Genomic DNA, 288358 nt, shown 5'->3' on the forward strand with positions numbered 1-288358 from the left:
GGGGACTGAGCACGCACCTCTGAGGGGCCCCCGTGTATATAATCAGCGTGGCAGATGTGTTGTTACCTACCCTTACCACCTGGGGGCGGCCCGTCAGGAAGTCTCAGGATCCTTAGCTTAGTGATGAGCTTTGAGGGCACTATGGTGTTGAACGCTGAGCTGTAGTCAATGAACAGCATTCTCACGTAGGTGTTCCTCTTGTCCAGGTGGGAAAGGGCAGTGTGGCCTGCAATAGAGATTGTATCATCTGTGGATCTGTTGGGGCGGTATGCAAATTGGAGTGGGTCTAGGGTTTCTGGGATAATGGTGTTGATGTGAGCCATGACCAGCCTTTCAAGATGACATTGAATGTTCCTGAGTGGCCTAATTACAGTTATGATTTCAATCGGCTTGAAAATGTTATTTATACACCACACCCACTTTTCAAGATAACGGCAATCATGTCCTTTTTCTCTGATCAGTGTTTGTTGCTGAAAAGCTTTTTGTGGGTTTTTGTCTCCATTTAGCTTTGTTTCAAGTGGCAGTGAACACATTGGACAATAGTGTAATATTGCATACAGAGTTTCTAAGGAGACATAAAAAAAACAGGTCTGCTGAAACTTTTAAAGCCTACTTGGATATACCTGGGCACCCTACTCTGCACTGGGGCCTGCATTGGGGCATTATCTAATTAGACACCTGCCTACTGCTGCTTTCATCCTTCTACTTGACTTTGTGCCTTGGATGTTTTTGGACTACTGCCAATCTTGAACTCCACTTGGTTTTACTTGGATTTACTTTTTTTTACTTTTCCGCAGCCCAGTGTAGCCGCTTCCACCGGCCTGTACTGTAAACTACATCCCCTCCAAGGTGCTTTTCTCCTGGCTATCATACATTGCTGTTTTGATGGGCCCCAGCATTTAATCGCATTGAGTAAGTCACTGCTCTCTCTTTGCTGTTGTTATGCTAGCAAGTTTTGTGCCTTGGTTGTGTTTATTGTTGGTCCTAGTGCTGGCTGGTTTCTAGTCTGTGGTTGGGTTCTTGCTTGCTGCCTATAACTGTGGTGATCCTACAATCTGTGTGATTCAATCTAACTAACTATCACACTGTGTGGATAGATTGACTTTTAGCTGATTCCTCGCCAACCTATTTTATATGTGTGGATTTTAACTGACTTTTTCCAAAATGTTGTCTACCACTTTCCGCCATATGGGGAAAATGACTTTTTCTAGATTAGCAGCTACCACCTTCAGAGACTACGGAGATAATTTCATCCCATGTAGGAGCTGCACCTATTTTGCACAGTTCCGGGATAATATTGACTAGCTAAATGTCCAATGTGGAAAATGTCAGCTTTCAAAGTTCTTGACATTTTCCGGATTGACTGACCTTCACGTCTTAAAGTAATGATGGACTGTAATTTCTATATGCTTATTTGAGCTGTTCTTGCCATAATATGGACTTGGTCTTTTACCAAATAGGGCTATCTTCTGTATACCACCCCTACCTTGTCACAACACAACTGATTGGCTCAAACGCATTAAGAAGGAAAGAAATTCCACAAATTAACTATATATAATTATAAAATATATTTTGATTTGTTTAACACTTTTTTGGTTACTACATGATTCCATATGTGTTATTTCATAGTTATGATGTCTTCACTATTATTCTATAATGTGGAAAATAGTAAAAATATCGAAAAACCCTGGAATGAGTAGGTGTGTCCAAACTTTTGACTGGTACTGTATGTCTGAGCTGGACATCCAGAGTAAGCAAATTGAGACATTGCAGCATATCCTGGATAGGTCCCACTCTAAAACTTTTTCAATTTCTACTCATCAGCCTGGTCGTCGTGCCACTGCCACCATGTCACCCCTCTCTGACTCACTGGCAAGGGCTGCCCTGCAGAGACCCCTCCCTAATGAAGTCACCTCTCCCCTCCCATCTCACCCCGTGTTAATATATTGACTCAGAGACTGACCAAGCCCCGCTCAAGTAATACCTCCCATCCTTTCTAAGCGTTATCATCGTACTGTTGTCTATACTGCCAGGGGTGTTGTCAGTTGTAATCTTGAACTCCACTCTTAGATCTGCCATTGTTAGCTCAAAAGAGAAGCCCACTGTGGTCTGCTCACCCAGTGATTTTAGTTCAAATGTGAATTCCATAAACTTGAATACCCCCTCGGTTTTCAAATGACGTAGAGGGCTTGGGCTGTTGCACGATAGCAACCAAAGCCCATGTAAGTCAGTTTATAACTTTCCATCTTTGGTTACTCTGGGAGTTCCCCATATTGACATCGGCTGCAGCCTCACGCCCTATGGTGCTAACCTTGGAAAAGTAATTCCATTTTCTACTCCTTCCTCTATTACTAATAGGGATAGACCAAATGGTGCAGTTCTATGCAATCTTATAGCCATACCAACTATATCAATATCAACCATCAGACAGGGCCTGCAACCGCCTATTGAACGTAGCTTGTTTGGAGAGTCCATGTGACTTAGAAAAACATAAAGGACTTGGCTTGATGCATCTGAACATTAGGAGCTTGCTTCCTAAACTGGGCTATGCAGGATCTGGGCTATGCAGATGAATCCAGACATTCTGGTATTGACTGAAACTTGGATCTCTGGGGACATTCTGGACTATGATATTAATATTGAGGGTTATAATGTGTTCAGAGCTGACAGACGGGGTAGAGTGGCCATTCTTATTAAAACCATTTCTCTGTCTCTTTACTGAAATCCCTTGCCAAAAATTTGAGTTACTATCTTTAAGCCTTTGTTTGGGGAAAAATGTATCCATAACTGTTATAGGGGTCTACCATCCTCCCTCGGCTAACCTTTATGCACTTGATGAGTTAACTAGTTTGTTGACTTCTTTTATTAAATCAGAAGTTATTATCCTGGGTGACCTAAACTATGATTTGGAAATGCAGGCTTCAGACAATCTAAAAGACGTGTAATGGTCTAAACCTAACCCAGCTGGTGACTAAGCCTACACGGCCCAACCCTAAAAATCCTTCAAAGTCAAATCTGATTGATCTTATCTTAACAAATACACCAGATAAATATGTTTCTACCGGTGTCTTCGCCCAAGACATTAGTGACCATTGCCCAGTTGTTTGTGTTAGAGATGTGAGAATACAAAAGTATTTAAAAAACTTCAGTGAACAGGCTTTTTTTTTACATGATCTTTATTTTAGTGACCTTGATTCTATTTCAGATATCCCTGAACCTGATTTAGCTTTCAGCCTTTTTGCAGATGTCTTCAATACTATTGTGGATAATTCAAAAAATGAAGGGTTAAAGGTAGATCGAATGCCTGCTACACTCCGGAATTATCAGATGTAATTCATAAAAGACATGATGCTTGGGTCAAGGCCAGGAACACAGGCTTAGCCCTGGACTGGCAAGCTTTTAAGCAACTGAGGAATCATTGTGAAAGACAAATCAGAAAGGCTAAATGTGATTATTATGTAAACCCTCTCGGATTGTTATGGGAACCCAGCTAAATTCAGGAAAACTGTCAAATCCCTGAAGGGTTCTACTTCCTCCTCTCTGCTACAACAGATTAATTCAGACACTGGCCTCATTACGAAAAAAATGGCATCATTGATGCATTTAATCACCATTTTATTTCAGCGGGCCATCTCTTTGAAATAACTTCTAAGCCTATTCACAATGACATTGGGCTGGATGCTGTTGGGGGAAACTTGCTGCATGATCTGAGAAAGGATAGTTAAAGCTTTTCTTTTAGGCTATTTACAGAAAAATAAGTCCTGGATGCTTTGCTAGCAATAGACAACAAGCCATCCACAGGGGCCGACCAATTGGATCCCGGTCTGCTTATGTGTGCAGTGCCCATCATTGTTGGCTCAATAACCCACATTTTTTATTTAACGTTATCAAGGAAATATTCCAAAAGTATGGGAATTAGTTATTGTGCTGCCATTCCATAAGGGCGGGATAGATGTGACCTTAACAATTATCGCCCCATTTCAAGGCTTCCTTGTCTAGCTAAGATTCTTAAATCCTTGGTAAATGTACAACTTTGCTCTTTTTTATCTGAGAAATGTATTCAGGGTTTAGGCCTGGGCATAGCTCTATTACAGAAATCACTTTAGTTGTTAATGATCTTGTCAATGCTTTAGACACTAAAATTAAATATATTGCTTTGTTTGTGGAACTTTTGATACTGTTGATCATGCTATTTTATTGAATAAGCTGTCCTCGATAGGCCTCAGCTCTGACGCCTGTTCATGGTTTCATTATTATTTTAGTGACAGAACTCAGGCCATCGGGATTGATGGGGTTAAGTCTGAGTTTCTTGATGTACATAAAGGTGTACCACTACGGTTGATTTTGGGACTTATTCTCTTCACTATTTATATAAACACCATTGGCTAATCATTTAAAAATTGTAAACTTTATCTATATGCGGATGATACTATTATGTACAGTGGGGAAAAAAAGTATTTAGTCAGCCACCAATTGTGCAAGTTCTCCCACTTAAAAAGATGAGAGAGGCCTGTAATTTTCATCATAGGTACACGTCAACTATGACAGACAAAATGAGAAAACAAATCCAGAAAATCACATTGTAGGATTTTTTGTGAATTTATTTGCAAATTGTGGTGGAAAATAAGTATTTGGTCAATAACAAAAGTTTCTCAATACTTTGTTATATACCCTTTGTTGGCAATGACACAGGTCAAACGTTTTCTGTAAGTCTTCACAAGGTTTTCACACACTGTTGCTGGTATTTTGGCCCATTCCTCCATGCAGATCTCCTCTAGAGCAGTGATGTTTTGGGGCTGTCGCTGGGCAACACGGACTTTCAACTCCCTCCAAAGATTTTCTATGGGGTTGAGATCTGGAGACTGGCTAGGCCACTCCAGGACCTTGAAATGCTTCTTACGAAGCCACTCCTTCGTTGCCCGGGCGGTGTGTTTGAGATCATTACCATGCTGAAAGACCCAGCCACGTTTCATCTTCAGTGCCCTTGCTGATGGAAGGAGGTTTTCACTCAAAATCTCACGATACATGGCCCCATTCATTCTTTCCTTTACACGGATCAGTCATCCTGGTCCCTTTGCAGAAAAACAGCCCCGAAGCATGATGTTTCCACCCCCATGCTTCACAGTAGGTATGGTGTTCTTTGGATGCAACTCAGCATTCTTTGTCCTCCAAACACGACGAGTTGAGTTTTTACCAAAAAGTTATATTTTGGTTTCATCTGATCATATGACATTCTCCCAATCCTCTTCTGGATCATCCAAATGCACTCTAGCAAACTTCAGACGGGCCTGGACATGTACTGGCTTAAGCAGGGGGACACGTCTGGCACTGCAGGATTTGAGTCCCTGGCGGCGTAGTGTGTTACTGATGGTAGGCTTTGTTACTTTGGTCCCAGCTCTCTGCAGGTCATTCACTAGGTCCCCCTGTGTGGTTCTGGGATTTTTGCTCACCGTTCTTGTGATCATTTTGACCCCACGGGGTGAGATCTTGCGTGGAGCCCCAGATCGAGGGAGATTATCAGTGGTCTTGTACGTCTTCCATTTCCTAATAATTGCTCCCACAGTTGATTTCTTCAAACCAAGCTGCTTACCTATTGCAGATTCAGTCTTCCCAGCCTGGTGCAGGTCTACAATTTTGTTTCTGGTGTCCTTTGACAGCTCTTTGGTCTTGGCCATAGTGGAGTTTGGAGTGTGACTGTTTGAGGTTGTGGACAGGTGTCTTTTATACTGATAACAAGTTCAAACAGGTGCCATTAATACAGGTAACAAGTGGAGGACAGAGGAGCCTCTTAAAGAAGAAGTTACAGGTCTGTGAGAGCCAGAAATCTTGCTTGTTTGTAGGTGACCAAATACTTATTTTCCACCATAATTTGCAAATAAATTCATAAATAAATCCTACAATGTGATTTTCTGGATATTTTTTTCTCAATTTGTCTGTCATAGTTGACGTGTACCTATGATGAAAATTACAGGCCTCTCTCATCTTTTTAAGTGGGAGAACTTGCACAATTGGTGGCTGACTAAATACCTTTTTTCCCCACTGTATGCTATTGCCCCGACTGTTGATCTGGCTGTGTCAAAACTACAGTCAGATTTTATATCTATACAGGAATCCCTTGCTGATTTAAAACTTGTGCTTAATACAGGCAAAATGAAATACATGTTGTTTTCAAACTCTCATAAGAATTTTTCAGATGAACTACATGTTCACTCATTAGATGGTTTTCCAATCAAACGTGTTCCCGCATATGAATACTTAGGCATTTGGATTTATATGGATTTGAAGTTTAAAAAACCTATAGATGAGCTGGTTAAGAAGCTAAGATTTAAAGTTGGCTTTTTATACAGAAACAGATTGTGCCTTTCTCTAAGCAGTAGGAAGCAGATTATTCAGTCAACCTTTATATCTATTCTTGATTATGGTGATATTATTTATCAAAGTGCAGCTGCTACTACTCTTAAACCTTCGGATGCCATCCACCATAGTGCCCTTCATTTTGTTAGAGGCAACAGTTTTGATACTCATCACTGCATCCTGTATCAAAAGGTTGGCTAAACTTTGCTAAAGACCTGTAGATCTCTACATTACTCCCTTTTTGTTTACAAGGCCCTACTTCATAAACTTAGGTGTTATCTAACTTTGCTGTTGAAGTATAGACAGCTGAGTTGCCTAACCCATTCACAGGATTGGTTAACTCTTGAGGTTCCTAGGGTCTCCACTGAGCTAGGTAAAAAACATTTCTTTTTGATGTTCTGGTGACATTCAGGCAATTTAAAGTATTGATTGGGGACCTATTTGTGTAGGAATGTAACTGTTTTTCTGGGTGATTTGTGTTGTTTTATTGTTGCTTCCCATGACTGTGTTTTTGTATTTTAATGTGTATATGTTTGGGTATAATGTGTATATTTACGTTGTATATACAGGGCACATTTGTAAAAGAGACCTAAGTCTCAATATGTTTTCCCTGTTAAAATAAAGGTTAAATAAAAAAGAAAATGTATTGCAAGACTTTAAAATGGCTGCCTAGCAATGATCAACAACCAACTTGACAGAGCTTGAAGAATATAAAAAAGAATGTGCAAATATTGTACAATCCAGGTGCGCAAAGCTCTTAGAGACTTAACCAGAAATACTCACAGCTGTAATCGCTGCCAAAGGTGATTCTAACATGTATTGACAGGGGGTTGAATACTTATCTAATGAAGATATATTAGTGTTTTACTTTTCATATTTCTTTTTTTACAAATGTTTGAATTTTTCTTCCACTTTGACATTAGAGAATGTTTGGTAGATTGTTGACAAAAAAATGACAATTACATACATTTTAATCCCACTTTGTAACACAACAATATCTGGAAAAAGTAAAGGGGTGTAAATACTTTCTGAAGGCACTGTATATATTTCACCCATTAGATTGACCCCATAGCCATGAGGTGTAGTTTATTTAAGTATATTTCAACACAGCCAGAAAACTAAGCAACTATCTTGTGGCTGTTCCATGCTTATATCAGGGCTGTTAGCTTATAGAGGTTGTATAAACCTACAGGTTGTATGAAGACTGATTAGTCTGTATATCAGGCCTGATTAGTCTGTACAGAGGTAAGCCTGTGAGTCTGCTGGAGGCAGGATGTTCCCACTGTTCAGGCTATCAGGGCGGAAAATGTGTTTGTCACCCGGCTCAGTAACACAGCCATACTCTATTCATAAGACCATACACATCACTCTCCAGTCAGGAAGAAAGATAAGGCTCTGTCTCTGTTCAATGGGCATAGCTCCTTGCAGCCTCCAGTTCTGCAGACTAACCGGGCTCCCTACAATAACAGGGACTTAACTGGTTAGCCCTCGCTGTTATTGGTCTGATCCAACTGTAGTTCTGGTGATTAGGCTCTAGTACTCATATTATTTCTGGAGATATTTTATGTTCTTCCCCATTTGACAGTTAGATCTTTCTCTTAGCAATGACCTCAGACCTAGTTTGGGAGAGAAAGAATGGTTTTCATGTCGTAAAGCAAATGCTGTTACAGCTGTCCAGAGTGCATGAAATATGATTGTGAAGCTGTGACATTAACAACTGTGAAACAGTGGTAGTAAAATATGACTGATTAGTCACGTCAACCCAAAGGGCCTAACTCGTCTCTCTCGCCCTCCCTCTCTCTTTCTCTATTTCTCTCTCTCTCTCTTTTTCTCTCTCCCTCCCTCCCTCTCTACCTCCCAGTGGTGGAAGAGTTTTCAGTTTTTCATTCCTGAGTTATGATCGTTCAGTGTCTCAGAAATCTCTGCTTGGTTCTGTCGTCCTCTCACTGATCCCTGACCAGCACAGGAACCCCCTCTGGAACCTTGTTCCACATCTACACTTACCTTCCAGCAGTGGTGGAAAAAGTACTCAAATATCATACTTGAGTAAAAGTAAAGATACCTTAACAGAAAATGACTCAAGTAAAAGTGAAAGTCACCCAGTAAAATACTACTTGAGTAAAAAGTATTTGGTTTTAAATATACTTAAGTATCAAAAGTAAATGTAATTGCTAAAATATACTTACAGTGGGGAGAACAAGTATTTGATACACTGCCGATTTTGCAGGTTTTCCTACTTACAAAGCATGTAGAGGTCTGTAATTTTTATCATAGGTACACTTCAACTGTGAGAGACGGAATCTAAAACAAAAATCCAGAAAATCACATTGTATGATTTTTAAGTAATGAATTAGCATGTTATTGCATGACATAAGTATTTGATCACCTACCAACCAGTAAGAATTCTGGCTCTCACAGACCTGTTAGTTTTTCTTTAAGAAGCCCTCCTGTTCTCCACTCATTACCTGTATTAACTGCACATGTTTGAACTCGTTACTTGTATAAAAATCAAACAGACTCCAACCTCTCCACAATGGCCAAGACCAGAGGGCAGTGTAAGGACATCAGGGATACAATTGTAGACCTGCACAAGGCTGGGATGAGCTACAGGACAATAGGCAAGCAGCTTGGTGAAAAGGCAACAACTGTTGGCGCAATTATTAGAAAATGGAAGAAGTTCAAGATGACGGTCAGTCACCCTCGGTCTGGGGCTCCATGCAAGATCTCACCTCGTGGGGCATCAATGATCATGAGGAAGGTGAGGGATCAGCCCAGAACTACACGGCAGGACCTGGTCAATGACCTGATGAGAGCTGGGACCACAGTCTCAAAGAAAACCATTAGTAACACACTACGCCGTCATGGATTAAAATCCTGCAGCGCACGCAAGGTCCACCTGCTCAAGCCAGCGCATGTCCAGGCCCGTCTGAAGTTTGCCAATGACCATCTGGATGATCCAGAAGAGGAATGGGAGAAGGTCATGTGGTCTGATGAGACAAAAATTTAGCTTTTTGGTCTAAACTCCACTCGCCGTGTTTGGAGGGAGAAGAAGGATGAGTACAGCCCCTAGAACACCATCCCAACCGTGAAGCATGGAGGTGGAAACATCATTCTTTGGGGATGCTTTTCTGCAAAGGGGACAGGACGACTGCACCATATTGAGGGGAGGATGGATGGGGCCATGTATCGCGAGATCTTGGCCAACAACCTCCTTCCCTCAGTAAGAGCATTGAAGATGGGTCGTGGCTGGGACTTCCAGCATGACAACGACCCAAAACACACAGCCAGGGCAACTAAGGAGTGGCTCTGTAAGAAGCATCTCAAGGTCCTGGAGTGGCCTAGCCAGTCTCCAGACCTGAACCCAATACAACATCTTTGGAGGGAGCTGAAAGTCTGTATTGCCCAGCGACAGCCCCGAAACCTGAAGTATCTGGAGAAGGTCTGTATGGAGGAGTGGGCCAAAATCCCTGCTGCAGTGTGTGCAAACCTGGTCAAGACCTACAGGAAACGTATGATCTCTGTAATTGCAAACAAAGGTTTCTGTACCAAATATTAAGTTCTGCTTTTCTGATGTATCAAATACTTATGTCATGCAATAAAATGCAAATTAATTACTTAAAAATCCTACAATGTGATTTTCTGGATTTTTGTTTTAGATTCCGTCTCTCACAGTTGAAGTGTACCTATGATAAAAATTACAGACCTCTACATGCTTTGTAAGTAGGAAAACCTGCAAAATCGGCAGTGTATCAAATACTTGTTCTCCCCACTGTCAGTATCAAAAGTAAAAGTAAAAATAATTAAAAATTCCTTATATTAAGCAAACCAGACAGCACCATTTCCTTTTTTATTTGTATTTACAGATAGCCAGGGGCAAACTCCAACAGTCAGACATCATTTACAAATGAAGCATTTGTGTTTAGTGAGTCCGCCAGATCAGAGGCAGTAGGGATGATCAGGGATGTTCTCTTGATAGGTGTGTGAATTGGACAATTTTCCTGTCCTGCTAAGTAAGCATTAAAAATGTAATGAGTACTTTTGGGTGTCAGGGAAAATGTATGAAATAGAAAGTACATTATTTTCTTTGGAATGTAGTGAAGTAAAAGTAAAATAAATAAAAAATATAAATAGTAAAGTACAGATACTCCCAAAAACTAAAGTAGTATACTTTAGAGTATTTTTACTTAAGTACTTTACAGCACTGCACTCCAGGAGAGCAGAGAGAGACAGCAGAGAGCATGAGAGCACGAGAGAGAGAAGGAAGGGGGAGAGACCCCACTGGCTCTCCCTGAGACCAGGCACAACAGCCAGGAATGTTTTGTGCTGTCAAGTCCCTTATGGCACGCGCACATACACACACACCTGCGTGCACACACATTACTCTGTATTGTAAAGTCCCTTGGACAGGACTCGCATAACTTTCCTTCTTCAGAGGAGGAGAGAGGGAGAGAGAAATGGAGAGAGGGATAAAGTAGATAGATGATGTATTGTGAACAGGGTAAGAGACAGTAAACCTGAGACTAAGACTTTTGTTGGCTTACAGAGTTAATGTCTTTAGGTCACCAGGCTAACATAATCTTGTGGCACACAGAATACCTGAGCTAACATTAATGTATGTTCATGTACACACACACACACACACACACACACACACACACAGTTGGTAAGTAGTTTTGCTGTGAGAATGTAGCTGTGTGATTTAACCCCCTAGAGTCTACTAAGCTAACATATGGGATTGTTTTAAGATGGTCATACCAAGGATAATTTAGTGATTTGATTTAGAATTTTAGGACCCCTTTAGGTATCAGAAATAAATAAAAATGCTATTAGCCCATAGAAATGCATTGAATAACAGATTCAAACATGGAAAAACAGTCAAAGCATTTATCAAAATGAAGTTTGTTTTGAAGTGTCTGTCCTATATCTGAGAGACATAAGAAAGATCAGGAAATTATATATTTTTTACCCATATTTTATTAGCTGACATTCCCCAAAGTCAGGCACTAGAATCACTTTAAAAAATATGTACCTGTTTACATTACTTATGTTTTTGATTTCCCACCGTTTTATAAGTTAGAAGACAGCCATCCAGACCAATGTAGGACCATGTAAATGTCCTCTGTCTAATAAACGTGTATTTGCCTCCCTCTCATGGTCGGCTGCATCATTACATCCATTTATATCACTTCACTGCAACGTTACGTCAAAGGGGCGGTCCTTAGAAAAACATTTATCCAGCTCAACTACATTTATCCAGCTCAACTACTACAACTACACAGCACAGACATGGCAAAGCAATCGCTGAATTTGTATCGAGCAGGCAGATCTAAATACATAACTTTCATAGCTTTACGATAAAGAATGCGACCTACACACTTCCTTAAACCTAAAATAAGTAAAGAAGTAATTTTGTGTGGAAGTCAAACATTTGTTTTACATAGGAGGCAGACCATGGGCGGTGTGTTCAATAGGGCGATATGGGCGACGCACTGCCAAACGGGAAAAGGAAGGGATTTTTTTTCTAATCAATTATATCATGGCAACAGTAGTTCAGTGTTCACGTCTGATCTGCCAGCCACTAAATGTCCAATCAGGCTAAAGTCGTGCTTCAAATGTCCCCGCCCGTTTTGGGGCGATTTCAGTCAGGTTGAAAATCGCCCAGAAGTCTCTCATAGCCTCTAATGTAAAATATTTTTTTTTCAAATTTCTGAGCTTTCAATACATTCTCTATGGGTGTCTGAGGGCTTGCACTTACGCGCTTTCGTCATACGTAACGTAACGTAACCATGAACGGCAGACAGCAACGCTTGGACAGCGACTGGTGTAACCGACATGCACCATCTTTCAGAAAAGATTAAGAAAAATGAGCTGTCAAAGACCCACATTGATAGCTGTTTGAGATTGTCTGCTTTGGTGAGAGTGAATATTGCCACTCAACTGGATGAGGGATACAGGCTAGCTGTCCGCCGCCACAACGATGAGGTTAGCAACAGCAGAGTCGTGAACACTGTCTACGAGAATCGAGACGACCTCATAGAATGTTTTGAAGCCATCCGGACGGGTTCATTGGGTTCATTTGACCAGCCCACCGTACCAGACGCTACAGAATAAGGACATCGATGCTGTCTTTATCAAACGTGCCCTCGACAGCTTCGCAAGCAGTGTGCAGGCCATAAGGTAAGATAAAGATTAAACAATATCATTCGATCTTTCTCAAAGCAGAGCTTTATTTGAAAATGTATGCATGAAAGGAGACTGCATTTGTGTTTGAAATTACATTATTGTCATTATATATGGCCAGTGGTGTAATCTATCTTATTTTATATATTATGTGTACTGTACAGTGGTGCTCATAAGTGTATGAACACATTCTAAAGCTGACTAAAAAGAGGAATAAAAAAATAAAAAAATCATCTTTTGGAAATTGATCTTAATGACTTAATTAAAAAAGTTGGAAAATCCAACCTTTAAGGACACCAATTTTCTTTTCTTTTTTATTCCTCTTTTTAGTCAACTTTAGCATGGGATCATAAGCTTATGAGCACCACTGTATACTGTGCTGAACATCCAGGCTATGTGAGACACAAAGGCTAACTTAAACACTAAAGACTTTATGCATCCCTGCCCATTTTAAGTGGAACTGAAGTATTTGTACTATACATGGATACATTGCATATACCTGTGCATCACATAGACAACAATACTGTACAAAGCCAACAAACACATTGGTCTGTTTGCCTTCAGGGACTCCTCTCAACAGCAGCTGCAAGAAGCAACAGGAGCCAAAAGACCCAGAACAGCTTTGAGAGAAGAGGAGAAGCAGAGGCTGTCTGAAGAGGTCTGCAACACCATCCTGGATCACACCAAAGAAAGGTTCTCTTTCTCTGGCCACCTTGTGAGTGCTACCTTACTGCAAGCAGACATGTTTGAAAGGTACTGCCATTCAAAAAAATAAAAAATCTGTTCATGTTCATTTTTACAAATCTATACAATTGGCCAGAATATGGTTGTTCATATTTACAAATCTATACAATTGGCCAGAATATGGTTGTTCATTTTTACAAAGCCATACATATTGTTTATGCAGTGTTGAGGAATGTGAAAGAACACCCTTGATTATTTTTACTGTGATAACTTATTTTGCTTTTGTAAGCCAACACTTTTGAGATCAGTCAATAAATGCTTCTGGTATTGACTTATATGCTGCCCCTGTCTTCATGTTGTTGCTGGACATATCTTTTTAAAAATGTGTGTAGGTCACCTAAATCATCAGAAAAATTGCCCCTCCTGAGAATTTTTTCAGGAGCCGCCACTGAGGCAGACACATTGCATATGCTTAACATAGTCCTTCCCCCCTTGTCTACAGGATTTGAAGAATCTCAAATATCTAATATATTTTGATTTAACACTTTTTGGTTACTGCATGATTCCATGTGTGTTATTTCATAGTTTTGATGTCTTCACTATTATTCTACAATGTAAAAAATAGTAAAAATAAAGAAAAACCCTTGAATGAGTAGGTGTGTCCAAACTTTTGACTGGTAGTGTGTATATATATATACACACTACAGTTCAAAAGTTTGGGGTCACTTAGAAATGTCCTTGTTTTCCATGAAAACATACATGAAATTAGTTTGAATAGGAAATTTAGCAAAATGCATAGGAAATGTAGTCATTGACAAGGTTAGAAATAATGATTTTTAATTGAAATAATAATTGTGTCCTTCAAACTTTGCTTTCGTCAAAGAATCCTCCATTTGCAGCAATTACAGCCTTGCAGACCTTTTACATTTTTTACATGCGTTTTTCTGGATTTCTATGTTGTTATTCTGTCTCTCACTGTTCAAATAAACCTATCATTAAAATTATAGACTGATCATTTCTTTGTCAGTGGGCAAACATACAAAATCAGCAGGGGATCAAATACTTTTTTCCCTCACTGTATACATGCCCGTCTGAAGTTTGCCAATGAACATCTGAATGATTCAGAGGAGAACTGGGTGAACGTGTTGTGGTCAGATGAGACCAAAATGGAGCTCTTTGGCATCAACTCAACTCGCCGTGTTTGGAGAAGGAGGAATGATGCCTATGACCCCAAGAACACCATCCCCACCGTAAAACATGGAGGTGGAAATATTATGCTTTGGGGTTGTTTTTCTGCTAAGGGGACAGGACAACTTCACTGCATCAAAGGGACGATGGACGGGGCCATGTACCGTCAAATCTTGAGTGAGAACCTCCTTCCCTCAGCCAGGGCATTGCAAATGGGTCGTGGATGGGTATTCCAGCATGACAATGATCCAAAACACACGGCCAAGGCAACAAAGGAGTGGCTCAAGAAGAAGCACATTAAGGTCCTGGAGTGGCCTAGCCAGCCTCCAGACCTTAATCCCATAGAACATCTGTGGAGGGAGCTGAAGGTTCGAGTTGCTAAACGTCAGCCTCGAAACCTTAATGACTTGGAGAAGATCTGCAAAGAGGAGTGGGACAAAATCCCTCCTGAGATGTGTGCAAACCTGGTGGCCAACTACAAGAAACGTCTGACCTCTGTGATTGCCAACAAGTGTTTTGCCACCAAGTACTAAGTCATGTTTTGCAGAGGGGTCAAATACTTATTTCCCTGATTTAAAATGCAAATCAATTTATAACATTTTTGACATGCGTTTTTCTGGATTTTGTTGTTGTTATTCTGTCTCTCACTGTTCAAATAAACCTACCATTAAAATTATAGACTGATCATTTCTTTGTCAGTGGGCAAATGTACAAAATCAGCAGGGGATCAAATACTTTTTTCCCTCACTCTAGATATTCCATAAAAAATCTGCCGTTTCCAGCTACAATAGCCATTTACAACATTAACAATGTCTACACTGTATTTCTGATCAATTTGATGTTATTTTAATGGACAAAAAAATTGCTTTTCTTTCGAAAACAAGGACATTTCTAAGTGACCCCAAACTTTTGAACGGTAGTATATATATATTATGGCAAATTATGGTGGAAAATAAGTATTTGGTCACCTACAAACAAGCAAGATTTCTGGCTCTCACAGACCTGTAACTTCTTCTTTAAGAGGCTCCTCTGTCCTCCACTCGTTACCTGTATTAATGGCACCTGTTTGAACTTGTTATCAGTATAAAAGACACCTGTCCATAACCTCAGACAGTCACACTCCAAACTCCACTATGGCCAAGACCAAAGAGCTGTCAAAGGACACCAGAAACAAATTTGTAGACCTGCACCAGGCTGGGAAGACTGAATCTGCAATAGGTAAGCAGCTTGGTTTGAAGAAATCAACTGTGGGAGCAATTATTAGGAAATGGAAGACATACAAGACCACTGATAATCTCCCTCGATCTGGGGCTCCACGCAAGATCTCAACCCGTGGGGTCAAAATGATCACAAGAACGGTGAGCAAAAATCCCAGAACCACACGGGGGGACCTAGTGAATGACCTGCAGAGAGCTGGGACCAAAGTAACAAAGCCTACCATCAGTAACACACTACGCCGCCAGGGACTCAAATCCTGCAGTGCCAGACGTGTCCCCCTGCTTAAGCCAGTACATGTCCAGGCCCGTCTGAAGTTTGCTAGAGTGCATTTGGATGATCCAGAAGAGGATTGGGAGAATGTCATATGGTCAGATGAAACCAAAATATAACTTTTTGGTAAAAACTGACAACACTGCATCATTTTTGTTATTTTGACCAGTTGTCATTTTCTGCAAATAAATGCTCTAAATGACAATATTTTTATTTGGAATTTGGGAGACATGTTGTCAGTAGTTTATAGAATAAAACAAAAATGTTATTTTTACCCAAACACATACCTATAAATAGTAAAACCAGAGAAACTGATAATCTTGCAGTGGTCTCTTAATTTTTTCCGCAGCTGTGTATATATATATATATATATATATATATATATATATATATATATATATATATATATATATATATACATAGTAAAATTAAATATTAAATATTAAAATATGTATATATATATATATACACTGCTCAAAAAAATAAAGGGAACACTAAAATAACACATCCTAGATCTGAATGAATGAAATAATCTTATTAAATACTTTTTTCTTTACATAGTTGAATGTGCTGACAACAAAATCACACAAAAATTATCAATGGAAATCAAATTTATCAACCCATGGAGGTCTGGATTTGGAGTCACCCTCAAAATTAAAGTGGAAAACCACACTACAGGCTGATCCAACTTTGATGTAATGTCCTTAAAACAAGTCAAAATGAGGCTCAGTAGTGTGTGTGGCCTCCACGTGCCTGTATGACCTCCCTACAACGCCTGGGTATGCTCCTGATGAGGTGGCGGATGGTCTCCTGAGGGATCTTCTCCCAGACCTGGACTAAAGCATCCGCCAACTCCTGGACAGTCTGTGGTGCAACGTGGTGTTGGTGGATGGAGCGAGACATGATGTCCCAGATGTGCTCAATTGGATTCAAGTCTGGGGAACGGGCGGGCCAGTCCATAGCATCAATGCCTTCCTCTTGCAGGAACTGCTAGCCACATGAGGTCTAGCATTGTCTTGCATTAGGAGGAACCCAGGGCCAACCGCACCAGCATATAGTCTCACAAGGGGTCTGAGGATCTCATCTCGGTACCTAATGGCAGTCAGGCTACCTCTGGCGAGCACATGGAGGGTTGTGCGGACCCCCAAAGAAATGCCACCCCACACCATGACTGACCCACCGCCAAACCGGTCATGCTGGAGGATGTTGCAGGCAGCAGAACGTTCTCCACGGCGTCTCCAGACTCTGTCACATCTGTCACATGTGCTCAGTGTGAACCTGCTTTCATCTGTGAAGAGAACAGGGAAGACTGAATCTGCAACAGGTAAGCAGCGTGGTTTGAAGAAATCAACTGTGGGAGCAATTATTAGGAAATGGAAGACGTACAAGACCACTGATAATCTCCCTCGATCTGGGGCTCCACGCAAGATCTCACCCCGTGGGGTCAAAATGATCACAAGAACGGTGAGCAAAAATCCCAGAACCACACAGGGGGACCTAGTGAATGACCTGCAGAGAGCTGGGACCAAAGTAACAAAGCCTACCATCAGTAACACACTACGCCGCCAGGGACTCAAATCCTGCAGTGCCAGACGTGTCCCCCTGCTTAAGCCAGTACATGTCCAGGCCCGTCTGAAGTTTGCTAGAGTGCATTTGGATGATCCAGAAGAGGATTGGGAGAATGTCATATGGTCAGATGAAACCAAAATATAACTTTTTGGTAAAAACTCAACTCGTCGTGTTTGGAGGACAAAGAATGCTGAGTTGCATCCAAAGAACACCATACCTACTGTGAAGCATGGGGGTGGAAACATCATGCTTTGGGGCTGTTTTTCTGCAAAGGGACCAGGACGACTGATCCGTGTAAAGGAAAGAATGAATGGGGCCATGTATCGTGAGATTTTGAGTGAAAACCTCCTTCCATCAGCAAGGGCATTGAAGATGAAACGTGGCTGGGTCTTTCAGCATGACAATGATCCCAAACACACCGCCCGGGCAACGAAGGAGTGGCTTCGTAAGAAGCATTTCAAGGTCCTGGAGTGGCCTAGCCAGTCTCCAGATCTCAACCCCATAGAAAATCTTTGGAGGGAGTTGAAAGTCTGTGTTGCCCAGCGATAGCCCCAAAACATCACTGCTCTAGAGGAGATCTGCATGGAGGAATGGGCCAAAATACCAGCAACAGTGTGTGAAAACCTTGTGAAGACTTACAGAAAACGTTTGACCTGTGTCATTGCCAACAAAGGGTATATAACAAAGTATTGAGAAACTTTTGTTATTGACCAAATACTTATTTTCCACCATAATTTGCAAATAAATTCATTGAAAATCCTACAATGTGATTTTCTGGAAAAAATATTCTCATTTTGTCTGTCATAGTTGACGTGTACCTATGATGAAAATTACAAGCCTCTCTCATCTTTTTAAGTGGGAGAACTTGCACAATTGGTGGCTGACTAAATACTTTTTCCCCACTGTGTATATATATATATATATATATATATATATATATATATACACTGCTCAAAAAAATTAAGGGAACACTTTAACAACACAATGTAACTCCAAGTCAATCACACTTCTGTGAAATCAAACTGTCCACTTATGAAGCAGCACTGATTGACAATACATTTCACATGCTGTTGTGCAAATGGAATAGACAACAGGTGGAAATTATAGGCAATTAGCAAGACACCCCCTATAAAGGACTGGTTTTGCAGGTGGTGACCACAGACCACTTCTCAGTTCCTATGCTTCCTGGCTGATGTTTTGGTCACTTTTGAATGCTGGCGGTGCTTTCACTCTAGTGGTAGCATGAGACGGAGTCTACAACCCACACAAGTGGTTCAGGTAGTGCAGCTCATCCAGGATGGCACATCAATGCGAGCTGTGGCAAGAAGGTTTGCTGTGTCTGTCAACGTAGTGTCCAGAGCATGGAGGCGCTACCAGGAGACAGGCCAGTATATCAGGAGACGTGGAGGAGGCCGTAGGAGGGCAACAACCCAGCAGCAGGACTGCTACCTCCGCCTTTGTGCAGGAGGAGCAGGAGGAGCACTGCCAGAGCCCTGCAAAATGACCTCCAGCAGGCCACAAATGTGCATGTGTCTGCTCAAACGGTCAGAAACAGACTCCATGAGGGTGGTATGAGGGCCCGACGTCCACAGGTGGGGGTTGTGCTTACAGCCCAACACTGTGCAGAACGTTTGGCATTTGCCAGAGAACACCAAGATTGGCAAATTCGCCACTGGCGCCCTGTTCTCTTCACAGATGAAAGCAGGTTCACACTGAGCACATGTGACAGATGTGACAGAGTCTGGAGACGCCGTGGAGAACGTTCTGCTGCCTGCAACATCCTCCAGCATGACCGGTTTGGCGGTGGGTCAGTCATGGTGTGGGGTGGCATTTCTTTGGGGGTCCGCACAACCCTCCATGTGCTCGCCAGAGGTAGCCTGACTGCCATTAGGTACCGAGATGAGATCCTCAGACCCCTTGTGAGACTATATGCTGGTGCGGTTGGCCCTGGGTTCCTCCTAATGCAAGACAATGCTAGACCTCATGTGGCTAGCAGTTCCTGCAAGAGGAAGGCATTGATGCTATGGACTGGCCCGCCCGTTCCCCAGACTTGAATCCAATTGAGCACATCTGGGACATCATGTCTCGCTCCATCCACCAACACCACGTTGCACCACAGACTGTCCAGGAGTTGGCGGATGCTTTAGTCCAGGTCTGGGAGAAGATCCCTCAGGAGACCATCCGCCACCTCATCAGGAGCATACCCAGGCGTTGTAGGGAGGTCATACAGGCACGTGGAGGCCACACACACTACTGAGCCTCATTTTGACTTGTTTTAAGGACATTACATCAAAGTTGGATCAGCCTGTAGTGTGGTTTTCCACTTTAATTTTGAGGGTGACTCCAAATCCAGACCTCCATGGGTTGATAAATTTGATTTCCATTGATAATTTTTGTGTGATTTTGTTGTCAGCACATTCAACTATGTAAAGAAAAAAGTATTTAATAAGATTATTTCATTCATTCAGATCTAGGATGTGTTATTTTAGTGTTCCCTTTATTTTTTTGAGCAGTGTATATATATATATATACATATTTTAATATTTAATATTTAATTTTACTATGTATATATATATATATATATATATATATATATATATATATATATATACACAGCTGCGGAAAAAATTAAGAGACCACTGCAAGATTATCAGTTTCTCTGGTTTTACTATTTATAGGTATGTGTTTGGGTAAAAATAACATTTTTGTTTTATTCTATAAACTACTGACAACATGTCTCCCAAATTCCAAATAAAAATATTGTCATTTAGAGCATTTATTTGCAGAAAATGACAACTGGTCAAAATAACAAAAATGATGCAGTGTTGTCAGTTTTTACCAAAAAGTTATATTTTGGTTTCATCTGACCATATGACATTCTCCCAATCCTCTTCTGGATCATCCAAATGCACTCTAGCAAACTTCAGACGGGCCTGGACATGTACTGGCTTAAGCAGGGGGACACGTCTGGCACTGCAGGATTTGAGTCCCTGGCGGCGTAGTGTGTTACTGATGGTAGGCTTTGTTACTTTGGTCCCAGCTCTCTGCAGGTCATTCACTAGGTCCCCCCGTGTGGTTCTGGGATTTTTGCTCACCGTTCTTGTGATCATTTTGACCCCACGGGTTGAGATCTTGCGTGGAGCCCCAGATCGAGGGAGATTATCAGTGGTCTTGTATGTCTTCCATTTCCTAATAATTGCTCCCACAGTTGATTTCTTCAAACCAAGCTGCTTACCTATTGCAGATTCAGTCTTCCCAGCCTGGTGCAGGTCTACAATTTTGTTTCTGGTGTCCTTTGACACCTCTTTGGTCTTGGCTATAGTGGAGTTTGGAGTGTGACTGTTTGAGGTTGTGGACAGGTGTATTTTATACTGATAACAAGTTCAAACAGGTGCCATTAATACAGGTAACGCGTGGAGGACAGAGGAGCCTCTTAAAGAATAAGTTACAGGTCTGTGAGAGCCAGAAATCTTGCTTGTTTGTAGGTGACCAAATACTTATTTTCCACCATAATTTGCAAATAAATTCATTAAAAATCCTACAATGTGATTTTCTGGGAAAGAAAATCTCAATTTGTCTGTCATAGTTGACGTGTACCTATGATGAAAATTACAGGCCTGTCTCATCTTTTTAAGTGGGAGAACTTGCACAATTGGTGGCTGACTAAATACTTTTTTTCCCCACTGTACATACATAAATATTCAGACCCTTTACTTTGTTGAAGCACCTTTGTCAGCGATTACAGCCTCAACTATTCTTGGGTATGACACAGCTATATTTTGGGAGTTTCTCCCATTCTTCTCTGCAGATCCTCTCAAGCTTTGTCAAGTTGAATGGAGAGCGTCACTGCACAGCTACTTTCAGGTCTCTCCAGCGAAGTCCGGGCTCTGGCTGGGCCACTCAAGGACATTCAGAGACTTGTACCGAAGCCACTCCTGCATTCTCTTGGCTGTGTGCTTAGGTTCGTTGTCCTGTTGGAAGGTGAACCTTCGCCCCAGTCTGAGGTCCTGATCGCTCTGGAGCAGGTTTTCATCAAGGATCTCTCTGTGCTTTGCTCTGTTCATCTTTTCCTCAAACCTGACTAGTCTCCAAGTGCCTGCCGCTGAAAAACATCCACAGAGCACAATGCTGCCACCACCATGCTTCACCGTTCAATCTTGGTTTTATCAGACCAGTGAATCTTGTTTCTCATGGTCTGAGAGTCCTTTAGGTGCCTTTTGGCAAACTCCAAGTGGGCTGTCATGTGCCTTTTACTGAGGAGTGGTTTCCGTCTGGCCACTCTACCATAAAGGCCTGATTGGTGGAGTGCTGCAGAGATGGTAGTCCTTCTGGAAGGCGCTCCTATCTCCACAGAGGAACTCTGGAGCTCTGTCAGTGTGACCATCAGGTTCTTGGTCACCCCCGATTGCTCAGATTGGCCAGGTGGCCAGCTCTAGGAAGCATCTTGGTGGTTCCAAACTTCTTCCATTTAAGAATGATTTAGACCACTGTGTTCTTGGGGACCGTAAATGCTGCAGACATTTTTTGGTACCGTTCCCAAAATCTGTGCCTCGACACAATCCTGTCTCGGAGCTCTACGGACAATTCCTTAAACATCAGAAAACCAGTCAGTATCTGGTGTGACCACCATTTGCCTGATGCAGCGATACACATCTCCTTCGCATAGAGTTGATCAGGCTGTTGATTGTGGCATGTGGAATGTTCTCCACTCCTCTTCAATGGCTATGCGAAGTTGCTGGATATTGGCGGGAACTGGAACACGCTGTCGTACACGTTGATCCAGAGCATCCCAAACATGCTCAATGGGTGACATGTCTGGTGAGTATGCAGGCCAAGGAAGAACTGGGATATTTTAAGTTTCCAGGAATTGTGTACAGATCCTTGCGACATTGGGCTGTGCATTATCATGCTGAAACATGAGATGATGGCAGCGGATGAATGGCACAACAATGGGCCACTGGATCTCATCGCGCATTCAAATTGCCATCGATAAAATGCAATTGTGTTCGTTGTCCGTAGCTTATGCCTGCCCATACCATAACCCCACTGCCACCATGGGGCACTCAGTTCACAACGTTGACATCAGCAAACCGCTCGCCGACACGACGCCATACACGCTGTCTGCCATCTGCCCGGTACAGTTGAAACCGGGATTCATCCGTGAAGAGCACACTTCTCCCACATGCCAGTGGCCATCAAAGGTGAGCATTTACCCACCGAAATCAGTTAGACGCCGAACTGCAGGTCAGGTCAAGACCCTGGTGAGGACGACGAGCATGCAGATGAGCTTTCCTGAGACGGTTTCAGAAATGTCTTTGTTGTGCAAACTCACAGTTTCATCAGCTGTCCAGGTGGCTGGTCTCAGACGAGCCCGCAGGTAAAGAAGCCGGAAGTGGAGGTCCTGGGCTGGCGTGGTTACACGTCGTCTGCGGTTGTGAGGCCGTTTGGACGTACTACCAAATTCTCAAAAACTGCGTTGGAGGAGGCTTACGGTAGATAAATTAAAATTCAATACTCTGGCAACAGCTCTGGTGGACATTCCTGCATTCAGCATGCCAATTGCACACTCACTCAAAACTTGAGACATCTGTGGCATTGTGTTGTGTGACAAAACTGCACATTTTAAAGTGGCCTTTTATTGTCCTCAGCAGAAGGTGAAACTGTGTAATGATCATGCTGTTTAATCAGCTTCTTGATATGCCACACCTGTCAGGTGGATGGATTATCTTAGGCAAATGAGAAATGCTCACTAACAGGTATGTAAACACATTCGTGCGCAAGAACGGCACCAGAACGTCAAGATGAAATGTATTTTGAATTTTGTTCCAACAATACGGTGCATTAAAACTAAAAACAGATTTACCTAGCTCGGTGGAGACCCTAGGAACCTCAAGAGTTAACCAATCCTGTGAACGGGATAGGTAGCTCAGGTGTCTATACTTCAACAGCAAAGTTAGATAAGATGGAAGTTTATGAAGTAGGGCTTTGTAAACAAAAAGAGAGTAATGTAGAGATCTACAGGTCTTTAGCAAAGTCCAGCCAACCTTTTGATACAGGATGCAGTGATAAGTATCAAAATTGTCACCTGTAACAAAAAGTAGGGCAGTAGCAGCTGCACTTTGATAAATAATATCACCATATACGTATATCATTCATACTGGCCATGTTTAGTATGAAGGAGTTAGCATGAAGGAGTGTCTCTGTTGCTAGCAGAGAGAGAAGTGGTAACTTACTTTTTGTCTCATATTTTTACTTCGAATTAGGTTGTTAGCTAGACTACATTTATTTACAGTTAGTGGTCTGTCTTAGGCTGGGATTCGAAGGAATGCTGATAAACGACAAACTTATCAGATATAAAGATATGCAGGAAACCACCGTAAGCCAAATCTATGTAGCCTACTCACCTGTACCATGTAATTTCACTTCCCTCCAACATTAAAGGAGCTGTTCAGAAAAAACGTATAAGATTTACCCACATTGTCCCCCACTATTTCCATGGCAGAGCCAGTACAGTCATGGTCAAAAGTTTTGGTCTTCACAAAGTTTGCTGCTTCAGTGTTTTTAGATATTTTTGTCAGATGTTACTATGGTATACTGAAGTATAATTACAAGCATTCCATAAGTGTTAAAGGCTTTTATTGACAATTACATTAAGTTTATGCAAAGAGTAAATATTTGCTGTGTTGACCCTTCTTTTTCAAGACCTCTGAAATCCGCCCTGGCATGCTGTCAATTAACTTCTGGGCCACATCCTGACTGATGGCAGCCCATTCTTGCATAATCAATGCTTGGAGTTTGTCAGAATTTGTGGGATTGACCAATTTGTCTGTCATAGTTGACGTGTACCTATGATGAAAATTACAGGCCTCTCTCATCTTTTTAAGTGGGAGAACTTGCACAATTGGTGGCTGACTAAATACTTTTTTCCCCCACTGTATGTTCTCCGTGTGGCCACATCTTGGTGCCTGAAGAGCTTATCGCTAATCAACAAGATGTCAATAGCCAGTGCTTCGGTAGCTTTCTCCACGTGAGCCAACCCATATAAGGCTCTGTCGGGCTCATGTTGTAGCATCTTGTAGAAGTCCTCCAGGGCTTTCACCTCTCCTGCTGCCTTGGTATCAGACAATCTAGCCGTGACAGCTGGATCGCATATAATCTCTTTTAGGGAGTATTTGTGTCCCGAGGAGGAGAGGACCAACATGAACTTGGGCCTGTTCTCCAGCAGAATCTTGGAGTCTTGTCGGACTGCCTCCCTGAAGAGGTAGGCCATGAACTGGTCCTTCACAAACCCTGGACTGGCCACCAGTATACACTTCACCACGTCAAAGTTGATATGTCTGAGGATCCCCTGCATCACTGCCTCATAGAACCTATCTAGGGCCTTCTCATGCTGGGTGCAGCTGCCTCTCCTCTTGCGAGGGATGGTCACCTCCACTTTGGCCCTTAGTAGGGTCATAGTGGGGGTCACCAGCACCAGGTTGGCCAGACCCTCCTGCATCACCACGGCCGCTACGTCTGCCTTCTGGGTGTGGTCACACGCCTGCTCGATCCTATCGAGCACGACACTATCCCAGATCTTTTTGGCAAGTGTGAACTTCCTGTTTAGCTCCAGCTCAATGGTGTGGTAAGCCTCCATCTTCACATATTGATTATCCTGGATGTTAGTTCCCTTCACCCTCAGCTGGCAGGCCTGTGCGTCAAAGTCAATAGTATCCACACACACACAGGGTGGTGTGCACTCTGGAGCTCCCCACGCTGACAGAGGAAGAACAAAGAGAGACTTTGCAATTAATTGCAATTCATCTGATCACTCTTCATAACATTCTGGAGTATATGCAAATTGCCATCATAAAAACTGAGGCAGCAGACTTTGTGAAAATTAATATTTGTGTCATTCTCAAAACTTTTGACCACAACTGTATATTCACAGGTCACACTTTATTTGGATAGTCTGGATTTTCCATCTGTAGATCCTCTACAAATGGTCATATTATCAACAAACTATCTGTTGATAATCAACTGCTTGCTAAGGTTACGGTTAGGTTTAGAATAAGGGTTAAGGTTAGGACTATCCAAATAAAGTGTTACCCATTCACATATTGTTAGCTAACACTGCTGTATTTTTCTTTGCGTAAAATATTATTTCAATACTTACTCTCAGTCTCATAATTTCTGGAGGATGCGTTGCCCATCGTCATATATTTTCTTTATGAGCTATTAGGACTCCAAATTACCACAACTAAGATCCTTCACATTAAATATGCCCTATGAGTTCTGCAAATATTTCTCACTTCTTCCTCTTCAGACATGTATCTAGTGGAAGGTATTAACTGTCCTCTAGATGGTGATTGGACAATACAATTGTGTAAATACAGTATTTATCTCTTAGATCAAAGGTATATGCTTTGTTTTGTCAAAAACATATCCCAGTTATTTTCCAATGGCACAATGTAAAACAATTTCTGCATGTTTTCAAAAAAGGAAAGAGAAACAGTATGGTTTACTTTATTTCATAGTGTGAAAATGTTGACCATTCCTGCTTGTTGTTCAATGGCTCTGTTTCTGTGATTGAGTGACTACTTACTCACGTTTAATTCTGAGGATGAACAAAATCAACAACATGTTTGGGAAATATTTGTAAATGGAATCAGATCCACATGTGAACTGGAATCAAATCACCATTTACACTGACAGGAACACAACCCACTCTTTCGGACCTTCGGACCTTCGAACCTTCGGCCCTTCGGCTCTTCTGCTCCTCTCCTCTCCTCTCCTCTCCTCTCCTCTCCTCTCCTCTCCTCTCCTCTCCTCTCCTCTCCTCTCCTCTCCTCTCCTCTCCTCTCCTCTCCTCTCCTCTCCTCTCCTCTCCTCTCCTCTCCTCTCCTCTCCTCTCCTCTCCTCTCCTCTCCTCTCCTCTCCTCTCCTCTCCTCTCCTCTCCTCTCCTCTCCTCTCCTCTCCTCTCCAGTAATGAGTTTATCCATACTGTGGCCTCTAATTCAACACAGATGGACTAATGTCCATGTTTGCTTTATTTATACTCTGTCCAAAGAGGACCTGAGGGCTGTGTGTGTGTGTGTATGTGTACGAGCGTGAATGCGTGCGTGCCTGCTTGCGTGTGTGTGTGTGTGTGTGTGTGTGTCTGACTTCTGACATTCTGCAATGACTCTGAGAAGCTGACCTACAAATGTAATTTAATTAAAAACAATCATTTTTGGAGACAAATACAACACAGTCCCACTGCAACTTCATTCCCTGTCCCCCAAAGGCAGTAGTAGGAGTCCAAGCCAAGCTTTTAACAGGGTGTGCATGCGTGCATTCGTACGCGCATTATGTGTTTGTGAGTTCTCTATCAATTATTCGTTTCGATATCTCACAGTGGGATTCACCAGAATATGTAAGCAGCTCGAATAACTACTCAAACACAGACAGACAGGTCGAGTAGCAAAGGAGGGAGCCCCTCTCCACATACTAAAGAGCCATTTGCCCGCCCTCTGGTCATTCTCACCTCTGTTCCTCAAAGAAAAGTCTACTCTACCTCTCCTCAACACGACTTGGATCTGTTTTCCTGTTTAACTGTTCACAGGTGTGCTGCGAGGCGTACGCTAGCTACGTTCACATTGTTAAAGGATTAGGTTCTCCGGCTAGCACTGTCCTAACTAGCTAGGCTACTGGCCAATGCAGTTAAAGCTAGCTATGTTTCACTTTATTCTCGAATGAACTGTTCTTTGGAGTCATGAAGCCTGCTAGCTCAGCCAAAGGGGTACAGAGAAAGACCCCTGCCCCAGCACCGGCACATACGTGTCCATGCGGGCAACCATATCAGGCAAGGACATGCACCCCTTGTGTGTCGTCTGCCTGGGTCTCGAACTTGCAGAAGCACCCCCCATCTCAGTCTCCAGTATCCACTGTATGCTGCAATAGTCTATGTGCCGAGGGGCTAGGGTCAGTCTGTCCTGTCTGGTGTAATTCTCCGGTCTTCTCTGAAAGTTAATATATATAAATTGAAATTGAATTGAAATTGAATTTGGAAAATGAATGCAATATTCATTCAATTCAGTTTCAAATCATGAAATAAAAGTTCAATTTATGAATTTCATGATTCAATTTGTGCATTACAAATGCAAAAACATTCAATTCAAATTCAATATCCTAGTACAAATAAAAAGTTATTTTATAAATAAAAAAAATCTGTTAGCGCTAAAATCGCTCCATAGCCTAACTAGCTGCTATCTTGGCCTGTTATATAGGCTTTGACAACCACACTAGGTTTAAACACCCCTTATGTTGTTTCATGAAGGGAGCACGTCACTTACGTCCAGTTGCCAAGCTTTTAGTCCTGTCATGAGATTTGTCTATTGTGCTTGAGGAGATTTCACAGCAGCCTTCTAAACCGCTGGAATGCGTGGAGATTAAATACAGTGCATTCGGAAAGTATTCAGACCCCTTGACTTTTCCCCATTTTGTTCTGTTACAGCCTTACTCTAAAATGGATTAAATACAAAATGTTCCTCATCAATCTACACACAATACCCCATAATGACAAAGTGAAAACAGGTACTTATTTACATAAGTATTCAGACTCTTTGCTATGAGACTCGAAATTGAGCTCAGGTGTATCCTGTTTCCATTGATCATCCTTGGAGGTGTTTCTACAACTTGATTGGAGTCCACCTGTGGTAAATTCAATTGATTGGACTTAATTTGGAAAAGCACACACTTGTCTATTTAAGGTCCCACAGTTGACAGTGCATGTCAGAGTAAAAACCAAGCCATGAGGTCGAAGGAATTGTCCGTAGTGCTCCGAGACAGGATTGTGTTGAGGCACAGATCTGGGGAAGGGTATCAAAAATGTCTGAAGCATTGAAGGTCCCCAAGAACACAGTGGCCTCCATCATTGTTAAATGGAAGAAGTTTGGAACCACCAAGACTTTTCCTAGAGCTGGCCGCCCGGCCAAACTGAGCCATCGGGGGAGAAGGGCCTTGGTCAGGGAGGTGACCAATAACCCGTCACTCTGACAGAGCTCCAGAGTTCCTCTGTGGAGATGGGAGAACATTCCAGAAGGACTACCATCTCTGCAGCACTCCACCAATCAGGCCTTTATGGTAGAGTGGCCAGAAGGAAGCCACTCCTCAGTAAAAGGCACATGACAGCCCACTTGGAGTTTGCCAAAGGGCACCTAAAGAACTCTCAGACCATGAGAAACAAGATTCTCTGGCCTGATGAAACCAAGATTGAACTCTTTGGCCTGAATGCCAAGCGTCACATCTGGAGGAAACCTGGCACCCTCCCTACAATGAAGCATGGTGGTGGCAGCATCATGTGGGGATGTTTTTCAGCGGCAGGGACTGGGAGACTAGTCAGGATTGAGGGAAAGATGAACGGAGCAAAGTACAGAGAGATCCTTGATGAAAACCTGCTCCAGCCAAGACAACGCAGGAGTGGCTTCGGGACAAGTCTCTGAATGTCCTTGAGTGGCCCAGCCAGAGCCCGGACTTGAACCCAATCGAACATCTCTGGAGAGACCTGAAAATAGCTGTGCAGTGATGCTCCCCATCCAACCTGACAGAGCTTGAGAGGATCTGCAAAGAAGAATGGGAAAAAATCCCCAAATACAGGTGTGCCAAGGTTGTAGTGTCATACACAAGAAGACTCAACAAAGTACTGAGTAAAGGGTCTGAATACACATGTAAATGTGATATTTCAGTTTTATATTTTTAATACATTTGCAAAAAATTCTAAAAGCCAGTTTTTGCTTTGTCATTATGGGGTATTGTGTGTAGATTGATGAGGAAAAAAAACAATGTAATCCATTTTAGAATAAGGCTGGAACATAACAAAATGTGGAAAAAGTCAAGCGGTCTGAATACTTTCCGAATGCACTGCATTTCTCCTTTAAGAACGCTTTACTGGTCACCCTTATTTCCACAAAGCGAGTGAGTGAACTACATGCACTGTCAGTTCACCATTCGTGCCGACAGTTTGCCCAGGGCTCTTCCAAGGTTACCTTGTTGCCCAACCCTGCCTTTATGTCTAAGGTCAGCAGCATTTACAATTGTCTGGCCTTGGAGCGTGTGGCTTTCCACCTGCTGCCTTTCCCTTATATGACAGAAGAACGGCTCCACCATTTGTGTCCATTACGTGCATTGCGCATTTACTTGGATAGAATGAGAGCTTTGTGCAAGAAAGACCAACTCATTGTGTCTTGGGCACCTCCCTGTGAGGGGAAGCCCCTCTCTCATCGATGGTTATCACATTCGATTGTGGAAGCTATTATATTGGCCTATAATAGCAAAGGGTTACAGCCTCCGGAAGGCCTGAGGGCTCACTCCACAGAGGTATGGCTACTTCTTGGGCGTTGTTTAGGGGCATTTCCTTGCAGGAGATTTGTGATGAGGCTTGTTGGGCATCCCCTTATACTTTTATGAGGTTCTACTGGCTAGACGTCACTGCACAGTCTTTGCCGCATACTGTCCTCAGTGTCAGGGTCTCTGAGGGTTGATATGTTGAGACTTATGAAGACAGCTTGTCTGTTTAAACGTTGGTTATTCAATTATTGCATCTGAGCTTCTAGAGTGTGAGGCTCTCCTTTTCTTTTTCAAGTGTTCTACTCCGCTAGCCAGCACCTCGCATAAACAGATGTGCGTTTGTTTTGCCTCCTGATATGTTGAGACCTGGCTTCGGAGAGCATGTGCGATACGGAAGTTGGCCATATCCCACTGTGAGATATCTAAACAAATAATTGAAAGAGATCTTAAGGTTACTTGCGTAACCATGGTTCTCTGATATTATGACAGATATCTCACCACATTCCCCTACTCACAAGAATGTGAGGAAGTTCGGCATGCTCGAGAATGCCCAAAGGGTGGGCGAATGACTCTTTAGTATGAGGGCAGGGGCTTCCTCATTCGCCAGTCGACCCGTCTGTCCCCGACAGACTTGTATGATTAGTTATTTGAGCTGCTTAGAGATTCTCGTAAATCCCACTGTGAGATTCAGTATCTCACTCATAATATCAGAGAACACTAGTAACATTATGTTTTCTCCCCCCATTGCTTCAGATGTATATTCTAATTCTCTCTCTCTATTCCCTCTGCACCCCTCCATCTCTATCCCTCCCCTTCTCCCCCTCTCCCTCTCCCTCTCCCTCTCCCTCTCATCCCTCTGTACTCTGACTCATCTGCTGACCTGATTACCCATCATGCTGTTGGCAGTTTTAATGAGCCTTTCAAGAAACCTCCACATTACCACTTACTGTTGGAGATCATAACCACAGATCAACCACTCAATGACTACACATTACTGACCAACATCGACCACATCCTGGGGAGTGATGAGAGGTTATGGACCGCATTGTCATCAGGGTAAGTTCATACGAAAAAGCAAAAAAACTTTTTTAAACTAGGTGAAACTTGTCCAATAAGAAACACTTGTTTCTTTTCTACATCATGTCCTGCTGAACACACCCAGGTCACCCAGCACAGTTGAGGAGGAGGAGATTCTCAAGGGAACAAGCATGTATTTTTTGCTCTATGGTGTGGTTCTCAAGAGCTCAGGGACCTTGAAGATATAAAGACACTCAATTCGAGCAGTTCAAGAATTGCATTTATGAGCACAACCCACTGGGCACAGACACCAATTCAAAGTCTAGTACACATTGGTCCAATGTAATTTCGTTGAAATTACGTGGAAACAACATTGATTCAACCAGTGTGTGCCCAGTGGGAAGCATCTCACTCTGGAGAAAGCTGCAGTCGTTACAGATGAGTTTGTGTTGACACAAAACTACCTTCACAAAAAAATCACCCAGTAGTTATCCCTACACAAAAAGCAATCCAGAGAAGTCACCTCCAACTATGAGGTTTCAGTCTTGTTCCACAGTGCCCAAAGATAAGGATTGGCAAAAACAGTTTTTTCGTATACGCCAGTTTGTCATTACTTCCGTGAAAAAGGACACATTGTCTCTCAGTGTCCTAAGTTGAAACAGAAAAATTAGGGAGAAAAAGCAATTTAAGGCTCTGGTTGGGAATGGATTATCTCCTAAACAAGATTTTGGATCAGATGTGTATGAAGCCTTTGTTTCAGACGGGTTCATGTCTCTGCAGAGTGGTGATGCTGTTGAACAGCCTGTGAAGATACTGCAAGACACTGTGGCAGCCCAATCCTTCATTTTGTTTAGCATTTGTCTGACACTTCAGCAACTGTTTACAGTGTGTTAGTTCAAGGCGTGGAGATGGGTTGCATGGAAGTTCCTTTCTATAATGTCAAACTCGAATCTGGTCTTGCTACTGGGTCTGTCGTCGTTGGAGTGAGGCCTAGCCTCCCGGTGAAGGGAGTCTCATCAATTTTGAGCAACGATTTGGCTGGCGGGAAGGTCGTGCCAAATCCTGTTGTTTGTAAGGAACCCAGAGAAGAGGAACCTGAAGGGTTATCTGAAAAGTACCCTAGTGTTCCCTGCGTGTGCAGTTACACATGCTATGTCTAAGAAGATTGCCGAGAGCAAGTCTAGTGTTGAGGAGGATGTCTGCAATCCCACCATGTTCGATCTGTCTGAGACGGTTATGTGTGGTTCTGATTTCGGTAAACCTCCTGAGTTGACCTCTCCTTTGAAAACCCCAAATGTGAGTGAGTTTCTAGGACCTCTGAAAGAAGAGAGGGTCCCTACAGTTAACACTTCGATGTCTAGGAAGCAGCTGATTGCTGATCAAAGTAAAGATGCTTCTCTTTTTGCTGAGATGCATCCAGAGGAGGAGTTTGAAATTCGTGTGGGTTACTTTGACAGAGATGGTGTTCTGATGAGGTGTTAGGGAACAGCAGGACAGTCTGCTGCTCTGCTGGTAATGTCAACATGACGTCATACACTGGACATTACAACACAACACAACACAGCAGGCAGGCTGGAGAATGGGTTATTGATAGACATTTGGCTCGCTCATGTGTTTCTGAATGCTGAGGAGCGATTGCCCAAGAAATTAAACGATCGAGGGAGGGAGGGAGCGAGAGATGACAAAGAGGGGCAGATAACTCAGCCTTTAGTGTGGAGGGGAGAGAGAACGGGGGATGAGCGAAGGGGGAGGGGGAAGGGGAGGTTAAATGAAAACCACATGCAGGTTGAATCTCTCTTATTGTCTTCAACTCAAACCAGCTGGCTGCTCCTGGCTTATCCTTCAATATCAACATCCCTGCAGTCTCCCAAAGCACAAACACACATATACACACACATATACACACACGCATGCATAGACGCATGCACTCACTGTTCTCCTGACCAGTGAATTAAAACAGCCAAGAACATATGTACCTGCATCCCCCTATACACTCTCTCTCTCTCTCTCTCTCTCTCTCACACAAACACACACACGTTGGTGGGGGGGTTGTGGAGGCAGGAAATAGCCTCTCCAGCTCCAAAGCCTCTGCTGTTGATCTTGGCATGCTGCAAAGCATGCTGGGGGATACAATGCAGCTGAGTGGACTAACAGGCCTGCCCTGGCTAACACACCTACACACACACACACACAGAATGGATTATAGCTGAGTCACATATCGCTATTCCCCATTTCCTCCTCTTCTTCTCAGTTTCATCCTTCTCCTTCTTGGTATTGCTCTCTCTCCCCCTCGCTCTCTCTTTATCTCTCTGTCTCATTGACCTGATATCAGTTTACTGAGTCCTTGCACACTGCTACACATACACTCACAAATATGCATGCGTGTTATAACTTGTGTGTGGCAGGATTGTGGCCAGAGAGTTGATTGCTGTTTTCTCCCTCCAACAGTAATGGCTAGCAGACCGACAGGTCGAAGAAAATGGAGAAAAGAAAGAAAGAAAGAAGTTGCAGCATGTTTTTGTTGTTGAGTCATTAGTCTGCCTGTTGTTTGTCCAAACACCAGACGCTTTGTGTTTATGACTGCTGGGGAGTGTGTGTGCTGGGCCCTATCCTCCTACCAGATGCTATTGATCTGAAGGTAACTGCTAGTACAACTCTCTGTTCCTGAGCCAGGTACACATGCCAGCTCTCATTCACTCTCTCTGTGTGTATGTGAGAGAGAGTGTTGTGCGTGCTTGTTTGTGTGTTGGCAGGAGATGTGACAGCAGGAAGAGTCATCAGCAGGACAGAGTAGGGGGCCGGAGAGGGTCTACAGTTCTCATAGTTCAACATCGCAGAGCCATGATAGGCCAATGGACCATTATGACCAGTAGGCTGGTAAATATACCATAACAGGCCAGGACTATCATGGCCAACTCAGCTGTAGACACATCAAGGGTGTTCTCGTTTCCTTTATATGATGATGCCCCTTTGAGAGAGTGGGTCAGTTAATGTCAGTGGGTGAGGAGGAAGAGGATGGGTGGGGAGGGATGAGGCTGACAGAGACAGATGTGTGTGTCTGTGGTCTGGTGCCACTCTGGCTCCTGGCACTCTCTAACGCACTATTTCAGAACTGCTTCCACAAGCACGCACACACACACAGAATGAGTGGAGTGTAAATAGAGCTGATAGAACCTTGATGATCTTGTTCCTGAGGAGAGAGCAGCAGGAAGAGGAGAGGAGGTGAGACCGTAGGAGTTTGCTGCCATCTTGTTACTGCTACTGCTACTGAGCACCTGAACCATAACACATACGCACACACACACACACACACACACACACACACACACTGTTTGAGTAATCAGTTTGAGTTTCTGTTTGAGTAATCAGCATTTCCAGAGAGAGTGCCGTCAGGCCCCAGGGTTATCCCTGGAGGACAGATATCAGCACTCTGATCCACCCGGAGCTCTGAAGCACCAACTCTGTCTCTCCCTCGCTCTCTCACATCGTTGTTCTACTACAGGCTACGAGTGTTTACTGGAAGGCTCTTATTTACCTGGCTGAGTACAGCAATTTCCACTGAGGAGAAAAGCATCTGTGTTTCCGCTGTTGGAAAGCTGTGTGTGTGTGTGTGTGTGTGTGTGTGTGTGTGTGTGTGTGTGTGTGTGTGTGTGTGTGTGTGTGTGTGTGTGTGTGTGTGCAGTCTAGCACCTAAAAGGGTTATTCGGTTGTCCCCATAGGAAAACCCTTTGAAGAACCCTGTTTCATTACCGGTAAATGGAACCTAAAAGGATTCTAACTGGAACCAAAAAGGGTTCTCCTATGGGGACAGCCGAAGAACCCTTTTGGAACCTTTTCTTCTATACTGTACAATTATTTCAGTACGTAACTACAACGCTTTAACAATATAACCATAACTATCACAGGACAGGGGCAACTACAGTGTTTTCACAATGTAACTGCAACCATTACATAATAGTTTCTTACTGACTGATACACTGACAGTGTATCGCAGTTAGAACATGTCGCTAATGACCCCCAAGGGAAAATCAATCCCATAATGCTTGTGGTGGTCTGGGTAAGAGTTTACTCTGTACAAGAGTTCAATCCTACATGAACTATACACCAGCAGACAGGTGTGTGTATGCATGTGAGTGCGCATGCGTGTGTAAAGAATGTCACGCTGCTTGCTTAGCGAGTACCACTTCCTCCTGAATCGGCTCACACCGCGGCTCGAACCCAGGAAACATGACCGCCCTCCTGAAGCATCTTACCAGTCGGTGCCAATGTGAAAAGCTAGACCACGCATCTATAAGATCTCTGAAATATTTGGGTCCTTTGCACCTGTAATGCGTAGGGCCAGGTGTTGTGGTTGTTTTTTGTGGGTTTTCTTTTACCGTTATTTCCAGCACTGGGTTTGCTGCAGTCCAACAATCCTAGGAAATGCTAGTAGTCTCCAATCAATAATTTAATGTCTGGTTGTGCGTGAGTGTTTGGTGGTGGGGGATCGCCTAAACCAGGGGAGGCGTAGCATACGAATCTTTAATTGCACACAAAGCCTATTATTTGACAGGGAATACTATTTGTAGATCAGTGATTCTACACCTCACTTTGCTCAAGCTGATCCTCTCCAACAGACTCAATCCCTGATCATCGGAGGTTATAAGAATGGGGCAATTAGGACAGTTAAAGGGGAGAGACTATGAATCCAACGAGAACCCAGCTAGCACAGAACGTTCCTGTAACGTTCCCTAAAAGGTTTTCCTTTGGTTCTTAGAAAAATAAATTTCACAGAGAACTTTGCTATTTTGGTAAAGTAGAAACACATTGTTCTGAGAATGTTCAAATAACCTCAAAATAATGTAATCTTTTGGTAAATTATAACTTTTACGTAACGTGGTTCCCGTGTGGTTGATGGAAGAAAAAAAGTTCTGGGAACGTTGCATATCTAAGGGCCATATTGGATCAAACTGCTGAAAGAGGAGATAAAGTGTGTGTGGAGGTGAGTGCACATAATTTTTTATTCCCCCAAAAAAACTTGGAAGAAAGTGGAGCCTATTATGAATAAACATGGAGTGGGGGATTACACAGGCCTTCTGAAAGATCTGGTGAAGGTGAAGATGATGGACAAGAAAAAAAGGAGAACAGTGGAAATGGTTATGAAGTAATGTGGAATGAGGGACTTCACAGAATATTTGGAAGAACTAGAGGAAATTGAGAGTGACGAGAGTGAGGATTAATTAGATGTGGTGGCAGGTGCAGTGATGACTGTTGAGAAGAAGTTGAGTGTAGAGGAAAGCAGTGTGGCAAGGAAGGTTGGCATCAAGTGCAAATAGAGGGATACGTGTTCCAGTAGCTCAGAGATGGAACCTGTCGAGAGTGTGGATGAAGTTCCTGCAGTGAGGACCGCCGAGTTTGGGCCTCGGTCCGAGGATGTAAAGGTGTGTGTGTGTGTTCCAATCAGATTGCAGATTTATCCAAACCCGTGTTATAAAGCTAATTGATCATTTAAATTATAATTGTGTTAATTGTTCATAATTTATTTAATTGTGTAATCCCGGGTGTGTGTTCCCAACTTTGTAACCTTCCCAGAACGTTCCCCGCTACCTTCATAAAACCAAAAGAGAACGTCAAAGAACGTTAAGAAAACCATCCGTTTGAACCTTTAATGAACATTGTTAACCTTCAGAGTTCATTCTCAGAACCTTCAAAGAACGTTCCCAGAACGTTCCTAACTTTGTAAGCTTCAGGGAACGTTCCCAGAATATTCTCCGCTACCTTCATACAACCAAAAGAAAACATTCAAAGAACATTAAGAAAACCATCCGTTTTAACCTTTAATGAAAATTGGTGCAACTTTCAGGGAATGTTCTTTCAACATTTGTTATCTGGGAAAAGATCCCAAATTCTAATTCAGAGCGCGCCAATACCCCACTGGGATGCATTACAGACGACAATATATTCTGCAAAACCTGCATTTTACACTGAACAAAAATATAAAATGCAACATGAAGTGTTGGTCCTATGTTTCATGAGATGAAATAAAAGATCCCAGAAATGTTCCATACACACAAAAATAGTATTTCTCTCCAATTCTGTTCACAAATTTGTTTCCATCCCTGTTAGTGAGCATTTCTTCTTTGCCAAGATAATCCATCCACCTGACAGGTGTGGCATATCAAGAAGCTGATTAAACAGCATGATCATTACACAGGTGCACCTTGTTCTGGGGACAATAAAAGGCCACTCTAAAATGTGCAGTTTTGTTACACAACACAATGCCACAGAGGTCTCAAGTTTTGAGGGAGCGTACAATTGGCATGCTGACTGCAGGAATGTCCACCAGAGATGTTGCCAGAGAATTGAATGTTAATTTATTTACCATAAACCGCCTCCAGCGTCGTTTTAGAGAATTTGTCCAACCGGCCTCAAAACCGCAGACCACGTGTATGGCATCGTGTGGGCGAGCGGTTTGCTGATGTCAACGTTGTGAACAGAGTGCCCCATGGTTGTGGTGGAGTTATGGTATGGGCAGGAATAAGCTACGGACAACGAACACAATTGCATTTTAGCAATGGCAATTTGAATGCACAGAGATACCATGACAAGATCCTGAGGCCCATTGTCGTGCACTTCATCCGCCGCCATCACCTCATGTTTCAGCATGATAATGCATGGCCCCATGTCGCAAGGATCTGTACATCATTCCTGGAAGCTGAAAATGTCCCAGTTCTTCCATGGTCTGCATACTCACCAGACATCTCACCCATTGAGCATGTTTTTGATGCTCTGGATCGATGTGTACGACAGCATGTTCCAATTCCAACAAGTGCTCAGCATATGTGGGGACTCCTTCAAGACTGTTGGAAAAGCATTCCAGGTGAAGCTGGTTGAGAGAATGCCAAGAGTGTGCAAAGCTGTCATTAAGGCAAAGGGTGGCTATTTGAAGAATCTCAAATATAAAATATATTTTGATTTGTTTAACACTTTTTTGGTTACTACATGATTCTATATGTGTTATTTCATAGTTTTGATGTCTTCACTATTATTCTACAATGTAGAAAATAGTAAAAATAAAGAAAAACCCTTGAATGAGTAGGTGTTCTAAAACATTTGACCGGTAGTGTACATAGAAAAAATATATACATACCCATTTTAATATTTTGTATACAAACATGGTCTCTTTTTTGCTTTCTTGAGTAAGGCAGCTCCAAAATGCAAGTGTTTCAGCCTAGCTCAGTGCTTTCTGTGGTGGTGGGGCAGCCAGCAGAAAATATGGAGCGTAGGGGTTGGTAATGTTCTCTAGTTGCGCCGTGATTGGCTCAGTGTTCTGTCACTCATTGGGACACTACTTCACCGCAAAATCTATGGGGAGAGCTAAAAAATTCAAGCCCCTTGGGTGCTGCCATAGAGTTAAATTAGAAGTGCCCATCCAAGAAGGCTCAAGGTCATTGGCCACAGATAAAATTACATCAAATCACGTTATATGTACCGTAGCTTTGATTGGACTGATCACGTCAACATCATACTTTCAAAATCTTAGCTAGCAAGCTAGCAGTCATCATCATGAATCAAGTCAACAATCTACTTGCAAATCCTTTTCAATCCTCGTCATTTGAAGAGATTTTGTGAAGAAAAATTATAGATAAAACGTATCGGTGCTCATCGGCCATAAACATCACACAACAAGTTGGAAATCGCAAATTCAACAATGAGCAGGTTTGGAAGGAATCAGTGGCTAACTGCAATCCTTGCAAAGCAATCACTAGCCTGCTATTCAGTGGAGAGGGTTTGTGGTCCAAGTCTGGGTTTAAGGGTCTCTTTTCCAAGCTTAAAAGGATAAACCTTCAACATTGGCCATGCTGTCAATCCAGCATGACTTCTGCCGTGTTCGAAACAACTGGAAACTCGGAACTGGGAAATCTCAGACTTCAGTGAGTTCAAGACAACTTGGAACTGACTGGGAAAACACGTTTTGAACGGTCATCCAACTCAGAATTCCAAGTTGGGAACTCTGGCCTCTTTCTAGAGCTCTGACCTGAAGATCACTGACATCATGATTCAACCTTGTTTTTTTCCATGTACGCAGTTGTCTTTAAAGCACCATAAATCCAGAGAACGCCAGACTTTGATGACAAAGTTTGATGACACATTTTCACACAAAGGACCGCCACACCACCTTCCTGTTCAAGTGAGCACAGCACAACAAAGGTGAGCCCAAAGATGTATTGTATGCTGCTGCATAAATGATGTAATATGCCAGGGAGATATGTATACTGTAGCTAAGAAAGTAATACTAAGTGTATGTTGTGTAGTAAGCTGTTAGTAGCCCATGTGCCCCACCCTCATATTTTGGTCCCTTTTCCCCTCATACCTTAGCCTACTGTTCTGACTTGGTGGTGCACATTTAGCCTATAGCCTCTTTTAGAGAAATGTCATCATCGAATATTGTAAGAGCTTTCATTGTCTGCTTATATCCCCCCTTTATTTATCCTACGGTTCTGACTTGGTGTACAGGGAGAATACTGTAAGAACGGCCCATGTTCTGAATTCTGTCGCTGTACATTTCATAAGTGCTGAACAAATAGTTATATTGACTACGTCTGTCCTAGCTCGCTCATTAATGTCTTAATTGAAATGTGGATCTAATTAAAAAGGGACACAGTTATGAAAGAGGGTCCTCTTCTTGTATAAATACAATATAAATAAAGTATAAATAATATCTGAGAGGAAGATTCACACCCTTCCTCATCCTTGCCTATTTCCATACAGTTCCTGTTTTCAGGACGTACTTTATAGAGTAGAGTATCAATAACACACACGCACACACACACAGCCCGACGCCAGAGGAAACAGGGCTGTTGTGAACGTTGAAACAAAAAGACAATTTTAGAAAGTTCCTCCTGAGCGGGGAAACAAAGGGGGGAAGAGAGATGACGTCGCACATCGGGAACTAGAGGGTCAACTTCTGGCATGGTTGACACACCCTGGGAGCTCACAGTACAATGTCTACACACACACACACACATACACACACACCGGCTAAAAAGTTCAGGAGTAAACATTTGCTTAACAAGTCACATAATAAGTTGCATGGACTCACTAATAATGCAATAACAGTGTTTAACATGATTTCTGAATGACTACCTCATCTCTGTACCCCACACATAGAATTATCTGTAAGGTCCCTCAGTCGAGCAGTGAATTTCAAACACAGTTTCAACCACAAAGACCAGGGAGATTTTCCAATGCCACGCAAAGAAGGGCACCTATTGGTAGATGGGTAAAAATAAAAAAGCAGACGTTGAATATCACTATCAATACACCCAGTCACTGCAAAGATACAGGCGTCCTTCCTAACTCAGTTGGCGGTGAGAAAGGAAACCGCTCAGGGATTTCACCATGAGGCCAATGGTGACTTTAAAACAGTTATGTATTATGTACTGTAATAAGAGAAAAATGAGGATGGATCAACAACATTGTAGTTACTCCACAATACTAACCAAATTGACAGAGTGAAAAGAAGGAAGCCTGTACATAATACAAATACTCAAAAACATGCATCATGATTGCAACAAGGCACTAAAGTAATACTGCAAAAAAATTGTCAAAGCAATTAACTTTTTGTCCTGAATACAAAGTGTTGTGTTAGGAGCAAATCCAATACAAAACATTAATGAGTACCACTCTCCATATTTTCAAGCTTAGTGATGGCTGCATCATGTTATGGCTATGCTTGCATCCCTGAGACCGGGTGTGGTAACTCGTATGTCTAAAGTTTAGTTAAGATGTTCGGTACAGTGTGACTTTTAGTAAAGGGGCTTTATAAAATGAAAACATAGCAATGTATCAACCTACGTGACATCAAAGAGGGCCAACCAACTTTCTGGTAGAGAATGCAGAGATGAGTACTAAAATTGGCGCCCGTAATAAAGCGCACTGCGCTATGATAAATTGCATCTAACGGCTTTAATGAAGTGGCAGCTGCGTTCATATAGATGTCACCATACACTATGACCGATAGGAACGTCGACTGAATAATCTGCTTTCTACTATTTAGCGAGAGGCAGGACTTATTTCTATAGAAGAAGCCCATTTTTATTCTCAGCTTCTTAACTAACTCATCAATATGCCTTTTAGAAGACAACTTTCATCTATCCAGATGCCCAGATATTTGTAAGCAGGGACACAACATGGACACAATCCAAAGTACATATGCTTAAATCAGAGTTATTTTGATGTGCTCTAGAGTTAGAGACTTAGTTTAACCTGCATTCAATACTAATTTCAGGTCAATAAAGTTTTTCAGTAATACAATGAAGGCAGACTGTAGTTCAGATAGAGCCTGGTCAACCGTGGGGGGAATAGCATATACAACAGTATCATCGGCATACAAGTGCAGGTTACAATTTTCTACAGGCAAGTCGATATTGTTAATGTAAACAGTAAAAAGTACATGACCCAGAATCGACCTCTGCGGGACACCTTTCGTAATATCCAGGAAACCTGATTTAACACCAATCAGTAGATACACATTGAGTTCTATTTACAAGTAATTTTTCAAAACCAGTTACATGCATCTTGGTCTAGGCCAATTAAGGAAAGCCTCTGAATTAGCAGTGAGTGATCAACAGTATCGAAAGCCTTTGACAGGTCAATGAAGAGGGCAGCACAATGTATTTTATCCATCCAGTTAACCACATCATTTATAACTAGGGATGCAGCAGAGATAGTGCTATGACCTGGTCTAAGACGCGACTGATGTACATTTAGAATACATTTCAAAGATAAGAAAGATCTTAGCTTAGAATGAATCAAGGTTTCTAATATTTTAGCTATGCAAGAAAGTTTAGAAATAGGGCAATAATTATTTAGGTCACAAAGGTCACCACCTTTGTGAAGGTGGAGTACATGGGCTGCCTTCCAAACCTTGGGGATAGTAGCAGATATATACAGTGGGGAAAAAAAGTATTTAGTCAGCCACCAATTGTGCAAGTTCTCCCACTTAAAAAGATGAGAGAGGCCTGTAATTTTCATCATAGGTACACGTCAACTATGACAGACAAAATGAGGAAAAAAAATCCAGAAAATCACATTGTAGGATTTTTAATGAATTTATTTGCAAATTATGGTGGAAAATAAGTATTTGGTCAATAACAAAAGTTTCACAATACTTTGTTATATACCCTTTGTTGGCAATGACACAGGTCAAACGTTTTCTGTAAGTCTTCACAAGGTTTTCACACACTGTTGCTGGTATTTTGGCCCATTCCTCCATGCAGATCTCCTCTAGAGCAGTGATGTTTTGGGGCTATCGCTGGGCAACACAGACTTTCAACTCCCTCCAAAGATTTTCTATGGGGTTGAGATCTGGAGACTGGCTAGGCCACTCCAGGACCTTGAAATGCTTCTTACGAAGCCACTCCTTTGTTGCCCGGGCGGTGTGTTTGGGATCATTGTCATGCTGAAAGACCCAGCCACGTTTCATCTTCAATGCCCTTGCTGATGGAAGGAGGTTTTCACTCAAAATCTCACGATACATGGCCCCATTCATTCTTTCCTTTACACGGATCAGTCGTCCTGGTCCCTTTGCAGAAAAACAGCCCCAAAGCATGATGTTTCCACCCCCATGCTTCACAGTAGGTATGGTGTTCTTTGGATGCAACTCAGCATTCTTTGTCCTCCAAACACGACGAGTTGAGTTTTTACCAAAAAGTTCTATTTTGGTTTCATCTGACCATATGACATTCTCCCAATCCTCTTCTGGATCATCCAAATGCACTCTAGCAAACTTCAGACGGGCCTGGACATGTACTGGCTTAAGCAGGGGGACACGTCTGGCACTGCAGGATTTGAGTCCCTGGCGGCGTAGTGTGTTACTGATGGTAGGCTTTGTTACTTTGGTCCCAGCTCTCTGCAGGTCATTCACTAGGTCCCCCCGTGTGGTTCTGGGATTTTTGCTCACCGTTCTTGTGATCATTTTGACCCCACGGGGTGAGATCTTGCGTGGAGCCCCAGATCGAGGGAGATTATCAGTGGTCTTGTATGTCTTCCATTTCCTAATAATTGCTCCCACAGTTGATTTCTTCAAACCGCCTGCGATACGCCACTCTACCCACTGCTATCAGACTGCATAATAACTCCAGCTCTTAAATGGTTTTCCCAAAAATGCAGTTTTTTTTAATCACATTTTAATATTAAAATTTCCATCATGAAAAATGTCCTGTAATGTTTCAAGTGTTCTGTATTCTGCTTATGTCACGTATTGTGTTATGTATTTAACAGGTAGCCTAGCGGTTAAGAGTGTTGGGCAAGTATCTGAAAGGTCGCTGGTTTGAATCCCGAGCCAACTAGGTCAAAAATGTGTCATTGTGGCCTTGAGCAAGGCAATTAACCTAAATTGGTCCTATAAGTCGCTCTGGATAAGAGCATCTGCTAAATTACAAATATGTAAGAAAAATAATGTTTGTACATGAATTTGTGCTGGGCAACCTCTTCTTCTCTTGTGCATAAATATAACAAAGTGTTTAAAGTCCCAGTTCCATGGCCTGCAACTCACCATACATGTCACCCATTGAGCATGTTTGTGATGCTCTGGATCGACATGTACGACAGCGTGTTCCAGTTCCCGCCAATATCCAGCAACTTCACACAGCCATTGAAGAGGAATGGGACAACGTTCCACAGGCCACAATCAACAGCCTGATCAACACTATGCGAAGGAGATGTGTCGTGCTGCATGAGGCAAATGGTGGCCCCTACTTTTTTTTTTTAAGGTATGCATATCTGTATTCCCAGTGATGTGAATTCCATAGATTAGGGCCTAATCTATTTATTTTAATTGAATGATTTCCTTATATGAACTGTAACTAAGTAATATATTTGCAATTGTTGCATGTTGCAATTATATATATATATATATATATACACATACACACACACACACACACACACACACACACACACACACACACACATATATATATACATACATACATACATACATACATACATACATACATACATACATACACACACATACATACATACATACATATTTGCCCCCTTTCTAGTTTTCTCTACTTTTGCATATTTGTGATACTGAATGTTATCAGACCAAAACCTAATATTAGATAGATAAAGGGAACAAAAGTGAACAAATAACACAACAATTACATATTTATTTCATAAACAAAGTTATGCAACACCCAATTCCCATGTGTGAAAAAGTAATTGCCCCCTTACACTCAATAACTGGTTGTGCCACCTTTAGCTGCATTGACCTGTAGTTGTTGATCAGTCTCTCACGTCGCTGTGGAGGAATTTTGGCCCACTCTTCCATGCAGAACTGCTTTAACTCAGTGACGTGTGGGTTTTCAAGCACAAACTGCTCATTTCAAGTCCTGCCACAACATCTCAATTGGGATTAGGTCTGGACTTTGACTAGCCCATTCCAAAACTTCAAATTTGTTGCTTTTTAGCAATTTTCATGTAGACTTGATTGTGTGTTTTGGATCATTGTCTTGCTGCATGACCCAGCTGCGCTTCAGCTTCAGCTCACAGACGGATAGTCTGACATTCTCCTGTAGAATTCTCTGATACAGAGCAGAATTCATGGTTCCTTCTATTAAGGCAAGTCGTCCAGGTCCTGAGGCAGCAAAGCATCCCCAAACCATCACACCACCACCACCATTCTTGACCTTTGGTATGATGTTCTTACTGTGGAATGCAGTGTTTGGTTTTCGCCAGGCATAATGGGACCCATCTCGTCCAAAAAGTTGACTAAAGTTTGCCAAAAAGCACCTGGATGATCATCGTATTTTCACTATCACAATTATCGGCGCACTTGCTAGCATTGTCGCAAAAGGGCTGGTGAATAAACAAGGTGTGTGTGTGTGTAGAGGCTTGCCCCCTCACTGGCCAATCAGAATGTGCTCCATGGCGAAATATGTGGTTGCTTCAAGCTGTGTATTTACGGTCTTTTATGCTTTGCCTCGGAATCAACTCCAATTCCAATGTTAGTCCGTTATAGATTGTTAAATGGCTTACAGATGTACAAAATGTAGACCTATCTTTGCTAAATATGTTATCTTTAACCCATTTGTAGTCCACATTGTTCTAATTAATTGCATGGCTTCAATAGCATTCACACTGATATAGGGGCTAGGCCTACTGTAAATTGCATTATGGCTGAGCATGGACATGCCAAACATTGTCAATAAGCAAGATTACATTAATTATTGATAAGGCCTAAAAAGCGAGAATAATTATAATCAAATTCTAAACAACAACTGGTTTTAAATAGGCGATGTCACACTTACAGGCACCATCATTTTCCCAGTGGGCATATAATAATACAACAAAGCAGACCATGGAGGGTTTTATACACATCCAAAGTTTTCACAGTTGCTGGACAAAGATCCAAAAATACATAGAAAGGGAGAATGTCCACTCACCGTTATACTGCTCCCAAATTAGGGATATGTTTTATGAACATAATCGGAGCCATTTTACAGATCAGTTCCCAGAATTTGCATTGGACTCGCCACGGACGTTATCACCATAAAACCAGGAAGGTGAATCATTCTAAGTTTGGTTGTAATACAATTAAACGGAAAACAAGCAATTTTTACAGGTTACAGACCTTCTAAATACGAGGTTCACCAGTATTCACCGAGGTTCTTATCTCTCGTTTCATGATGGTTATGAACACATTGCTGTTACGAATTCAGCCGAGGCTGCCCCTCCTCCTTGCTCGGGCAGATTTCGGCATTCGTCGTCACTGGCTTACTAGCCACTACCGCTCCATTTATCATCACTCCATTTGTCTTGTCTTTCACACACACCTGGTACTCATTCCCTCATTAGTCTGTGTATAAGCATTCCCTCTGCCCCTTTGTTAGTGACTGTTCGTTGTGAGAGTGAGTAGCTCGGTTGAATTACTTTTTACTTGTATGCAGCCAAGGTTGATTTTCCCTTGTGCTAGTTTCGTTCTGTCGCTATATGCACTACATTATTGTACACTGAATAAACTCTTGATTTCAGTGTTTTACCTCCTGCGCCTGACTCTGTCATTCACACCTCATCACAGAATCACTCACCCGCTATGGAGTCAGCGGGAGAAGAGCGCACACCTGGAATCGTGGCAAGTGTCCAGGAGCATTCCACGATGCTGGCCAGCTTGGGGGAAGCGATGGATCGGGTTCTTCAGGTCGTCCAACGCCTGGAGAGAAGAGGAACCAATCTGTCGAGACCAGCTGGCCAACCGGATCCAGCCACCTACATCACAGCACCCGGAGGGATCCAGATATCCCGACCTCGGGCGTTCGATGGCGCCATCAGATCGAGGGCAGGTGTCCGTCCTCATTTCCTGCCTCTCGGGGAAAGCCCTGGAGTGGGCCAACGCGGTTTGGAGAGAAGGAGGAGCCGTGTTGGAGGACTACACCGTGACCAAGCATGTCCCGAAACACCTCATTCACAAAGGACTGGAACACTGAGGGAGCATTCAGCACAACCACGGGGCATTATGAATACCTGGTGATGCCCTATGGTTTGATGAATGCTCCCTCAGTCTTCCAGTCCTTTGTGAACGAGGTGTTTCGGGACATGCTTGGTCGCGGTGTAGTGGTCTACATCGACGACATCTTGGTATATTCCGCTACGCGCGCCGAGCATGTGTCCCTGGTTTGCAAAGTCCTGGCCGACTGTTGGAAAATGACCTTTATGCTAAGGCAGAAAAGTGTATGTTATTACAGCAGTCAGTCTCCTTCCTCGGATACCGCATTTCTACCACAGGTGTGGTAAATGTAAATGTAAATATAGCACAGGCATTACGCACAGATCCATCTCCACCGCAGTGTCCAGCTGGGCTGCAGTACGTGCCTGTGCTTATCCGTGATCGTCTGATCTACTGGGCACACACGTCACCCTCCTCTGGTCACCCAGGTATCGGTCGTACAGTACGCTGCCTGACCGAAAAGTACTGGTGGCCTACCTTGGCTAAGGACGTGAGGGTGTATGTTTCCTCCTGCTCAGTGTGCGCCAAGAGTAAGGCACCTAGGCACCTCCCAGCGGGTAAGTTAAAACCTTTACCAGTTCCACAATGACCATGGCCTCATTTGAGTGTTGATTTTTTAAACTGATGTCCCTCTCTCTCAAGGGAACACCACCATCCTGGTCGTTGTGGACCGCTTTTCGAAGCGGTCTCCCCATGGCTCTGCAAACTGCGGAGGCCCTGTTTACACACGTCTTCTGGCACTACGGGGTACCAGAGGATATAGTGTCTGACCGAGGTCCCCAGTTCACGTCAAAAGTCTGGAAGGCGTTCATGGAACGTCTGGGAGTCTCGGTCAGCCTGACCTCTGGGTTCCACCCTGAGAGTAATGGGCAGGTGGAATGGGTTAATCAGGATGTGGGTAGGTTCCTGAGGTCCTATTGCCAGGACCGGCCGGGGGAGTGGCCGGTGTTCCTGCCATGGGCAGAATATGCCCAGAACTCTCTCCGCCACTCCTCTACGAACCTAACGCCATTTCAGTGTGTTTTAGGTTATCAACCGGTTCTGGCACCGTGGCACCAGAGCCAGACCGAAGCTCCTGCGGTGGATGACTAGTTTCGGCGCGCGGAGGAGACGTGGAACACTGCCCATGTTCACCTCCAACGCGCCGTGCGTCATCAGAAGGCCAACGCTGACCATCACCGCAGTGAGGCCCCCGTCTGGCTCTCGACCCGGAATCTGCCCCTCCGCCTGCCCTGCCGGAAGCTGAGCCCGCGGTTTGTAGGGCCGTTCAAAGTCCTGAGGAGAATCAACGAGGTCACATATAGGTTATTACTCCCCCCGTTTACCGTATTAACACCTCGTTTCATGTGTCTCTCTTCAGGCCGGTGGTGGCTGGTCCGCTCCAGGAGTCTGAGGTGCGGGAGGTCCCTCCACCTCCTTTGGACATCGAGGAGGCGCCGGCGTACTCTGTCCGGTCCATCCTGGATTCGAGGCGCCGGGTGGGGGGCCTTCAGTACCTCGTGGAGTGGGAAGGATACGGTCCGGAGGAACAGTGCTGGGTCCCGGTGAGGGATATCCTCGATCCCTCTCTGCTGAGGGACCTCCATCGTTGCCATCCGACTCGCCCTGCTCCGCGTCCTCCTGGCCGTCCACGAGGCCGTTGTTGGCGCGCTGCTGGAGCTGCGCGTCAAGGGGGGGGGGGGGGGGGGGGGTACTGTCACGAATTCAGCCGAGGCTGCCCCTCCTCCTTGCTCGGGCAGGTTTCGGCGTTCATCGTCACCGGCTTACTAGCCACTACCGCTCCATTTGTCTTGTCTTGTCAATTACACACACCTGGTACTCATTCCCTCATTAGTCTGTGTATAAGTGTTCCCTCTGCCCCCTTGTCCTTTGTGAGTGATTGTTCGTTGTGAGAGTGAGTAGCTCGGTTGAATTACTCTTTACTTGTATGCAGCCAAGGTTGATTTTCCCTTGTGCTAGTTTCGTTCTGTCGCTATATGCGCTACATTATTGTACACTGAATAAACTCTTGATTTCAGTGTTTTACCTCCTGCGCCTGACTCTGTCATTCACACCTCATCACAATTGCCTACATCATGGATGGGGTTTTACGCCTTAATTGAGAGGAGGGGAGGCTATGCTTGGTTTTTAATCAAATCAAATTGTAAAAAACTGTTTTTTAATGTTTCTAAATACGAAGTATACAGGCACCAAAACCACATTAGGCTACTCTTGTTCCATGTCATATGGGCACTGTGTGTCACGGCTGGATAGGCTGCGTTTCCGCTGTCAAAATACATGCCATAACCAACTGCATTACTGCTAAAACCAGCTTTTGGTTGGTCTTAAATATCCCTATCAGCGCTGCCTGAAATTAGCACATTGGATCATGTTAAGGACACACTCAAATATCTCCGCCCTGCCCATCTGAGTGCACGCGTCAGATATAAGACAGGTAAATTGCCCAACCTGGCATTAGGGCTGGAAAACGCCATTGCACCAGTTTTTACAATGACGAAATTGCAAACTAACGTGCGTTTGACATTAGCGCCGCCTTATCGCAAGCCGAAAATAGAGCCCATAGTGTGCATTTTTATAGCTGCTGAGACAAAACGGTCCTGTAGCTGATATTACGTAACGCTATCTCAACCTGTTTGTTTCTGAATGAAGCTGCCATGCGGTGGGGTCAGGGCCAGAGAGAGGATGCATGGAGTTAGTTCCCCCCCATCCCCAACCACACACACAAAACTTGGGTTCCTAAACAGGAGTCACCCCATGGAGGTGGATGTTTTTGTGGCACACATAAACACACATCACTTATCTATCACAGACACAACGTGAACCACATGGATGTAGTTGCTGGTAATGCCATCCAGCCTGGAGGAGGGCTGTGACATGAGTAGAGCAGGGGTCTGGGCTAGTGGAGGACACACACAGCAGGCATCTGGACCAGGTTAGATCTGCTCTATTTATTGTGTGTAAATATCTCTGAAGCTGGGGGCCCATGCCATCAATCAGAAGCAGAGTGGTATACACACACTTTGGAGATTGTGGTGCGCATGTACACACATACCCGGCTGTGGCCTGCAGGTAGGGAGAAGTATTTCCCCCTACCTAGCAGAGATAACAGCCCAGCGGGCAAAACTGGTTGGTTTATGACTTCATAGTCAGGTTGTATTACATTTAATTAACATATCTATCTGGTTGTAATCTGATTATTTGACCAGATTGCAACCAAAATATGAAGTATTTTCTATGACGTCTTGATTTCGCCATTGAAAAATATGCATTTACCTGGTTGTAACAGAGATGGTCTAGTTATGCCATCTTCTCAACCAGAAAACATATTTACGACCAGAAAATGGCGTCATTATGACAACCACACCAACTCTAAACTATGATCTAATGCCAAACTACTCAGACATTTTTCTTCTCTCAGACAGGAAATGAGTGACTTGTTAACAAAGATGTGCTCCATCTCTCTCCGTCACCCATATGACGTGTTAACCACAACAATGACGTGACCACTGACTGACCAGCACTCTATCTGGACAGAAACTCTAGAAGGTTCTGCAGGCCAAGCAAGGCCCTATGCCGTTTACTCTGAAGTTAGTGGTGTTCAGTAGTTATGTTGCGGTTTGTTGATCTCTAGGCGTGACACAGTGTTTGGGGGTATTTATACTGAACAAAACTATAAACACAACATGTAATTAGTTGGTCCCATGTTTCATGAGCTGAAATATAAGATCCCAGAAATTTTCCAATTGCACAAAAATAGTATTTCTCTCAATTTTTGTGCACTAATTTGTTTACATCCCTGTTGGTGAGAATTTCTCCTTTGCCAAGATAAGCCATCCACCTGACAGGTGTGGCATATGAAGAAGCTGATTAAACAGCCTGATCATTACACAGGTGCACCTTGTGCTGGTGACAATAAAGGCCACTAAAATTTGCAGTTTTGTCACACAATATAATGCCACAGATGTCTCAAGATGAGGGAGTGTGCAATTGGCATGCTGACTGCAGGAATGTCCCACAGAGCTGTTGCCAGATAATTAAATGTTAATATGTCTACCATGAGCCGCCTCTGATGTCATTTTAGAGAATTTGGCAGTTCGTCCAACCGGCCTCACAACTGCAGACCACGTGTAACCATGCCAGCCCAGGACCTCCACATCCGGCTTCTTCACCTACGGGATCGTCTGAGACCAGCCACCCGGACAGCTGATGCAACTGAGGAGTATTCTGTCTGTAATAAACCCCTTTTGTAGGGAAAAACTAATTCTGATTGCCCTCCCAGGCTCACCCATGGCTGTGCCCAGCTTCCCAGTGGGTGGGCCCACTCATGGCTGCACCCCTGCCCAGCCATGTGAAATCCATAGATTAGGGCCTAATGAATTTATTCCAATTGACTGATTTCCTTAATGAACTGTCACTCAGTAAAATCATTGAAATTGTTGCATTTATATTTTTGTTTAGTGTAGTTTCACACATACACATGGTGTGAGATGAATAAGAGACATTGTCGTTCCTCTGACCCCTCATCAGTCTCCCCCAGAGGGACTCGGGTGCCTGTAGGTCTGGGAAATCGTTGGACCTGCAGTGTGTGTGACCTGGTACCAGTTAGACATGATACTGAGAACAAAGACGTACCACATATCAAAGCAGAAAATTGAAAAACACAAGCGCATGCACACTTCATGAAAACAACTGAGCCTTTCCAGAACCCCTCACTTACCCAACAGTGTGGTGTGGCATCCTGCCCTGCTATTGTAATTGGCCCTCTTGATTGATGTTTGATATTTCTCAATCATATTTCTCAAGGACTTTCTCAAGGACTTCTGTGGTCAGTACCAGTCAGAACAGTCTGTGTGTATGCATAATATGTTTATGTGCCAATACTGGCTATTGTCCCTTCTATCCATCTTTCTATCCATCTAGAGCAGGGGTTTTCAAACCTCTCCTCAGGGACCCCCATCCGTTCCATGTATTTTAACTTCTCCACAGCTAACACACCTGATGAACTTGTCAACTAATCATCAAGCGCTTGAGAATAGGTGAATCAGGTGAGCTGGTTTAGGGCTACAACAAAATTGTGAAACGTCTTGGGGTCCCTGAGGAGAGGTGGGAAAACCACTGATCTAGAGTGTGTGATTTTCAGGCTCGGTGTCCGTCTTTCAGTGGGTGCACAGATTCATATAATATCAGCGTAAACTGTATGGGCACTTGAAGGGACGTCCTCAGGGAGCCTCCTGATAGACTGTAGCAGGCTTCGATCACACCTCCCTTTAAATAAGACTTTTTGGCATCCCGAGTGGCGCAGCGGTCTAAGGCACTGCAGCGCAGTGCTTGAGGCGTCACTACAGACCCGGGTTTGATCCCAGGCTGTGTCACAGCCGGCCGTGACCGGGAGACCCAAGAGGCGGCGTTTGACCGGCCCGGGATGTCCTGGTCCCATCGCGCTCTAGCAACTCCTTGTGGCGGGTCGGGCGCCGGCAAGCTGACTTCGGTCGCCAGTTCTACGGTGTTTCCTCTGACACATTGGTGCAGCTGGCTTCCGGGTTAAGAGAGCAGTGTGTCAAGAAGCAGTGTGGTTTGGCGGGGTCATGTTTCAGAGGACACATGGCTCTCGACCTTTGCCTCTCCCAAGTCCGTACGGGAGTTGCAGCGATGGGACAAGACAGTAACTACCAATTGGATATCATGAAATTGGGGAGAAAAAGGGGTAAAGGTACTAAATTAAAAAATAACAAAAGAAGTCTCTTTCCTGAGCGATAAAGAGTTGGATGAAGGGGGAAAGCGCCTCATTTAATTCTCCCTCCCTTTTCCCGTTCCCCTACGTATCGGATTTAACCCCGCATACACAGCGTTACACCCATGATGCTGTCTCAGCGGGTTGACCATCCTGTGGCCCGCAGACAACCTGAGTTCAAACCAAGTTGGTCATATATTGTACCCCTGAAGAATGTAAGTTGTAGCAACAAGAGAAAACACAATGTTGAAGCATTTATCGACTAGGGGAGAGAAAGAGAGAGAGAGAGGAAGAGAAGTAAATAATGTTACAGTATGAATAATGAGCTGGGCCTTCACTGGCCTAATGACAGAGACCTGCTTTAGATTAAGCCCCTACAAACACACACACACACTCACAACCCTCATGCAGCCACTCACATACACACAGGAGAGCAGTGCAGGAGGCCGTATCCGCTCTGATAATCTGTTGCCCCTGGCAATGGGATCAGATTTGCTCTGCTCCAGGACAATAGAGGGAGAAAAGGGAAGGGGAGAAAGACAGAGGGAGAAATGGACTATAGAAAGCATTGGGCCAGTAACCAAAAGGTCACTGGTTCGAATCCCCAAGATGACTAGGTGAAAAATCTGTCAATGTGCCCTTGAGCAAGGCAATTAACCCTAATTGCTCCAGTAAGTTGCTCTGGATATGAGGGGGTCTGTGGTGAGTTAGGGTGCAGAGGGGGTCTGTGTGTGTGGTTGGTTGGGGTCCGGGGCTTGGGAGAATGTTTCAGAAATGTGAATCAACAATGTCCTCTGGGAGATCACACCCCAGTCTCTCACGCACAGTCTGCACTGCAGTATGAACATGGAGTACCGCTGCCATCTGCTGGCCAAATGACAACACATCAGTTTCCTTCACAAATGTATTTTCAGTTCAAAGTTAATGTTTTTAGAAGATACATTTTACACATGATGCAATCAAACATGTATGGCAATGCTTTTAAGGGACATTAGTATACACAAGCAGAAAAGTATTATAAAAGGTTTGAATTCAGTTCATGATGCCAGCAGAAGAAAATCTTTAAAGAAGCTAAAGTCCATCAGTAGAAAAGTGAATTCACATTTACATTTTAGTCATTTAGCAGACGCTCTTATCCAGAGCGACTTAGTTAGTGAGTGCATACATTTTCATACTGGTCCCCCGTGGGAATCGAACCCACAATCCTGGCGTTGCAAACGCCATGCTCTACCAACTGAGCTACAGGGGGCCTTAATTTGGTTGTCCTCATCTTCTTAGCTGTGTAACTTCAAGGTTAGGAGGTTGGTGATTCTAGGGTAGTGTGCACCAGGGTAGGGGTCAATTCAGGATAAATTCACTAAATCCAGGAAGTAAATTACAATTGTGACAGGACGACACAGAGCGGCCTGGAACGCTGCTAACAGGAATAAGGACTCAATAAACTACCCAAAGCCCCATCTACATGCAACTTTAATGATCCAACCAAAATGATAATTCTAGGTCTAACATCTGGGATATCCCTCCAACCAACCCCAGGCTACCTCATACCTCTCTATATCAGGCTGATGTTGTAAAGATGTGGGTCTTGCTTCCTCAAATCAAATGGGTTAGGGTTGGTCTACAGACAGGGAGAAGGAGGACCAGTACCCCTCAGGCCTCCTCAATCAACCCCTCTTCCTCCTTTCCTTATATTCTTCTTCCATATTTACTCCTCCTCATCGCTTCTCCAGTTTCTTGAACTTGGCCTCTGCAGAGAGACAGACAGAGATTAACTCGCTCACCTTCCTCCACACAGTCAGTCAGTCTCACACACTTGTGTCCAAGGGAAGTGAATTTTTTGCTGTTGATTTGGGACAGTGTGCTAGCGCTCTCTGCTGTTGGAGCTCAGGGTGTAGAGGTGAAGTTAAACAGCAGAGGACACCCTCAGGCTGTTCCAAATAAAAGCCCTAACATTAAAGGGCCAGTAAATTTTTTATATGACACTATGAGGTCAAAATAACACAGCCTGTTCAGGTGGGATGGAGATTTTGGCCCCAATCATGACGTCACAATCTGATCTGATTATAAAAGACCAATAACCGTTCATCTGGGTAAGGGGGTGGGCTCTAGACCATCTATCAGCCAATCAGGGCTATGTAAATATCTTCACATTTCTTTCCTAACGCCCACATGATCAGACTGAGCATTTCAATGGCCAAAAGATGATCAGGAAAATAAATGATACAAATATATTTAGGAGTTATTGTTGAAATAACTTTTATTAGACATACAGTGATTATTTGAAAATAAAATTTAAAAGACTGCATGGGGGCTTTAATGTTGAGCTGAACACTGCAGAACGGCTATTCTTAGCACATTTGCCATAGAGACTGCTAGCAGATTCTAATAGAGAAGCCAGTGACCGAGCTAACATATATTTATTTATATCTACCGCTTCTCTCCCCCAGTCAGTCTGGTGAGGGTTAAGGTTACACACTGGAACTCAGTAGGCTCTTCTCCACTTACAGCCTAAATCTAGACCTGCAATATGAAGCTATGGTCTGTGTCTCCACAGGCATGTTACTCTGTGTGTGTGTGTCTGTCTTACCAAGCTTTTTGGAGTAGGTGTCCAGTTTATAAGCAGCCTGCTCCAGAGACGACACTTGTTCTTCAATCTGGTTTATTTGGTCTAGATAGGGCTGGAGGCTGGCGTCTGTAACACACAATAAAACAATATATTTTTCAGCTAAATTAAGGTTAGACTTCATTTTCAGAAAGGGTCGCAAGCGTCCCCTTCACGTTTGAAGGGCTAATAAACATACACTTGTGGTTGAGGTCCTGCAGGTTCCTGCTGATGTTAATGCTGATGTCTTTCATCTCCATGTACTTCAGACTGGTCAGCTTGTTCATGTTCTCCAGCAGACGGTAGTCCTCACAGGTGCCTGGGAGAAGAGGGAAATGGGGGAGCATGAGACTGTATGCAACTGTATAGGACAGTGTAAAGGGAGAGACAGAGATAGAAGACAGTCAGAGACAGGCAGGGGAGTCTGACATGCAGGAAGTCAGACAGATAGACAGGCAGACCTGTGAGTTCTCCTTGTAGGAAGACAGCCATCTTATCGAACATGTCTGTACAGAGCTCATTGATGTCCGACTCTGCTGGCTCTACGGCCTCCTCTGCAGTCTCCACCCCACCGTCACCTACACACACAGCAGAGATACACACCATTTACATTTTGTTGTAGAAACATCCCATCATCCCTACTCTAGAGGATGTTGCTGGCCCCTCCCTCAGATGAAGGACCAATTTGCCAGTCCCTTGGCATGATGTTGTGATAGTAGGCTTAGCTACTGCATTCTAATGTAATCTATTGTAACAAGGTACGAACCAAATCTCACTTAGGGTCCCCAAAAGGCCCTTAAGGTACTAACACCAGTCTCATATCAGAAGATGGACACGGAGTAAACAACAAACAAATTGTTCATCTTCTTCCTCTCAATAACTAAAACAGCGCATCAATTTGCAGCCAGGACATCTTCATTCGTTAGCTGGAATTGGAAGCTAGCAAGCACCACTCACTGCTGCTGGTGGTGGGCTTCTTGGGCGCCGCGGGCACAACCTGGTCCTCAGCAGCAGTCTCGCCAGGCTCTCCCTGGGGTTCGGAGCTCCCTCCCAGGCTGAGGACGGTGGGATGGGCCGGGGGTACTCTGGAGATGCTGTCCATCGCAGCAGCCTCCTTTCCCGTGGCCGCCATTTTGCCTTTCCGCCAGTCACATGATGGAGAGCTTCACGTGACATTTAATATTCCCCGTCTTCGAGCCACACATTTTACATTTACGTCATTGAACAGACGCTCTTTCCCAGAGTGACTTACAGGAGCAATTAAGGTTAAGTGCCTTGCTTAAGGGCATATTTTTCACCTGGTCGGCTCGGGGATTAGAACCAGCGACCTTTCGGTTACTTGCACAACGCTCTTACCCACTAAGCTACACCCTTTTCCTTGACAGTTGCGTGCTACGTCCTGTGGTTGTGTCACCATCATCACATAAACAATAATATCACGATTCATTTGTAGTGTTCCTATTCATATTGATTGATCGTTTTATATTTCTATTGTTTTGTCAGTGTTCGAGTGTAGCGAGAGCTCGAGCTGTCCATGCTGTTTTGCCTGTAGTCATGTTGCATTATGAACACTTAGAATCAGTGTGAAACATCATGTTAGTTTGACAGGTGTTTGCAGAGCTAACTAATCATTAATGATGAAGTCAACCTAATGTTAGATGTTTTGGGTTAATGCCTTACCTCCATAACTTACTACATTTGCACACACTGTATATAGATTTTCTATTGTGTTATTGACTGTACGTTTTGTTCATTCCATATGTAACTCTGTGTTGTTGTTGTTTTTACCGCACTGCTTTGCTTTGTCTTGGCCAGGTCGCAGTTGTAAATGAGAACTTGTTCTCAACTGGCTTACCTGGTTAAATAAAGGTGAAATAAAAAAATCCTTAGTCCTCTCTTCGGTTCATATGGGTGGGTCATGGTGCTGACGTTCTACGCACGAAGTGTCCAGTGAACCATCGTGACAGCCTGCGTGATTGTAAACATGGCGCCGTGCACCGCTACAGGGCTGTGCTGTTTTACACCCCGTTTCTAGCTAGCCTGAGACACCAAACCTAACCATGGAGACAGAAGAGGAGCAACATATGACGACTCTCCTCTGCATGGGTTTCCCAGATGCAGTGGCGATACGCAAGGCGCTACGCCTGGCGAAGAACGACATCAACGAGGCTGTGGCGCTCCTGACCAACGAAAGCCCCGGTCTTGGGTATGGATATGAGCCGATGGAGAGTGGCCCTACCCCAGGCCCGAGTGGAGACGGGGAGTCCAGCGGGCGGACTGGGACTGGAGGGTTCGACCCACCTCCCGCCTACCACGATGTGGTGGAGAGCGAGGTAAGGGTGAAGAAGGATGGCAACGTTAGTTCGTTGGCTTCGTAAACTAGAACACCAAACTAGCTAACGTCGTTAGCGCCATCAAATCTAGCGATGATGGCTAGTAGGCAGACCAGGCTCGCCCAACAATATTCCATAGCGGGCTGCGCTCATGCCTGGCTGTCAAAATAGAGAGGGAAAACCTACGGCGTGTATAACTCAATTTACAGTTAGCTAGCTCAATCTCGGGGTATAAATTCGACACCCCGGCTAGTTGAGTTGCAAATACAGTAGCTACTTTCATGATCAGTATTGAAATTGGGTGCACACTAGCCAACATCAGAATGTAGTTGTTGCTAGATAACGTTACCTAGCTAGCTAGTTAGTTAGCTAGCCCAGCGCTTGGGGGAGGGGATGGGGAATGCGCGAATCTCTACTACATGGGCAAAGTTGCTAACCAACTAGCTAGTGTTTTGCAATAGTTATTAATGAAGGTTTGCAGAGTGAATGTGGTGAGATTAAGATCTTCGCATTCATTCTCTTGGGGAAAATGCACATCTGTATGCAGTTTAGCATAATGTAATGCCACTAGAGATCCTGGTTCGAGTCCAGGCTCTGTCGCAGCCGGCAGCGACTGGGAGACCCATGGGCGGCGCACAATTGGTCGTCCAAGGTAGGGGAGGGTTTGGCCGGCAGGGATGTGGGTTCGTTTCCCACGGGGGACCAGTATGGAGAGAAAAAAAAAAAAACATGTATGCATTTACTAACTGTAAGTCGCTCTGGATAAGAGCGTCTGCTAAATGACTGAAATGTAAATGTAATGGAGCTAGTTATTAGGCGACATGTAGCCTAGCTGTTAAGAGCGTTGGGCCAGTAACCGAAAGGTCACTGGTTGGAATCCCTGAGCCCACTACGTGAATAATCCGTCGATGTGTCTTTGTGCAAGGCACTTAACCCTAATTGCTCATGTATGGGCTCTGTATAAGAGCGTCTGTTAAATGACTAAAATGTAAAAATTTAGCTAGCCGTCTCGCTTCCGCATTGTCTCCGTGCTGCTCTGCTGTTTGTTGCTACTTGGCTACCTGCCAAACTATTCACGTTTTACTTTTAATAAACGTTTAATCAATCTCTGTGTTCAACAAATTTACCAACTTTTTAGTTTTGTCCTCACTCATCTTTTTTCGTTAAACTTTTTCACCCCGGACGTTTATCCCGAGACAGAAGAGTCATTTTCCTGTGCGTTTTAGCTGCCAACTTTACGTTATTTTCCGTTTTTCCATCGCAACTTTTTTTCCCTTATTCAACTTTTTCACTCCGGACGCTTTATCTGGACATGGCTCATCAACATCTTCAACAGCCGAAGCTAAGTAGTAACATTAACATGATGTCTTTTAATTGCAGTCGCTGTACTCATAATATACAGGAGAATTCTCGCCTTACGGCGAGAATAGCTGTGCTACAAGCCCAGCTTCAGACGCAATCGTTAGGCAAGAGTATTATCAGTGTAGGAAAGGAAGAAACAGCGTCTGTGCCACCAGTAAGTACAGACAGTAACGTTAGTATAACTCCCCCCGCACAGTCCCTGCAGCCGGACAACTTTCTCATGGCTTCTGGAGGGAAATACTGTTGGAATGCTCAACCGGTGTCGCTCATTCAGCCGACAGAAACCTTCAACCGGTTTTCCCCATTATGTAGCGAGTCGGAGTCTGAGTCTGAGTCTTCTCTAGTCTCTACTCCTCCCGTTACGGGGTCTGAGACGCCGAAGGCTCCCACCATTAGCTCTGACAAATTGAAAACCCTAGTCATTGGCGACTCCATTACCCGCAGTATTAGACTTAAAACGAATCACCCAGCGATCATACACTGTTTACCAGGGGGCAGGGCTACCGACGTTAAGGCTAATCTAAAGATGGTGCTGGCTAAAGCTAAAACTGGCGAGTGTAGAGAGTATAGAGATATTGTTATCCACGTCGGCACCAACGATGTTAGGATGAAACAGTCAGAGGTCACCAAGTGCAACATAGCTTCAGCGTGTAAATCAGCTAGAAAGATGTGTCGGCATCGAGTAATTGTCTCTGGCCCCCTCCCAGTTAGGGGAAGTGACGAGCTCTACAGCAGAGTCTCAGCACTTAATCGCTGGTTGAAAACTGTTTTCTGCCCCTCCCAAAAGATAACATTTGTGGATAATTGGCCCTCTTTCTGGGACTCACCCACAAACAGGATCAAGCCTGACCTGCTGAGGAGTGACGGACTCCATCCTAGCTGGAGGGGTGCTCTCCTCTTATCTACCAACATAGATAGGGCTCTAACTCCTTTAGCCCCACAGTGAAATAGGGTGCAGGCCAGGCAGCAGGCTGTTAGCCAACCTGCCAGCTTAGTGGAGTCTGCCAATAGTATAGTCAGTGTAGTCAGCTCAGCCATACCCATTGAGACTGTGTCTGTGCCTCGACCTAGGTTGGGCAAAACTAAACATGGTGGTGTCCACCCTAGCAATCTTATTAGGATAAAGACCTCCTCCATTCCTGCCATTATTGAAAGAGATCGTGATACCTCACATCTCAAAATAGGGTTACTTAATGTTAGATCCCTCACTTCAAAGGCAGTCATAGTCAATGAACTAATCACTGATCATAATCTTGATGTGATTGGCCTGACTGAAACATGGCTTAAGCCTGATGAATTTGCTGTGTTAAATGAGGCCTCACCTCCTGGTTACACTAGTGACCATATTCCCCGTGCATCCCGCAAAGGCGGAGGTGTTGCTAACATTTACGATAGCAAATTTCAATTTACAAAAAAAAAAATGACGTTTTCATCTTTCGAGCTTCTAGTCATGAAATCTATGCAGCCTACTCAATCACTTTTTATAGCTACTGTTTACAGGCCTCCTGGGCCATATACAGCGTTCCTCTCTGAGTTTCCTGAATTCCTATCAGACCTTGTAGTCATAGCAGATCATATTCTAATTTTTGGTGATTTTAATATTCACATGGAGAAGTCCACAGACCCACTCCAAAAGTCCTTCGGAGCCATTATCGACTCAGTGGGTTTTGTCCAACATGTCTCTGGACCTACTCACTGCCACAGTCATACTCTGGACCTAGTTTTGTCCCATGGAATAAATGTTGTAGATCTTAATGTTTTTCCACAAAATCCTGGACTATCGGACCACCATTTTATTACGTTTGCAATCGCAACAAATAATCTGCTCAGACCCCAACCAAGGAGCATCAAAAGTCGTGCTATAAATTCTCAGACAACACAAAAATTCATTGATGCCCTTCCAGACCCCTTCTGCCTACCCAAGGACGTCAGAGGACAAAAATCAGTTAACCACTTAACTGAGGAACTAAATTTAACCTTGCACAATACCCTAGATGCAGTTGCACCCCTAAAAACGAAAAACATTTGTCATAAGAAACTAGCTCCCTGGTATACAGAAAATACCCGAGCTTTGAAGCAAGCTTCCAGGAAATTGGAACGGAAATGGCGCCACACCAAACTGGAAGTCTTCCGACTAGCTTGGAAAGACAGTACCGTGCAGTACCGAAGAGCCCTCACTGCTGCTCGATCATCCTACTTTTCCAAATTAATCGAGGAAAATAAGAACAATCCAAAATTTCTTTTTGATACTGTTGCAAAGCTAACTAAAAAGCAGCATTCCCCAAGAGAGGATGGTTTTCACTTCAGCAGTGATAAATTCATGAACTTCTTTGAGGAAAAGATCATGACCATTAGAAAGCAAATTACGGACTCCTCTTTGAATCTGCGTATTCCTCCAGGGCTTAGCTGTCCTGGATCTGCACAGCTCTGCGAGGGCCTGGGATCGGGAGAGACACTTAAGTGTTTTAGTACTATATCTCTTGACACAATGATGAAAATAATCATGGCCTCTAAACCTTCAAGCTGCATACTGGATCCTATTCCTACTAAACTGCTGAAGGAGCTGCTTCCTGTGCTTGGCCCTCCTATGTTGAACATAATAAACAGCTCTCTATCCACCGGATGTGTACCAAACTCACTAAAAGTGGCAGTGATAAAGCCTCTCTTGAAAAAGCCAAACCTTGACCCGGAAAATATAAAAAACTATCGGCCAATATCGAATCTTCCATTCCTCTCAAAAATTTTAGAAAAAGCTGTTGCGCAGCAACTCACTGCCTTTCTGAAGACAAACAATGTATACGAAATGCTTCAGTCTGGTTTTAGACCCCATCATAGCACTGAGACTGCACTTGTGAAGGTGGTAAATGACCTTTTAATGGCGTCAGACCGAGGCTCTGCATCTGTCCTCGTGCTACTAGACCTTAGTGCTGCCTTTGACACCATCGATCACCACATTCTTTTGGAGAGACTGGAAACCCAAATTGGTCTACACGGACAAGTTCTGGCCTGGTTTAGATCCTACCTGTCGGAAAGATATCAGTTTGTCTCTGTGAATGGTCTGTCCTCCGACAAATCAACTGTACATTTCGGTGTTCCTCAAGGTTCCGTTTTAGGACCACTATTGTTTTCACTATATATTTTACCTCTTGGGGATGTTATTCGAAAACATAATGTTAACTTTCACTGCTATGCGGATGACACACAGCTGTACATTTCAATGAAGCATGGTGAAGCCCCAAAATTGCCCTCGCTAGAAGCCTGTGTTTCAGACATAAGGAAGTGGATGGCTGAAAACTTTTTACTTTTAAACTCGGACAAAACAGAGATGCTTGTTCTAGGTCCCAAGAAACAAAGAGATCTTCTGTTAAATCTGACAATTCATCTTGATGGTTGTAAAGTCGTCTCAAATAAAACTGTGAAGGACCTAGGCGTTACTCTTGACCCTGATCTCTCTTTTGACGAACATATCAAGACTGTTTCAAGGACAGCTTTTTTCCATCTACGTAACATTGCAAAAATCAGAAATTTTCTGTCCAAAAATGATGCAGAAAAATTAATCCATGCATTTGTTACTTCTAGATTAGACTACTGCAATGCTCTATTTTCCGGCTACCCGGATAAAGCACTAAATAAACTTCAGTTAGTGCTAAATACGGCTGCTAGAATCCTGACTAGAACCAAGAAATTTGATCATATTACTCCAGTGCTAGCTTCCCTACACTGGCTTCCTGTTAAGGCAAGGGCTGATTTCAAGGTTTTACTGTTAACCTATAAAGCGTTACATGGGCTTGCTCCTACCTATCTTTCCGAGTTGGTCCTGCCGTACATACCAATACGTACGCTACGGTCACAAGACGCAGGCCTCCTAATTGTCCCTAGAATTTCTAAGCAAACAGCGGGAGGCAGGGCTTTCTCCTATAGATCTCCATTTTTATGGAACAGTCTGCCTACCCATGTGAGAGACGCAGACTCGGTCTCAACCTTTAAGTCTTTACTGAAGACTTATCTCTTCAGTAGGTCATATGATTGAGTGTAGTCTGGCCCAGGAGTGTGAAGGTGAACGGAAAGGCTGGAGCAACGAACAGCCCTTGCTGTCTCTGCCAGGCCGGTTCCCCTCTCCACTGGGGTTCTCTGCCTCTAACCCTGTTGCAGGGGCTGAGTCACTGGCCTGCTGGTGCTCTTTCATGCCGTCCCTGGGAGGGGTACGTCAATTGAGTGGGTTGAGTTACTGACGTGATCTTCCTGTCTGGGTTGGCGACCCCCCCCCCCCCTTGGTTTGTGCTGTGGTGGAGACCTCTGTGGGCTATACTCGGCCTTGTCTCAGGATTGTAAGTTGGTGGTTGGGGATATCCCTCTAGTGGTGCGGGGGCTGTGCTTTGGCGGAGTGGGTGGGGTTATATCCTTCCTGTTTGGCCCTGTCCGGGGGTTTCTTCGGATGGGGCCACAGTGTCTCCGGACCGCTCCTGTCTCAGCCTCCAGTATTTATGCTGCAGTAGTTTATGTGTCGGGGGGCTGGGGTTAGTTGGTTATACCTGGAGTACTTCTCCTGTCTTATCCAGTGTCCTGTGTGAATTTAAGTATGCTCTCTCTAATTCTCTCGTTCTCTCTTTCTCTCTGAGAACCTGAGCCCTAGGACCATACGACAGGACTACCGGGCATGATGACACCCTGCTGCCCCCAGTCCGCCTGGCCTTGCTGCTATTCCAGTTTCAACTGTTCTGCCTGCGGCTACGAAACCCCTACCTGTCCCAGACCTGCTGTTTTCAACTCTAAATGATCGGCTATGAAAAGCCAACTGAGAGACCTGAGCCCTAGGACCATACGTCGGGACTACCGGCCGTGGTGACTCCTTGCTATCCCCAGTCCGCCTGGCCTTGCTGCTATTCCAGTTTAAACTGTTCTGCCTGCGGTTATGGAACCCCTACCTGTCCCAGACCTGCTGTTTTAAACTCTAATGATCGGCTATGAAAAGCCAACTGAGATTTATTCCTGATTATTATTTGACCATGCTTGTCACTTATGAACATTTTTGAACATCTTGGCATGGTTCTGTTATAATCTCCACCCGGCACAGCCAGAAGAGGACTGGCCACCCCTCATAGCCTGGTTCCTCTCTAGGTTTCTTCCTAGGTTTTGCCTTTCTAGGGAGTTTTTCCTAGCCACCGTGCTTCTACACCTGCATTACTAGCTGTTTGGGGTTTTAGGCTGGGTTTCTGTACAGCACTTCGAGATATTAGCTGATGTAAGAAGGGCTATATAAAATAAAATTGATTGATTGATTGATTAGCTACGCGAACTAAGCTGGCTATAGCTAGGTACAATAGAGGAGTGAGAAGCTGAGATTTCGCAATCGCCCGTGAAGCTGATGTGGCCATCTTGTGCTTTAAATATTGTCTAATAAAAAAAGCTATTTAAATTGTTCATAGTCCAGTGACAACGTGATGTGTAACCCGTCTGAACTAGATCATGTCTAGATGTCTAAACACCAGCATACAGCTGCTGCTAGCTAGCTAGAGAGCATCAAGTAGGCAGGGCAAAACCGTTTTGGTGATTTGGGTATCAATAAAATAACTCAATCACAGCACGTTTTTGGATTCATTCAGCAGTTTTTACCTGTTTAAGTGAAATACCATTGGAAATTAATTTTGAAAGTTCCGTTTATATTCCTAAAACGTATGTTGAAAATGATGCTATTGCTGCTTCCTGTTGACAAGACAAATTGATAAATAATAGTCGAATGTCAAAACAGTTTTAAAGTGTCCAAATCAATAACCAGTATGCAGAAACAGTTTGTGATATATTGAAAACATAAACATAAAATATACTATCTACATATACATTTGCAACAGTAGTTATCATAAGTATTATATATTTTTTGAAGGAGCTACTTATAAACTGCGCAAGTGCCAAAACCATGTTGTTTTGTCAAGTGGCAATAAATCACACATTGATTGGGGTGGGGATATGCGCTGTTTAAACTACCACAACTCTAAAACCACATGGAAACGGGATATACTGTATTTTTACAACACTGGTTAGAGGACAACCTGCAGAACAGTCAGCTACGTTTTGGAATGTTGCATTTTGATACAGGGGTCACCAAACAAAAGGAGAAACGCAACACGACAATGAGAAAGCCTGTAGGAAGGAGGTCAGAGACCTGGCGGTGTGGTGCCAGGACAACAACCTCAACGTCAGCAAGACGAAGGAGCTGATCGTGGACTACAGGAAACAGAGGGCCGAGCAATGCCCCCATTCACATCGACAGGGCTGTAGTGGAGGGGTCACTAAGGCTCTATCATGGTCCACACACACCAACACAGTCGTGAAGAGGGCACAACAATGTCTCTTCCCCCTCAGGAGGCTGAAAAGATTTGGCATGGGCCCTCAGATCCTTAAAAAAAAGGTTTTTACAGCTGCACCATTGAGAGCATCTTGACTGGTTGCATCACCGCTTGGTATTGCAACTGCTTGGCATTCGATCGTGAGGCGGATCTCTAGTCTAGGGGTTAAGGTACCATCTCTATTCTCTACACACAGCAGATTATGTCAGCTGTCTTCAAATTATCACTAACCCAAACAGGTCTATAATAGATAAAGACAAAATATGTTCCAACTTCCCCCAGTCTCCCCTAATGATTGTGAGCGCACAACTTTCAAACATTTACCACATTCATAACAGCGAATCAAAGGAAATTCTAACGAGCATGACAGTTTGAGGATATTTTTCAATGAAAGTAAAGGACAGTAATGTTACGAGTAAAGTAGGAAGCCCAGGTTTCAATTGGCGATAAGATGTTAATGTGTCATGAAAGGAGTGTGGATATTTGGCCTGACCAATCAGTTTTATGTGCTGAGTCTGATTGAATGGGAGCTGATAATTTAGTTTTTTACTCCGCTGGTCTCTGGAAGAAATAACGAGTCCTCATTGTCCGAGACCGAGTAAAATGTTATATATATATATATATATATATATATATATATATATATATATATATATATATATATATATATATATATATGATTTATTTTTATTTGTACCCCTTTTTCTCCCCAATTTCGTGATATCCAATTGGTAGTTAGTCTTGTTACATCGCTGCAACTCCCGTACGGACTCGGGAGAGGCGAAGGTCGAGAGCCATGAGTCCTCCGAAACACGACCCCGCCAAACCGCACTGCTTCTTGACACACTGCACTCTTAACCCGGAAGCCAGCTGCATCAATGTGTCGGAGGAAACGCCGTCCAGCTGGCGACCGAAGTCAGCGTGCATGCGCCCGACCCGCCACAAGGAGTTGCTAGAGCGCGATGGGACAAGGACATCCAAGCCAGCCAAACCCTCGCCTAACCCGGACGATGCTGGGCCAGTTTTGCGCTGCCTCATGGGTCTCCGGGTCGCGGCCGGCTGCGACACACCCCGGAATCGAACCCGGATCTGTAGAGACGCCTCTAGCACTGCGATGCAGTGCCTTAGACCGGCCGAGTAAAAAAAATAAAAAATGTCTGACAGCGAGACAAGACCAAGACACTCAATATGTGGTCTCAAGACCAATCTCGAGTACTGCATCACTGGTAGAACTATAAAGTGTTTCTGTGTGTTTCAGAGGAGTAATGATGAGAATGGGAACTGTTCAGGCAGCAGTATGGAGTTCCCCACCACTAACCTGTATGAACTGGAGAACAGAGTGTTCACTGACCACTGGTCCATCCCCTACAAGAGAGAGGAGTCACTGGGCAAATGTCTGGTCGCAGCCACCTGCCTCGCCAAACACGGTAAGAGAGAGCGAGTAAGTGTGTGGGGTGGGTTTGTTTTGGTTTTTGTGTCTTGTCACTGTTGGATGCTTTTCACACTATTATTTTCCACCCAGTTGTCAATCAATAACTACAGTCTCTCTCTCTCTCGCTTTCTCCTCTCACTTTCTGTCTCTCACTTTCTCTCTTTCACACTGTCTCTCACTCAGGTCTGGCAGATGCGGATGAAAACTGTAAGCGGTTTATGGACAGGTGTATGCACGAGGCCTTTAAGAAGGTGAGTTGTGTGTATGCATGCATGAGGCCTTTAAGGGTTTGAGTGTGTATGCATAACACTTGTAAGTGAGAGCTGTAGAGCCTGTTTCAAATCCAGTTTCCCTCATCTTCAATATAGGAAGCATATTTGAACCGGATTGTTTGGTGGAACATTGACACGTTCACTCACTCTGCTTTCTCTCGCTCGCCCTCTTACCATCCCTCTCTAGCTCCTGACCAGTAGTGCGGTCCATAAGTGGGGGACAGAGATCCATGAGGGGATCTACAACATGTTGATGTTACTGGTGGAGCTGGTGGCTGAGAGAGTCAAACGGGACCCCATACCTGTTGGCCTGATGGGTGTACTGACTATTGTGGGTACACACACCTCATGCATACAGTATACACACACCACGTCACATCAAATAACATTTACACACCTCACCCCTTAAACGATTAGCTCTCTCTCGCTCTGTATGTCTGTAGGCCTTTAACCCAGACAATGAGTACCACTTTAAGAACCGTATGAAGATGTGTCAGAGGAACTGGAGCGAGGTGTTTGGAGAGGAAGCCATGTTTGCTGTGTCGCCTAGCAACAACTACCAGAAGGTGAGGCTGTAATGTGGGTGTGGTGCGAAAGCACAAGTATAAAAATAAAAAAGAGCGAATGTTTGTGTGACTGATCACGTGTGTGTGCCTTTGTTTCTACAGGAGCCTCATGGCTGGCTGGTAGACCTGGTCAATCGGGTAAGCCCCCCCCCACACACTCACCTACACACACCTCTATGGTAGTTCAGGGCAATTCCATGGCAACAGAATTATGCTGAGAACGTTGCCGCCACTATTTCGGTGAAATTTTATTTTATGAATGCCCATCTATGTAGTAAGCCTACCGTTTGTAAAACACCAAAAAAAGACGTCCGGACAGGACCAAAAAAAGAAGTTGGCTCGTGCTTACTGGGGTGTAGCCTACAATGTCAGCCCTCAATTGAATTTTATGAATGCCCATCCATGTGGTAGGCCCACCGTTTGTAAAACAGGCCGTTGCATTGGCTTTGTTAGTCCTGATTCCTGTGACTAATCAATTTGGCTATTTAAGCTCAGAATATCAACTACCCAAATTCATCAGGAGTTCTTGTGAGCTTATTTACAATGTGTTTACACAGCGGGAAATGCAGAAGTATTTTCTTTTTCGCTATGATCAGCTTGTCAAGACTTCGCCACAGATAGCAACCACTGGGCTATCTTTGACTTCTCCATCTATTGTTTTCTCCAAAGTTTTGGCATCTTCCATGAATTGCGGCTGCGAATCCACCATAGAAATAGTTAGAAAGAATAAGATGAAGATCCGGTAATATGGATAACTATTGAAAGAGCTGATATGTGTTTTTCTTCATTGTAATGGGCATGGTGCAACCTTTGGTAAGTAGGCTGCTGGCATGCTTCGGCTGCGGTACAGCAAAGAAAAGTCAGTCCATGCTCATGGTTCTCACAGGGGAAGTGAAATGATAGGCTACAATTACTTTCCTTTGAATATTATTTCGGTTGTGCCTTGTCATTATCTGGATAGACACTTGTGGTTTCTAGCTAATGTTCCACCAGTCAAAGCAGTGGAGCGTGTAGTGAAGCAAAACTTTAGCCATCAAAACCATTTATCTTGGGGCGACGGGGGGAGCGGGTTTGCAAAATGCTATCATATCACGCAATTATACCATTTATAAAATGGTTTATTAGGTACACCCATCTAGTACCGGGTCGGACCCCCCTTTTGCGTCCAGAACAACCTGAATTCTTCGGGGGGTGGAAATGTTGCTCAATTGGTGTCAAGGGACCTAACTTGTGCCCAATATGGCCGCTTCTTGTTTTTGGCTGATATTAAAATAAAATAAATGTATGCACTCACTAACTGTAAGTCGCTCTGGATAAGAGCGTCTGCTAAATGACTAAAATGTAAAATATAGGAGTGGAAACCACTTTGGTCGTCTGCTGCAATAGCCCATCCGTGACAAGGACCAACGAGTTGTGCGTTCCAAGATGCTGTTCTGCACACCACTGTTGTTGTACTGTGCCGTTATTTGCCTGTTTGTGGCCCACCTGTTAGCTTGTACGATTCTTGCCATTCTCCTTCGACCTCTCATCAACGAGTTGTTTTCGCCCACAGGACTTCCGCTGACTGGCTATTTTTAGTTTGTCGTACCATTCTCAGTAAACCCTAGACACTGTTTTTATAAAAAAAAAAAAATGTCACCTTTATTTAACCAGGTAAACCAGTTGAGAACAAGTTCTCATGTACAACTGTGACCTGGCCAAGATAAAGCAAAGCAGTGCGATAAAAAAACAACAACACAGTTACATATGGGGTAAACAAAACAAAGTCAAAAATACAACAGAAAATATATATACAGTGTGTGCAAATGTAGCAAGTTATGGAGATAAGGCAATAAATAGGCCATAGTGCAAAATAATTACAATTTAGTATTGACACTGGAATGATAGATGTGCAAGATATGATGTGCAAATAGAGATACTGGGGTGCAAATGAGCAAAATAAATAACAATATGGGGATGAGGTAGTTGGGTGGGCTAATTTCAGATGGGCTGTGCACAGGTGCAGTGATCGGTAAGGTGCTCTGACAACTGATGCTTAAAGTTAGTGAGGGAGATAAGAGTCTCCAGCTTCAAAGATTTTTGCAGTTCGTTCCAGTCATTGGCAGCAGAGAACGATAGTTACCGGAGTGTAACTCCAGTTCTATGAGTGGAGCGGAGCCCCATAGGGGAGCTCTGCTCCTATTGGTTTACCCCGCTGTCTACATTTACATTTTAGTCATTTAGCAGACGCTCTTATCCAGAGCGACTTACAGTTAGTGAGTGCATACATTATATTTTTCATACTGGCCCCCCGTGGGAATCGAACCCACAACCCTGGCGTTGCAAACGCCATGCTCTACCAACTGAGCTACATCCCTGCCGGCCATTCCCTCCCCTACCCTGGACCAATTGTGCGCTGCCCCATGGGTCTCCCGGTCACGGCCGGATACGACAGAGCCTGGATTCGAACCAGGATCTCTAGTGGCACAGCTAGCACTGCGATGCAGTGCCTTAGACCACTGCGCCACTCGGGAGACTAGGCAGCGAACAGCCTGAGACAAAATTATGCACACACCTGCAGCCAATAGGAGTACAGGTGTCCCTATAAGAGGGGACGCTTCCCCTCAATCAGACTCCCAAAATTATCTTCAGCGAGACTAGAGAGGGTCGGCAGGGCCTTAAGTCCAATGGGGCTCCGCTCCACTCATAGAACTGGAGTTACACTCCGGTAACTATCGTTCTATATCGTGGAGCGCCGCCCCATAGGGGAGCTCTGCTCCTATTGGTTTAAGGTGGAGCGCAACGCTCCAAAATGTACTCCCTGCCAAGTCCAACACTTCCCATCGAAACGAAAAGGTCAGGCCTAGCAATGGCTGCAACCAAGTCCCGCAGTACTGTAACACATTGTGTCACAATATACTGCGTCATCGGTTCAAACCTGCCCAACCAGTCCATTGGCATCACCAATGTCTGGTGGGCAGATAACCAGAATACGGGCCATACTAATCTGTACTAGCAGATAGATGGTACCTCCAATATCCTGTTACAACAATACCGACCACTAATGGAATGACACAAAGTGTCACTCTACTTTGTGTACACAGTAGCCCCCCCGCCCCACCCAATCAATGGAATCCCAAAGATTAGTGGGCAGTCATACTAATCCGAACCAGCAGATAGATGACGTCACATTCCGTCAAATTATCATGACCGGTCTAATAGTACTTTAACCATGGTTACTACTATTGTCCCTCATCATTCCGCCGCAACCCAGTTATTCACTGGTGGGCAGATCAATACATGCCTTCTACTGTACTGAACATGTCAGTCAGGTGTCATGCTCAAATATGTCTCTCTATCAGAAGCGGACCTGAAAGAGACCTGTCTCTTCGGTCCTGCATTCCTCTCTCTTACCTCAAGTCCTCCCCTCAGCCACGCTGAGTACAGACTGAGCCAAAGAGTTAGAAGACATATCCAGGAGATAGAAACGGATAAAAGGAGACTGTGACGCCCACGACGCCGCTGCACAAATATCCTCTACTCCCGTGCCTCTGAAAAGAGCCGTAGAGGTTGCTACTCCACGAGTAGAGTGAGCCCTCACGCCCTGAGGCAATGGTCGCCCCGCTGCCTCATACGCCGTCTCAATGCCTTCGCAAAGCCAGTGAGACAACCACTGTTTTGAAAGTGGTCTACCCAGTGCAGCCGCACCGTGACACACAAACAACTGAGGTGATGACCTAATCGCCGCCATGCGCTCCACATAACATGCTAAAGCACGTACCGGGCACAGGCGATGGAGCCTCTCCTCTCCCCATGAGGAGGGGGAGAAAGGTCCCACAGCTCAACGATCTGTGATCTATATGAGCTCTTAATAACCTTCAGCATAAAAGCCGGGTTAGGACGTAACACTGCCCTGCTCAAATCGCCAGGCGAGGCAGTCGGCTCTCGTCGACAGAGCGCACAAATCACTGACACGCTTAGCAGTGGTCAAAGCGAGCAACAGTGCCGTCTTCAATGACAGCATCTTGAGGGGTATTTGATTCAATGGCTCGAACGGCGACTCACAGAGCGCTTCGAGTACCAAAGCCAAATCCCACTGAGGAAGCGTGGCTCTAGGCATTGGCCTAAGCCACCGCGTTCCTAATAAGAAACGTTTCACTAGAGGGTGGCTGAAGACAGTGTCTCTGCCAAACCCCTTGTGACAAGCTGAAATCGCCGCTGCGATTTAATGGTGGCGGGCGATCACTGCTTATCAAACAAACTGCAGGAACGAGAGTACACTCTCAACCTGACAGATCATGGGGTCTACATTCTCTGTGACACACCACTGTGAAAATACATTCGATTTACTGGCATACACCCTGGAAGTGGAACCGGCACGTGAACCCTTTATGGTCCTGATTACTGAATCAGATAACCCACAGCGCTCTAGCCTGTCCCTCTCAGGAGCCAAGCCTTCAGTGGTTGGCCGATTATGGGCACTCGCCCTATCGAGCCCTCCGCCTGAGACAACGTGTCCCGTCGATGTGGAATTGGCCAAGGTGGCGCAATCAACATCTGACTCATCTCCACAAACCATGGAGCCCCTGGGCGATCGGGGGCCACCAATATTATTGAAAGCCCGCCTGATCTCACCCTGGCTAACAGTGGGAGAATGCAGGACAGCGGTTGGAATGCATACAGCAGAACTCTCGGCCATGGTCAGTCCCTCCCCAGTGGCGGTTCGTCCTGATCCCTCAGAGAGAACCATAGAGGACAATGTGCGTTCACGCGTGACGCTAATAGATCCACCTCGGCTCTCCCGAACTGTTCCCAAATTTGGAGAACAATGTCCGGGTGCAGACGCCACTCGTCGTCTCGAGGTCCCCCTCGAGACATGAGGTCTGCTCCCACGTTCAAGTATCCTGGAATGTGTGCTGCTCTCAACGAGCGAAGGTGCTCGTGAGCCCACAGCCACAGTTCCTCTGCCGACCGGTGGAGTGCAGGAGACCTGACTCCTCCCTGGCGATTTATGTAGGCTACTGTGGTCCGGTTGTCTGACCAGACCAACACATCGCGACCCCGAAGGGTAGACGCGAAGTGGGTCAGAACCAGTCAAACCGTTTCCAACTCCAAGAGGTTGATGTGACGACTCGAAAGAGGCCACACACCTCCTATCGCTTGGGTCTGACATGTCCCTCCCCATCCAGTCAGAGAGGCATCTGTGAACACTGGAATGTAGGAGGACACTTTCCCTATGGGGACTCTGTGCGTGAGAACGCTCGGGTCTCTCCAATAGTTCAGATCTGCACTGAGCGAGAGGGGAACCACCACCAACCGATGACATTGACGCACTGGGTCTAGTCTTAGTTGGGCGAACCATCGCTGCATCCTGCGCATGCGCATGAGTCCCAGCGGAACCACGAAATGGGCTGACGACATGAGACCCAAGAGTGACATGACTGACAGCGCCGTTACCGTGTGATTCGGACAAAACCTTCTCAGGGCTAGCAACAGGGCTACCCTTCGAGGGTCCGAAATTCAAGCCCTCATTACAGTGTCTAGCTGTATCCCCAAGTAGACAATCTGATGACTGGGCCAGGGCGCGCTCTTTTTCCAATTCACAGCGAACCCCAGACGTGTGAGATGAATCACTGTCTGTGTCGTGTGAGTGAACGCCAGCTCTGCTGATGGGGCGAGAACCAGTAGGTCGTCAAGGTAGGCTAGTAGCCTTATTCCCTGACGACGCAACAGTTCCAATGCCGCCTCCACACATTTGGAAAACATGTGAGGTGCCAGGGCGTACCCAAATGGCATCCTCGTGAACTTGTACGCCACCCCTTGAAAGGCGAATCGCAGAAACTTTCTGTGACGCGGCTGCACCGACACATGAAAGTATGCGTCCTTTAGGTCTATGCTCGTACAAAAGTCTCCCTTCTGGACACATTCCAGTAGACGTTTTGTCGTTAGCATTCGGAAGGGCCGTTTGGCTGGGGAACTACTGTGACCGCCTCCTTCACCAAAAGTTCCATAATCTCTGAAACCAGAGGGGCCACTTTTTCAGGCGTTTTCATCACCGTCTCCGGGGGGGGGGTCCGATGAAATTGATGGATGGCATAACCCTTCTCCAACACCTGGTCTAGCCAGTGGGAGAGAGTACAGCTTCGCCGCCACTCCCAGCAATGCAGAGAAAGCGGAAGAGCGCGGAGCTGTGGTACACTTAGTAGGAAGAACCTGTATTCCTCGACAGCCCTCGCCACCGCTGTTCCCCAGCACTGAAGTGGTGGAACAGCCCAAGGCGGGCCTCCCAAGAAAGGGAGAGGTAACATCAGTGCGTTCTGAGAGAAACGGGGGCGCCGATACATGGTTAAACTCGTAACCATAGTAATCCGGCCCTCCGTGAACGCAGCACGGGTCTGAACCGCACTGACAGAGGCGACAGAGCGCCATCCCCAGAAAGCGATTGCGTCATCATTCAAGTACCTGGCTGTGACTGCAGTCTGCTATGTGAGCCCTTCACTGCAGTACTCCTAGGAGTCTGCAAAGTGAGGTCTTCACAAGGTAAAGCAAGGCGGCGCCTTCTTACCCTTTTTACACTCGCCTTCTGTGTGTGCTCAGCTACGCACCCTTGGTGGGCTGAGCTACACTCAGAGTGGTGAACATCAGCGCGTTCTGAGAGAAACGGGGGCGCCGATATGTTGGTTACACTCGTAACCGCGATATCCCTGCCCTCCGTGAATGCAGCACGGGTATGAACTGCACTGACTGAGGCGTTAGCCTGAGACAGAGCGCCGTCCCCGAATAGCGGTCGCGTCATCATGCCATTATCTGACTGAGACTGCATCCTGCTATGTGAGACCCTCACTGCAGTACTCCTAGGATTCTGTAAAGTGGGGTCTTTATAAGGTAACACAAGGCGGCGCCTTGATACCTGTTTAACACCTGCCTCATGTGTGCGCTCAGCTACGCACTCTAGGTGGGCTGAGCTGCGCTCAGAGTGGTGAGGGAGAAGGTGAGGAGAGTTGAACGCTCTCAAATGTGTTATGGAAAAGGGGCTCTTTTGTGACAAAGTCAAGTGGAGCCAACTCTTTATTAACAACTTCAACAAAAACATTCTCCTTCAACCCTAGGGTGGGGGGGAATAGCGGGTACAGTCGACCTCGTCGCTGCGCCATCTTCTATTCTCTCCCCGCGTCCCGTCAGGTGCGTTGTCTCTTCTGGTTGCCCTTAGGCTTCCAGGGCGACGTTCTGACGACTTCCCTCGCCGGCTGCGTCATCGGGGGCCACAGTAGCTGCTGGGGGGGGTGGAGCACTCTCTCCTGCTGCTCGTAGCCGCCGTCTGGCGCCGGGCACGACGCCTCGTAGTAGAGCCTGCTCTACTCGCGGTGGTGGAGGTGGACGGCATTTGGGTCATGTGGCCTAACCTCCCTGCCAGTGGCAGGTGTCTGACCAGCTGCTTCCTCTCCTAGTCAAGTTTAGTGAAACGCTCCGTCGCCTCTTTGAAGGTGACTCCAAAGAGTCCGTCGTCAGAGAAGGGGGCGTTCAAGAGCGACGCTCTGTCGGCTTCCTTCATGGTCGTCAGTGACAACCACAGGTGTCGTTCCGCGACCACCAAAGTGGCCATGGATCTCCCCGCGCAGACAGCCAATGCCTGTGTTAGGTGAGGAATAGCGCCAGAAATCCTGGACGCCTCTTCCACCTCCTCCCTGTCTAGCTCAGTCTTACTCGAGGTTAAACGGGACAGAGAGGCCACTAGGAGGGCAATGTTATTTTCTGCTGCTACAGCTTGGGATCCCAACGTAAAGGACTTCTCTACCAGCTGTGCTGTGAGGTGGTCCTTTTGCGTCGGCAAGGTGGCCTTTTTGGAAGAGGGCCAGGGACTCGAACCCGGCACGAGACGCAGCCAGGGCGCTCTCTAGCCTGGGGATTCCCTTAGTGAAGCCCTGATGCCTTCCCTCCACTCTGGTGAATGGGAGGTACGCTTTGGCCGGCGAATGCGCCGCCAGAGGCGCCTCCCATGAGCCCTCAACGTACTTTGCCAGCGAGGGCATTGCTGGAGCCAGAGGCTCTGCCGCACTCCTTGGCCGAGAATAGGGGCCGCCCTCCATCATATCCACTTCCGGTGCGGAGGGAATGGGGGGCAGCGCTATCTCTAAGCGTCGAGCAGCCCTCTCAATGAGTCCAGGAAAGTCTGAACGCAGAGAGGCTGCAGCAAAGGACAGGGCTACTGATCTCTTAGAGAAAAGGGAATTACAAGACCTCTCGCTTTCCAAACGAAAGGGGGTCTTGAACATCTGGCTCAGAGGGACGGATTGTTCCATGGGAATATCCGTCTCATCCCCATAATCCCTGTCCTCTCCGGAGTCGGCGCCCTCTGATGATGCCTCTGAAGCAGAGGCTAGCACCGATAGCACGTCCTCCAGAGGAATATCCTCCCTAAAAAACGCCCAACGCTGCTTCCTCTCCTTCAATGGAAGGAGGTCGCAGCTGGCGCAAATAGGGGGAACGCTGACGCCATCCTTGGCGTGCTATGAACCCAAACACACGAAACACAAGTCGTGGGAGTCCACAGCCGCCATGGAGGCACAGCGGCATTGAGCTCTAAAAATAGCTTTTGGGGGTGGAAAACATCCCGGTGTGCTCATTTTAGGACAACGTCGATAAACTGGAAAATCGACGGCGTTTTCTCGTCCTGAGTCTTCGTCTCTTGTAGGCTCTTCAGTCTTAGTCCAGTCGCTGAAGATAATGGGAGGCTGATTGAGGGGAAGCGTCCCCTCTTATAGGGACACCTGTACTCCTATTGGCTGCAGGTGTGTGCATAATTTTGTCTCAGGCTGTTCGCTGCCTAGGCAGCGGGGTAAACCAATAGGAGCAGAGCTCCAATGGGGCGGAGCTCCACGATATAGAACCGGAAGGAATGGCAGCCAAAGGAGGTGTTGGCTTTGGGGATGACCAGTGATATATACCTGCTGGAGCGCATACTACGGGTGGGTGTTGCTATGGTGACCAATGAGCTAAGATAAGGCGGGGATTTGCCTAGCAGTGATTTATAGATGGCCTGGAGCCAGTGGGTTTGGCGACGAATATGTAGTGAGGACCAGCCAACAAGTGCGTACAGGTCACAGTGGTGGGTAGTATATGGGGCTTTGGTGACAAAACGGATGGCACTGTGATAGACTACATCCAATTTGCTGAGTAGAGTGTTGGAGGCTATTTTGTAAATGACATCGCCGAAGTCAAGGATCGGTAGGATAGTCAGTTTTACGAGGGCATGTTTGGCAGCATGAGTGAAGGAGGCTTTGTTGCGAAATAGGAAGCCGATTCTAGATTTAACCTTGGATTGGAGATGCTTAATGTGAGTCTGGAAGGATAGTTTACAGTCTAACCAGACACCTAGGTATTTGTAGTTGTCCACATACTCTAGGTCAGACCCGCCGAGAGTAGTGATTCTAGTCGGGTGGGCGGGTGCAAGCAGCGTTCGGTTGAAGAGCATGCATTTAGTTTTACTAGTGTTTAAGAGCAGTTGGAGGCTACTGAAGGAGTGTTTTATGGCATTGAAGCTCGTTTGGAGGTTTGTTAACACAGTGTCCAATGAAGGGCCAGATGTATACAAAATGGTGTCGTCTGCGTAGAGGTGGATCTGAGAGTCACCAGCAGCAAGAGCGAAATCATTGATATACACAGAGAAAAGAGTTGGCCCGAGAATTGAACCCTGTGGCACCCCCATAGAGACTGCCACAGGTCCAGACAACAGGCGCGTGAAAAGCCCAGGAGGCCGGCCGTTTCTAAGAAACTGGAACCGACGCGTCTGGCACCGACGGTCATAACACGCTCAGTCGCTTAGGTCACTCGTTTTGCCCATTCTAACATTCAATCGAACAGTAACTGAATGCCTCGATGCCTGTCTGACTGCTTTTTATAACAAGCCACGGCCACGTGAACGGGGTTGTGTACCTAATAAACTGACCACTGATTGTATATATTTTTTATACAGACTAGCTAACAAATAAATGAACATTTACAAATTATCCAAAGGATTATGATAATTTTCTGGTAAAAAAAACAAGTTTGCATCCGCTATTTTAATTTGCTCCATGGCTCAGGCGGCCAAGTGAACACAAGGCTGTTTGGCTCATTTCAGTCGCGAAGAGGAATAACTTTGCAGCTGTTTCTGATTAATATACAATGCCATGCTGGTGGGTGGTAACGTTAAAATAAAACCTAGTCCTGAAACTAAACGTAGGCTGAGAATAATTTGTATGCCATATCATAGGAAAAGATACCGCATTCACGCAGATTTGCACGAAGTGGGCAGTTTGGATTTGTCACGTCAAGCCCAAATATACAGTATCGTACTTGACTAAAACATTGACTTATTGACTTAAATCGTTGTGCAACATCATGGGTAAGCTCTGGCAATCGTCTTTCAGCTCGATAAAGGGGATTTCTACTGGTGTGGGCGTTTTAACAATTTCCACAGAAAAATTTACAAAACACATTTACAGGAAGAGCTGTGCAGATACAAAGTTTGGTAACAGAATAAAACTGATGGAGATTTTACCGTAATTCTTTTACCAAACTTTGCATCTGCAGTTTTTCCAGTAAATTTATTTTTTTACTGTGCAAATTGTTCAAAGCAGTAATTGTGCGTAGGGCTGTATGGCGTGTTCAACTTTAAAATCAATGTTTTTTGTTTGGCATTTTAAAGTGAAAAGTTGGAGTCAGCGTAATTCTGTTACAGTCGAATTGCCGTTCGTTGTTGTCAGTGTCTCTGTATTCAGTGATGTGACTGTGTGTTTCTGTCTTCTTCTGTCAATGTCATTTTCCTTCTTGCTCCCTCTTTAGTTTGGAGAGATGGGAGGGTTCACTGCTATCCAGGATAAACTAAATACAGAGGAGATAGAGATTGGGGTAAGGACACACACACACGCACGCTTGTGTGGCTAGTCTTAGGTCTCCTTGTGTGAATCCTTCCTTTTGAGGATTCTAACTGGAACAACACACACATTGATCCCTTTCGCAGCCCAGACCATCTCCACCATTAGCATGTTTAATCTCTCTCTGGCACCAGGGACTGTAGCTGTCTCACCCGTGGGAGACAACCATTCTGTTTTTTTAGAGAATGTGTGTATGTAACTGTCTGTTTCTCTGCAGTGTGTGTCCGCTCTGGTCCAGCCTCTAGCTGTGTGTGCAGAATACCTCAACTCCAGCCTGGTGCAGGTAAGGCATTTTCCTCCAACAAACACTAAGACACGCAACATACGGTACATCCTCAGCATGATGATTAGTTCATGAGACTAATAATAACGTGTGTGTCTGTGTGTTTGTAGCCCATGTTGGATCCTGTTATCCATAAGATGATCACCTATGTTCAGAACCTGGAGGAGAAGGACCTGAAAGACAAGGTACCACAATACCCCCTGCCCTATATACCCATAAGACCCTGCTCTACATACCTTGGGAAGCTCCCGGAAATGTTATAAATATGAGTGTCCAAAACCGTTCATTATGAGCTTCCAAGTCTGAAGCGACCAGTCAGACTGTTCAGAGTTTCCTATGAACATAGCATCAGCTGATGATTGTAACCCCCCCCCCCCTCCCTCCTGTAGAGGCTGGTGAGCATCCCAGAGCTGCTGTCGGCCATAAAGCTGCTGTGTATGAGGTTCCAGACCGCCCTGGTCACTGTGGTGGACGACCTGCGCCTGGACACTCTGCTACGCATGCTGAAGACTCCTCACTTCTCTACCAAGATGAACTCCCTCAAAGAGGTGAGAGGTCAGAGGTTACACGGTGGAAGGTTAGAGGTAAAACTCAGGGGAAAAACAGGAAGCCTTTGTCGAATTCAGCATCGCCAAGTCAAACTGGTGTCGCTCTCCTTATTGTAATGCTGTTGTACATGTGGATGCTTCTTGCTATAAACTGTATAAAATGTGTTTATGCTTGTGTCTAGGTGACTAAGCTGATTGAGGAGAGTACTGTGTCTAAGACAGTGAAGAATGCCATTGACACAGACAGACTGCTGGACTGGCTGGTAGAAAACTCTGTCCTCTCAATAGCACTGGAGGGTAAGGACAATATTAATGTTAGCACTAGAACAACATATTTTTACTTTTATCTATGTACAGTTGTGGTCGGAAGTTTACATACACTTAGGTTGGAATCATTAAAACTCGTTTTTCAACCACTCCACAAAATTCTAGTTAACAAACTATAGTTTTGGCAAGTCGGTTAGGACATCTACTTTGTGCATGACACAAGTAATTTTTACCAACAATTGTTTACAGACAGATTATTTCACTTATAATTCACTGTATCACAATTCCAGTGGGTCAGAAGTTTACATACACTAAGTTGACTGTGCCTTTAAACAGCTTTAAAATTCCAGAATATGATGTCATGGCTTTAGAAGCTTCTGATAGACTAATTGACATAATTTGAGTCAATTGGAGGTGTACCTGTGGATGTATTTCAAGGCCTACCTTCAAACTCAGTGCCTCTTTGCTTGACATCATGGGAAAATCAAAAGAAATCAGCCAAAACCTCTGTTTAACCTTGGGAGCAATTTCCAAACGCCTGAAGGTACCACGTTCATCTGTACAAACAATAGTACGCTAGTATAAACACCATGGGACCACGCAGCCATCATACCGCTCAGGAAGGAGACGCGTTCTGTCTCCTAGAGATGAACATACTTTGGTGTGAAAAGTGCAAATCAATCCCAGAACAACAGCAAAGGACCTTGCGAAGATGCTGGAGGAAACTGGTACAAAAGTATCTATATCCACAGTAAAACAAGTCCTATATCGACATAACCTGAAAGGCCGCTCAGCAAGGAAGAAGCCACTGCTCCAAAACCGCCATAAAAAAGCCAGACTACGGTTTGCAACTGCACATGGGGACGAAGATCGTACTTTTTGGAGAAATGTCCTCTGGTCTGATGAAACAAAAATAGAACTGTTTGGCCATAATGACCATCGTTATGTTTGGAGGAAAAAGGGGGTTGCTTGCAAGCTGAAGAACACCATCCCAACCGTGAAGCACGGGGGTGGCAGCATCATGCTGTGGGGGTGCTTTGCTGCAGGAGGGACTGGTGCACTTCACAAAATAGATGGCATCATGAGGAAGGAAAATTATGTGGATATATTGAAGCAACATCTCAAGACATCAGTCAGGAAGTTAAAGATTGGTCGCAAATGGGTCTTCCATGGACAATGACCCCAAGCATACTTCCAAAGTTGTGGCAAAATGGCTTAAGGACAACAAAGTCAAGGTATTGGAGTGGCCGTCACAAAGCCCTGACCTCAATCCTATAGAAAATGTGTGGCCAGAACTGAAAAAGCTTGTGTGAGCAAGGAGGCCTTCAAACCTGACTCAGTTACACCAGCTCTGTCAGGAGGAATGGGCCAAAATTCACCCAACTTATTGTGGGAAGCTTGTGGAAGGCTACCTGAAATGTTTGACCCAAGTTAAACAATTTAAAGGCAATGCTACCAAATACTAATTCAGTGTATGTAAACTTCTGACGCGCTGGGAATGTGAAGAAATAAATAAAAGCTGAAATAAAGAATTCTCTACTATTATTCTGACATTTCACATTCTTAAAATAAAGTGGTGATCCTAACTGACCTTAGACAGGGAATTTTTTACTAGGATTAAATGTCAGGAATTGTGAAAAACTGAGTTGAAATGTATTTGGCTAAGGTGGATGTAAACTTCCGACTTCAACTGTAATTCTATTATCTTGATGTGATTCCAGGTAACATAAAGCAGTAATAGAACTGTGTGTGTGTTCCAGGTAACATAGACCAGGCCCAGTATTGTGATCGAATAAAAGCCATTATTGAGCTGCTGGGCAGTAAACTGTCTCTGGACGAGCTGTCTAAGATCTGGATGATACAGGCAGGACAGTCGTCCACGGTGATTGAGAACATCCACACCATCATGGCTGCCGCTGCCGTCAAGTTCAACTTCGACCAGCTCAGCCACCTGTTTGTCCTTATACAGAAGGTCTGTATGTGTGCTTAGGAATGTCTCTGTGGGCTAGTAAAGTGTGTGTGTTAGTAATGTTTGCAGGGCATAAAATTAACACCCGCCAAATGCTGGTAGATTTAGGTATTGGCGGGTAAGAATGTCTATTGCACCAGCCACGTTGGGGGGGGGGGGGGGGGGTCAATTTGCAGGCTCTACAGTGCGAGCATTGCATTCGCATTTGTCAATAAAAATAGTAAAAAGTCAAGTATGGGCATATGTGCGAGTTGCGATTTCTAGCAGAAAAATGCTGAAGTAGCTGTTTTCAAAGTATATCTGCTGTTTTGTTTCATAGCTGCTAATCGCACAAAGAAATATGAATCCTACATCCCACCTTGCGCAGCAAAAGCTTTGCGCACTGTGAGTGAAAAGCTGATAGATACATTTTTGGAGGCGCTGGCATAGGCATAAAAGTTGGTCTAATTTACTCAAGTCAGCAAAGTGAGACTTTGTCCTGTTCTTTCTGGGCTATTTACATTGTTTTGTTCACAAGCTCGGTTGTTTTTCAATGTTAGTTTGAATCTGCTGCTTCAGCTGATAGCAGAGATGCTGTAGATGCTGTCTACTACTAGTCACATCCCAAATCTCACACAGACTCGAGTGGCCCTGTTACCATGGTAACCTCCTGCCCTTAAAGGGGCAGCTGAACATTTTGTCTCATCTGATATTTTGGGTAAAAGACTCAGGTCACAAAAAATCAAATGAAATTGAGCAATCTACCACATTTACTGAATTCTAATACATTTCTTGTTTTAGAAACATTACAAAGTGTGGTGGACAGTTTAAAAAAAATGTTTGTGTGTGTGTTCCAGAGCTGGGAGGTGGAGAGTGACCGTGTGAGGCAGAAGCTGTTGAGTCTGATTGGGAGGATCGGTAGAGAAGCCCGGTCTGAGGCCACCACAGGGAAGGTGCTGGAGGTGCTGTGGGAGCTAGCCCACCTACCCATCCTGCCCACCTCCCTGGTACAGCAGGCCTCTGAGGAACACCTGGCCATCCTCACTGACGCATACGCTGTGAAGGAGACTGTCAAGCGCTGCTACATCATCAAATGTATAGAAGACATCAAGAAGGTGAGAAACACACACACACACTTTGTCTCGCTGTAGGTTGAAGCGCTCTGTCACTCACAGCCTTTTGAGTTCAAATTGAATATCAATGTACGTTTTTTTACACGCACGCACACGCCCTGAATAAGCCAGTTTATGTTTGTAGACTCAGACTGAGGAGGAGGGTAAAACCAGCGACAATCAGAGCTCGTTTCTTACTGGCTCCTGGGGCAAGAAGAAAGCCAAAGAAAACTCATTGGCCAAAGTAAGAGAAGCCCCTTCAAACTCTACTGACCAATCAGCATTCACATTCAATCTTCTCACTGCTACACACCAACCAATCCTAGAGGAGGGCTGGATCACGGGGCGATTTGATTGGTCACTGAAGGATTGCCTCACTTGATTTTAATGCTGCGTTCATAACCAAGTGGGAAGGTGGAAATTACCAGTTGTGAAGTCGTAAATACCAGTTGGATGCATTCACATGATTTGAACTCTTCGAGAAACGCAGATTGGCTAATGGCCAACAAGCTGCGTCAACCATTAACTAAAAGTACAGCTATCATGCTTGTAAACAAATTATAGGGTTCAATAACCATATTTATAGATTGCTTTTTATAAATAATATTTTAGTTGTTGCATTTAACTGCCCAAAATGCTGTTATCTAGGTAATTTCCTTAGTAGGTGACGTCAGAGGTCAGCATGTGGAGAAGTCGGAGCTCAGGGATGAAAGACGAGTTTCCCAATAGTAATTACCAGTTGGAGAGGCATTCAAGTGGATCTTTCCTAGTTGTATGTGGTAAATGCCACCTTCCCACTTGGTTATGAACGCAGGGTAACATGAGCTGTTTCACTACTACAGCAGGAGTCTAATTCTCTGTGGAATGGGCCAGTCTTCATTGAGGTTATAAGGCGTGTGTGTGTTGGGGAAGTCAAGGGGTGAGATATTGATGGGATAAAGTTTATGTTTGGGCGTCAAGGTGTGTGTGGGGGGTGGGCTCTGGTCTTCTGTTTCATGTGATTGGATGAGCTGAAGGAATCAGACGGTACTGCTCATCTAGTGTGTGTGTGTGTGTGTGTGTGTGTGCGTGTGTGTAGTCTTCTCAGCAGGGCAGTCCCCAAGCGGTCTGGGTGGTTCCAGCTCTGCGGCAGCTCCATGATATCACACGCTCCTTCATCAAACAGTCCTACCAGAAACAGGACAAGGTACACACACACATTACCTACACACATTACCCCTGCAAGAGAGACCTTATCCAAGTTGGCAGCAGTCGACAGCATTAAAAGTACATGAATACAGTACAGTACATTACATGACACATTTTTAAATGAACAGACACATCTTCATAGCACATGTGCTCCCCCAGCAGAGCATCATCCAGGACTTGAAGAAGAACTTTGAGATCGTCAAACTGATCACAGGATCTCTGGTGGTCTGTCATCGACTGGCTGTGTCTGCAGCTGGGAACAATGGACTGACCGGACACACACTGGTGGATGGACGATACACCTACCAGGAGGTACCACAGCGTGTCTGTTTGTCTGTCTGTCTGTGTGTGTGATTTGCTTTGATGGGTTGAGGAATCTAGAGCTTTGGTAGAAGTTTATGTGGTTGAGATTACGGCTGTGACGATACCAGTATCGCAATATTTGTAGAAACATATTCTGCTGTATGTAAAATATTGTGTGATATAGATTTGGAAAATAAACAAATGTGACTGGATGACAACATAATGTTTGTTTCCAACATTAGGGCTGTTTTCCTAAAGAAGTTAAATCCACTTTCGTGTTTTGTTTCCTTGCCACGATAGTAACGAGTATCATGATACTGGTATCGTCCCGGCCCTAGTTGAGATGCTGGATGATGGACTGAGGATTTTGACCTCTGTGAGAGTTTCAAGTTTTAATGTCACATGCACAAGTACAGTGAAATGCCTTTCTTGCAAGCTCTAAACCCAATAATGCAATAATCAATAACAATGTATTACTAGAAAAAAACACACGAGGAATAAGAAATATGAAATACACAATTAAGTAAGTAAGTAAGGGTCTGTCCGCACAACCCTCCGTAGCGCCATGCCATCGAGGGTGGTACTATTGCCATACCAAGCATTGATGCAGCCAGTCAATATGCTCTCTATGGTACAGCTGTAGAACCTTTTCAGGATTTGAGGGCCCATTCCAAACTTTTTCAACCTCCTGAGGGGGAAGAGGCACTGTCGCGCCTTCTTCACGACTGTGCGTGTATGTTTGGACCATCTTTAGTGGTTTGGACACAGAGGAACTTGAAGCTGTCTACCTGCTCCACTGCAGGCAACATCACCTCCACCAGGGTCAACATGGTGGAGGTGATGTTGCCTACCCTCACCACCTGGGGTCGGCCCGTCAGGAAGTCCAGGATCCAGTAGCAGAGGGAGGTGTTCAGACCCAGAGTCCTAATCTTGGTGACAAGCTTGGAGGGGATAATGGTGTTGAACGCTGACCTGTAGTCAATAAACAGCATTCTCACATAGGTATTCTTCTTATCTCGGTGGGTGAGAGCAGTGTGGAGACCAATTGAGATTGTTGGGGCGGTATGCAAATTGGATTGGGTCTAGGGTGGCTGGGATGGTGGTGTTAATGTGTGCCATAACCACCCTCTCAAAGTGCTACAGGGTGGTAATCATTGTGGCATGAGGCCTTAGAGTTCTTAGGAACGAGGATGATTGTGGTTTGAAGTCCATGCTAGCCTCTGACTCTCTCTCTCTCTCTCTCTCTCTCTCTCTCTCCCTCCCCTCCTCAGTATCTAGACGGCCACCTGAGGTTCCTGGCCTTCTTCCTCCAGGAGGCTAGCCTCTACCTGGTCTGGAACAGAGCCAAAGAACTATGGGACTGCCTGGTCTCTGGACCCGAAGTCTGCGAGCTGGACAGAGAGGTACACACACACGTTACACAGTCTACATTACATAGTCTACTCTGTGTGTCTATACACACTAACTTTACCTGTGTGTGTAGATGTGTTTTGAGTGGTTCACTAAGGGCCAGCATGATCTGGAGAGTGATGTTCAGCAGCAGCTCTTCAAAGAGAAGATCCTCAAACTGGAGCCCTACGAGATTACTATGAATGGTGAGACATACACACCATTTTTGTTGGTGGCCCACTCATTGACATATGTAGATCTTACATAGTGGCTTTAACCAGGGTTTTATTTGGGATGTTTCAGGCTTCAATCTGTTCAAGACCTTCTTTGAGAATGTCAACTTGTGTGACCATCGCTTGAAACGCCAGGGGACTCAACTGGTGAGTCAGTACATGCAAACACAGTCTTGTTTTACTAACATTGTGGGGACACAATTGATTCCCATTCAAAATCCTATTTTCCCTAACCCTTACCCTAACCCCAAAACTTAAGCCTAAATCCTAAACCTCTAACTCTTACCCTAAACCCCCTAGAAATAGCCTTTTTCCTTGTGGGGATCGCCAAAATGTCCCCAGCTGGTAAAAATGTTTCTGGTCCCCACAAGTATAGTTACATTTGTCCACATGCAGCCATTTTAGGTTGTTACACGAAATTAGTGCCCTTTTGAAATTTTTAATTAGAAATTGTGCGCAATATAGAATTTGTAAAGCCTGTTATATTCAATAAAGTGCCCTTTTAATATAGACCACATGGATAATTCAATAAATCTGTTTTTTTTTTATATGAATAAAGACTTTCTAAAGTGACAATTTTACCCACTTAACCCCACATTTCTTAAAGTTTTCACCATCATTTTAAAGCCCTAGTTATTTTGTTGCTTTAAAGTCATTTCTGAAGATTATTATTTATTTAATGTAATTTAGTGATTCATGTTAAGGTAATACAAAAAAAACGTGTTCCTCATTTCGAGGTCAAACCTCATACGTGAACTGAACTCTCGTTTTAATTTGGGAAACTATTCCTTTTTAAAATGTTTTATTCAAAAGAAACATTGAACATCTAATAGTCAAATCAGCAGGTGAGCTGGTTCAACTCTTTGACCATTTTCTGGTGTTTTGTAGTGGAAAACTGAGTTGGACGAGCATAACACATCAACCTTGTTACCCATAGATAGGCAGGCTAGAAATGTTTTACAAATGTCTTTTTTTTTTAAAGCTTGCATTCAATTGCCCCTCCAGTTGCACACAACAAGCTTCCATTTCCCCCGTCATAAAATAATTTATGGCTGATTTTAAGATGAAATCATCAATCCTGTTACGGTCAACCCTACTACTTTATTTGGCACTTAAAGCGGCAATGTATAACTTTTGGTGCGACCCAACAATTGACATAGAACGTTGAGTTAAAGATCTTTCATAAGTTTCATTTTTGCGTCTTTTACTTTCGGTTTTGTACACCAGCTGAAAATACAATATTTTTGGGTATGGAAAAAAGCGGTTTAGATGGTGCAATGAATCTCTACATGCTTGTTTTGTCACTAACTGAAATTAGGCAAACTATTCGAATTTTAGCAACCAGGAAATGGCAGAGCGATTTCTGCATAGTGCACCTTTAATAGGCATTAATAATACTATAGTCTATTGTTATTTTTTATTGTAAAAAATGTGCTCTTTATGACAATGTTAAAATTAAATTTAATCAAATGTTATTTGCCACATGCGCCGAATACAACAGGTGTAGACATTACAGTGAAATGCTTACTTACAAGCCCTTAACCAACAATGCAGTTACAAAAAAAAGTGTTAAGTAAAAAATAGATAAGTAAGAAATAAAAGCAAATAACTAAAGAGCAGCAGTAAAATAAAATAATCAAGTCAATGTGCGGGGGCACCGGCTAGTTGAGGTAATTAGGTGACATTTTGAGAAGTTACTCATCTCAAAAGGCACCGACGTGGTGGAATGATCCCTTTTATTAAATTATATGGTTTATGACATGTCTAGACAGTCGTTCATCTCCATATCAGGATTGAGACGTATTTTCTGAGCTGGAAAGTCATTTATGTACTCCAACATTCTGACAGTTTCTGTCAATTTATTCAGCATATGAGGCTAAAACTAGCATGACAGTTAGGATTAATACACCTGTGGGACCTAAACACCCTAACCCTTTTATCATTATGGTCCAGTGTGTGGAGCGGCTGGACCTGGCTGGGATGGACTTTATCTGGCGCATCGCCATGGAAACGCCTGACGAGGAGATCGCTAATGAGGCCATCCAGCTCATCATCACCTACAGCTACACCAACCTCAACCCAAAGATGAAGAAGGTGTGTGCAGGGTTTGATGGCGGATTACTTTTAATTATTTTTATTTAACCTTTATTTAACTAGGCAAGTCAGTTAAGAACAAATTCTTATTTACAATGACGGCCTACCAAAAGGCAAAAGGCCTCCTGCGGGGACGGGGGCTGGGATTAAAAATTAAAATATAGGACAAAACACACATCACGACAAGAGACACCACAACACTACATAAAGAGACCTAACACAACAACATAGCATGGTAACAACACATGACAACACAGCATGGTAGCAACACAACATGGTAGCAACATGGTAGCAACATGGTAGCAACACAACATGGTAGCAGCACAAAACATGGTACAAACATTATTGGGCACAGACAACAGCACAAAAGCAAGAAGGTAGAGACAACAATACATCACGCGAAGCAGTCACAGCTGTCAGTAAGAGTGTCCATGATTGAGTCTTTGAATGAAGAGATGGAGATAAAACTGTCCAGTTTGAGTGTTTTTTGAAAAATGTAATCAGTCACTGATTAGAGATTACATGACAGTAAAAGTAATTAGTAATATATTCCATTGGAATACTCAAAATGAGTAACGCAGTCTGAATTATTTTTGGATTACTTGGTTAGCCAGCATCTGCCTCCTCAGTTTATACTGCAGACTGATGAGTCCCCTCTCTGCCCACCCAACTCCTCTCTTGCCCACACAACTCCCCAGCATCTTTGGGCAATTGCTGGCTCAGGTGCCTGTTGCATCTTATTGATGAAATGGCATCACTGCTAAAAAGTCAGCTTCACTGCCAAGTTCTAGGGAAAGCATTCCCAACTCTTGTTCTTTGGTTGTCCAGTTATAGACCTACTACACCCAGCCACCAAGTAAAAGAGGAAATTGTCATTTGAATGTCTGGCCCACTTTTAACATAACAGTCTGGAACGATAAAGTCTTCAATAGACATACAGTGGGGGAAAAAAGTATTTAGTCAGCCACCAATTGTGCAAGTTCTCCCACTTAAAAAGATGAGAGAGGCCTGTAACTTTCATCATAGGTACACGTCAACTATGACAGACAAAATACAGAAAATCACATTGTAGGATTTTTTATGAATTTATTTGCAAATTATGGTGGAAAATAAGTATTTGGTCAATAACAAAAGTTTCTCAATACTTTGTTATATACCCTTTGTTGGCAATGACACAGGTCAAACGTTTTCTGTAAGTCTTCACAAGGTTTTCACACACTGTTGCTGGTATTTTGTGGTCCTCTGTAGCTCAGCTGGTAGAGCACGGCGCTTGTAATGCCAATGTAGTGGGTTCGATCCCCGGGACCACCCATACACAAAAATTTATGCACGCATGACTGTAAGTCGCTTTGGATAAAAGCGTCTGCTAAATGGCATATTATTATTATTATTATTTTGGCCCATTCCTCCATGCAGATCTCCTCTAGAGAAGTGATGTTTTGGGGCTGTCGCTGGGCAACACAGACTTTCAACTCCCTCCAAAGATTTTCTATGGGGTTGAGATCTGGAGACTGGCTAGGCCACTCCAGGACCTTGAAATGCTTCTTACGAAGCCACTCCTTCGTTGCCCGGGTGGTGTGTTTGGGATCATTGTCATGCTGAAAGACCCAGCCACGTTTCATCTTCAATGCCCTTGCTGATGGAAGGAGGTTTTCACTCAAAATCTCACGATACATGGCCCCATTCATTCTTTCCTTTACACGGATCAGTCGTCCTGGTCCCTTTGCAGAAAAACAGCCCCAAAGCATGATGTTTCCACCCCCATGCTTCACAGTAGGTATGGGGTTCTTTGGATGCAACTCAGCATTCTTTGTCCTCCAAACACGACGAGTTGAGTTTTTACCAAAAAGTTCTATTTTGGTTTCATCTGACCATATGACATTCTCCCAATCCTCTTCTGGATCATCCAAATGCACTCTAGCAAACTTCAGACGGGCCTGGACATGTACTGGCTTAAGCAGGGGGACACGTCTGGCACTGCAGGATTTGAGTCCCTGGCGGCATAGTGTGTTACTGATGGTAGGCTTTGTTACTTTGGTCCCAGCTCTCTGCAGGTCATTCACTAGGTCCCCCCGTGTGGTTCTGGGATTTTTGCTCACCGTTCTTGTGATCATTTTGACCCCACGGGGTGAGATCTTGCGTGGAGCACCAGATCGAGGGAGATTATCAGTGGTCTTGTATGTCTTCCATTTCCTAATAATTGCTCCCACAGTTGATTTATTCAAACCAAGCTGCTTACCTATTGCAGATTCAGTCTTCCCAGCCTGGTGCAGGTCTACAATTTTGTTTCTGGTGTCCTTTGACAGCTCTTTGGTCTTGGCCATAGTGGAGTGTGACTGTTTGAGGTTGTGGACAGGTGTCTTTTATACTGATAAAAAGTTCAAACAGGTGCCATTAATACAGGTAACGAGTGGAGAACAGAGGAGCCTATTAAAGAAGTTGTTACAGGTCTGTGAGAGCCAGAAATCTTGCTTGTTTGTAGGTGACCAAATACTTATTTTCCACCATAATTTGCAAATACATTTTAAAAATCCTACAACGTGATTTTCTGGATTTTTTTTCTCTCAATTTGTCTGTCATAGTTGACGTGTACCTATGATGAAAATTACAGGCCTCTCTCATCTTTTTAAGTGGGAGAACTTGCACAATTGGTGGCTTACTAAATACTTTTTTTCCCCACTGTATGTAACGGATCCAAGATGAAATGGGGGATGATTTAGTTCTCAGTAAGCGGGGGTCTGATGTTTTTTATTTAAAGAAAGTTTCTGTAGAAACAACCAAGGAAAGCAATTTGGCAGTCTTGGAGATTTTAAATAGATTCGAACAGAAGAGAGGAGTTTCCACTAAAAGGTGACTCCATTTCCACTAAAAGGTGACTTACGCTCAGCACTGCTTTCAAAAACCTGCAATTTCAATGTGTTTGAGGCGAACAATTGCAGCCCACTTATTGATATTAGATGAAGTAATCAGCTGTTTTTAAGAATATAACAGTAATTCGATTCCACCTATTTTTTTATTTCTTTTAAGCAATCTGGGCTAATAGTTAATTCATTTTTGTAATCTGATTACGTAATCCCTGTTACATGTAATCCATTAGTACCCAAACCTGTGTGTGCTGGGCATGGCTACGGTCTCTGCTATTGACTCTGTGTGTCTCTGTAGGATTCTGTGTCTTTACACAAGAAGTTCATCGCTGATTGTTACAAACGACTGGAGGCAGCCAGTTCAGCTCTAGGAGGCCCCACGTTGACTCATGCTGTTACCAGGGCAACCAAGATGCTGACGGCCACCGCCATGCCGACTGTTGCTACGTCTGTCCAATCACCTTCCAGGTCCACCAAACTGGTGATCATTGAGAGGCTGCTGCTATTGGCTGAGCGTTACGTCATCACTATCGAGGTAAGACCTCACACTGACCAAAATATGTAACACAGCATTTACAATTTTTGTTTAATCGTTAGAAACGACTTTCACCTATGGTATGTCGTTATAAACCATTTATATTTGGGTGACGAGAGGGGGATGAGAGCGTGACATGGAAAGATAGATAAATGACTGTGGCTGCGTGTGTGTATAGGACCTGTACTCTGTGCCTCGTACCATTCTACCTCACGGAGCGTCGTTCAATGGCCACCCTGTCTCTCTGCACGTCACCTATGAGTCCACCAAAGACACCTTCACCCTGGAGGCCCACAGTAACGAGACTATAGGCAGCATCCGCTGGAAGATTGCTGAGCACCTCAGCTGTCCAGTCGACAACGTCCAGATCTTTGCCAATGACAGCGTGGTAAGTGTGTGCATCATTTGTATCTGTGTGTGCCTTGTTGACTGAACATAGTGTGTGTGACAGAATAGTAAGCCCAAATTTGGAAGATTGTGTGTGTGACTGTGTATCATATGTAAATGTGTGTGTGTGTTTTGTTTAACTCTCTCCCTCTGTCTGTAGTTGACAATGAACCGGGACCAGAAGCTGCTGTCCCAGCTGGGGTTCAGTGATGAGCAGTCTCTGACAGTGAAGAGCTCCGGCACCGGCACGCCCTCTGGTGGCAGCTCAGAGTCCTCCGCCTCCGCCTCTTCCTCGAGCTCTGCGGTCTTCAACTCAGCCTACGCTATGGAACAGGTATACCACACACAATCACACACACACACACGTACAGTATATACAAACACATTGAGTTCATGTTTGAGTCTGATTATGTGCTAATGGTGTGTTTGTAGGAGAAGTCCCTTCCAGGTGTTGTCATGGCGTTGGTGTGTAACGTGTTTGAGATGCTTTACCAGCTGGCCAACCTGGATGAACCCCGGTGAGTCTTACACTAACACACACAGATCCTCTGAATCCTGAATGGTCCAAAATGTATAACGTTCTGTGTGTGCGTTCCAGGATAACCCTGCGTGTGCGTAAGCTGCTGCTGCTGATACCAACAGACCCAGAGGTTCAGGATGCTCTAGATAACTTTGTTCCCAAAGAGTCCAGTGTATGGAGTCACCAGGTACATTTACATTAACTAGTTCTATAGCTACTAACCCTTAGTACTATTATAATCTAACCCTGTACTAGCAAACATCAGGTCAAGCGCAGTGGGTTAGTTTGTGTTTGTGTTGAAATGATGAGGAGAGTTCAACCCCTCTGACCAGAGCCAGTGTGACAACATGTATGTGTTTCCTGTGTGTGTCTCCTGTAGAAGACGCTGTTCACTCTGGGTCAGGGGTCAGGCTCTCGCTCTCCGTCTCTGGGTTCTAAGCAGCAGCACCAGCCCAGCGCCGCCTCCATCTTGGAATCACTCTTCAGGTCCTCTGCTCCCGGGATGTCCACCTTCAGAGTCCTCTACAACCTAGAGGTACACACACACACACACATTTGTGCACGGACACACTTCACACATTTCTTTCTGTGACCTCTCACTTTATCTCTTCTTTCTTTCTTTCTTTCTTTCTTTCTTTCTTTCTTTCTTTCTTTCTTTCTTTCTTTCTTTCTTTCTTTCTTTCTTTCTTTCTTTCTTTCTTTCTTTCTTTCTTTCTTTCTCTCTCTTTCAAGGTGTTGAGTTCTAAGTTGATGCCAACCTCAGATGATGAGATGGCTAAGACCAGTGTCAAGTCTTTCTGTGAGAACTTCCTGAAAGCTGGAGGACTCAGTTTGGTGGTGAACGTGATGCAGCGAGACTCTATTCCCTCTGAGGTGGACTATGAGACCAGACAGGGAGTCTACTCCATCTGTCTACAACTGGCCAGGTACACACCACACACACACACACACACACACACACACGTTAAGATAAGTTGTTAGAGAGGTTGAATGTGATTGGATCTTTCTTTCCCCTGCAGGTTCCTATTGGTTGGCCAGAGTATGCCGTCGTTGCTGGATGATGATGTCATCCGAGAGGGCGACACGCTGTCTAGTCGGCCGTTCCGTAACGCGGGGCGACCGGGGAGGCAGCTGTCTCTGTGTGGAACACCAGAGAAGAGCTCCTATAGACAGATGTCTCTGTCTGAACGCTCCTCCATCAGAGTAGAGGAGATCATCCCTGCTGCACGTGTAGCTATACAGGTACATACACATACACACAACCCCCTAATGCATACCTAACACAAACATGCACCTAATACACACATCTAACACACACCTCTAACCCTGTCTCTCCTCTATAGACGATGGAGGTGGGGGACTTCACCTCGACTGTGGCGTGCTTCATGCGTCTCACCTGGGCAGCAGCCGCCGGCCGATTGGACCTCGTCGGCAGTCCACAGCCAATCAGACCTGAGCACAGCTCGCTCCTCCCACTCGGGGTCCGCACCCGTGTCAGCAGCACTGGTGAGACACACACACACACACACAAGGCACTGGCAGATTATATTGACACATATTTAACAACATAAACATCAGCCTGAATTGTGAGCAATGAAATTATTACAATATTCTGATTATTTTGCCTTATACTGAGGATTTCGCTCTCTCCTCTCTGTCTTTTTACATCTCCCTTCCTCTCTCTCTCTCTCTCTCTCTCTCTCTCTCTCTCTCTCTCTGTCTCTCTCTACAGGAAGTAACTGCAGCTCCAGCAGTGAGGGTGAGGCGCCGCCCACAGCGCTGCATGCTGGGATATGCGTGAAACAGCAGATTGTTTCTATTAAAGACTGCATCATCGCTAGAGAGGCCCTGTCTCTACTGGTCACCTGTCTACAGCTACGAACACAGCAGCTAGGTAACACACACACTCACACTCACACACACACACACTGATCATTGACGACAATGAGACAGCCTAAAGGGAGGGGCTTCAGAGACCTGGCAGTGTGTTGCCAGAACAACATCCTCTCCCTCAACAGGAAACGGAGGGCTGAGCAAGCCCCCATTCACATCTACGGGGCTGTAGTAGGGCAGGTCGGGAGTTCCTCGGTGTCCACATCACTAAGGCTCTATCATGGTCCACACACACCAACACAGTCGTGAAGAGGACACGACAACGCCTCTTCCCCCTCACAAGGTTGAAAAGATTTGGCATGGGCCCTCAAAAGGTTATACAGCTGCACCATTGAGATCATCTTGACTGGCTGCATCAACGCTTGGTATAGCAACTGCTTGTCATCTGACCGCAAGGCCCTACAGAGGGTAATGCGTACGGCCCAATACATCACTGGGGCCGAGCTCCCTGCCATCCAGGACCTGTATACCAGGCGGTGTCAGAGGAAGGCCATAAAAATGGTCAATGACTCCAGCCACCCAAGTCATAGACTGTTCTCTCTGCTACTGCACGGCGAGCGGTACCGATGCACCAAGTCTGGAACCAACAGGACCCTGAACAGCTTCTACCCCCAAGCCATAGGGACTGCGAAATAGTTAGTCTGAGTAGCTATTCTGTTATCTATTTAACTATCTGCATTTACCCTTTTTGCACTAACCTTTTCAGTCTTATCACATACGCTGCTGCTGCTGTTTATTATCTGTCACTTTATTCCTAGTTATATGTACATATCTACCTCAATTACCTCATATCCCTGCACACAGACTTAGTACTGGTACCCCGTGTATATAACCAAGTTATCGTTACCCATTGTGTATTTATTATTACTTTTATTATTACGTGTTTTACTTTTCTATTATTTCTCTATTTTCTCTCTCTGCATTGTTGGGAAGGTCCCGTAAGTAAGCATTTCACCATTAGTCTACACCTGTTGTTTTACGACGCAAGTGACGAATATAATTTGATTTGAGACACAGACACTGTTTTATGAAGACATAATGCTAACAGTGTGTGTCTCTATCCAGGCTCATTCTACATCCTCCCCTGTGTCAGCGACTTCATCATCGACATCCTGCTAGGATCAGCCAGTGGAGAGGTAACTAGGATGTGTGTGGGTGTGTGAGACGGAGTGTGTGCGTGTGTTCTAACCCGTGTCTCTGTCAGATCCGGCGTGTGGCGTGTGACCAGCTGTATACTCTGAGCCAATCCGACACCTCTGCGTTCCCTGAGATCATCAAACCCAACGTGTTCCTGCTCCGAGTCGTCCTCACCTCCCAGCTGCCCCTCTGGAGCCCCACGTCTGTCATGAGAGGAGTCAACCAGAGGTACAGTAGTGGGAGGCAGTAGTAAGTTACGTTCGACAGCAGATGGCGCCAAACTATCGATGACCAATGATAGATGTATAGCATCATATAGCTATAGTTAGTTGTAAATGTATATGGATGTATAGTGCCACGGACAGTTTTGTTCCGTGTGTTTGTCCTGTCTGTTTGTCTATATCTGAGTGTAATATTGTTCTGTCTGTCCAGGTTGCTGTCGCAGTGTACTGAGTACTTTGACCTGCGATGTCAACTACTGGACGACTTGACCAGTGAGTTTACACACACGCACACACAAACTTGCGTGCGCGCACACACACACCCCAACAGTTTTCCAACACTGTCATTGACACATGATGAATGCTCCTGCCCCCCTCCAGGTTCGGAGATAGAGGTGTTGTCAGTGAGTGCGGCGGCCATGTTGGAAGATGAGATCAGCTGGTTGGATAACTTTGAGCCCAGCTGGAGCTCTGAGATGGAGACCAGCGAGGCTGACAACATCCTGCAGGCTGGACACCTCCGCCTCATCAAAACACTACTGTCACTCTGTGGCACAGAGAAGGAACAACTGGGTGAGTACACACACATTCATATACAGTACACACACACACACACACACACACACAGCGATACATAAAGATCAGGTCCTTTTAAGGTTCCATTTTCCTAATGCTTTGCTGTGGTAGGGCTACAGCACAATTGCAAGTCAATTTCCTGTCTTCTACCATTACAAGACAGTCCAGGCGGTTCTGATTTCAAAGTTGCTAAATACAAGGCTTTCACATTTACAGCGTGTGTTTTTGCTCCGCAGGTCCCTCTCTGATCCAGCAGCTGTTAGATGACTTCCTCTTCCGAGCATCCCGCATCATCCTGAACACGTCTAACCCCGCCTCCAGCTCCCCCCCCAGCCACGACTTCCACCCCAAGTGCAGTATGGCTAGCAGCAGACTGGCAGCCTACGAGGTGCTGGTGATGCTGGCAGACAGCTCTGTGGCCAACCTACAGCTCATCACCAGAGAACTGCTGTCCATGCACCACCAGTCAGACCCCTCGCTCAGCAAGGAGTTTGATGTGAGTCTCACACACATTCTTGCACTCATGTGCGCACATACACAGATGTGTGCACAGTAGGGGTGTAACGGTTCACCAAACCCACGTTTCGGTACAGCAGGAAAATGATATGCCATTCACAATGTTCCTGGCATTGTCTGTGGTGACTGGATTGTTATGTTGGGCCTCAAGTTTCCACTCTGAGGCTGCATTTGTGGGAGGTGGGAGTTTACCAGTTGAGAAGTCGTAAATACCAGTTGGATGCGTTCATGTGATTTGAACTCGTTGAGAAACGCCGATTGGCTAATGGCCAACAAGCTGCGTCAACCATAAACTAAAAGAACAGGTATCATGCTTGCAAACAAGTTATAGAGTTAAATAGATTGCTTTTTATAAATAATGTTTTGTTGTTTCATTAAACTGCCAAAAATGCTGTTGTACATTTCCTTAGTAGGTGACGTCAGAGGTCAGCATGCGGTAGAGGTGGGTGCTAAGGATGATAGACTAGTTTCCCACTAGTAATTATGAGTTTGATGGCCGTTTAAGTGGATTTTTCCCAGTCGTATATGGTAAATTCCCTCTTCCATCTTGGTTACGAACGCACCATGACACTGCCTCCTTCAGTGCCAGATGCGTACTTGTGACTCTCATAAAGGGGGCGTGTCTGTAGCATGGTACATCTCCTTCCGAGGTAATGTGGTGGGCTTTAACTGTTAAGTAAGCACAACACAGTGTGCGAACTTTTGCTTTGGCTGGCTTATATAGAGTGGGTAGCCTACTACCTGTTTGCTGAAATGGTAGCAAGAGGGAAGTTCGTAACGTGGCTCGAGTACTTTCACAAGAAAAACCCTATTCTCAACCAATGAGAGTAGCCTACCTATCGCTCTTGTCATTTCTTTGGCCCGGTCACAATCAGCTGCCAAGGGCTGCTTGAATGCAGAGGGGAGACAATGTTGTGTTGTTTCTTTGCGTTTCAGTCTTGCGGCGGTATACCAGGGTGATGTCGGTGTAAATGTGTCGACATATTTGAGTGTTGCCAGCTGCATAGGCTATTCTCGTTGAGCGTGGTGACATACTGTTAACGCGACATACTGTTAACGTTTTATCCACAACTCTCTGTCCATCATCGTTGTAATCTACTGGGAAGCCAAAATGTTCCCAAACTGGAGATTTAAACGATGATGGTGGGAACCTCTAATTCTGGTTTATCGACCCCACCACTCGCCATAGTAGAACTAGTTCCCAGCTGCGCCTCACAAAAGGACAGTTTGAAATGCGGCAATTAAGATTTGAATTTGGATTACAACGTGTAATTGGACTCTAGTTGTTTTAACGGAATAGCCAGAAATATATTTTCAGCTCCGATTTACTCGAGGCATTGGTCTACCATGCAGCGTAGGCATAGCCTATAGGCCTAGTGTTTAAAAAAATAAATATATATTCTATCTGGTTCACAGTGCAGAATGAACGGGGTCCCCATACCGAAAAGTTCGGTACGAATACGTGTACTGTTACTCCCCTAGTGCATACAGACAACAAACACACACAACAAACAATAAACACACGTGAATGGAGAAATGCTTGATAGAACTGAAGCGTTTACAGGTATGTAATGTTTCTACCTTCAACGTGTCTAACTCTCTCTCTCCTTCTATTTCCTCCCTCCTTCCGTGCCCCTCTCCCAGTTCCTCCCGCCGGTGGACAGTCGTTCTGTGTCAGGGTTCGTAGGGTTAAAGAACGGTGGCGCCACCTGCTATATGAATGCTGTTTTCCAGCAGCTGTACATGCAGCCCGGCCTGGCTGAGGCCTTTCTGTCTATAGAGGACGACACGGAGCAGCCAGACGAGAGTGTGTTCTGTCAGGTCCAGTCTCTGTTTGGACACCTGATGGAGAGCAAGCTGCAGTACTACGTCCCTGAGAACTTCTGGAAGGTATCCGAACATGCACACACACATTCAAGTACACTACACAGTACATACTCAACGAACTACCCGTGTTTCGGTCAAAAATAATGAATGTTTGTGTTTCTGTAGATCTTTAAGATGTGGAATAAGGAGCTGTATGTACGAGAGCAACAGGATGCCTATGAGTTCTTCACTTCACTGGTGGACCAGTTGGACGAGCACCTCAAGGTAACACAGACTCCACTGTTCACATCTACTTAACACACACATTTATATTATAATGTAACACACACCTTTATTGTTCACATATTGAGATGTCTGTTTTGTTCTTTAGAAAATCGGCCGCGAGCAGATCTTTAAGAACACTTTCCAGGGAATCTTCTCTGATCAGAAGATCTGCAAAGACTGCCCTCACCGGTGAGCTCACGCATACACACACACACACACACACACACACAGGCAGCCATCACTTCTAAACCTCTAACTATAACCTCTGACCTCTGACCGTAGATATGAGCGAGAGGAGACGTTTATGGCGCTGAACCTGGGTGTGACTTCCTGTCAGAGTCTGGAGATCTCATTGGACCAGTTCGTCAGGGGGGAGGTGCTAGAAGGAACCAACGCCTACTATTGCGAAAAGTGCAAGGAGAAGGTGTGTGTGTATTAATGAATGCATAAACAGGATGTGTATTAAGTCGCTGTCCAGTGTTAATGTACATGAATGTTAACTTGGTGTGTGTATCTCTCCAGCGTACCACAGTGAAGCGGACCTGCATAAAGTCCCTGCCCAGTGTTCTCTGTATCCATCTGATGCGCTTCGGCTTCGACTGGGAGAGCGGACGCTCGATCAAATACGACGAGCAGATCAGGTTTCCCTGGGTGCTGAACATGGAGCCCTACACAGTGTCTGGCATGGCTCGTCAGGATGGGGGGGCGGAGGGGGGAGACGGCCGGGGGGAAGTAGGGGGCTCACCCAGGAAGAAGGTCACTATCTCTGAGAACTACGAGCTGGTGGGAGTCGTAGTCCACAGCGGACAGGCACACGCTGGACACTACTACTCCTTCATAAAGGACCGGCGGTAAGAGACCAACACTTAAGTGTTATAAACAAATATCTCACTTTTAAGACAAGCAAAATACATTGATCACAAATAGTCATCTTACCATTCTGCTCTCTCCCATCTCTCTCCTCTCCTGTAGGGGAAGTGCTAGAGGAAGGTGGTATAAGTTTAATGACAACGTGGTCGAGGAGTTTGATATGAACGACGAGACTCTGGAGTACGAGTGCTTTGGAGGAGAGTACCAGCCTAAAGTCTACGATCAGTGTAAGCCCTATTTAACATGTAGACCAAGTAGTGGAGGTCAATGGAACATTCTCAGCGCCAACACTTTTGGGGTCCCTCTGGGTAGTGTCCTCGGTCCCCTTTTTTCCCAGTTTATTCTATACATTAATGACAAACTCATAAAAGATCAAACATAACATCACTTTGTTTGTGTGTGTAGCTAACCCCTACCCTGACGTGCGGCGGCGGTATTGGAATGCCTACATGTTGTTCTACCAGAGGATCAGTGACCAGAACTCTCCAGTTCTCCCTAAGAAGAGCAGAGTCAGCGTCATGAGGCAAGAGGCAGAAGACCTCACGCTGTGAGTCACACACACACATAGCCTACATACACACACCTCATACACACACACTACTCACACTGTAACCCTCTCTCTCCCCTGTAGTTCGGCGCCCTCTAGCCCAGACGTCAGTCCCCAGTCTTCCCCTCGCCCCGCTAGAGCCAACAATGACCGTCTCTCTGTCCTGACCCGCCTCGTACGAAAGGGAGAGAAGAAAGGTCTGTTTGTGGAGAAGATGCCTGCTAGGATCTACCAGGTGACTACACTGGATTGGACTGGTTTGGGGGACCACGTTTTGTAATCAATCATCTTGCCTGAGACCTGAAGAATCTTTAAAAAAGCACCCTGTGTTCATACCTAGGCATTAGCTCAGATAGCTAATACAGTCTTGTGGCGCACAAACAAACTCCTCTCCCCTTCTGTCTCTCTCTCTCTCTCTCTCTCTCTCTCTCTCTCTCTCTCTCTCTCTCTCTCTCTCTCTCTCTCTCTCTCTCTCTCTCTCTCTCTCTCTCTCTCTCTCTCTCTCTCTCTCTCTCTCTCTCTCTCTATAGATGGTGAGAGATGAGAACCTGAAGTTTATGAAGAACAGAGATGTGTACAACAGCGACTACTTCAACTTCACCCTGTCACTGGCCTCCGTCAACGCGGTATGTGTTTGTGTGTGTAGGATAAACAGAGACGTGTCTGCATAATTCAAAGTTATGCCTGCCTCTTTTAAAACTGTTCTTATAAACAATGTGTGTGTGTTGCAGACGAAGCTGAAGCACCCAGCCTACCAGGCCATGGCCAGAGAGAGTCTCCAGCTAGCAGTCCACTTCCTGTTCCACACCTACCTCCACACCAAGAAGAAGCTGCGGGTGGACACAGAGGAGTGGATGGCTACGGTGGAGGTGCTGCTGTCTAAAAGCAGTGAAGCCTGTCACTGGATGGCTCAGTACCTGGTGGGACCTGAGGGAAAAGAGATCACCAAGTCAGTACTGCTATAAAACTACTATAATACTACTATTCTACTACTTAGAGGTGTTGCGGTGACCGTATTACCGCCACACCGGCAGTCATGTGTTATGACCGCAGTCAAATTCTACGTGACCGTTGAGTCATGGTAATCTCCTCTTATGTGCTCTGGACATGTGTTGGTAGTACCCAACACCAGGTCGCTAATGGCCTGGTACTCAGGGCTCTATTTTCCCTCTAACCACTCTGACATCAATGCAAATGCAATCAGAAATCACATCAAAACAGTATCATGCTTTTAAAACTCACCATTAGGCAAAAATTGTTTACCTCATTGTGATGATCAATTTGAAGAAAGAAGTTCAACAACAGGTTGAAACTGAGTGGAAAACGTGGTCGTTGTGGATGTTTCAAAGCCAAATGCAGCGAAATTGACGTAGCTTTCTAAGGTGATGATTAATTCAAAGTGTTTAAGACGTTGTATGTAGAACATCCATTCGCATATTAGAGCTTATGCTAACTTTTTCCCATTATATGTTCTGATTCCGAAGACAGACAGGTTTGTATCATTCACAACTAAAGTTGCCATATAACTCTAAATCTAGCGTATATAGGACATGTTTCAAATGATCACTTTTACGCTCAACATAGCCACTTCATATGCGCACTCACTCCGGAATGGGGAAAAATATCCTTTCTATTTGATTCAATTATATTCTTCTTACTATAAAATCATATAATATAAAATAATGGCATGGGACTTATAAGCATATCTTATCTGCTAAATGAACAAGCCTACAGCCTATGGCATGGCGCATAGCCAGATAACATACATTAGGCCGATTCCTATTCTGTTATTCTGAAATATATTTTCTTCATATCATAATGTTTCTTTAGACCTGACTAAAATAAATAATGGATTTATTGTGATGGTATATATTAAATGGCTTTATTAGACTTTTTTTTATGTAGATGTTCCAAAGGTGCGCATCAGCGGCTTGTATGCGTGGAGACCTGGAGATGCTAAACGTGTTTGTTAATTAATGGTAAATTACCAGCTGACAATTTAATGACCGCCACTGCCCTAATACTAACTACTATAATACTACTAGTCGCTCTGGATAAGAGCGTCTGCTAAATGACTAAAATGTAATGTAAATGTACTCTACACAGAACCACTGCAGTACTACCACAGTACCACTACTTATATCTTACTTTACTACTCATCAATCTAACAGATTTTCTCTTTCTCTCCCTCATCTCTTCTTTTTCTCTCCTCCCCCCTTCCAGAGTGTGTCTGTTGGAGTGTGGGGTGAGGGAGGTGAGGGTCGTAGTGGCAGCAATATTGGAGAAGACCTTAGAGAGCGCGCTCCACTTCGCTGACTCTGGATTGGACAGCCTGACCGACATGCTCCTCTCCCTTTTGGACAAAGACGTTCCTGAGAACGTCAAACACTGCAACCAATACTTCAGCCTCTTCAGCAACTTTGCTCAGAGAGGCTCTGGTCCATGCCAGTTGTTGTTGAAACACTCAGCGTATCGCAGGATGCTCATCTTCCTCCTCGGACCCAACAGACAGAACAACCAGGTACATGCACACAAACACTCAATTCCTACACCGCTGCATAGAAATGAATATGACAGGATGTTGTTGTTGATGGTTCTGGACGCTCATGACCTTTTTCCCCTCTCCCTCTTTCTTGCTCCCTTTTCCTCTGATTCCTTCTCGTTCTCTCGTTCTAGAATCGGAGGTGGAGTCCAGCCCAGGCCAGAGAGTTCCTGCACCTCCACTCCACTCTGGCCCTGATGACTCTCCACTCAGACCTCAACACACAGCGCACACATGGTAACACGGACACACTCACCTTACCACAGTTAGGATGGTTCCATAATACGCTGATGTGTATAACCTGATGTGATTGTGTGTGCGCTTCTCAGATCAAGGTGTGTGTAAGCTGATTGTGAGCAGTGTCCCTGCCTCCTCCCGCCTCCTCCCCCTCAACGCTGACATCATGGCCTCGCTCTTCAGCCCCGAGGGACAGCCTTACCTGCTAGAGGTAATACACACACACACACACACACACACACACACACACACACACACACACACACACACACACACACACTCTGTCTGTAGTAGCTCAGCTGGTAGAGCACGGCGCTTGTAACGCCAAGGTAGTGGGTTCGATCCCCGGGACCACCCATACACAAAAAAAATTATGCGCGCATGACTGTAAGTCGCTTTGGATAAAAGCGTCTGCTAAATGGCATATTATATTATTATTATTATAGTAAAGCCCTATTGTGGGGGAAAACTAATTATGATTGGCTGTGTCCCTGCCCAGTCATGTGAAATCCATAGATTAGGGCCTAATGAATTTATTTATATTGACTTATTTCCTTATATGAACTGTAACTCAGTAAAATCGTTGAAATTGTTTGTGTATATGGAAGTTTAAAAAAAAGTTTTGTGTGTGTGTGCCTGCAGGTGATGTTTGCGATGCGGGAGTTGTCGGGCCCTCTGACTGTGCTGATAGAGATGGCGATGTACTGCTCCTTCTGTAACGAACCCTTCTCCCTCGGAGTACTACAGCTGCTCAAGGTAAGAACTACAACTACCAGTTCTAAACAAATCCATTACCACAGATGACTACAAATCCCAGCACCAAACACATCATTACCATTCTGATCTGTGTGTGTATATAGACGCAGTTGGAGACCGCTCCGCCCCATGAATTGAAGAACGTGTTCCAGCTGCTGCAAGAGCTGCTGGTGAGTGACCGCTGACAATCAAAACTGTCTGTGCATTAGGGCTGAGCCATTAATTTACAGTGGCTTGCGAAAGTATTCACCCCCCTTGGCATTTTTCCTATTTTGTTGCCTTACAACCTGGAATTAAAATTGATTTTGGGGGGTTTGTATCATTTGATTTACACAACATGCCAAATATTTTTTCTTGTGAAACAAACAAGAAATAAGACGACAACCAGAACTTGAGCGTGCATAACTAGTCACCCCCCCAAAGTCAATACTTTGTAGAGCCACCTTTTGCAGCAATTACAGCTGCAAGTCTCTTGGGGTATGTCTCTATAAGCTTGGCACATCAAGCCACTGGGATTTTTGCTCATTCTTCAAGGCAAAACTGCTCCAGCTCCTTCAAGTTGGATGGGTTCCGCTGATGTACAGCAATCTTTAAGTCATACCACAGATTCTCAATTGGATTGAGGTCTGGGCTTTGACTAGGCCATTCCAAGACATTTTAAATGTTTCCACTCGAGTGTTGCTTTAGCAGTATGCTTAGGATCATTGTCCTGCTCGAAGGTGAACCTCCGTCCCAGTCTCAGATCTCTGGAAGACTGAAACAGGTTTCCCTCAAGAATTTCCCTGTATTTAGCGCCATCCATCATTCCTTCAATTCTGACTAGTTTCCCAGTCCCTGCTGATGAAAAATCCCCACAGCATGATGCTGCCACCACCATGCTTCACTGTGGGGATGGTGTTCTCGGGGTGATGAGAGGTGTTGGGTTTGCGCCAGACATAGCGTTTTCCTTGATGGCCAAAAACTTCAATTTTAGTCTCATCTGACCAGAGTACCTTCCTCCATATGTTTGGGGAGTCTCCCACATGCCTTTTGGCGAACACCAAACATGTTTTCTTATTTTATTCTATAAGCAATGGCATTTTTCTGGCCACTCTTCTGTAAAGCCCAGCTCTGTGGAGTGTACGGCTTAAAGTGGTCCTATGGACAGATACTCCAATCTCCGCTGTGGAGCTTTGCAGCTCCTTCAGGGTTATCTTTGGTCTCTTTGTTGCCTCTGATTATTGCCCTCCTTGCCTGGTCTGTGAGTTTTGGTGGGCGGCCCTCTCTTGGCAGGTTTGTTGTGGTGCCATATTCTTTCCATTTTTTTATAATGGATTTAATGGTGCTCCGTGGGATGTTCAAAGTTTCAGATATTTTTTTATAACCCAACCCTGATCTGTACTTCTCCACAACTTTGTCCCTGACCTGTTTGGAGAGCTCCTTGGTCTTCATAGTGCTGCTTGCTTGGTGGTGCCCCTTGCTTAGTGGTGTTGCAGAATCTGGGGCCTTTCAGAACAGGTGTATATATATTGAGATCATGTGACAGATCATGTGACACTTAGATTGCACACAGGTGGACTTTATTCAACTAATTATGTGACTTCTGAAGGTAATTGGTTGCTCCAGATCTTATTTAGGGGCTTCATAGCAAAGGGGGGTGAATACATATGCACGCACCACTTTTCCGTTATTTATTATTTAGAATTTTTTGAAACAAGTTATTTTTTTCATTTCACTTAACCAATTTGGACAATTTTGTGTATGTCCATTACATGAAATCCAAATAAAAATCCATTTAAATTACAGGTTGTAATGCAACAAAATAGGAAATACGCCAAGGGGGATGAATACTTTTGCAAGGCACTGTAAATTCTGTTTTTTGGGGGGGTTATTAAACAACTCATTGACCGACGTCGGTTCAATTACTTGAGTTCCATTTAGTTCTGTTTTTTTCTGAGCCCGACGCACCATTTGTCTATAGAGAAATTCATGAAAGAAATCAAGTCAAAAAGTATGTGGGATGCTGGGCTGAAGGGAGTTGTAGTGTTCATTAAATAAATATTCAAGTTCAGCGCAGAAACTTGGTAATTAACTACAATGACCATAATCCATTGTGCCTGTTTACAGAGACGGGTACACTTTTATGCCTGCTATGTTAGGTTAGATACACAGACCGCATAGACCGCATGAGAGAGGAATGTACACAACACAACTATGAGTGGGAAAGAGACCGTAAATGAAAGTATACCTTATCTACTTTGAAGGATTAGTAGAATGATTTGCAGCATACTTAGGCAGGATAGCCTAGCTAAATAGGATGACTAAAGACAGTACAGTATGGGGAGCACAGAGATAACGTTAGATGGTCTGGCTGGCTGACTGCTACTGCCTGAGCAGAGATGAGATGATGACAAAAAAACATCAAATACATTCTAAGTAATATACACAACTGAAATGTTTTATTATTTCATCATCATTTCAAATTGTTCTATTGATGTCTACCCAATGTGGACCTGACAGAGAAAATTGAATATTTTTAATGTTTTGGCAATTGAATGTTAACTGTTTTTGGCTTTGGAATTTACATTAAAAAGCTCTAAAATCATTTTGTCATCATTTCATAATGCATTTAATGTTTTAAAAACAAATTATAGAAATCGAAAACCAGGATAAAAAAATGTATCATCGGACCGAAACCGAACCTACCTCAAAAAGCACTAATCGCTCAGCACTACTTGCTGTCCTTGAAAACACAGTGACTAATGTCAGCTCCAGACTGTGTGTGTAACGTGTATGTGTAATATATGTGTTAACATGTACACTGAGTATACTAAACATTAAGTACACCTGCTCTTTCCGTGACATAGACTGACCAGGTGAATCAAGGTGAAAGCTATGTCACCTGTTAAATCCACTCCAATCAGTGTAGGTAAAGGTGAGGAGACAGGTTAAAGAAGGATTTTTAAGCCTTGAGACAATTGAGACATGGCTTGTGTATGTGTGCCATTCAGAGGGTAAATGGGCAAGACAAAATATTTAAGTGCCTTTGAACGGGGTATGGTAGTATGTGCCAGGTGCACCAGTTTGAGTGTGTCAAGAACTGCAACGCTGCTGGGTTTTTCATGCTCAACAGTTTCCCGCGTGTATCAAGAATGGTCCAGCACCCAAAGGACATCCAGCCAACTTGACGCAACTGTGAGAAGCATTGGAGTCAACATGCGCCAGTGGAATGCTTTTGACACCTTGTAGAATCAATTTCCCGACAAATTGAGGCAGTGTAATACATGTGTAACGTGTGTGTTCTCAGGTGGTGGAGGACCCTCTCCAGACCCAGAGACTGAAGTACGCCTTTGAGTCAGAGAAAGGCCTGCTAGGTAGGCTATCTTCCACCTTCCGCTGGTAGGGTGTGTGTGTGGAGAGTGTGTGTAGCATGTGGAGAGTGTGTGTATTTGCAAGGCATGTGGAGAGTGTGTGGAAAGGCGTCAGCATGCTTCAGTTTGTCTGGTGCCTAGCCGAACTCGGCTAGCCGAACCAACGAGTGTGCTTGCATACTCCTTTAAAATACTTTCTCTTAAAAACAAGAAAAAAGCGGCAATAGTACTGTTTGTCCATTTTCAGACACCGTAGCCTCAAAATAGTCAAATGTAATCTAAAATAACTCAAGAAATCTATCATTGATTTTGACGTTTTTGCCAAGGAGATCTTAGTCGTGCAATTTTACATCTAACTAAGATGTTTGGTGCAGTATTTCTCAATTAAAAATGTTTTTCAATGAAAACGAGTCGTCTCTCGTTGAATGACAAAGAATACTTTATTGAAGAATCCCTACTGTTGACCAATCACCGATGAAGGGGCGTGGACTTCGGCTCCGAACTTCGGCTTGCCTCTAGAAAAAAAATGTGGTTGCCCGAACAGCCGGGGGAAAAAACTCACCGAAGTCCGAAACGAACAAAAAGTCATCATAATATATGCACGAACTGTTTCGGCTGGGAAGCATGCGGACGCCTTAAGGCATGTGGAAAGTGTGTGTGTGACTCTTCTCTTGTTTGCAGCATTGATGCACCAGAGTAACAACGTGGACAGCAGCCGCTGCTACCAGTGTGTCAAGTTCCTGGTTACCCTGGCACAGAAGTGAGTTCCTCCAGAGACCGGGAAATATGTTCATGTCCACCATTTTCAGTAAAAACCTCTCATTTCATACTTCCTGGTTTCACATAAAGTGTTTGTGTCTCTTTACTCCAGGTGTGCCCCTGCTAAGGACTATTTTAAAGATCTGTCTGGTCACTGGAGCTGGGCAGTGCAGTGGCTGCAGAAAAAGGCAAGCATCAAGCACAATATAACACCCACACAATTTCAGACCTGTATGTATGTGTGTGTACAGTTGAAGTCAGAAGTTTACATACACCTTAGCCAAATACATTTAAACTCAGTTTTTTACAATTCCTGACATTTAATCCTAGTAAAAATTCTCTGTTTTAGGTCAGTTAGGATCACCACTTTATTTTAAGAATGTGAAATGTCAGAATAATAGTAGAGAGAATGATTGATTTATTTCAGCTTTTACAGTGAGGGAAAATAGTATTTTATCCCCTGCTGATTTTATACGTTTGCCCACTGACAAAGAAATGATCAGTCTATAATTTTAATGGTAGGTTTATTTGAACAGTGAGAGACAGAATAACAACAAAAACGCATGTCAAAAATGTTATACATTTATTTGCATTTTAATGAGGGAAATAAGTATTTGACTCAGAAAGATTTCTGGCTCCCAGGTGTCTTTTATACAGGTAACGAGCTGAGATTAGGAGCACACTCTTAAAGGGAGTGATCCTAATCTCAGTTTGTTACCTGTATAAAAGACACCTGTCCACAGAAGCAATCAATCAGATTCCAAACTCTCCACCATGGCCAAGACCAAAGAGTTCTCCAAGGATGTCAGGGACAAGATTGTAGACCTACACAAGGCTGGAATGGGCTACAAGACCATCGCCAAGCAGCTTGGTAAGAAGGTGACAACAGTTGGTGCGATTATTCGCAAATGGAAGAAACACAAAAGACCTGTCAATCTCCCTTGGCCTGGGGCTCCATGCAAGATCTCACCTCGTGGAGTTGCAATGATCATGAGAACGGTGAGGAATCAGCCCAGAACTACACGGGAGGATCTTGTCAATGATCTCAAGGCAGCTGGGACCATAGTCACCAAGAAAACAATTGGTAACACACTACGCCGTGAAGGACTGAAATCCTGCAGCGCCCGCAAGGTCCCCCTGCTCAAGAAAGCACATATACAGGCCCGTCTGAAGTTTGCCAATGAACATCTGAATGATTCAGAGGAGAACTGGGTGAAAGTGTTGTGGTCAGATGAGACCAAAATCGAGCTCTTTGGCATCAAATCAACTCGCCGTGTTTGGAGGAGGAGGAATGCTGGCTATGACCCCAAGAACACCATCCCCACCGTCAAACATGGAGGTGGAAACATTATGCTTTGGGGGTGTTTTTCTGCTAAGGGGACAGGACAACTTCACCGCATCAAAGGGACGATGGACGGCGCCATGTACCGTCAAATCTTGGGTGAGAACGTCCTTCCCTCAGCCAGGGCATTGAAAATGGGTCGTGGATGGGTATTCCAGCATGACAATGACCCAAAACACACGGCCAAGGCAACAAAGGAGTGGCTCAAGAAGAAGCACATTAAGGTCCTGGAGTGGCCTAGCCAGACTCCAGACCTTAATCCCATAGAAAATATGTGGAGGGAGCTGAAGGTTCAAGTTGCCAAACGTCAGCCTCGAAACCTTAATGACTTGGAGAAGATCTGCAAAGAGGAGTGGGACAAAATCCCTCCTGAGATGTGTGCAAACCTGGTGGCCAACTACAAGACACGTCTGACCTCTGTGATTGCCAACAAGTGTTTTGCCACCAAGTACTAAGTCATGTTTTGCAGAGGGGTCAAATACTTATTTCCCTCATTAAAATGCAAATCAATGTATAACATTTTTGACATGGATTTTTCAGTTTTTTTTTGTTGTTATTCTGTCTCTCACTGTTCAAATAAACCTACCATTAAAATTATAGACTGATCATGTCTTTGTCAGTGGGCAAACATACAAAATCAGCAGGAGATCAAATACTTTTTTCCCTCACTGTATTTCTTTCATCACATTCCCAGTGGGTCAGAAGTTTACATACACTCAATTCGTGTTTGGTAGCATTGCCTTTAAATTGTTTAACTTGGGTCAAACGTTTTGGGTAGCCATCCACAAGCTTCCCACAATAAGTGGGGTGAATTTTGGCCCATTTCTCCTGACATAGCTGGTGTAACTGAGTCAGGTTTGTAGGTCTCCTTGCTCGCACACGCTTTTTCAGTTCTGCCAACAACTTCCTATAGGATTGAGGTCAGGGCTTTGTGATGGCCACTCCAATACCTTGACTTTGTTGTCCTTAAGCCATTTTGCCACAACTTTGGAAGTATGCTTGGGGTCATTGTCCATTTGGAAGACCCATTTGCGACCAAGCTTTAACTTCCTGACTGATGTCTTGAGATGTTGCTTCAATATATCCACATCATTTTCCTTCCTCATGGTGCCATCTATTTTGTGAAGTGCACCAGTCCCTCTTGCAGCAAAGCACCTCCACAGCATGATGCTGCCACCCCCGTGCTTCACGGTTGGGATGGTATTCTTCGGCTTGCAAGCTATCCCCTTTTTCCTCCAAACATAACGATGGTCATTATGGCCAAACAGTTCTATTTTTGTTTCATCAGACCAGAGGACATTTCTCCAAAAAGTACGATCTCTGTTCCCATGTGCAGTTGCAAACCGTAGTCTGGCTTTTTTATGGCGGTTTTGGAGCAGTGGCTTCTTCCTTGCTGAGCGGCCTTTCAGGTTATGTCGATTATAGGACTCGTTTTACTGTGGATATAGATACTTTTGTACCTGTTTCCTCCAGCACCTTCACAAGGTCCTTTGCTGTTGTTCTGGGATTGATTTGCACTTTTCGCACCAAAGTACGTTCATCTCTAGGAGACAGAACGCGTCTCCTTCCTGAGCGGTATGACGGCTGCGTGGTCCCATGGTGTTTATACTTGCATACTATTGTTTATACAGATGAACGTGGTACCTTCAGGCGTTTGGAAATTGCTCCCAAGGATGAACCAGACCTGTGGAGGTCTACAATTTTCTTTCTGTGGTCTTGCCTGATTTCTTTTGATTTTTCCATGATGTCAAGCAAAGAGGCACTGAGTTTGAACGTAGGCCTTGAAATACATCCACTGGTACACCTCCAATAGACTCAAATGATGTCAATTAGCCTATCAGAAGCTTCTAAAGCCATGACATAATTTTCTGGAATTTTCCAATGCACAATCAACTTAGTGTATGTAAACTTCTGACCCACTGGAATTGTGATAGTGATTTATAAGTGAACAATTGTTGGAAAAAGTACTTGTGTCATGCACAAAGTAGATGTCCTAACCGAGAAATTTGTGGAGTGGTTGAAAAACGAGTTTTAATGACAACCTAAGTTTATGTAAACTTCCGACTTCAACTGTGTGTGTGTGAGAGCGAGAGAGAGAGTAGAGTTTGTGTTAGTGTAACAGTGTTTGTTTCTCTGTCAGATGTCGGAACACTACTGGACCCCTCAGAGCAACGTGTCCAATGAGACGTCAACAGCCAAAACATTCCAGCGCACCATCTCAGCCCAGGACACGCTGGCCTACGCCACAGCACTGCTCAACGAGAAGGAGCCGTCTGGCAGCAGCAACGGCTCTGACGGCAGCCCAGCCAACGAGAACGCAGACCGCAGCCTCCGACAGGTACACACACACAGTCCGGCAGTGTGTTTCACAGAGACATAGCAAGTATGAAGAGCTCAGTAACGGTCCTAGAATAGGGGTATTGTCACTTCTCAGGACTGGGCTGGGCTCTAATCTTGGCTGGAGAGTTTTGTATGAATCGGTTTCATAGAAACTCTATAAAGATCTCTTTACTCTGAAATGCCACGTCTCCTGTAATCTCTCTCTCGCCCCACTCTCTTTATCTCAGGGTTCCGAGTCTCCCATGATGCTCGGTGATTCAAAGAGTGATCTGGAGGATGTCGACCCTTAGCTCCTCCCACCAGACACAATCCCTCCAATGGAGAGAAGGCTCCAGACAGCCAATCAAAAGACTGCTTTTCACCTCTGATTGCCAAGAGTATGGAGGGAGTGGCCCGCTACAGCCTGGTCGGCGGAGCAACGAAGGATGCGTGAAAAATCTTGAGTGACTTCCGGCCAGACTAATGGAATCAGAACTGGAGGAGAGTTTAGAGACGAGACTAATGGGTTACAGAACAGTTTATTCTTCTCTTACTGGCTGAGTTGGAAATGTCACCCTATTGCCTATGTAGTTCACTACTTTTGACCAAAGGTTCAGTGACAGAGCTAGTGTACTATACTATATAGGCATAAGGGTGTCATTTTAGATGTAGCCACTATTGTCTCACAAGGAAGGGACGGGTTGGTTTGTTTTGTAAGTTGTTGCTCATATTTGCCAATGTAACTAAACAGACATATTCATTATTGTAAAGATCTGTTCCATAGCTGAAATTTCAAATGTAAGATAATATTTTAAAGTGTCCTGTGCTCCACTCTAGAGGTGTGTATGTGTGAGGCCACGGTATAACCTGCTCTGGAGGAACTCAGACACACACATACGTTTAACAAGGGTTTTTAAGTATGCACTTTATAGTCCACCCCAGTCTATAGTGGAGTAGAGCAATAGTGATCAAGTCCGCTAGAGCATCTTAACCATCCTCCACACACACATACACCTATCTTTCTTTTGGTTTTAGCGCTTTACACACACATACATACACACAGCCAATGCCACTGTAGAGAACGCGCTGCTATGTCTGTTGCTCCAGTAACCACAGTGGTATCTAGGCTAACGCAGTCTACGGAGGGTTCTAGAACACAAACGGAACCAAGCCAACCAACCAATCAGCGCTCTCTCCTCCCCTCCCCTCCCCTACATTGAATCACAGCGCTGGATTTTAGGTATTTTAATTTATTTGTTTCTGGTTTCTCCTGACATCACTGTACTCATGCCTTATGCCACCACAGCTGCCCTGTGACACACACACACACACACAACATCAGAGATGGGGTCATCGTGCCAAGGAGAGATCAGGAGCAAGTTTTACTTTGGGTGCCAATGAAATACACACACACACACTGTTTCCCCCTCTTATACACACACGTACACAGCGTACCCTCTGTGCTTTATCATTATTATTTGCCCGCTGGGTTTCTCGTTTTTTGCCTTTGTTTATATTTGTCTGTTCATGTCTGCCTTTGGATACACAGAGGGGCATAACCTCTGACCCCTAAGCTCTGACACCAAACTCCACCCCACCTGGACCTCTGACCACTAACCTCTTGACCTAACCCAACTCCTGGGAGAATTCAAGTGCCTTCATCTCCCAACTCCCCTCACCTCTCTCATCCCTCCTCCCCATCACATTTCTCATCCTTGTCCCTCCTCACCCCAATCCCCTACCTGGCAACAGATTACTTGCTTTAATGAACTGTGTGTGAATGTTAACATGCTGCATATTGACCAGCAGACTGACCGGGCCCTCGTCCTTGTCTTAGAAGGCTGTGTCAGAGCTTTCAGGTGTGTTCTAGGTCTGGTGTGCCAGTGACACAGCACTCCTCACTCACAGAGCTTACTGCTCAGTTTGACTCTCAACTGCACCTGTAGTACTTCTCAAAACAGTACCAACCAATCAATCATTTATTTGTATCTGTGGTGTGTAGGGAGGGGGTTAAGGGAGGGTGGGGAGGGAGGGAGGGAGGGTAAGGAATGACATGGATCCAGGTTTTTATTCTGTCTGTCATTCTGCTTTGAGAATCACTCCTGCTGAAGGCCAGTCCGTCGAGACAGGACCATGCATGTTGAAACCCAGTTTTCATTTGTACATCAGAGTTTGATTATGGGGAAATTTGATATAAAATAAACTGGAATGCACAACCTTTTGTAAACGTTCTTGTTCTTTGTGTCTGTGTGAAGCAGGAGTGATCACAGTAAAATATGAAATCCATAAAATGTTTATTTCAGGTCAAGCCAGGTGTAGTATGGGACAGCTGTGGGAGGAGTGGAGCTGGAGTACCAGAGGGACAGAAACAGACAGGGCAGGGCCACGTATGCTGACCTTGTTATCATGGAAACCAGCAAGTGAAACACTGAAAGAGAAGGGGGATAGACGTCAGTCTCCAGAAAATTATCATTTCTCTCAACGCTCCACATCAATATACAGTCATGATCACATTACTTCCTAGTAATACTACATATTAGTGTATTACTGGAGTCTGAGTGTGTGTATACAGTACCTGGTGTTTATCTCCCCTGCAGCAGCATCCATGCTGTCCTCTGCTCCCCTCTCCTCCAGGCTCTGAGAGATCAACACCACCTGACACACAGAAATACACAGGTGTAATGACCCTGTTTGATTATTCCATGCGCACTCATTCTGTGTTTATTATGGCTCTGGGAGAGACCGAGTGGAGACAGACCACACACACTGCTGCTATACTGAACAAAAATATAAATGCTACAATTTCAAAGAGTTACAGTTCATAGAAGGAAATCAGTCAATTCAAATAAATTCATTAGGCCCTAATCTATGGATTTCACATGACTGGGCAGGGACACAGCCATGGGTGGGCCTGGGAGGGAGTAGGCCCACCCACTTGGGAGCCAGGCCCACCGACTGGGGATCCAGGCCCAGCCAATCAGAATTAGTTTTTCCTCACAAAAGGGCTTTATTATAGACATAAATACTCCTTAGCACCCCCCCTCCCCCTCCACAGGTGAAGAAGCAGGATTTGGAGGTCTTGGGCTGGCGTGGTTACACGTGGTCTGCGGTTGTGAGGCCGGTTGGATGTACTGCCAAATTCTCTAAAATGACATTGGAGGCGGCTTATGGTAGAGAAATTAACATTTAATTATCTGGCAACAGCTCTGGTGGACATTTCTGCAGTCGGCATGCCAATTGTACGCTCCCTCAAAAATTTTGACATCTGTGGCATTGTGTTGTGTGACAAAACTGCACATTTTAGAGTGGCCTTTTATTGTCCCCAGCCCAAGGTGCACCTGTGTAATGATCATGTTGTTTAATCAGCTTCTTGATATGCCACACCTGTCAGGTGGATTGATTATCTTGGAAAGGAGAAATGCTCACTAACAGGGATGTAAACGTGCATATGGAAAATTTCGGGGATCTTTTATTTCAGCTCATGAAACATGGGACCAACACTTTACATGTTGCGTTTATATTTTTGTTTCAGTATAAATCACAGTTGTCCAAACCACCATCCTGTTCAACACACACACACTAACACTTTATCTCTTTCATACACAGATGTAAGGTGGTTCAGTGATTGCTTGATGGGTAACCTTACCTGAGACCTGAAGACTTGCATTGGCTGGCTCCCCGAGGTAAATTTAAACTTGAACATACACACACACACACACACCAGTCCTTACCTTAGGGTAGCACTGGCAGAGGCTCCATGCGGTGCCGAGGATGATCATGGTGATCCCCAGAGAGCAGACTGTTGCGTAGATGTGAGGTCGCTCCTGAGTCATAACGAACAGACCGACTAACAACACACACATCCCCGCCGCGATCAGACCATACCGGTACGGCTTACCCTCCGCCATGCTGCTACCCTAACCCTGACCAATGAACTCTGACCCAAACCCACTCTACCTTAGTATGTAGCTTAGCTAAGGCTAGGTTATGCTCTGGGTCAGATACTACTGAAGGTGAGGGAGAGAAGGAGAAGGAGGAGGAGAGAGGGAGGTTCAAGATTTGTAATTCAGCAACGGTGTTCCACTCTGCTGGTTATTACAGCCTGCAGACAGAGTAAGGTGTGTGTGTGTGTGTGGATGTGTTTAACTATACTTGTACCAGAAGTCCCCACAAGAATAGTAAACAATCAAACATTTGACCAACTGGGGACATTTTGTTAGTCCCCACAAGGTCAAATGGTATTTCTAGGGGGTTAAGGTTAGAATTTATGTTAGGGAATGAATTGTTTGTCCCCACAAGGTCAGTTATACAAGACTTTGTGTGTGTGGTTTTACTATCCTTGTGGTGTAGTTAAACAAATACAATTCTGACAAGTGGGGATATTTCGCCAGTTCTCACAAGGAAAAAGGCTATTTTAGGCTTAGGGGTTAGGTTTAGGGTTAGGTAGGGGTTAGTGAAAATATGATTTTGAATGGGAATCAATTGTTTGGTCCCCACAAGAATAATAAAACGTGTGTGTGTGTGGTGGCCAGTGGTGGGTCACCTTGTCCTACCTCCAGTTCTACTTGAAGTAAATGCTTTCTCAAGGAGAGAGATGAATGGGAGAAGTCTCAAAGGGTGCCTCTGCTAGGAGGCCCACAGCTCCTCATTCTCCACCGTCCTATTTTCCTCTCCCCTTCATCTCACTCTCCTTGATAAAGCATTTACTTCAAGTGTAACTGAGGTTAGAACAGAACAAGAAACTGAGCAAACTTACAGTGCATTCGGAAAGTATTCAGACCCCTTCACTTTTTCCACATGTTGTTACGTAACAGCCTTATTCTAAAATTGATTAAATTAAAATGTTTTCTCATCAATCTACACACAATACCCCATAATGACAAAGTGAAAACTACACAGAAATACCTTATTTACATAGGTATTCAGACCCTTTGCTATGAGACTCTATGGTACTCTGTAGCTCAACTGGTAGAGCACGGCGCTTGTAACGCCAAGGTAGTGGGTTCGATCCCCGGGACCACCCATACACAAAAATGTATGCACGCATGACTGTAAGTCGCTTTGGATAAAAGCGTCTGCTAAATGGCATATTATTATTATTATTATTATTAGACTCGAAATTGAGCTCAGGTGCATCCTGTTTCCATTGATCACCCTTGAGATGTTTCTACAACTTGATTGGAGTCCACCTGTGGTAAATTCAATTGATTGGACATGATTTGAAAAGGCACACACCTGTCTATATAAAGGTCCCACAGTTGACAGTGCACATCAGAGCAAAAACCAAGCCATGAGGTCGAAGGAATTGTCCGTAGAGCTCAGAGACAGGATTGTGTTGAGGCACAGATCTGGGGAGGGGTACCAAAAAATGTCTGCAGCATTGAAGGTCCCCAAAAACACAGTTGCCTCCATCATTCTTAAATGGAAGAAGTTTGGAACCACCAAGACTCTTCCTAGAGCTGGCTGCCCAGCCAAACTGAGCAATCGGGGGAGAAGGGCCTTGGTCAGGGAGGTGACCAAGAACCCGATGGTCACACTGACAGAGCTCCAGAGTTCCTCTGTGGAGATGGGAGAACCTTCCAGAAGGACAAACATCTCTGCAGCACTCCACCAATCAGGCTTTTATGGTAGAGTGGCCAGACGGAAGCCACTCCTCAGTAAAAGGCACATGACAGCCTGCTTGGAGCCTGCCAAAAGGCACCGAAAGGACTCTGACCATGAGAAATAAGATTCTCTGATCTGGTGAAACCAAGATTGAACTCTTTGGCCTGAATGCCAAGCGTCACATCTAGAGGAAACCTGGCACCATCCCTACGGTGAAGCATGATGGGGGCAGCATCATGCTGTGGGGATGTTTTTCAGCGGCAAGGACTGGGAGACTAGTCAGGATCGAGGGACAGATGAATGGAGTAAAGTACAGAGAGATCCTTGATGAAAACCTGCTTCAGAGCGCTCAGGACCTCTGACTGGGGCGAAGGTTCACCTTCCAACAGGACAACGACCCTAAGCACACAGCCAAGACAACGCAGGAGTGGCTTCGGGACAAGTCTCTGAATGTCCTTGAGTGGCCCAGCCAGAGCTCGGACTTGAACCCGATCGAACATCTCTGGAGAGACCTGAAAATAGCTGTGCAGCGACGCTCCCCATCAAACCTGAGAGTTTGAGAGGATCTGCAGAGAATGGGAGAAACTCCCCAAATACAGGTGTGCCAAGCTTGTAGCGTCATACCCAAGAAGACTTGAGGCTGTAATCGCTGCCAAAGGTGCTTCAACAAAGTATTGAGTAAAGGGTCTGAATACTTATGTAAATGTGATATTTCCAGGGGGGTTTTTATACATTTGCAAAAATGTCTACAAATCTTTTTTTGCTTTGTCATTATGGGGTATTATGTGTAGATTGATGAGGGGGGGGACTATTTAATCCATTGTAGAATAAGGCTGTAACATAACAAAATGGAGAAAAAGTCAAGGGGTGTGAATACTTTCCGAATGCACTGTATGCTATAACAATACTTTAACACTCACAACTGAGACACAAACCACTCAGAGATCTATGGATATTAATTTACTAAAGTTGATCATGACATCACATTAAAACATGAAGTGCAACATTTGATAGAAACATGCAGCAGTGTGGCAGAGAGAGAGAGATAAAAAAAAACTGTTACAACAAGCATCTACTACTGTAACAACAAGGCACTTCTGGTTGAAATCATCTCTGTCCTGATGTTATTACATTGTCAAAAAAGAGAATCAGTGGTGCATACAAGACCACAGAAGCACACACACACACTTGCTCTATCGCATGCACACACATGCACTCACTCCCACATACACACACACAAACACACCTTCTCACTCACACTAGGGAATGAGACTTAACTCCCTCAACATTCACAGCACACACAGCTAATGGAGTCCAAGGCCGCAAGAAAGTCAGATTGGGGTTTTAAAGGCTGGGTTCTCCATTGAGACTGGTAGTGAAGGCTTAGTGCTGGCGGGGTGCTGGGCTCGTCGCCTGGTGTAGCACGATGCCACAAAGTCAAAATATATGGCTGCTGGGCGGTCTTATGGTAAAAAGTGACAGCAACAACAACAAATGGCTATAGGAGCACAGTGTATTACGCTTTAGTAGTCTTAATAGTAGCATTATAAGACACTCCTTCAAACAAGTATGTAAACAATGTCGGTGGGCTCAACCCCTTACAGCCTCTGCGATCCCCTCCATTCCAGAACAATGTCTCTCCCAGCACAAGTGTGCTTGATTTAGCTCATTGTGTAATGGCAGCAAGGGAATAGTCCATAGACACAGAACAGTAGTCCCATCCTAGCCCTCAGAGGTCAGAAGGACCCCGGCTCTTCATGACAGAGTCGTAGGAGGGGGGTGCCTCCAGGTCCCAGGGAGGAGGGGTAGGGGGCAAGGGGAGGTGTAGAGAGGGGGGCACACGCACAGAGTCCTCTGACATCTCCCTACGTATCCGGTCTAACCTCCTTGGGAGAGAGAGAAGGATTATAAAGTATTTCGACATATAGTGACAAACTCCCATGTTGCTCATATTGCATTCTTTCCTTGTTTCCTAGAATCCTTTCCTAGTCTCCTGTCCATCCTGTCCACTGTAATTGACTGTTAATTAACATAAACACGTTTAGCATCTCCAGGCCTTCACGCATACAAGCCGCTGATGCGCGCCTTTTGAACACCTACATTTAAAAAGTATAATAAATCAATTTAATATACACCATCGCAACAAATCCATTATTTATTGTAGTCAGGTCTAAAGAACATTATGATATGAAGAAAATATATTTCAGAATAACAGAATAGGAATCGGCCTAATGTATGTTATCTGGCTATGCGCCATGCCATAGGCTGTAGGCTTGTTCATTTAGCAGATAAGATATGCTTATAAGTCCATGCCATTATTTTATATTATATGATTTTATAGTAAGAAGAATATAATTGATAATAGCTGAATAAAATAGAAAGGATATTTTTCCCCATTCCGGAGTGAGTGCGCATATGAAGTGGCTATGTTGAGCGTAAAAGTGATCATTTGAAACAGGTCCTATATACACTAGATTTAGAGTTATATGGCAACTTTAGTTGTGAATGATACAAACCTTAGAATGTCTTAGAAATCAGAACATATATGGGCTGCATGATGCGACTATAGGCTATTGATGATTTGAGAAAATTACAAAAAACGCTTGTGCTCTGTTCCTTGCCTCAGGCTGCACACTGTTCTCTCATCAAGTGGTCATATTTTCAACCATCAGACTATTCTCAATTGAATCTTGTCTTTACTAATATGTAAAGTCCCCTGTAGCTCAGTTGGTAGAGCATGGCGCTTGCAACGCCAGGGTTGTGGGTTCGTTTCCCACGGGGGGCCAGTATGAAAATGTATGCACTGTAAGTCGCTCTGGATAAGAGCGTCTGCTAAATGACTAAAATGTAAAATGTAATGTAAATGTAAAATTAGTTTCGATTTAGAATGGCCCATTATCAAATGGGCAGGAACGGGCAGAGGAAAAAATACATTCACTCTGTATGCACTCGAATAGCGAATGGAGGCCACATTCCCGCAGGTTTGTTTTTCAATCATGAAGGGTAAGCTACTTGGGTTATTTTAATCTTTGCATCAACCACTGTTTGAGGCGCATGCAGCGTCTCGCTGCGCGACAGGGGATATTCCGCCCCAAACTCTGTATGCCATGGGCTCTCAAACCCTGTTCCTGCAGCTACCCAGTGCTTAATTTGGGAAACCAAGTGAAATCTGTTCGTAACATGTTTTCACAACGAAACATATTTCATTAAACTGTTGACAGCCCCTCTGCGCGCTCGAGAAAGGAAAATGTCCTATTAATATGCTATGCAAAATCCAATACAAATTCACTATAATTGTAGGCTAACTCTGTAAGCCACCCTGCACAATCAATTAACCAACAGCATCGCCTAGGCCTATACGTTCTCTCCTAGACTCATGAATAGAAACTTTGGAGTGTAGCATAAGGTAACCAGTCCATCCAGTATGCATAATAATACAGTCCACACTCAAAGGCGATTACTGGAATTTGTTTGATTTTGGAGTATTGGCTAGAACAATTATGTACCAAAGACATCTTAAATCTGTTTAGTTGTATGTTTTTCTGCCGTGCGTAATATGCAGTAGGCTATGTATTGTATAACGAACGGCACAATCATTATTTTAATTTGGGGGGGGGGGGGTTCAGGCTTGGGCTCATATATAGGCCTATGTGTATGCATAAGCTCTAATATGCGTATTGGTGTTTTGAATTAATCATCACCGTAAAAAGGGCTGTCCATTTTGTTGTGTTAAGCTTTGAAACCACATCCACAAGAACCATGTTTTCCACTCAGTTTCAACCCGTTGTTGAACTTCTTTCTTCAAATGTATCAATCACAGTGAGGTGAGTTTTAAAAGCACAATAATGTTTTGATGATGAGTTTGATGTGATTTTCGATTGCATTTGCATTGATATCAGAGTGTTTAGAGGTACAATAGAGTACCAGGCCATTAGGACCTGATGGTCGTTAGTGTGTTGGGTCCTACCAATGCATGTCAAATCAAATCGAATCAAATACAATGTTGTTTGTCACATGCTTCGTAAACAACAGGTGAAGACTAACAGTAAAATGCTTACGGGCCCTTCCCAGCAATGCAGAGAAACACCCCCAATAAATAATAGAAAAATAGACAATAACACAAGGAGTGCATAAGAGGAGATTACCATGACTCAACGGTCACGTGGAATTTTACTGCGGTAATGACTCATGACTGCCGGTGTGGCGGTATTACAGCCCGTAACAGCCCTGTGTGTGTGTGTGTTTACCTCTGGATGGCCAGGGCCTGGTGTGGGCTGTAGCGTGTTCCTGTGCGGGGGTGTAACAGGAAGTGTCCAGGTACATCCAACACCTGTAGCGTTGTCATGACAATACAGAGTCCCGCGATGGTCAGTGTTGCTCCGGTAACAGCCATCAGCACCCCCAGCCAGAGGGCTGGACCTTGCAGAGTCAGGAACCCCCCTACTACCTACACACAGTAGGCCGTTATTGTAAATAAGAATTTGTTCTTAACTGAATTGCCTAGTTAAATAAAGGTTAAATAAAAGAAATAAAACACACACACACACACACACACAGTAAGCCAGGACACCATCTACATACAACTTAGTTAACATGTTATGTTGGTAATAAACACACACACAGCTAGAATGCTGCACCCTCCTACCATCATCACCAAGCCTAGAGATAGCAGCACACCCTGGGGAGATGGCCTCCTTCTCTCCCCCTGTCTGCCTGGGGCTACCCCCTGACTTGGCTCACACACACCTCCACACTCCTCCACCAACACCATCACACCATCATACACAATCTGCAGGAGAGAGAGAGCGAGAAAGAGATGAGTGAGTGTAATGTTTACTGTTCATTTTTTATTGTTTATTTCCCTTTTGTTTCTTGTCAATTTCACTTGCTTTGGCAATGTACACATGTTGCCCATGCCAATAAAGCCCTTTAAAGTTAATTTAAATTGAGAGAAAGATAAAAATGAAAATGAAAAAAAAAGATCAAAGAAGAGGGGTAGAGAGTTATCAGATGATCACTTGTTGATTGAACTAGGCGCATACCATCTCACTACTTTACCTTCTGAAGAGGCTTCCAGCTGCCCAGCCGGGGATAAAGGAAGGAGATGATTATTTAGTTTCTAAACCTCTCCGTTGTCTTTTTACTCCTCTATTCCTCAACTAGTTTCACTTCCTTTATGCTTTCCATGTGGCATGCTGGGTTGTGATTGTTATCTAAACAAAAATTAAGAATCTCAAGAATCAAAATATTCTACTCGACCGAGACTATCATTTAAAACTCATCCCGCTTGCTTTGCCAGAGGTAATCCTGATAGATCCTTTAAATCCGTTATAACGTTACATCACGGTCGACATTGAATTTGTGTTGGGTTGGGCAGGGCAGGGCAGGACACTCGCCCCCGGTAGTCACACAGCCCCGTTCTGCGCGTGGTCAAAGGAAGTCGGTTTCTGAATTGTATTCGGTGACGGTAAGAGTAAAGGAGAAAGACAGAGAGAGGGGGAGGGAGACAGGGAGGGGGTGGGGCAGGGCAGTGGCGGAGAAGAGAAAGATCTGGATATCGTCAGTGTTTTGTCAGAGGTCTGGCTGTTGATTTAACTAGACGACGCTGTGGGGGGAGAGATGCCATTCCTATTGTGTGGTGTAATTAATTATCCATAGACTAGTTTTAAATTAGTTGCACAGTATGTTATTATCTCTGAAGCAGAACACTTTGGTTCAGCATGTTTCAGTGAACAAGCAAACCTATAATTTTAAATGATTAAACTGTGATGATTGACTGGCCAGTCAGTTTTTATTACCAGCATGTGTTGTTCGAAAGATAGCCTAACCTGGGGCCTCATTTATCAATGTTGCGTAGAAACTATTCTAAAATACTACTTACGAACGGAATTTAGAACGTTCATACGCATAGGAAAAGTGTGATTTATCAAACAATCCTACGAGCGTTATACGCACACCAGTAAGAGATACCAGGAAAACATACCAATTGTTCTTTGCCTCTGCTTGTGCACGACCTTGGCTAGTTGCATTTCGAACCGCCCCTAATTAACCATATATGGTCAAAATCATCCCTTTATAGCCCATGGGGAATATACAACGTCGTGCCATTAAATACAACACGCAACCAAAAAAAGCGAAGAAAAAAACAACTTTTCCTAGACTGAAATAAATGTGCTAGTGTAAGAGATTGAGTTCAACCAAAATGTTTTATTTGGCTCGCTCAGTTGTGGCTTGACCAGTAAAAATTAAAACATGCTAACATTGCTGTTCTGTAGAATGAACGAGTCGTGCGTTCCACCTGGCGACCACATTCAGCAGCGTCTTTTTGCGCGTAACATAACCTATCACCTAAGCGTGATAGGTTATGTTACGCGCATCATATTTGGGAACCCATCGATGGCATCATGGCAAAGAAAACCCCTCTTGACTTCAACCTGTTGTGCGATGGTGTATGCAAATGGGATGTGTTACTGTTCGTTTTGCTGATGATTGCATACAAAACATTGGCTCATCGCGGCTGTGAGATGCCTATCAGCAAGCTCCCGCTGAAAAGTGCCTGTTGTGGATAGCACTTGGATGTGCACCGGAATGGCATGCGTTTGCCTTTTTAAAGTAGGTCTTAAATCCCAGCAAAAATTCTATAAAATTGGTTTTGGGAAACGATGTCTGATTAGCCAATCTGTATTTTGCAGAAAGACTCCCACCAGTTTCTAAAAACGAGCTCTCTGAGAAATGCAGCGTGTGCCAAATCTTCCAACAGCAAGATCAACCATCTCTCATTCGATTTCCCATTATCTCAGTATTTTATAGTATTTCAACAATGGTTTCAGTTTCACACACAGGCCTACCCCTAACAAATTACCTATTTTATATGGATTATTATCTAAACAAATGCACTGATGTGGTCAAATTATAGCCTATAGCAGGACAATATACACTATATATACAAAAGTATGTGGACACCCCTTCAAATTAGTGGATTAGGCTATTTCAGCCACACCTGTTGCTGACAGGTGTATAAAGTCGAGCACACAGCCATGCAATCTCCATAGACAAATATTGGCAGTAGATTGGTCTTACTGAAGAACTCAGTGACTTTCAACATGGCACAGTCATAGGATGCGATGCCACCTTTCCAACAAGTAAGTTCATCTAATTTCTGCCCTGCTAGAGCTGCCCCTGTCAACTGTAAGTGCTGTTATTGTGAAGTGGAAACTTCTAGGAGCAACAACGGCTCAGCCGGGAAGTAGTAAGCCACACAGCTCACAGAAAGGGACCTCCGTGTGCTGAAGCATGTAGCGCGTAAAAATAATCTGTCCTTGGTTGCAACACTCACTACCGAGTTCCAAACTGCTTCTGGAAGCAATGTCAGCACAAGAACTTCGTCAGGAGCTTCATGAAATGGGTTTCCATGGCCGAGCAGCCGCACACATGCCTAAGATCACCATGCGCAATGCCAAGCGTCGGCTAGAGTGGTGTAAAGCTCGCTGTCATTGGACTCTGGAGCAGTGGAAATGAGTTCTCTCGAGTGATAAATCACGCTTCACAATCTGGCAGTCCTGGTTTGAGCTAGACATGGTTCGGGCTAGGCCCCTTAGTTCCAGTGAAGGGAAATCTTAATGCTACAGCATACAATTACATTCTGCGCTTCCAACTTTGGCAACAGTTTGGGGGAGGCCCGTTCCTGTTTCAGCATGACAATGCCCCTGTGCACAAAGTGAGGTCCATACAGAAATTGTTTGTCGAGATCGGTGTGGAAGAACTTGACTGGCCTGCACAGAGCCCTGACCTCAACCCCATCGAACACCTTTGGGATGAATTGGAACGCTGACTGCGAGCCAGGCCTAATCGCCCAAAATCAGTGCCCAACCTCAATAATCCTCTTGTGGCTGAATGGAAGCAAGTCCCCGCAGCAATGTTCCAACATCTAGTGGAAAGCCTTCCCAGGAGAATGGAGGCTGTTATTTTTTTTATATATTTTTTTTATTTAACCTTTATTTAACTAGGCAAGTCAGTTAAGAACAAATTCTTATTTACAATGACGGCCTACACCGGCCAAACCCGGACGACGCTGGGCCAATTGTGCGCTGCCCTATGGGACTCCCAATCACGGCCGGTTGTGATACAGCCTGGAATCGAACCAGGGGGTCTGTAGTGACGCCTCAAGTGCTGAGATGCAGTGCCTTAGAGCGCTGCGCCACTCGCAGTAAAGGGGGGACCAACTCCATATTAATGCCCATGATTTTGGAATGAGATGTTTGACGAGCAGGTGTCATGGGGCTCCCGAGTGGCGCAGCAGTCTAAGGCACTGCATCTCAGTGCTAGAGGCTTCACTACAGACCCTGGTTTGATTCCAGTCTGTATCACATCTGGCTGTGATTGGGAGGGCGGTGCGAACCCACTACCCTGGCGTTACAAGCGCCATGCTCTACCAATTGAGCTACAGAGGACCACGGGTTTGGCCGGGGTAGGCCGTCATTGTAAAAAATTATTTGTTCTTAACTGACTTGCCTAGTTAAATAAAGGTAAAATAAAAAAAATGTAGTGTATGTTGCATGAATTCACAATGGAAATACAATGAAATTGAAAAATGATTTAATGATTACTCTCCTAACTTCACACATTTTCAACATATATTTCCCCATTCTACGCTTGACAAGCAGTTCCCTTATTCCACCACTTGGCACTGTGCATATGCATGGTCATGGCTGTGCTTAAATTTGTGAACACTCAATCCAACTTTCATATTGATAAATCTCACACTTTGCGTGGAAATGATCCCACACATGGTTTACGCACATATTTGTGCCTATGCATTATTGATAAATGAGGCCCCTGGAATGTAATTCCTAAATTCATAGTCTTAAACAACCAAATTGCACAGAATAACAATATGTGCATTTATAAAGTACCATCATTTAATCATTAATCAGCCAAGGAGATAAATATCTGGGCTGATTGTGTATGTGGAGCCTGTTTCTACACACTACATTCTCCTTGTGGCAGAACAGGTGGATCATCAGGTGTTACAGATTGACCATGCAGAGCCTTTAAGGGTCATGTCTAGATGGGATACAGCTTTTGTCAAATCTGACGTCAAAAGTGAATATTGTTTTTTGTATTTTAGTTAACCCTTTTCCTAAACTTAACCAAATTATCACAACCTGCAACATTAATGATCCTAAACCGCTGCGTAAATTCTCCTAAAAGCATATTTATGCTTGATCTGAAAATGTGGTAGGAGACACCATATGGAGGGTTTGACGCAATGCGGGCCCTCCGGAGTCATGCAGAGGCAAAATTGAGCTCCATACCACATCGCCATGCGCCTCCCAAATGTTGTAACGTGGAGGGGGGTCCATATAGCGCTGTATAGAGCAATGCATTGACATGATTGGTTGACGGTAGGTGCGGGCGGGAGGTCCTGTATAAACACAAACTCACTTCCTTGACAACTTACTTCATAACAGCTCTACGCTGCTCCGCGCAGCACAAGAAGTAGGAATGCCCTGATTTCGGCAGAGGCCGTATCACCGTAAACGCTGCACGGCAAATGCAGACGACAGATGTACCATGCAGCGCCTTTAAACCTGCTAAGAAAAGTCCATTTGGACTAAAGCTGTAGCCCTTCTAGACAAAACCCTTCAGAAGGGGCGGGATGTTGTATTTGTAGGGTTTTAGTTGTCTAGCATGTCGACTGACCACTAGATGTCCTCGTAGACACATTAATGTATCACATTTGGATTTCTCACATCTTGATTTCAAAAGGACTACTAGATGACATGACATCAATTCAAGTATTCAAACTATTTTTATTTAACTTTTATATTCTGTTACACATGCATATACTGTAAAGAGCTAGCGGAGACAGGGAGAGGCACTGCGGACATTGAGTGTGGTTTGCACTTTTGAGCTATTCCATCGGTTCCTTTGCACCAGTCAAACTCAAGCAAGCACAGGTAAAGTATTTGAAATATTTGAAAATGTGTTTGTCTCATTTAGAAGGCAGCTTGTGAAAACATGCTAAACTACAGGTTGTTGAAGACAGACAGATATATGCAGGGCTTTAGGGCCATCTCCTATTCCTGCCTTTTCCTCTGGGCTGACAGTTGATTGGAAGAGCCTGAGTGAAGGGTGTGGCCACAGTATTCCTCATCCAGTGTGGTGGGTGGAGGCAGTGTGTGGGCCTGTCTGAGGTTATGTCACACCTCAAAGCTGATCTCCCGTGATCGGCCAAACAGGGGTTCCGAGGCCAGGTGTGTGTCTGAGTAGGCGCGGCGCAGGTGGGTGGAGCTACAGGTGGTCTTTATGGCGACCTCGTAGGGAGGTGGGGGGCCCAGCCCGGGGGGGTAGCGGGAGGGGGGGCTGAGTGGGGGGTAGTCCACATCATTAGCCCCATACACACCTTGCTGCTGGTGCTCGGTCCTAGACACAAACACACACACACACACTTACAGGACATGCACAGTGCGTTGTAACCTTTAATTGACCTTTTATGCACTTGAAATTCAACAATAACAATTCAAGAGGGATGTGTTACCTCTGCAGTAGGGCTGACTGGGACTCTGGGAAGCGTCCAACAGGACCACGGGGGCTGAAGAGGATGTGTCCCAAGTCAGGATGGGTATACCGGCCAGGGTAGTTGAGGTCTGGGTGTGGGTAGGGATAGTTGGGGTGTTCTCCCTGGTGGGGGTATTGGGGGAAGTTGGGGTACTCTCCCTGGCTGTACTCGACGTGGTGCTTGTTACTCATGGCCCAGAGAAGCCCCAGGATCAGCATGACTGCTCCCAGCACCACACAGCACAGAGAAAACGCCTGCAGGCGGCTCTGTAATAATAATAAATAACATTATTTTAATATTAACCATAATCATAACAGTAATAATAATAGATTGTACATTGTATTTCTTTATAGTACCCACCTGTGAGGAGGTGAGAAAGGCAGTGGAGCCGCCTGTCGCGATGAGAAAGACTCCGAGGAAGATGGCTCCGTGGTGGAGGGAAGGCATCGCTCTGGGACCCCCGGGGATGAGGTTTGTGTGTGTGTTAGTTTCTGTGGTTCAGGGAAGGCATCTCCCTCTCTCTGGGACCCCCGGGGATGGTCTTCCCGGTGGAGTTACCCCCTGGTAAATAATCCTAACCCCTGTTAGCGTGCTCTGTCCCGGTCAGTTCCATGGGACCAGGTCCCATTCCAAGTGTGGTTCCCAGGTCCGCGTGGGTTATTTTGATTCAAGAAGCAAAGATGACGAATGGATTTGAAGTTAAAGGAGAGTTAAAGTTTAAAAACTTCCCACAGAGTCCCATTATCTTCAGGTACAGTAGTAGAAATAAAAATAAAATGGATGAAACGTTGGTTTTCTTTTGTCCCTTCCAGACAGGATGATGAAATTAAGACAAAAGATGAGGTGATCTCTATCCATTTCTTTTAGAATAATAGAGACCCATTTTCAAATGATATCCAGAGGCTCACATAAAAAATTGTCAATATCATACAGTTTCTTAGATGAAGACACTGAAAGCAGGAGAGAATCGTCCGGGAGTGCTGAGTGAGAGTGAGAGTGAGAGAGAGAGAAAGAGAGAGAATTAGTGTGTGGTGTGTGTGTTCCGGGCTGGAGAGACGGACGAGCTGACAGCAGAGCCCATTAATTACTGGCGCCCCACCCTCTGTCTAATGTGTGTGTACAACTCACCAGCCTAGTAATGCTCCATTCATGTGTGTGCATGTTTGCATGCCTGGGTGTATGTGTGTTCCCATGTTCACTCCTTTTCATATGACCCAACAATTGAAAGTGAATTAAACTGAAACCAATCAGTCAGAATTCCCTCCTGTGCCAGTGCTTGACTTGGACTGAAATAGGTGCCGGTACTCATTTTTGGGTGCCGGTACTGTTTATATTTAGGTGCAGGAGCTCCACAATACTTTTGAGATACTATTCTATAAGAGGAACAGGAGCTCAAGCAGTAGAACATTTGAGGTGCCGGTACTCAGCTCCGGTGAGCTCCTCCTGCCCAAGTCAAGCACGGCTCATGTCACTGTGACAGTTCATAGATGTGGCTAAAGCTATGTATCCAAACCTACCTCACTGTATGGATAGGGTATATGGTATTATTTATCCAGTTTGATTTCAGAGTAATAGTTAACTATGGATATTTAAGGATGTATTCACACTGTATTCACACAGGTTTCATGTATCCTAATAATCTGTATATTTTTATTTTCTGGCTATATGATAGTTATAACTACTAACCTCTCTTTCATAACGTCTGAGATCCCCAGAGATTGGAAAGCTGCCGCGGCCATCCCCCTCTTCAAAGGGGGTGACACTCTAGATCCAAACTGCTACAGACCTATATCCATCCTGCCCTGCCTTTCGAAAGTATTTGAAAGCCAAGTTAACAAACAGTTCACCGACCATTTCGAATACCACCGTACCTTCTCCGCTATGCAATCCGGTTTCCGAGCTGGTCATGGGTGCACTTCAGCCACGCTCAAGGTCCTAAACGATATTATAACCGCGATTGATAATAGACAGTACTGTGCAGCCGTCTTCATCGACCTGGCCAAGGCTTTCGACTCTGTCAACCACCGCATTCTTATTGGCAGACTAAATAGCCTTGGTTTCTCAAATGACTGCCTCGCCTGGTTCACCAACTACTTCTCAGATAGAGTTCAGTGTGTCAAATCGGAGGGCCTGTTGTCTGGACCTATGGCAGTCTCTATGGGGGTGCCACAGGGTTCAATTCTTGGGCCGACACTTTTCTCCGTGTATATCAATGATGTCGCTCTTGCTGCTGGTGACTCTCAGATCCACCTCTACGCAGACGACACCATTTTGTATACATCTGGCCCTTCATTGGACACTGTGTTAACAAACCTCCAAACGAGCTTCAATGCCATACAACACTCCTTCAGTAGCCTCCAACTGCTCTTAAACACTAGTAAAACTAAATGCATGCTTTTCAATCGAACGCTGCTGGCACCCGCCCACCCGACTAGAATCACCACTCTTGACGGGTCTGACCTAGAGTATGTGGACAACTACAAATACCTAGGTGTCTGGTTAGACTGTAAACTCTCCTTCCAGACTCACATAAAGAATCTCCAATCCAAAGTTAAATCTAGAATCGGCTTCCTATTTCGCAACAAAGCCTCCTTCACTCATGCTGCCAAACATGCCCTCGTAAAACTGACTATCCTACCGATCCTTGACTTCGGCGATGTCATTTACAAAATAGCCTCCAACACTCTACTCAGCAAATTGGATGTAGTCTATCACAGTGCCATCCGTTTTGTCTCCAAAGCCCCATACGCTACCCACCACTGTGACCTGTACGCTCTTGTTGGCTGGTCCTCACTACATGTTCGTCGTCAAACCCACTGGCTCCAGGCCATCTATAAATCACTGCTAGGCAAATCCCCGCCTTATCTTAGCTCATTGGTCACCATAGCAGCACCCACCCGTAGTCTGCGCTCCAGCAGGTATATCTCACTGGTCATTCCCAAAGCCAACACCTCCTTTGGCCGCCATTCCTTCCAGTTCTCTGCTGCCAATGACTGGAACGAATTGCAAAAATCTCTGAAGCTGGAGACTCTTATCTCCCTCACTAACTTTAAGCATCAGTTGTCAGAGCACCTTACCGATCACTGCACCTGTACACAGCCCATCTGAAATTAGCCCACCCAACTACCTCATCCCTATATTGTTATTTATTTTGCTCTTTTGCACCCCAATATCTCTATTTGCACATAATCTCTTGCACATCTAGCATTCCAGTGTTAATACTATTGTAATTATTTTGCACTATAGCCTATTTATTGCCTTACCTCCATAACTTGCTACATTTGCACACACTGTATATATATTTTCTGTTGTATTTTTGACTTTATGTTTTTTACCCCATATGTAACTCTGTGTTGTTTTTATCGCACTGCTTTGCTTTATCTTGGCCAGGTCGCAGTTGTAAATGAGAACTTGTTCTCAACTGGCTTACCTGGTTAAATAAAGGTGAAAAAAATTTTTTTTTGCAATTATATGGAAGTTATAATAGTTTGCTATAGTTTAATTAATATAATGTTTTTCATACAGTTTAATAATTGTATCATGCATACAATAGGATATTGAAACACTGTAGGCCTAGTTTAATATTAGTTGAGTTTTTTGGTTTATTAGTTTTACAAAGTTTTATTGACTTATATCATGTATCCACTGTATTAGCCTTTCACGGGGCCCGTGTAGCTCAGTTGGTAGAGCATGGCGCTTGCAACGCCAGGGTTGTGGGTTCGATTCCCACGGGGGGCCAGTATGAAAAATAAATAATGTATGCACTCACTAACTGTAAGTCGCTCTGGATAAGAGCGTCTGCTAAATGACTAAAATGTATTACTTAACTGTTGTATGGTAATGAAGGCATGGGCAGGGAGGGAATGGTGTGACGAGCTTTCTGCTCTCTGATTGGACGAAGCGCTCCGACACAGCAACTGGAGTCATCCCGATTGACGCGTTGTTGGCCAATGAGCGCCGGCCAGAGGCGGGGCTAGCCGACCATCCAGCCAGACTCGCATATCAGAGAAAACGACAGGAGTGGCTGGATTCTAACTTCAATATTTACACACCTATTTATGTGTGTAAGTGTTGGCATAAATAATCTGTATTGGATTTTAAAAGCAGAAGCTTAGAAATCTTGCATCGCTCGCAATCAACTAAAGGTCATAGAAGATCGATTGTTCGTAGAAGGGCTTTTCTCTCTGGAAAAGTCCCACTAGACCATCATCAGGCCCGTAGACCAACAGAGCAGGAAGGATGGATCCTTTGCTGTATCTTGGTGGACTGGTAGTCCTCTTTCTGTTGTGGATCAAGGTGAAAGGCTTAGACTACGTGATCGTTCATCAGAGATGGATTTTCGTTTGTCTGTTTCTGCTGCCGCTCTCAGTCATATTTGATGTATATTATTACCTGCGCGCGTGGCTCATCTTCAAGATGTGTTCCGCTCCTAAACAGCACGACCAGCGCGTGCGGGACATCCAGAGACAAGTAAGGGCACGCGGCTGAATATCAATTATGCATGCACTCCTATGATTATACTGTATTCAAATAAGTAGTTAACATTAAAGGTCACGAACAGTCATTCTGATTCCCATGTAAAATAGCATCTTGAGTGACTAAAGTATCACCCATAATATTTGTTTTGGATAGAAATGGTAAAACTTTTAGAAAAATTACTTTTTCTTTCATGGCTAAAGACCAGGAAGTTTGAAAAGACAGGGTGAGTGGGCAGGGAGCTTATATTCATGAGCTTGCCTTGACTGACAGCTCTAAAACGCCTATGTCAAGCAACTTGGATGCAGTGAGCAGTGTTGCAGTAGTCATCAAGCACATTTGGTGATACACAAAGCAACTCAAATTCAATCAAAATGATGTCAGCTTTTTTTCATACATCTCCCATTTGGCATGTCTCTTGTTATGTGGGGCGGCAGGTAGCTTAGTGGGTAAGAGCGTTGTGCCAGTAACCGAAAGGTCGCTGGTTCTAATCCCCGAGCCGACTAGGTGAAAAATCTGTCGATGTGCCCTTAAGCAAGGCACTTAACCCTAATTGCTCCTGTAAGTCGCTCTGGATAAGAGCGTCTGCTAAATGACGTAAATGTAAATGTAAATGTAATGTGGTTCACAGCAACACTGATGTATGTGTGGACTTGACAACTGAGTCTGAGTTTTGAACGACCCTCTCCCCTTTTGTTCCATGCTGGCTGAAGCCCTAGCTAGCCAGTAACTAGCTAACACCAGACACAGATGAAAGGGGAAACATATAAGTATCTTTGCCATAGATGAATAGGGGAAACTTTTAATTATATTTGCTAACACCCTACAGTAAAATGTTGGCACCAGTAGAGTAGCTATCTAGCTATATAAACCACGCCCCTCTGCAGACGGAAGACAAGAAGCAACCACCTGTGCTAATTAGTTGTCTAGCATGTGTGTAAGCGTAACTCAGGAAGTGTAGCAGAAGTGTAGTTTCATCGGATGGAAACACCCATAGCTGAATGGATCTGTGCAAACACTAGCTGTAGTAGTTATCTTTTTCATTTGAAGTATTTTTTTTCGCTGATGAAAGATAAGGGCCATATGACTCGAAAGCCGTATCGCAAGCAAAAATGCGTAGGCCTACTGTCTTAATAAAACGCAATGCATCACCATTTCCGGATGTTGCACACCGCGTTCAGACAATCAGGTTGCAGCAGTCTGTTGTTTACCGCTGGCTGAACGCCGTGCAGCAACATCAGGAAGTAGCATTAGCCACTCTAGCATGGTGGTGGAAAATGTTGTTTTATTAAGACCGTACGCATATTTTCCCAGTTCTTCTAGGTCGGTGGGCCATTAAATCGAGTTAAGGAGGAAACCGACGCCTTTGCAGCCTGAATGAAGGATGTTTTATTTACGAGCCGGTCACAGGTGGACACAATTGTATATCCGGCTGGGCACATTGAAGTCAAACGCAGATTAAACAACATAGAAGGAATAATAGAGCCAGATAGTGCCATCTGGTGGCTGGTTGGGCCGCTACCCTACATGCAAAGGCCCATTGGTTGATAACGTGCAGTGATATTACAGTCTAAATTCTAAATCTAGCATGTTATGTTATCTGGACCTTCACACAGGTTCCCGATAATATCCCCAGATGTGTGTGTGTGTGCCTAAACACAGATCTCTGATAACACCAGATGATAACAGATCAAATGATAAAACAGTTTGTGTGTGTGTGTGTGTGTGTGTGTGTGTGTGTGTGTGTGTGTGTGTGTGTGTGTGTGTGTGTGTGTGTGTGTGTGTGTGTGTGTGTGTGTGTGTGTGTGTGTGTGTGTGTGTGTGTGTGTGTGTGTGTGTGTGTGTGTGTGTGTGTGTGTGTGTGTGTGCGTGTGTGTGTGTATGACTGTGCTGTGAAATTCCTGGGGTGAGGGACTTTAATCCCTCTCTTCCTAAAGAGAATTTGGAAATGGAAGAGAGAGAACAAATTGTGCAGGGTTCACTGCGTAGGTCTCGGAATGTGTGTCAGTGTGTGTGTGTATTCTGGGAGCTCAGCATTTCAGCATGGTATCAGATACCGTATTTCACTTGTGTCTGTTCAAAGTAGAAATTCTTGCTTCCATGTGTAATGTTCTGTAGGGATTAATTTACCGTGAACAGCAGGAGTAGGGCTTTAACGAGTGTTAACAAGTGCATTACCTATCTATCTTCTATGCCAGACCTTTAGGCAGAGGCCATAGCGTTTAGAGTGGTTCGAGGGGCAAGCCAGCAACCGGAGGGTTGCCAGTTCGAATCCTGGGTCTGATGGGAAAAAATCTGTCGGGAAGTGAGCTGGCATCCGGAGGGTTGCTGGTACCAAATCCTAGACGCCATTGCCTGCCGTTGTGCCCTTGAGCAAGGTACTTAACCCCCCACAACAACAGCTCCCGGACCCCAGTGTGGCAGCCCCCCCTCACCTCTCCAAAACCTGTGTGTGTGTCTTTCGAAGGGTTGGGTTAAAAGCGAAAGTCAAATTTAGGTTGGACCTTGTGTGCAATTGACCAATAATTTGATCTTAATCTTAATCTACAGTATGATACTGTGTGTGTGTGTTGCAGGTGCGTGAATGGAGGAAGGAGGGGGGGAAGACCCACATGTGTACAGGTCGTCCAGGCTGGCTGACTGTCTCTCTCAGAGTGGGGAAATACAAGAAGACCAATAAGAACATAATGATCAACATGATGGACATACTGGAGGTGGACACACAGAGACAGGTAGGAGATCACACACACACTGTAGCTCTGTATGTAAAAGTATGTGTGTGTGTAAACCCGTATGACCTGGACATGTATATGTATAACAGGTGGTTCGTGTGGAGCCCCTGGTCAACATGGGCCAGATAACAGCTCTCCTCAACTCCCTTGGCTGGACTCTGCCTGTGCTGCCAGAACTGGACGACCTCACTGTCGGTACGCTACGCATCTCGTTACCATATCATCTGCATATCATCAGCATATATTGTTGTATATGGCTCAGGTTATATTGTATGGTGGTATATGTTATTGTATATGATTTGGGGTTATAATGTAGTATATATTGTTGAATGGCTATGTTATATGGTATATATTAGAGCTGTGACGATAAACCAAAAATTATCGCCACTGACCATAACACTTATCGCAGGTATTTTGCTGATATCGTTCATTACTATAAGTGGCCTATACTAGAAACATTTGAAATGTGAAATGAAATACGTTTGCTAATATGGGTGATTGTTGTAGCCACTGATTGAACTGGACTTAACAAGTGACATCAATAAGGGATCATAGCTTTCACCAGGATTCACCTGGTCAGTCTATGTCATGGAAAGAGCAGGTGTTCTTAATGTTTTGTACACTCAGTGTACATACTAGAGCTGGGTGATATGGACATAAATCCATATTGTGATAAATTGCCTATATTGATGCGATAACAATAAACAGAACAATAATTTTATAACAATGTGCACCACAGTTTTTTTTATTACCCTTTAAACTACTACTACTAGTTGATTTTTAATGGGACAGTTTTTTTTATTACCCTTTAAACTACTACTACTAGTTGATTTTTAATGGGACAGTTTTTTTTATTACCCTTTAAACTACTACTACTAGTTGATTTTTAATGTCCCATTAAAAATCAACTAGTAGTAGTAGTTTAAAGGGTAATAAAAAAAACTGTCCCATTAAAAATCAACTAGTAGTAGTAGTTTAAAGGGTAATAAAAAAAACTGTGGTGCACATTGTTATAAAATTATTGTTCTGTTTATTGTTATCGCATCAATATAGGCAATTTATCACAATATGGATTTATGTCCATATCACCCAGCTCTAGTATGTACACTGAGTGTACAAAACATTAAGAACACCTGCTCTTTCCATGACATAGACTGACCAGGTGAATCCTGGTGAAAGCTATGATCCCTTATTGATGTCACTTGTTAAGTCCAGTTCAATCAGTGTAGATGAAGGGTAGGAGACCGGTTAAAGAAGGATTTTAAAGGCTTGAGACAATTGAGACATGGATTGTGAATGTGTGTCATTCAGAGGGTGAATGGGCAAGACAAAATATTGAATTGCTTTTGAACGGGGTATGGTAGTAGGTGCCAGGTGCACCGGTTTGTGTCAAGAACTGCACCGCTGCTGACTATTTCACACTCAAGTTTCCCGTGTGTATCAAGAATGGTCCACCACCTAAATGGCATCCAGCCAACTTGAAACACAATCCAAATCTATGCTGATTTGAAGTGGATTTAACAAGTGACATCAATAAGGGATCATAGCTTTCACCTGGTCAGTCTATGTCATGGAAAGAGAATGCCCAGAGTGTGCAAAGCTGTCATCAAGGCAAAGGGTGGCTATTTGAATAATCTCAAATATAACATATATTTTGATTTGTTTAACACATTTTTGGTTACTACATTATTCCATATGTGTTATTATATAGTTTTGATGTCTTCACTATTATTCTACAATGTAAAAAATAGTAAAAATAAAGATAAACCCTTGAATGAGTAGGTGTTCTAAAACTTTTGACCGGTAGTGTAGTAAACAACCAAAAACACATATGTGTCGTGACGTGACTTTCATTATTGTGATGACTATAATGTATTGAATAATTAATTACCTACTATGTTAAATTGTTACTAGATTAAATGTATCATGTAACAATTAACTCATTAGGAATTTGGGGCACCACAGGAAAAGTTGTTTAACGAGTTACCGTTTCCCGAATTAACTCTAAAGATATCTAGATATCTCTTATCATTAAACAGTCATTTATTAATCTGTTACCTCATATCAGTCTCATTCTGAAAGTCGTAAACTCTTTAAGTCTGCACGAACCCGGGTCTTACTGATCACTCCGTACCACCCAAATTGATTTAATTAATTATTTATTTACTAACTAATTAAAATGATAACACAAGATACAAACACGTACACGGTATAGGTAGGGATTAGAAACTTAATACAATGAAAACGGGTCCCAAGAGGACTAACACAATATTACACTTATTACAAAAGATGGAGAGAGAGAGAGAGAGAGAGAGAGAGAGAGAGAGAGAGAAAACACTTGGATACACATGGACCTATGCTCACAGTAACCCTAATACTTTGCCCCGAACTGCCGCCCGTTTGGTAAGAAGTAATGCATGTATTTACGTGTTTGAGGTCTTCGTCGTGTATCTCTGTTGGACCCAGGCCTTCGTGGGAAGGGGTCGATTGGGCCTTCTTTTTCGGATGGCCTTTTAGATGTAATGCTCTGATTGTCCACGAGGTCACAATGTCCTTCTTCTTAGTTGTCTGTTTACTGTCACTCGTTCTGGAAATGGTCTTCTGAGGACGGCTAATCAGCCGTGTCGATGATGCCCTGTGGGGTGATGAGAGCAGTGTAGTAGACGATGGTTTGAAGAGAGTAACAGGATGGTCCCACTTAAATTCACCTTCTTAGATACAGTACTTAGAACAGCTACTTAGCCGTAACATTGATTGTTAGTGGAGGCAACTTTGTCGTCTTCACCTCGTTGATTTTCAGGGTTGGGACCAATATGGACCTCGCTGCAGCTTGAGGTCCGTCTAGTCTGATCTGATAATTCTTAACTCAATCTTTTATGCACTCTGAGGGTGCATAGAGGGTCGTTTCCGTCATACTGACACGCTCTCTGAGCTCCCTCGGGCGTGGCTAGTTACGAGGCAAAAGTATTATCATCACTATGATTTTGTTAGAAAGCTAAAATCACATTCCTATCTTCACGAAAACATTGTCTTCCTCCTTGATATTTTCTACACAAGGTAAAGGATGTAAACCTGATATCCACAGTGTAAAAGCTCTTCAAGTCACAATGTTTTCGTTATAACGCCTTGATACCATTTTGTATTACATCACAAAATAGACATACATTTTCCATATTCCATTTCTCATCATTCCCAACATTTGGATGTTGAAATATATTGTCCCAATGTTCATTGTTGTATGTTGAATTTTTTGGGCTGCAAAAAGTATCTGAAACAAAGGCATTCCTTTCACATACTAGAGGGCCAGAGATAGATTCTCCTCCTCTCTAATTTATGGCAGTATTAAGGTGTCAAGACCGGCACAGCCATCCACCCCCGTCCCGTGTGAGGCCTTTGGTCCTCACCCAAGGAGAGTCATGACATATCTAAATTTAGCTTTCTTAATCAACCAGAAAATCAGTAGTTATTTCTGGTTGTTTATCAAAGTTAGCTGGCTAACTCATCGTTTCCATGGCATTTCATCCATCAGGGTTGTTTATTTCCTGTTGGGATAACCATCACACTCTCTTATTGGATTAGAGGACAGATGGTTTATAGATGGTAGAGTTCCGAGTTGAAACTCAGAAGAAATGGTTTCGGAGTGCACAGCGCCCCTGGATCAGATTTCAAAATGGTTTTCCGGATCCATGAACGTTAGATCAACAGTTTAATGTTTTCCCATCAGCACGCTGTAGATTAATCTGGATTTCCACAGAGACTCTTTCACACACTCACACTCACTCACTCACTCACTCACACACACACACAACCGAGGAACTGTTTGAGTGTTTACCCTACTCTCTGCTTTTTCACCTGTGTCCTCACTTTCGTCAGTGTTGTTTTTGTTGTCATGTGTGTCTGTGTGTCCTTTGCTGTTGTATTTCTTTTTTTATTCAATTAATCGGCAGAATAAACAGCATTAGACAAATGACAAATACCTTGTCAGTGCACGTCCATATCACATGATAATCATTACATGCTTATCAGTAACATAAGGTGCATTCATAATACATGTAAGCAACAATGATTGCTATGCTAATTGATCCCACCATTACAAGTAAAACAAAAAATAGAATGAATTAGAATATAAACCCAAAATTCAACCTACCCCATCCCACCCGAGTGACCCTTTTGATTTAACTCCTCATAGCAAGAGATCTTACACTTTCAGCTGCATTTGACCACATTAATAAGGTTCTTTCATTGTCACCTTGAGAATGAGCAGTGGACAATTCCAAAATAGCAATATCTAAAAACTAGAAGAGCCATGCCAGTGTATGTGGGGGCTTCCATCTTAAGGCAAGCTACTGTTGTATCTTGACTGTTCCTGAGCGTTAGTATTCCCCCATTGTCTTTTGTTTACTAAATAATCAATCCCTCACCTTCTCTCTCTCTCTCCAGGAGGTCTGGTGATGGGTACAGGTATTGAGTCGTCCTCTCATATCTACGGACTCTTCCAGCACATCTGTGTTGCCTTTGAGCTGGTGCTGGCTGATGGCAGCCTGGTTCACTGTACTGAGGTGAGCAGAGCTCTCTTTACTGTTTGACTCTTTGAGAGAACCTTGTAGTCGGAGAAGAGTAATACCACAGACCTCCAGTTCTATAACTAGGAGTAATACCACAGACCTCCAGTTCTATAACTAGGAGTAATACCACAGACCTCCAGTTCTATAACTAGGAGTAATACCACAGACCTCCAGTTCTATAACTAGGAGTAATACCACAGACCTCCAGTTCTATAACTAGGAGTAATACCACAGACCTCCAGTTCTATAACTAGGAGTAATACCACAGACCTCCAGTTCTATAACTAGGAGTAATACCACAGACCTCCAGTTCTATAACTAAGAGTAGTGCTACAGACCTCCAGTCCATTAGTAAACACCAGCCAACACCAACCTACAGCTAATCTGGAAACAAAGGTTCCACAGTACAACTAGAGAGAGAGAGAGAAGGAGGATTGTTTCTGCACTCTGCTATGTGGCTCTCTTACAGGAGGGGAACTGTTGTTTTGTGTGTGTTCCCTAACAGGAGGAGAACTCTGACCTGTTCCACGCGGTTCCTTGGTCCTGTGGTACTCTGGGGTTCCTGGTTGCTGCAGAAATAAAGATTGTCCCTGCGAGGTTGTGGGTTCGTTTGCAGTATGAGCCAATCAGAGGGCTGGAGAACATCTGCCGTCGGTTCAGTGAGGCGTCTGAGAACAAGAGTAACACATTTGTAGAAGGACTGCAGTACTCTCTGGATGAAGCTGTTATCATGACTGGCACTATGACTGACACCGCTGAACCCAACAAGGTGAGAGAGGGAAAGCGAGAAATAGAGGATGACCGGGTACACTGAGAAGGACAAGAGAGGAGGAGAGTGCTGTCTGTCAGCAAGATCTAACCATAACCCTCCACTGTGTGTATGTGTGTGTTTCAGATCAACCGGATCGGCCTGCACTATAAGCCGTGGTTCTTCAAGCACGTTGAGAGATATCTGACAGAGAACAAGAAAGCAGTAGAGTACATCCCTCTACGCCACTACTACCACAGACATACACGATCCATTTTCTGGGAGCTCCAGGTACACACACACACACACACACACACACACACACACACACACACACACACACACACACACACACAGTGCATTAGACAGATGATACAAAGTGACCCTTTTATCCTGCAGATTTCAGCATGTCATCATCTTCTTCCCCAGCACATGCATTAGCCTCCCTAATGCACACACACACACACACACACACACACACACACACACACTGCCATTAGGAAACCGTGTGGTTTGCTGGTAATTGTTTCTTTCCAAACCTTAAATGATGTTATAAATAATGTAGTTGTTGTTGGGGAAGGAGGAGAGGAGGGGTAAGGTGGCAGTTTTACAGCTTCCTGCTATTCTATCCTTATTGAGGGTCGTGTTCAGTAGGGCGTACATTACAATAGCTAAACGTTCTGAAATGGAAAACAAAAATGTGTTTCAAACGTTTTCTACGTACTGGACACCACTGCACTGCTGGAAAGCTGATTCCTGTCAACATGAATGTGTGTGTGTCTCCAGGACATCATCCCGTTTGGTAACCACCCAGTGTTCCGGTGGTTGTTTGGCTGGATGGTTCCTCCTAAGATCTCTCTGTTGAAGCTGACACAGGGCGAGACCATCAGACAGCTGTATGAGCAGCACCATGTTGTCCAGGACATGCTGGTCCCCATGAAACACATCCAGACCGCTATCGCACGCTTCCACCAGGACATCCATGTAAGACACACACATTGCATGCTTCCACAGCGTCACATATACCCTAATAAATTAGACAAACTCAAGTGTGACTGAGTTGGTAGATCTCGTTTTAAGGGTGTGACTGAGTTGGTACAGTATGTCTCGTTGTAGGGGTGTGACTGAGTTGGTATGTCTCGTTGTAGGGGTGTGACTGAGTTGGTATGTCTCGTTGTAGGGGTGTGACAGAGTTGGTATGTCTTGTTTTAAGGGTGTGACCGAGTTGGTATGTCCCTCCCTGCAGGTGTACCCTCTGTGGTTGTGTCCGTTCGTGCTCCCCCCGGGCCGGGGGATGGTTCATCCTAAAGGTGAGGAGGCAGAGCTGTATGTGGACATCGGTGCGTATGGAGAACCCAGAGTTAAACACTTCCAGGCTAAAGCCTCATGTAGACAGCTGGAGCAGTTTGTCAGAGAGGTGCACGGGTGAGTTTCTGTACACACACAAACATACCAACCTTTACACACACGCACCCCAACAGGCTATAGAGGGTGCGGAGTTAGGGTTCAGATTGTGCTGACGTGTGTGTGTGTGTGTCTCCAGGTTCCAGATGCTGTATGCTGATGTATACATGGAGCGCAGTGAGTTCTGGGAGATGTTTGATGGAACGTTGTATCACCGTCTGAGGAAGGAGCTTGGCTGTCAGGACGCTTTCCCCGAGGTCTACGACAAGATCTGCAAAGCTGCACGACACTGACTACTAACCTCTGATCCTTTCAACTCTGCCATCCCACCAGCAACAATATGAAGATGAGAGCCTTTGAGTGTTTGCACCGTGTTCTCAGCCTGTTTGTATTGTAAAGCCCACTGAATGTGAATGTGCTGATGAAACACAAACAGCCCTAACACCTGTCTGTTTTTATGTCTAACCTCTGACCCCTAACCCCAACACCAGCCTGCCCTGACCTCTAGCTCCTAACCCTAGGAGAGACTTGTGCTGTCATTGTTTATTTTACCATTCCTTAATTTGACTATCAAGGGGTATATTTCCTTAGTTCAAATGACTGGACATCTTACAGACTATGGCTTTAATGATGTAATGCCCTCTGCCTGTTATACAACACATATCCAGTCTGCTATTCTGTCTATCATGTGTTTAGAATCTATCCTGACATTTAGAGCATGTTTCTTTGTGTCCACTGTGATCACATCACTCCGCCTTAAACTCATCTGATGATTATTGGTGCGCACATCATCTGTAGAGTGTTCAAACAATCACATTTTCCTCTGGCTTGTGGAAGAACAGTCACCTGTTCTCAGTCAGTCCGTGTGTGTGTGTGTTCTGGCAGAGAGAAAGGACGTCAATGCCTTTGTCCACATAAATGTTTTTGTTGATGTATGATAATAAAGTTTGATTTGTCAACAGCAAATATCTCTACTACTTTCTACGGTACCAAACATAGACATCTCATGTTGATCAATATAGATTTTAATATAGTTGAAAAACTAAACTTTGAAATCTGATGGGTTGTATCCTGAGTCTGGGCTTGCTGCTTCTGTGTGTGTTGTGTGTCTAAGCTGCTGTCATCAAGCGTTCCTTCTGGGCGGCACCAGGAAACTGTCTGTCCACCGCAGCCTCTCCTTGAAACACACACGCTCTGTCAGAGAGTCTGTCATTTCAGGTCAGGTATTACTGTGTGTTTGCGTGTGTGTGTGTCTTACTGTGTGTGTTTGTCTCTGTCAGAGAAGTTCACAGGACTAGGAATGTCTGAGGGGAGAGGAGAAGAGAAGGGTATTATATTTTTTCTTCCTCCATTTGGGTCGGGTTGGATGTTACAGGTTACATAGAATGGTTGGAGTGCATTGGGGCAGGGTTAGGGGTCAGAGGTTAGGGTACTTGCGGCAGGTCAAGGGCATTGGGACAGAGTACTGTGGTAGATTCTCTCTGTTGGCATGGCTGGGGACTGATCCAACATTCCAAACACACCGTGGTTCTGCTTCCCATGACGACACAGCTTCTTTCCAAACCCCACATACATACCAGGGTACTCCCCTGGAGTCAGGTTCACACGCTTCTACACACTGCACGCGAGAGAGAAAACGGTTGGTGGTGGTCACTCGCAGTTTTATATGTTCTGAGGTGTGTGTGATGGGAAATTGTGTGTGTGAGCCAGGATGTAAGGGTATGATTTGAGTGTCCGTGTGTGTTACCAGGGCAGCGCGTATCCAGCAGTGATGGGTTTGTCCAGTGAAGAGGTCATATGTACCTCTCCTGCTGCTGCCGCTGGCCAACAATGCCTCTGTACTGATCTTCAGAGTATAGGTACAGGGACTCAGCCCACAGTCCTAGACACACACACAGTTAGATGTAGTATAGTGTAGGTGTCACCTATACCTTGTTGTCCTCAATTAGAATAGTTGTAGTGTTGTGTGTGTGTCATGTGTCATACCGTAGTGTTGCCTTCTGGGAAACGTTGCCTGTGAGGAGCTGAGGTTCATGATGGGAGCTCCATTTGACCCCGCCCTCTTCTCCAGCGCTGCCCATAGAACACTCCCTTTACCATAGCAGTACCTGGCATCCAGCTCTGTACACACAGATTTTGAGGCGGAGTTGTGGTGTAAGGCACTTTGAGCATCACAGAGAAATATTGATTTAAATCTAATCTACCCTTGATTGTAGGTAGTTGATACCTGCTATTAACATGGTATTAACATGTGGCCTATCCTCCAGTGTGCTGAGTATAACATAGTGTTATTTTGCCCTCTAGTGGTGTACTGTGGTACCTCTGTGTGTTTGAGTTGTGTGTTGTGGTACCTGTGCGTTTCTGAACCTCTCTTCCCTGCTGTCACACACTCCTCTCACGCTGCCTGGTTTCTTCTGCTCTATAAAGTCTGCTGTTCTGTAGGTTCCTGGACCCACTTTTGTTTTCTACGGGACAGACAGACATATAGACAGAGGTTATGGGTCAAGTGTGTGTGTGTGTGCATGTGTGTGTGATTGTGACCCACCAGGAAGTGTTTGTTCTCCCAGGCCTCCCTGTAGAGGAGGTGGGGTATGGCTGCCAGCCTGGTGGTCTACTGGGCCCTGTGCCACCCCTGCCCTTTGGCCCGCTATGCCACCGACCGTTCACTGAAGTCCCCAGGGCCTGCTGCATCATATGACCCCGGGCCCAGCCGCCTCTACTGACATAAACAACACACACATCATTAAGGGCAAACTCAAACAAAACTTAAGTGCCATGTTTGTTATGATTATGAAACATTTATTGATAGATAGATAGAGTGCATTCGGAAAGTATTCAGACCCCTTGACTTTTTCCACATTTTGTTACGTTACAGCCTTATTCTAAAATGGATTAAATCGTTTTTATTTTCTCTCATCAATCTACACACAATACCCCATAATGACAAAGCAAAAACAAGTTTTTAAAATTGTTGCAAATATATTAAAAACAAAAAACTGAAATATTACATTTACATAAGTATTCAGGTCCTTTACTCAGTACTTTGACGAAGCACCTTTGGCAGTGATTACAGCCTCGAGTCTCCTTGGGTATGACGCTACAAGCTTGGCACACCTGTATTTGGGGAGTTTCTCCCATTCTTCTCTACAGATCCTCTAAAGCTCCGTCAGGTTGAATGGGGAGCGTCGCTGCACAGCTTTTTTTAAGTCTCGCCAGAGATTCGATCGGGTTCAAGTCCGGGCTCTGGCTGGGCCACTCAAGGACATTCAGACACTTGTCCCGAAACCACTCCTGCATTGTCTTGGCTGTGTGCTTAGGGTTGTTGTTCTGTTGGAAGGTGAACCTTGTGAATACTTTAATACATTTGCAAAATTTCTAAAAACCTGTTTTTTATTTGTCATTATGGGTTATTGTGTATAGATTGATGAGGATTGTTAAAAAATATATATTTTAGAATAAGGCTGTAACATAACAAAATGTGGAAAAAGGGAATGTGTCTGAATACTTTCCGAATGCACTGTAGATTGATAGATGCTAATCTATCAGTGGTTAGCATTTTTGGGGGGGTATGATATTTATGCCTCTGTAACTTTCTCACTCATCATTAATCACGATTCATTCAGGATTATCCATAATCATGGTAACATCCTCATTAATCCTAATTAAACTGACTCCGCCCTCCAGCCCTGAGGAGGTCAACCTGCATGTCTCAAACTCTGGGCCCTTCTCCAGCCCTGTGGAGGCCGAGCCATCGCCACCCTCCAGCCCTGAGGCAGCCACCCTGCTGTCCTCTAAATCTCAGCCTCCTTCAGCCCAGTGGAGGCCGAGCCAAAGCCGGCCTCCCCATTGAAGCAGTCAACCTGCTGCCCTGTCAAGCTGAAGGGGATTCCAAGGAGATGCCACTGCCTCCTTGGCCCAAGGTGTCCTCATGTCAGGCATGAAAGCCAGACTGAGTCTGGCCAATACTTCCTGTGAAACCAGAGGTGCCATCAAAACTACAATCCCTCGCTTTGTCACAACGGGCAGTGCCCATACTGCAGTCCCTCGCAGTGCCACCAGGGGTACCACCCAAACTGCAGTCCCTCGCAGTGCCACCAACGGTACCGCCCAAACTGCAGCTCCAGCAACGCCTCCAGTGCTGAAGCCACAGCCACAGCCTCTCTCACTACCATCCCTACCTGGCCTCCTGCTAGGTGGCTTGCCCTTATTGGCCAACCACACCTTTGACCCAGGGGGATAGGTGGCCGTAGAATTGCCAATCTTCAGTCAGCCGATTGCCTCCATTGAGGAAAGAAGTGTGGTGCTGTAAAAGGCAAACCCTCTTACCATGCCCTTTCAACAGTTTAGTAAGCTGCTGCTGCTCACATTCAGGGAGAAAGGACTGGAGTCAATAGCAGACAAGTTGGGGGCTAAAAGACATTCAGTTTAAGAGAAACCTCAGTTAACGAAGTTATACTTTAAGTAACTTATTCTTGAGCATTTCTGTTTGTAAAATGATCAGACTACAGGAGGCTGTTGAGGGGATGACGGCTCATAATAATGGTTGAAACGGAGCAAATGGAATGGCATCAAACATCTGGAAACCATGTGTTTGACGTATTTGATTCCACTCCAGCCATTAACACGAGCCCGTCCTCCCCAATTAAGGTGCCACCAACCTCCTCGTCAATGTCAACTCATTGCCTAATGCTTGTTTGAATATTTTAATTATCTTTATGGAGTCAGATAAAAATTTGAATAGGCTAATTGCTTAGTCTTATTATGAGTCGCATGTGAGGTATTTATAATATCATATACAGTGCCTTGCAAAAGTATTCATCCCCCTTGGCGTTTTTCCTATTTTGTTGCATTACAACCTGTAATTTAAATGTATTTTTATTTGGATTTCATGTATTGGACATACACAAAATAGTCCAAATTGGTGAAGTGAAATGAAAAAAATAACTTGTTTCAAACAATTCAAAAAAATAAATAACGGAAAAGTGTGCGTGCATATGTATTCATCCCCCTTTGCTATGAAGCCCCTAAATAAGATCTGGTGCAACCAATTACCTTCAAAAGTCACATAATTAGTTAAATAAAGTCCACCTGTGTGCAATCTAAGTGTCACATGATCTTTCACATGATCTCAGTATATATACACTTGTTCTGAAAGGCCCCAGAGTCTGCAACACCACTAAACAAGAGGCACCACCAAGCAAGCGGCACCATGAAGACCAAGGAGCTCTCCAAACAGGTCAGGGACAAAGTTGTGGAGAAGTACAGATCAGGGTTGGGTTATAAAAAAATATCAGAAACTTTGAACATCCCACGGAGCACCATTAAATCCATTATAAAAAAAATGGAAAGAATATGGCACCACAACAAACCTGCCAAGAGAGGGCCGCCCACCAAAACTCACGGACCAGGCAAGAAGGGCATTAATCAGAGAGGCAACAAAGAGACCAAAGATAACCCTGAAGGAGCTGCAAAGCTCCACAGCGGAGATTGGAGTATCTGTCCATAGGACCACATTAAGCCGTACACTCCAAAGAGCTTGGTTTTAAGGAAGAGTGGCCAGAAAAAAAGCCATTGTTTAAAGAAAAAAATAAGCAAACACGTTTGGTGTTCACCAAAAGGCATGTGGGAGACTCCCCAAACATATGGAAGAAGGTACTCTGGTCAGATGAGACTAAAATTGAGCTTTTTGGCCATCAAGGAAAACGCTATGTCTGGCGCAAACCCAACACCTCTCATCACCCCAAGAACACCATCATCGGCAGGGACTGAGATACTGGTCAGAATTGAAGGAATGATGGATGGTGCTAAATACAGGGAAATTCTTGAGGGAAACCTATTTCAGTCTTCAAGAGATTTGAGACTGGGACGTAGGTTCACCTTCCAGCAGGACAATGACCCTAAGCATACTGCTAAAGCAACACTCGAGTGGTTTAAGGGGAAACATTTAAATGTCTTGGAATGGCCTAGTCAAAGCCCAGACCTCAATCCAATTGAGAATCTGTGGTATGACTTAAAGATTGCTGTACACCAGCGGAACCCATCCAACTTGAAGGAGCTGGAGCAGTTCTGCCTTGAAGAATGGGCAAAAATCCCAGTGGCTAGATGTGCCAAGCTAGAGACATACCCCAAGAGACTTGCAGCTGTAATTGCTGCAAAAGGTGGCTCTACAAAGTATTGACTTTGGGGGGGTGAATACCACCCATACACAAAAATGTATGCACACATGACTGTAAGTTGCTTTGGATAAAAGTGTCTGCTAAATGGCATATTATATTATTATTATAATAGTTATACACGCTCAAGTTTTCTGTTTTTTGGTCTTATTTCTTGTTTGTTTCACAATAAAAAATATTTTGCATCTTCAAAGTGGTAGACATGTTGTGTAAATCAAATTATACAACCCCCAAAAAATCAATTTTAATTCCAGGTTGTAAGGCAACAAAATAGGGAAAATGCCAAGGGGGGTGAATACTTTCGCAAGCCGCTGTATATCAAATATTACCCCACTACAGTAAATGGTGACCCCGACATGATATATCATTAAGAACTTGTGCATTGATAACTTTGGAGGTACAGTAAGTGGCGACTTCCGACGTGATATATCTTACAGAGACTTTGGATAAAATTTGAGTTTATTCCATTAGATTCCCCGATATATAACGAATACGTAGCTTACGTGATGGTGAATATGCAAGCAACAGATATTTTTGAATTACGGCAATCATCTCACATTAATGATTTGGTAAACATTGCCTCATTTGATTAGACTAGGGATGAAATAATTGATTACTTGCACACAATTGGCATGTAAAAAAAGGAGGCAGAGAAAAAAAGAATTCTAGAGGTTAGTGTGCATTTGCTGTGCAAACACCAAAACAGGGAATTGAAGAGAAATATATGCATTTTGGAACTCTTCTCTGACGAGATGCGTTAAAAAAAAGAAAGTGGGAAAAGAAACATGAGCAAAATGTTGAAAATGTTGCCTCCTTAAAGCCAGAGGTGACACTTTTGAAGCAGCATTGTAAAGTGCTAGAAAAAGAGTGTCAAGACACTGCACACCGGGCCCACAGCTCTGCTTTGAGGCAGACCATTCAGGCACTGATGATGTTTCAGACACTGATAGTGGTGTTGGCTTTACAGGCGAGAGCGCAGCCACACTCCAAAACTCACATTCTGCCGCCCGCATATTTGAACTCCCAGCTGTTGTCGCACTCCTCATAGACTTGCGAGTCCATTTAGGGCAATAGCAGCTCATGTTTCAGTCATTAGGACATTGACAAACAATGCAGGCGCATTGTCATTTCGCGCAGGTTAACATGCAGCGAGACCACCTCTCACTTAAATGATATTGGAACATTCCCAATGAAAACTCCATTCACACCATGGTGGGAACGGGTAAAGACCCAGTAAATGTGTATAGTCTTGAAATGTGAGATACATGGCAAGTATTTTGCTCTCAATTCCAAGTGAAATTGCCCACAGAGCCACTGATGATTTTATTGGTGGCACAATTTTTATTTTACCTTTATTTAACTAGGCGAGTCAGATAAGAACAAATTCTTATTTACAATGACGGCCTACACCGGCCAAACCCGGACGACGCTGGGCCAATTGTGCGCCACCCTATGGGACTCCCAATCACGGCCGGTTGTGATACAGCCTGGAATCGAACCAGGGGGTCTGTAGTGACGCCTCAAACACTGAGATGCAGTGACTTAGACCGCTGCGCCACTTAGAGCGCTGCGCCACAATGAAACCAATGCAGAGTGGCTCAAAGTAAACTTGTTCGCTCTTCAGGGTCCGTCTCATGGACTAAGGTCATGGCCTGTAAGCAGAGCACAAGAGAACCTTTCGAACAGTATGCAGAGTGACTGTGGAAACGTTTCTATGAATATTCTCGCCATAAAACCCCATCATGTGACAATGACATGCTACGGACAATGATAACACGAAACTCAGGCTCTCACCTGAGTAAAGCATTTGATTGGGGGGGGATAACACATTCCAAGGAATTGTTACATGGGCCACTAACATTGAATCTAGGACAGGATATCCTAACCAGGCATGCATCTAATTATGTTATCCCTAAACAGCACAATAAACAGTGCACTCACAAAGGAACGGGACATGTAGTGAAAACTTGTTGGGATCTGGGGAGGGGTAGTGCTCCCAGGCATTTCAGCAAGGGTGTAGACTCTTACACTCCTAGGACGGGTCATCTAGCATCGAAGTGTTGGAACCTTGGATTCCGGAATACACCTTTCTTTATGCTTCTTAAACTAGACACAAAGCAAATGTTTCAGACTTGAATAGGACTCGTCTGTAGCCTACCTGATGGACAACCAGACAGGCCAAGCTACAGAGCTCAGCCATTTTTCCTATTCATTTCAACTCTAATTAGTATTTTTTTTTTTTTTACATGAATAGCAAGTTTTAACCAACAACGTGATCATTGGACAAACCGCAGTGTTTTTGGGAAACATGCAAGTTTATTAGGCTGTGGTTGTCTTGGTTGCTCATAGGACAGGTTTCAACTTTAGTGTGGTGTGAGACGGATAATAATAGAGCAACTCTTTGATAAATATCCTGACTTGTTTGGGAAACGGTACAAACTCTACCCCAATGTTTTAAACCCCAAATGTAGTTGCGTGGAGCTCAGACTAACTGTAAATGTAACATAGCCCGGTAGGCTGCAACAATGTAGTCTCAAACATATGTTTGTAACATTTAACCCTTATAATCATGTGTGGTAATCAGTTGTGTTAGACTTCTGAGTGCGATTTCTATTCCTATGTGTATTGTGCATATAGCCAAGTCCATCTGATATGTGAAGATGTGTGTGTGAGTTATGTGTTTTTCCCACCCCTCTGCTAGCCAGTGGCTGGCTGGCTGGCTGTTCATTGATAGGCTACACAGGATGTTTACATTTATTTGCTTGTTGTTAGAATGATGATTGACTATTTTCCCTTACACAGAAAATATGACATGTCCGACTGATTCGATTCCAGATTTCTTTTTATTATTCAAACTATGGATGTTGATAATTTTTCTAGTATTTTACCTAATCACATGATGGAAAGCTGATTCCTTGGATGAATTACTATTTTATTTTGTATTTTTTTAGGGTGTAGATCAGCTTCAATATTGCAGATAGATTGTACATTTCATCAATGTAATTGTCTGCATCACTTCCAATCCCCCATATGTTTTTTTTCTCTCGCAAATATATATACAGTGGGGAGAACAAGTATTTGATCCCCTGCTGATTTTGTATGTTTGCCCACTGACAAAGACATGATCAGTCTATAATTTTAATGGTAGGTTTATTTGAACAGTGAGAGACAGAATAACAACAAAAAAATCCAGAAAAACGCATGTATAAAATGTTATAAATTGATTTGCATTTTAATGAGGGAAATAAGTATTTGACCCCTCTGCAAAACATGACTTAGTACTTGGTGGCAAAACCCTTGTTGGCAATCACAGAGGTCAGACGTTTCTTGTAGTTGGCCACCAGGTTTGCACACATCTCAGGAGGGATTTTGTCCCACGCCTCTTTGCAGATCTTCTCCAAGTCATTAAGGTTTCGAGGCTGACGTTTGGCAACTGGGGGCGGCAGGTAGCTTAGTGGTTAAGAGCGTTGTACCAGTAACCGAAAGGTCGCTGGTTCTAATCCCAGAGCCGACTAGGTGAAAAATCTGTCGATGTGCCCTTGAGCAAGGCACTTAACCCTAATTGCTCCTGTAAGTCGCTCTGGATAAGAGCGTCTGCTAAATGACCAATTTTAATTTAAACTCGAACCTTCAGCTCCCTCCTCAGATTTTCTATGGGATTAAGGTCTGGAGACTGGCTAGGCCACTCCAGGACCTTAATGTGCTTCTTCTTGAGCCACTCCTTTGTTGCCTTGGCCGTGTGTTTTGGGTCATTGTCATGGTGGAATACCCATCCACGACCCATTTTCAATGCCCTGGCTGAGGGAAGGAGGTTCTCACCCAAGATTTGACGGTACATGGCCCCGTCCATAGTCCCTTTGCTGCAGTGAAGTTGTCCTGTCCCCTTAGCAGAAAAACACCCCTAAAGCATAATGTTTCCACCTCCATGTTTGACGGTGGGGATGGTGTTCTTGGGGTCATAGGCAGCATTGATCCTCCTCCAAACACAGCGAGTTGAGTTGATGCCAAAGAGCTCGATTTTGGTCTCATCTGACCACAACACTTTCACCCAGTTCTCCTCTGAATCATTCAAATGTTCATTGGCAAACTTCAGATGGGCCTGTATATGTGCTTTCTTGCACAGCGGGCGCTGCAGGATTTCAGTCCTTCACGGCGTAGTGTGTTACCAATTGTTTTCTTGGTGACTATGGTCCCAGCTGCCTTGAGATCATTGACAAGATCCTCCCGTGTAGTTCTGGGATGATTCCTCACCGTTCTCATTATCATTGTAACTCCACGAGGTGAGATCTTGCATGAAGCCCCAGGCCAAGGGAGATTGACAGTTCTTTTGTGTTTCTTCCATTTGCAAATAATCGCACCAGCTGTTGTCACCTTCTCACCAAGCTGCTTGGCGATGGTCTTGTAGCCCATTCCAGCCTTGTGTAGGTCTACAATCTTGTCCCTGACGTCCTTGGAGAGCTCTTTGTCTTGGCCATGGTGGAGAGTTTGGAATCTGATTGATTGATTGCTTCTGTGGACAGGTGTCTTTTATACAGGTAACAAGCTGAGATTAGGAGCACTCCCTTTAAGAGTGTGCTCCTAATCTCAGCTCGTTACCTGTATAAAAGACACCTGGGAGCCAGAAATCTTTCTGATTGAGAGGGGGTCAAATACTTATTTCCCTCATTAAAATGCAAATCAATTTATAACATTTTCGACATGCGTTTTTCTGGATTTTGTTGTTGTTATTCTGTCTCTAACTGTTCAAATAAACCTACCATTAAAATTATAGACTGATCTTTTTTCCCTCACTGTATATATATATATATATATATATATATATATATATATATATATATATATATATATATATATATTTTTTTCACCTTTATTTAACCAGGTAAACCAGTTGAGAACAAGTTCTCATTTACAACTGCGACCTGGCCAAGATAAAGCAAAGCAGTGCGATAAAAACAACAACACAGAGTTACATATGGGGTAAAACAAAACAAAGTCAAAAATACAACAGAAATACATATAATATACAGTGTGTGCAAGTTTAGCAAGTTATGGAGGTAAGGCAATAAAATAGGCTATATATATACACTGCTCAAAAAAATAAAGGAAACACTAAAATAACACATCCTAGATCTGAATGAATGAAATAATCTTATTAAATACTTTTTTCTTTACATAGTTGAATGTGCTGACAACAAAATCACACAAAAGTTATCAATGGAAATCAAATTTATCAACCCATGGAGGTCTGGATTTGGAGTCACCCTCAAAATTAAAGTGGAAAACCACACTACAGGCTGATCCAACTTTGATGTAATGTCCTTAAAACAAGTCAAAAGGAGGCTCAGTAGTGTGTGTGGCCTCCATGTGCCTGTATGACCTCCCTACAATGCCTGGGCATGCTCCTGATGAGGTGGCGGATGGTCTCCTGAGGGATCTCCTCCCAGACCTGGACTAAAGCATCCGCCAACTCCTGGACAGTCTGTGGTGCAACGTGGCGTTGGTGGATGGAGCGAGACATGATGTCCCAGATGTGCTCAATTGGATTCAGGTCTGGGGAACGGGCGGGCCAGTCCATAGCATCAATGCCTTCCTCTTGCAGGAACTGCTGACACACTCCAGCCACATGAGGTCTAGCATTGTCTTGGATTAGGAGGAACCCAGGGCCAACCGCACCAGCATATGGTCTCACAAGGGGTCTGAGGATCTCATCTCGGTACCTAATGGCAGTCAGGCTACCTCTGGCGAGCACATGGAGGGCTGTGCGGTCCCCCAAAGAAATGCCACCCCACACCATGACTGACCCACCGCCAAACCGGTCATGCTGGAGGATGTTGCAGGCAGCAGAACGTTCTCCACGGCGTCTCCAGACTCTGTCACGTGCTCAGTGTGAACCTGCTTTCATCTGTGAAGAGCACAGGGCGCCAGTGGCGAATTTGCCAATCTTGGTGTTCTCTGGCAAATGCCAAACCCCCACCTGTGGACGTCGGGCCCTCATACCACCCTCATGGAGTCTGTTTCTGACCGTTTGAGCAGACACATGCACATTTGTGGCCTGCTGGAGGTCATTTTGCAGGGCTCTGGCAATGCTCCTCCTGCTCCTCCTTGCACAAAGGCGGAGGTAGCGGTCCTGCTGCTGGGTTGTTGCCCTCCTACGGCCTCCTCCACGTCTCCTGATGTACTGGCCTGTCTCCTGGTAGCGCCTCCATGCTCTGGACACTACGCTGACAGACACAGCAAACCTTCTTGCCACAGCTCGCATTGATGTGCCATCCTGGATGAGCTGCACTACCTGAGCCACTTGTGTGGGTTGTAGACTCCGTCTCATGCTACCACTAGAGTGAAAGCACCGCCAGCATTCAAAAGTGACCAAAACATCAGCCAGGAAGCATAGGAACTGAGAAGTGGTCTGTGGTCACCACCTGCAGAACCACTTCTTTATTGGGGGTGTCTTGCTAATTGCCTATAATTTCCACCTGTTGTCTATTCCATTTGCACAACAGCATGTGAAATGTATTGTCAATCAATGTTGCTTCCTAAGTGGACAGTTTGATTTCACAGAAGTGTGATTGACTTGGAGTTACATTGTGTTGTTTAAGTGTTCCCTTTATTTTTTTTAGCAGTGTATATACATACATACATATATGTATACATACATATACACATACATACATATAAATACATATACATACATATACATATCCTTTTTAAAAATATATTTCCTTTATTACTTTCCAACCCCACCACCCTTTCCCTAATTGGAGTAAACTAGTGAACAACAATGCTTAAGCCTCTACTTCCAGCTTATACATACTATATACATTTTATGGACACAGACAATTTTACAATAATTCTATTTTGTTTGTTTTTACTCCTGAACTTCCTCTACCCTCAACCTCTCCGATCATTTTCATGATGTCCATCTAGTTTGCTTCTATATGCCATATCTTTCTAACTCTGCTCTTTCACAAAAGCTCTCAACCTATAACCTATATACTTATTATGGACACAGTATGCTTTACATTAGTTATCTTGTTGTTATTAGTTGTTGTTAGTTGTTATTAGTCCCATCCTTCAACTTCATTCAACACCACCCATCTATCTCTTAACACCATCCATATTGGATTTCTATTTGCCATATATATATTTCAACTGTACTGTGATGTTTTACAAAAGTTCTGAACCTTTCTATTCTCATTGTTTCTACAGATTGTAAATTGAAAATAAACAGTTTTGCTAAAAGTATTATTATATTATTGATCGATTGACTATGACTTTTCAGATCACCCAGTAGTGCTATCTGCAGGGTTAGCTCCAGGTAAATATTGCAATCCTTTAGCCATTCCTGGACCTGTGTCCAAAAACAAGCTACAAATGGACAGTACCAAAACAAATGATCTAATGATTCTGTCTCTTCGCAGCAAAATCTGCAGAGCTGGGAAGATTGTATCCCCCATATAAATAACATTCTATTGGTAGCAAGAATTGTATATAATAATTTAAAAGAAAAATTCTAAGTTTTGAATCCGGCGTCGTTTTGCGTATCAGTTCATAAACACTATGCCATGGAATCGGTATGTCAAAAATCTCTTCCCAGCTATTTTGCAATCTATATGGGATGGATGTCAATCCTTTGGTCCTTAAATGAAACTGGTTTACTTTTTTATTTATCACAATTTTCTTTAACCAATTATGTTTTTTAATGCAGGGCCTGACAGACAAGTTCCTTACTTTTTCCCCCTTCCACTTTCCTCTTCCATTTTTGCGGTAATGCTGCAATTATTTGGTTGTAATTTTGGGTAGAGCAGACATTTCCATATGTTTTTGTTAGCTGCATGTGCGACATAACTCCACCAGTTCTACCTATGATATCATTTACGAAGATTGTACCTTTTTTAAACATTTTTTCAAAAAAGAACATTTTTTTATCAATTAGTATATTTGAGTTTAACCACAATATTTGTTGCATTATTTGTTCTGTTGTTTCTGGAAGATTAAATTGAAATTGCAACCAACTTTCTGGATGAATTTCTTAGCTTCGGCACGACACCCCTTTTATGTGTAGGATAAAAGGGAATCACGTCGGCCTTGCTGGTTTTCCATACCAAACTCAGCTCTGAATATGAAACAGTAGATTTGAATGCGTTTTTAATGGGAGATTATGATTATCCCACATTTGAACTGACTCTGATAGAAGTCCTTGTCCAAGGCGACTCCTTCACTTTGTCCCATATAGGCCTATGTTCATCTATGATATGTGTTCCATGACTGTTATATGTTCCACGTCTTACTTGTTGAATGTTTCTGTCCTGTCTTGAGAATAACCCAACATTTTGCTCAAGACTTATACTGACAAGCTTACTAACACACAGCTAACATGTCTTGTTTTAGGTTTTGCCGAAACAATTCCAACCCTTGTGAGGTGGCCACATTAAATGTAACTGTTCTCACTTGTCACACACAATGCTAGACAAAATGGCTTATGTGGCTGTGCAAGGGATCAGATTAATGTTGATGTGGTGAATATGGTTAAATCTTCCTGTTGACGACATCCAACTCTATGGATGTGTGTGTGTGTTCAAGGGGGGGGCTCAGATTGGGTTTATAAACGACTGAATTATTCATATTTGAATTACACAAGCACTGGGTGAGCTTTGGATCTCACTCCCAAGTTTTATTTGGAATTTTGCGATCATCCTCATCTGATAGAAGGTGACTTGCTAAAGATAGCATCGTCTTTAAATGAATCTTTGAATGTGATTTTGTAAGGTTTTAAATAAATTTGGTTAAATATGACAGCTCTGTCTCCAGAGACAGAACAGTGACTTAGTCACATACCATTTAATCCATGTTTAAAGATGCAGTTAAGTCTCTACTTCCTGATTGGGTCTAAAATCATTTCAACACATTTACTTTGCAGACCCTCTGCTGGTTTAGAAACCAGTTCGAAATTGCAATTGCTTTTATGACCTGTCGGTGGAGAACAATACATTCGTTTTTTTCTTCAATTCTAATATTGATTGATGCTAATTCTTACTACATATAGGCATATGTGTCACTACCTTACAGAAAATGTTATTGCTTTGTGCCTTTAACATGAGGTGTTAGTATTATGTTCTGTTTCTATTCATCTAAGCTCACAAATTGATCTTCAGTATGAAAATGTATGCACTCACTAACTGTAAGTCGCTCTGGATAAGAGCGTCTGCTAAATGACTAAAAAAATAAATTAAATAAAAACATCTTGGGGTGATTTGTTTTCATAAATATGGTTTTCATATTTTCAAGGCAAAGTTCCTCCCAGAAGGCAGAGGCTATTTCAATTGAACTTTCTGTTTAAAAAAAGTACAATTTAACACTTATGATAGTGTTACCTTAATTATGCATTTAATGGCCATTCCTTCAATTTGATATCCATCTGATTCATACTTAATAAACTTTGAGAATACCATTGACCAAGCCAACCAATCTGATCAACACACAAAGCCAAACAGTAACTAACAACTCTTGACCGTAATAATGCCTCATCAGAAGTGTTGATAACTGATTGAACTGATGTAATCTTTCTGCCGTTAACAAAGAATGACGTTTTATTGAGCTTGGTTGAAGGAATATGTACCTAGGGACATTTGCATGTCTAAAGTGCATTGTCAATGATCCCCCGGAAGACACTCCTGATGTCATGGGCCCAAGACTAGAAGTTGGGTTCCATAAATTGGACTGAAGATTCAAGAAGGGACTCTCATGTGGTGTGGGCCGTTTCTTCCTGAGTTGGACACAGGCTGTCCATGTACAGGAACACAAGGAAAGCACAAAGGACAATGCCTAAGGACTAGTCAGCCCTTCCTCCTCTGAGGGGCCAAAATGTATCTCTGTTACAGTATCCAGAGGACCGACTATTGAATGTGATAGAATAATGTTATAGTATTCACATCTGGTATATATCTGCAACTTGTCCCCTAAAGAGGACTCTGAAGCTATCTATATACAGTGGGGAGAACAAGTATTTGATACACTGCCGATTTTGCAGGTTTTCCTACTTACAAAGCATGTAGAGGTCTGTAATTTTTATCATAGGTACACTTCAACTGTGAGAGACGGAATCTAAAACAACAATCCAGAAAATCACATTGTATGATTATTAAGTAATTAATTTGCATTTTATTGCATGACATAAGTATTTGATACATCAGAAAAGCAGAACTTAATATTTGGTACAGAAACCTTTGTTTGCAATTACAGAGATCATATGTTTCCTGTAGGTCTTGACCAGGTTTGCACACACTGTAGCAGGGATTTTGGCCCACTCCTCCATACAGACCTTCTCCAGATCCTTCAGGTTTCGGGGATGTCGCTGGGCAATACGGACTTTCAGCTCCCTCCAAAGATTTTCTATTGGGTTCAGGTCTGGAGACTGGCTAGGCCACTCCAGGACCTTGAGATGCTTCTTACGGAACCACTCCTTAGTTGCCCTGGCTGTGTGTTTAGGGTCTTTGTCATGCTGGAAGACCCAGCCACGACCCATCTTCAATGCTCTTACTGAGGGAAGGAGGTTGTTGGCCAAGATCTCGCGATACATGGCCCCATCCATCCTTCCCTCAATACGGTGCAGTCGTCCTGTCCCCTTTGCAGAAAAACATCCCCAAAGAATGATGTTTCCACCTCCATGCTTCACGGTTGGGATGGTGTTCTTGGGGTTGTACTCATCCTTCTTCTTCCTCCAAACACGGCGAGTGGAGTTTAGACCAAAAAGCTATATTTTTGTCTCATCAGACCACATGACCTTCTCCCATTCCTCTTCTGGATCATCCAGATGGTCATTGGCAAACTTCAGACGGGCCTGGACATGCGCTGGTTTGAGCAGGGGGACCTTGCATGCGCTGTAGGATTTTAATCCATGACGGCGTATTGTGTTACTAATGGTTTTCTTTGAGACTGTGGTCCCAGCTCTCTTCAGGTCATTGACCAGGTCCTGCCGTGTAGTTCTGGGCTGATCCCTCACCTTCCTCATGATCATTGATGCCCCACGAGGTGAGATCTTGCATGGAGCCCCAGACAGAGGGTGATTGACCGTCATCTTGAACTTCTTCCATTTTCTAATAATTGCGCCAACAGTTGTTGCCTTCTCACCAAGCTTCTTGCCTATTGTCCTGTAGCCCATCCCAGCCTTGTGCAGGTCTACAATTTTATCCCTGATGTCCTTACGCAGCTCTCTGGTCTTGGCCATTGTGGAGAGGTTGGAGTCTGTTTGATTGAGTGTATGGACAGGTGTCTTTTATACAGGTAACGAGTTCAAACAGGTGCAGTTAATACAGGTAATGAGTGGAGAACAGGAGGGCTTCTTAAAGAAAAACTAACAGGTCTGTGAGAGCCGGAATTCTTACTTGTTGGTAGGTGATCAAATACTTATGTCATGCAATAAAATGCAAATTAATTACTTAAAAATCATACAATGTGATTTTCTGGATTTTTGTTTTAGATTCCGTCTCTCACAGTTGAAGTGTACCTATGATAAAAATTACAGACCTCTACATGCTTTGTAAGTAGGAAAACCTGCAAAATCGGCAGTGTTTCAAATACTTGTTCTCCCCACTGTATATGTATGAGCTCTGTGGTAACTTGTATATGTACAGGGTGAATTCCTCTATGCAAAGGGGTTTTAAGGTCCTCTCAGGAATTCTGCCTTATTTACATTGGTCTCTTCCCCCACACAGCCTTTAGATGCTGTGACACCATGTGGAGATTGGGCCTGGTGGTCAGGTTACTCTGTAAACTTGGTATCGTTTGATTGGTCAATGGTGGTTGGTTTTGGGTTGAAAGAGTTACACCTTCAGATGTTATAAATTAAATTAAATGCCTTTGTTCTCTCTCTTATCCTGTATCCAGTCCATGGAGGAAGGTTGTATGATACATTCTCATTTCCTAGGCGTCTGGCCTAGCAGGCATCTCTTTGTTTATGCGTTGTCTTGCAAGTTAACCTTAGAATCTATATGCTTTGAATAATGCCTTGTAATGCTTGTTAATGCTTATAACTTAAGCTTTACGCCTTGTATGTGAATCCATTCATTGTACAAAGTTAATTAAATATCTGCCTTTGATATAGACAATTCTCAGACCAATTCTTGCTAGTCAACGTCAACTCATTGCCTAATGCTTGGTTGTATATTTTAATTATCTTTATGGAGTCAGATAAACATTTTAGTAGGCAAATTGCTTAGTCTTATGAGATATACAGTGAGGGAAAAAAATATTTGATCCCCTGCTGATTTTGTACGTTTGCCCACTGACAAAGAAATGATCAGTCTATAATTTTAATGGTAGGTTTATTTGAACAGTGAGAGACAGAATAACAACAAAAAAATCCAGAAAAATGCATGTAAAAAATGTTATAAATTGATTTGCATTTTAATGATTGACCCCCTCTCAATCAGAAAGATTTCTGGCTCCCAGGTGTCTTTTATACAGGTAACGAGCTGAGATTAGGAGCACACTCTTAAAGGGAGTGCTCCTAATCTCAGTTTGTTACCTGTATAAAAGACACCTGTCCACAGAAGCAATCAATCAATCAGATTCCAAACGCTCCACCATGGCCAAGACCAAAGAGCTCTCCAAGGATGTCAGGGACAAGATTGTAGACCTACACAAGGCTGGAATGGGCTACAAGACCATCGCCAAGCAGCTTGGTGAGAAGGTGACAACAGTTGGTGTGATTATTCGCAAATGGAAGAAACACAAAATAACTGTCAATCTCCCTTGGCCTGGGGCTCCATGCAAGATCTCACCTCGTGGAGTTGCAATGATCATGAGAATGGTGAGGAATCAGCCCAGAACTACACGGGAGGATCTTGTCAATGATCTCACGGCAGCTGGGACGATAGTCACCAAGAAAACAATTGGTAACACACTACGCCGTGAAGGACTGAAATCCTGCAGTGCCCGCAAGGTCCCCCTGCTCAAGAAAGCACATATACAGGCCTGTCTGAAGTTTGCCAATGAACATCTGAAAGATTCAGAGGAGAACTGGGTGAAAGTGTTGTGGACAGATGAGACCAAAATCGAGCTCTTTGGCATCAACTCAACTCGCCGTGTTTGGAGGAGGAGTAATGCTGCCTATGACCCCAAGAACACCATCCCCACCGTCAAACATGGAGGTGGAAACATTATGCTTTGGGGGTGTTTTTCTGCTAAGGGGACAGGACAACTTCACCGCATCAAAGGGACGATGGACGGGGCCATGTACCATCAAATCTTGGGTGAGAACCTCCTTCCCTCAGGCAGGGCATTGAAAATGGGTCGTGGATGGGTATTCCAGCATGATAATGACCCAAAACACACGGCCAAGGCAACAAAAAAGTGGCTCAAGAAGAAGCACATTAAGGTCCTGGAGTGGCCTAGCCAGTCTCCAGACCTTAATCCCATAGAAAAATCTGTGGAGGGAGCTGAAGGTTCGAGTTGCCAAACGTCAGCCTCGAAACCTTAATGACTTGGAGAAGATCTGCAAAGAGGAGTGGGACAAAATCCCTCCTGAGATGTGTGCAAACCTGGTAGCCAAATACAAACGTCTGACCTCTGTGATTGCCAACAAGGGTTTTGCCACCAAGTACTAAGACATGTATCGTATATGAAGATTATGACGTTGTTAATGTTTTAAGTGGAACCGGAGAGGACGTTGATTTTAGTATCAAGAGGGAATGTTTTAGTGTAACGCCACATACAACAGACAGGAAGTGTGTTGTAGACAGGGGATTGGACAGTAGAGGGAGCCACCCACATCTTGGGGAGATTATATATACTGGGGGAAAAACGAAGGAGGGGTCAGAAGCATTCAGATTAATTTGGGAAGGTGCTTCTCCGGACACCGCGGGTCTGTAACTTATGCTGTAAACGTGTGATATTAATAAAAGCCTCTAATCACGGTGCAGCCTAAGCGGACTCTTTGTTGACAGCAATAACCACCAGCATTCGACGCGATACCACACATGTTTTGCAGAGGGGTCAAATACTTATTTCCCTCATTAAAATGCAAATCAATTTATAACATTTTCGACATGCGTTTTTCTGGATTTTTTTGTTGTTATTCTGTCTCTCACTGTTCAAATAAACCTACCATTAAAATTATAGACTGATCATGTCTTTGTCAGTGGGCAAACGTACAAATTCAGCAGGGGATCAAATACGTTTTTCCCTCACTGTATAGAAACTCATATACAAATATTGAAAGCACTTCATGATTCAACTAAATGTGTCCACCATGAAAATATTGTCCCATTTACATTGTGTAATTTATTGACGGCCCATAATTAGCACCAGAGATTACACTATCCAATTTCAAACCAATTTTGCCACAGCCGCACAACAGCCGGCTGAAGCTAATTGGTGAAAGAAGTTGGCTAGCACTAGCTAGCCTAGACGACTTCAAGACACAAGAACTGGATAGACTGTTTCTAGTTATCTAAAAGGTTGAGTGACTGTACTGTTTTGGCAGAGTGAATGTACAAACTCTTGCCACATGTGAATACACACACAAGAGACACCCACATTAAACCACCCCTCCAAGACAACCCACGTTTGGCTTCAGTCATGGCCACTGCACTTATTAAAGACCAAGCAGAAAAACAAGGCCAAATCAGGAAGTAATGATGACCCTGTAATTAGCGCCAATGACTGCCCTTTATCTACTTCACCAGAGTCGGATGAACAGGAACAGCTGGCATGCTTACTGTTCCTGTAGACTTCTAGTCTAGACTTCTGTAGACGCTAGTTAGCATTGGCTCATGAAACAACCTCTAACTTCCTTCATACTGGATGCAGAGACATAAAGATTGTATCCACAATGATATTCTGTTGTAGCTAGCGATATTCATAAAATCATTATTTTTCACTTAAAAAATCCCACTAAATATTTAACAGTTTGAAGCTAATTGTTGTTTATAGCCGGCAATCAGTGGATCCTTGACAGGCAGACCAAGTGTAATGTGTAAACCCATGTTTCTCATGAACAATCAATTATTGAACTAAAGATGGTGTTGATAAAAAACCTTCACTGGTGAAAAATGTACCACATTATAGGTAATGTATCCAGGGGAGTGTGAATGGTTAATCATAACACTTTGCCTGAATCGTAAAAGTGTCATGTTACTCTAGGTATACCTTCATGGCACTGTAGAAGAATTCCTAAGACAGATACGGAGGGTGTTTCCCAAATGGTACCCTATTCCCTATAGGGCTCTGGTCAAAAGTAGTGCACTATGTAGAGGATAGAATGACATTTGGGACATACACTGACACTCATATAAAAGGTATTAACTATTAACAACCAGAAGAGAGGTGCTATCTTCCTTGACCTCTCTGTGACCTGTGGCGGAGCGTAAGTCTGAAGGTGTCAGCTCCCCTGGTTGCGAAAAGTAGTAAAAATATGTTCATAGTTTCTACATTTTACATTTTAGTCATTTAGCAGACGCTCTTATCCAGAGCGACTTACAGTTAGTGAGTGTATACATTTTTCATACTGTTCTACAAACTTCCTAAGCGTGGTTTGTTAACTAGGATATATTGTTTCATTAATGAATGTCAAATATATTCCTGTGTCTGGCCAAATACCCCTACCCCTTACACCCTAACATGGACACAAATAAACAAGTATAAGGAAATGATAGCCAGGGGTTGCTACTTGAACTGAAAAGCTACAAGCAAGGCAAACAGAAAGGTGGCATATATACTGTACAGCAGGCCCACTGGGTAAACAGAAGCAGACTGGGTCTGTGTGTTTATATTCATGACATCTGCCTCCCTCTCACACTATCAAACCTCTTCCACTTCTCTGAGGCTTGGACAAACAGTACCTAGTGCTTTCACTGCTGCGCACACATTACTGTTGCTGTATTATTATCTCTCTGGGCAGGCTAACTGCACTGCTGGGGATGACTGTTATGGGGCTGTTCACTTTTTTAAAAGGTGGGCAGGGAGCTAGCAGCTGTGTCATAGTTTAACCATTAAACCATAGTGGCCACCCCCTGTTTGATTCCAGTTCAGTTGTTGACTTCGTTCTCCTCATTTAATGTCTGACCACTGTGACTTTGACTGAGCCAGCAGCACAGCAGATTCTGTCTTAGTTGTGTTCTTATCCATAGAGGATGTTGGTGAGAATCCTGGTTCTGCTCTACCTGGCGGGGGCACCTGCCCTAGCACAAACCCTCTGCCAGCCTAGTGAGTTACTTGGATTGGTCTAAAGAGGACGCTTATGTCCTCACCATTTCTACTTGTTTTCATGGATTTGTGTTTGGTTGGGTGTCATTCTTTAGTTTATATTAGTGTTACAAATTGTACAGTTACAACTTCTTATTGTGATTTAAATGGTATTTGATGTTGTTCTGTTGTTTTTGCATTGTCATGTACGTACATAGAGGTTTCTAGTTCAACAGTGAATGTTTGAGTGGACACACAGTAAATACTGTATGGTTGTCCAGATAGTTCTTTATCAGGACGGTATGAAGAACACTTTGTGAGGGGTGTTCTATTTACTGTTGGTTTCATTGTTGTCCTGTTTCTTTTTTAATTTTACTATTTGTATCTATCAACCCATGTGATTCAAGCCCACATGTTTGTGACCTCTAAAAAAAATGTGTTTTCTTGTACTCTCAATGTTTCATGATGAATCCAAAGATTATTCAAATGTGTTTGAGATGGGTGAGAGAATCACTCATCAAGATAACTCTTATTCTCTCTGTAGATGCATCAAATGGCTACATGGTGCGAATCAGCATAAAAACAGCTTTGGGAAATCAGGCTGTACGTACTATGCTTACAAGCATTCTCTCATATCATGGGTCCTATATGAAAAGTTTTAAATACAACATTTAGAACTACATTGTTCTTGGTAATGACATTTCTTTATTTTGTCTGCAGTATGAATGGAATGAAAATGAAATGTTCCTTTTCCGAGCAACTATGGCCTTTGCCATGAGGAGGTACTATGAAACGGAAACTTACAAGTAAGAAAATCTTGTGCCATTTATTTAAACTGAATTCAAAGCACAGTATAGTACAGTATAATGTTTTTTCACTTCCTGCAAAGGTTCATTTCCAGCATTCCTGTGTGCATATTTTATGACTGTCTTCCTAGTGTATTGTGTAATAATGACAACATGGCATTTATGGCATTATGATGTTTATGGGACTTTTCCAGTGTCGACAACATTATCGTGTGTGATCAGACTCCGAGGGTGTCCTTCTGGTTTGTGGTGACATCACCAGACAACGCCGCCATGCTTACTCCTAAGGCAGATGTGGAGAAAGCTGTGAGGTAATGTTGTGGTCTACTTTAAAAGGAAAATATCCTGGTTTACACCTGTAGATGAACTGAACTCTGAAGTAAAAAGGTGAACATAAACAGCCACCTGAGTATCTGATGGATAAAACAGAAAATATATATTATGCTTACAATCTGAACCACAAGGCAAGTGGTATTTACACAGATTCAGAGACCTGTAAAAGGTGAGATGTACAAACTGGACCTAAAGTAACCCATTCTATGTCCAACAGCATGTCAAGGAATCGCATCAACAACGCCTTCCTCCTGACAGATAGGACCCTGGAATTTCTGGGCATCGACCCCACGCTGGTGGAGCCAGTCAACCCTAACACCCCTCCCTGGCTCATCGTGTTCGGAGTGGTCATAGGGGCTGTGTGTGCTGGAATCATCGTCATGCTCGTATCCTCTCTGCTTCAAAAGAGACGGTGAGTCCACCACTTCAGTCTCTCTGTTGATAATGATGTGTTTGGTTATTGAACTATGGGTCATTCTAACCTAGGAAAGAGAAAGGGATTGTGGAGGATGGACAGGATGAAGAGGACAGGCAGATGAAAGGAGTGGAGAATGGCAACATCCTGGATGGCAGCTACAATAGAGGATTCACAGATGATGATCGCTTCACAAAGCTGTAAAGGCTTCCCCTGTAAAATGCTGCCAAGCAAGCACAGGATGGGCTAAGAGACGTGAAAAACCACTACAAAGAGACTTTTATGCACTGTGTCTACAGTTTAAAACTGCAGCAGCTATGAGATTTCATAAAAACAGACTCTATCCACTAGTTAAATACTGTGAGCTCCAAAAGTATTGGGACAGTGACAAATCTTTTGTTGTTTTGGCTCTGTACTCCAGCACTTTGGAGTCACTTTTATTGTAAATAAGAATAGAATATATTTCTAAACACTTCTACATTAATGTGGATGCTATCATTTCTATTGGGTACAAAATAATCTGAAACACATCCAAACAAAACAGCAAATGCATCCAACAAGTTTGTAAACTCACAATCTTAAAAATATGCCATTTAGCTGACGCTTTTATCCAAAGCGACTTACAGTCGTGCGTGCATACATTTTTTTTTTTGTGTATGGGTGGTCCCGGGGTTCGAACCCACTACCTTGGCGTTACAAGCGCCGTGCTCTACCAGCTGAGCTACAGAGGACCACAATCTTGATGTAATCATTGCGTGCTAGGAATATGGGACCAAATACTAAACTTTGGACTACTTTTAATAATACACATACGTATAAGTGAATTTGTCCCAATACTTTTGGTCCCCGAAATGGGGGGGACTATGTACAAAAAGTGCTGTAATTTCTAAATGGATCACTCGATATGATGAAAATACCCTCAAATTAAAGCTGACAGGCTGCACTTTAACCTCATAGTCCTTGTATCATTTCAAATCCAAAGTGCTGGAGTAAAGAGCCAAACAACCACAAATGTGTCACTGTCCCAATACCTTTGGAATTCACTGTAAGTAAAAAGAACAGCTTTTGGGGTAGGGTATAGCAAACAAACCTTTCAGTTCTGTTTTATCCATTGCTTTAGTTAAGCATTTCTGCAAACCGAGTACGTGGCATCTGGTCAACAAATTTAATGTATATTTCAAATGGTCAAATAATAGAATCCCTTAATAAACAGTGATCTTGTTCACTTATAAATCATGAGTACTTCTTCTCAATCAAAAATCTGAAAATAATACAAATGTAGCAACAGAGAGGCACAGATCAATTAATGTATCTGATAGGGAGGAGAAACACCATGATAATTGATTTACATGTAACTAAGAAATGATTGATGTAATGTCTTTGGTAATTCCAGTATCTAGTTAAGTGTTAACCACCTATTAAAGTTTTTTACTGCTTTGTTTTGCACAATGTGATCAACTGGAGAAGAAGACCTGAACAGATGGGTTTAAATGTCTATTTTCTTTTTGAATTTGTAAATTTCCAGTCATTGTTTTAAAGAGCACCCATTTTGATTTTATATTGTTTATTATGAAAATCTATTGTGTGAATCAGAGGAAATGCAAACAAACTGTCATTTAGATATACACTGCTCAAAAAAATAAAGGGAACACTAAAATAACACATCCTACATCTGAATGAATGAAATAATCTTATTAAATACTTTTTTCTTTACATAGTTGAATGTGCTGACAACAAAATCACACAAAAATGATCAATGGAAATCAAATGTATCAACCCATGGAGGTCTGGATTTGGAGTCACCCTCAAAATTAAAGTGGAAAACCACACTACAGGCTGATCCAACTTTGATGTAATGTCCTTAAAACAAGTCAAAATGAGGCTCAGTAGTGTGTGTGGCCTCCACGTGCCTGTATGACCTCCCTACCACGCCTGGGCATGCTCCTGATGAGGTGGCGGATGGTCTCCTGAGGGATCTCCTCCCAGACCTGGACTAAAGCATCCGCCAACTCCTGGACAGTCTGTGGTGCAACGTGGCGTTGGTGGATGGAGCGAGACATGATGTCCCAGATGTGCTCAATTGGATTCAGGTCTGGGGAACGGGCGGTCCATAGCATCAATGCCTTCCTCTTGCAGGAACTGCTGACACACTCCAGCCACATGAGGTCTAGCATTGTCTTGCATTAGGAGGAACCCAGGGCCAACCGCACCAGCATATGGTCTCACAAGGGGTCTGAGGATCTCATCTCGGTACCTAATGGCAGTCAGGCTACCTCTAGCAAGCACATGGAGGGCTGTGCGGCCCCCCAAAGAAATGCCACCCCACACCATGACTGACCCACCGCCAAACCGGTCATGCTGGAGGATGTTGCGGGCAGCAGAACGTTCTCCACGGCGTCTCCAGACTCTGTCACGTCTGTCACATGTGCTCAGTGTGAACCTGCTTTCATCTGTGAAGAGCACAGGGCGCCAGTGGCGAATTTGCCAATCTTGGTGTTCTCTGGCAAATGCCAAACGTCCTGCACGGTGTTGGGCTGTAAGCACAACCCCCACCTGTGGACGTCGGGCCCTCATACCACCCTCATGGAGTCTGTTTCTGGCCGTTTGAGCAGACACATGCACATTTGTGGCCTGCTGGAGGTCATTTTGCAGGGCTCTGGCAGTGCTCCTCCTGCTCCTCCTTGCACAAAGGCGGAGGTAGCAGTCCTGCTGCTGGGTTGTTGCCCTCCTACGGCCTCCTCCACGTCTCCTGATGTACTGGCCTGTCTCCTGGTAGCGCCTCCATGATCTGGACACTACGCTGACAGACACAGCAAACCTTCTTGCCACAGCTCGCATTGATGTGCCATCCTGGATGAGCTGCACTACCTGAGCCACTTGTGTGGGTTGTAGACTCCGTCTCATGCTACCACTAGAATGAAAGCACCGTCAGCATTCAAAAGTGACCAAAACATCAGCCAGGAAGCATTGGAACTGAGAAGTGGTCTGTGGTCACCACCTGCAAAACCAGTCCTTTATTGGGGGTGTCTTGCTAATTGCCTATAATTTCCACCTGTTGTCTATTCCATTTGCACAACAGCATGTGAAATGTATTGTCAATCAGTGTTGCTTCCTAAGTGGACAGTTTGATTTCACAGAAGTGTGATTGACTTGGAGTTACATTGTGTTGTTTAAGTGTTTCCTTAATTTTTTTGAGCAGTGTATATGTCTCCTCCTTGGCTATTGCGGAACCTCTCTTCCAACCTCTCTAGTCTATTGAGATTAAAGCAGGTTAAACTTCATTAAGGACTACCTCTTTATTCAGCTACAGCATGGAAAATGATTATGGACACGCATGATGGAACAGTGGCTTGCGAAAGTATTCATCCCCCTTGGCATTTTTCCTATTTTGTTGCCTTACAACCTGGAATTAAATTTGATTTACACAACATGCCTACCACTTTGAAGATATACATATTTTTTATTGTGAAACAAACAAGAAATAAGACCAAAAAACAGAAAACTTGAGCGTGCATAACTATTCACCCCCCCAAAGTCAATACTTTGTAGAGCCACAGTTTGCAGCAATTACAGCTGCAAGTCTCTTGGGGTATGTCTCTATAAGCTTGGCACATCTAGCCACTGGGATTTTTGCCCATTCTTCAATGCAAAACTGCTCCAGCTCCTTCAAGTTGGATGGGTTCCGCTGGTGTACAGCAATCTTTAAGTCATACCACAGATTCTCAATTGGATTGAGGTCTGGGCTTTGACTAGGCCATTCCATGACATTTAAATGTTTCCCCTTAAACCACTCAAGTGTTGCTTTAGCAGTATGCTTAGGGTCATTTTCCTGCTGGAAGGTGACCCTCCGTCCCAGTCTCAAATCTCTGGAAGACTGAAACAGGTTTCCCTCAAGAATTTCCCTGTATTTAGCACCATCCATCATTCCTTCAATTCTGACCAGTTTCTCAGTCCCTGGCGATGATGGTGTTCTCGGGGTGATGAGTGGTGTTGGGTTTGCGCCAGACATAGTGTTTTCCTTGATGGCCAGAAAGCTCAATTTTAGTCTCATCTGACCAGAATACCTTCTTCCATATGTTTGGGGAGTCTCCCACATGGCTTTTGGCAAACACCAAACGTGTTTGCTTATTTTTTTCTTTAAGCAATGGCTTTTTTTCTGGCCACTCTTCCGTAAAGCCCAGCTCTGTTGAGTGTACGGCTTAAAGTGGTCCTATGGACAGATACTCTAATCTCCACTGTGGAGCTTTGCAGCTCCTTCAGGGTTATCTTTGGTCTCTTTGTTGCCTCTCTGATTAATGCCCTCCTTGCCTGGTCCATGAGTTTTGGTGGGCGACCCTCTCTTGGCAGGTTTGTTGTGGTGCCATATTCTTTCCATTTTTTAATAATGGATTTAATGGTGCTCCGTGGGATGTTCAAAGTTTCTGATATTTTCTTTATAACCCAACCCTGATCTGTACTTCTCCACAACTTTGTCCCTGACCTGTTTGGAGAGCTCCTTGGTCTTCATGGTGCCGCTTGCTTTGTGGTGCCCCTTGCTTAAAGAGCACGCATTTTGATTTTATATCGTTTATTATGAAAATCTATTGTGTGAATCAGAGGAAATGCAATAAAAAATATGTTGCATCTTCAAAGGGGTAGGCATGTTGTGTAAATAAAATGTAATTCCAGGTTGTAAGGCAACAAAATAGGAAAAATGCCAAGGGGGGTGAATACTTTTGCAAGCCACTGTATGCATGTGTAATTGCAGGCACTGACTGAATGTGTTTCTGTAGGCCGTCATTGTAAATATGAATTTGTTCTTAACTGACTTGCCTAGTTAAATAAAGGTAAAATTAAACATAAAAAAATGACTCTGAGGCCTTTCAGAACAGGTGTATATATACTGAGATCATGTGACAGATCATTTGACACTTAGATTGCACACAGGTGGACTTTATTTAACTAATTATGTGACTTTTGAAGGTAATTGGTTGCACCAGATCTTATTTAGGGGCTTTATAGCAAAGGGGGTGAATACATATGCACGCACCACTTTTCCGTTATTTATGTTTTAGAATTTTTTGAAACAAGTTATTCTTTTCATTTCACTTCACCAATTTTGACTATTTTGTGTATGTCCATTATATGAAATCCAAATAAAAATCCATTTAAAATACAGGTTGTAATGCAACAAAATAGGATACATGCCAAGGGGGATGAATACTTTTGCAAGGCACTGTATGGGGTAGATGTGGGGTCAAATGTAAAATGATTTGAATTTTACATCCTGTCCCAACCCAGTTCCTCAGTAATAATTAAATGGCTAAATGGGTGGCTCTTATTTTCCTCAAATCTCTCTAATGGGTAGGTCTTCTATTAGTTCCAGCTCTGGTAGTGGAACACACAAGGTCCTTTTATTTTTTTTAATCAAATGTAGCATCAGCAACTCTAATGCAGCTGGCAACGAACTCAAGTGTGCTACTCAAGTGCCTTTGATCCCTCACCAGAAACGACAACATGCTACAAAGGGAAAGCTTCTGTGATTGTTTGAGAACACCACAACAACCACACTGGAAATTGACAGTGTTAGCTAGCTAGCTAGCTAGTCCTACAATTTTGATGATTCAATCGTTTTGAGGATTATTATGAGAATTTCGCTAATAGATAATTGAAAAATGTACTGCTTAACTCAGGAAATAGCTAGCTATGTGTTTGAATGTTAAATAACGAGGCAGAGGCATTGATGCGAGTAACCAGTCTTGTTCAGTATATTGCAATACATCCGGGTATCTCAAGTACACCGGTAAAACACTGGAGTTGCAGTAATGAACATTTACCAACAGATGGCATCAATGTGCCATCTTCCACCCATAACATCTTCCCTTTTATAAAATAGAACAGGAGCTGTCAATTCACTAACAAAACAAACCTAGTAGTAATTTCCAACATGAACAGTTAAGTATTATTATTATTATTATTATTATTTATTTTTTATTAACCACTTAACACATTTTGATACTCTCTTCACTTTTATCTCTGTCTGTCAACAATCCCTAATGGGAAACCTACAGATTAAGTCTTTTTGGTGGCTGGGACAGACGCCCGCAGCGTGAAAAGACAGGGGGCTTGTCTGCGTGGACTGCGGGCTCCCGCACAGGCGTGTCACCTGACTGTCTAAGGGGAGTATTGATGGGCGAGGGAGTGGCCGACCTGTGATCCCCTGGCTCTTCGCCCAGTGCCTCAGGCCCCATGTGACTTGCTGGGGTTCCGTCTTTTGTCATGCGACCCCTATGACCATCCGAATTCTGAGTAGATGCTGGCTCAGCAATCCGAAGGTCAACCCTGTTACGACGGTACAGTGATCCATTCACTTCGACCAAGTAGGAGCGTGGTGCCACTTTCTGTACACAGGATCCGAGTCTCCAGAGGCCCGTCCGGTCCCCTGGTAGTGGCTTCATTCGCACCGTTTCACCCACCCTGAGCTCAGGTAAGTCTTTTGCTGATTTGTCGTAGATGAACTTGGAGACCTGTCTTCTGTGACGTAGCTTCACCAGCACGTCTGTCACCACACATGGCTCCAGGAGAGTGCTTGCTACTGGCAGAGCTGCTTTTAAACGCCGTGCCATGAGGCGCTGGGCCGGGCTGCTATCCATGCCTTCTGTCGGGGTATTGCGCCATTGCAGGATTGCTTTCCAGGCATCTTTGCCCTCTCACAGAGCTTTTTTGCAGAGGTTCTTTGCAATTTTGACTGCCGACTCAGCCTTCCCATTAGCTTTTGGGTGTCGTGGTGATGAAGTGACGTGCTCGAATTCCCATTCTGCAGCAAATTTTCGGAACTCACATCCGGAGAATTGGGGTCCATTATCTGAAATTACCCTATCTGGCTGGCCATAGCGGGCAAACTGAGCCTTGCAGCGTTTGATCGTTGTCTCTGCTGAGAGGTCGGGGAGGAGGTCAATCTCCCAGAAGTCTGAGTAATGATCAACTACCAGCAGAAAGTCTTTGCCACTGTGCTGGAAGAGATCTAGACTTACTATCTGCCAGGGGCGCATTGGTAGCTCGTGGGACATCATCGTCTCTCTCTGTTGCTCAATGGCATATTCATTGCAGATTGTGCATTTACTGACATAGTCTTTGATTTCACTCTGCATTCCTGGCCAATACAGTGTGTCACGTGCTTGTCTGTAACAGGCCTCACCTCCTATGTGACTTGAGTGCACGCGCGCCAACATCTCAGGGCGCAGAGACCGGGGAATAACGACTCTCTGACCCTTGAATATTACTCCGTTTTGAACACTGAGCTCTTCTTTGACTGGCCAATATTCTCTGGTGGCTAAAGCAGTTTCTTCCTTGCAGTCGGGCCAGCCCATCAGAATCACAGACCTCAATGCCTGGAGTTGCTCGTCCCTGTCTGTGTGCTGTCTGATTTGTATAAGGCGCTGGTCCGTAACATTGAGGTAGTCAGCCTGGTTGATGTGTTCAACATCCACTTGCTCTGTTTGTAAGCTGCACACTGCGTGTTGTTCATGCATGAAGCGTGTGTGAGTGCCTGATGCAGTAGCCCTGCTGAGCGTGTCACTCACATACATCTCTGGCCCTGGCTTATACACCACCTTGAGGTTGTAGTTTTGTAGGGCCAGTAGCATGCTCTGCAGTCGTTTCGGGGCATTCAGGAGTGGCTTGCTGAATATAGCAATAAGGGGCTTGTGATCTGTCTCTGCGGTAATATTGTCACGCCCGTACAGGTAGTGGTGGAAGCGTTGGCATGCAAATACAATGCTGAGGCACTCCTTCTCTATCTGGGCATAGTTCTGCTCTGTTGGAGTGAGTGCCCTAGAGGCGAATGCCACAGGCTGGCCTTCTTGCATGAGGCAACAGCCCAGTCCATACTGGCTTGAGTCACTCTGAATCGTGACAGGTTTTGACACATCGTAGTATCGCAGTACAGGTGTCTGGGTGACCAGTTGTTTTATTTCCCTCACCGCTGTGTCATGTTTTGGGAGCCAATGCCAGATGGTGTCCTTGTCCATGAGCCTCCTTAGTGGTTCACACACTTCAGAGAGCCGCGGTAGGAACTTGGCCAGGTAGGTGACGAATCCGACGAAGCGCTGCACTGCCTTCACGTCAGATGGGTGGGGCATATCCAAGACAGCCTTCACTTTTTCTGGATCCGCCTTCAATCTGGTGGAGGACAAGATGTGCCCATGAAAGCGAACCTCTGGCACTTTAAACTGAAGCTTTTTTATGCTTAGCCTTAGCTTGACCTGTCTGCATCTGACCATCAGGGCCAGCAGCTTGGCGTCATGGTCACATTCTGCCTCCTCATCACTGTCCCCACAGCCCACTACGAGGATGTCATCTGCTATGGGTTCCACGCCGCTGAGTCCCATCAACAGCTCGTGCTGTTTCCGCTGATACACCTCTGGAGCCACGGAGACACCAAACGGGAGCTTCAACCACCTCTTCCTGCCCCAGGGTGTCCAAAAGGTGGTCATGTAGGTGCTGGGCTCGTCAAGCTTGCACTGCAGGAAGGCATCTCTGGCGTCCACGAGCGTGAAGACTCTGGCCTTTGGGAGCTTGTAAAGAACATCCTCCAACGTGGGCATAATGTAATGTGAACGTCTCAGAGCCCGGTTGAGGTGTTTAGGATCTATGCATATCCGTAGCTTGTCTGGTTTCTTGACGATAACCATATTACTTATCCAGTCTGTAGGCTTGGTGACGGATATGATGTGGCCATCTGCTTCGTATTTGTCAAGCTGAGCCTTTGTAGCTGCTTTCATGGCCACTGGTACATTGCGAGGTGCACACTGGACAGGCTGAATTGCTGCATCCAACTCAAAGTGGACTTCGCCGGGAACTGACTCGACCGGTGCGTTGAAGACATCATGGTACTTGCTTAGGAGAGTCTCCTTGCTCAGGGGCCCAGCCTGGACTTTGTCTATAATGTTAAGATCAGCTGGGATGGTGAAGTTAATAAGCCCAAGGCGCTCGCATGTAGAACCTGACAGTAATGGCTGTTGACTAGCCTCAACTATTTCAAACTCAAGAGTGTGTTTCTGGCCACGTAAGACACACTCTGTCACAAACAGGCCTAAAGAGGTCATGAACTGGCCTGAATACAGTTTCAGCTTGGTGCTACTCTGTGTGAGTTTGTCTCTGGGCGCGAGCCTCCTTTTATCTTTAAGGCTCATAACGTTACATGTGGCCCCTGAATCTAGCTGGCATTGCTGTGGTTTATTATTAAGTAGCAGAGTGACAAACCATTTTTTTCCTTTTGCCCTTACTGCCCCTATGCACTCGCTAGCATATACATCCTCTGTGCTGTTGTTCCCTTCATCTGTGTTTATTTCAATGGAGTGCACTTTACCCTCCTTTCTCTTGCTTTTCATGCAGGCCCTTGCGAAGTGATTAGCTGTACCACAGGATTTGCATATTTTTCCATAGGCTGGGCAGTGTTCTTTTCCTCATCCATGAGAAATGCCACAATATCGGCATGCATTGGGGTTGTCTACTGCAGAGTTGGCTGTAGTATTAGCATTAGCTGTGGCAAAAGGGAATTTCTTTATTGGCTGCCTGAATGTAGCATTGACATTGTCCATATGTTGCCTTTCTAGCTCCATGGACCTTATCTGTATATCCGTAAGCTCTGCTGCACGGCATGTCTCCACTGCCAAGACTAGTGTCAGGTCACGTTCTCTCAGCAAACGTCTGCGAGTGCCCTCATCAGTTATGCCAAGCACTATCTTGTCTCTGATCAGTTCATCTCTTAAAGCACCATAGTCACATGTAGCTGCCATTTCCCTTAGCTTAGTGACAAAGCTGTCAATGGACTCCTCGTCCTCCTGTTTGCAACAACCGAAAACATAACGCTCGTAGATAACGTTCTTTGCTGGCTTAAAGTAAAGTTCGAGAGCATCAAGAATAGCTGTAGCGTTACCTTGCTGAGCTGCTGTTAGGTTCAGGTTGTGTTTGTATACGTGTCGGCATTCTGCTCCCATTATAGTCCTCAAAGTGGCAGCCACTACCTCATCGTCCTTTTCCCGAAGTCCCGTTGCTAGTGCATAGTCCTCCCATTCACCTCTAAACGTATCCCAGTTTGTGCTCCAATCTCCGCTGAGCTTCATAACGGCGGGAGGGGAAATGTTCGCTGCCATGTCTAAACGGTGCTAACAACACTGAAGCTAACTAGCAAACTCAATCTAGCTAAGGACAATTCCGGAGAAGTTTTACTCAACTAAGCTTTTTAAAACCAGAACAGGTGACTCTAATTTGCGGAAAGCATGGTTAGTTATCCGACTCTGACACCATGTTTGAATGTTAAATAACGAGGCAGAGGCATTGATGCGAGTAACCAGTCTTGTTCAGTATATTGCAATACATCCGGGTATCTCAAGTACACCGGTAAAACACTGGAGTTGCAGTAATGAACATTTACCAACAGATGGCATCAATGTGCCATCTTCCACCCATAACACTATGTCTAAACCAAAGTTTGTTGTTTTTGACCAGGGTAAATTGAAAAGCTAGCTAACTAGCTATAACTTACCGTAGCTAGCTAGCTAACATTAGATAGCCATGTAGCTAGTTAGCTAGCTATGTTCAATAAAGTTAAAGAGAAAGAACACTGACAAATATCGTACCTAGCTAAAACCAGAGCAGAAAAACAAGACAGTCACAGCTAAAGTAGTTTGTCTAGCTAACTGTCATGTGTTTCGGTCTGTTTCTGTACCTGTCATCCTCCATCTCATCTGCTCTGTTTTTGTGTTCTCCCTATCTCAGATTATACTCTTTGGCCCTTCTGGTTAGATACCCATGTGGACCCACCATTTCACAAAGTGTGAGTTTCCTGGTCAAAAATCGTGAAAATTGATTGATGAGTAGCAAGCTAGTGATGGCTTTAGGCTATGTCCTTCTCTAAATCCTCTGCAACCTTTACACACATCACATTTCAGCCATGTCTTTTCAGATTTTTTATAATATCACGTGTCTTTCCCTACAGGGAGTGGTGTTGGATGCAAGAGGGGAGAAAATCAAACTGTACTCAGAAACATTGGACATACTGACTTCTCTACATGACCAGGGGATCCAGATTGGAGTGGCATCACGGTTAGTTCACATTGGGATCAACTGCATGCTATTTTATTTTATAATCTGATTAAATATCTATGTAAAACTTGTTTAGACAATGGTCATTTCTGTTTTTAGCCTCTAGATTGGTGATTCTTTGAAATAACATGCCAGCATTGTAAATTATTTAAATGTTATTTCTATTCCTCAGCACAGGGGAGGTGGGTGGAGCCAATCAGCTGTTGTCCCTCTTCAATCTCAACCTATACATTTCCTTCAAGGAAATATAACCGGGGTCAAAGTGTCTGAATTTGAGATTATACGACCACTGCCACCGGTCCTGGACGATTCTTCTGTCTTCAACACAAATACTGTTAGTTGGAGAATGGAAGTGTGTGTTTGTGTGTTTCAAATCAAATCACATTTTATTAGTCACATGCTTCATAAACAACAGGTGTAGACTAACAGTGAAATGCTTACTTACTTCCCAACAATGCAGAGAGAGAGAAAATTGAGAAATGTAATAACACATCATAATAAAAGTAATAATAAATACACAATGAGTAACGATAACTTGGCTATATAGGCACAGGGTACCAGTACTGGGTCGATGTGCAGGGGTACGGGGTAATTGAGGTAGATATGTACATAGAACTACGAATAAGGTGACTAGGCAACAGGATACATGTAGATAAAAAACAGTAGCACAAGGGTATGTGATGAGTCAAAAGTTAGTGCAAAAAGGGTCAATGCAGATAGTCCGGTTAGCTATTTGGTTAACTATTTAGCTAACTATTTAGCAGTCTTATGGCTTGGGGGTAGAAGCTGTTCAAGGTCCTGTTGGGTCCAGACTTGGTGCATCAGTACCGCTTGCCGTGCGATAGCAGAGAGAACAGTCTATGACTTGGGTGGCTGGAGTCTTTGACAATATTTAAGGCCTTCCTCTGACACTGCCTGGTATACAGGTCCTGGATGGCAGGGAGCTCGGCCCCAGTGATGTACTGGGCCATACGCACTACCCTCCGTAGGGCCTTGAGGTCAGATGCCAAGCAGTTGCAATACCAAGCGGTGATGCAGCCAGTCAAGATGCTCTCAATGGTGCAGCTGTATACATTTTTGAGGATCTGAGGACCCATGCCAATCTTTTCAGTCTCCTGAGGGGGAAGAGGCATTGTCGTGCCCTCTTCACGACTCTGTTGGTGGGTGTGGACCATGATAGATCCTTAGTGATGTGGACACTTAGGAACTTGAAGCTCTCGACCCGCTCCACTACAACCCTGTCGATATGAATGGGGGCGTGTTTTGCCCTCTGTTTCCTGTAGTTCACGATCAGCTCCTTTGTCTTGCTGACATTGAGGGAGAGGTTTTTGTCCTGGCACCACACTACCTATAGGCCAGGGTTCTTCAATTCCGGTCCTGGAGGGCCGAAACACTTCTGTTTTTTATTTCTACCTGGTAGTTAATTGCACTCACCTGGTGTCCCAGGTCTGAATTAGCCCCTGATTAGAAGGAGAGGATGAAAAACAGAGGTGTTTCGGCCCTCCAGGACCGGAATTGAAGAACCCTGCTATAGGCTGTCTCATCATCGTCGGTGATCAGGCCTACCACCATCGTGTCGTCAGCAAACTTAATGATGTTGTTGGAGTCATGTGTGGCCACGCAGTCATGGGTGAACAGGGAGTACAGGAGGGGACTAAGCACACATCCCTGAGGGGCCCCCGTGTTGAGGGTCAGCGTGGCGGATGTGTTGTTGCCTACCCTCACCCCCTAGGGGTGGCCCGTCAGGAAGTTCAGGATCCAGTTGCAGAGGGAGGTGTTCAGTCCCAGGGTCCATGTCCAGGTGGGAGAGGGCAGTGTGGAGTGCAATAGAGATTGCGTTATCTGTGGATCTGTTCGGGGCGGTATGCAAAGTAGTGGGTCCAGGGTGTCTGGGATGATGGTGTTGATGTGAGACATGACCAGCCTTTCAAAGCATTTCAGGGCTACAGATGTGAGTGCTACAGGGCGATAGTCATTTAGACAGATTCCCTTGGCATTCTTGGGCACAGGGACTATGGTGGTCTGCTTAAAACATGTAGGTATTACAGACACTTGCCACTGGTCAGTGCATGCTCTGAGTATGCGTCCTGGTAATCCGTCTGGTCTTGTGATTGTTAACCTGTTTAAAGGTCTTACTCACATTGGCTACGTAGTGCATGATCACACAGTCGTCCGGAATAGCTGGTGCTCTTGTATCATGCATGGTTCAGTGTTGCTTACCTCGATGCAGGCATACAAGGCATTTAGCTCGTCTGGTAGGCTCAGGTTACTGGGCAGCTCGTGGCTGGGTTTCCTTTTGTAATTCGTGATAGTTTGCAAACCCTGCCACAACCGACGAGTATCAGAGCCGGCGTAGTAGGATTCAATCTTAGTCCTGTATTGACGCTTTGCCTGTTTGATGGCTTGCGGAGGTCATAGCGGGGGCATTGAGTTATGGTCAGATTTGCCAAATGGAGGGCGAAAGAGCTTTGTAACCGTTTCTGTGTGTGGAGTAAATGTGATGCATAGTTTTGTTTCCTTGAGTGGCGCAGTGGTCTAAGGCCACTAGAGATCCTGGTTCGAATCCAGGCTCTGTTGTAGCCGGCCGCGACCGGGAGACCCATGGGGCGGCGCACAATTGGCCAAGCGTCGTCCAGGGTAGGGGAGGGAATGGCCGGCAGGGATGTAGCTCAGTTGGTAGAGCATGGCGTTTGCAACGCATGTCAAAAATGTTATAAATTGATTTGCATTTTAATGAGAGAAATAAGTATTTGACCCCCTCTCAATCAGAAAGATTTCTGGCTCCCAGGTGTCTTTTATACAGGTAACAAGCTGAGATTAGGAGCACACTCTTAAAGGGGGTGCTCCTAATCTCAGCTTGTTACCTGTATAAAAGACACCTGTCCACAGAAGCAATCAATCAATCAGATTCCAAACGCTCCACCATGGCCAAGACCAAACAGCTCTCCAAGGATGTCAGGGACAAGATTGTAGACCTACACAAGGCTGGAATGGGCTACAAGACCATTGCCAAGCAGCTTGGTGAGAAGGTGACAACAGTTGGTGCGATTATCCGCAAATGGAAGAAACACAAAATAACTGTCAATCTCCCTCGGCCTGGGGCTCCATGCAAGATTTCACCTCGTGGAGTTGCAATGATCATGAGAACGGTGAGGAATCAGCCCAGAACTACACGGGAGGATCTTGTCAATGATCTCAAGGCAGCTGGGACTATAGTCACCAAGAAAACAATTGGTAACACACTACGCCGTGAAGGACTGAAATCCTGCAGCGCCCGCAAGGTCCCCCTGCTCAAGAAAGCACATATACATGCCCGTCTGAAGTTTGCCAATGAACATCTGAATGATTCAGAGGAGAACTGGGTGAAAGTGTTGTGGTCAGATGAGACCAAAATCGAGCTCTTTGGCATCAACTCAACTCGCCGTGTTTAGAGGAGGAGGAATGCTGCCTATGACCCCAAGAACACCATCCCCACCGTCAAACATGGAGGTGGAAACATTATGCTTTGGGGGTGTTTTTCTGCTAAGGGGACAGGACAACTTCACCGCATCAAAGGGACGATGGACGGGGCCATGTACCGTCAAATCTTGGGTGAGAACCTCTTTCCCTCAGCCAGGGCATTGAAAATGGGTCGTGGATGGGTATTCCAGAATGACAATGACCCAAAACACAAGGCAACAAAGGAGTGGCTCGCTAGCCAGTCTCTAGACCTTAATCCCATAGAAAATCTGTGGAGGGAGCTGAAGGTTCGAGTTGCCAAACGTCAGCCTCGAAACCTTAATGATTTGGAGAAGATCTGCAAAGAGGAGTGGGACAAAATCCCTCCTGAGATGTGTGCAAACCTGGTGGCCAACTACAAGAAACGTCTGACCTCTGTGATTGACAACAAGGGTTTTGCCACCAAGTACTAAGTCATGTTTGCAGAGAGGTCAAATACTTATTTCCCTCATTAAAATGCAAATCAATTTATAACATTTTTTACATGCGTTTTTCTGCATTCTTTTGTTGTTATTCTGTCTCTCACTGTTCAAATAAACCTACCATTAAAATTATAGACTGATCATTTCTTTGACAGTGGGCAAACGTACAAAATCAGCAGGGGATCAAATACTTTTTTCCCTCACTGTATGTCATATACAGTTTGTTGAGTGTGGCCTTAGTGCCAGCATCAATTTGTGGTCATAAATAGATATATAATATAGATCAAAACTCTCTTGGTAAATACACTGAACAAAAATATTCCACTCCCCCGTCTCCGGCGCTCGCCGGTCTACTAACCACCGGTCCTGGCAACCCACCTTTACGCACACCTGGCAGCCATCATTACGCACACCTGGACCTCATTACTTCCTTGATTACTTATATAGTACTCTTTTGTTATCAGTCATCAGGTAGTATTTTTTGTGTTTCCATGTCAGACACGTCTCTTGTTTTGTGTCATTCCATGTTCGTTATCATTAAACTCACTAACTGCACCTGCTTTCTGACTACCTGCGTCTACGTTACAAATATAAACGTGTTGGTCCCATGTTTCAGCTAAAATAAAATATACCAGAAATTGTCCGTACGCACAAAAAGCTTATGTTATGCACACACTTGTTTACATCCCTGTTAGTGAGAATTTCTCCTTTGCCAAGATAATCCACCCACCCCCTTGTGCTGGGGACAATAAAAGGCCACTCTAAAATGTGAAGTTTTGTCACACAACACAATGCCACAGATGTCTCAAGTTTTGAGGGAGCATGCAATTGGCATGCTGACTGCAGGAATGTCCACCAGAGCTGTTGCCAGAAAATTGAATGTTCATTTCTCTACCATAAGCCAGCTCCAACATCATTTTAGAGAATTTGGCAGTATGTCCAACCGGCCTCACAACCACAGACCACGTGTATGGTGTCATGTGGGCGAGCGGTTTGCTGACGTCAACGTTGTGAACAGAGTGCCCCATGGTGGTGGTGGGGCTATGGTTTGGGCAGGCATAAATTACGGACAACGAACACAATTGCATTTTATCGATGGCAATTTTAAATGCACAGAGATACCGTGATGAGATCCTGAGGCCCATTGTCGTGCCTGTCATCCGCCACCATCACCTCATGTTTCATGCACTGCCCCATGTTGCAAGGATCTGTACACAATTCCTGGAAGCTGACAATGTCCCAGTTCTTCCATGGCCTTAATACTCACCAAACATGTCACCCATAGAGCATGTTTGGGATGTTCTGGATCAACGTTTATGACAGCGTGTTCCAGTTTCCGCCAATATCCAGCAACTTCGCACAGCCTTTGAAGAGGAGTGGGACAACATTCCACAGGCCACAATCAACAGCCTGATAAACTCTATGCGAAGGAGATGTGTCGCGCTGCATGAGGCAAATGGTGGTCACACCAGATACTGACTGGTTTTCTGATCCACGACCCTACCTTTTTTTTAAGGTATATGTGACCAACAGATGCATATCTGTATTCCCAGTCATGTCAAATCCATAGATTAGGGCCTAAGGAATTTATTTCAACTGACTGATTTCCTTATATGAACTGTAACTCAGTAAAATCTTTTAAATTGTTGCATGTTGCGTTTATATTTTTGTTCAGTATAGTATGGTCTACAGCTTATCATGAGGTGTTCTAACTCAGGTGAGCAGAACCTTGAGACTTCCTTATTAGAGATTGTGCACCAGCTGAAAGAGACACACCCCTCCCCTCCTAACCTTACCCGATGCTGCCGTACAGTCTTGACGATGCATAGAAAAACTAGCTAGATGTATATTATCCATGTCCTTGTTCAGCCACGACGCAGAGAAACATAGGATATTACAGTTCTTCAGGTCCCGTTGATAGGTTAGTCTCGAACAGAGCTCGTCCAATTTGTTCTCCAGTGACTGTACTGTACGTTTGCCAATAGAACGGAGGATAGAGGCAGATTATTTATTCACCGACGTAGTTTCGACAGGGTGCCCGCACCCTGGCCTCGCTTACGCCGTCTTTTCCTTTTCCGAGTCTCTGGGACTAGGGCCTGGTCTGGGGTGAGCAGTATTTCCTGCGCCGCTGACTCGCTGAAGTAGAAATCTTCATTCAAATCGAGGTTAGTGATCGCTGTTCTGATGTCCAGTAGCTGTTTTCGGTCATAGGAAACGATGGCTGAAACATTATGTACAAAAAAAGTTATCATCAGCACAAAAATACACACAAAATAGCAGAACTGGTCAGGAGTTATCCGTTGCAGCTCCATTCTACAAAATAATTTACAATTAGCACAAAAAACACACGCAATAGCAGATTTGGTCAGGAGCCCATAAAACGGCAGCTGTCCTTTGCAGCGCCATTCTTTCATGTTTGTGTTTATGTGTAACAGTGTTGCTTCCGTCCCTCTCTTCGCCCCTACCTGGGCTTGAACCAGGGACTCTCTGCACACATCGACAACAGTCACCCTCAAAGCGCCTTACCCGTTGCTCCACATAAGCCGCGGCCCTTGCAGAGCAAGGGAAACAACTACTTCTCAGAGCGAGTGACGTCACCGATTGAAACGCTACTAGCGCGCACCGCTAACTAGCGAGCCATTTCACACCGGTTACATATGCTTGGGTAACTGGGCGTCAAGTGTGTTTGTAGTGGAACTCACTGTCATTGTGTCTTTGTTCAGTCCTCAGGCAGACAGTGGATTCAAGTTCAGTAAGATGACGTTCTTTGATGCTGAACATAGGAACATCAAAGACGTCATTCGACTAGGTTCTTTACACCTCCATAAAGTATATAAACTCAAACCAATTTATAACTTCATAAATTCCACTCTAACTTCCTAAAGTCATTAAAATGCATACATAACAGAGTAAAGATATCGATGATTCCATACCATGAGAGTTGACCACGAACAATGACATGACAGCTGTTTTGAAGTATAGCAATTTGGCAAGTATGTTGCATAAACCGTTCACACCCAAAGGAGATAACAAGACAAGCAATTTAACTATAACTTACCCTGAACTCTGCTTTCTCTCAGGTTTGCACTGTGTTCTGGTTCCTAAAGGAGTGACTATGAAACTAGTGAATGAAGAGCTTCTGCTGTTCTCCCAGGTTGCAAAATGAGGACTTCAGGACAGAGTTGATGCATTGATGCAATACATAGACTTGACCTCTGTGGGCAGTGTTGCACTGCCACAAACCTGAATACAGAATTGTATAACTCAAAATCTCAGCACTTCACTATTTTCAATGTTCCTGCAAAGAGCGCAGGGCAATGTGTGAGAAGAATGCTTCTCTTCATTACTTTTTATGTGTATAACCAACATTATGTTGTTTCAGAGTGGTCAGAACCATGCAATATATGTGTTTTATACTGTATAAAACACACCTGTACATAGTCATGGTAATAATTTCCCTCATATTTTATCATTTATTTGGTATCAATGTAAAAACTCAACTCATCCTTTCTTTCATGTACTAACTGTTAGGCCCATTCTCTAATTGGGCCCTAGACTAGTCATTCAGTTTTCTTTTACTCCTCTTTCTCATTTACATTTTACATATTTAGCAGACGCTCTTATCCAGAGCGACTTACAGTTAGTGAGTGCATACATTTTCATACTGGCCTTCTCTGTTCTTCTTATAAGCCCCAGGTCAATCTCCACACCTCATTTTCCCCCCCAAAGAGCTATAGATTGTTTGTCAAATTTCTCAAGTTCAAATTGAATTCTCATTAAGATGGTTGGTTGATTAAGATTTCATTTCCCCTGGTGAGCACAGTTAGCCTGGTGGGACGAACAAACAGCAGTTTGGCCAAGGCCCCAGGTCTCTGCTAAATGTAGTCATCACACAGTAAAAATGTTTTTTGCAATAGTAGTACAAATGAGACATATAGTATTTGCAAATTAGGTTATCTCAATCTCAAGATCTTTTGGGGGAAATATTGATTGGTGGTCAAATGAATCATTCTTTAGTTAAATTATGAATAGTATAGTAAACAGTAAGATTGCGTGCGTAAGCTTTCCCAATTCCATGTCAGGTTTTAAAGAAAGAGCAAGCTTGAGCAGTAGGAAGGATTGCAAAGATGAAATTAGTAATACATTAGTCAATAAACAGGTTTATATCTGAACTAGCTAGGAAAACTATCCTGTGGCAAATAACGTGACGCAACAGACATCTTCTTTAACACCAACCATTTAATCACTACAAATTAGGGATGTCATTTTTCTTATTCAGTGAGTGAAATAATTAGTGTTTCTCATAAAGGGACACTTTCATGGTCTGTGTGAAATCCTCCACTCAATAATCACCACATTGCAGAGGATATTTACAATATGCACATAATCATGTCGCTATAGTAGGAAACATATTACACTTTTTACAAGGCTTTTTTCTTCAAAGACGTATTATCTCTAGTCAGTGTGCAAATTGCATAGTGTTTCATAGAACCTATTACTGTGATTATAATTACTGGGACAATACATAGCCTGGGTGTCCGAGACTATACAATACAATTCTGAAGAGCCCCCTCCTGATTGTAACATAATATCATCACCAGAACAGCTTTCATTTGACTGGATGTAATGTGCACAGATTCATCCTTATATATTCACATTAGCTCTATTAGTGTGTGTCTGTGTGTATGCCTACAGTATGCAAGTGTAGAAGTGTAGAATTGGTATGCTTTTTAGAATTAGTTCAATTCAGTTATCCATGTTTAAATGTTGCCTTTGGGAACAACAGTGTTCTGAGTGAGAGTGCACCTATTAAACTATCAACATTAAATATCACAATTTTCTTTCATTTTTCATGAGGCCTATTTTCCAACAATACAGCTTTCATGGCTGGGAATTAATATTTCAGAAAGTGCATTTTCATAACTTCAGTGTAGAAAGCCTAGGTGCATTATTCATATCAGTTACAAGGAAAGTAAAAGTGACAGATTTGATATACACAAGGTTGAGTTCATGAGATGTGCTGTATGGATCTTCTGGCATGTCTCAGCTGTGCTGCATAGCCAACAAGCAGGAAGTTTAGTCATTGAACAGAACAGAACAATTTTCTCTCTGAAGTTGTGCATAACACCCCCGTATTGCTTTTAAATTGCATCTGTTGGAGTGTTTCTCTCTCCTCTCCAAACTCCTATTCAGTGTCTGTGATTCGCAGGTTCTCTAAAAATCCCACCTTGAGACCTTTTTCTCTTCATCCACGCTCTCTGTTTTACTCGTCTCATTGACATCCAAACACTGGCTTCTATCTTCTGCCGGTGTCGTCTCCTCCACTGAACTTCTCTCACACTCCTTTTCTTGTTCTCTCTCTTCGATTATCTTCACTAGCCTATGGAATTTCTGGTCCAACTCGTCTACCGCTTCCCTCTCTCTCTCCTCCTCCCTCTCTCCCTCGCTTTCCAGTGAGCTCAGCGACCCCGCCCGGGAGTCCCCCCCCTCAAACTCATAGGTCTGCAGTGAGTCATAGGGTGGCTGGGGTAGGTCAGTCACCTGGTTCAGACGGTGCTTCAGCAACTCCTCCATCCTCAAAGGCAGGGAAGGGTTACAGTTAGCCCCACCCCTTGCCCCTGCCCTGTTAGACACCAGTCCCCGGGCACAGCCCCACCCCCTGCCGTATCCCAGCATGCCTCCAGAGAGGCTCCTACCGAGCGCATACATATTCAGGAATTCTGCACTGCCTGGATACAAAGTAGTCCCGGTCACAGGTATCCCTCCACTGCCCTGGTTTAGTGAACCCACAATGCTGTATGTTGAGTCCCCCAGTGTGTTAGTGTGGGTGTGATTGGTATTTATTTGGCTAACACCAACAGTGTCTTCATTCTTCTCTGAGCTGGGGAGAGTAGAGGAATCTGTGTCTGTGTCATCTACTGCAGAGCTGGAAGCTCCAGTGGTGGTGTTGGTGGTGGTCTGTGAGGGAGAGGACTCTGGCTTGTTCTCCTGCTGCTCTGAGGATGAGATGCTGCTGCTGTGACTCTGGGAGCATGAGCCATTTGGGACAGTGTAGGTCAGAACCAGTGCTTCATCTGTCAGTACAGACTCAGGCTGTGTCTGGGGAGGAAATACACAATGATTTTATGAGGAATAATAAATACTTTAAAAGGAAAAACAGTCAGAGATTTACCAAAATCTCTGAGGTGGATAACAACAACATTATTACACCCATTATATATGAAAGTTCATATCTGACCCTGATTGGTCCCTGGTCCAGATGCAGCTGCTGTTGCTGGGTGTCATTGTTGGTCTCCCTGCCTCCCTCTCTCTCTGTGGGTCTGCTGTCAGCCGCCATGCTCTCTGGTCCGTCTCTGCTGGGGCACTGTGGCTCAGCAGGGTTGAGATTAACCGCTCCAGGCTCTAGCAGATCAAATGTGCCCTGGTTCTGGATGACTAAGGAATTATTATCGTTACCCATCTGATTGCCAGGAAGCCCATAGGTTTCCATCAGTTTGGCCAGCTGCAGACCCGACTGGAATGGAGTGGGCCCCTCGGGACAGTCTCTGAGAACAGGCAGGGTGTGGATGCTGTAGCAGAGGCGTCCGTACACAGGGACTGAGCCTGGACGCCGGGGGTCCAAAGCAGAGTGTGGGGTCCGGCTCCAGCTGTACGTCCTGGCCCTGGCCTGATTCTGCTGGGTGTACCATCTGGGCGAAGAGATGAGCATAAGGCAGAGGAACACACACACACACAGACACATGCGCATGCAAACACATGCCCTCACACACACTACACAAACCAACGTCACAGCTCACATGTTCCTGCTGTCCTGCATGCGTTGTACTCTGTGCATGCTCTGGAGCGCGGTGATGTCAAAGGCAGCAGTGTCTGCCTCCCCTCCCCCTTCGTCATCGTAGGTAATGATGTTCTCCCTCACATCATCCTCCTCAAATGGGGAGTGGGAGTCTCGCTTCTGATGCCGCAGAGACAGAGACAGAGCACACACCACTAGGGGGGAGGGAGGGAGGGAGGGAGGGAGGGAGGGAGGGAGGGAGGGAGGGAGGGAGGGAGGGAGGGAGGGAGGGAGAGAGAGAGAGAGAGAGGCACATCATCGTAAATACCACACACTGACACTGCAGTCCATTTCATGGGATACAGATCTTCAGACAGACAGATCAACGGACAGACAACAAATAGACAGACAGACATACAGTATAGCGAAAACAGTACAAACAGGCATGTACTATACATTGATTAGACAGTAGTGCTACTACACAGAGAGTCTTACCCAGCAGGGTGGTGACACAGGCCAGCAGAGCCAGCAAGGTGACCATACTGAAGAAGAGTGATGGAGAGGTGGAGGGCAGCGGCAGACATACCGTCTGTCTCTCCCAGCCCCTGTCCCTTTGCCTGCCCCTCTCCTCAGCCTGCATGCCTCCTCTCAGACATGGACACACGGTCACCGTGACCGTCCCAGTGTTACTGAGGCCGGACGCCCCGTCCCGCAGCACAATGGGCACGTACAGGGTGAGGAGGGAGGAGGAGTAGCCAGGGAGGGGCTGCAGGGCCGACTGGAGCACCAGGCTCGCTGTGGCACCTGGGGTTAAATAAGACAGTAACACCAGAAACACAAGCCAGTCGTCAGGTCAATGGTACATGAATGCCATTCTCCACTTACACTATGTAAGTCCTAAAATGAATATTAGAAGTTCGACAGGCTTATAATATCGGTACTATAAGATGCAGGCACACTGTCATTAAGCATGTCAAAACAAGTTGCAGACTTTCTGATTTGACATGCATTAAGAAGAGGGTTGAGGAGGGTGACAGTTTGACACAGAGGATTGAACATTGGTAGAGGGCACCTCCACTCTCCCTGATTGTGAGGTTTAGAGCAGAGCTGGACTCCGGAGGGATGCTGAAGTGGACGGTGGCGTCCTGTCCTCCCTGGTCCCTATCAACCGCCCGCACTACCTGAACAACCTGGGAGACAGAGCAGAGAGAGGAGGACTTCTATTGGACTTCACAATCACAGAACAAAAAGAAGTCAGCCAATGGCATTAGAGAAAAATAACTAAACCAATGGCAGGCTGGAGAAACAGGACACAGTGATCTTAAGCTGAAACTAGTGTAGCTGCAACTGAATGGCTACTTGCTATTAGTCACCGTTAGCGTCTTCACCATTGTCCATGGCCTACACTATCCACCAGCCAGCTCTAGCTCTAGCCTGGACAATTAGTCGGCCAGTCTGCACAGCGTGCTATTGACCCAGAGCTTATCGGACTTTCTGCCGGAATCACTGGACCCTAGCGCCGGATCATCGCAACCAGCTAGCTAGCTGCAACCTGTTGTTGGCTAATTACCATTGCCCTATAGCAAGCACCAGTTAGCCTTGAGCTAGCCTCAGGCCCATCTCCCGGCTATCTACCTCTCTGTCAACCGGACGGGACCTCCTAGTGTTGACACTGAGCCCCGCCGATCAAACACGACTGGTTTGCCGACGAAATCGTCTGATGTGGTTTCAACAGGCTTCCCGTTGCGACGACCACGAAGATCCATCTGCTAGCCCCGGCCCGCTAGCACACGCAAACTACAACTGTGCTCCCTGCTAGCTGTGCTGAAGCACCAATTTGAACTGCTCTCGGACTCACATATTGCTGTTCACTGGACCTTATGATCACTCAGCTGCACAGCTGATGCCTGCTGGACTGTTCCTTTACACGGTACCCTGTCCTGTTTATTCTGTTTAGCCTCAGCCCAAACTTTATCGCTATTACCAGTTGTTGTCTTAGCTCTCTCTAATAACACCTGTGATTGTTTTATGCCGAGACCGGCTCAATCGGTGCCTCCAGTGATGCTATCTCTTTCATTGTTACCCAACGCTTAGGTTTACCTCAACTGTACTCATATCCTTCCATATCCTTTTCTGTACATAATGCCCTGAATCTTTTCTACAATGCCCGGAGAACTGCCCCCTTTATTCTATGTACCCAACGCACTAGAAGACCAGTTCTTAAAGCCTTTAGTCGTCTCCTTATTCTAGTCCTCCTCTGTTCCTCTGGTGATGTAGAGGCTAAACCAGGCCCTGCAGCCCCCAGTATCACTCCTACTCCCCAGGAGCTATCATTTGTTGACTTCTGTAACCGTAAAAGCCTTGGTTTTCTGCACGTAAATATCAGAAGCCTCCTTCCTAAGTTTGAGTTATTCACTGCGTTAGCACACTCCGCCAACCCTGATGTTCTAGCAGTGTCTGAATCCTGGCTTAGGAAGGCCACCAAAAATTCTGAAATTTCCATCCCCAACTATAACATTTTCCGTCTAGATAGAACTGCCAAAGGGGGTGGAGTTGCAATCTACTGTAGAGATAGCCTGCAGAGCTCTATCATACTATCCAGGTCTGTGCCCAAACAGTTTGAGCTTCTACTTCTAAAAATCCACCTTTCCAGAAATAAATCTCTCACTGTTGGCGCTTGCTACAGACCCCCCTCAGCCCCCAGCTGTGCCCTGGACACCATATGTGAATTGATTGCCCCCCATCTATCCTCAGAGTTCGTACTGCTTGGTGACCTAAATTGGGATATGCTTAACACCCCGGCCATCCTACAATCTAAACTAGATGCCCTCAATCTCACACAAATTATCAACAAACCTACCAGGTACAACCCTAAATCCGTAAACATGGGTACCCTCATAGATATCATCCTGACTAACTTACCCTCTAAATACACCTCCGCTGTCTTCAACCAGGATCTCAGCGATCACTGCTTTATTGCCTGCGTCCGTAACGGGTCCGCGGTCAAACGACCACCCCTCATCACTGTCAAACGCTCCCAAAAACACTTCAGCGAGCAGGCCTTCCTAATTGACCTGGCCCAGGTATCCTGGATGGATATAGATCTCATTCCGTCAGTAGAGGATGCCTGGTTGTTCTTTAAAAGTAATTTCCTCTCAATCTTAAATAAACATGCCCCATTCAAAAAATACAGAACTAAGAACAGATATAGCCCCTGGTTCTCCTCAGACTTGACTGCCCTTGACCAGCACAAAAACATCCTGTGGCGTACTACATTAGCATCAAATAGCCCCCGCGATATGCAACTTTTCAGGGAAGTTAGGAACCAATATACACAAGCAGTTAGGAAAGCAAAGGCTAACTTTTTCAAACAGAAATTTGCATCCTGTAGCACTAACTCCAAAAAGTTTTGGGACACTGTAAAGTCCATGGAAAATAAGAGCACTTCCTCCCAGCTGCCCACTGCACTGAGGCTAGGAAACACTATCACCACCGATAAATGTACAATAATCGAGAATTTCAGTATTTTGCTACGGCTGGCCATGCTTTCCACCTGGCTACCACTACCCCGGCCACCAGCTCTGCACCCTCCGCTGCAACTTGCCCATGCCCCCCCCCGCTTCTCCTTCACACAAATCCAGACAGCTGATGTTCTGAAAGAGCTGCAAAATCTGGACCCCTACAAATCATCTGGGCTAGACAATCTGGACCCTTTCTTTCTAAAACTAGCCGCCGAAATTGTCGCAACCCCTATTACTAGCCTGTTCAACCTCTCTTTCGTAACGTCTGAGATCCCCAGAGATTGGAAAGCTGCCGCGGTCATCCCCCTCTTCAAAGGGGGTGACACTCTAGATCCAAAGTGTTACAGACCCATATCCATCCTGCCCTGCCTTTCAAAAGTTTTTGAAAGCCAAGTTAACAAACAGATCACCGACCATTTCGAATCCCACCGTACCTTCTCCGCTATGCAATCCGGTTTCCGAGCTGGTCATAGGTGCACTTCAGCCACGCTCAAGGTCCTAAACGATATTATAACCGCGATCGATAATAGACAGTACTGTGCAGCCGTTTTCATTGACCTGGCCAAGGCTTTCGACTCTGTCAACCACCGCATTCTTATTGGCAGACTAAATAGCCTTGGTTTCTCAAATGACTGCCTCGCCTGGTTCACCAACTACTTCTCTGATAGAGTTCAATGTGTCAAATCGGAGGGCCTGTTGTCTGGACCTATGGCAGTCTCTATGGGGGTGCCACAGGGTTCAATTCTTGGGCCGACTCTTTTCTCTGTGTATATCCATGACGTCGCTCTTGCTGCTGGTGACTCTCAGATCCACCTCTACGCAGACGACACCATTTTGTATACATCTGGCCCTTCATTGGACACTGTGTTAACAAACCTCCAAACGAGCTTCAATGCCATACAACACTCCTTCAGTAGCCTCCAACTGCTCTTAAACACTAGTAAAACTAAATGCATGCTCTTCAACCGAACGCTGCTTGCACCCGCCCACCCGACTAGAATCACTACTCTCGACGGGTCTGACCTAGAGTATGTGGACAACTACAAATACCTAGGTGTCTGGTTAGACTGTAAACTCTCCTTCCAGACTCACATTAAGAATCTCCAATCCAAAGTTAAATCTAGAATCGGTTTCCTATTTCGCAACAAAGCCTCCTTCACTCATGCTGCCAAACATGCCCTCGTAAAACTGACTATCCTACCGATCCTTGACTTCGGCGATGTCATTTACAAAATAGCCTCCAACACTCTACTCAGCAAATTGGATGTAGTCTATCACAGTGCCATCCGTTTTGTCTCCAAAGCCCCATATACTACCCACCACTGTGACCTGTACTCTCTTGATGGCTGGTCCTCACTACATATTCGTCGCCAAACCCACTGGCTCCAGGCCATCTATAAATCACTGCTAGGCAAATCCCCGCCTTATCTTAGCTCATTGGTCACCATAGCAACACCCACCCGTAGTATGCGCTCCAGCAGGTATATCTCACTGGTCATCCCCAAAGCCAACACCTCCTTTGGCCGCCATTCCTTCCAGTTCTCTGCTGCCAATGACTGGAACGAACTGCAAAAATCTCTGAAGCTGGAGACTCTTATCTCCCTCACTAACTTTAAGCATCAGTTGTCAGAGCACCTTACCGATCACTGCACCTGTACACAGCCCATCTTAAATTAGCCCACCCAACTACCTCATCCCCATATTGTTATTTATTTTGCTAATTTGCACCCCAGTATCTCTATTTGCACATCATCTCTTGCACATCTATCATTCCAGTGTTAATACTAATTGTAATTATTTTGCACTATGGCCTATTTATTGCCTTATCTCCATAACTTGCTACATTTGCACACATTGTATATATATTTTCTGTTGTATTTTTGACTTTATGTTTTGTTTTACCCCATATGTAACTCTGTGTTGTTGTTTTTATCGCACTGCTTTGCTTTATCTTGGCCAGGTCGCAGTTGTAAATGAGAACTTGTTCTCAACTGGCTTACCAGGTTAAATAAAGGTGAAATAAAAAAAATAAAAAAATAAACATCAGTTGATCTTGAGTCTGTTTCAATTTCATAAAATGAGACATGATAAAAGGAATAGGAAATCTTCAAAGACATCTAAAGAGAATTGTCCTGCAAAGGTTGCAGTAAAAAATTAGCATTATGGTTATCAGAACGCAGGGCTATAGATAGATAGACTGATAAAGTGCAGTGTCAGAGTTACATAGTGTAGGTAAATGTTATCAGCAGCACTGACCTGTCCAGGGGTACTGGAGTCACACACAGACGTTGTGTACTGCCTATCCAACTCTGGTGCATTATCATTCTGGTCCAGTGTCTCTATGGCAACCACGACTCTGGTCACAAGGTTGGGATTGTCTGGAACAGGAAAGGAGTGCCTGGTGAGTTTAACTTCAACTTCATTACAGCTTTTCACAGCTCTCACCCCAGGGCTACAATGAGTGATATGGGGAAAAACATGACTGTACTAAGCCAGAGTGCTTGTATTGCCTGGGGGTGGCTGAAGCTGAGAGGAGAGAGGGAGCCTCATACCTCTCTGTGTGGCGATGACAGTGATATTATGCCACTGCTCGCGCTCTCGGTCCAACTCCATCACAGCGGTGATAAGGCCGCTGTCAGAAGCAATACGGAACAGAGCCTCAGGGTCAGACTGGGGATCAATGGAGTACCTGAGAGAAAGTGACAGTGGGGAGAGGAAGTGAGGGGAGAGAGAAAGAATAGTTTGAGAAAATAAAATATGAGTGAGTGAGTGAGTGAGTGAGTGAGTGAAGGACAGAATGACTGATGGACGGACTGACTGAGTGTAGGCTACCTGATGTTGGAGCTTTGTCCTGTGTCTGGGTCCACAGCAGACACTTGACCCACGCTGCAGACAGGGGGACAGTTCTCAGGCACATCTAGACGGTAACGTAACCGGGAGAAGCGGGGGGGCTCGTCTGCATTGAGGACCATGACCTGTACAGTCGCACGGTCCTTAAAGGGACCCTTCCGTAGGAACCGTGCATCCACTACGGGGTTCACAACTTCCACTGAGAACGAGTACGAACTGCACCTCTCATAGTCCAGCAACTGAGGAGAGAAATACAGTACCACCAATTATATTTTACTTATGTCCTTTCCTATAACCACTTTTGCCTATTATTTCTCTCTCGCTCTGCTTCCTCTCTATCTCCCTAACTCGAACAATCTCTCTTTCTTCTTCTTTTCATCATGCCCCTTTTCCTACCCTTGTTCCATAATTAATTTACTCCCACGTTGATTCATCATTCCCACATTCTATCTCATACTCTCACCCTCGTCTCACACAATTTGTTAAATGGAGCTTGCGATGCCCCATGTACTTGACACCACACTGAGGAAAACACAGGCTCACAACCTATTTTCTGGTTAATGATTTCAATTCAACTGCTAGTCAGAATCTTACATTTTTCAAATAGTTGTGCATAAATTCCAGGGGATTTGGATCCCTTTTTTGTCTATTGTCTATTTCCAAGCAAACCAAGGTGAGATAATGTTTTGTTTAAGTTCATTCATTTTGTGACATTCCCTGCACTCACACAACAGGATTGCCAGGAAAAATGATTGAGGAAAAACTGTTAAATTACTGTTTCCAGACCAAATATTTATTTATTCAAAACTATCAGACCTGATTGAGTCTCTGCAGGCAACACTGTCCTGCGGTTTTCTATGTTTTTCACTGAATTAACTTCCTGGTTAGAGTGCCTTGGAGGAGCTATGCATAGTTTAGACTCTCATTTTACACATTGTGGATGTTTTTTACTTGAGTCTGATTAAGAGCTATATATCTGGTCTCTCTTATTTATTGCTCACCTTGTTTAACACAATGACAGCCTCTTGGTCTCTTCCGGTGATGTTAAATGTGTCCCCCTCTTCTCCATCCAGGATGGTATATTCCAGCATGGCGTTCTCTCCCAGATCAGCATCTGTTGCCGAGAGGCGACCCACCTCTACCCCTGGTGCTGCCAGCTCAGAAATAGAGAACGACCAGGCACCTACAGAGAGAGAGAGAGAGAGAGAGAGAGAGAGAGAGAGAGAGAGAGAGAGAGAGAGAGAGAGAGAGAGAGAGAGAGAGAGAGAGAGAGAGAGAGAGAGAGAGAGAGAGAGAGAGAGAGAGAGAGAGAGAGAGAGAGAGAGAGAGAGAGAGAGAGAGAGAGAGAGAGAGAGAGGGACCACACAGATGAGTGACAGGGCATAGACATACCATTTGGATCCTACAATGATAGAGTAGTCATTCCAATAGTCCTCAGGGAAAATGTTTACAGTAATGATGAAAACCAAAAGACAAACGTCTCTCTGAGTGTCCTGTAGCCAAGGAAAAGGCAGCCAAAGTTCAGTAGTCTGTGACAGCAGGGTTTGGCAGTTGTCTGGCTCTCAGCGATGAGTTTCAGTCTGTGTCTCTCTTTGATTCTACACAGTAAGTGACTAACTGTAGTATTCATACCATGGTCTCCCTCGGAACAGTATAGAAAGGACACACCTTAATCTAATGACACGTTAGTAATTCAAAGCTTTGCGAATTCAACACACACATCTCTATCTCCACAGATGAAATAAATATGTTTGTTTAGACTCACTCTCTGCATTAGTGTCAGATAGAGAATCATGACCGACCACAGGGAGCTACAGTAGGAGAACAGCTATAGTGCCTAATAACTTGTGCATTTTTTATTATGAAATTGCTTGAGGGGGGGAGTGAGACGGAGAGAGGGGGACATACAGTATAGAGGAATGCATTGTATGTCTCAGAACGTTATATTCTAAAGTGATTTTATTGTCTATTGGAGCAGAAACGACTGAATGTCAGATGAAACAGTAATAGAATATAATGTAGAAGCGCTTGGACAAGAAAAGACTGACCATGATCCCTCACTGTTTTTCATGAAGAGCTTAGTGTTGAGAAAACTAACAGAGAAATCTCAAAATATGTTATTAATTCAGATTGGTGATGAAGATGATGGTGAGGAGGAGGGAGAAGAAGAGAAAAGCAGCTCATTCATGGATTTTATTCATTAGTTTGCAATGAGGAAACAACAGCCATATGCACACATCAAGGAACACTCCATAAAATGGCTTCAAAATAAACTATTAGCATAGTAGTCTCTTCTCATAGCTGCTGTGTGACACAACCCTGGCAGAGAAGACCCTAAAGTTGCTCTTAGTAGCAGCGAGAGATCAGTGCACCATCACAAGTGCCACATTGCAAGGCATTTCATCACTCTAATCACACACACACAAAATCACACGCACACACATACACACGCACGCAAAATCACACACACACCAAATCACGCACACGCACGCACAGACACAAACAGAAACACCCACACACACACAGAGAGAGAGAGAGAACACAGAAATATTTTCTAACAATGTTTCAGCTGGAGTTCTAGAAGTTGAAAGCTATAACTGTAATAGCATGACATTTGCCAATAACAAAACAGTAACTGTAATGTTGCTCACTCTTTCTGAAGTGAGGGGGGTTGTCGTTGACATCACTCAGCCTCACAGTAACTGTGGTCGTCCCTGACATCCCCCCCAGGTGACCCCCCATGTCTTTGGCCTCAAGGACAACCAGATAGGTATCCTGACTCTCTCTGTCCATGTCAGGTACAGCAGTACGCAGGACACCTGCCAGAGAGGACGATAAGAGGACAGTAAATAAGCACATGATGCATTACATTGACAAAGATCACAGCTGAAGGGACAAGCAGACCTAAATGCTGCAGTAGGATGAGTCACCTGCTTTAATGTCACATATAGCTATGTCACAAGCCTTTATGTCAGGGGTAGGCGACAAGATTAAACCGTGGGCCATTTTTGTCAGAGCAGATGTTCGGGGGTGGGCAGAACATCATTATAATAATTTGTACACTGCAAATTGACCACAACGAAGCCCAAAAATTGATTGTATTTGAAAATAACAATAGTTTCATCTCTTTTTTTATTATAACAGATTTTGGACCGCGGGCCGCCTGTTGCCGTCCCCAGCTTTATGTCCAGTACATAGAATACATGTGGACTGTCTATGGCTGTATATACAGACCACAGAAGTACACCATATGATATCTTTACAGATGAAAGGGGCATACTGTAGTGTCTGTTCATCAGCATGGCTACCATATGGTTAACATGTAGCTTGATAGGAGTCTGTATTGTAGGCCAACCAGACCTGTCTGAGGATCCACAGAGAAATACTGCTGGCCCTGGGTCACAGCATACACCAGCCTGGCACTGTTACCATACGTAGGGTCGTCTGCATCCGTAGCTGTCACCTGGATTATGGATGTACCTGTTAGAGAGAGATGAAGTGGTGAGACTTCAGGAATGACTAATAAGCCCTTGAGGCAGCTTGTCTAGACTGTAATGTAAATCACAGATCAAGACCGGAGCCCTGTCAGTCACATGTAATACCTATATTGGCCATCTCGGGCACGGTTGTGATGTATTGCTCGTTCTGGAAGACAGGTGGGTTGTCATTGATGTCCTGCACTCTGATGATGAACATGGACGAGGGTTCGAGGGCGTGGCCCGTCTGGCGGTCGGTTGCCGTGGCAATGAGGCGGTACTGGTCCTTCTCTTCTCGGTCCAGGGACTTGGTGACGTGGATGTTGCCCGTGTTCCCGTCGATGACAAACACAGACCCCACCCCCTCTCCTTCTAAGATGTACTTGGTACGCCCATCCCCTCTGTCCATATCTGTGTGCAGCTGCAGGAGATATGTGTATATAGAGAGAAATAAAAAGTCATAAAATATCTATGGATTTTGCATTGAGCCTAGCCTAATGATTGGCTTTAGTTCTCTATGATATTTTCTCTAAAAGAGGGTTTATAGTTGAACTTATGCTTTGTTGTTTGACATATTGTGTCCAAGCCACCACTGACTCAGAAAATGCACCCCTAATTAGCATAATGTATATTCTACCTAAACAAGAGATTGTGAAATCAGCGATTCAATCAAGCCCAATGTGGTGTTCAGTGAGTGTGAATTGAATGGCACCAGGTGTGAAGGGGACAGAGGGGACCAGAATGTGTACTGATGCGTTCAGCTAATTAACTCATTGGACCAAGCAGGCCACAAGGGATTGTTAGGGGGTGAGAGCACATGACTGTGGACAGTGGTCCCCAAATGTCGCTCTTTCTGTCTTCTGTTCTGTCCATCTGTCTGTTTTCGTTCCCTCTCTGAATCCATCTGTTTGTATGTATCTCTCTCTCTCTCTCTCTCTCTCTCTCTCTCTCTCTCTCTCTCTCTCTCTCTCTCTCTCTCTCTCTCTTTCTCTCTCAATTCAAGGGGCTTTATTGACATGGGAAACATATGTTTACATTGCCAAAGCAAGTGAAATAGATAATAAACAAAAGTGAAATAAACAATAAAAAATGAACAGTAAACATTACACTCACAAAAGTTCCAAAAGAATAAAGACATTTCAAATGTCATATTATGGTTATATACAGTGTTGTAACGATGTGCAAATAGTTAAAGTACAAAACTGAAAATAAATAAACATAAATATGGGTTGTATTTACAATGGTGTTTGTTCTTCACTGGTCGCCATTTTCTTGTGGCAACAGGTCACACATCTTGCTGCTGTGATTGCACACTGTGGTATTTCACCCAATAGATATGGGAGTTTATCAAAATTGGATTTGTTTTCTAATTCTTTGTGGGTCTGTGTAATCTGAGGGAAATATGTGTCTCTAATATGGTCATACATTTGGCAGGAGGTTAGGAAGTGCAGCTCAGTTTCCACCTCATTTTGTGGGCAGTGTGCACATAGCCTGTCTTCTCTTGAGAGCCAGGTCTGCCTATGGCAACCTTTCTCAATAGCAAGGCTATGCTCAATGAGTCTGTACATAGTCAAAGCTTTTTAATTTAATTTTGGGTCAGTAACAGTGGTCAGTTATTCTGCCACTGTGTACTCTCTATTTAGGGCCAAATAGCATTCTAGTTTGCTCTGTTTTTTTGTTAATTATTTCTAATGTGTCAAGTAATTATCTTTTTATTTTCTCATGATTTGGTTGGGTCTAATTGTGTTGCTGTCCTGGGGCTCGGTGGGGTCTATTTGTGTTTGTGAACAGAGCCCCAGGATATTTTTGCAGAATTATGCATGCAGAGTCTCAATTTGGTGTTTGTCCCATTTAGTGAATTCTTGGTTGGTGAGCGGACCCCAGACCTCACAACCATAAAGGGCAATGAGTTCTATAACTGATTCAAGTATTTTTAGCCAGATCCTAATTGGTATGTTAAATTGTATGTACCTTTTGATGGCATAGAAGGCCCTTCTTGCCTTGTCTCTCAGATCATTCACAGCTTTGTGGAAGTTACCTGTGGCACTGATGTTTAGGCTGAGGTATGTATAGTTTTTTGTGTGCTCTAGGGCAATGGTGTCTAGATGGAATTTGTATTTGTGGTCCTGGCAACAGGACCTTTTTTTGAATCTCTTACTGAGATTTACTGTCAGGGCCCAGGTCTGACAGAATCTGGGCAGAAGATCTAGGTCATTGTAGGCCGTCATTGTAAATAAGAATTTGTTCTTAACTGACTTGCCTAGTTAAATAAAGGTAAAATAAAATAAAATAAAAGGTGCTCCTGTAGGCCCTCCTTGGTTGGGGACGGAAGCACAAGATCATCAGCAAACAGTAGACATTTGACTTCAGATTCTTGTAGGGTGAGGCCGGGTGCTGCAGACTGTTCTAGTGCCCTCAACAATTTGTTGATATACAGTGGGGGAAAAAAGAATTTAGTCAGCCACCAATTGTGCAAGTTCTCCCACTTAAAAAGATGAGAGAGGCCTGTAATTTTCATCATAGGTACACGTCAACTATGACAGACAAAATTAGAAAAAAAAATCCAGAAAATCACATTGTAGGATTTTTTATGAATTTATTTGCAAATTATGGTGGAAAATAAGTATTTGGTCAATAACAAAAGTTTCTCAATAGTTTGTTATATACCCTTTGTTGGCAATGACACAGGTCAAACATTTTCTGTAAGTCTTTCTTCCTCCATGCAGATCTCCTCTAGAGCAGTGATGTTTTGGGATTGTCGCTGGGCAACACGGACTTTCAACTCCCTCCAAAGATTTTCTATGGGGTTGAGATCTGGAGACTGGCTAGGCCACTCCAGGACCTTGAAACACTCCTTCGTTGCCCGGGCGGTGTGTTTGGGATCATTGTCATGCTGAAAGACCCAGCCACGTTTCATCTTCAATGCCCTTGCTGATGGAAGGAGGTTTTCACTCAAAATCTCATGATACATGGCCCCATTCATTCTTTCCTTTACACGGATCAGTCGTCCTGGTCCCTTTGCAGAAAAACAGCCCCAAAGCAAGATGTTTCCACCCCCATGCTTCACAGTAGGTATGGTGTTCTTTGGATGCAACTCAGCATTCTTTGTCCTCCAAACATGACGAGTTGAGTTCTTACCAAAAAGTTATATTTTGGTTTCATCTGACCATATGACATTCTCCCAATCCTCTTCTGGATCATCCAAATGCACTCTAGCAAACTTCAGACGGGCCTGGACATGTACTGGCTTAAGCAGGGGGACACGTCTGGCACTGCAGGATTTGAGTCCCTGGCGGCGTAGTGTGTTACTGATGGTAGGCTTTGTTACTTTGGTCCCAGCTCTCTGCAGGTCATTCACTAGGTCCCACCGTGTGGTTCTGGGATTTTTGCTCACCGCTCTTGTGATCATTTTGACCCCACGGGGTGAGATCTTGCGTGGAGCCCCAGATCAAGGGAGATTATCAGTGGTCTTGTATGTCTTCCATTTCCTAATAATTGCTCCCACAGTTGATTTCTTCAAACCAAGCTGCTTACCTATTGCAGATTCAGTCTTCCCAGCCTGGTGCAGGTCTACAATTTTGTTTCTGGTGTCCTTTGACAGCTTTTGGCCATAGTGGAGTTTGGAGTGTGACTGTTTGAGGTTGTGGACAGGTGTCTTTTATACTGATAACAAGTTCAAACAGGTGCCATTAATACAGGTAACGAGTGGAGGACAGAGGAGCCTCTTAAAGAAGAAGTTACAGGTCTGTGAGAGCCAGAAATCTTGCTTGTTTGTAGGTGACCAAATACTTATTTTCCACCATAATTTGCAAATAAATTCATTAAAAATCCTACAATGTGATTTTCTGGAAAAAAAATTCTCAATTTGTCTGTCATAGTTGACGTGTACCTATGATGAAAATTACAGGCCTCTCTCATATTTTTAAGTGGGAGAACTTGCACAATTGGTGGCTGACTAAATACTTTTTTCCCCCACTGTATATGTTGAAGAAGGTGGAGCTTAAGCTGCATCAGTGTCTCACCCCACAGCCCTGTGGAAAGAAATGTATGTGTTTTTTGCCAATTTTAACCCCACACTTCTTGTTTGTGTACATGGATCTCATAGTTTTTCCCCCAACACCACTTTCCATCAATTTGTATAGCAGACCCTCATGCCAAATTGAGTCAAAAGCTTTTTTGAAATCAACAAAGCATGAGAAGACTTTGCCTTTGTTTTGGTTTGTTTGTTTGTCAATTAGGGTGTGCAGGGTGAATACGTGGTCTGTCGTACTGTAATTTGGTAAAAAGCCAATTTGACATTTGCTCAGTACATTGTTTTCACTGAGGAAATGTATAGTCTGCTGTTAATGATAATGCAGAGGATTTCCCCAAGGTTGCTGTTGACGCATGTCCAACGCTAGTTATTGGGGTCAAATTATAGTCTCTTTCTCTCTCTGAGAACGTACCTCTGACAGTCCATCTGCCCATCTGTTTCTCTCTCTTTCTCTCTCTCTGTGTGTCTGCCCATTTTACTTTGCAGTGAAGAGTGCTAGCTTGTTCAGTATTTAATGGCAGTAGGGGGATATTACAAGGAGCTTGGTGGGTAAAAGGCCAGACACACAGAAATAGAAAGCTAAAGAGATTACTCAGCCTTCATCACACAAGGAAGGCTTTCTGACCAGGAACCTTCACATCTCGCACCCCTTAAGGCACATCTGCACATGCTCATAATCCACTAGGCTTACTCTCATCACATCCTTTCCTCCCCTCCGCTGCGGACCCTCCATCTTAGACCAACATAACCTCTGTCTAGTAAACCACAACCCATTATTTTAACTATAGTAAGTAGCATGGGTTTCTTTGATATTTACTGAGCAATATACTGCAGGTTTTCACATCAATTGAGGTCTGTACATATACTGTAGTCTCTTTCATATGGAAACAGCTTCGTGGTCTCTGTGGTTATTATATTTTTCATATGAGAATTCCGTACAAGCCAAGCCATGGGCAAGGAACATTGTTAATATTATTATGTCACATAAGCCTGGAGAGAGCAAGTGCGAGAAATTATTATGGCCCCAGGCCTTTAATCACATAGATGTGAATTTCTTCTACCCAAGAATGCCAAAGTGGTGCATAAAAACATTGGTATACATGTCAACTGTAATTCATAAACCCTGGGTGTATACAGCCAAGTTTGTCTGTGTGCGAGTGTGATATGTGTGTTAGAGAGAGAGCAAGAGAAAGAGAGAGAGTGTGTGTGAGTGTGTGTGTGTGTATGTGTGTAGTTGTGCGTGCAGTTAGGGATTAAAGAAACACATGATAACAGACAGTAAGAAATGCTATATATTCTTCCTCCTTAAATCTGCTTTGATTCGGATCCCACACAACACCACAAGAGACATCTTTGTCAGTCTCCTTCCCTATCTCACTCTCCTAACACCCCTCCCTCCTAGCCTCCACCCTCTCTCTCACCAACCCCTACCCTCCTAGTCTCAATGTAATTGCTAGCTCAGTCCTGCTGTGTATCAGTCACCATGGCAAAATATTTTCTCAGTGGGGTTGAAACTTATCCAATCCATAAAAACAAAACAGTGGAGAGGGATTTTTTTTGCAGTGATCTCATATGGAATTCCCAGACGGCTACTTTCCCCATGCCGTTATCACTCTCCCCGCTCTCTTTCATCTACATTTTCTCTTCTCCTTGTTCTTACGGTATGGCAGGGATCTTCAGTCTATCTTCACCTTGTTGATTTTCTTTTCCTGTAAAATTCTCATTAATTGCCATGATTTACTGTATCTTACCCCTCTCTCAATGTTTCTAGCAATGTCTTTCAAATGGCATAGAACATACACTCTATACATGTATGTGAGTCTGGGCATTGGTGTATGTATGATCCTATCAAACTCATAGCCCTAACAAGCTGGAACATGTTTGGCATAACAGCCAAACAACTCCTCCCTTCCTATGCGAGATCCCTTATGGCATCCTAGCCATCTCAAGCCCTGAATCAGACTTGTGCACTAACTACAACAACAAGAAAGAGTATCATGTCTCCACCGACCGCACTAACATCCCTCCCTGACTGTATCAATAACAGGCAGAGAGGAAGATGAAACATTTATGAGGTAAACACATTGTTGGTTGGTGAGGCTCCAAACTGTGGGGTCATAATAAAGTATGCTGCCTGCTACTGTGAGTTGGCAGAGTTCCCTGTAAGCGTCACAGCTAATATAATCCACACACACACACACTAAAGCTGCCAGCAGCTGCATTAGCAGCCCAACGCTTTGCCTGTGAAGTGCTACAAGTAACTTCCACAGATCTAGATGGATCAGGTGTGCTCTGATTTAAAACATCTCCAATCATCTCATCATACTGGCTGAAAACGGACTTCCTGTCAGCTCTTTGGTGTTGTTGGTGCGGTGTGACCAACTGTACTTATTGGCTAACCTTAGTGATGTAAGTATGCCAACTGACTAGTAGTGTACTGCAGTGGTTCCCAAACTGTGGGGCGTGCGAGGGACCCCCCCGCCCCCTTACTCCTGGAAGTTGTAATAGTAGAATGCACAAGGTGCCAATTTCAAAATTGGGTAGTGCATCAGCAGTTTTCCTCGTCATGTCAGTCATTGCAGGCCTTAGAGAGCTATTTATGACTTGTCAGAAATTTCCAGATCAACAGAGCCTATGTCAGCTAACGCTTTTCAGCTAGGTTTTTTAGCCCATTGATTTTGTTGTAATGTTTGAGTCAATCAAATATCACATGAACACACATACAGTAAGACATGGCAAAATGTGTAGAATTGTAGGAAATAAGCTTTAAATCTGCAAAATTGTCTCTCAGCCAACAAAAGGGGTGTGAACAGTTTGTGTATAATAAAACAGTGCTTGTGCCCATAGAAATAGACGTGGGGGGCGCGGGATGTTCCCAATGAATGCTAGAAGGGGAGCTTGAGTGAAAAAGCTGTATCCTCAGGCTGTTGTTCTAGGAATTAACCAAAGCTACATTTATGGACATTTCTTATAACACTGAAATCATACTGTACTTTAATGACATTGGTTGTGATGAGGTCTTACCCGTCCGATGAGCACTGGCTCTGGTCCTCTGTACTCCTCAATCACAAAGAACTGGTTCCACTGCCAGCTCCGCCTATGACGAGAGCGAGGCCCCACCCCTATTATAGTTAGCCCCTCCCCCTGAGAGACCAAGCCCCACCCAGAGATGCTCTCTGGGAGAACTCTGGACTCTGGATGGGAGTCACTCTGAAGTTTCACATGATGACTGGGGTCTCCATTGGCCTCTGCCTCCATGAACTCCTGGGCCTCCAGTGACTGAGTGTGAACATTATCCCCATTATACACAGCTTCACTCTTGGATGTAATGACATTCCATATCTTTCCAGGAGTCAAAGTGGTTTGAAAGGTAAAGTCTGGAGTTTGAGTTGAGATCTGTATTATTTCATCCAGGCCATTCTTTCCTGTTTCTGTTAATCCAGGAGTCAGTGGAATGTGCGTTGTCATAAGAACCTCAGCATTCTGACCATGATTCACCAGCGAGACAGTGTTTTCTGCAGCCCTCGGATCTGTTAGGTCTTCCTGACTGTTCTGAGCTGTACTTGGTGAACTAACAGTTAGTGAGCTACATCCTCGCTGCTCCTCCCACGTACAAACCAAAACAAGAAGAAGCACCGTTAGGGTGGTCATGACGGAGGTGGTGTGTTAGTCAACCCGTAAAACAAAAATGATATCCAGAGATTTTTGTTTCTCTCCTTGGATTCTGCATGTCTTCTCCCCACATTGTGATTTCCTTTGCTATCCACAGGGTCAGTCTTTATTCTGTTCGCGTTTCATTCTCACACTAACTCATTCCCGTTCTGCTGTTCACATGATGCAGGACTCCCTTCCACAGCCGCAGCAGAGCGGAGCTGGATTACCTGAGTAGAGAGAGAATTAGAGTAATCTTAGCTGTTTTAATTAAAAGGAGAGCAAACAGCTCCGAGGTGCAGGAGGCATGAAGACATGCAGAGATGTTGACACTATTCTCATTAACTCCTCAAGACCTGAGGAGAACTGGCTACCATTTTACAACTCCACATTGTGGGGAATATATTGCAATAGCACTGTACTGTCTGCACTGTGTTTTTACATACAGTCTATGTGGAGATTTGTCCATCGTTTAGTGTTTAGTGAATTGAAGGATTATACACCATAGTCATCAGCTAATAGAAAACAAGAAGCTATGTTCAGTCTGTTGTAAAATTGCAGCATATAAATATATATTTTCTATTTATAACATAATAAAACATTACAAGGGCTCATAGATGCTCGTAACAAGTAATAAAGCATTGCATATTTTGGTTTAAAGCGTCACTGAATACTTATTGACAGATTGGGCCATAGTATAATGAGACTATTGTGTTAGGTTATGAGCTCAATGTAGAGCCTGTAAGGGAGCTTTGTCTCTGGAGGCTGAGTTTGGACCTGATGGGCAGAGGGTGGGGCACAGCTCCACTACTTTACTGTGTCAGACACAATTGCCAGTCCATCAGATGATTGATGTCGTCCTAAAGATGGCCTCCTCATGCCTCAATGCCAAGTAGTGGAATAAGTCCCCCTTAAGAGATTAATTGGACTCATACATATTTTAATCAATTTCTGTCATCATTTCCCAAAAGTTTAACGATCCGAGCTTCGTTAGTATTAGAGTCAGACCCCGGCCATCGATCTTCCAGGCTTTGTGCAATGAAGGCTGTCACCAACTTAACAAGACTGAAAATGTGTAATCACAATTCCTCTATCTCCCTCTCCTTTCTGCATTTATCTCTCTCTCTCTCTCTCTCTCTCTCTCTCTCTCTCTTTCTCTGTGTGAATTTGTCACTGTCACTCTTTACATTTCTCACTCTCTCATTTAACACACAATCACAAACACTCATATACAATGGTACATATTTATTTCTGTCTATAAGAATAGAATGGCTGCCAAACTACAATCCCTGACTTAGCATGCCCAAATCCTCTTTTTATATCGAATAGCCTTATCTGAGCTCCCTTTTATAGTGCAATTAAAACATCTGCAATTGTATTACAAAACCCATTCATTTAGATGCAAATGTGGGCCTAAGTTAAAACACTATTAACCTAAAATGACTGTGTAATATCTATCTGAATGTTTAATTAATTTAATATTTTAATGTTTAAGACAGGGACAGAATACTAATTCATTCACATTCAGCAATTGCCCTAGTTTCTTAATGCTTGAGAACAAAGAACTCGTTTGAGCTATATATTAGATTTTGTTCTACCGCTCTCCCCTCCACATAAATTCTTTCGCAGAAGAAAAAAAATGAAAGGAATAATGCTATTTTTTTGTATTTTGCACACATTAATGCCACTTCATCAATATTAATGCCAGATGTGCACTCAGTCTCTCTGAGCCGCTATGTCTGTTCCCTCATCTTTAAACCATCCCATATATTGTATCTCCACTCTAACGCTTTTACAGCTATTCTCTTTCTTCTGTATAATGCTGCATCTTTGAATACATTACTAGTACTTCCTGGCCCATTTTAAAACAGTTAGTTTGAGTGTTGTTCATATTGTTCTCATGTCTACCGCTCCACAATTACAGAAAAAACATGTCATTTAATATTTGTTTTCAGCATTTGAGACGTAAGTGTTATTGAGATGCATGTGTGAGGGGCTGTCTGGAGAGAGATAGAGTGATAGAGATAGGCAATGAAAGACTGAGGGCGAATTTACTGTTGGTGGCTCGGAGGGGGATGATGAGTGTCACACAGGCCTAAATTGCAAATCGCTGTTTCAGTCTCACTTCACTCTGTCTCGCTTCACTGCAAGAAAGCGGTTTCATTTTTATTAAAAATAGCCTGTGCATGTCAGGCCTTTACATATATAGAGAGAGAGGAGAGGGGGAGAGAGAGGGAGATACAGAGAGAGGGGGAGAGAGTGGGAGGGATGGAGAGCGGGAGGGAGAGGGGGAAAGAGAGAGGGAGAGAGGGGGAGATAGAGGAAGAGGGGAAGAGAGAGGAGGGTATGTGATGAAGGGAGAGCTTGGCTGGCTTAAGCAATGAAGACAGGCAAAGAGATTCTGCTCCACCCGTGCATCTCCCTGACGTTCTCTTCTTCCTTCAATTCATCTTAATGTTTTAAGACTGCTCTGCCTCTCTCTCTCCCCCTCCTTCTCTCTTTCCATCTCTCTCCCTCTCTGTGTAGACAGTCCTTCTATTCTGTCCAAACCAAACTGATGAGAGGCCTCACTGTGACTGTACTCAGCACATCGCTCATCTTGCTATTGTCAACATCTGACATTGACAGTCAGTCAAAGTCTAAGTGGTATGACAACTACCCAATCAAAGTGCTGTGTTGTGGCAGACTTGTGCGCCCTCTAACAATTTGCTAGTGTTTATGACTCAGCTGTACATTCACTTGACAAATTAATGTGTTCAACAAAGACTCCGGTGAGTGGGGACTGGGGAATATTTATACTGGCTGGCTGGCTCGTTTGTGTGTGCGCATTATGTGCTGAGTGGAAATGGCTGATAATGATCTTCTCCTTAATGTCTAAAGTCAAAGTGTTGTTGACGTGCAAATGTGGTACATGGTGTCTCTCATTCTCATTCCAAGGGTTTGTATTTCTCTCCTTACTTCCTCTCCTCGTGTCACACACACACAGCACAGACGCACACACTTCAAAGCTGTTCATTAGCATACTGTAGATAGGCCTACACTGAACAGCCCGGAGCACAACCTTGTCTTGTTAGAGAATTCTGGAGCTGTGACCCCTCTGACGCATGTTAATGTGATTTACACACTTGGTCTAACTATAATAATGAATGCAACACTAACAATTCCGCGTTACTGGCGACGCGGCAGCGAGCTCATCATTTTCATTATGCACGTGTAAATCCGTGTGGAACCAGTGCGGTCTGCAGGTGAGCATTTTTTACGCACGCTCCACACACACGCACACCCACATGCACCCACCAAGGTGCGTAGCCGAGTCCAGGAAGAACAACAATGTAATCACCTGAAAGAAAATATATAAACGCAACATGCAACAATTTCTACGATTTTATGAGTTACAGTTAGGGCTGTTACGGTGACAGTATAACCGCCACACCGGCAGTCACGAGTCATGACCGCAGTCAAATTTCACGTGACCATTTAGTCACGGTAACTAGGCTTCTCCAAAACTGCGCTCTGATGCCGCTGATAGTCATTAGTAGCCTACCAAACTTGCTAACGGCCAGTCGCTAATGGTCTTGTACTCAGCGCTCTCTAATCACTCTGACATCAATGCAAATGCAATCGAAAATCAAATCACACACTTAATGAGAGCCCTGGCATTCAGAGCTTGAGCAGAATAGGATCACCTGTTGCGCAGCGAGAGCCAGCTCCTCATAGCTGGTTGATGTATGGAATAAGTGTTCCTATAAGCCCATGTTGCGCAACATCTCTATAGGCTATGCTATGCAATTCATTGAGAAAACTGAGTTTTGATAGCCTCTATTAAAAAGAGTATCTCATCAGATTTCTATAGGCTATTAATTTCTCATCTTTCCTAATATTAAGCACTTGAATAGCGAATGAAGGACGCTTTACAACAGGAGTAGCCTACCTGGCTGGCATGAAAATGAACCATGGGAAAAGTGTCCTCCATTCGCTATTCAAGTGCATACGTATTACATGTCTTTTTTTCCCCTGCCCCTGTTCCAACAGATAATAATGGCCCATTCTAAATCAAAACTAATTTCACACATATATTATTTAGTATATGTACAGACTAGATTCAATTGAGAATAGTCTGATGGGGGTGAGAATACTTGTGAATGATGCCCAGCGTGTGCAGCCTGCACAAGAAACAGAGCAGAGCGCTTGCCTTTCATGCAACTTTTTTTTTTCAAATTATCATTAGAGTCGCATCATGCAGCCTTAGAATGTATTAGAAATCAAAACATATAACCTAATGTTTGTATCACAACTAAAGTTGCATAAATAACTCTAAATGAAGCATATAGGAGGACCTGTTTCTTTGTTAACCGCTCAACACAGAATAGCCGCATGTGTGCACTCCCTCGGAAATCGTTTGGGGAAACTATCCTTTCTATTTAATTCAGCTATGTTCCATTTTATTGTTCTCACTATAAAACAATATAAAATAATGCCATGGGAATTATAAGCAAGTCTTGCCTGCTAAATGAACTAGCGTAGCCCACAGCCATATGGCATAGCCAGATTAGGGCTACATTTTCTTCATGTCATATTGTTTCTTTAGACCTGCCTAAAATAAATAATTGATTTATTGTGATGGTGTAGGCTATATTAAATGGATTTATTAGACTTTTTTAAATGTAGATTTTCCAAAGGTCCGCATCAGTGGCTTGTAGGCTAAGCGTGGAAGCCGGAGATGCTAAATGTGTTTATGTTAATTAACGGTCAAATACCGTGAGATCGGTAGTTATTTGCATGACAATCACCAGCTGACAAAATGTCATGACCGCCACAGCCCTAGTTACAGTTCATAGAAGGAAATCAGTCAAATTAAATAAATTCATTAGGCCCTAATCTATGGATTTCACATGACTGTGCAGGGTGGAAGCAATGGGTGGGCCTGGCCCAGCCAATCAGAATGAGTTTTTCCCCGTAAAAGGGCTTTATTACAGACAGAAATACTCCTCAGCACCCCACCCCTCAGACGATCCCGTAGGTGAAGAAGCCGGATGTGGAGGTCCTGGGCTGGCGTGGTTACGCGTGGTCTGCGGTTGTGAGGCCAGTTGGAGGTACTGCCAAATTCTTTAAAATGTAGTTGGAGGTGGCTTATGGTAGAGAAATTAACATTGACATTTATTTTTATTTTTTTTGTCATTTAGCAGACACTCTTATCCAGAACAACTAGGGTTAAGTGCCTTGCTCAAGGGCACATCGACAGATTTTTCACCTAGTCGGCTCGGGGATTAGAACCAGCAACCTTTCGGTTACTGGCACAACACTCTTAACCACTAAGCTACCTGCCGTAAATTATCTGGCAACAGCTCTGGTGGACATTCCTGCAGTCATCATGACAACTGCACGCTCCCTCAAATCTTGAGACATCTGTGGCATTGTGTTGTGTGACAAAACTGCACATTTTAGAGTGGCCTTTTATTGTCCCCAGCACAAGGTGCACCTGTGTAATGATCATGCTGTTTAATCAACTTCTTGATATAGCACACCTGTCAGGTGGATGGATTATCTTGACAAAGGCTAAAATGCTCTCTAACAGGGATGTAAACAAATTTGTGTGCCAAGGAAGGGAAGCTGCCTATCACATTAGAACGGGCGTTACTAGTTACCACAGCTACAAAGTCATAAAGCCCACCTATTTCTACAATTTATCTTCTTAAAATCTGGTTTTAAACATAACCCTAACCACAGTGCTAACCTTATGCTTAACCCTAAGCTTAATTAAGACCAAACAGGACATTTTTGTTTTCATGAATGTTTACGATATTTGTGGCTGTGGTAGTGGAAACCCATATGTCAAATCTCCGCGCATAGTTTAGTCAACCAGAACATCCGCAGTTTGGTCCCTTCCAACGGATCTCGTGGATAACTCTGTATTATGTCTACATTTCAGCTGCTAAAACAGCTGACATCTGTTGGCTAAAAACATTCTTATGCACATTTTATTTGATATAGGCACGCGCGCCACACAATTTTGGCTATATGTCAGATTCACCACCATGGAACACGTATCGACATTGGAAGAAACATTTTCTTTGCATGCATAAGACTGTCAACAGCAGCTATAATACATTGTGAATAACCGATACCCCATTTATTCCGTAAAATGCATCCGCTACAGTGAAAGTAGGCTACAAATAAAACTGAATCCCATTATGAAAAATAAAACGTTTTGTCCCGACGCATTTTTCTCAAACGAATTTCAATCTTACCTTTCACTATAGATACAATAGGGTAGCTCCTTCGTCTGCCAGTGATTTAAGTGAACGCGCTGAATGAAATACAAAGAAATACAAAGTGGGAAAGAAGCCGGTGTTCACTGGGTGCCTGTACGCGCGCGCTCTCACTCGTGTGCTCGTGAGACTGTTCCAGTAAATGACATATCACTCCCCCTGTATCCTCACAGACCCCTATCCTCCTCGCGGGGCTGAAAGTTTGTCGTTTTTTGGGAGATTGTAGACTAGGCTACTCTTTTTTCAGCCTTCATGCCATAATGTAATTGTGGGCATGTTTGCTTTGCATCCTGTGAATGCGTATCCTATTCTTGTACTTTCTGATCCTAACACCTATGACCCAGAACACATTATCACTGCAGTCCAGTGGTTGCATGCATCAGCCAATTGTAAACATTGTGGTCTTTTCGTTATGGGAAAGTGAAATAGTTTGAGAGTCGAAAAAATAGTCTGTCAGCTTGCAGCCTTCCACTCTCAAATAAGAATGCTCAGCAGTAGTCCTCTCCCCATCAGTCACTCTTCAAATTCTGTTGAAATAGGGACAAAGGAATATGCTGAGCTGAGTAAAACTGAAGTTGGTAAATACATATAGTAGGCCTATACTAATGTGGTAGTAAACCATGACACCTGTACACAGGGGGGGAAACGATGTTTTAGCAAGTCTGCACAATTTCCTAAGTGCATGGAACCCCTGGTGGCTGTTATTGATATATGTCAGGTCTGTGTACTGAACCTTACTTTTCCTGGTAAATTAATTCAGCCTTGAAAAGGGAGAGTTGCACTATGGCTGTTTTCACTGAAGTAAAAATTAGTGGATTTGGCTATTTCAGCCACACCCGTTGCTAACAGGTGTATATAATTGAGCACACAGCCATGCAATCTCCAAAGACAAACATTGGCAGTAGAATGGCCTTACTGAAGAGCTCAGTGACTTTCAACGTGGCACGGTCATAGGATGCTGCCTTTCCAACAAGTCAGTTCATCAAACTTCTGCCCTGATCAACTGTAAGTGCTGTTATTGTGAAGTGAAAACTTATAGGAGCAATAACGGCTCAGCCACGAAGTGGTAGGCCACACAAGCTCACAAAAGGGAACCACCGAGTGCTGAAGCGGGTAAAAATCGTCTGTTCTCAGTTGCAACACTCACTACCGAGTTCCAAACTGCCTCTGGAAGCAACATCAGCACAATAACTGCTCATCGGGTGCTTCATGAAATGGGTTTCCATGGCCGAGGAGCCGCACAGAAGCCTAAGATCACCATAAGCAATGCCAAGCGTCGGCTGGAGTAGTGTAAAGCTCACCGCCATTGGACTCTGGAGCAGTGGAAATGCGTTCTTTGGAGCGATGAATTACGCTCCCCCATCTGGCAGTCCGACGGACTAATCTGGATTTGGCGGATACCAGGAGAACGCTACCTGCCCCAATGCATAGTGCCAACTGTAAAGTTTTGGTGGAGGAGGAATAATGGTCTGGGGCTGTTTTTCATGGTTCATGGTTCGGGATAGGCCCTTTAGCGCCAGTGAAGGGAAATCTTAACACTACAGTTTGAGGAACGCCCTTTCCTGTTTCAGCATGACAATGCCCCCGTGCATAAAGCGAGGACCATACTGAAATGGTTTGTCGAGTTCGGTGTGGAAGAACTTGACTGGCCTCAACTCCATCAAACACCTTTGGGATGAATTGGAACGCCGTCTGCTAGCCAGTCCTGATCGCCCAACATCAGTGCCCGACCTCACTAATGCTTGTGGCTGAATGGAAGCAAGTCCCCGCAGCATTGTCCAACATCTAGTGGAAAGCCTTCACAGAAGAGTGGAGGCTGTTATAGCAGCAAAGGGGGGGACGAACATACCTTTGGTCCTGTAGTGCATCTCCTTTAGCCTAATCCTTCATGGCAATAATGGGATCTCTAAATTATGACTGGTCTGTTCAATTCACTGCTACCAATAGAAACAGCACAAGTTAGAAAGATGAGAATGAATGAGAACATTTATTGAAAACTTTACAGAGCAGTCAAAAGGTCAAGGTAGTGTTCCTCAACAAGCTGCCCCATCTGCTCTTCATGAGACGCCCCCTGAATAACTCAGCCCGCCAGCGGCTGCGCCAGCAGAGACGACTCCAAGCTCGCAGGTCCATCCTGGCGGACCTGGGCTACCCTGCCACCGCCACGTCCAAAACAGCCAAAGCTGCCGCCGCCATGTCTTCCTCCTCTGCCTTCCTCTCCTCTGCCTCTGCCTTCTCCTCCCCGGGACACTTTTACAACAAAGTCGCAGCTCCGCTGGGGTACACACACACCTTCAGGAAGGGGGAGGCCTGCTCCACAGAGTTCCTGCCCAACAGCTTCCCCTCCTCCCAGGACCTCCGCCAGAGAGGCAGCCCAGACTGGGGGGGAGATGTCCAGGATGCAGTGGATGGGGTCCGCTTCGTGGCTGATCACATGATGGGGGACGACGATGACCAGAATGTAAGTGAACCATGACCATGTCAATGGGGTTAGGGTTGTGAAATGAGCTAGAGATATGACTCAAAGCAGTGTTTTTTACCATTGGTCCTGGAGAGACATAGCGTGTACAGCCTAGTACTTTAACACCTGTCTCCACTAATGATCATGACCTTGATCAGCTGGATCAGTTGTGTAAGTGCTGGGCTAGGACAAAAGCCTGCACACGCTGCACACACTGTTTTCCAGAAGGTACACCCCTTTATCCCAGGCACAGTAAGGAACGTGTAGTAACAGCAAGGTTACTTATATTCTTTAAAGGTCATTTTCAATAGTCCAGATACTGTGCCAAATTTGGATGTGTGTAAACACTTTTTTATAAATTGAATGGTCCCCCGGGCTGTCATTCTTTACCCCTCCCTCTCCTATGCCTTCTCTGCCTGGTACTGTTGGAGCAGCATTAAGACATCCGACTGGGACATCCTGGTCCAGCCCTCACTGTGTACGTGGTACAGGTTGACCTGTCCTCCACTGTAGGCGTCACAGTAGGTGGCCTGGTAGATGGCCCTACGGTCCAGATCACAGGCCTCCTCCACAGTCAGGTCCTTCTGCTTCAGACCACTGTCCACGATGCCATACGCGTACATGGAGCCAGAGCCCACAGCAAACAGGTCCCCGCAGACACGGTTCCCCTCAGAGTCCACGTAGTAGAGGCCTGGAAGGGTTAGAAGGTGAAATGTTAACCCTCTACTGTACATTGTTGCCCTCAGGCAACAGAAAAACGTTTTGCCCCTCACTCCCCCCCATATATTTTTTGTTTGTATTCCTACACATGACAATAATGTGATGACATGTCTGTACCCAATCCAATGAGGTGCAGAAGTTGGTATGATATAAATTGGGGGAGGGGCCTTCTTTTAGGAAGCAGAGCGACGTGAGCACAAGGTGTGAGCAAAGGGTAAGATACATTTCATTATTTGCATGTTTAACTAGAGATAACGTGACAATAAAAAATATGATATTGTGTAGGAACCCCTAAAGAAGCATATTCTGTTTTTATACATGAGAGACACGCAGCTGATGTTCTGTGGTCTTATGGTGTGTCCCGTCTCTTATTATTGTAGTCTATACTGCACTCCTCAGAGCCACAACAGCTTTAATATGCAGCGTGATAGGGAGGAAAGGCACCTCTCCTTGGTAAGGGGAGGAATGTGCCATAAATCATGGGAAATATTACATTTAGGCTACTGCAATATTTATGTGGCTCACATGTGTGCAATTCAAAATTCGGATCCCTAGTTATCTAATTTTGCAGTCTAGGACAGCATGACCTGATAGAGACCAGGGACAGTATATCAGGGCTGGTCCCCTGTGTGTAATAGAATGGATTATATGGTGTCCCTATCCAGCTCACACAACCATGTGTGTAGGGATGGGCCTTTGACTTTTTTTGACTGTTCGAGTACAGTATGCAACAATGCCTAACTTATAACCATTACAGATAACGAATCCTAATTGCCTCATATACATTCAGTCAATTAAAAAAACAAGTGCCATTTAAGATTCATTAATTGAAACTAATATCACCTGGTTATATTATATTGTGGAACACAATCTTCAAAAAAGGTAGTAACCTCAGCAGTGTGGCCCTTTATTAGAAGCCCTTATCAGTCAAGACACCCATTTTATAGTAAATAAATATGATGTAATATAACAGAATAAAATAGAACAGAATAGTGTGAAGTGATTCGCATCTCACATCTGGAACAGTTATTCTCAAAGAGTGATCATTTGGAACGGGGCTCAATTTGGCAAGTTGAAAGACATTTTTCAGGGTTACAAACCAAAATCTGTCTTCTTTTCGATATACAGACGTTTTATTTATTTTATTATGCCGGTTCCTTGGAATTTTCTAAATGGATTAACAATTCTACATTGAACACTGCATGGGGATGAATTATGGCCATGACATCGGTTTGGTGAGTAGGCCTAATAGCTTTAATATTGCAGAAAGATTGTAACTTCTATCAATGTAATTGTCTGCATCACTTTTTAAACATTTTATGGACACAGTCAATTTTACAATAATTATATTTTGTTTGTTTTTACTTCTGAACTTCCTCTACCCTCAACCTCTCCGATCATTTCCATGATGTCCATCCGGTTTGCTTCTATATGCCATATCTTTCTAACTGTGCTCTTTCACAAAAGCTCTCAACCTATAACCTATATACGTATTATGGACACAGTATGCTTTACATTAGTTATCTTGTTGTTATTAGTTGTTGTTAGTTGTTATTAGTCCCACCCTTCAGCTCCATTCAACACCTCCCATCTATTGCTTAACACCATCCATATTGGATTTCTATTTGCCATATATTTTTCAACTGTACTGTGATGTTTCACAAAAGTTCTGAACCCTTCTATTCTCATTGTCTCTACAGATTGTAAATTGAGAATAAACATTTTTGCTAAAAGTATTATTATATTATTGATCGATTGACTATGACTTTTCAGATCACCCAGTAATGCTATCTGCAGGGTTAGCTCCAGGTAAATATTGCAATCCTTTAGCCATTCCTGGACCTGTGACCAAAAACAAGCTACAAATGGACAGTACCAAAACAAATGATCTAATGATTCTGTCTCTTCGCAGCAAAATCTGCAGAGCTGGGAAGATTGTATCCCCCATATAAATAACATTCTATTGGTAGCACGAATTTTGTATAATAATTTAAATTGAAATATTCTAAGTTTTGAATCCGGCGTCGTTTTGTGTATCAGTTCATAAACACTATGCCATGGAATCGGTACGTCAAAAATCTCTTCCCAACTATGCAATCTATATGGGACGGCTGTCAATCCTTTGGTCCTTAAATGAAACTGGTATACTTTTTTATTTATCACAATTTTCTTTAACCAATTATGTTCTTTAATGCAGGGCCGACAGACAAGTTCCTTACTTTTTACCCCTTCCACTTTCCTCTTCCAATGCTGCAATTATTTGGTTGAAATTTTGGGTAGAGCAGACATTTCCATATGTTTCTGTTAGCTGCATGTGCGACATAACTCCACCAGTCCTACCTATGATATAATTTACGAAGATTATACCTTTTTTAAACATTTAAAAAAAAAAAAATGTTTTTTTTATCAATTAGTATATTTGAGTTTAACCACAATATTTGTTGCATTATTTGTTCTGTCGTTTTTTTGGAGGATTAAATTGAAATTGCAACCAACTTTCTATGGCTTGTTTTAGAAATAGTGATATTTGGGAGATTATTTCCTTTCAAATAACTGAAATTGAGAGGTTGTAATCTGAATAAAGGGAAAAAGGCCGTTGTTGAACATGGGGTGGGACAATTTTACTAATTTGCTAGAGAACCAGTTCGGATTTAAGTATAACTTTTGTATGACTGAAGCTTTTAGTGATAGGTCTAATGCTTTAATATTTAATCATTTCTGTCCTCCGAATTAATATTCATTATATAAAAAGGCCCGTTTAATTTTGTCTGGCTTGCCGTTCCAAATAAAATGGAAAATATTTTTCTCATATAATTAAAAAAAAACTGTTCACTAGGTGTAGGCAAGACCATAAGCAAATAGGTAAACTGGGATAATACTAAAGAGTTTATCAGGGTGATTTTTCCACAAATAGACAGGTATTTACCTTTCCATGGTAGCAAGATCTTATTACATTTTACATTTTAGTCATTTAGCAGACGCTCTTATCCAGAGCGACTTACAGTTAGTGAGTGCATACATTTATTATGATTTTTTATTTTTTCATACTGTATTGGAGTGAGATCATTTATTTCATTTGGGATATGTATTCCGAGTATATCCACATCACCATCAGACCATTATATTGGTAAACTACATGGTAATGTGAAAATTGTATTTTTTAGTGATCCAATATGTAATATTGTACATTTATCATAATTTGGTTGTAATTCAGAGATGTTAGAAAATGTATCTAGATCCTCTATGAGGCTGTGGAAGGATTCAAGTTGTGGATTTAAACGAAAACATGAATCATCAGCGTACAATGACACATTTGTTTTTAAGCCCTGGATTTCTAATCCCTTGATAATAGCCATTATTTACTATTTTACACCTAAGGTTACTATAAATTGAACGGTTGTCGGGAGAGGTTGTGTTTTCTCTAGCAGGAGGTAAGCTTGGCTTCTTATATGGTGTTGAGTAAAGCTTAAACCATGTATTTAGATTGTAGGTAGGTATTGTAGTTAGGTATTATAGGTAGTTTACTCAGGTAGTTATTGTAGGTTATTGTAGGTAATTATTGTAGGTAAGTATTGTATTCGGCGGACCCCGGCGAAGCACGAGGCTAGCCTACCCACTACTTGGACCAACAAAGCTAGCTAGCTAGCTAGCGGGTAGCTACTGGTAACTTTTAGCAACTGTGGTTAGTTGTTTCCAATGTTATTTCACGCTTAAGAGTACCTGTGATTGAGCCAGCTAGCTGCCACCATTCAGCTGTTTTTCTAACCTCATTATCCGAGGCATTAACGTTAGGTGGTTGGTAGCTGCTGTACTTAATTACAGCTACTGATTGCAGTCTGCCAGTTTGGCTTTATACATAGCTTGGGCTTTGTCGAGTAAGGCTTAAACTATGTATTTAGATTGTAGTTAGGTATTATAGGTAGGCATCGTGGGCTGTATATTATTAAGTAGTATAGGTAGGCATCGTGGGCTGTTGTGGGTAGTTGTTGTGTAGTTATTGTAGGTTACTTTTGTAGTCGGCGGTGCCAGGTGTAGCACGAAGCTAGCTAGCTAACTCACCTCCTGGATTAGCTGGCGAGTAGCTATTAGCAACGGTAGCAACTAAAAACAATATCCTTTTAGCCAGCTACATTCGTTCGCAGCGACGCCGTTTTTTCAAACAAAGTCAACACAGCAGCCATTGCTAGCTAGCCAACACTACCAGCTGGCTGTACTGTAGTAGCTAAATACAATATCTTTGTGCTAGCTAGCCAACGTTTAATAATTGCTGCGTTATGAAAGAACTAGACACGGACACGAATTATCTGTTTAGTGTGTTCACACACTATTGGTAGTTTGTTGTAACCAAGTATTGGTGCTAAACTGTGTGTTATTGGATGCTAGCATGCTAGTTAGCTATGGCGTCATAGTTAGCTAGCTGAATAAAGTAAGTTGAGTCTATTCATTGAAACATTGAACCGCTGTAGTTTACAACAATTCTAATTTCTAAAGTGGAAGTTGGGAGAGTTTTATTCGGGTGGTTCAGTGAAACAATTATAGTTTCTGAGGTGGAAGTTGGGAGAGTTATATTTTTTTGGTGAGGGAGGCCTGCTCTCTCCTTTCCCAGATGTTTAGTTCATTTCATTCCGATCTCCTCTGCATTATTGTAGCCATCTGCTGCAGCCTGTCAACTATGCCTCTGCCTATCCCTGTTCTCTCCTCTCCGCACAGGCTACACAAACGCCTCACACCGCGTGGGAGCGGAAATGGAAGAAAACTAAACTCCCTGCCGACCTGGCATCTTTTCACTCCCTCCTCTCTACATTTTCTTCATCTGTTTCTGCTGCTAAGGCCACTTTCTACCACTCTAAATTCCAAGCATCTGCCTCTAACCCTAGGAAGCTCTTTGCCACATTCTCCTCACTGCTGAATCCTCCCCCCCACCCCCCCTCCTCCTCCCTCTCTGTGGATGACTTCGTCAACCACTTTGAAAAGAAGGTTGACGACATCCGATCCTCGTTTGTTAAGTCTAATGACACTGCTGGTCCTGCTCACACTGCCCTACCCTATGCTTTGACTTCTTTCTCCCCTCTCTCTCCAGATAAAATCTTGCGACTAGTGACTGCAGGCCGCCCAACAACCTGCCCGCTTGACCCCATCCCCTCCTCTCTTCTCCAGACCATCTCCGGTGACCTTCTCCCCTACCTCACCTCGCTGATCAACTCATCCTTGACTGCTGGCCATGTCCCTTCCGTCTTCAAGAGAGCGAGAGTTGCACCCCTTCTCAAAAAACCAACACTCGATCCCACTGATGTCAACAACTACAGACCAGTATCCCTTCTATCTTTTCTTTCCAAAACTATTGAGCGTGCCGTCTTTAGCCAACTCTCTTGCTATCTCTCTCAGAATGACCTTCTTGATCCAAACCAGTCAGGTTTCAGGACTGGTCATTCAACTGAGACTGCTCTTCTCTGTGTCACGAAGGCTCTCCGCACTGCTAAAGCTAACTCTCTCTCCTCTGCTCTTGTCCTTCTAGACCTGTCTGCTGCCTTTGATACTGTGAACCATCAGATCCTCCTCTCCACCCTCTCCGAGCTGGGCATCTCCGGCGCGGCTCACTCCTGGATTGCGTCCTACCTGACCGGTCGCTCCTTCCAAGTGGCGTGGCGAGAAGCTGTCTCCGCACCACGTGCTCTCACCACTGGTGTCCCCCAGGGCTCAGTTCTAGGCCCTCTCCTTTTCTCCCTATACACCAAGTCACTTGGCTCTGTCATATCCTCACATGGCCTCTCCTATCATTGCTACGCTGACGATACACAACTAATCTTCTCCTTTCCCCCTTCTGATAACCAGGTGGCGAATCGCATCTCTGCATGTCTGGCCGACATATCAGTATGGATGACGGATCACCACCTCAAGCTGAACCCTGGCAAGACGGAGCTGCTCTTCCTCCCGGGGAAGGACTGCCCGTTCCATGATCTCGCCATCACGGTTGACAACTCTGTTGTGTCCTCCTCCCAGAGTGCGAAGAGCCTTGGGGTGACCCTGGACAACACCCTGTCGTTCTCCGCTAACATCAAGGCGGTGACCCGATCCTGCAGGTTCATGCTCTACAACATTCGGAGAGTACGACCCTGCCTTACACAGGAAGCGGCACAGGTCCTAATCCAGGCACTTGTCATCTCCCGTCTGGATTACTGCAACTCGCTGTTGGCTGGGCTCCCTGCCTGTGCCATTAAACCCCTACAACTCATCCAGAATGCCGCAGCCCATCTGGTGTTCAACCTTCCCAAGTTCTCTCACGTCACCCCCCTCCTCCGCACACTCCACTGGCTTCCAGTTGAAGCTCGCATCCGTTACAAGACCATGGTGCTTGCCTATGGAGCAGTGAGGGGAACAGCACCTCCGTACCTTCAGGCTCGGATCAGTCCCTACATCCAAACGAGGGCATTGCGTTCATCCACCTCTGGCCTGCTGGCTCCCCTTCCTCTGCGGAAGCATAGTTCCCGCTCAGCCCAGTCAAAACTGTTCGCTGCTCTGGCACCCCAATGGTGGAACAAGCTCCCTCACGACGCCAGGACAGCGGAGTCACTCACCACCTTCCGGAGACATTTGAAACCCCACCTCTTTAAGGAATACCTGGGATAGGATGAAGTAATCCTTCTACCCCCCCGCCCCCCCCCCCCCAAAAAAAAAAAAAAAAAAAAAAATTATTGTAAAGTGGTTAACCCACTGGCTATAGGGTGAATGCACCAATTTGTAAGTCGCTCTGGATAAGAGCATCTGCTAAATGACTTAAATGTAAATGTACATGATTTTAACCCATTTAATTAGAGATTCTCCAAAATTAAAATGCTCCAGGCATTTATATATAAACTCCAGTCGTACTTTACCAAATGCCTTTTCAAAGTCTGCTATGAATAGCAGGCCTGGTTTCCCAGATTTTTCATAGTGTTCTATTGTTTCCAGACGCTGGTGACCATAGTTTGAAAAATCTACTGACTCACTTTGCAACACATGAGCAAGAGCCATCTTTGAACTAAGAATGATGATAGCACCACTTCCGTTGTTATCAAAAGAGTTTTGCCGGTAAAGGAAATACATCACTGATTTGCAGTTTTGCACTTCGGTCAGTTTTCCTCGAGATGGTCTCACTATAGTTCATTATCGCCTTCGCAATATCGATTACAAAAGTTCACTATGGACTTATGTAAACATTTGTTTACATATGATAAAGAAAAACCCTTTAAAATGTGATGGTTCACAATGATGGACATGCAGTGTTAGCCTACAAGATACATATTTATTATTTGTTGAGACAAATACATGTAGTTTTTCTATTACTGAAGATATCTGTCTGGACATAATAATGACATTAAAGCAGTGTTGGTCTCTGGCAATTATACTGCTAAGGTGTAATTTTCTAAAGACAAGAAACTTGTCATTCCAAGAACTTCATTTACAATTTTCACTATGAAGAGGAATGTGGCCCAACTTCTGCTCTGCAGTCCAGGGACATCCGAGGACCAGGTTGTGGCCCAACTTCTGCTCTCCAGTCCAGGGACATCCGAGGACCAGGTTGTGGCCCAACGTCTTTTCTGCAGTCCAGGGACATCCGAGGACCAGGTTGTGCTTGTGGCCCAACTTCCTTTCTGCAGTCCAGGGACATCTGAGGACCAGGTTGTGCTTGTGGCCCAACTTCCTTTCTGCAGTCCAGGGACATCCGAGGACCAGGTTGTGGCCTAACTTCCTTTCTGCAGTCCAGGGACATCCGATTACCAGGTTGTGCTTGTGGCCCAACTTCCTTTCTGCAGTCCAAGGACATATTGCATTGAAGCTTCCAGTCCAGAGACTTATCAATTCTCTGAAATTATCAATCTGATGACTTCTCAGAAATAAAATATTTTCTTAACTCTATGTCATTGTTGTCTGAGACTGATTTGTAAATCAAGTACTTCTAGCTAATCTAAGACACTAAGTCTAAAATATTATTTCCTAGGTTACATAATGTGAATAATGTAGTTATTATGAACAGAGGGGAGTCTCAGGCTTTCAAGCTGGTCCACTGGGTTTTAAGGTAAATGAAAACATGACCTCTGATGTTTATAAAAATGATTAATATTAATGTAGGCTAACATTTCATTTAAGTAATACTCTAAAAGGCTACAATTATTGGCTCCAGATACGTCTCTTATTTTCTTTCTTCTGCTAAACTTCTCTCTCCTCACTCTAGCCTTCTTTATTACCCTAACTACCAATCTCCTCATCCTTTCCCCCCTCCTCTCTGTTCCTCCTCTCCTTCACCTTCACTCTTTCTCTCTCCTTCTCTCTGTAATACTGCTCTCTCAGCTCATCTCTGTCCCTGCGAGTTCATCCATGTGAGGTGACATGGTACACATCCACACAGTTCCCAGAGTTTACGTCTCTATGTGTGGCCCTGTACACAGCCTCCCTGGCCAGTGAGAGTGCTTCCTCCAGCCCCCACTGTACCCCTCCTCCAGCACAGAGTAGGCATAGGGTGAGCCGGAGCCCACAGAGAACAGCTTTCCCTGCAGGCGTGTCCCGTCACTGCAGACATATTACAGGCTGGGGCCAGAGAGCACCTGCCTACCACTTCCTCCAGCAGACATTTCACTGTACTTGTGCACGTGACTCATGGCTGGTGAGAGGCACTGCCTCTTATCCTGTCCCTTTGCTTGAGAGATTGGTTCACTTGCAGCTGTCTTTGCCCGATCATCTGTTTCACTCCCCATCATTGATCTGTTCTCCTGATCCATCCCTCTGCTGCCATGCTCAAGAGGACGTTGCTCTACCTGTCCTCCATCCCAGCCACACAGAGTGGCCACCACACGCAGCTCAGTGCCCTTAATGGGTGCAGCATGTGGGTTAGCAGCTTTGGACAGCCACCTGACGTGGCGAAGCTGGTAGAGCCAGAATCCTTCTCCAGAGGGCACAGTTGGCAGACGTGATGGGGTTTGGTGCAATGTTATGGTTGATTTGGCCAAACTGTTTTGGGGCTTTCACTGAGGTATCAATATAAAGATGCAGTGGGCTTCCACTGTTGCTCTACGATAAGCCACTGCTTGTTGTATGTCTGGTTCTCTTCCCAAAAAGCAAGGAGGTGTTTTCCTGGTCTATTCGAAGTGAAGCTGAAAAATTCCATCTAGAGTCAAGAAAATAGTCCTTGAAACAACACAGATCCTGTAATGCCATTGAAAAAATGTGTCCCTTAATATGTAAAATAACTTATTTATCGATTAATTATTTCCCCTCCAATGTCAATTATTGATTCTAATGTTTTTAGTTTTTGAGAGTCAGTCAAGGTCTGTTTGTCTCTGAGAGTGGGGATACACTGACTTAAATGTAACAAAAATGAGCATTTTTATATAGTAAATGATCCCTCAGTTGTATTGTCCAAACAAGTAGCATTATATCAATAGCATTACATTACCTCATTATCGAGACGCGTGAAATGTGGAGTAAACCATGCCAGTCATAAAAAACGGTGATACCTGTCTCATAAATCATGTTGTACTTGTGTTGATTTAGATGTATGAAATTAGATTGTGTCTGTAGTTCAGTCTGTGCCCCAGTCTAAGCCAAAAACATGCACACCTGTGTTTAAAAAGTAGGCTGCACATTGGCCTGTGTACATCGCCAGACTATTTGCCTGATGATTCATCCTGAATTCAATTTCGCTGGGTTAGTGCTATCTGGGATCCTTGGGAAATTCCCTTCCCTAAACCCTAACCTTAATGAGAAAATAATATTCCATTTTATTTGGAACGGCAAGCCAGACAAAATTAAACGGGCCTATTTATATAATGAATATGAATTCGGAGGACAGAAATGATTAAATATTAAAGCATTAGACCTATCACTAAAAGCTTCAGTCATACAAAAGTTATACTTTAATAATCCGAACTGGTTCTATAGCAAATTAGTAAAATTGTCTCACCCAATGTTCAAGAATGGCCTTTAGTCCCTTTATTCAGATTACAACCTCTCACTTTCAGTTATTTGAAAAGGAAATAATCTCCCAAATATCACTATTTCTAAAACAAGCCATAGAAAGTTGGTTGCAATTTCAATTTAATCCTCCAAAAACGACAGAACAAATAATGCAACAAATATTGTGGTTAAACTAAAATATACTAATTGATAAAAAACTAAAAAAAATTGACAAAATGTTATAAATGTAAAAAAGGTATAATCTTCGTAAGTGATATTATCGGTAGGACTGGTGGAGTTATGTCGCACATGCAGCTAACAGAAACATATGGAAATGTCTGCTCTACCCAAAATTACAACCAAATAATTGCAGCATTACCGCAAAAATGGAAAAGGAAAGTGGAAGGGGGAAAAAGTAAGGAACTTGTCTGTCAGCTTTGTATTAAAGAATATAATTGGTTAAAGAAAATTGTGATAAATAAAAAAGTATACCAGTTTCATTTAAGGACCAAAGGATTGACAGCCATCCCATATAGATTGCAAAATAGTTGGGAAGAGATTTTTGACGTACCGATTCCATGGCATAGTGTTCATGAACTGAAACGATGCCGGATTCAAAACTTACAATGTTTCAATTTAAATTCTTATACAAAATTCTTGCTACCAATAGAATGTTATTTATATGGGGGATACAATCTTCCCAGCTCTGCAGATTTTGCTGCGAAGAATGGCTAAATGATTGCAATATTTACCTGGAGCTAACCCTGCAGATAGCACTACTGGGTGATCTGAAAAGTCATAGTCAATCGATCAATAATATAATAATACTTTTAGCAAAAAAAATTATTTTCAATTTACGATCTGTAGAAACAATGACAATAGAAAGGTTCAGAACTTTTGTAAAACATCACAGTACAGTTGAAAATTATATGGCAAATATAAATCCAATATGGATGGTGTTAAGAGATAGATGGGAGATGTTGAATGAAGCTGAAGGATGGGACTAATAACAACAACTAATAACAACAAGATAACTAATGTAAAGCATACTGTGTCCATAATAAGTATATAGGTTATCGGTTGAGAGCTTTTGTGAAAGAGCACAGTTAGAAAAATATGACATATAGAAGAAAACCAGATGGACATCATGATAATATAATATTGTAGAATTTGACTGTGTCCATAAAATGTATATAGTATGTATGGGCTGGAAGTATGTCACGCCCTGGCCTTGAGAGCCCGGTTTTCTTTAGTTGGTTTGGTCAGGGTGTGAATTCCTATGTGTAAGATCTAGATATTGTAGATCTATGTTGGCCGGGTGTGGTTCCCAGTCAGAGGCAGCTGTTGATCGTTGTCTCTGATTGGGGATCATACTTAGGCAGCCATGTTGCCTACTTATGTTGTGGGATCTTGTTTCTGTGTGTTTGGCTTGTTTGATGTTAGCCTTTAGAACCTCCCGTTACGTTGCTTTTGTTGTTTTTGTTCAGTGTTTATTCAATAAACGAACATGTACGCATACCACGCTGCACCTTGGTCCAATCCTGTACTCAACGAGCGTGACAGAAGATCCCACCACCAACGGACCAAGCAGCGTGTCCAGGAGGAGCAAACACCCTGGACACAGGTGGGGAAGATGTGGTCTGGGGAGGAGATATTTTCTGGTAAAGGACCCTGGGCGAAGGTAGAAGCCCAGGTAGGAGAGGATCAATGGCGACGCCAACGGTGCCGACCGCTAAGGAAGCCCGAGAGGCAACTCTCTCGGGGTTTGCAACGCCCTGGCCTTGAGAGCCCGGTTTTCTTTAGTTGGTTTGGTCAGGGTGTGAATTTCTATGTGTAAGATCTAGATATTGTAGATCTATGTTGGCCGGGTGTGGTTCCCAATCAGAGGCAGCTGTCGATCGTTGTCTCTGATTGGGGATCATACTTAGGCAGCCATGTTGCCTACCTACAGTGAGGGAAAAAAGTATTTGATTCCCTACTGATTTTGTACATTTGCCCACTGACAAAGACATGATCAGTCTATAATTTTAATGGTAGGTTTATTTGAACAGTGAGAGACAGAATAACAACAAAAAAATCCAGAAAAACGCGTGTCAAAAATGTTATAAATTGATTTGCATTTTAATGAGGGAAATAAGTATTTGACCCCTCTGCAAAACATGACTTAGTACTAGGTGGCAAAACCCTTGTTGGCAATCACAGAGGTCAGACGTTTCTTGTAGTTGGCCACCAGGTTTGCACACATCTCAGGAGGGATTTTGTCCCACTCCTCTTTGCAGATCTTCTCCAAGTCATTAAGGTTTCGAGGCTGACATTTGGCAACTCGAACCTTCAGCTCCCTCCACAGATTTTCTATGGGATTCAGGTCTGGAGACTGGCTAGGCCACTCCGGGACCTTAATGTGCCTCTTCTTGAGCCACTCCTTTGTTGCCATGGCCGTGTGTTTTGGGTCATTGTCATGCTGGAATACCCATCCACGACCCATTTTCAATGCCCTGGCTGAGGGACGGAGGTTCTCACCCAAGATTTGATGGTACATGGCCCCGTCCATCGTCCCTTTGATGCGGTGAAGTTGTCCTGTCCCCTTAGCAGAAAAACACACCCAAAGCATAATGTTTCCACCTCCATGTTTGACGGTGGGGATGGTATTCTTGGGGTCATAGGCAGCATTCCTCCTCCTCCAACACGGCGAGTTGAGTTGATGCCAAAGAGCTCCATTTTGGTCTCATCTGACCACAACACTTTCACCCAGTTCTCCTCTGAATCATTCAGATGTTCATTCGCAAACTTCAGACGGGCATGTATATGTGCTTTCTTGAGCAGGGGGACCTTGCGGGCGCTGCAGGATTTCAGTCCTTCACGGCGTAGTGTGTTACCAATTGTTTTCTTGGTGACTATGGTCCCAGCTGCCGTGAGATCATTGACAAGATCCTCCCGTGTAGTTCTGGGCTGATTCCTCACCGTTCTCATGATCATTGCAACGCCACGAGGTGAGATCTTGCATGGGGCCCCATGCCAGATTGACAGTTATTTTGTGATTCTTCCATTTGCGAATATTTTTTTTTTTTTTTTTTTTTTTTTGTCATTTAGCAGACACTCTTATCCAGAGCGACTTACAGGAGCAATTAGGGTTAAGTGCCTTGCTCAAGGGCACATCGACAGACTTTTCACCTAGTTGGCTCGGGGATTAGAACCAGCGACCTTTCGGTTACTGGCACAACGCTCTTACCCACTAAGCTACCTGCCGCCCATATAATAATCACACCAACTGTTGTCACCTTCTCACTAAGCTGCTTGGCGATGGTCTTGTAGCCCATTCCATTCTTGTGTAGGTCTACAATCTTGTCCCTGACATCCTTGGAGAGCTCTTTGGTCTTGGCCATGGTGGAGAGTTTGGAATCTGATTGCTTGATTGCTTCTGTGGACAGGTATCTTTTATACAGGTAACAAGCTGAGATTAGGAGCACTCCCTTTAAGAGTGTGCTCCTAATCTCAGCTCGTTACCTGTATAAAAGACACCTGGGAGCCAGAAATCTTTCTGATTGAGAGGGGGTCAAACACTTATTTCCTTCATTAAAATGCAAATCAATTTATAAAATTTCTAAATGCGTTTTTCTGGATTTTTTTGTTGTTATTCTGTCTCTCACTGTTCAAATAAATCTACCATTAAAATTATAGACTGATCATTTCTTTGTCAGTGGGCAAATGTACAAAATCAGCAGGGGATCAAATACTTTTTTCCCTCACTGTATGTTGTGGGATCTTGTTTCTGTGTGTTTGGCTTGTTTGATGTAAGCCTTTAGAACTTCACGTTACGTTGCTTTTGTTGTTTTGTTCGGTGTTTATTCAATAAATGAACATGTGGTCCTCTGTAGCTCAATTGGTAGAGCTTGGCGCTTGTAACGCCAGGGTAGTGGGTTCGATCCCCGGGACCACCCATACGTAAAAATGTATGCACATATGACTATAAGTCGCTTTGGATAAAAGCGTCTGCTAAATGGCATATTATTTATTATTATTATTATATGTACGCATACCACGCTGCAACTTGGTCCAATCCTGTACTCAACGAACGTGACAAAGTAGAGGCCTAAGCGTTGTTGTTCACTAGTTTACTCCAATTGGGGAAGGGGTGGTGGGGTTGGAAGGTAATGAAGGGAAATATAATTTATAAAAGGATATGTGTGTGTGTATGGATGTATGTATGTGTGTGTATATGTGTATATATGTATATTTATATATGTATATTTGCGAGGGAAAAAAACATATGGGGGATTGGAAGTAATGCAGACAATTACATTGATGGAAGTTACAATCTATCTGAAATATTAAAGCTGATCTACCCCCTAAAAAATAAAAAATAATAAAATAACCTCAACCCTTACCAAACCCTAACCACAACCCTTACTTTAACCATTTTACATTTCAACTTCAATGAGGTGACTTCCAAGGGAGAACGACCGCCCCTCTCATTGAAGCCATGAAGTTCAAGAACGACCGCGGTACTGCAGGCATTATTTGCAGAAAACAGGATCCCCCATTGTAATAAATGGGGAAAAATTGCAATATTCGTGGTCAATCTTCATGTAACAATAAATACAAAAAATAAGACAATCATAGTAGCAATAATTGCTTCTATTACACCAGATGTATGTCCTTGAACTGATTATTTTAAAATGGCACACAGAAAACGTTATTAGGATAATTTAGTTGCAGGCTAGCTCAGTGCTGTCCCCTCTGATTGAGTAACTCAAGTTGAAGGCTGACGCAGTACAGCAGGCTGCCATTAGCAACTAAATTATCCTTGTAACTTCTTCTGTGTGCGATTTTAAAATAGTCGGTTCAAGGACATACAGTGAGGTTAAAAAGTATTTGATCCCCTGCTGATTTTGTAAGTTTGCCCACGGACAAAGACATGATCAGTCTATAATTTTATTGGTAGGTTTAGAACAGTGAGAGAGAATAACAACAAAAAAATCCAGAAAAACACATGTCAAAAATGTTATAAATTGATTTGCATTTTAATGAGGGAAATAAGTATTTGGCCCCTCTGCAAAACATGACTTAGTACTTGGTGTCAAAACCCTTGTTGGCAATCACAGAGGTCAGATGTTTCTTGTAGTTGGCCACCAGGTTTGCACACATCTCAGGAGGGATTTTGTCCCACTCCTCTTTGCAGATCTTCTCCAAGTCATTAAGGTTTCGAGGCTGACGTTTGGCAACTCAAACCTTCAGCTCCCTCCACAGAATTTCTATGGGAATAAGGTCTGGAGACTGGCCAGGCCACTCCAGGACCTTAATGTGCTTCTTCTTGAGCCACTCCTTTGTTGCCCCGGGTCATTGTCATGCTGGAATACCCATCCACAACCCATTTTCAATGCCCTGGCTGAGGGAAGGAGGTTCTCACCCAAGATTTGACGGTACATGGCCCCGTCCATCGTCCCTTTGATGCGGTGAAGTTATCCTGTCCCCTTAGCAGAAAAACACCCCCAAAGCATAATGTTTCCACCTCCATGTTTGACGGTGGGGATGGTGTTCTTGGGGTCATAGGCAGCATTCCTCCTCCTCCAACACGGCGAGTTGAGTTGATGCCAAAGAGCTCCATTTTGGTCTCATCTGACCACAACACTTTCACCCAGTTCTCCTCTGAATCATTCAGATGTTCATTGGCAAACTTCAGACGGGCCTGTATATGTGCTTTCTTGAGCAGGGGGACCTTGCGGGCGCTGCAGGATTTCAGTCCTTCACGGCGTAGTGTGTTACCAATTGTTTTCTTGGTGACTATGGTCCCAGCTGCCTTGAGATCATTGACAAGATCCTCCTGTGTAGTTCTGGGTTGATTCCTCACCGTTCTCATGATCATTGCAACTCCATGAGGTGAGCTCTTGCATGGAGCCCCAGGCCGAGGGAGATTGACAGTTATTTTGTGTTTCTTCCATTTGCGAATAATCGCACCAACTGTTGTCGCCTTCTCACCAGCTGCTTGGTGATGGTCTTGTAGCCCATTCCAGCCTTGTGTAGGTCTACAATCTTGTCCCTGACATCCTTGGAGAGCTCTTTGGTCTTGTCCATGGTGGAGAGTTTGGAATCTGATTGATTGATTGCTTCTGTGGACAGGTGTCTTTTATACATTTTTATATTTTAGTCATTTAGCAGACGCTCTTATCCAGAGCGACTTACAGTTAGTGAGTGCATACATTTTCATACTGCCCCCCCCGTGGGAATCGAACCCACAACCCTGGCGTTGCAAACGCCATGCTCTACCAAATGAGCTACACGGGACTATCCTTTAAGAGTGTGCTCCTATTCTCAGCTCGTTATCTGTATAAAAGACACCTGAGAGCCAGAAATCTTTCTGATTGAGAGGGGGTCAAATACTTATTTCCCTCATTGAAATGCAAATCAATTTATAACATTTTTGACATGCGTTTTTCTGGATTTTGTTGTTGTTATTCTGTCTCTCACTGTTCAAATAAACCTACCATTAAAATTATAGACTGATCATTTCTTTGTCAGTGGGCAAACGTACAAAATCAGCAGGGGATCAAATACCTTTTCCCCTCACTGTACATCTGGTGTAATAGAAACAATTATTGGTACAATGATTGACTTCAAAACATATTTTTATTTACACAAAGAATGACCATGAAGATTGCCATTTTCCCATTCACTATAATAGGGGATCCTGTTTTCTGAAAACAATGCCTGCAGTACCGCGGTCAGCCTTGAACTTCGTGGCTTCAATAAGAGTGGGCAGTCATTTTCCCCTGTTTTGTCCATTCATATGCAGTCATTGGGTGACTTCCGAATCGGGACATCCCAAGGACACTGATGTTCTAAACCACCTTTGCCAAGGATCTCCTTTAGACTTTTTTTTGGTACCATACAAGAAACATTATTGGGCATGGCATTTGGCCGGAGGGATGTGATTGGGTAGCCAGGCAACCAGACTATAGCATTCATTCCATAGAAATGTAATGAATAGAAAAGGCGTCTCCATTTAAGTCAATGATGGCATGTAACATGACTGTACTTACAGTTGAAGTCGGAAGTTTACATACACTTAGGTTGGAGTCATTGAAACTCGTTTTTCAAACACTCCACAAATGTCTTGTTAACAAACTATAGTTTTGGCAAGTCGGTTAGGACATCTACTTTGTGCATGACACAAGTAATTTTTACAACAATTGTTTACAGACAGATTATTTCACTTATAATTCACTGTATCACAATTCCAGTAGGTCAGAAGTTTACATACACTAAGTTGACTGTGCCTTTAAACAGCTTGGAAAATCCCAGAAAATGATGTCATGGCTTTAGAAGCTTCTGATAGGCTAATTGACATTATTTGAGTCAATTGGAGGTGTACCTGTGGATGTATTTCAAGGCCTACCTTCAAACTCAGTGCCTCTTTGCTTGACATCATGGGAGAATCAAAAGAAATCAGCCAAGACCTCAGAAAATAAATTGTAGACCTCCGCAACTCTGGATCATGCTGTTTCCAAACGCCTGAAGGTACCACGTTCATCTGTACAAACAATAGTACGCATGTATAAACACCATGGGACCACGCAGCCGTCATACCGCTCAATCCCAGAACAACAGCAAAGGACCTTGTGAAGATGATGGAGGAAACAGGTACAAAAGTATCTATATCCACAGTAAAACGAGTCCCATATCGACATAACCTGAAAGGCCGCTCAGCAAGGAAGAAGCCACTGCTCCAAAACCACCATAAAAAAGCCAAGCTACGGTTTGCAACTGCACAAGGGGACAAATATCGTACTTTTTGGAGAAATGTCCTCTGGTCTGATTAAACAAAAATAGAACTGTTTGGCCATAATGACCATCGTTATGTTTGGAGGAAAAAGGGGCTTGCTTGCAAGCCGAAGAACACCATCCCAACCGTGAAGCACGGAGGTGGCAGCATCATGCTGTGGGGGTGCTTTGCTGCAGGAGGGACTGGTGAACTTCACAAAATAGACTGCATCATGAGGAAGGAAAATTATGTGGATATATTGAAGCAACATCTCAAGACATCAGTCAGGAAGTTAAAGCTTGGTCGCAAATGGGTCTTCCAAATGGACAATGACCCCAAGCATTCTTCCAAAGTTGTGGCAAAATGGCTTAAGGACAACAAAGTCAAGGTATTGGAGTGGCCATTTTAAAGCCCTGACCTCAATCCTATAGAACACTTGTGGGCAGAACTGAAAAAGTGTGTGTGAGCAAGGAGGCCTACATACCTGACTCAGTTACACCAACTCTGTCAGGAGGAATGGGCCAAAATTCACCCAACTTATTGTGGGAAGCTTGTGGAAGGCTACCCGAAACGTGACTATGTTGCTCTCTGCCCAGGTGTTCTCTGCGAAAGTAAAAGTCAGGTAGCCTGTCACTGCATACTACAATAGACTTGCAGTAGAGTGAATAGTCTAAAGGCAATTTTGAACTTGAAGAATGCAAACATTTTCTGGGTAGTCTATTTAAATAACTTGCAAACGTGTGTAAATATTTGTGTAGTGTGGGTATTACAAGTATTCCTATCATCGCTCTATGTTTACAGGCTACCACCACACATCACTTTATTTTCCTCACAACTTACAGTATATCCACAAATGTCACATTAAGCTCCTGGTCATTAAACGGACCTCGTTTAAAATATGATATTTGTCAACATATGATGTTTAATATGTACATACCAAACTAGGCCCACTCTGCTTCTGGCACTGTTCAGCAATTTAAATCTGAATGAATATGCATTTTTCCAGTGTTTCAATTTCAAACAAAATAGATTATATTCCAGCCACACACTGCTAGTCACCAGTGCTGGAGGCATCTCAGAATGAATCTTACAAACAAGGTATACTAAGTGAGGAAAAGGCCTGAGGCTTTACTCATTATTTCTGTTGTCTTGATTTTATAAAGGATAATACACAAGGGATGTTACCCATTTATTATAGTTTATTATAAGAGACCATTCAAGGAGAGGCCTTCTGAACACCAAGCGAGCATACGGTGGACATAATACCAGGCACTATGTGAGGCTTCATCCCACACCACGTCTACCTCCTCATCCCCAGCTGGAGAGAGCACAGTGCTACATGATGATTCCATACATTTTGACTCGGACCCAGACATGATGGATGGCTCAGTGGTCCAAGTTAGGTACCAGTGCTCCATGGCCTGTGAGGTGGGAGTGGAGGTGGTGGTCTCCACACAAACCAAGACAGGAGTGCTGGTCTTCAAGAGGAGATGGAACAACCACAGATGAGTCCATGTCCCCATGACCTATCCGGCGAAGCTTACATTCTCTCCAGACACGGCCTACAGAGAGGACTTCTTCATCAGGCACACATTGGACATCTGTAATGTGGTGGTTCGAGCCTGGTCGGACCACCTTGACCAAGGCAATGGAGACAGAGGCAATGGGACCAACAGCACATACCATGGGTCCCTGGTGAGGACATTCAAGGTGCTCCAGGCAGTAACACCCTCTAAGCGTCTAGCCAGACTTACCCTGGGTGCCCCTCGTGGATGGGTGATCTGAGGTGGCAGCTGACCAGAGGCAGAGTCCGCCAGTGCCCACATGAGTCAGGTCAGGTCTAAATCAACCAATCATGTTTTTGCATATGTGTGTTTCAATTAAACTCACCTGGCTGTCACTTATACTTTTTAAGTTTAAGGTTCCCATGTGTTATGAATTCCCTGCTGGAGGCTCTAAGCACACAATCTCATAGCCCACTCTCAGGGACACAAACTCTGCAACTTTCTAACACCTGCAGAAGGCTCCCCTCCCCCTCTGGAGCCTAGCAGGCAAGGCTATAGGTTGTAAACTGGCCCTCCACACCTCTGGCCATAACCAAACCGATTGGTTGCTAGGGGTCATGGTTGCCAGGGGCCTTGTCTCACAGTGAGATCAGCCAATCAAAGGCAGTTATCTTGTGTCCCAGATCCCCAATTCCTGCCTCCCCCTCCATCTCCTTCAAGCAGTCACAGAGAGAGCAGCAAGCTCATCTCTGTCCTGCACAACAACAGCTGGACTCATATCTCTGAACTTGTGGGATGGAGTGCGTGCACAAAGTGAGTTGTGTGACATTTGTATATTGTTCTTCGTAGTTAGTTACTACTATTGTTGTATGCTGCCTTTGTGTATAGCTGTGTTGTAATATGTGCAGGTAGGAAATACATTTTCATACAGTCCTTCCCTTGTTAAAAAAAAACTTGTTTCTCTACTTTTGCTATCAGTTATTGTATTGTGTACAGTGCATTCATTACCTGTTTCTCCTGTTTCAGAACCACTACCATTCCACTACCTTTCCATGTTAATTTTATCAGTGTATGTGTCAATAAAGTATCCTTGTGTGTAACTCTAAGGTTGCCTTATTCCCCTCTTACCGAAGGAGGCGCTAGTGGGTCACAGATCAACCCAAACGGAGAGCTGCTCTCTTTCACCATTAATTGAGACAGGAAAAAAGCACTGACATATTATTTTGTTTAACATGGTGTCCTCAGTCCTTCTTATAGTTGTAGTGTATACTAATGTTTTGTTTTCCTTTCATTGCTTTGTAGACACTGTGGATATGTTGACATTCCCAATGGTAAAGGGAAAGGAAAGGGGATATCTAGTCAGTTGTACAACTGAATGCATTCAACTGAAATGTGTCTTCTGCATTTAACCCAACCCCTCTGAATCAGAGAGGTGCAGGGGGCTGCCTTAATCGACATCCACGTCATCGGCACCCTGGTTAGCACTGGAGAGAGTTTTGGAGTGATTTACAAGATCCACCCTTTCATCAACATAGATCTTGAGAGAACCTGCCTCCTCACTGTGGAGCAGCCCAGGTTAATCTGACTTTCCTTTAAATTGTATAATTTATTTACATTTATGACAAACTTCCTTATATTGTCATGACAGCTGATCCTTTGGGTAATCTTGTGGGCAACAAGCGCTCTGCTTGTGTAATGACAATGTCACCTGGAATGACTCACAACAACATGAATAGTTATAACCGGTATAATGCCAAATTAATTATACAGTATTGTGGCCTCTTACACAGTGGGTTCATTTAAAGTTCAACAGAAATGTCCATGAACTAGCACTTTGAAAATGATAGCATCTGCCATCAAAAGTTTATGACGCCTTAGGTCAGTTACAGTAGGCTAAGATCTGTGTCTCTTTTTTCAATGCTGACAGCTCATTTCACTTCCATTTTGATTTCACTTAAAAGATCCGTTTCTGCATGCTACAGTAAAAAAGAAAAAAAGCCTTTCGTGAACTAACACTCGCACTTGACTCTTTCCCCCTTACTAGCTCTGCCTTTGCTGATAGCTACTTTATTGAGGAAAAATTTACTTACTATGACTGTGATATGTGGTTGCCCCACCTAGCTATCTTAAGATGAATGCACTAATTGTAAATCAAATCACGTTTTATTGGTCGCATACAGTACACATATTTAGCAGATGTTATTGCGGGTGTAGCGAAATGCTTGTAAAGAAATAACACACAACAACAAAAAAATAATGCAATGTTGCTAGAAGCAGAGCTGGCATGTCTGTCAGCGTCATCTTCTTTACCAATCGCTCTGGATAAGAGCGTCTGCTAAATTACTAAAATGTTAAAATGTATTGTCTACATGCTTTAAAATATGCTTTGAAAGATCAGCAAAAAACATATGTAGAAGATGATGCAAGTGGGTGGGTGTGCTTTATTGATGCTTAAGGATGGTTGCATAATCTAAGATCAAATCAAGATGTAATCACAGATTACAACGACACATTCATTCAACCTCCTCCCTGAGGCAGCCTTGAAACAGTGACAGTCACACAGAAAATGGAATGTGAAAGATCTCATTAATCTCCTTTTCCCCAGGGTCACAGTGTCTATGTGGGTCTATCTGGTGCAGTGGTGTTTTAAGAATATCCTCCATCACGTTGATCAGAACAGTAAAATGACACTCATCTGATGCAGCTCACTAACCCAGGCGAGGCATAGCATGGCAGCTTGTTGTGGATTCACCAGATAGGATGTCATTGTGTATTTGTCAGAGTTCTCCTCTCACTTGATACTTACGATGCCATGCTGGGCTGTGAATGTGATGAAGCTGCTGTGTCCTTGTGCGATAGGTAGTGTTATGATTGGATATAAGCGTGCATTATGGGAGATGTACAATATGTCTTATGATTAATTAAAGGACTGTCATCATGTCTGATGTTTAGGAGACATCATAATTCAGGTGTGTGTGGTGTCTAGGGGAAATCAGGCATTCAGAGCCCACACATCTCTGCCTCTCTGGACATGGATCAGACTAGACTTCTCCATACAAGGCTCTAAGGTACCTATACAATTGAATTGAATAAACTTTATTAATCCCACAAGGGGAAATTGGTTTATCACCATCAAGACACATACAGCAACAACATACAGTATGTATTCATCAGAGACACACAATTGGTAGCTTAGGGAACTACGATTAGGAATGGGGTATATACTTTAATAAAACCAAAATCTACATCCCATCCTCTCACGTCATGATATTTATAAATACTTTATTTTGCAGTTTGGAGTTTTTGGGCTATGATTATATTATGAATTTATGTCTTGTGTCTTTCAGGTGACATTGCAGTTAAGCCTGCAGTGACATTGGGAGGAATGGTGGAGCACTCGCACATACACTACCAGTCAAAGGTTTTAGAACACCTACTCATTCAAGGGTTTTTCTTTATTTTTACTATTTTCTACATTGTAGAATAATAGTGCAGACATCAAAACTATGAAATTACACATATGGAATCATGTAGTAACCAAAAAAGTGTTAAACAAATCAAAATATATTTTATATTTGAGATTCTTCAAATAGCCACCCTTTGCCTTGATGACAGCTTTGCACATTCTTGGCATTCTCTCAACCAGCTTCACCTGGAATGCTTTTCCAACAGTCTTGAAGAAGTTCCCACATATGCGTAGCACTTGTTGGCTGCTTTTCCTTCACTCTGCGGTCCGACTCATCCCAAACCATCTCAATTGGGTTGAGGTCGGTGGATTGTGGACAGTGATGCCAACTTAGCAATTTTGTTGCTAGATTTAGCAACTTTTCAGACTACCCTGGCAACTTTATTTTCAAACAGCACCTAGCAACAAATTTAGCTACTTTTAAAAATGTATTTGGAACTTTTAGCAACTTTTGAAAAGTAACTCAAACGCTAAAATGCACGCAATTTCCCTCTAAATTACACAAAAACGATTTTCTCTGTCACACACTCAGTCACAACACACGTGCCTGGCTGCAAAAGTGCATTTTGAGTGACGTCAGCAGCAGGCGCTCAGCTCGTGCACAGGCAGCAGCAGGGCAGCCAAGCAGCACAACAACCTGGAGAGAGATGGAGAGAGATGCCTAGCGCACACATCATTATTTGAGTTAAGTTGCTTGTTCAATAAGTTAGCATAAATACCTTGTTATTAGCTTGTACCTATAATTGTTGATCAGTTAGGTAGCATGTTTACTAACTACCAATACACTGCTTAAAACTATAATTGTTCAGAATGTGTAGGTTTACTAGTTAATAAGAAAATAAATAACATGTAATTATTCAATAATGTGTAATGTATAATTGTTCAATAATTCAATGTGTTGTGTTTAAAAATGAAAATATCTGATCATATTAAATGTGTTGTGTTTATATTACTTTTACAAATAAAAATATGTGATAATAAACAAACAAATCCAAACTAACAAATGTCAAATCATATTTGTCGCTGAGATGGCCAGTCAATTTGAGTAACGTTATTGTGCATTCTACGTATTGACGCAGTTTTACTTTATTACGTAATGACGTCATCACGCAATGACATCACAACGTCATTTAGCAACTTTTAGCAACAAATCGACCTGCCTCTAGCTACTTCCCCTGAAAATTAGTTGGCAACACTGATTGTGGAGGCCAGGTCATCTGATGCAGCACTCCATCACTCTCCTTCTTGGTAAAATAGCCCTTAGACAGCCTGGAGGTGTGTTGGGCCATTGTCCTGTTGAAAAACAAATGATAGTCCCACTAAGCCCAAACCAGATGGGATGGCGTATCGCTGCAGAATGCTGTGGTAACCATGCTGGTTAAGTGTGCCTTGAATTCTAAATAAATCACAGACAGTGTCACCAGCAAAGCACCCCCACACCATAACACCTCCTCCTCCATGCTTTACGGTGGGAAATACACATGTGGAGATCATCCGATCACCCACACCGCACCTCACAAAGACATGGTGGTTGGAACCAAAAATCTCAAATTTGGACTCCAGACCAAAGGACACATTTCCACCGGTCTAATGTCCATTGCTCGTGTTTCTTGGCCCAAGCAAGACTCTTCTTCTTATTGGTGTCCTTTAGTAGTGGTTTCTTTGCAGCAATTTTACCATGACGCCTGACTCACACAGTCTCCTCTGAACAGTTGATGTTGAGATGTGTCTGTTACTTGAACCTTGTCACAACACAACTGATTGGCTCGAACGCATTAAGAAGGAAAGAAATTCCACACATTAACTTTTAATAAGGCACACCTGTTAATTGAAATCCATTCCAGGTGACTACCTCATGAAGCTGGTTGAGAGAATGCCAAGAGTGTGACATCACTCGTCATTTATGCAAAAACATATAGCAAAGCTTCTGTTCTGGGGTCAAAATGGTGTCTCTAAGGACATAGGGAGTGCAGCTAGGTTGTACGCTAAGAGTGCCATGGAGCTGGAGGATCCTGCAGCCGTGTATGAGAACTCTATCTAATTACTTTAGGTAAGCATCATGTCCTATGCAAGTAGGGGACTTAAAATGGAAAGAACCCAAACCACTCAGAGAAGAATGAGGTAGGACCACCCCTCCTTTTTAAAATCAACTTGAGTTTTATGTTGAAAGCCTTTGACAGATTTCAGAAAGGTTTAATAATCAGTGTGTTTCCTGTACTCCCTGTGTTCCATCTCTTCTTTAACTCCTCCTTGTATGGCCACGTGGACAGGGCGGTGGAGGCAGCCTGGTACCTGTCCACAGGAAACCTGGACAGGGTCTCCCAGGACACAGCTGTGATATTAGTATTTTATCCGCTCAGTGAGTGAAGAGAGCTCCTGTATGGTTCAATGCACCAGAGGGTAGCCTGCAGCAAAGTGTCATCTGACTCAATGACAAGGGCTAATTCAAGAACAGGACCTGGGTATTTGCATATCTAAAAATAAGTGCCATGTCACAGTGTGGCATAGAGAGAATGACCCTGTATATTGTTGAGGCACTCATGTCTTATGAATCCCCAGATGACGCAGTTAGTGTCCCACACATTTTCTTAGATTCTGGCTGATGCCGGAGTAACGAGTTAGTTGATGCCAGAGTAAACCTTTAATCACTGAGGTTATTGTAGGTCATGGTGTTCTGTACCAAAGCCGTACTTTCTGTTTTTTTACGGTAATAATTATGTAATGATAATGTAATAACAATACTTAGCTGATTTCATTATGTGATGAACCTCCTCAGTGGTTCAATTAGGTTTTTCATGTATCATTTATCATCTGTTCTGCCCTCCAGCATGCTAAAACGATTTGTGAGCAGAATGGTTACCTGGGATATGTGGTCAGAGAGGCTCTCCAAGCCTACCTCCAGGGCTCCCTGGTGATAGAAGCAAAATAGACTCTAGATCATCAGTCCAATTGTACTCACATTAATTTGATTTGTCAAATCAAATTACCGATGTTACGGTTTGTGCGTGTGTTTGTGTGTGTATGTGCGCGTGTGTGTCTGTGTATTCTTCCTAAAGGGGTGAGGCTCTGGTGAGGTATGCTCTGGCAGCAGCAACAGGTCTGGTTGTGGCACATAATAATGTTGCCTACCTATGTGAGGTAAGGAGTCTGGCATTTTAATTCCTATTTTCTTATGCAAAGTTACTTCATCGCTCATATTATTCTAAAATAATTTAGTTCAGATGTAGAGAAACATTCATTTGAGACATACACATGGATGCCCCAGTGCCTTGACAGAAAGAGACATGAATGACCATTATGATACATTCAGTTACACCTGAGTTACCACACTTTTCTCATTGCAGGAAATGAAGGAGCTATGACTGTCAATGGAGGTATTACAACCATTCCACAATGAACTATGCAACACATGACTCTGGTGAGTTTCTGTCCTACAGACTACAGTGTTATCACAAAGCCTCAAGTCACTAGTGGAATAGCTAGTTTACATAAAGCACCTGTCTCTCTGTTAGCCTGGTCCCAGATCTGTTTGTGCTCCTGCCAACTCCATTGCTGTCATTGTCAAGCCAAACATTTGGCATGACCAGGAGTGACAAGGAGTTAGCACAGACTGGTACTCTCTGTTTCCAGGTTTGCTGAAGATGGTAGACTACTACTCCTCCAGCAGCATGCTTGGAGCTGTTGATCAGGCCATATCAGTGTACAGCAGAGCAGCCCTTGCAGGCAGTTCCCAGGTGACTGTCGTTTCCTGTATGCTATGATCAAGCCTCTAGAATTTAGAATTACTCTTCTGTAAAATTAACCATCAGAAGTTGTACAGATCAATACTCACAATTTTCCTCATGAATCCCCAGGGAATATATAAATTGGTGGTTTTGGCAGAGGAGGGATTTGATGTCCCATTGATCATCAGAAACAGATTGAACACACACTGCATGGCCAAAGGTCGAACATCTCATTCCAAAATCATGTGCATTAATATGGAGTTGGTCCCCCCTTTGCTGCTATAACAGCCTCCACTCTTCTGGAAAGGCTTTCCACTAGATGTTGAAACATTGCTGTGGGGACTTTTTTTTTTTTTTTTTTTTTGTCATTTAGCAGACGCTCTTATCCAGAGCGACTTACAGTTAGTGAATGCATACATTTTTTTTTTCCCCTACCCCCTGTGGGAATCGAACCCACAACCCTGGCGTTACAAACGCCATGCTCTATCAACTGAGCTACATCCCTGCCGGCCATTCCCTCCCCTACCCTGGACGACGCTGGGCCAATTGCGCGCCGCCCCATGGGTCTCCCGGTCGCGCCGGCTACGACAGAGCCTGGATACGAACCAGGATCTCTAGTGGCACAGCTAGCACTGCGATGCAGTGCCTTAGACCACTGCGCCATTCAGCCACAAGAGCATTAGTGAGATCGGGCAATGACGTTGCCGATTAGGCCTGGCTCGCAGTCGGCGTTCCAATTAATCCCAAAGGTGTTCGATGGGGTTGATGTCAGGGCTCTGTGCAGGTCAGTCAAGTTCTTCCACACTGATCTCGACAAACCATTTGTATGGACCTCGCTTTATGCACGGGGGAAGCACAGAATCGTCTAGATTGTCATTGTATGCTGTAGCATTAAGATTTCCTTTCACTGGAACTAAGGCGCCTAGCCCGAACCTATGGATGATTTTCAAGTACATATGTTGTAGAATTAAACACCTATATGCCTTAAAATGTTTATGGATTGAGAACCAGTTGAAGGGTTAATACAGAGCAGAGACATTTATGTGTTTTTCATAAACTCCCTGCAGCTGGTCTGGGTATGTCGGTGACATGTGATGGCTGTGTGGAGATTGGAGTAACTATGGACCTAGTGTTATCATTTGTTTTGCTTATGACCCTATGACCTGACACATGGCCACATGCACATAATCTCAAGGGCCAGGGAGGATGGTAAATGATAAATGCCTTAATGTATGTACGTGTATTATTTGTAAAGAAAGGGTCTGCAACCATATAATGAGATTAGGGAAAGGGTCTGCAACCATATAATGAGATTAGGGAAAGGGTCTGCTACCAATATAATGAGATTAGGGAAGAGGCTTCCTATGGAAAAGCGCCCATGACCTTTTGGAGTAAATTACAGGTGACATCTGGACGTTGAAAGCTAAGGTAGAGTGGTACTAAAATACGTTAATCAGTTGCCCTAAGGGGGGTAATTGTATATGCTATGTAACATGATTATGCATTTGTGTATAAAAGGGAGCTCTAAGCTAAAGGAAGACAGTAGTTGTTCCATGGAGCAAGCTCGGCTTTGTTATGCAATAAAGTCTAATTCTTGGATTCACAAGCTCCGGTGTCTTGAGAGATATTTTTGAGTTGACTATTTTTAGTCAAATATTTCTACGACAAACCATGAAAAACGTCCCCAGGCCATTATTCCTCCTCCACTTGACTATAGAGTTGGCACTGCATTTGGGCAGGTAGCGTTCTCCTGGCATCTGCCAAACCCAGATTAGTCCGACAGACTGCCAGATGGCGAAGCGTAATTCATCACTCCAGCAAACGCGTTTCCACTGCTCCAGAGTCCAATGGCAGCAAGCTTTACAACACTCTAGGCATTGCACATGGTGATCTTAGGCTTGTGTGCGGCTGCTCGGCCATGGAAACCCATTTCACAAAGCTCCGACGAACAGTTATTGTGCTGACGTTGCTTCCAGAGGCAGTTTGGAACTCGGTAGTGAGTGTTGCAACCGAGGACAGGCAATTTGTGCTCGCTATGCGCTTCAGCACTTGGTGGTCCCGTTCTGTGAGCTTGTGTGGCTTACCACTTCACGGCTGAGCCGTTGTTGCTCCTAGACGTTTAGACTTCACAATAACAGCACTTACAGTTGACCGGGGCAGCTCTAGCAGGGCAGAAATTTGACGAACTGACTTGTTGGATAGGTGGCATTCTATGACGGTGCGACGTTGAAAGTCACTGAGCTCTTCAGTATGGGCCAATCTACTGCCAATGTTTGTCTATGGAGATTGCATGGCTGTTTGCTCGATTTTATACACCTGTCAGAAACAAGTGTGGCTAAAATAGCCGAATCCACTAATTTGAAGGGGTGTCTACATACTGTTGTGTATCAGTTCATGTTGGGCTGGACATTGTGATGGAGAGACTCTTACAAAGGTATTTTCCCCCTCTACTTACTAGTTTCATATTAGACTCATCATGACTAATGAATGACAGACTGTGTAGACCAATGCTGTGTTTTAGTTTGGTTATGTTTTGGATGATGTTGGATGATGATGAGGATCTGACGCCATGTACTTTAGCTCTACTCAGAGTCCATATGGGAAAGGCCTGCAGTAAAATTACTCAAGACCCCATACAGTTCTCATTGGTAGGCCATTATCTTTATAACAAGTATGACAAGTCACATAGCTCATGGTACAGTATGTAACACAATAAAATGCTAAACAATTTCAAAGTTGTCTAATGGAAATGAAAATGTAATCCATACGTAAAAATGTATGCACACTTGACTAAGTCGCTTTGGATAAAAGCGTCTGCGAAATGGCATATGATTATTATTATTATTATTATTATTATTATAATCCTGTATATCCTGTCTTCCAGGTTTATGCATCTGTTGTTACTCTCATCATTGCTCTGGTTACTGTGCTAATCCAAAGTGCTCTGGGTAAGTCCGTTTTATGAATACCTCCCTGCTAAAATACTGTTACATTTACCTCATAATTAGCTTTATACCATTGCATTGTTGAATACTCCTTTCTGATTGGCTTGAAGGGCATTCTAGAGCGTGCATTATTTTCCAATAACGAACGGTATATTGGCATGGTAGAATTCAATGGCTATAGTTAATTTTGACATGTTTTGTTTGAGCTGCTTTTGAAAGCAAAAGTTAAATTGAAACAGTATTGGTATTGTTGAATTCGATTTTTATAATAGCAAGCTAGGACTGATGGTTTGGTTAGCTGAACTAGTGTTGTGTCGAGAAAACGTTGCTAATTATGCTGTGTGACCAAGGAGAACCGCTGACGCTGTATTTTCATCATAAAGGTTTATTCATAACAAAGGGTTACAGCGTCGATTTACAGATACCTGCAGATACCTGGAGAATAATCGCCCCATCTCAAATATGATTATTCTGCTCTCCTTTGTCTCAACCAAGTATTTATAATCTTTACCCTGCTGTGGGTGGTTTCCCATACAGACCAATCACCTGTCTCCACACAACAGTCTTCCTCTGTTCTATGGGGTGTCCCCCTAAAACTACTCCCCAGATGCTCCCTCTAAGCTGAATAAACCTCCTCTCAGGTTCCATTTGAAAACGTTAGCAAAGTCATAATTCCTCATATACTACACTAGCAAGTCTCTTTGTTTGGTTACCACGGCAACTACTGTAGCTATGTAGTAAACTTGCTAGCTACTTCAGTGGACATTGAACACATTTCTACTGGCAAATGAACACATTTCTAGTGGCAAATGTGTTAAATTACAGCAATGGTACTGAAGTCATAATCAACTCGGGGCTCTATGCGTTCTCTGGAAAATAATGCAACTCCATGGAAGGTCAATTCCTCTCCGCTGGCGCGTCGTGGAACACACCTTCCACGTTGTTCATTATTTTCCATAAAACGCATAGCCCCTTGTTGATTATCCCTTACATATCAATGTAATAGTGAATAGTCTTGATGTCCACCTGTAATGATCACATCTCTATCTCTTAGGACCCTGTATGTTGAGGTATCTACATATGTACAGTGGCTTGCGAAAGTATTCACCCCCCTTGGCATTTTTCCTATTTTGTTGCCTTACAACCTGGAATTAAAAATGATTTTTTGGGGGTTTGTATCATTTGATTTACACAACATGCCTACCACTTTGAAGATGCAAAATATTTTGTATTTTGAAACAAACAAGAAATAAGCCTTCAAGTTGGATGTGTTCCGCTGGTGTATATCAGCGTCATACCACAGATTCTCAATTGGATTGAGGTCTGGGCTTTGACTAGGCCATTCCAAGACATTTAAATGTTTCCCCTTAAACCACTCGAGTGTTGCTTTAGCAGTATGCTCAGGGTCATTGTCCTGCTGGAAGGTGAACCTCCGTCCCAGTCTCAAATCTCTGGAAGACTGAAACAGGTTTCCCTCAAAAATGTCCCTGTATTTAGCGCCATCCATCATTCCTTCAATTCTGACCAGTTTCCCAGTCCCCGCTGATGAAAAACATCCCCACAGCAAGATGCTGCCATCACCACGCTTCACTGTGGGGATGGTGTTCTCGGGTGGTGAGAGGTGTTGGGTTTGCGCTAGACATAGCGTTTTCCTTGATGGCCAAAAAACTCAATTTTAGTCTCATCTGACCAGAGTACCTTCTTCCATATGTTTGGGTAGTCTCCTACATGGCCTTTGGCGAATACCAAACATGTTTGCTTATTTTTTTCTTTAAGCAATGGTTTTTTTCTGGCCACTCTTCCGTAAAGCCCAGCTCTGTGGAGTGTACGGCTTAAAGTGGTCCTATGGACAGATACTTTAATCTCCGCTGAGGGGCTTTGCAGCTCCTTCATGGTTATCTTTGGTCTCTTTGTTGCCTCTCTGATTAATGCCCTCCTTGCCTGGTCCATGAGTTTTGGTGGGCGGCCCTCTCTTGGCAGGTTTATTGTGGTGCCATATTCTTTCAATTTTTTTATAATGGATTTAATGGTGCTCCGTGGGATGTTCAAAGTTTTGGATATTTTTTTATAACCCAACCCTGATCTGTACTTCTCCACAACTTTGTCCCTGACCTGTTTGGAGAGCTCCTTGGTCTTCATGGTGCCGCTTGCTTGGTGGTGCCCCTTGCTTAGTGGTGGTGCAGACTCTGGGGCCTTTCAGAACAGGTGTATATATATTGAGATCATGTGACAGATCATGTGACACTTAGATTGCACACAGGTGGACTTTATTTAACTAATTACGTGACTTCTGAAGGTAATTGGTTGCACCAGATCTTATTTAGGGGCTTCATAGCAAATGGGGTGAATACATATAAACGCACAACTTTTCCGTTATTTATTTTTTCGAATTTATTGAAACAAGTTATTTTTTTCATTCCACTTCACCAATTTGGACTATTTTGTGTATGTCCATTACATGAAATCCAAATAAATATCCATTTAAATTACAGGTTGTAATGCAACAAAATAGGAAACACGCCATGGGGGATGAATACTTTTGCAAGGCACTGTATGCCACAAGGTGGTACTATTGCTTAAATTGGTTATCTGTCACAAACTAGTTGTGTTACAGCTGCAGCCTTATGTTGAATACATCAGAGGAGGCTGGTGAAGGGAGGACGGCTCATATTAATGGCTGGAATGGAATCAATGGAACGGTATCAATGACTTGGAAACCATGTGTTGGATACAGTCCCATTTATTTCATTCCAGACATTAAAATGAGCCCGTCCTGTTTTTGGTCATTTAGCAGACGCTCTTATCCAGAGTGCATACATATTTTTTTATTTTATTTTCATACTGGCCCCCCGTGAGAATCGAACCTACAACCCTGGCGTTGCAAACACCATGCTCTACCAACTGAGCTACATCCCTGCCAGCCATTCCCTCCCCTACCCTGGGCCAATTGTGCACCGCCCCATGGGTCTCCCGGTCGCGGTCGGCTATGACAGAGCCTGGATTCGAACCAGGATCTCTAGTGGCACAGCTAGCACTGCGATGCAGTGCCTTAGACCGATTGAAAGCGACACCAGCCACCACTGGAATACTGTGCCGTTCTGCTCCGGACATATTTATTGTTGTCTCCTTCGTTGTAGATATTGGAAGCTCAGGTTAAATGTGTAAAGTGACCCATTGTTTTATCATACCAAACACTTGTGATTTATTACATCAATGGATGACTGGTGAATTGATTCTTTGCCCCCAGAGTGTCTCCAAGTGGACATCCCACCTAGACAACGTAGACATACCGCTGACCGTGCAGTAGAGGACAGGACAGGGACATCCCCTGTCATTCAAGCATAAGTTAAATGGATAGCAGGATCAGAATGATCCCATCAGAAGAGAAGACATGTCCAGAACTGTTAGAATGGCCCAGGGTCTACACTCTTAGAAAAAATAAGAGAATCCTTTTTGGTTCCAGGTGGAATCCTTTTTGGTTCCAGGTAGAACTCTTTTGAGTTCTATGTAGAACCCTCTGTGGAAAGGGGTTTACTATGGAACACAAAACGGTTCTACCTGGAACCAAAAACAGTTCTCCTAGGGGAGAGCCGAAGAACCGTTTTAGGTTCTAGATAGCACCTTATTTTCTAAGAGTGTATGGTCCATTCTACTGAGGGTTGGACAGAGAGTGCAGCGGACAGCTGACCTGGCTGTTATTGTGTCTGGGGTGTGTCTCAGTGCCCTCTGCACATTGATCCTCCATCATCTGCTCTGATGGATGTTTTACACAGAATAGGAAATTACAACACAGGAAATGCCTGAGGAATGTATATGCTTTATGTTGGGAAGAAGGCCTGTAAAAACAATTTCGGAGACATCCGACTCATTTTAACTGAAAGTGGGATTGAACAGACTGATGTGACTGATAATATGAGTCTGCTGGTTGTTTTGTTTCAGCCACATGGTGCTGAATTATTATTATTTTTTAAGATTGCTTTGCTTTGTGTTTGAGTGAAGAATTTATAACATAAGAAAACTTGGTATGTGTGGTTACATAAGACAGAAGGTTACTTAAGGCAAAAACAAAAGTAGGGTGGTTAGTCAGGGTGGATGGGTGGGCGTATAACGCAGACATCTAGCAATCCAAGGGTTGGTGTTTGAATTTCATCACAGACAACTTTAGCATTTTAGCTAATTAGCAACTTTGCAACTACTTACTACTTTTTTAGCTACTTTGCAACTATTTGGCATGTTAGCTAACCCTAACCTTAACCCCTAACCATAACCCCTAACCTAGCTAATGATAGCCACCTAGCTAACATTAGCATTAGCCACCTAGCTAACGTTAGACACAACAAAATGGAATTCGTAACATATCATACGTTTTGCAAATTCGTAACATATTATAGGAATTGCAATTTGTAACATATTATATGAAATGGATGACGGACATCCACAAATTAATACATACCATACAAATGGTAAGTATCCCTAGCAGCATGGCACTGGACAGGGGACAACAGCATGCAGGGCTCCTCCTAAACGTCTGTTTGTCCAAGGCCGATCAGATGGACTGGCTTCTGCTGGTTAACTTACAGAGGTGGAAAATGTACTCAATTGTCATACTTGAGTAAAAGTAAAGATACATTTATAGAAAATGACTCAAGTAAAATTAAATGTCACCCAGTAAAATACTAGAGTAAAGGTGTAAAGGTATCTGGTTTTAAATGTGCCTAAGTACAGTGGTGGAAAAAGTACTCAATAGTCATACTTGAGTAAAAGTAAAAAGTAAAAGTAAATGCTATACATCAAATTCTGAAAGAAAACCAGACGGCACGATTTTCTTGTTTCTTTAAAATTTATGGACAGCCAGAGGCACACTCCAACACTCAGACGTAATTTACAAATGCAGGATTTCTGTTTAGTGAGTCCACCAGATAAGAGACAGTAGGGATGACAATGCGTTATATTGATAGGTGAGTGAAATGGACCATATTGCTGTCCTGCCTGAGCATTCGAAATGTAACGAGTACTTTTGGCTGTCAGGGAAAATGTGTAGGAGTGTAGTAGAGTAAAAGTTGTCAAAAATATAAATAGTAAAGTAAAGTGCAGATACCCCAAAAATCTACATAAGTAGTACTTCAAAGTATTTTAACTTAGTTACTTTACACCACTGTTAACTTATTACAGTTTTTGTCTGAGCAGCTGTCCAGAATCTTGTTTGATTTATTAGTAAGGGTTAGTATCAATCATATCCGTAACTATTGTCACGGTTTCGGCCGAGGCTGCTCCTCCTCCTGGTTCGGGCAGGCTTCGGCGTTCGCCGTCCCCGGAGTACTAGCTGCCACCGCTCTATGTTTCTGTGTTTGATTGCTTTTGTCTGTCTGTCACACCTGTGTCTGTTTGGGAGTTGATTACGTGTCTTATAAGTTCCGTGTTGTGATCTAGGGTATTTGTGTGTTGTTATTCTGTTGCCACTGTGTCTATGATACGTGTTTGTTTTCCGTGTCATTTTTTCATGTTTAGTGTTTTACGCGTGTGCGTAATTTTCCCTCGCCACTTCGTGTTTTCGAGGTCGGGGTTTTGTTCTCGTGTTATTGAGACTATTAAAAGTCTTGTTGGACTAAACCTCTGTTTCCTGCGCTTGACTCCTCCACCACATCCACGACGGAATAGTGACAGAACAACACACCATCATGGAGTCAGCAGGAACAGCGGCGGCACCCGAATCCCTGCTGGACCGGATCAACTTCCAGTACGCCATGATCCGGCAACTCGGGACCGCCATGGACGAGGTGTCCAACACTCTGCGCCGATTGGTGAACCCTGAGGTGGCCAAGGACCCTTACAACATCGCATCACCAACGGCCAGTCCTCCTCTCTCAGCACCGGAACCCAGTGGCATTCGGCTCTCACTCCCGAGGGCATATGACGGTTCTGCAGCCGGGTGTCAGGGATTCCTCCTGCAGGTAGAACTTTACCTTGCCACCATACACCCGGCGCCCTCGGGATACGAGAGCGTCTCCGCCCTCATCTCCTGTCTCTCCGGCAAGGCGTTGGAGTGGGCCAACGCCGAATGGAGGGGAATAGACGCCGCAACCATCACCTACGCGGAGTTCTCCCGCCGCTTCAGGGCTGTCTTCGATCATCCCCCTGAGGGGAGAGCGGCGGGAGAGCGTCTATTCCACCTCCGACAGGGGAAGAGGAGCGCACAGGAGTTCGCACTGGAGTTCCGGACACTAGCGGCGGATGCGGGGTGGAATGAGAGGGCCCTCATCGACCAGTACCGGTGTAGTCTACGAGAGGACGTTCGTCGGGAGCTGGCCTGCAGGGACACCAACCTGTCGTTTGACCAGTTGGTGGACATTTCCATCCGTCTGGATACCCTGCTGGCTACCCGCGGACGTCCCGAGTGGGGGTCGTCCAGTCCACCCTCCAGCACCCCCGAGCCGATTCCCATGGAGCTAGGGGGTGCTGGCGCTAGAGAGAGGAGGAGAGGGAACCCGAGGGGGGCCATCCCCTGCACCACCTGCGGTCGTGGAGGACACACTGCGGCCAGGTGCTGGGGAGGGTCTCCTGGGAGAGGTGACAACAGGCCACGCACTGGGGAGTCATTTCAGGTGAGTAGGCGCCCCACTCACCCAGAGCTCTCTGTTGGTCACATGAGTATTCCTGTGAGGTTTCCACAGGTGGCACCTCATTCCCAGCATAAGGCGCTAGTAGATTCAGGCGCAGCTGGGAACTTTATTGATCGGGCATTTTGTAGTAGGTTAGGGATTCCCCTTCGGCCGGTAGACGATCCATTTCCTGTCCACGCATTAGACAGCCGGCCGTTGGGGTCGGGCCTGATCAGGGAGGTCACAGCACCACTGACGATGACGACGCAGGGGGGTCATGAGGAGATCATTCAGTTTTATCTGATTGACTCTCCTGCGTACCCCGTGGTGTTGGGCCTTCCCTGGTTAAGCACCCATGATCCTACCATAGCGTGGCAACAGAGGGCTCTTATGGAGTGGTCTGCTCAGTGTGTAGGGAGATGTCTAGGTGTTTCCGTAGGGGCGACCTCGGTAGAGAGTCCGAACCAAGTACCCGCACTGCGCATTCCCCCCGAGTATGAGGATTTAGCACTCGTGTTTAGCAAATCGAGGGCAACACGGCTACCTCCTCATAGACAGGGGGACTGTGCGATAAATCTCCAAACAGGAGCGGCTCTTCCACGGAGTCATGTGTATCCCCTGTCTCAAGAGGAGACAGCGGCTATGGAGACATACATAGCCGAGTCCTTGGCACAGGGATACATACGGTCCTCTACTTCCCCAGTCTCCTCGAGTTTCTTCTTTGTGAAGAAGAAGGACGGGGGATTGCGCCCGTGTATTGATTATCGTAGTCTCAATCAGATCACAGTTAAATACAGCTACCCACTTCCACTGATTGCGACGATGACGGAATCATTACGCGGAGCGCGGTTCTTCACAAAGTTGGATCTCAGGAGCGCGTACAATCTGGTGCGCATTAGGGAGGGGGATGAATGGAAGACAGCATTTAGCACCACCTCGGGTCATTACGAGTATCTCGTCATGCCATACGGGTTAATGAATGCTCCGTCAGTCTTCCAATCCTTTGTTGACGAGATTTTCCGGGACATGCATGGGCAGGGGGTAGTAGTTTACATCGACGACATCCTAGTGTACTCTGCTACTCGAGCCGAGCATGTAGCCCAGGTGCGCCGAGTGTTGAGAAGACTGTTGGAGCATGACTTGTATGTCAAGGCAGAGAAATGCCTGTTCTTCCAGGAGTCCGTCTCCTTTTTGGGTTATCGGTTGTCCGCGTCTGGTGTGGAGATAGAGGTAGACCGGGTATCGGCCGTGCGTAATTGGCAAACTCCAACCACTGTAAAAGAGGTGCAGCAGTTCTTGGGTTTTGCTAATTACTACCGGAGGTTTATTCGGGATTTTGGACAGGTTGCAGCTCCCATTACGTCCCTGCTAAAGGGGGGTCCGGTTCGTTTGCGGTGGTCGGCTGAGGCGGACAGGGCATTTGTCAAACTTAAGAACCTGTTCACCTCGGCTCCGGTGCTGGCGCATCCGGATCCCTCTTTACCATTCCAGGTTGAGGTAGACGCGTCCGAGACCGGTATTGGGGCAGTCCTGTCACAACGGTCCGGTGCGCCACCTAAACTCCGCCCCTGTGCTTTCTACTCGAAGAAGCTCAGCTCGGCGGAGCGCAACTATGATGTTGGGGACAGGGAGCTGTTAGCCGTAGTCCAAGCCCTAAAGGTGTGGAGGCATTGGCTTGAGGGGGCTCAACACCCTTTCCTCATTCTGACTGATCACCGTAACCTGGAGTACATCCGGGCAGCTAGGAGATTGAACCCTCGTCAGGCTAGGTGGAATATGTTCCTAACCCGGTTTGTTTTTAAGATCACATACATCCCAGGGTCCCAGAATGGTAAGGCAGACGCCCTGTCCCGGCGGTATGACACGGAGGAGAGGTCCAACGAGCCTACTTCCATATTGCCGGAATCTTGTTTGGTGGCTCCGGTAGTATGGGAGGTCGATACGGAAATCGAGCGGGCACTGCGTACCGACCCTACTCCCCCCGAGTGTCCTGTGGGGCGGACGTACGTTCCGCTCGAGGTCCGTGATCGTCTTATTTATTGGGCTCATACATCACCCTCCTCTGGACATCCAGGTATTGGCCGGACCGTGCACTGTCTTAGCATGAAATACTGGTGGCCAACGTTAGCTAGGGATGTGAGGGTTTATGTCTCCTCCTGCTCGGTGTGTGCCCAGTGTAAGGCGCCTAGGCATTTGCCCAGGGGTAAGCTACATCCCCTGCCCGTTCCACAACGACCATGGTCCCACCTATCGGTGGATTTCGTAACTGACCTACCCCCCTCCCAGGGGAATACCACCATATTGGTTGTTGTGGATCGGTTTTCCAAGGCCTGTCGTCTCCTTCCCATGCCGGGTCTCCCTACTGCCCTACAAACCGCTGAGGCCCTATTTACCCATGTGTTCCGGCACTATGGGGTCCCCGAGGATATTGTGTCTGACCGAGGTCCCCAGTTCACTTCCAGAGTTTGGGGAGCGTTCATGGAACGGTTGGGGGTCTCGGTAAGCCTTACCTCGGGGTACCACCCAGAGAGTAATGGGCAGGTGGAACGTGTCAACCAGGATGTGGGTAGGTTTTTGAGGTCCTATTGCCGGGACCGGCCGGAGGAGTGGTCGAGGTTCATCCCCTGGGCAGAGATGGCCCAGAACTCTCTCCGCCACTCCTCCACCAACTTAACACCTTTCCAGTGTGTTTTAGGTTATCAGCCGGTCCTGGCACCGTGGCACGAGAGCCAGATCGAGGCCCCTGCGGTGGACGAGTGGATTCGGCGCTCGGAAGAGACGTGGGACGCTGCCCATGTCCATCTGCAGCGTGCCATCCGTCAACAAAAGGCGAGCGCCGATCGCCACCGCAGTGAGGGACCGGTGTACGCACCGGGAGATCGAGTCTGGCTCTCGACTCGAAACCTGCCCCTCCGCCTGCCCTGCCGGAAGCTGGGTCGGCGGTTTGTGGGGCCCTTCAAAGTCCTGAGAAGATTGAACGAGGTGTGTTACAGGTTACAACTGCCAATTGAGTATAAAAATATTAACCCCTCGTTCCATGTGTCTCTTCTCAGGCCGGTGGTAGCTGGCCCACTCCAAGAAGATGAGATAGGAGAGACCCCTCCGCCCCCTTTGGACATCGAGGGGGTCCCGGCGTACTGGGTCCGGACCATCTTGGACTCGAGGCGCCGGAGGAGTGGTCTCCAGTATCTCGTGGAGTGGGAGGGGTACGGTCCGGAGGAACGGTGCTGGGTGCCCAGGAGGGACATACTCGATCCATCCCTCCTGACTGAGTTTCACCATGGGCATCCCACGCGCCCGGGTCCGCGTCCTCCTGGCCGTCCCCGAGGCCGGGGTCGGCGCGCGGCTGGAGCCGCGCGTCAAGGGGGGGGGTACTGTCACGGTTTCGGCCGAGGCTGCTCCTCCTCCTGGTTCGGGCAGGCTTCGGCGTTCGCCGTCCCCGGAGTACTAGCTGCCACCGCTCTATGTTTCTGTGTTTGATTGCTTTTGTCTGTCTGTCACACCTGTGTCTGTTTGGGAGTTGATTACGTGTCTTATAAGTTCCGTGTTGTGATCTAGGGTATTTGTGTGTTGTTATTCTGTTGCCACTGTGTCTATGATACGTGTTTGTTTTCCGTGTCATTTTTTCATGTTTAGTGTTTTACGCGTGTGCGTAATTTTCCCTCGCCACTTCGTGTTTTCGAGGTCGGGGTTTTGTTCTCGTGTTATTGAGACTATTAAAAGTCTTGTTGGACTAAACCTCTGTTTCCTGCGCTTGACTCCTCCACCACATCCACGACGGAATAGTGACAACTATGAGTAAATATGGTGGGTCAGCATCAGTATGAGTATGTGTAGGACTCCTAGACCCTTGCCCAGGGTGTACTGTAAGTCTCACACAGTTCACTTTCTGTTCTCCAAGTACATTATACAGTGCATTCAGAAAGTATTCAGACCCCTTGACTATTTCCACATTTTGTTACGTTACAAACGTACTCTAAAATGGATTAAATAGTGTTTTTCCCCCTCATCAATCTACACACAATACCCCATAATGACAAAGCAAATAAAACATTTTTTTTAAACAATTTTGCAAATGTATTAAAAATAAAAAACTGAAATAATACATTTACATAAGTATTCAGACCCTTTATTCAGTACTTTGTTGAAGCACCTTTGGCAGCGATTACAGCCTCGAGTCTTCTTGGGTATGACGCTACAAGCTTGGCACACCTGTATTTGGGGGGTTTCTCCCATTCTTCTCTGCAGATCCTCTCAAGTTCTGTCAGGTTGAATGGGGAGTGTCGCTGCACAGCTATTTTCATGTCGCTCCAGAGATGTTCGATCGGGTACAAGTCCGGGCTCTGACTGGGCCACTCAAGGACATTCAGAGACTTGTCCCGAAACCACTCCTGCATTGTCTTGGCTGTGTGCTTAGGGTTGTTGTTCTGTTGGAAAGTGAACCTTCACCCCAGTCTCAGGTCCTGAGCGCTCTGGAGCAGGTTTTCATCAAGGATCTCTCTGTACTTTGCTCCATTCATCGATCTCTCGATCCTGAATAGTCTCCTGGTTGCTGCCGTTAAAAAACATCCCCACAGCATGATGCTGCCACCACCATGCTTCACCGTTGGGATGGTTCCAGGTTTCCTCCAGAAGTGACGCTTGGCATTCAAACCAAAGAGTTCAATCTTGGTTTCATCAGACCAGAGAATCTTGTTTCTCATGGTCTGAGAGTACTTTCGGTGCCTTTTGGCAAGCTCTAAGTGGGCTGTCATGTGCCTTTTATTGCGGAGTGGGTTCCGTCTGGCCACTCTACCATAAAGGTCTGATTTGGTGGAGTGCTGCAGAGCTGGTTGTCCGTCTGGAAGGTTCTCCCATCTCCACAGAGGAACTCTGGAGCTCTGTCAGAGTGACCATCTGGTTCTTGGTCACCTCCCTGACCAAGGCCCTTCTCCCCCGATTGCTCAGTTTGGCTGGGTGGCCAGCTCTAGGAAGAGTCTTGGTGGTTCCAAACTTCCATTTAAGAATGATGGAGGCCACTGTGTTCTTGGGGACCTTCAATGCTGCAGACATTTTTGGGTACCCTTCCCCAGATCTGTGTCTCGACACAATCCTGTCTTGGAGCTCTACGGACAATTTCTTCGACCTCATGGCTTGTATAGACAGGTGTGTGCCTTTCCAAATAATGTCAATAATCAATTGAATTTACCACAGGTAGACTCCAATCAAGTTGTAGAAACATCTCAAGGATGATCAATGGAAACAGGATGCACCTGACTTACATTTCGAGTCTCATAGCAAAGGGTCTGAATACTTATATAAATAAGGTTTTTCTGGGGGGTTTTACACTTGCAAAAATTTCTAAAAACCTGTTTTTGCTTTGTGATTATGGGGTATTGTGTGTAGATTGCTGAGGCCTTTAAAAAAAAATCCATTTTAGAATAAGGCTGTAACGTAACAAAATGTGAAAAACTGTTTTCTTTCAATGCTGCAGAAATGTTTTGGTACCCTTCCCCAGATCTGTGCCTCGATACAATCCTGTCTTGGAGTTCTACGGACAATTGCTTCGACCTCATGGCTTGGTTTTTGCTCTGACATGCACTGTCAACTGTGGGACCTTATGTAGACAGGTGTGTGCCTTTCCAAATAATGTCCAATCAATTGAATTTACCACAGGTGGACTCCAATCAAGTTGTAGAAACATCTGAAGGATGATCAATGGAAACAGGATGCACCTGAGTGCAATTTCGAGTCTCATAGCAAAGTGTCTGAATACTTATGTAAATAAGGTGTTTCTGTTTTTTTTATTTTTAGTACATTTGCAAACATTTCTAAAAACCTGTTTTCACTTTGTCATTGTAAGGTATTGTGTGTAGATTGATGAGGGAAACAAATATTTAATCAATTTTAGAATAAGGCTGTAACGTAACAAAATGTGGAAAAAGGGAAGAGGTCTGAATACTTTCCCGAATGCACTGTATATACAGAAGTATGTGGACACCCCTTCAAATCAGTGGATTCGGATATTTCAGCCACACCCGTTGCTGACAGGTGTATAAAATCGAGCATACAGCCATGCAATCTCCATAGACAAACATTGGCAATAGAATGGCCTTACTGAAGAGCTCCGTGACTTTCAACGTGGCATCGTCATAGGACGCCACCTTTCCAACAAGTCAGTTCGTCAAATTTCTGCTCTGCTAGAGCTGCCCCGGTCAACTGTAAGTGCTGTTATTGTGAAGTGGAAACGTCTAGGAGGCTCAGCCGAGAAGTGGTAGGCCACACAAGCTCACAGAATGGGACAGCCGAGTGCTGAACCGTGTATTGCGTAAAAATCGTCTGTCCTTGGTTGCAACACTCACTACCGAGTTCCAAACTGCCTCTGGAAGCAACATCAGCACAATAACTCTTCGTCAGGAGCTTCATGAAATGGGTTTCCATGGCCGAGTAGCCGCACACAAGCCTACGATCACCATACGCAATGCAAAAGCGTTGGCTGGAGTGGTGTAAAGCTTGCTGCCATTGGACTCTGGAGCAGTGGAAACGTGTTCTCTGGAGTGATGAATCACCCTTCACCATCTGGCAGTCCGACGAATGAATCTGGGTTTGGCGGTTGCCAGGAGAACGCTAGCTGCCCCAATGCATAGTGCCAACTGTGAAGTTTAGTGGAGGAGGAATATTGGTCTGGGGCTTTTTTTCATGGTTCGTGCTAGGCCCCTTAGTTCCAATGAAGGGAAATTTTAACGCTACATCATACAATGACATTCTAGACGATTCTGTCCTTCCAACTTTGTGGCAACAGTTTGGGGAAGGCCCTTTCCTGTTTCAGTATGACAATGCCCCCGTGCATAAAGCGAGGTTCATACAGAAATGGTTTGTTGAGATCGGTGTGGAAGAACTTGACTGGCCTGCACAGAGCCCTGACCTCAACCCTATGAGAACACCTTTGGGATGAATTGGAACGCTGACTGCGAGCCAGGCCTAATTGCCCAACATCAGTGCCCGACCTCACGAATGCTCTTGTTGCTGAATGGAAGCAAGTCCCCACAGCAATGTTCCAACATCTAGTGGAAAGCCTTCCCAGAAGAGTGTAGGCTGTTATAGCAGCAAAGGGGGGACCAACTCCACATTAATGCCCATGATTTTAGAACGAGATTATCGACGAGCAGATTTCCACATACGTTTGGTCATGTAGTGTATATCTGTCAATGAGGGAGATATGATTGTGTTCTGTGAAACACACTAAAGCCCCATCATAGTGTGCTGAACATGTAGATACAGTACTTCACTGTTGTACTCTGCTTTTCAGATAAGGACATTGTGTTATGGTGATGGTAGAACTGGTACTATGTATCTGTGTTATGTATTTCATAAATTGGGTAACTTGCAGGAACTAAACAGCAGGATCCTTTCTAGTATTTCTCCCCTCCCCCCAAAATAACGATTGATATGACCTTGAATCTTGGTACTTCATTGCCAACAAGCACTGTGACCAGTGTAATAAATGTGACATTTTTAACTGCTCTCAACCCTATGCTTTATAATAATATTTTGTTTAGTCAAACTCTCTTAATATTCCCACGGGCAACCATTGTAACCATTTATGTCTCTTTTGTTTTTATAGAGACTTTTAGATTTTGTCAACATCCAGGACATACAGAGATTGAGTTGATGCATGGTCTAAGCCATGCATTAAACCATAGTCTGTAAACAGTCCTTTCAGAAAATAAAGAGTTCAATTAAATGTGATTGACAAATTATTTGAAACAGCTGAGTACTCAACTCTTTATCCAAGGTTATCACGAATGCCAGAACTCTCAGAAATAAAAGTGTCAAAGGGCACTATTTAATCTGTATCGTGGAAGTTCAGTGTACAGCGTGATTGAAATTTAAAGGCAATGTTCCCGCGTTTGCGGAGACTGCATTCATGGTAAACGCTGCATATGTCGGCTCAATCGGAAATTACCTTTCACATTTCTATCGCGCAATCTGTAACGCTTCAGCTATACAGATTGAATAGAGCCCAAAGTCTCTGTTATCAACTCATTAGATATCAGCTACCCATTATAACCATTATCCGATTCTGCAACGTGGTCTCAGAGCATTTTGTATTATTCTGTACGTAAATCCGAGACACTCCATTTAGTATGATATGTTACGATTCGTATGGTATGTATTAATTTGTGGTCTATGAGACCAGTCTGGATTATTATGCATGAGTTATCTACCCCAAACTAGAAGCCAAAAGCCCAACTGGCCTGTTTTTAGCGATAAACACATTATTATTACTCAGATTGAATTGGTAATGTGCAAATGGCCTATTTGAGAAATCATAACAATGATAACCTTGTATTTGGTTTTCTGATCTGCTGCCATTTGTGCCAATTGATTTAGACACAGTAGTTAACTATAAAGTGCTATCACCATGAGTTACTCATAAAGTGCACCTTGGCTTGAGCATCATAATCAGGACTGGTCTCCCAGGTGAAATATCTATGGGCCAGAGGATGCTGGCCTTCACGTTTGAACAGGGCAGGTGGCTACTGTCCAAAAGTACATCAGATACAGTTCACTTATTACTATCAGTAGTACATATTGATACAACCTCCCATAAACTAGCTACAGCATTATAGCACAACCCTCCAGGAGTGACCAATCTACTGTACCCATTAACTTACATTTATGCATTATCAATCACAGGGTGGCAGGTAGCCTAGCAGTTAAGAGCGTTGGGCCAGTAAATGAAAGGTCTCTGGGTTGAATCCCTGAGCCAACTAGGTAAAAATCTGTTGGATGTGCCTTTAAGCAAGGTACTTAACCATAATTGCTCTTGTAAGTCGCTCTGGATAAAAGCATCTGCTAAATGAAATAAAAGTAATGACCAGGTATTGAGTTGCACCCCCCTTTTTGCCCTCAGAACAGCCTCAGTTCATTGGGGCATGGACTCTACAAGGTGTCGAAAGCATGCCACAGGGATGCTGGCCCATGTTGACTCCAATGCTTGCCACAGTTGTGCCAAGTTGGCTGGATGTTCTTTGGGTGGTGGACCATTCTTGATACATACGGGAAACTGTTGAGCATGAAAAACCCAGCAGTGTTGCAGTTCCTCACACAAACCGGTGTGCCTGGAACCTACTAGCATACCCTGCTCAAAGGCACTTACATTTCTTTCTTGCCCATTCACCATCTGGATGACACACATACACAATCCATGTCTTAATTGTCTGAAGGCTTAAAAATCCTTCTTTAACCTGTCTCCTCCCCTTCAACTACACTGATTGAAGTGGATTCCACAAGTGACATCAATAAGGGATCAGTGACATCAATCACCTGGTCAGTCTATGTCATGGAAAGAACGGGGGGGGGGGGGGGGGGGGGGGGGGGGGATGCGTAACTCAATATTAGGAAGTTATTCCTAATGTTTGGTATACTCAGTATATACAGTGGATACTCACAAGATGTGTAGTTGAGTGTAGTTGCCCTGTTCAGGCTTACACCACATTATACAATATCACTGAAACAGAGACTGGTTAACTCCATAAAGCCTAAGCAAACTTGGAGAATTACAAACATGTTACAGGTAGGTTATATATGTCTTACAGATATGTTACAGTGAATTCTTAACTGTGTTAGAGCTGTGTAGCTTTCACAGTTTCCTTGGGGGTCTCTTGTGGCTCATCGTCTCTGTTTAGGACTGGGTTATCATACATCTCCAGACTCTTCTTCCTCTCCTTCCCACCCTTCTCTTCATCCTCAGTACTCTGGCAGCACTTGCAGCAGCAGCAGAAGTGGGCGCCGCAGAAGGCCATGCCTGACTTCACCACACGGTCCCAGGGAGCCATGGAGTGCAGGGGACGGGGCAGGAAGTCCCAGTTACGCAGCCCACTGGGCAGGTACTGTGGACAACGCACCTGCATCAGGTTAACGATGATGATGAAGATGGCGAGGACAACGATGGGCACGGCCACCCCAACCAGGGCTTGCCAGCCGGCCAGGGAGAGCCCCAGGATGGTCAGCGGCATGAGGAAGAAGCAGAGAAAGAGGTAGAGCGCTGCGAACCAGCGGTACTTGGCTGTGCGGTTCCCCAGGGCTCTGGCCAAGCGGATGGGAATCCGAGTGAAGGGGATGGGGTACCACAGCAAGATTCCCGCTATGTTGAAGAAGAAATGGCACAGTGCAATCTGGAGAGGAGGAGATGCAAACAGGGTGAATAAGACTTTACTTCAAAAACACTGATGCATACGGAGAGAGTGGACAGAAAGCAATATGAAATTGCTATAAAAATAAATGATTACTACAACAAACCTGCAGTGAGTTGGCCAGTGTTTCTCCAGGAGCAGCCATAGCAGCAAGAATAGCAGTGGTAGTTGTGCCGATATTTGAGCCCAATGTCAGGGGATAGGCTCTCTCAAGGCTAATAACACCAATACCTGTTGGGTAATTGAGAGAAGGATTACATGGTACTGAAAGGGTTACATGATACTGAAATAATACTTGAGTATATGCCCTCTACATTAGTCAGTAGGTTTGGATGCAATAGGAGACAGCTAAAGGTAAATGGATAGATAGAAGCTAAACAAATAGGCCTAACTACTCACCAACAAGGGGAGTGATTGCAGAGGTGAAGACAGAGCTGCTCTGGACAATGAAGGTCATTCCTGCTCCGACCATGATGGCGATGTAACCGGTGACCCAGCCGAAGGGGAAAGGGAAGTCTGAACAGACAAGACACAGCAAGTTAAGCATTAGCTTGGCGACCATAACTGTAACACCCTGGTGACCCTTTTAACAACAGTGAATGTTAGGATTAGTTTCAACATCAACATCAAAGTGTCTGTATGGATCACAGCATAGTTTAACCTGATCTTGGTCTATCACGTAACAGGACCAGAGCACCTGAGGTGACCTTCAAGCTTCAGCGTGGCTTCACCAGTGTTGCTCATCAAACATCAAGATGTGCTTGTACCACTGCTGACTATCAAACAGGATGCCTGTTCTACCAGCGTTCTGAGTAGATTGAGAAAATAGCCAAATGTCTGCTCACCTGTGTTGAGCACCTTCTTGATGACCACAGCCACCTGTCCCTTAAGCATGGAGTTGAGCAGCTTGACGATGAGGATGAGGCAGGTACAGAGGATGAGCAGGGACAGGGCCAACAGGATGAGGCCCACAGCCAAGTCAGGTAGGTTAGCATAGACAAAGATATGGTTGCCTGATGGGAAGATGCCAAATATTATTAAAGATTTAAATGGGACAAAGGTGGGATAGCAATGAAAGATTAGAGAGAAGGTAATTCAACTTTAGTGAGATTAGAGAGAAGGTAATAAATGTAGTGATATTAGAGAGAACGTAATACATTTAGTGAGATTAGTGAGAAGGTCATTTTCATGGAATAGATAGGAGGAATGGTACTTCAGTAGTCAACATGTTTTTTTCCCTATAGCTTCTACACTTAGCTCTGACGTGTGGTGACCCAATGTAGGGGGTTTCATTACAACAGGATTTGATCTAAGTCATCATGAGAGCAACGGCCCTTTCCCTTGTTTTGATTGACTGATTTCAGAACCAAGCGTACAGGTATTCATTTTGATTGGCTGTGTCAGACTTGGGAGTACTCGCCAGTCGTTTGGCCTTGGGCCACTCAGGTGCTTCAGCTGGCCAGGTTGAATGGGCCTTTTGAGCAGGTGGAGAGGGTGAGGGGAGGGTATTTGAGCAGGCAGAGGGGGTGAGATGAGGATATGTGCTGAGTCACTTTATAGACTGAATGGAAGTCATTGTCCTTGTGTCAGGTAGTATTGTCTGGCAGTGAGGGGGAGAGGTGGGTGTTCTCAGGTTTCACAGAATTTTGGTTTAGTGTATCAGGTATTCCAAATTGCTCTGTAAAGATCTTTGTAGGGTCATGGGCTGTTCAGTGATTGTGCTGTACTTACATCTCTCTAGATTGATTGTTTCAGTGACATTTATCTGGGTCCATGTCTTGTTGCCTTCCACCCAACAGGGGGCACCGGTCGTGCAGTTGGCAGCTGAGGGAACTGTTATATTCACAAGAGTCTAAAAAAGAAGAGAATAACAACAAAAATGATCTATTATATTGACAAGATAGTCGAGTGACCGCTCTAATAATGAAAATACATCTCCTCAAAGATGGAAGGCAGGCAGGAGGAGGCGCGATCTTGTGGGACCATTCTAGCAAATGAGAGTGTAGATACGCGTGTGAACAACAGGCACAACTCCGATATAAAGTTGCCGAAATGCCGCAGGCGTCCACTTATATCAGTGTATTCGTAACAACCTAACCATTACGAAACGTCTATTTGATCAAATAAGCCTCACGTAGCAAATTAGCAATTACTTTTTTTTGTTGACCAAATTCAACACTCTCTCATTGACCTCCATACAAAAATTCCTTATTTTCATGGACCGATTTTGGACAGAGTAAACCCTCTTGATTTGCCTCTTCCTCTCTGATAAAACACACAAAAATATTACAATATTTGTTTTTAGCCAATACAGATAAAAGGCACAGTAATAATGGCTATCACAAAGTAATCAAAACCTATGGAAACAATGACCTTAATGACATTATGACTAGTAAAGAAAAGGCATTTTATTAAGAAAATACCACCTTCATGACGACATGATATAGTAGCAATAAGGCACTGGGACTTACAGTTGAAGTCAGAAGTTTACATACACCTTAGCCAAATACATTTAAACTCAGTTTTTCACAATTCCTGACACTTAATCCTAGCAAAATTTCCCAGTCTTAGGTCAGTTAGGATCGCCACTTTATTTTAAGAATGTGAAATGTCCGAATAATAGTAGAGAGAATGATTTATTTCAGCTTTTATTTCTTTCATCACATTCTCAGTGGGTCAGAAGTTTACATACACTCAATTAGTATTTGGTAGCATTGCCTTTAAATTGTTTAACTTGGGTCAAATGTTTCAGGTAGCCTTCCACAAGCTTCCCACAATAAGTTGGGTGCATTTTGGCCCATTCCTCCTGACAGAGCTGGTGTAACTGAGTCAGGTTTGTAGGCCTCCTTGCTCGCACACGCTTTTTCAGTTCTGCTCACAAATGTTCTATAGGATTGAGGTCAGGGCTTTGTGATGGCCACTCCAATACCTTGACTTTGTTGTCCTTAAGCCATTTTGCCACAACTTTGGAAGTATGCTTGGGGTCATTGTCCATTTGGAAGACCCATTTGCGACCAAGCTTTAACTTCCTGACTGATGTCTTGAGATGTTGCTTCAATATGTCCACATAATTTTCCTTCCTCATGATGCCATCTATTTTGTGAAGTGCACCAGTCCCTCCTGCAGCAAAGCACCCCCACAGCATGATGCTGCCACCCCCGTGCTTCACGGTTGGGATGGTGTTCTTCGGCTTGCAAGCAAGCCCCTTTTTCCTCCAAACATAACGATGGTAATTATGGCCAAACAGTTCTATTTTTGTTTAATCAGACCAGAGGACATTTCTCCAAAAAGTACGATCTTTGTCCCCTTGTGCAGTTGCAAACCGTAGCCTGGCTTTTTTATGGTGGTTTTGGAGCAGTGGCTTCTTCCTTGCTGAGCGGCCTTTCAGGTTATGTCGATATAGGACTCGTTTTACTGTGGATATACAGTGGGGAAAAAAAGTATTTAGTCAGCCACCAATTGTGCAAGTTCTCCCACTTAAAAAGATGAGAGAGGCCTGTAATTTTCATCATAGGTACACGTCAACTATGACAGACAAATTGAGATAAAAAAAATCCAGAAAATCACATTGTAGGATTTTTAATGAATTTATTTGCATATTATGGTGGAAAATAAGTATTTGGTCACCTACAAACAAGCAAGATTTCTGGCTCTCACAGACCTGTAACTTCTTCTTTAAGAGGCTCCTCTGTCCTCCACTCGTTACCTGTATTAATGGCACCTGTTTGAACTTGTTATCAGTATAAAAGACACCTGTCCACAACCTCAAACAGTCACACTCCAAACTGCACTATGGCCAAGACCAAAGAGCTGTCAAAGGACACCAGAAACAAAATTGTAGACCTGCACCAGGCTGGGAAGACTGAATCTGCATTAGGTAAGCAGCTTGGTTTGAAGAAATCAACTGTGGGAGCAATTATTAGGAAATGGAAGACATACAAGACCACTGATAATCTCCCTCGATCTGGGGCACCATGCAAGATCTCACCCCGTGGGGTCAAAATGATCACAAGAACGGTGAGCAAAAATCCCAGAACCACACGGGGGGACCTAGTGAATGACCTGCAGAGAGCTGGGACCAAAGTAACAAAGCCTACCATCAGTAACACACTACGCCGCCAGGGACTCAAATCCTGCAGTGCCAGACGTGTCCCCCTGCTTAAGCCAGTACATGTCCAGGCCCGTCTGAAGTTTGCTAGAGTGCATTTGGATGATCCAGAAGAGGATTGGGAGAATGTCATATGGTCAGATGAAACCAAAATAGAACTTTTTGGTAAAAACTCAACTCGTCGTGTTTGGAGGACAAAGAATGCTGAATTGCATCCAAAGAACACCATACCTACTGTGAAGCATGGGGGTGGAAACATCATGCTTTGGGGCTGTTTTTCTGCAAAGGGACCAGGACGACTGATCCGTGTAAAGGAAAGAATGAATGGGGCCATGTATCGTGAGATTTTGAGTGAAAACCTCCTTCCATCAGCAAGGGCATTGAAGATGAAACGTGGCTGGGTCTTTCAGCATGACAATGATACCAAACACACCGCCCGGGCAACAAAGGAGTGGCTTCGTAAGAAGCATTTCAAGGTCCTGGAGTGGCCTAGCCAGTCTCCAGATCTCAACCCCATAGAAAATCTTTGGAGGGAGTTGAAAGTCCGTGTTGCCCAGCGACAGCCCCAAAACATCACTGCTCTAGAGGAGATCTACATGGAGGAATGGGCCAAAATACCAGCAACAGTGTGTGAAAACCTTGTGAAGACTTACAGAAAACGTTTGACCTGTGTCATTGCCAACAAGGGTATATAACAAAGTATTGAGAAACTTTTGTTATTGACCAAATACTTATTTTCCACCATAACTTGCAAATAAATTCATAAAAAATCCTACAATGTGATTTTCTGGAATTGTTTTTCTCATTTTGTCTGTCATAGTTGACGTGTACCTATGATGAAAATTACAGGCCTCTCTCATCTTTTTAAGTGGGAGAACTTGCACAATTGGTGGCTGACTAAATACTTTTTTCCCCCACTGTAGATACTTTTGTACCTGTTTCCTCCAGCATCTTCACAAGGTCCTTTGCTGTTGTTCTGGGATTGATTTGCACTTTTCGCACCAAAGTACATTCATCTCTAGGAGATAGAACGCGTCTCCTTCCTGAGCGGTATGACGGCTGGGTGGTCCCATGGTGTTTATACTTGCGTACTATTGTTTGTACAGATGAACGTGGTACCTTCAGGCATTTGGAAGTTGCTCCCAAGGATGAACCAGACTTGTGGAGGTCTACCATTTCTTTTTCTGAGGTCTTGGCTGATTTCTTTTGATTTTCCCATGATGTCAAGCAAAGAGGCACTGAGTTTGAAGGTAGGCCTTGAAATACATCCACAGGTACACCTCCAATTGACTCAAATGATGTCAATTAGCCTATCAGAAGCTTCTAAAGTCATGACATTATTTTCTGGAATTTTTCAAGCTGTTTAAAGGCACAGTCAACTTAGTGTATGTAAACTTCTGACCCACTGGAATTGTGACACAGTGAATTATAAGTCTGTAAACAATTGTTGGAAAAATTACTTGTGTCATGCACAAAGTAGATGTCCTAACCGACTTGCCAAAACTATAGTTTGTTAACAAGAAATGTGTGGAGTGGTTGAAAAACAAGTTTTAATGACTCCAACCTAAGTGTCTGTAAACTTACGACACTTGGACAAACTACAAGATCTATCAAACATTAACCCTGAGAGGAGAGCTTAAGAGATAGCACTCTCAGGTATACTACAACGTTATCTTGTTTTTACAGTCGGAAAACTCATAAATCATCAATCATCACAAACGTGGTCAAAAATAGCCCATTGTTTCACTATCTGATTAATAATTGCTGGTTAAGGTGCCACCAACCTCCTGTGTTGCTAAATATTTATATATAGTACTTTTTCAATAAGTCGTTTTCAAAGTAAATTTAGTTAAGTAAACCAAATGTTTCTTAAGGGTAGCTTTAGTGTAGGTTAACTTCTTCCAGTATGAAGTAATTGTTTGCTTGTTAAACTATATTTTCAGAGTACCTTCCTCAGCGTACACATCACTGAAAAACTGAAATGGTCCACCCACACAGACAGTGTGGTGAAGAAGGCGCAACAGCGCCTCTTCAACCTCAGGAGGCTGAAAAAATTTGGCTTGGCACCTAAAACCCTCACAAACTTTTACAGATGTACTATTGAGAGCATCCTGTCGGGCTGTATCACCGCCTGGTACGGCAACTGCACCGCCCGCAAATGCAGGGCTCTCCAGAGGGGGATGCGGTCTACCCAACGCATCACCGGGGGCAAACTACCAGCCCTCCAGGACACCTACAGCACCCGATGTCACAGGAAGGCCAAAAAGATAATCAAGGACAACAACCACCCGAGCCACTGCCTGTTCACCCCGCTATCATACAGAAGGCGAGGTCAGTACAGGTGCATCAAAGCTGGGACCAAGAGACTGAAAAACAGCTTCAATCTCAAGGCCATCAGACTGTTAAATAGCCTCCACTAGCACATTAGAGGCTGCTGCCTATTTACATAGATTAGAAATCACTGGCCACTTTAATAAATGGAACACTAGTCACTTTAATAATGTTTACATAACTTGCATTATTCATCTCCGACAGTACAGTAATATCTAACAAGTAATATCTAACAATTTCACAACATATACCCAATATACAGTACATATGTGCCACTAGAGATCCTGGTTCGAATCCAGGCTCTGTCAAAGCCGGCCGCGACCGGGAGACTCATGGGCGGCGCACAATTGGCCCAGCGTCGTCCAGGGTAGGGGAGGGAATGGCCGGCAGGGATGTAGCTCAGTTGATAGAGCATGGCATTTGCAACGCCAGGGTTGTGGGTTCGATTACCACGGGGGGCCAGTATAAAAAAAATATGTATTCACTAACTGTAAGTCGCTCTGGATAAGAGCGTCTGCTAAATGACTAAAATGTAAATGTAAATATGTATGTACTGTATTCTATACTATTCTACTGTATCTTAGTCTATGCCGCTCTGACATTGCTTGCCCATATATTTATTTATATATTCTTAATTCCATTGCTTTACTTAGATTTGTGTGTATTGGGTATATGTTGTGAAATTGTTAGATATTACTTGTTAGATATTACTGCACTGTCGGAGCTAGAAACACAAGCATTTTGCTACACCTGCAATAACATCTGCTAAACACGTGTATGTGACCAATAAAATTGGATTGGATTGGATTTGAACACTGGTGACAGGGTCATCATTAATCTAAACGTCTTACCGTGATTTTCTCTGATTTGCACCAGATTTTGATCAAACTCTTGTTTCTGGCTGCTGGGTCACCGGTGGCAATGTCACTGATGACAGTTTTGTCCAGCTAGAGGAAAATAAAGGTTTCAGACCAGTTAAAGATGATTTAAAACTTACTAAACTTCTTCATCAACTCAAATGTAATATTAAGCAGATGTTTCATAAATGTTTTGGACATGTTTCAGGGTTGTATAGGTACTGTATCTTGCTAGCTATATAAATACATTCTAATAAGTTTCACTTCTCATATTGTGTCTTTTGCTTTATAATTTGCATTAGCCAAGCTAATGTGATCCACCTCACATTTCATATAGGGATTAATCAGATGAATTGCGATGGTAAAATACTGATCCTACCTCTATGATGGCATCGGTGAGAGGATCGGTGATGACGTTGAGCAGGTCAGGGGCGTTGTTGCCTCCCTGGATGTTGAAGGAGTCGATGACGATCTTGGTGAGTTTGTACAGGACACCAGTAGCCGCCTCCAGAGGCAGCAGGATTAGCACAGACAGCCAGTTGAAGAAGTCATGCACTGTGGCACCAGCAAATGCCCTGGAGGAAATAACACTAGGTTACACAGCTCACAATTTACCAAGCATGATATCATTATATCTATTTTCTTTCCCAAGAATTCTGCTCATTACCAACCAGCTAATTAGAAAAGCTTTTTTATGGTCCAAAATTGTGAAGTATACTTCTATCGATTGAGACTGTTTAGAAAACTTATTGAGCTGACTTACAGCCGTTTTGCTATGGCTGTATTCATCAATCAAGCAAGAAGGCAATATTTTGAATAATGTAGTCGTGTCCATATACAAATATGATGATATCATAGTGAATTGACCTTCTTTATTACTTTACCCAAAATATCATGACATTAGTGATAGTCAAAATGTGTAAAATTTGTGAATGTTTAAATCAACATTTTGGCCATTTAAACAGCCTGTGAAAAGGGCGCTTTTTCTTGGTTCTACTGATGTGCTTTGTGTCTGTCTCTGACTTTAAAAATGTTTTGACTTCCACACAAAATTGCTTTACTTATTTTAGGTTTAAGGAAGTGTGTAGGTCGCATTCATTATTGTACAGCTATGAAAGGTATATATTTATGAACGCCTGCTCAATAAGAATCCAATGATGTCTGTGTCATGTCTGTGTCGCGAGGGAGTCGACCTAAAGATTCGCTTTTCTAAAGTCCGCCCCTTTGACATGACCTAGCAAAGAGCTGACAAAATGGATGACGCAGCCGGCCACTGGATGGAGCCAGAGACACGTTTATTCGACAGAGAAGCCTCTGAGTGTTCTAGAACTGTCTAGATTTTTTGTGTTCTGACTCATAAAACGGCTGGAAATGAATAAAATGAGTCATGTAAACATATTATCAGAAACTACCAGTAAGTCAAATGCCTGAAATCGAGCACTGTAGTCTTATGAATCTTTAGAAAGTTATCCAGTTAGATGTACCTGCGGAACTCATTTCTGTCCCCTGCCTGCATCATGGCCACAATGGTGTTGGTGACTGAGGTTCCAATGTTGGCTCCCATAATGACTGGCACTGCAGACTGGACCTCCAGCACTACGATAAAGAATCAGTGTGTGTGTGTGTGTGTGTGTGTGTGTGTGTGTGTGTGTGTGTGTGTGTGTGTGTGTGTGTGTGTGTGTAAGTGAGTGAGTGAGTGAGTGAGAGAGCGAGAGAGAGAGAGAGAGAGAGATTTGATTAGCCAACTTTGAATCATAGTCTATTGCATAATGTATTCAATTTGTACATAAAGAGGTATTGTAAGACTATAATGTTTTAGATTTTCCTTTCCTCACAGTTGCGTTAGACTGTTATAATCGTGTGATAATGACAGTTAAACATACTGTCAGAGCAGCCCGCTTGGAGTTTGCCAAAAGGCACCTAAAGACTCTCAGACCATGAGAAACAAGATTCTCTGGACTGATGAAACCAAGATTGAACTCTTTGGCCTGAATGCCAAGCGTCACGTCAGGAGGAAACCTGCCACCATCCCTACGGTGAAGCATGGTGGTGGCAGCATCATGCTGTGGGGGTGTTTTTCAGCGGCAGGGACTGGGAGACTAGTCAGGATCAAGGCAAAGATGAACAGAGCAAAGTACAGAGGGATCCTTGATGAAAATCTGAGGGGGCATGTGTGTATATGTCCCATGTGTACTTGTATGTGTGTGTATACTCACATCCAGAGGACACCATGCTGACCACAATAGAGGAGGACGTGCTAGAGCTCTGGACTAACACTGTGACCAGCACTCCAATCACCAGGCCAGCCACGGGGTTGGACAGCACCGCATTGTCCTGGAAGATGTCCCCAGCTGCCTTACCTATGGAGACACAGCGCATAGGTAAGTCCAAATTCATCATGGAAACGATCCATAAACGCTTTCATATCCATAAACATCCCATATTTTTATATTTTTTAATGGAATGAGAGGACAGTTGCAATTGTGAATAATATTGCGTAATGTCATCAACATGAGAGTATTAGAGTATTATCAAATTAGCAGAGTTAAAACCTAAGTAGTGACAAATACAGTAGGTCCCTTATCAGGACCTGGTTGACAACAAACATACATTTTTATACTTTTATTTGATTTTGACTGTATATTGTCTCATATGATTGGATTGGAGTACTTACATAAACAAAGATTCAGTAAGATATGAAACCATAATATTCATTTTGTCAACGCTGACAGAGAGCAGGGTTTAATGTTACCTCCAACTAGCTGGAAAGCAGAGCTCAGGATGTCCAGAGAGCAGACGAACATGTAGAGAAATCCAACCAGCAGAATGAACTTGACAATCGCAGTCAGAACCCGCATAACCTTCCCTTTGGTATCCAACTCTGTTTCCAAAGAGAGAGATGAGACTGGATGAGAAACCAGATTTTGGTTGGTATAGTCACACAGGTTCTCACTTAAACAGCCTCAATTTTCATCTCAGTGAAGGGGAAAGAAGTGCACTTTGTTGGGAATAGGGTGCCATTTGAGAAACAACAATACTCTATATCACCTGACCACTTGAGTCCAGTGTCCTGCAGTTCAGGGAGGTTCCAGGGGTCCTCCTCATACTTGTCCACGGTAGAATATGCCGGCAGGATGACTGAGTCTTTGGGTGCCGTATTAGCATCATCTGTGGGATTAGAATAATTGTGAGTGGATGTTGCCTCTGTGTGTGATGCTGCCTGGTGGTGAGGTATGGATGATAGTAAGGAGTAGCCAACTGTACATACCAAGAGTGAGAGAAGAGGTATCTCTGACTTCTGGACGAGGAGCCATTGCCCTATAGGAAATATAACTTACTTTACTTTGAGGTAAACCATGAGGAACATGTAGCAAACCTCAAAGTATATCGGAGTAAGGCTAAACAGTTTTTACTTGAATGAATCAATTTGGATAGAAATTTACAAATAATCATAATTCTCAGAGACAAACAAAAACACAGTCCTTTTATATTGAGACCTCTATTAGAGAGTTCCTGAAATGTTTATGTGTTTCTCCTCCAATGCACAGCCAAGCAATCTTGTGCCAATATGACAATTTCTCCTTTCAATTATGGAAAGTTATTCCATGGGAATAACTCATCGTGATATTGCTTTTCACGTCCACATTGATAAAGTCCACAGAGACATACAAATATGACTGTCGGCTAGGGGCCTACTATCCTCAAGAAAACCATAAGAAAAGTGTAATCAGTAAAGCTCTCTAAGCTCTCCTTTTCCAAGGATCAAATTGAGTTATGTCAAACAACAATAGGCTACAATAGTGGCAAAATAGGCATATTACTAGGCTAACTAATACAATGAATACCAATTATTCTAATAATAACAATAATAGTTCTTATCATCGTTATCTGGGCAACATTTGACAAAAAAAGAAAGCAACTAAAAACTGCAAAAAATAGCACAAAAAAAAAGCATTTTGAGGCTATAAGCGCATACAGCTATAGGTAACAATTCCTACCATATCTTTGTTTGTTGTGATTTTGTTTTGTTGTGATATTACTTGAATTAGTCTTGTTTCTAATGTGGAGTATCAAGGGTAGTAATACGCACCTGAAGTGGAGAAGTAGGCTTTTGCAGGAGTCCTTATGAAAAGGGGAAATCACCTGAGCTACCTGGCTACCTGGAGAGGTCCTGCATGCTGCTTATATAGCACTGGGGAGGGAAAACCCGCTTCAACCTGACTGTTCAAAGTCCGTGGCAAAAAGGGCTCTCTGACAGTGAGTGACCTTACCTGAGCATCTACAGTGAATGTAGGCCAGGCAACATCAAATGATCAGTGTATGTTGGAATATTACTACTCTGGCATGGGTTTTTTAAACTTTGTTTTCACTAGGTAAAAAAGTAGGCTAATGACTGTCATAAACGTTTTCATTTTTGCTGGATGAGAGTAGCCTCAGTCAATCTCAGAACAGGCCGAAAAGAAAAATTGCAAATGAACTAGGCCTAACCAAATAACCTTGATGATTTCAACATGATTTTCAAACATCTAAAAAAGGCCAGTATATTAGAATATTTGCTGCCCTTCAGTGAATTATATTTTATTAGGCTACACTTTGATTGAGAATAGACTAGGGTAGTCCTATTCAAATAACGGAAATTATAGACGTGTTCACATGTGCTTTGCAAATTTAATTCAGACCTTATGCAGGTGTAGCCTATCTAGATTTTTTTATTTTTATGTCAGTTGGGTGGGTCAGTTGGCACATTTGTGTGTAATGTTCTCTATTACTCTTCTGAATAGAGAAAAACTGCTCTCTGGTGGTAGCTTGTTGAAAGTGTACAGTGCCCTCGGAAGGTATTCAGACCCTTTGACTTTTTCCACATTTTGTTAGGTTACAGCCTTATTCTAAAATTGATTAAACAATTTTTTCCCCTCATCAATCTACACACAATATCCCATAATGACAAAACAAAAACAGGTTTTTAGACATTTTTGCTAATTTATATAAAAAATAAATAAAAAATATATCACATTTACATAGGTATTCAGACCCTTTACTCAGTACTTTGTTGAAGCACCTTTGGCAGCAATTTTAGCCTCAAGTCTTCTTGGGTATGACGCTACAAGCTTGGCACACCTGTATTTGGGAAGTTTCTCCCATTCTTCTCTGCAGATCCTCTCAAGCTCTGTCAGGTTGGATGAGGAGCGTTGCTGCACAGCTATTTTCAGGTCTCGCCAGAGATGTTCGATCGGGTTCAAGTCCGGGCTCTGACTGGGCCACTCAAGGATATTCAGAGACTTGTCCCGAAGCCACTCCTGCATTGTCTTGGCTGTGTGCTTAGGGTCGTTGTCCTGTTGGAAGGTGAACCTTCGCCGCAGTCTGAGGTCCTGAGAGCAGGTTTTCATCAAGGATCCCTCTGTACTTTGCTCTGTTCATCTTTGCCTTGATCCTGACTAGTCTCCCAGTCCCTGCCACTGAAAAACATCCCCACAGCATGATGCTGCCACCACCATGCTTCACTGTAGGGATGGTGCCAGGTTTCCTCCAGACGTGACGCTTGGCATTCAAGAGTTCAATCTTGGTTTCATCAGACCAGAGAATCTTGTTTCTCACGGTCTGAGTCTTTAGGTGCCTTTTGGCAAACTCCAAGTGGGCTTTCATTTGCCTTTTACTGAGGAGTGGCTTCCGTCTGGCCACTCTACAATAAAGGCCTGATTGGTGGTGTCACGATCGTCTGAAGAAGCGGACCAATACGCAGCGCGTGGAGTGAACATGATGACTTTATTTAATAAAGCAACCACGAAAAACAACAAATGACGATAGTGAAGTCCTCTGCAACACTGACAGAAACATGGAACAAAAACCCACAACCCCAAGGTGAAAACACACAGTATAAATATGGCTCCCAATCAGAGATAACGAGCCGACAGCTGACACTCGTTACCTCCGATTGGGAGTCATAGACCAAACATAGAAATAAACAACCTAGACACCCAACATAGAACATTAACACATAGACTGCACACACCCTGGCTCAACATAATGAGTCCCAGAACCAGGGTGTGACAGTACCCCCCCCTAAAGGCGCGGACTGCGACCGCGCCTCAAAACCCCCAACCAGGGGAGGGCTGGGCGGGCATACCTCCTCGGTGGCGGTTCTGGCTCCGGCCTAGACCACCACCCCACCATAGTCACTACCCGCTTACGTAGGTTCCTCCAAATGACCACCCTCCACCTTAGCCCCACTAGATTAAGGACCAGCACCGGACTAAGGGGCAGCACCAGGATAAGGAGCAGCACCAGGATAAGGAGCAGCACCAGGATAAGGGGCAGCACCGGACTAAGGGGCAGCACCAGGCTAAGGGGCAGTACCGGACTAAGGGGCAGCACCAGAATAAGGGGCAGCACCTGACTCAATGGCGGATCCTGGCTGGCTGGCTCTGGCGGATCCTGGCTGGACGGCTCTGGCGGATCCTGGCTGAACGGCTCATGGCTGGCTGAAGGATCTGGCTGCTCATGGCTGGCTGACGGATCTGGCTGCTCATGGCTGGCTGACGGATCTGGCTGCTCATGGCTGGCCGACGGATCTGGCTGCTCATGGCTGGCCGACGGATCTGGCTGCTCATGGCTGGCCGACGGATCTGGCTGCTCATGGCTGGCTGACGGATCTGGCTGCTCATGGCTGGCCGACGGATCTGGCTGCTCATGGCTGGCTGACGGATCTGGCTGCTCATGGCTGGCTGACGGATCTGGCTGATCCTGTCTGGCCGAAGGCTCTGGCTGATCCTGTCTGGCGGAAGGCTCTGGCTGATCCGGTCTGGCGGAAGGCTCTGGCTGATCCTGTCTGGCGGAAGGCTCTGGCTGATCCTGTCTGGCGGAAGGCTCTGGCTGATCCTGTCTGGCGGAAGGCTCTGGCTGATCCTGTCTGGCGGAAGGCTCTGGCTGATCCTGTCTGGCGGAAGGCTCTGGCTGATCCTGTCTGGCGGAAGGCTCTGGCTGATCCTGTCTGGCGGAAGGCTTTAGCGGCTCCGGTCTGGCGGACGGCTCTGAAGGCTCATGGCAGACGGGCGGCTTATGCAGCGCTTGGCAGACGGACAGTTCAGACGGCGTTGGGCAGACAGGCAGTTCAGGCGCCGTTGGGCAGACGGGCAGTTCAAGCGCCGTTGGGCAGACGGGCAGTTCAGGCGCCGTTGGGCAGACGGGCAGTTCAGGCGCCGTTGGGCAGACGGCAGACTCTGGCCGGCCGAGACGCACTATAGGCCTGGTGCGTGGTGCCGGAACTGGTGGTCCCGGGCTGAGGACACGCATCTCAGGGCTAGTGCGGGGAGAAGCAACAGGGCATGCTGGACCCTGGGGACGCACATAAGGCCTAGTGCGTGGTGCCGGAACTGGTGGTCCCGGGCTGAGGACACGCATCTCAGGGCTAGTGCGGGGAGCAGGAACAGGCCAGGCTGGGCTGGCGACGCACACCGTAGACTTGGTGCGGGTGGCAGGAACAGGCCGGACCGGGCTGGCGACGCGCACCGTAGGTTCGGTGCGAGTGGCAGGAACAGGCCGGGTCGGGCCGGCGACGCACACCGTAGGCTTGGTGCGGGTGGCAGGAACAGGCCGGGCTGGGCCGGCGACGCACACCGTAGACCTGGTGCGGGTGGCAGGAACAGGCCGGACCGGGCCGGCGACGCACACCGTAGACTTGGTGCGGGTGGCAGGAACAGGCCGGGCTGGGCTGGCGACGCACACCGTAGGTTCTGTGCGTGGAGCAGGAACAGGCCGGGCTGGGCTGGCGACGCACACCGTAGGTTCTGTGCGTGGAGCAGGAACAGGCCGGGCAGGGCTGGCGACGCACACCGTAGGTTCTGTGCGTGGAGCAGGAACAGGCCGGGCTGGGCTGGCGACGCACACCGTAGGTTCTGTGCGTGGAGCAGGAACAGGCCGGGCTGGGCTGGCGACGCACACCGTAGGTTCTGTGCGTGGAGCAGGAACAGGCCGGGCTGGGCTGGCGACGCACACCGTGGGCTTGGTGCGTGGAGTAGGAACAGCCCGGTCCGTACTGGGAACACACACCACTGGCCTTAACTGAGGATCAGGACCGGGCCGGACCGGACTGGTAACACACATCAGTCTCTCACGCCGTGCCGCAACAACTTCCCTTCCTCTACTCGCCAATGGCTCCCGTAATCCGATAGCCTTCTCTCCACGTCTCCCTGTGGCAGCCTCCTGCTGCCCAGCCGCCCAAGCCATGTGCCCCCCCCCAAAACCTTTTTGGGGTTGCCTCTCGTCCATCCGACGATGGCCCTGCTGACGCCGTTGCTCCTCTCCTGCCAGGTTCTCCCCCTTCATCGCCCTCCGGTACCGGACGGCCTCCTCCTGCGTAATATGTCCCCAGCCGAGGAGGACATCCACCAGCGTCCTCTCCTGCGGGTGTTCCCGTATACGCTGCTTGGTCCTTTGATGGTGGGTTTTTCTGTCACGATCGTCTGAAGAAGCGGACCAATACGCAGCGCGTGGAGTGAACATGATGACTTTATTTAATAAAGCAACCACGAAAAACAACAAATGACGATAGTGAAGTCCTCTGCAACACTGACAGAAACATGGAACAAAAACCCACAACCCCAAGGTGAAAACACACAGTATAAATATGGCTCCCAATCAGAGATAACGAGCCGACAGCTGACACTCGTTACCTCCGATTGGGAGTCATAGACCAAACATAGAAATAAACAACCTAGACACCCAACATAGAACATTAACACATAGACTGCACACACCCTGGCTCAACATAATGAGTCCCAGAACCAGGGTGTGACAGGTGGAGTGCTGCAGAGATGGTTGTCCTAGATGGTTGACTAGTCTCCCAGTCCCTGCCGCTGAAAAACACCCCCACAGCATGATGCTGCCACCACCATGCTTCACCGTAGGGATGGTGGCAGGTTTCGTCCTGACGTGATGCTTGGCATTCAGGCCAAAGAGTTCAATCTTGGTTTCATCAGTCCAGAGAATCTTGTTTCTCATGGTCTGAGAGTCTTTAGGTGCCTTTTGGCAAACTCCAAGCGGGCTGCTCTGACAGTATGTGACAGTTAAATAACCTGAATCATACAGAAGTGAAGGGTTTAACTGTCATTATCACACGATTATAACAGTCTATCGCAACTGTGAGGAAAGGAAAATCTAAAACATTATAGTCTTACAATACCTCTTTATGTACAAATTGAATACATTATGCCATAGACTATGAATCAAAGTTGGCTAATCAAATCTCTCTCTCTCGCTCTCTCTCTCGCTCTCTCACTCACTCACTCACTTACACACACACACACACACACACACACACACACACACACACACACACACACACACACACACACACACACACACACACACACACACACACACACACACACACACACACACACACATTTGTTTTACTATACTTTTGGGACCAAAGAATTGATTCCCATTCAAAATCATATTTTCCCTAACCACTAGCCCTTAACCTAACCTTAACCCTTAACCCTAAATCTAACCCTAAGCCTAATTCTAACCATAATTGTAACCCTAACTCTAACCTCTGAATCTAAAACAGTCCTTGTGGGGATCAGTGAAATGTTCCCACTTGTCCTAATGTTCCTTGTTTTACTATCCTTGCGAGGTCTTCTGGTCCCCACAAGGATAGTGAAACAAAACACCCATACGTAGGCATCCACGCTCACATGTGCACACTCCTATCAATCTACTGTATCTTTGTGATACAGATAACACAGCATATGCAGACGACACCATTTTGTATACATCTGGCCCTTCATTGGACACTGTGTTAACAAACCTCCAAACGAGCATCAATGCCATACAACACTCCTTCCGTAGCCTCCAACTGCTCTTAAACACAAGTAAAACTAAATGCATGCTCTTCAATCGTACGCTGCTGGCACCCGGCCACCCGACTAGAATCACTACTCTCGACGGGTCTGACCTAGAGTATGTGGACAACTACAAATACCTAGGTGTCTGGTTAGACTGTAAACTCTCCTTTCAGACTCACATTAAGCATCTCCAATCCAAAGCTAAATCTAGAATCGGCTTCCTATTTCAAAACAAAGCCTCCTTCACTCATGCTGCCAAACATGCCCTCGTAAAACTGACTATCCTACCGATCCTTGACTTCGGCGATGTCATTCACAAAATAGCCTCCAACACTCTACTCAGCAAATTGGATGTAGTCTATCACAGTGCCATCCGTTTTGTCACCAAAGCCCCATATACTACCCACCACTGTGACCTGTACGCTCTTGTTGGCTGGTCCTCACTACATATTCGTCGCCAAACCCACTGGCTCCAGGCCATCTATAAATCACTGCTAGGCAAATCCCCGCCTTATCTTAGCTCATTGGTCACCATAGCAACACCCACCCGTAGTATGCGCTCCAGCAGGTATATCTCACTGGTCATCCCCAAAGCCAGCACCTCCTTTGGCCGCCATTCCTTCCAGTTCTCTGCTGCCAATGACTGGAACGAACTGCAAAAATCTCTGAAGCTGGAGACTCTTATCTCCCTTACTAACTTTAAGCATCAGTTGTCAGAGCACCTTACCGATCACTGCACCTGTACACAGCCCATCTTAAATTAGCCCACCCAACTACCTCATCCCCATATTGTTATTTATTTTGCTAATTTGCACCCCAGTATCTCTATTTGCACATCATCTCTTGCACATCTATCATTCCAGTGTTAATACTAATTGTAATTATTTTGCACTATGGCCTATTTATTGCCTTATCTCCATAACTTGCTACATTTGCACACATTGTATATATATTTTCTGTTGTATTTTTGACTTTATGTTTTGTTTTACCCCATATGTAACTCTGTGTTGTTGTTTTTATCGCACTGCTTTGCTTTATCTTGGCCAGGTCGCAGTTGTAAATGAGAACTTGTTCTCAACTGGCTTACCTGGTTAAATAAAGGTGAAATAAAAATACAAATAAAATATATATAACTTTTGAAAGTAAAAGGTACAAATATTATTTTATGTCTTGGTAAATTATTATACAGATATCATCATAATTCTTTGTTATTCTTAGGGAGCAATAAAATGATGCCATAAAAATGGTGTGCCAGCATATAAACACAGGTTCATTGGGTTTGTTATCATCTAAGAATTTGCATTTTGATCAAGAAAACCACCCCCATTGGACTTAAGACTTGGAATATGAAAAGAGAACTGTAGCTACATTTTCCTGCATGTTGTACAGTAAAAAACAACAAATTAACAAACACATATCAAATCAACATTCAATATTGGTTGATATTTGATTGACCAACCCTTGAAACCATTAAGTAGCAGCTGGTCACTTGCATCAATTGTTGATTTTTGTTTGAAATCTAAGTAAAAAATTAGAAACACATTTGTTTATTACTGCATGTTGCAGAGAGGAAGGCTGTAATGTATTTAGGATAAGGTATCCATGTCCTCGTTTGTGCCATCATACACATAGTAAACAAAACAGTAACACCGGCTCTTTCCATGACATAGACTGACCAGGTGATTCCACTCCAATCAGTGTAGATGAAGGGGAGGAGACAGGTTAAAGAAGGATTTTTAAGCCTTGAGACAATTGAGACATGGATTGTGTATGTGTGTCATTCAGAGGGTGAATGGGCAAGACAAAAAATGTAAGTGCCTTTGAATGGGATATGTTAGTAGGTGCCAGGCGTACTGGTTTGTGTCAAGAACTGCAACGCTGCTGGGTTTTTCACGCTCAACGGTTTCCCGTTTGTATCAACAATGATCCCCCACCCAAAGGACATTTAGCCAACTTGACAAAACTGTGGGAAGCATTGAAGCCAACATGGGCCAGCATCCATGTGGAACGCTTTCTAAACTTTGTAGAGTCCATACAAGTGTAGTTCAGTTCAAGGCTACATACCACACAATTCATTGGTGACTGATTTGTGATTAATGGCTATTGAAATTCCTAGCCACACAACCAACCAACTCCCAATCAATGGAAAATGCTCAATCAAGGTTATTCCCAGTTACGGAAAAATCCATTTGCCATTATTAATTTTGTTAATAATTATGAAAATAATGTTATTTTCTATATATAGTAGTAAATAGTAAAGACAATTGAAAATGTCTTAAACAATGGTATTAATAACTATTTTGACTTCTCTAATAACAAACATTTGGTTGGACAGCATACCATTATCTGTTTTGATCTGACATCTGAAATTGAATTAGCAAAACGCAAGGTCATCTGCTGAGACTGTTGCTGATGCTCTTGACCCAAAATATTGATCTGGCTTCATAAGTAACTTTTTAACATTTATTGCTTGACCATATCATAAGCAACTGCAACATTTGCCTCCAAATCTTAGATTTACAGGGACCAAGCACAACAAATATTGCATCAGATGTTCTTATCTGTAGTCCGATGACATCATACAGTGGCTATGACAGTAACTAATGTTCTTATCATGATGTCATGGAGATGCCCACTGATGAGAATGTCATAATTACAGCTTATCACAAGACCTATCTCACAGATGATTACTATTACTACTGCAATGCAAATAATACAAACAGATACTGGTATGATAATTGCCCCTGGTGGGCATTATAGTTTATCTTCCATTACAGGTGATTAGTATTGGGGCGTTCACCTCATATATTTGCTCCTGTGTTTGGAATAATGACCAGAAGATATGCCTAATGTAAGTGTGACAGTTACCTTTGAGCTTGATTAGAATGAAGTTAAAATGTCTCAATCAGTAAGACTTTCACATTGTCAGTATATTTTTTTAAAGTACCTTTATTGTTAAGGACTGGCACCGTCAGACTTATCCCATTCCAGATCCTGTTATCTCAAAAACGATGTCTGTATACTGTCCCACGATAAATGTCCTTGCACTCTTCTGAGTGCACACATTATTTCAATTTCAAGGACCTGTATAAAAAGAAAGTTACACGCTCTACATATTGTAAAGTGAGGTTGATTGTCTGCTGCCCTATAATACACATCATTTAACACAGGGTTCATGACGAACAGGTAACATCAAATACTACAGAAACATTTTACATTTTTAGTCATTTAGCAGACGCTCTTATCCAGAGCAACTTACAGGAGCAATTAGGTTTAAGTGCCTTGCTCAAGGGCACATCGACAGATTTTTCACCTAGTCAGCTCGGGGATTAGAACCAGCGACCTTTCGGTTACTGGCACAACGCTCTTAACCACTAAGCTACCTGCCGCCCTGTGAGTGTGTTTTACAATTCATCCAGTCATTTATTAACCATGGATACTGATGCAATTTGTTTTTTTCATATGATTTAAGGAGTCCCACATTCTGTGGGAGGTCAGCTGAACTGTGGCATAACCTTTACCCTGCATGGATTGGTCCTCCACCCACACTCTAATAAAATATTTATTTGAAAGGATTAAAACTGAGATGACTATATGATCATTTACAATAAAGTGTGCTAAAACGTGACCATGCTCAACATTTTTGGCATGTAATGATCAATTTTTCTAAGAGGTCTTATCAAATTATATATTCAAAATAGCATTGCATCTGAAATTATCTTATTTAATTTATCCGGTAATGTACGATTACGGAATGGTGGTTAATGATTGCCCAGAGGGCCTTTGAGTTGATATTGCGTAGCTATCTGTCTGCTGCACTAGCACTGTAGTCCTGACAGGGTTAGAGAGTTTGCCCTCTCATCTCCTTATCACCAGGGGCAAGCCAGCCCTATAGTACTCCATTAGCTGTCCATAAAGCCATAAACACTCTCAGTTGATAGAACTCGTCTCAACTAGTTCACCCTGAGAGGCTGTGGAGAGAGAGGCGGTATCTGCAGTCAAGGTCACCATGTAGGACTACAACACTGCCTTGGAATGACGGGAAACTACTTAGCCGTATCAGCACGCACAGTCACTCTTCATTTACCTTTACAGGTTTGGGATTAAAGGTCAACTGCCTCTTAGAACCAACTTCTCTGGTTTGAAACTGCCTATGTTGCATGGATTTGAGTCAGAAATTATAGTGTTTGACTACAAAGTGTAAATAGGATAATTTTGGTCATAAAGTCAGTCTCGTCCAAAATGAAGTTTTGTAAGTGAGTTTGTCATGATTTACTGGAGGGTTGGGTATGGATTAAGATTATGCCCACTTACTTGCCCAGTGCCCACTAACACGAGAGAAGCAGCTGTGATGATTGCAATCTATCAGCTGCGTGCGCTCTATCCAATCATTGCTGCCAGAACCTCCAGACAGTGAGACAGACCTTCCCATTATGCAGCGCCTCAGACTTGTTTACTTAAGGCAACACGTCACCAATGCTATGTTGAAATAACCCTTGCCCCTAAGCCCTTCATGGAGTGGCCACTTGCTGATGTGTTTGATAGTGTCAATCACTCGAGTCTACCACTTTTTGGGGCAAAATGAGGATTGAGACGATCAGAGCGCACTTGTATACCAACTGCAACTTGTCAATATTCCAAACCCATTCGCAAGCATCTTGTGTCCCCCCGCGACCTGTAAAAAACAAAATGGCACCGAAGCACACACGTTGCCACTTGCCAGTGACTTGATAAGCTGATTCTGGCTTGGCTGCTCAATGTGCCTGCTAGCCACTACTTGCTAGCTTCATTGACAAACACAGAGTTGGAACTTAACTAGCTAGTAAAGTGATTTTGGGCGCTGATACAGCGTGTAAATTTACGATAGTTTGACAGCTTGCAGATGATGAAGTTGTAGACATGTTATTATTCTCAGAAATCAGTCCTGAGCGCGCAGCCAGACTTTCCCGACTCGATAGACTGTATGCAGTGCACTGACTAGTTTTTAATGCACATTTTTTTTACTTGAGAAATACTGACCTATTCAGCAAAAACGTCTAACTTACGCTCCACTGAGTAGTAGTGCTACTCTGCCAATCTCATGCAGGCCGTAGCCCAGGTCTGAGTTGTAGTAGGGTCCCACAGAATGCCCCCTCCCCCCATCCAAGGATATTTAAGAAAGTTTAAGCTCATTTACAGCATTTTTATCAAATTAAAAAACTCTGAAACGCTATTTGGTGAACAGCAAAAACAAGCAAAAATGACCCCAGCCATTATCACATTGGTTGCTGTAGCTTCATTCACCTCAGTCGATCTACAAACACATAACCTATTAGCTATACAATTAACCGCTACACATTAACTCACATTAACTCAGCACCAGGATTAAAAACTATAATTTAATACATAGAGGGATCTGTTAGCAGAAAATGTATTTTATTAACTAAAGATAAACAAATATGTTTGCTTTACATAACTTATTTTGCTGTTGCAGTTCTACAGCTAATTTCCTGGCATTCTACACATTTTGCCATGGGGTAGGGAGACATATTTGCCGTTTTAAAAGCGAATTTCCAACAAATGTACACATTTTACAATGACTTATGCCATGTTAATATGATATCTGAGTGAGAGTGACTAACAAAGTCAATGTGGGCCCCCTGGAGGTCAGGGCCCCTGGGTATGTGCCCTGCATGCCTGGTCGGTAAGTCGGCCATGATTACTACAAGTTTAGATAGCTGGCTAGACTAACTAGACTAATTTACCAATCTAAATTTTACTGACATGGGCTAATTGTGTGACTGACAGTGAGTGACATATAACAAGAGGAAAACGGCTATTCTACTATTCTAACGCTCAACAGTAAATTGAGACCCAGATTGAGTAAAAATTAATAAATATTAATGATAATAATAATATGTGTATATACAGTATACATTACTGAGGTTCTGACCTCGGTGTCCTCATATGTAGCTACGGTTCTGTCCTCATGGCGCTGTAGTCTATCCTTAAAGTAGTCGATCGATACTCGATCTATAGCCATGAATCCAGCTCCTGAGTTTTCCATGATCACCAGCAGAGGGTGATGAATGACTGGTAAAAACACAAATCAGACTCACTGCAAAACTTTAACATTCTGTATATTCATGTTTCCGAGATGTGGTACATCTGGTAGATAGAGGTGACTTTACTTTCTCTCATAACAAAAGAGCATAATTTAGCCTAGCAAGAGCACAATATAGCCGTTACATGTTAGGACTAATATTTATCCTTGTTGGTCCAGTTAATTCATAGTTTCAGCTGTGTTGAGTGTTAACTTGGCAACAGATCTGGACCCCCACCCCCACAGCCCCGGCATTGTGTAGCCTAGCTCCTTTTGTCCCAGCAGCAGGCTGCATCCCCACGAGGTACAGTATCTGCCCCCCCCCGTTGTGTGTAGAACTGTATCCCAACCAGCTGTCACATGACACCTCAGGGCATGTTTCAATGTTCCATCCAGTGATACAATGTTTTCCATGTGGATGTGGACATACTGTACTGTATACTGTTGTACTTGTGTATGTAGTCTATACTGTGGAGTTTATCTCCAGGAAAGGAACACTAAAGGGTAGTTAGGTTACCGCAGAAACAAGAATATAGGCTAGCTACTAGGCATACAAATGACTGTAATAGGTCATTGTCATCCCAAATATAATCCTGCATGGAGCTATAGGATCAGGCTATGTAGCATAATAGTTGGTAGCACTGCAGGTTGCACAGGGGCGAAGGTTTATTTAAAGTGACATCACCACACTGCGGTTAACACTTGGTCCTGATCACAGGGTTCTGCCTGAGTAGAAAACTGCTGACTGGAAAACTGAAGGCCTTTTGACGGTAATCGTTTCACACATTTCACATAGGCCTGCACAGCAACACTTTAGAAAAATGTAATATACTGGCAGAGAAAAAAAACAACGGGAAGGGGTGGGGCCGGGGGGGGGGGGGGGGGGGGGTCTATTTTCCACATCTTCCCATGTTTGATCCAACCAGTGGCGAGTCGTAGCAATTTAAAGTCAAGGTTAGCCATCACCATCAATGTATCCCCTTCCCCCTGCCACTGGCCCCCTCCCATACTCCCCGACTCCGCTCTCTTCCCTCCCGCTCCATGGCAGGGTAGCCGACGCTGCCACTTCTCCGGCCTCGGCGGTGATTGATCAGCAACGCTCCCTCGAAGGAGCTCTATATGGACGGCCGCTCGTTTATCTCAGATCACGCGGGAAATTAGGAATGAAGCCTTGACCCCGGAATGGTGGCCAGTCGGTCGCCACTTCCACTTGGGGCGCTTCTTCTCCAGGAACGTGAAAAACGCAGACAGAACAAAAGTAACGCTGACAGGTATAGTTTCTTGACACATTCACCTTAAAAGCATGTGATTGCAAATGTTCATGGAGTGTGAATATACGCTAATCTCCGGTAAACCTAATGATGAACAGTGCCATATTTAGGCCTACATATGAGGACACCAAGGTCCGGACCTCAGTAATTTCTTCAAATATATATATATATATGTTTTTTTGTTTTTTTTACTCAGTGGGGTTTCAACTTACTGTTGAGAGTTATGAGAATAGAATACACAAGGTGCATTTTCGAAACTTGGTTGTGCATTAGCAGTTGTTATATGTCACTCACTGACAGTCACTCAATTAGCCCATGTCAGTAAAACAAACATTTGATTGGTAGATAGTTAGTCTAGCCAGCTATCTAAACTTGTAGTAGCCTAATCATGTCCGAATTACAGACCGGGCACGCAGGACATGTGCCCAGGGGCACTGACCTTCAGGGGGCCCCCATTAGATTTTGTTAGTCACCCTCACTCAGAGACAGTGGCTTGCGAAAGACACTCCAATCTCTGCTGTGGAGCTTTGCAGCTCTTTCAGGGTTATCTTTGGTCTCTTTGTTGCCTCTCTGATTAATGCCCTCCTTGCCTGGTCCGTGAGTTTTGGTGGGCGGCCCTCTCTTGGCAGGCTTGTTGTGGTGCCATATTCTTTAAAAAATTTTATAATGGATTTAATGGTGCTCCGTGGGATGTTCAAAGTTTTGGATATTTTTTTATAACCCAACCCTGATCTGTACTTCTCCGCAGCTTTGTCCCTGACCTGTTTGGAGAGCTCCTTGGTCTTCATGGTGCCGCTTGCTTGGTGGTGCCCCTTGCTTAGTGGTGTTGCAGACTCTGGGGCCTTTCAGAACAGGTGTATATATACTGAGATCATGTGACAGATCATGACACACAGGTGGACATTATTTAACTAATTATGTGACTTCTGAAGGTAATTGGTTGCACCAGATCTTATTTAGGGGCTTCATAGCAAAGGGGGTGAATACATATGCACGCACCACTTTTCCGTTATTTATTTTTTAGAATTCTTTGAAATAAGTAATTTTTTTCGTTTCACTTCACCAATTTGGACTATTTTGTGTATGTCCATTACATGAAATTCAAATAAAAATCCATTTAAATTACAGGTTGTAATGCAACAAAATAGGAAAAATGCCAAGGGGATGAATACTTTTGCAAGGCATGGCAAAATGTGTAGAATTGCAGGAAATTAGCATTTTAAACTGCAAAAATGTCTCCCCACCCCATGGCAATGTGTAGAATTGCAGGAAATACGCTGTAAAACTGAAAAAAAAGAGAAAAAAAAACATAATTATCTGTAAAGCAAACTCATTTCTTTCGTTTTTGATAATAAAATACTTTTTCTGCTAACAGATCCCTCTGTACGCATTAAATTATAGTTTTTAATCCTGGTGCTGAGTTAATGTGAGTTAATGTGTACCGGCTAATTGTATAGCTAATAGGCTATGTGTTTGTAGATTGACTGAGGTGAATGAAGCTACAGTAACCAATGTGATAGTGGTTGGGCCATTTTAGAATTTTACATTTATATAGAAATGCAGTAAATGAGCTTAAACTTTCTTAACATTTATTGGATGGACCTCAATAAAACTCAGATCCTGTTTACGGCCCTGCTGATGAATGATGAATGATTTATATTGCAAGGTTTCGTGATAGGCTACACTAAAATACTGCGCAAGAAAACGTGCAATTTAGACTACTATATCTAAAAGCCTAATGTAGCAATATATTAACTAACCCCAGCATGTGACCACCAGGTCATCATATGTTCAAATTACCTTTATCCCCCTCCACAATGCTCCTCACCACAGATGTAGCCACTAAAATATTATATTCCCCTCCAACCCCCCCCCCCCCCCCCCCCTTTATAAATAACACAAAAGAGGTACAGAATCTGAACCATGGTACCATATGATTTATTGGGCAAAATGTATTCATGGCGTTATTACAAGATGGTCATCTGCCGGCCTCCGAGATACTGTAGGATCCTTAATAGTAAAGCATTGTCTAAGGAGGAGATAAGAAAAACATGTTTTGTATGTTACAAATCATGTGTTACTTTGTTGTGCATTACACAGATCTGAGAACAGTGGGTGAGCATGTTATAGGTCAGAGGTGAGAGGGAACTGTATTGTTACAGGACTTACATTGCTGAGCCAGTCAGTAAAGGCTGAGATGCGGGTGAAGACGGTTGGTTTCTTCACCTCGTTGCAGACACGAGAGGACACAAAGCTGGTCACGCCCTGGACGTACCACTTACCATCAGCACCCTTACAGTTCAGAGGACCTCCAGAGTCCCCCTGTAGACAGAGATGGGGGGAGGGGGATAGGAGAGATGGGGGGAGGGGGATAGGGGGAGAGAGAGAAAGTGTTTTACAAACATTGGTTATTATGAAATACAGGTTATGGTGAAAGTAATATTACTGTATTATCATAAGAACGTGATCTCAAGATATTTCAAGACTCACGTTGCATCCCGACACTTCACCCCCTCCAGCACAGATCATGGTGTCCTTCACCACCATGCCCCACCAGTCACTCTGCCTACACACACTGTTCCCCACCACGGGCAGCAGGGCCTGCTGCAGCTTATCAGGCATGGGACCATGGGCTAGAACAGGACAGGGAGGGTACAGTTAGACACTATACACTAGAACATAAACACAGGCCTCAGATGTAGGATCTTCATTTGATCACTCTTTTGTTGCTGAGAATTTTCCTGCACAGCAGAAAATGCTAACTTGTAGTGTATTCAAGGTTTAAAAAGGCTTCTAAAGTTTGTAAATTCCACTTTAAAATGTCAGCCTTAATTTGCCCAAAGAAAAATGTATCAACCCCTACAAAAAATTTCCATTAATTATAATTCACATAATAATTCACATTTCCTGTTGCTGCAGGATTATTTTCTGCTGTAGCAAACTGGCCCAAATTATGATCCTACGTACATCTGTATACAGTACAGTATGTCTATGTATCATATTCACTAACAGGCTTATATTGTATATGTCCACACCCCATATATCTTAAAGGGATAGTGTGAGATTTTGGCAACTAAAAGCTTTTTCTACTTACTCAGTCAGACAGATTAATGGATACCAAACTGCGTGCATTTTGAAGGAAATTGAATGTAGTTTCATGAGCCATTGCTAACTAGCATTAGCACAGTGACTGGAAGTCTACAGGTACAGCTATCATGCTGCACGGTGAGATATAAAAATGGTATCAATAAATTCATCTGAATCTGGGTAAGTAGAAAAGGGGCTTAATCGCCAAAATCTCGCACTATCCCTTTAAAACTGTTGTGTGGCTTAACATAAACAGTGGCAAATATAGCCTTAAATGAAACTTCACATGCCACAAGCCCACAGTCTCCACACAGCCAAACATATAATAAAAGCCATTTACCAGACCCTTATCCAAAGCAACTTACACTAGTGCATTCATATATTTTTCATATGGGTGGCCCCTATCTATCTATCTATCTATCTATCTATCTATCTATCTATCTATCTATCTATCTATCTATCTATCTATCTATCTATCTATCTATCTATCTATCTATCTATCTATCTATCTATCTATCTATCTATCTATCTATCTATCTATCTATCTATCTATCTATCTATCTATCTATCTATCTATCTATCTATCTATCTATCTATCTATCTATCTATCTATCTATCTATCTATCTATCTATCTATCTATCTATCTATCTGATCATACGTAACACAGAGAAGAATGATGTATCATAATGTGATATCTTACTGTAGAGGTTTCCCCAGCCAGAGATGAAGCATGCGTCTCCATGAGCAGGGATCTCTCCTGCCTTAGGAAGGCAAGCCAGACCAACGTTCTCATTCATGATGGGAGCCTTGTCCAGTTTCAGCAGGGCAAGGTCATTTCTGTGAGAAAACAAAATTAGTTGTTATAGTTGTAGTCATCCACATTCATGCTAGTTTGCATATTATGGTTACAGTTGCGGTATCCTATGTTGTTCTTGAAGACATAATGTTGCTATTGGTGGTAGTAGTGGCATTAGTTTAATCATGGTAGTGATGGTAATAGTAATAGCTAGCTGTTGCTGTGTCATCAGCATTTTTTGGTCTATCAGATGGATACTCACCCAGCAGCGACCATGTTGATGTCCCAGTCGGGATGAACCAGAATACGCAGCACGTCTCTGATCTGCTCAGTTCCCTCCTGTACACTCTGGTCATGCTCTCCCATCACCACACGGTACACATCTCCAGGCCTGCATGGGGAGGACACGCCAAACATCACAGAGAAACATTATCTTTAATGATATCTACAGACTTATGCTATA

At 44.1% G+C, this 288358-nt stretch overlaps 9 protein-coding genes and 4 pseudogenes across 19 annotated transcripts in view; 5 read left to right on the forward strand and 8 right to left on the reverse strand.

Annotated features, from left to right (window-relative positions):
* Nucleotides 1-24334: 24334 nt before the first annotated feature.
* Nucleotides 24335-27282, reverse strand: LOC311149125 (protein pelota homolog; annotated as a pseudogene). Its single transcript has 2 exons — nt 27263-27282; nt 24335-25218 (listed from the first exon to the last, which is right to left on the reverse strand). The product of its transcript is annotated as a protein pelota homolog (transcript).
* Nucleotides 27283-52910: 25628 nt separating this feature from the next.
* On the reverse strand, nt 52911-56601 carry LOC311148813 (biogenesis of lysosome-related organelles complex 1 subunit 2-like). Of its 3 annotated transcripts, none has more exons than XM_084185800.1 (5): nt 55574-56601; nt 55078-55194; nt 54816-54935; nt 54602-54706; nt 52911-53761 (listed from the first exon to the last, which is right to left on the reverse strand). In XM_084185800.1, the coding sequence occupies exons 1-5, from the start codon at nt 55746-55748 to the stop codon at nt 53730-53732; spliced, it is 549 nt and encodes a 182-aa protein (XP_084041926.1). In that variant the 5' UTR covers nt 55749-56601; the 3' UTR covers nt 52911-53729. The 3 variants fall into 3 exon arrangements, with proteins under 3 accessions (XP_084041926.1, XP_084041928.1, XP_084041927.1); XM_084185802.1 differs by having other exon boundaries at nt 56472-56531; XM_084185801.1 differs by having other exon boundaries at nt 56405-56437.
* Nucleotides 56602-56676: 75 nt separating this feature from the next.
* Nucleotides 56677-112868, forward strand: usp24 (ubiquitin specific peptidase 24; the record flags this gene model as incomplete). 4 transcript variants are annotated; one of them, XM_084185796.1, is made up of 55 exons in its annotated part: nt 56677-56949; nt 65914-66082; nt 66271-66338; nt 66547-66690; nt 66803-66925; nt 67028-67063; nt 77729-77794; nt 78038-78103; nt 78214-78288; nt 78493-78651; nt 78834-78948; nt 80679-80890; nt 81724-81981; nt 82124-82222; nt 83057-83164; nt 83326-83478; nt 84741-84872; nt 84953-85064; nt 85162-85238; nt 87045-87185; nt 90348-90584; nt 90763-90972; nt 91132-91305; nt 91404-91489; nt 91570-91678; nt 91871-92026; nt 92224-92417; nt 92511-92733; nt 92835-92997; nt 93224-93385; nt 94450-94520; nt 94589-94749; nt 94954-95015; nt 95124-95315; nt 95555-95814; nt 97479-97724; nt 97827-97925; nt 98032-98114; nt 98208-98349; nt 98448-98776; nt 98898-99022; nt 99201-99342; nt 99427-99577; nt 99873-99968; nt 100074-100291; nt 101566-101863; nt 102019-102121; nt 102214-102332; nt 102764-102877; nt 102982-103047; nt 106164-106230; nt 106909-106987; nt 107099-107174; nt 110469-110666; nt 110896-112868. In XM_084185796.1, the coding sequence occupies 55 exons, from the start codon at nt 56677-56679 to the stop codon at nt 110956-110958; spliced, it is 7860 nt and encodes a 2619-aa protein (XP_084041922.1). In that variant the 3' UTR covers nt 110959-112868. The 4 variants fall into 4 exon arrangements, with proteins under 4 accessions (XP_084041922.1, XP_084041923.1, XP_084041924.1 ...); XM_084185797.1 differs by having other exon boundaries at nt 83329-83478; XM_084185798.1 differs by lacking the exon at nt 82124-82222.
* Nucleotides 112869-117197: 4329 nt separating this feature from the next.
* On the reverse strand, nt 117198-121675 carry LOC311148520 (uncharacterized protein). Its single transcript, XM_084185501.1, has 4 exons — nt 121310-121675; nt 120897-121040; nt 120499-120698; nt 117198-118137 (listed from the first exon to the last, which is right to left on the reverse strand). Exons 2-4 carry the CDS (start codon nt 121020-121022, stop codon nt 117981-117983), a joined length of 483 nt encoding a protein of 160 aa, XP_084041627.1. The 5' UTR covers nt 121023-121040; nt 121310-121675; the 3' UTR covers nt 117198-117980.
* Nucleotides 121676-124830: 3155 nt separating this feature from the next.
* On the reverse strand, nt 124831-127967 carry LOC311148598 (uncharacterized protein). The gene is made up of 3 exons (XM_084185580.1): nt 127173-127967; nt 126792-127078; nt 124831-126676 (listed from the first exon to the last, which is right to left on the reverse strand). Exons 1-3 carry the CDS (start codon nt 127257-127259, stop codon nt 126454-126456), a joined length of 597 nt encoding a protein of 198 aa, XP_084041706.1. The 5' UTR covers nt 127260-127967; the 3' UTR covers nt 124831-126453.
* Nucleotides 127968-130803: 2836 nt separating this feature from the next.
* On the forward strand, nt 130804-141701 carry dhcr24 (24-dehydrocholesterol reductase). Of its 2 annotated transcripts, none has more exons than XM_084185420.1 (9): nt 130804-131282; nt 133865-134020; nt 134110-134215; nt 138461-138579; nt 139091-139354; nt 139481-139624; nt 140120-140317; nt 140580-140758; nt 140877-141701. In XM_084185420.1, exons 1-9 carry the CDS (start codon nt 131052-131054, stop codon nt 141028-141030), a joined length of 1551 nt encoding a protein of 516 aa, XP_084041546.1. In that variant the 5' UTR covers nt 130804-131051; the 3' UTR covers nt 141031-141701. The 2 variants fall into 2 exon arrangements, with proteins under 2 accessions (XP_084041546.1, XP_084041547.1); XM_084185421.1 differs by having other exon boundaries at nt 130817-131108.
* Nucleotides 141702-142180: 479 nt separating this feature from the next.
* On the reverse strand, nt 142181-149110 carry LOC311149126 (ciliary microtubule-associated protein 2-like; annotated as a pseudogene). Its single transcript has 6 exons — nt 149069-149110; nt 143283-143453; nt 143089-143202; nt 142724-142858; nt 142485-142619; nt 142181-142348 (listed from the first exon to the last, which is right to left on the reverse strand). The product of its transcript is annotated as a ciliary microtubule-associated protein 2-like (transcript).
* Nucleotides 149111-162929: 13819 nt separating this feature from the next.
* On the forward strand, nt 162930-166300 carry LOC311148428 (collectrin-like). The gene is made up of 6 exons (XM_084185400.1): nt 162930-163113; nt 163637-163695; nt 163813-163898; nt 164093-164209; nt 164449-164643; nt 164718-166300. Exons 1-6 carry the CDS (start codon nt 163041-163043, stop codon nt 164848-164850), a joined length of 663 nt encoding a protein of 220 aa, XP_084041526.1. The 5' UTR covers nt 162930-163040; the 3' UTR covers nt 164851-166300.
* Nucleotides 166301-175104: 8804 nt separating this feature from the next.
* On the forward strand, nt 175105-182820 carry LOC311149127 (magnesium-dependent phosphatase 1-like; annotated as a pseudogene). The gene is made up of 6 exons: nt 175105-175138; nt 175408-175463; nt 175628-175734; nt 175907-175996; nt 182378-182463; nt 182735-182820. The product of its transcript is annotated as a magnesium-dependent phosphatase 1-like (transcript).
* Nucleotides 182821-184868: 2048 nt separating this feature from the next.
* On the reverse strand, nt 184869-203567 carry LOC311149128 (cadherin-24-like; the record flags this gene model as incomplete). The annotated part of the gene is made up of 13 exons (XM_084186222.1): nt 184869-185753; nt 185893-186343; nt 186452-186644; nt 186925-187233; nt 187502-187619; nt 192207-192328; nt 192503-192639; nt 192783-193039; nt 193802-193983; nt 195452-195619; nt 196161-196280; nt 196403-196697; nt 203334-203567. The coding sequence occupies 13 exons, from the start codon at nt 203565-203567 to the stop codon at nt 184869-184871; spliced, it is 3471 nt and encodes a 1156-aa protein (XP_084042348.1).
* A 28612-nt stretch (nt 203568-232179) lies between these two features.
* LOC311149130 lies at nt 232180-246497 on the forward strand (annotated as a pseudogene). Its single transcript has 17 exons — nt 232180-232197; nt 232369-232932; nt 233907-233935; nt 234082-234179; nt 235210-235321; nt 235557-235672; nt 238258-238413; nt 238898-238981; nt 239127-239208; nt 239415-239488; nt 239701-239804; nt 239925-240015; nt 242187-242229; nt 242317-242443; nt 242680-242743; nt 245988-246159; nt 246355-246497. The product of its transcript is annotated as an uncharacterized misc_RNA (transcript).
* A 12450-nt stretch (nt 246498-258947) lies between these two features.
* LOC311148855 (sodium-dependent phosphate transport protein 2B-like) lies at nt 258948-270945 on the reverse strand (the record flags this gene model as incomplete). Its single annotated transcript, XM_084185851.1, has 13 exons — nt 270904-270945; nt 270082-270131; nt 269862-269981; nt 269566-269694; nt 269030-269173; nt 268298-268409; nt 267193-267388; nt 266808-266903; nt 261249-261369; nt 260363-260530; nt 259917-260033; nt 259624-259748; nt 258948-259499 (listed from the first exon to the last, which is right to left on the reverse strand). The coding sequence occupies exons 2-13, from the start codon at nt 270125-270127 to the stop codon at nt 258948-258950; spliced, it is 1926 nt and encodes a 641-aa protein (XP_084041977.1). The 5' UTR covers nt 270128-270131; nt 270904-270945.
* A 14988-nt stretch (nt 270946-285933) lies between these two features.
* Nucleotides 285934-288358, reverse strand: part of LOC311148577 (proproteinase E-like) — a 3086-nt gene continuing 661 nt past the window's right edge. The window contains exons 4-8 of the mRNA XM_084185561.1: nt 288158-288286; nt 287800-287936; nt 286502-286644; nt 286181-286333; nt 285934-286040 (exon numbers count right to left, since the gene is read on the reverse strand). Of these exons, the coding sequence (XP_084041687.1) occupies nt 286023-286040; nt 286181-286333; nt 286502-286644; nt 287800-287936; nt 288158-288286 (580 nt within the window). The 3' untranslated portion in view covers nt 285934-286022. The remainder of the gene's footprint in view (nt 286041-286180; nt 286334-286501; nt 286645-287799; nt 287937-288157; nt 288287-288358) is intronic.

This window comes from Coregonus lavaretus, assembly GCF_964263955.1.
Source record: "Coregonus lavaretus genome assembly, chromosome: 21".
Classification (NCBI taxonomy): domain Eukaryota; kingdom Metazoa; phylum Chordata; class Actinopteri; order Salmoniformes; family Salmonidae; genus Coregonus; species Coregonus lavaretus.

Coding starts and splice junctions, on each gene's coding strand:
- LOC311148813 (XM_084185800.1), bottom strand. CDS start 55,748: ATGGCGGCCACGGGAAAGGAGGCTGCTGCGATGGACAGCATCTCCAGA. Junction 55,195..55,573: donor GAAGCCCACCACCAGCAGCA/GTGAGTGGTGCT, acceptor CTGTGTGTGTAG/GTGACGGTGGGGTGGAGACT. Junction 54,936..55,077: donor CCTACAAGGAGAACTCACAG/GTCTGCCTGTCT, acceptor CTCTTCTCCCAG/GCACCTGTGAGGACTACCGT.
- LOC311148520 (XM_084185501.1), bottom strand. CDS start 121,022: ATGGTGTTGGTGGAGGAGTGTGGAGGTGTGTGTGAGCCAAGTCAGGGG. Junction 120,699..120,896: donor CTCTAGGCTTGGTGATGATG/GTAGGAGGGTGC, acceptor TACTGTGTGTAG/GTAGTAGGGGGGTTCCTGAC. Junction 118,138..120,498: donor CAGGCCCTGGCCATCCAGAG/GTAAACACACAC, acceptor CTCTCTCCCAAG/GAGGTTAGACCGGATACGTA.
- LOC311148598 (XM_084185580.1), bottom strand. CDS start 127,259: ATGCCTTCCCTCCACCACGGAGCCATCTTCCTCGGAGTCTTTCTCATC. Junction 127,079..127,172: donor CCTTTCTCACCTCCTCACAG/GTGGGTACTATA, acceptor TTATTATTACAG/AGCCGCCTGCAGGCGTTTTC. Junction 126,677..126,791: donor CAGTCAGCCCTACTGCAGAG/GTAACACATCCC, acceptor GTTTGTGTCTAG/GACCGAGCACCAGCAGCAAG.
- dhcr24 (XM_084185420.1), top strand. CDS start 131,052: ATGGATCCTTTGCTGTATCTTGGTGGACTGGTAGTCCTCTTTCTGTTG. Junction 138,580..139,090: donor GCCTGGTTCACTGTACTGAG/GTGAGCAGAGCT, acceptor GTTCCCTAACAG/GAGGAGAACTCTGACCTGTT. Junction 140,318..140,579: donor GCTTCCACCAGGACATCCAT/GTAAGACACACA, acceptor CCCTCCCTGCAG/GTGTACCCTCTGTGGTTGTG.
- LOC311148428 (XM_084185400.1), top strand. CDS start 163,041: ATGTTGGTGAGAATCCTGGTTCTGCTCTACCTGGCGGGGGCACCTGCC. Junction 163,899..164,092: donor TATGAAACGGAAACTTACAA/GTAAGAAAATCT, acceptor GGACTTTTCCAG/TGTCGACAACATTATCGTGT. Junction 164,210..164,448: donor GATGTGGAGAAAGCTGTGAG/GTAATGTTGTGG, acceptor TATGTCCAACAG/CATGTCAAGGAATCGCATCA.